Raw genomic sequence first — 243,793 nt, 5'->3', positions numbered from 1 at the left:
CAATCACTGGTAAGTGTTTTCTTGTTTTTAATGCTGTATTTCATGTTAGATGGACTAATATTCCATAAAGGTGATTTTCGTGGTGTAAGATGTCTCCAGGGCGATTTTTAAAGGTGGCATTTTAGACGGGTCATGTCATTTTCAAGGGATCCCTACTTAAACAGTACTGCCGTACTATTTGATATCCACAATGTTGCATGCCAGCCTCTTGGATCACACAACAAACTATTGTGTGTCTCAATCTAATTCACACTTATTGCATGCGTACTTACAGAGCATACGATAAGAATTTTTAAGTGTCACAAAAAATTTCCTGACAAACTTGCAGTTGATTGAAGAAAATGCAGTTAACTGGACACACCAGTGTACTGTAAAGACAAACATACACTGCACTTTGCTGGTTGTGCTGCCAAGTAGCCTGAATGCTATATATAGCTACTTTTGTGTGTGTTCAGCACAGCAGAGGAGTTGGCATTGGTATATTTGTGGTCCCTCCCTTGGTATGTAAGAATGTAGCATCTCCTAGCATCCAACTGGTAGTTTTTGTTAATAGAATAAACAGTCATGCACAGCTCAGACAGTAGGCTTCCCCTTACACTTTGAAAGGACATGATGTCCTGTCAAGGTCAGAAATGGACAATTGTTAGGAATTTGTCCAGTGTCTGACTGTTACCATAAGCCCTGTGTTTTATTTGCATTCTTTTTCTTTGTTTTAGGTTCATGAAAATGGCATGATTATCTTGAATTCCACGTTGGACAATTCACTATATGATTTGTATTTTCCTTATTCACTACCACTATATGACCCACTCCAATTTGTTGCACCATACTGGGCTGATGTTGACATCGGAGGAACTGGAGATATCTACTATCGTCAGACGACTGATCCTAGTCTCCTTGATAGATCAACCAGGGAGATAAGAGCAGCTTTTCCTAAATATGAGCACAACAATATGACCAATTTGTTTATTGCAACATGGCATGCTGTTGGATACTCTAATAGAAACACTGACAAGGTATGTACAATATTATACAGTTGATTGATCTTCTTGTCCCATGAATAGTGTTGCTTACATACGTGCATTGTTAAAATATGACCAGCTAAACAAAAAATGATTGTTTTTGTACTTTCCTCAAATTGCTTCTCTTTCAGACATTCAGTTATGACAAATAGTCTTGGAGATACTGTAGAGCATTAGACATTTGGAACAACAATAAAATTAATTTCTTCAGCAACAATATGGCAAAGTAATTACAGACACTTAATTGATCAATCATTACTTATGTCCAAAGATAGGACTTGGCTCAATATATTCCCAATAAACTAGCAAATCCATCAAGATTCAGTGCTTTACCTGTACTCCTCCATGTGGAGAAAGAAGAAGACCATTCCAACAAAGGATAAACTTTAATTATACTGCATCACAAATAAGTCCCATAAGTCATGTACCTTGTACCAACATAAAGCAAATTACATACATGCTCTACATGGACAGACAAATCTGAGGGAGTGTATAAATAGTAGAATGGACTACAGGAATGGTGGAATGCTGAAATAGTGAAATAAAGTTTACAAAAGTTCAATATCATTTTTTACATCCAAATAAGTACAACTCCTCCCCTTTAAGTAAGCAAATAAATAGGATTCTCTTTGAAGTCATCTCATTTAGCATACTTCTCCTCATCACAACACTTGTATAACTTATAATTCAATACTTTATAACCTGTCTTAATGACGTTCAGCTCAGTGTGCAATGTGACACTGCCACACTGAAGTTTGGCTTAAATTTTGTTTTCTGACATAATTGTGGAAAAGGTTCATTGTAAACGCTTACAAGATAGTCCCGTTTCACTTTAGGATACTTTACCCAAAGAGTTTTGCTTAGCTAGGCTCCTACGTAGGTTAGCAATAAACACTTCATACAGGCTCTGCCTTCTGTGTTCGCCCTCCAGTGCCTAACTGGTAAAGTTGACAATAAATTAGTGTTGCACCGATAATCGGTTGAATTATCGGTAACAACCAATATTAGCTAATTTTACAAGTATCGTTATTGGCTATGAAGCGGAAATAATTTGCTGATTAACTGAAACCCACAATCATTCGTTAATTTGATGGCAATTAACAAGTGAAAGTAAAGAAGGTGGTGAATGTAGCAGTAAGTGGTTTGCTGTAACTGTTTTTTAACTGTTTTGGCTTGTTTGTTTGCACAAGTATGGTTGCAAGGCTATAGCAGACTGTGTATATTTATTGGCCGCCCACGCAATTAGTTGATCATTCTTCACAAAGGGTCTGTAGTCCCACTAAAAACACTGTTTGATGAGCTGGCTTAGCTGTTTTATAATTACTTGGCTTCCTTTTCCATGAAAGGAGATAGTAGCAAAACTGTTTAAAACATGGCAGGTTATATAGAGCCGGCACCGGTTACACTGTTTTGCCGGCTATTTTTCCGGCAGTAGAGGGTATAATACTTAGAATGTTACGTGCATTTTAAAAAAAAACTTGTACAAAAAACCTAAGAAAGTGAAAAAAAGAAGTTGTTTAAGCGAGGGCTCTAACCTGGGCATCCGTACTCATAAGCAATGTTTGTAACGATTATACCACCAGTGCTGCAACTCCTCATAGACTTTAGTTTCTACCTTATAAACATCCGACTGAAGTGACTTCTATATATAACAAGAGTGAAGAAGAAACCAAAGCTGAATCCTAGCCTACCCCTAACGCTAAGGAACTACTTTTCACGTTCCCTAAAGTTGAATGCTCGGGGCAACCTACTAAACGTGTGCCCTAAAGTTGAATGCTCGGGGCAACCTACTAGACGCGTGCCCTAAAGTTGAATGCTCGGGGAAACCTACTAGACGCATGCCCTAAAGTCGAATGCTCTGGACATATTGGACGCGTACCAACTCTAGCTCGCCTAGACACAACTGGTTTGTTTGATAATCCAGCAAATGATGGACTTGTGCCGGTAAAATAGCCGTTCACATTCGTAACCGGTGCCGGTACTATATCCACTTTGTTAAAGCATTGTAAAAATCGGCCACCCACGCAATTAATTACATTGATTGCATTATCATTACAAATGCAGTTTACACACATAAACTTTAGGTGATTTTCTGCTCCTCCTCCTCTGTTCTGAAGAATTGAAGAATATCGGTAAATATCGGCATATCGGTTGCAGGAATAGGCAAATAGTCAGTATCGGCAAAGGTGAAAAAAAGCATATCGGTGCAACACTACAATAAATAAATGAATACTTCGATATACAGTGAATGTACTTTTACAATGCATACATGTAATCAGCTAGCTAGCTAAATTTTTATCTGGGTCAAGTCAGGAATCTTCTTGGTATTACCAATAAACTGATATTGTGCGTGTTTATAACTGACTTTACAGTACATTACATATTGTCTATGGTGAGGTGAAGTATGCTAAAAGAGCTGAATCATACTTATTTGCTCACTTGAGGTGAAGAGTGGATGTAAAAGATGATATTGAACTTTAAAACATTTCATTCTACCATTACAGTATTCCACCATTCCAGTAGTCCATTTCACTGTTTATACACTCCCCATTAATATGATGGTGTATGGGAATTGTTGATTTCAGCTTTGTTTAAGTACATATGGAAGTGATTAAAATGTGCATATTTAATTCAATCGTTTTTATAGCAAAATAGAATATTTGTGAAAAAGACCAGTTTTCACTCAGCAGGTCACAAATATATGAGGTTACCTACCCCTGTATCTTAGTTAACTTCGCATGGCTACTATGATACTATAATTATTGTAATTTACAAGTACACAGAAATATTTGACTGGAGTAGGGATCATAACACATCAATAAAAGGTACTGAAACAAGCTGGAGTAGTGCACGATATTAAATCACAGTAAAACAATAAGAAGTGTTATATCCCTACTGTGCTCAAGATACCATAATGGAAATGCACAGTAGGGATATAACACTTCTTATTGTTTTACTGTGATTTAATATCGTGCACTACTCCAGCTTGTTTTAGTACTTTTTATCGGTGTACTATATGGTCCCTACTCTAGTTAAAAATTCCAAATTTTTTTTGTGTAATTGTTTTTTAACTTTTTTTGTAAATAATTAACCCACGCATACCACATCTGAAATGGCACCGCACGCCCCAGCTATATCAATTATCGTCTGAAAAGTGAAGTATCCACTACTCTTCGTTGTCAGTTACATTTGTTCAACCTTTTTCACAGCATTTCGAATCAAGAACTGTTTGAAAAACACCTCTGCAATCCACGCATACCAAAAGAAGGAAATGGTGCTGCGCACCCCAGTTATATAATTTATTGTCTGAAATATGAAGTATCTATTACGCTTCATTGTCGACTACGTATGTTCAACCCGTTACACAGTAGTACAAATCAAGAACTGTTTGAAAGCACCTCTGCAATCAAAGTAGCCACTATAAAAAATACGGATGATTTCCATTATGAAGGGAAGCCATCACATGCTACCACCAAATTGACACTTTTTGTTTGTCAGCAAAGATGAATGGGATACAAAAGAGGACACTGGTAAGTGCATTGTACATACTGCGGTATTACAAAAGGCACCTCTCGGGCCGAAGCGACATCAGACAGTGAAGGAACCAAGGCTGTAGCCTTAGTGGTTATCGAGTTACACTTGTCTGAAGACATTAGTCAACCAGTCAGTCACTAGAAAATTCCAGTAAATATTAAATTTCGTAGCAACTTGTTTAAAGCGTTTCGGGTCAATCTGAAAGCTTGTTTAGGCTTAGTTTTACCTAACCAATACTGCCTCATCGTTGTCCGGGAAAATTGAGGCTAGTTTTTGGGTAATTTTATTTTGTGAGTCATGCCTACTCCTTTGTGGTTGCTACTATACAGTATAGTACTGTATAATTACTGTATTGATGGTTAGTTAATTCATTATTAGCTAGTTTATTCATTGGTAGCACATTTGTTATGCATGAGCATGAGGTGCCATCATTCATGCCAATCACTCCACCCATTGTACCGCTTCGCATCATTTAGACAGATGTACTGTAGTTGAAGTGTCTGATATTCATTGTTGAGCGGTGCAGCACTATAATAGCCTTGGTTAGCTTAATGTATTGGCAAAAGAGAGCTCAGCCCAGATCAGGTTGTACTGCCTCCCATTCATTCAAATGAGTGCAGTGTTGTGTGTTCATTCATTCCAGAGCGATTTACCTCCTTGTCAGTCCTTGATATTATTAGCCTTGCATTGTGACTTCCTGTGTTGGTCTGGTGTTTGGTTTCGTTTGAAGTATTTAAACTAATTAGTGGCCAGACTGTGTGGCCAAGAGGAGGTACTTAGCCATGTTACGATTATTTGTAAACCAGTTTACAACTGATTTGTAACACTGGTGGCAGCCTTTGATCTGCCCAAGCACCATACAACAGACAATATTGTATGTAGATGTATATAATGTACTACACCTCATTTATATTTGCAGTATGTACTACCTGTGGTAAAGATCAAAAGCGCTGTGCTGTGGTATTTAACAGATGCACCAAACTGTGGTATATAACTGATATACCATGGTTTGTGGCTACACTTGCAATACGTGACCGGATCTGTGAAAACAGGACATAATCGTATATTTTTAAAATTCCTTTTACTAACTATTTATAATTTACTTATTCAAGTGTACCTTCTGGCAAAGTTTCAGCTTCATGTGCCAATAAATTTAGGAGTTGCAGCCCTACAAAGTAGCAACAACAGAAAAATCTATTTGTACAGCAAGTATAAGGAATGTAAATTACAGGAGCTTACAAAAACAGTTGTAACTTTCCAACGGATTGAGGTACTGAGCTAACAGTTTCACCATCGTGTTCGCCATGAATAGAGAAATCATTTACTGGGTAAGGTATTCCTTGTGTCACCTTTCTTCACTGCATACAAAGGTGAAATTTATAAGAAAAATTGATTGCATACAATCACTTCAACGCGATGTACACAAACGCCCCATAACTTATGTATCCTTGGGTCTACTGCAATGAAACAAAGATTTTCCAACTCCTCTTGAGCAGATATATAAAGTGTTATCCAGGTTTTTATTGATAGTCCATTCTTTCACTAAGAAAGAGGCATTCAAAACTTACAGAATATTTTCATAATACGCAAGTGTTTCACCCACTGTATTCAATGCTTTATACTGTAAATTTAGGTTTGTGCAATTACATCATTTTCGCAGATCCAGTCACATATGTGGTGTAGCTTCTCACACAGTTAGCTATAACAGTAAACAATTTCAATAACTAGCTGTAGTGCCTGCTAAAATATTATGTACCTGGAAACATCACTCAGTGTCTTCATCCCTTGGCATGGTCACTTCCAAAATCATGAGTTGTGTACAGTCGCCCATAAAGAGTCCTGAAAGCTGACTCTGCTGGATGAATCTGTAGATTCTTTACTAAAACAGGTCTTGTTTCACTCTATATATGTAAATGTGACCGGATATGTGACAATGATGCAAGCCTAAACTGTTAATACAATCTGAGATTTTCAGAAACTGGCCAAGTGTATTCAGGCAATTAAAATCTAATCAAAAACAGCCAAGCTGTAAAAAAAGGTGCGGCCCCCAAAAAAGCCATGGTGAAAAAAGATGTGAAATCCAAGGTGGCGGCCAAGAAATGTCTGTGATGGTAGGTTAATGGTTAAATTTTAATAACGACAATTCAGGTGAATTTTGTGCCGCTTGGTCTTGGCACCAAATTCACCTGAAATGTCGTTATTAAAATTTAACCATTAACCTACTATCACAGCCATTTCTTGGCCGCCACCTTGGATTTCACATCTTTTTTCACCATGGCCTTTTTGGGGGCCGCACCTTTTTTTACAGCTTGGCTGTTTTTGATTAGATATCACTTCTTTTTGTATTTGTATACTGCAAAGCCGGCCTATGGCTGGCTTTGGGGCTTTTTTAACCCATGTGTTTTTTTCTTTACCATAGGAAGAAGAAAAGAACTTAAGATGATTTTTAATACTTAAATTATTTTTGAATTATTAGTAATTATACAAATTATATACATATATTTATTACATGCCCATTATTCCCCACAAGATAGTTTTTTGCAGCTGATCTCTCTACTGGGTGACTTGAAATGTAGCTGAACTATATACAGGATGGTTTCTACAAGGTGACTTCTTCCAGCTGATCTCTCTACGGGATGATTTGGTTCTAGCTGAACTCTCTACAGGTGATTTGTTTGCAGCTAAACTCTCTACATGGTGGTTTCTTTGTAGCTGAACTCTCTACATGATGGTTTCTTTGTTGCTGAACTCTCTATAAGGTGACTTCGTCTAGCTGAACTCTCTACAGGGCGATTTTTTTGTAGCTGAACTCTCTAAAGGGTGATTTATTTGCAGCTGAACTCTCTACATGATGGTTTCTTTGTAGCTGAACTCTCTACAAGCTGACTTCTTCCAGCTGATCTCTCTACGGGATGATTTGGTTCTAGCTGAACTCTCTACATGGTGGTTTCTTTGTAGCTGAACTCTCTACATGATGGTTTCTTTGTAGCTGAACTCTCTATAAGGTGACTTCGTCTAGCTGAACTCTCTACAGGGCGATTCTTTTGTAGCTGAACTCTCTACAGGGTGATTTATTTGCAGCTGAACTCTCTACATGATGGTTTCTTTGTAGCTGAACTCTCTACAAGGTGACTTCTTCCAGCTGATCTCTCTACGGGGTGATTTGGTTCTAGCTGAACTCTTTACATGGTGGTTACTTTGTAACTGAACTCTCTACATGATGGTTTCTTTGTAGCTGAACTCTCTATAAGGTGACTTCGTCTAGCTGAACTCTCTACAGGGTGATTTTTTTGTAGCTGAACTCTCTACCGGGTGATTTATTTGCAGCTGAACTCTCTACATGATGGTTGCTTTGTAGCTGAACTCTCTACAAGGTGACTTCTTCCAGCTGATCTCTCTACGGGAAGATTTGGTTCTAGCTGAACTCTCTACAGGTGATTTGATTGCAGCTAAACTCTCTACATGGTGGTTTCTTTGTAGTTGGACTCCCTACATGATGGTTTCTTTGTAGCTGAACTCTCTACAAGGTAACTTCTTCTCTACAGGGTGATTTGTTGTAGTTGAATTCTCTACAAGGTGGTTTGTTTGAGGCTGAACTCTCTACAAAGTGATATGTTTGCAGCTGAACTCTCTACATGACGGTTTCTTTGTAACTGAACACTCTACAAGGTGACTTCTTCTAGCTGATCTTTCTACAGGGTGAATTGTTTGTAGCTGATCTCTCTACAAGGAGATTTGTTTGTGACTGAACTCTCTATATGATGGTTTCTTTGTAGCTGAACTCTCTACAAGGTGACTTCTTCTAGCTGATCCCTCTACAGGGGGATTTATTTGTAGCTGAACTCTCTACAAGTGATTTATTTACAGCTGAACTTTTTATGTGGTGGTTTCTTTGTAGTTGAACTCTCTACAAGGTGACTTCTTCTAGCTGATCTCTCTACAGGGTGATTTGTTTCTAGCTGAACTCTCTACAGATGATTTATGCAGCTAAACACTCTACATGGTGGTTTCTTTGTAGCTGAACTCTCTACATGATGGTTTCTTTGTAGCTGAACTCTTTACCAGGTGACTTCTTCTAGCTGAACTCTCTACAGGGTAATTTCTTTGTAGCTGAACTCTCTACATGATGGTTTCTTTGTAGCCGAACTCTCTACAAGGTAACTTCTTCTAGCTGATCTTTCTACTGGGTGATTTGTTTGCAGCTGAACTCTCTACATGGTGGTTTCTTTGTTGCTGAACTCTCTACAAGGTGAATTCTTCTACCTGATCTCTCTACAGGGTAATTTGTTTGTAACTGAACTCGGTACAAGGTGCGTTTTTGTGAGTGATCTCACTGCAGGTTGATTTGTTTGTAGCTGAACTCACTAAAGGGTGATTTACTTGTAACTGAACTCCTTGCATTGTGTGTAGTTTCTAGCTGATCTCTCTACAGGGTGATTTGTTTGTAGCTGATCTTCTACAAGTTGATTTGTGTGTAGCTGTTCTCTCTGCAGGTTGATTAATTTGTAGCCGATCTCTCTACAGTGTAATTTGTTTGTAGCTGAACTGTCTATAAGGTGATTTGTTTGTAGCTGATCTCTCTGCAGTTTGATTTGTTTTAGCTGAACTCTCTACAGGGTGATTTACTTGTAGCTGAACTCCTTACATTGTGTCCAGTTTCTAGCTGATCTCTCTACAGGGTGATTTGTTTGTAGCTGATTTGTGTGTAGCTGATCTCTCTGCAGGGTGATTTGTTTGTAGCCGATCTCTCTACAAGGTAATTTGTTTGTAGCTGAACTATCTATAAGGTGATTTGTTTGTAGTTGATCTCTCTGCAGACTGATTTGTTTTAGCTGAACTCTCTACTGGGTGATTTGTTTCTAGCTTATCTCTCTACAGGTTGATTTGTGTGTAACTGATCTCTCTACAAGCTGATTTGTTTATAGCTGATCTCTCTACAGGTTGATTTGTTTCTAGATGATCTCTCTACAGGTTGATTTGTTTGTTGCTGATCGCTCTAATGGTTGATTTGTTTGTAGCTGAACTCTCTGCAAAGTGTTTTGTTTGTAGTTGATCTCTCTACAAGGTGATTTTTTGTAGCTGACCTCTCTTCAAGGTGGTTTGTTTCTAGCTGATATCTCTACGGGGTGATTTTTCGTAGCTGACCTCTCTTCAGGGTGATTTGTTTCTAGCTGATCGCTCTACAGGTTGGTTTGTTTGTAGCTGAACTCTCTACAGGGTGATTTACTTGTAGCTGAACTCCTTACATTGTGTCTAGTTTCTAGCTGATCTCTCTACAGAGTGATTTGTTTGTAGCTGATCTCTCTACAAGTTGAATTGTGTGTATATAGCTGATCTCTCTGCAGGTTGATTTGTTTGTAGCCGATCTCTCTACAAGGTAATTTGTTTGTAACTGAACTGTCTATAAGGTGATTTGTTTGTAGCTGATCTCTCTGCAGGTTGATTTGTTTTAGCTGAACTCTCTACAGGGTGATTTACTTGTAGCTGAACTCCTAACATTGTGTCTAGCTTCTAGCTGATCTCTCTACAGGGTGATTTGTTTGTAGCTGATCTCTCTACAAGTTGATTTGTGTGTAGCTGATCTTTCTACAGGTTGATTTGTTTGTAGCCGATCTCTCTCCAGGATAATTTGTTTGTAGCTGAACTCTGTACAAGGTGCTTTTTTGTAGGTGATCTCACTGCAGGTTGATTTGTTTTAGCTGAACTCACTAAAGGGTGATTTGCTTGTAGCAGAACTCCTTACATTGTGTCTAGTTTCTAGCTGATCTCTCTACAGGTTGATTTGTTTGTAGCCGATCTCTCTACAGGGTAATGTGTTTGTAGCTGAATTCTCTGTAAGGTGATTTGTTTGCAGCTGAACTCTCTACATGGTGGTTTCTTTGTTGCTGAACTTTCTACAAGGTGTTTTGCTTGTAGCTGAACTCTCTACAGGGTGATTTGTTTCTAGCTTATCTCTCTACAGGTTGATTTGTTTGTAGCCGATCTCTCTACAGGGTAATGTGTTTGTAGCTGAATTCTCTATAAGGTGATTTGTTTGCAGCTGAACTCTCTACATGGTGGTTTCTTTGTTGCTGAACTTTCTACAAGGTGTTTTGCTTGTAGCTGAACTCTCTACAGGCTGATTTGTTTCTAGCTAATCTCTCTACAGGGTGATTTTTTTGTAGCTGACCTCTCTTCAGGGTGATTTGTTTCTAGCTGATCTCTCTACATGGTGATTTTTTGTAGCTAACCTCTCTTCAGGGTGATTTGTTTCTAGCTCATTGCTCGACAGGTTGATTTGTTTGTAGATGAACTCTCTACAGGGCAATTTGCTTGTAGCTGAACTCCTTACATTGTGTCTAGTTTGTAGCTGATCTCTCTACAGGGTGATTTGTTTGTAGCTGATTTGTGTGTAGCTGATCTCTCTTCAGGGTGATTTGTTTCTAGCTGATCTCTCTACAGGGTGATTTTTTGTAGCTGACCTCTCTTCAGGGTGATTTGTTTCTAGCTGATTGCTCGACAGGTTGATTTGTTTGTAGATGAACTCTCTACAGGGTAATTTGCTTGTAGCTGAACTCCTTACATTGTGTCTAGTTTGTAGCTGATCTCTCTACAGGGTGATTTGTTTGTAGCTGATCTCTCTACAAGTTGATGTGTGTAGCTGATCTCTCTGCAGGGTGATTTGTTTGTAGCCGATCACTCTACAAGGTAATTTGTTTGTAGCTGAACTATCTGTAAGGTGATTTGTTTGTAGCTGATCTCTCTGCAGATTGATTTGTTTTAGCTGAACTCTCTACTGGGTGATTTGTTTCTAGCTTATCTCTCTACAGGTTGATTTATGTGTAACTGATCTCTCTACAAGCTGATTTGTTTATAGCTGATCTCTCTACAGGTTGATTTGTTTCTAGATGATCTCTCTACAGGTTGATTTGTTTGTTGCTGATCGCTCTAATGGTTGATTTGTTTGTAGCTGATCTCTCTGCAGATTGATTTGTTTTAGCTGAACTTTCTACAGGGTGATTTATGTTTAGCTTATCTCTCTACAGGTTGATTTGTGTGTAACTGATCTCTCTACAAGCTGATTTGTTTGTAGCTGATCGCTCTGCAGGTTGATTTGTTTCTAGATGATCTCTCTACAGGTTGATTTGTTTGTTGCTGATCACTCTAAAGGTTGATTTGTTTGTAGCTGAACTCTCTGCAAAGTGTTTTGTTTGTAGTTGATCTCTCTACAAGGTGATTTTTTGTAGCTGACCTCTCTTCAGGGTGATTTGTTTCTAGCTGATCGCTCTACAGGTTAGTTTGTTTGTAGCTGAACTCTCTACAGGGTGATTTGCTTGTAGCTGAACTCCTTACATTGTGTCTAGTTTCTAGCTGATCTCTCTACAGGGTGATTTGTTTGTAGCTGATCTCTCTACAAGTTGAATTGTGTGTAGCTGATCTCTCTGCAGGTTGATTTGTTTGTAGCCGATCTCTCTACAAGGTAATTTGTTTGTAACTGAACTGTCTATAAGGTGATTTGTTTGTAGCTGATCTCTCTGCAGGTTGATTTGTTTTAGCTGAACTCTACAGGGTGATTGCTTGTAGCTAAACTCCTTACATTGTGTCTAGTTTCTAGCTGATGTCTCTACAGGGTGATTTTTGTAGCTGAACTCTCTACAGGGTGATTTGTTTCTAGCTTATCTCTCTACAGGTAGATTTGTGTTGATTTGTTCATTGCTGGTCGCTCGAAAGGTTGATTTGTTGTAGCTGAACACTCTTCAAAGTGTTTTGTTTGTAGCTAATCTCTCTACAGGGTAATTTGTTTGTAGCTGAACTCTCTCCACAGTGACTTGTGTGTAGCTGAATTCTGTGTAGCTGAATTCTATAGAGAGTGACTTAATTGTAGCTGAATTCTCTACAGGGTGCATGGCTTGTTTATAGCTGAACTTTCTTCAGTGTGACTTGTAATGTTCTGAATCTCTACAGTGATATATTTGTAGCTTAACTCTCCACAGCGTGACTTGCTTCTTGCTGAGCTGTCTATAAGATTAACTGTTTGCAACTGAACTCCCTACAGAATAACTTGTAATGTAATAGAATTCTATAATGGAGTAAATAAATTAGCTGAATGCTCTATTAGGGTGACTGAACTATTAGAGTATCTCAATCACGCATTTGCTACACGGAGTTGGCTTTCGAATCATAACTCAGTGGTTTGTAATCCAATTCTTCTATACTACTGCAAGGAGTTTCAATGAAGTTTATTCCAGCTATACACCGATTTTCAGCTCATTACTCTAAGCGGTTTGCCTAGTAGGCGTGAAAGTAATCCTTTTTTATTCCTAAAAATCGATCGCGTAATTGTGACACAGGTTGGGTTTTGTGTCATATCTCCGTGGTCTTAATCTCGATTCCTTTCAAACCACCAAAAGGCACTCCTACGATGGTTACTCCATCTACATAGTAATTTTCAACTTATTTCATGAAGCGGTTTACCCTGTAGGCGTGACAACAAATCGATCTTGTTTTACTCGAATAATCGGTCATAACTCCTGAATAATTCATCGGATTTGCACCAAAATTGATGCTAGGATTCGCCTTTGGACTCCCTTTCAGTGTGCCAAACTTCAAGGCGATCGGAGCATGCGTTTGCGTTTTATAGTAATGTTTGCAAGTGTGCGAAAAGACGAAGAAGAAAAAAAAAACGAAACTTAGGCCACTCGTATCTCGGAAATGGCTTTAGTGATTTCCTTCAAATTTGGAATGTAGACTCCCCTAGCTGGCGGACAACTCTGCAGCAAATTTGGTTTCAATCGGATAAAGTATCACCGAGATACAAAAGTGTGAAAATGACGTTTTCTTTCTTCCTGTCAATATACTCACGGTGTGGTGCGCCGGCTTCTTGAGCCGCACGACACACTATCGTGTGTCTTGATTTATTTGCAAAAGATATCAAAAGCTCAGATCAAAATACTCTAATAGAACAGTCAACTATCCTAATAAATCAGCCACATTTAATATTAAAATGTTATTTAGTTTACCTTTAGCAACACAGTTAAAATAGTAAATCGGAAAATATGCCATTATGATATGTCAGGCTTTTGTTGATCTGGTCACAAATTGCTAGTTTCATCTGCCGGGATCTAACATATGTGTAGTACATAGTTATAAGACAATTGCAGTACTTGGGATTTGGCTGAAATATGTGCACACTCCTTTGAGTGCTATATACTCTCTAGAGTCATGCATATTCTTTAGTTCTAATAAATTAGGCTTGAGCCTGTTACGTTCATAATTTTACCTATCATTCCTTCCAGAATTTCCAAAAAATTCTCCCATTATTCATTATTATTCTTGTATCTAGTCTATTATTCCATAATAATTATCATTCAGTTTCTTTGGCTAGTCACATAGTTTTCAAGATTCTGCTATTAGTAGTTTTGCCAGAATTAATTAATAGCCATATATGTGAAGCTTTCCATCTTATACATCATTTTTGTAGCCATAAGTAGTTACAACAGACTTTAGTGTAGCTACGGCTACATACTAAGTTAGGTAAATTGTAACATCAATATGTTCAAAGACTTGAAGAGGATGCACTGATATTAGATGTAAAAGTTTTAGAATTGCAGGTAATCTCATTGATGCTGGCTGCACGTTGTTAATACGGAATGATCTGACTGCTCTATTAAAGTATTTGAGCGTTCTATTAAAGTATATCGATCTTTTAGAGGATTTTCAGCCCCTTTTCAGTCAGCACTCAACAACACTCCTATAATGATGTCAGATAGGTATTATTCTTCATTGTTTAACTCTTTTTCTAGTTATCAAGAAGAGACACGCCATTTTCTTCAACTGATTATTCCCACGGGCATCCAATAATTCTAAAATTATGCCTGTAGTCATCCTATAATTATTCTCATGAAATCGGTTATCTATTATTCTCATAATTATGCCAGCAAAATATGCGCAGGCCTATAATAGATTCCTCACAAGCATACTAACTATACAATGTACGTACTAAGTGTTAATATACTTGTTAATGCATGGTACCATTTCCATAAATACTCACATTAGGTATGTATGTAAGTATTTCACCACCATAATTTTGTTGGTCATATCAAATCATTATTACAGACAAACACATTCCAATGTGTACTAGCCACTAATGGAGATGAGTCATTTGTAATGTTCCTGTATGCTTGTGGGAGAATACAATGGACTACTGGTGACCGTTCTCAAGGAGTTAATGGACTTGGTGGAAATGAAGCACTTGCAGGAATTAATGCTGGTAATGGTGTTAACCAATTTACTCTTCCTGGATCACAAACTCCAGATATTATTAATATTACTCATACAAGCAATGTAGACAACCCAGGAATTTGGATGTTTCAGGTTACAGAAGGTAGGTTGATGAATACTAGGAGTGTTGAATTGGTCTTGCTTTACGTCTACAACTGCGTATATCACAGTTGAGGATAGTAGCTATTTAATTAATTAACTATGGTATGAATAATGATGCTCTAAAGGAAACATCATTCTTGCAATCAAGCTGAGGTGTTTATGCATTCTAACACACAAAGCTAGCGAAAATGTTATTGTAATACTTTTTTGGCTACTTGTAACTTGAATGGGATAGCAAAGTTTGTCATTGCCTTTTTTATACAATGAACATCCTGAAAGCAAGGACGTATGTAGATGTGTTGTGATAGATTTGCTTCTAAAATGTGGGTGCTTATTTGCTTAGCTACATAAAAATATCTCCAATCCATGCATAAAAGCAAGGGTTCATAATATAGTAGTAAGAGAGAGTATCTAACTGAGTTGCATTTATCAAAGGCACTGCCACTAGTACAGTATCAACAGATTCAACACCTTACTCTGTTCTGTAGAATAGAGGCTTCACCATATTCAACACCTATCAACAGTTCTCTGTTACCAGTGGAGTTGTATTAAACACCAATCAATGTCTTTCCATACTAGGAGAGGCATTGATTTCATCGAAAAATGAACTTGTAGCAGTGTGTTTGTATGGAGTATATTGAGAATTTGATACTCTCCCTCCTCTAATATTATGAATTCTTGATAAAAGTAATTGATTTGAAGACTATGCTATTACATATTTTAGCTGTAGCTAAAATAATTAGTTTTTCTTTTTCATTAGTTTTATGTACTTTGTAACTCGTTAGATATCTACATAACTAATAAGCGTACCTTGAACAAAATTAATGGCTGTAAAATAGTATGAGGATATTATTGTCTTCTCAATTGTTTTGTATTTACTCTATGGTGTTTTCTTATGACAATTCTCGCACCTACTACAGTTGTAAAAGCCTTTTTAACTAGTTACTGAAAGCATTCAGAGTGCCTGCAGAATTTGCTTTACTCATATTTCAAACCAGCCTGAATGAACCACTTCAAAAAAAGCTTTCTATGTTCTATACAGCATTTATTTCTTGTGTACTAGCTACAAAGATTTTGCTCACATGATGAACAGACAAACATACGTACTACATGTGTGTACACATACAGTACATGCACACACCACACATTTTCATAATATAATTTCAGACAGATGCATGCCCACATCCTGCATTGGGCCAGCTGTAGGTGGGTACTTGCCTGGTTTATAGTAGCAAAAGTTCAGTAATTACGTATAGGTTGACATACAGTTTATTCAGCCAGATCATATCTAATGCATTGTTACAGTCTTGAACTTGGTCATTATTTTTTCAATGTAGGAGTCACCGAGTATAATGTTACTGTTGTCAGTGATCCACCTGGCTATGGGGGCAACAGTATTTTTGAACATACTGTTGGATCTAACCTCACCTTGACATGTATGGTAACTCCTACTCCACCATCTGATACTGAGTTTAGTTGGAGTTGTTCTACTGGATGTTCTTTTGATATGGAAACTGAACAATCAATTAATATCACTGAATTGGAAGTAACAGATAATGGAGAATTTAACTGTTCTATTATTATTGATGGTGTAGTGTACATTAGTGAGACAATTGAGTTACAAGTAACAGGTATGTGAGATCAGATAAATGAAATTCCACAGTGTCCCGTAATTACTTGCTCTTTTAGCATTAATAGTCAATTCATTACATAACCTGCCATCATTGATTAGATAGGCTTAATTGCTAATTTTTTTAGGGTATTTGAAATTGCAATGCAGCCCCAATGTGCTGTACATATACATGCAGTATATGTATGACACAAAGTACACAATTTGTCATCTATGATTTAACCAGATATGTGAAAACCTGATGTAATTTTGTAAGTCTAATTTTACAGTATAAAGCAGCATTGAATGTAATACATGTAGTTGAAACACTTGCTTACTATAAAAAAAATCTTTGAAGAAAGTGTCTAATGGTTAAACATGGATATTATCTTATTTTCCTACTCAAAGATGAGTTCAACAATTTTGCTTAGTTAGTCTGTAGTGAAGAAAGGTGATACAAGGAAAAACTCACCCAGCAATTCATGGCTAACACAATGACAGTGGTGCAAGACCATAAGTTACAACTGTTTTAGTAAGTGCCTTCAATTTATTTCCCCTATAATTGCTGTACAAATTGATCTTTTGTTGTTGAAAAACAAAACAGTTCAACTTTTTAACAGTTTTTAATCCTGGATTCCAGCTGCATGCTAGTAATCTTCCATCACTGTATCATCTGCTACAAAGCAACCAGGAAGTTGTCACTTTGTAACTATAGGGCTGTAACTCCTAAATTTCTTTTCTTAGGAGGCTGAAACTTACACAGAGCATACGTACGTATGTAAACTTGTATAACTATATGGTGTATGTAATAATGAAATTGAAAAATGCACAATTACAGTATGTTGAGTACTTACAGATCCATTCACATACACTGTATAGCAGAAACGTTTACACCCAGTCAACTTATTTTATCACAGTTTCAGTATTTTTCTCCCCTGTATATGTACATATACAAGTATGATATGGGAAAAGTAACGTCAATCATGGTTGAGTGACCAAGTATTCAAGGCATAGCCAAGTATTATATTAGGCTTACTGTAAGATCATCCTCAAGTGCATTTATTTCATATTACACAAGCACGGTGCTTTAATTGGTTAAGTATACTAAACTAATGGCTGTGAAGAGTAAGTGTGATGCCAAAAGCAAGAGATACTGTAAGTGCCTAGACATTACAAGCTAAGAGACTGGCTTTCAACCCACTTGTATTTACGTCATGGTACTGTGCTTTCTGCTAATGATAAATTTAGTGGCTTCATAAACATTGCTGTGGTCTAGTGAAAACAATGCAATAATTAAGCATTTTTGATCAACTTATTTACTGTTTGAAATGTGCTGTATCGGAATGAAATGGAAAATAAATTACAGTTGAGCTAATTCAGCACAGCACAAGTTGTGAGCATGCACCTGGACTCCTGAAATTATTACTGTGCGTAGGTTGGCTGAAACTATACTTATCACCCATACATGGCAATGTTTTACAGCAGGAATATAAAATACTGTAGCTTTATGATTGTTAATTTCACTATCAAAATTAGCAAAACAGAAACATGCAGACAGGGGCTTTCATGGATTTTTCCATTGAACTACATGTGTATGAGTGGTTCATGCATGGCCTTGATGAAGTTCTTTCCTAAAGTGGAGATGATTATATCTGAGGGAACCCTCCACATCTAGAGAGTTACCACACTTTTTCATAATGTCAACCACTGAAAAGAAATGCAAAGCTTAGCTGTGTGGATGAACTTTATTTACCACATACATACACGTGGCTTGTAGGGGTCAGTAGTGTGCAAATAGCTGAAAGGGATGGATGAAGAAAGGGGTCAGTAGTGTGCAAATAGCTGAAAGGGATGGATGAAGAACAAGTATCAAAATGAGTAAGTGTCCCTTTGGCACTATACGTATGTAGTTCCTTTGATTACTATCAACATTAATTTAATAGGCTTGTTTGCCGATCAATAGGATATTTGAAGTTGTGATGCAACCTTAATATATAGCTACATGTGGTGTAATATGTATAGTATCACGTAAGCATATAGTCTGCCACATCTTATGTTCAAACAGTTATGAAATTGTAAATGTGAGAGAATATTTCACTCCACATCTGAACATTACTACCACTTGTACATTAAAAATTATTAATTTAAAAAATAAAGTAAGGAACCAAGCAGTAAAATGTAATAAAACAAGAGATATAATGATGGTATTACAGCATAGCTCAGTTGGAAATCCTTACATTGACATGTTATAACAATCATTTTGTTTAATGCCCAAATAGGAATTTCCCACCACGTGTGACTGTTCTATTAGGGTGACTACTGTATTCTGCTTGTGGCAACCACAGTAAAAAGTATTCTATACTCAGTATGGTACACTGGTAGGATTTTGTAGCTTGTTAGTCCAATGACTCTTGTTTGATTTGTGCGGGTAGCCATCCTCATCAGCCAGCACTCTTGGTAATACAGAACACTGTTCTACTTTCACTATTTCATTGTGCTAGCATTATGAATACAGTTAGGCTAATACAATGGGATGTGTCATCATGATAGATTGTTAAGAGGTGTCATCTCAGTGCTTGATCATTGTTAATCAACCAAGGTCGTGTTAATAGGAGTGGAATTGAATCTATCATGAAGCTATACAGGTATCTACCAAGTGTAAGCCCTTTAATAAATGGTTTGTGGTGTGTAAATATGCTGCTCAAGGAAAGTGTTGATACGAAACATTAGCACCTCAATATGGTTTTATTTCATGGAGAAGGAAGAAAACTACCATGATTGAATATAAAGACAAGGCACAGAATGCACATGGTCGTCCGAACCCTAAAATGCACATCCCACTGCTGAGTCTGTTATTGCGGTGTAAAATGATGGGCGTGTGCAGCTTCATTTGACCTCCAGCCTTGCTGCAGGCAGACAAAAATTTGAATTTCTGTGATTTTTTAAAAATTCTATATCCAGCCACTTGTGTTCATGTTTTTAATGCTGTGTTTGATGTTAGATGGACTAATATTGTTCCATAAAGGTGATTTTTTGTTACATGAGGTGCTTCTAGGATGTTTCAAAGGTGGTGTTGCAATCTGTATTGCGAATGATGTAATAGTGATTGCATCATTGAAAAACGAGAAAATCTTGTTTTATTTTTTTATTCTGAGCATGTTGTTTTTGTTAGTTGTTGTTGAGTATATTAATAGAGTTCATTGAATAGTGAACCAGCACTCACTTTGTCTGTTGCGACATTTGGTGCCTTACATTAAGTGGAAGTTTATTATTAAGCTAGCCCCATGGATGGGAGAGTTTTATGAGTGATTGGTGGGGCTGACAAAGTATGCTCTTAGGAAAACAATTGTATCCTGATCTTTAACACAAGAACAATTGTTCACAGTATTGACAGAGGTAGAGGCAGTTATTAATTCTTGTCCACTAGTTTATGTAGATGATGATACTGTATAAACTCAAGCGTAGCCCTTACACCTTCACAGTTTTTTGTCACTTCACTCAAACAATGTCATTCCTGTGCTTACTGAAGAAGTAGATCCAGAGTTTGATGTTAACAAGGACAATTTCCTCTTCACATCAATTTTTAGAAATTTGGAAACTTGGACCTAAATCAATTCTGGACTCTTTGGCGAAAGGAGTATCTAATCCAAAACAGCCAAGCTGTAAAAAAAGTGTGCGGCCCTCAGAAAGGCTATGGTGAAAAAAGATGTGAAATCCAAGGTGGCGGCCAAGAAATGGCTGTGATGGTAGGTTAATGGTAAAAATTTTAATAACGACAATTCAGGTGAATTTTTGTGCCACTTCACACAAAATTTACCTAAAATGTCATTATTAAAATTTTTACCATTAACCTACCATCACAGCCATTTCTTGGCCGCCACCTTGGATTTCACATCTTTTTTCACCATAGCCTTTCTGAGGGCCGCACACTTTTTTTACAGCTTGGCTGTTTTGGATTAGATTTCATTTCTTTTTGTATTTGTATACCCCAAAGCCGGCCTATGGCCAGCTTTGGGACTTTTTTAACCTATGTTTTTTTCTTTACTACAGGAAGAAGAAAAGATGAAGTAGATGTACTTTAAATATTTTATCAGTAAATGTACAAATTATATATACTGTATAATACATATGTGACCGGATTTGCGAAAAGGGGTCTTCCACACACATCCAATTTGCCAACTTTGACAATTGATAACTTCAGATTGGAAAGAGCAATTGCCTTGAATTTTGGACAGTGGTGAGCACCACTATAGCTGAATACGTGGTGAAATGTTCAGGTTAATATGTTACTTGAATACTGAGTTATGGTCTCCAACGGTTACGGAATTGGATGTGTGTGGAAGACCCCTTTTCGCAAATTCGGTCACATAATATTATATTGATTACAGAAATCTCCATGGTGGTTTCTTTGTAACTGAACACTCTACAAGGTGACTTCTTCTAATTACTCTCTCTACAGGGTGAATTGTTTGCAGCTGAACGATCTACAAGGTAACATCTTCTAGCTGATCTCTCTACAGGGTGATGTGTTTGTAGCTGAATTCTGTATAGGTGATTTGTTTGCAGCTGAGCTCTTTACAGAATGGTTTCTTTGTAGCTGAACTCTCTAAAAGGTAACTTCTTCTAACTGATCTTTCTACAGGGCAATTTGTTTCTGGCAGAATTTTCTACAGGGTGATTTCTTTGCAGCTGATCTCTCTACATGGTGGTTTCTTTGTAGCTGAACTCTCTACAAGGTAATTTCTTCTAGCTGATCTCTCTACAGGGAGATTTGTTTGTAGCTGAACTATCTACAAGGTAACTTCTTATAGCTGATCTCTCTACAGGGTGATTTGTTCGTAGCTTAACTCTCTACAGGTGATTTGTTTGCAGCTGAACTCTCTACATGATGGTTTCTTTGTAGCTGAACTCTCTACAAGGTAATTTCTTCTAGCTGATCTCTCTACAGGCCGATTTGTTTGTAGCTGAACTCTCTACATGATGGTTTCTTTGTAGCTGAACTCTCTACAAGGTGATTTCTTCTATAGCTGATCTTTCTACAGGGTGATTTGTTTGTAGTTGAACTCTCTACATGATAGTTTCTTTGTAGCTGAACTCTCTACAAGGTGATTTCTTCTATAGCTGATCTTTCTACAGGGTGATTTGTTTGTACCTGAACTATCTGCATGATGGTTTCTTTGTAGCTGAACTCTCTACAAGGTAACTTCTTCTAGCTGATCTCTCTACAGGACAATTTGTTTGTACCTGAACTCTCACATGATTGCTTCTTTGAAGCTGAACTCTCTACAAGGTGATTTCTTCTAGCTGATCTTTCTACAGGGTGATTTGTTTGTAGCAGAACTATCTACAAGGAAACTTCTTCTAGCTGATCTCTCTACAGGGAGATTTGTTTGTAGCTGAACTATCTACAAGGTAACTTCTTATAGCTGATCTCTCTACAGGGTGATTTGTTCGTAGTTGAATTCTGTACAGGTGATTTGTTTGCAGCTGAGCTCTTTACAAAATGGTTTCTTTGTAGCTGAACTTTCTCCAAGGTAACTTCTTCTAACTGATCTTTCTACAGGGTGATTTGTTTGTAGCTGAACTATCTACAAGGTAATTTCTTCTAGCTGATCTCTCTACAGGGTGATTTGTTTGTAGCTGAATTCTGTACAAGTGATTTGTTTGCAGCTGAGCTCTTTACAGAATGGTTTCTTTGTAGCTGATCTTTCTACAGGGCGACTTGTTTGTAGCTGAGTTCTCTACAGGGTGTTTGTTTGCAGCTGAATTCTCTACATGGTGGTTTCTTTATAGCTGAACTCTCTACAAGGTGACTTCTTCTAGCTGATCTCTCTACAGGGTGATTTGTTTGTAGCTGAACTCTCTACAGGTGATTTGTTTGTAGCTGAACTCTCTACAAGGCGATACTTCTAGGTGATCTCTCTACAGGATTCCTTGTTTCTAACTGAACTCTCAACAGGGTGATCTGTTCATAGCTGAACTTTCTACTGGGTGATTTGTTTGCAGCTGAACTCTCTAAATGGTGGTTTCTTTGTAGCTGAACTCTCTACAACGTGACTTCTTCTAGCTGAACTCTCTACAAGGTGACTTGTTTCTAGCTGATCTCTCTACAGGGTGACTTGTTTCCAGCTGAACTCTCTACAGGTGATTTGTTTGTAGCTGAACTCTCTACATGGTGGTTTCGTTGTAGCTGAACTCTCTACAAGGTAACTTCTTCTAGCTGATCTTTTTACACTGCATATTTGTTTGTAGCTGAGTTCTCTACAGGGTGATTTGTTTGCAGCTGAACTCTCTACATGGGAGTTTCATTGTAGCTGAACTCTCTACAATGTGACTTCTTCTAGCTGAACTCTCTACAGGGTGACTTGTTTCTAGCTGAACTCTCTATAGGTGATTTGTTTGCAGCTGAACTCTCTACATGGTGGTTTCTTTGTAGCTGAACTCTCTACAAGGTAACTTCTTCTAGCCGATCTTTCTACAAGGTGATTGAGTTTTTTGCAGCTGAACTCTTTACATGGTGGTTGCTTTGTAGCTGAACTCTCTAAAAGGTGACTTCTTCTAGCTGAACTCTCTACAGGATGATTTGTTTGCAGCTGAACTCTCTACGTGGTAGTTTCTTTGTAGCTGAACTCTCTACAATGTGACTTCTTCTAGCTGAACTCTCTACAGGGTGACTTGTTTTTAGCTGATCTCTCTACAGGGTGACTTGTTTCCAGCTGAACTCTCTACAGGTGATTTGTTTGCAGCTGAACTCTCTACATGGTGGTTTCTTTGTAGCTGAACTCTCTACAAAGTAACTTCTTCTAGCTGATCTTTCTACAGGGTGATTTGTTTGTAGCTGAATTCTCTACAAGGTGATTTATTTGCAGCTTAACTCTCTACAAGGTGACTTCTTCTAGCTGAACTCTCAACAGAGTGATTGATTTTTTTTGCAGCTGAACTCTCTACATGGTGATTTGTTTGTAGCTGAACTCTCTACAGGTTGTTTTGTTTGTAGCTGAACTCTCTACAGGGTGATCTGTTCATAGCTGAACTCCCTATAAGGTAACTTCTTCTAGCTAATCTTTCTACAGGGCGATTTGTTTGTAGCTGAGTTCTCTACAGGGTGATTTGTTTGCAGCTGAACTCTACATGGTAGTTTCTTTGTAGCTCTACAATGTGACTTCTTCTAGCTGAACTCTCTACAAGGTGACTTGTTTCTAGCTGATCTCTCTACAGGGTGACTTGTTTCTAGCTGAACTCTCTACAGGTGATTTGTTTGCAGCTGAACTCTCTACATGGTTTATTTCTTTGTAACTGAACTCCCTGCAAGGTGACTTCTTCTAGCTGATCTCTCTACAGGGAGATTTGTTTGTAGCTTAACTCTCTACAGGTGATTTGTTTGCAGCTGAACTCTCTACATGATGGTTTCTTTGTAGCTGAACTCTCTACAAGGTAATTTCTTCTAGCTGATCTCTCTACAGGCCGATTTGTTTGTAGCTGAACTCTCTACATGATGGTTTCTTTGTAGCTGAACTCTCTACAAGGTGATTTCTTCTATAGCTGATCTTTCTACAGGGTGATTTGTTTGTAGTTGAACTCTCTACATGATAGTTTCTTTGTAGCTGAACTCTCTACAAGGTGATTTCTTCTATAGCTGATCTTTCTACAGGGTGATTTGTTTGTACCTGAACTATCTACATGATGGTTTCTTTGTAGCTGAACTCTCTACAAGGTAACTTCTTCTAGCTGATCTCTCTACAGGACAATTTGTTTGTACCTGAACTCTCACATGATTGCTTCTTTGAAGCTGAACTCTCTACAAGGTGATTTCTTCTAGCTGATCTTTCTACAGGGTGATTTGTTTGTAGCAGAACTTTCTACAAGGAAACTTCTTCTAGCTGATCTCTCTACAGGGAGATTTGTTTGTAGCTGAACTCTCTATACATGATTTGTTTGCGGCTGAATTCTCTACATGATGGTTTCTTTGTAGCTGAACTCTCTACAAGGTAACTTCTTCTAGCTGATCGCTCTACAGGACAATTTGTTTGTACCTGAACTCTCACATGATTGCTTCTTTGAAGCTGAACTCTCTACAAGGTGATTTCTTCTAGCTGATCTTTCTACAGGGTGATTTGTTTGTAGCAGAACTCTCTACAAGGAAACTTCTTCTAGCTGATCTCTCTACAGGGAGATTTGTTTGTAGCTGAACTCTCTATACATGATTTGTTTGCGGCTGAATTCTCTACATGATGGTTTCTTTGTAGCTGAACTCTCTACAAGGTAACTTCTTCTAACTGATCTCTTTACAGGGTGAATTGTTTGTAGCTGAACGATCTACAAGATAACTTCTTCTAACTGATCTCTCTACAGGGTGATTTGTCTGTAGCTGAACTCTCTACAAGGAAACCTCTTTTAACTGAGCTCTGTACAGGGTGAATTGTTTGTAACTGAACTATCTACAAGGTAACTTCTAGTTGATCTCTCTACAGGATGATTTGTTTGTAGCTGAACTATCTACAAGGTAACTTCTTCTAGCTGATCTCTCTACAGGGTGATTTGTTTGTAGCTGAATTCTGTATAGGTGATTTGTTTGCAGCTGAGCTCTTTACAGAATGGTTTCTTTGTAGCTGAACTCTCTACAAGGTAACTTCTTCTAGCTGATGTATCTACAGGGTCATTAGTTTGTAGCTGAATTCTCTACATGGTGGTTTCTTTGTAACTGAACTATCTATAAGGTGACATCTTCTAGCTGATCTTTCAACAGGGTGATTTGTTTGTAACTGAACTCTCTACAAGAAAACTTCTTCTAACTGATGTCTGAACAGGGTGAATTGTTTGTAGCTGAACTCTCTACAGGGTGATTTGTTTGTAGCTGATCTCTATACAGGTTACTTATTTCTAACTGATCTCTTGAATTCTGTTCAGGGTGACTGCTCTATTAGGATGACTGCTCTATTAGAGTATCTCGATCTCGCACTTGCTACACCAAGTTGGATTTCGTGTTATAACTCTGTGGCTTTAAGTCTGATTTTTCTACACCATTGAAGAGCCTTTCTAAGATGATAACTCCATCTGTACAGAGATTTTCAAAGCATTACCCCAAGTGGTTTATCTGGTAGGCGTGGCAAGCATAATAATAATAATAATAATAATAAAAATTTGCTTATCTCGATTGCGTAATTGTTACATACTGTTGATTTTTTCGCTGTATCTTCCTGGTTTTTAGCTCGATTTCTTTCAAACCACAAAAGGTTTGAGGTTCAATAGTTAACCTATTTACCCACCGATTTTCAGCTTCTTCCCATACGCGGTTTACCCTGTAGGCGTGACAACATATTGGTGTTATTTTTCGTGCATAATCGCTCATAACTCTTTGCCTGTTTATGGTATTCCAGCCAAAGTTGGTACAGAGATGCGCCTTTATACCCCCCTTCTGTGTGCCAAATTTCCAGGCAATCGGATAATGCGTTCGCGTTTTATAGCAGTTTTTGTAAGTGTGCGAAAAGAGGAAGAAAAATAAGAAGAAAAAAAACAACGAAGAAACTAAGCCAATTTTTGAAGTCGCATATCTCAGGAATGCCAGAAGCGATTTCGCTCAAATTTGGAATGTGGAGTACTGAAGTTGGAGGGAATGTACACAGCAAAATTTGTCTTGTTTCATCAAGGCAGCACAGAGCTACGGAGGTGCGAAAATTGCGTTTTCTTTCTTCCTGTCAATATACTCAAGGGGTTGCGCGCCGGCTTCTTGGGCCGCACGACACACTACCGTGTGTCTTGATTTATCAAACCTACGTAAAGATCTCAGTCAACACTGAAGGGCCCTTGCAGTTCTACATCATTCATTCCAAGAGTAGCAGATGTCATAATAGTTAAAGAAAATCTCCCTAGAGGTTACTGGAGGGTTGTCGTATTTGTGAACTAATCCAAAGTTGAGGAAACAGGATCTGGTCTGCAAGAATCACATTTGGTCTAAGTAAGATCATCAACAGAGCTCTTAGCTTCCTCTACCCCATTGAGTGCCCAGATGATGATGTTGCTGATACCAATGTGGGCAAAAATAGTTCATCATCATCCACTGAAGGAAAATCTGATGACAGCGATCATTTATCTGACTATGACACTGATGAAAAAGATGCTGATATCACTGATCTACCCATGAGCTCTAATACTTGTTCCAACCTCAAGGCCTCAATTGAAGCAAGGCAAAAACATATACGATAGCTAAACTCTTGTAACTCTGATGAAACCTCATCTGAGACAAGAAGCAATGGCACTGAAATGAGAAATACCGAATGGATTGGCCTTGCAGTCAGTCTTATCTGTGTGGGGAGTGTCGCAATCCGTATTGCGAATTATGTAATAGTGATTGCATCATTGAAAAACGAGAAAAAACTTGTTTTATTCTAATTATTTATGCACTTGATTTTGAACACGTTGTTTTTGTTAGTTGTTGCTGAGTATATTAATAGAGCTGATTGAATAGTGAACCAACACTCACTTTGTCCATTGCAACAGGTAGCATTTGTCACTTTAGGATAAATAGTATTACCATACTGTTTGATATAGGATCTTACCACAGAGTGTGCATTTGCATTGTTATTGTAATCCATTGCTATAGTAATCCATTGCTATAGTAATCCATTGCTATAGTAATCCATTGCTATAGTAATCCATTGCTATAGTTGTGGCTTACACCACATATGGTAATATTTTTGCTGTATTTGCAGATGTTTGTGATCCAGATATGTGCACATGTATATCAGAGGTAAGGAGTAATCGTAAATAATATATACATGTGATTTAACACTGTAATTGTGTTGCCTTTTTTCCTTTACCATAGTTCTATCCATTTGGAAATTCTCAAGGCGACAGTACTTTACAACCATATTCCTATTATTTACCAGAAATCAATTTGACAGAAGCTTTTGTATTCTATAATGAGATCATATCTACAGTTTATGTACGTATGTGTACATGTTGTATGTTTTTATTAAACATACATGTGTGATGCATGTAATACATGTATGTATGTATGTATGTATGTATGTATGTATGTATGTATGTATGTATGTATGTATGTATGTATGTATGTATGTATGTATGTATGTATGTATGTATGTATGTATGTATGTATGTATGTATGTATGTATGTATGTATGTATGTATGTATGTATGTATGTATGTATGTATGTATGTATGTATGTATGCATGACATGTGTGTATGTATGCACACACGATGCAGACCTGTAAATTTGCCTACTGTTTACAGCACATTGTTACTGGGCTCATAGATGTATGTGTACTTGTATCATGTGAACATCCTTGTAAGAATATTCTCTGAAGTTTCACTTGCTCATGAAATGCTTTGCATGTGCTTTCTTGACTTTCAAATTGCAAAGCAGTTTCATTTTATTTCCCTAGTAGTATCAGATAATGAATATTGCATTATGTAATACTATTGATGCTAGGCAAAGAACAACAGAACCTATGTTATATAGTCATGGGTATTATGTGACCTACTGAGTGAAACTGCATAATTCTGTTTTCAAGATAAATGCCATTGAAATATATTTTGTAAACAACGTGTGCTACATGATATTTTAATTGCTTCAATAAACAGTGTAGGAATACATATCTAATAATACCAATAGATTTGCATCTTCATGAAGAGTGAGAATATCTTTGTTTCATTTCTGCACCATAAAGCAAACATGTGTTATGTGTATTTGTTTACGTTACAGTAAAATATAACTTTATTGTTATCATTACTAAGTTTGAACAGCATTCTTGTTTGATAACATTAGTATATTTAGGCCAAAAACTATACCTTGATGAATGCCCCAGTTCCTGGTGAATAGAGTGTAGTCCGTTGCGCTTGAGACTTATATAATAATCAATTAAACAATCACTTGTAATTTTTTTCTGTATAGGCACTGTACAAATAATTAGTTTTGTTCTTTTTGTTGTCTATTGCTATAACTCTGAAAGCTCTTACTAGATAAGGCTGAAACTTTAACTGCCCATTGGTTTTTCCTGTAGGCAACAAAAAGTCATAAAATGAATTTTGAGAAAATGCAAACAAGTTGGGTTTTCACTCAGCGGGTCACAAGTAGTACTACTCAAATGCAACATCGTCTCATGATAGTGCAAGTGATTAAAAAGCTCACATTTTAAAGGGTGTGGCACCTGTTTCACTCTCCAGTATTCATCCTGCTTCATTTGGGATGAATACTCGTGAGTGACACACCCTTTAATCGGCAAGCTTTCTTATCTTGAAACAAGGCGCCTTGAAGAAATATATATACTTATCAAGTCACCCTATGGAGAGTCCAGCTACAATCAAATCTCTCATACATCAGCTTGAAACTAATTACCCTGTAGAGAGATCAGCTAGAAACAAGACACCGTGTAGAGAGGTCAGCTAGAAACGGGTAACCCTGTAGAGAGAACAGCTAGAAACAAGTCACCCTGTAGAGATTTCATCTAGAGAACATGCACCCCGTAGCGAGATCACTTGCATAACAAGTTACCCTGTGGAGAGTTCACCGATACAAAAAACTATTCTTTAGAAAGTTCAGCTATCTTGCAATTCTTTCTGTAGAGTTTAGTTAGGTTACAAGTCACTCTGTGGTGAGTTCAACTACAAACCACTCACCATGTAGTCAAACGGTACAGCTACATTATGAGTCTCCCTGTAGAAATTTCAGCTACACACACATTTCCTTGTAGAGCATTCAGCTGCAAACAGTTCAACATGTGTGAATTAATTTTTATCATCAATCAATACAATTATAAATTACTAAATAATATTGCCTAAATGTACATGTAGCTAAACAAATCATTAAAATCTTCTGCCTCATAATAACCTTCTCTCTGTATTAAAAAAAGACAAGTTAAAAAGAAACACCTAAAGCTGGCCATAGATTGGCTTTAAGTATGAAATTACAAATAGAAGTGATATCTAATCAAAAAACAGCAACCTGTAAAAAAAGGGTGCGCCTCCAAAAAATCCAGGATGAATAAAGATGTGAAATCAAAGGTGGTAGCCAAGAAATGGCTGTGATGGTAGGTTAATGGCAAAAACTTTAATAACGACTATTCAGGTGAATTTGGTGCTGGATCACAGAAGGCGATGCAAATTCATCTGTCTTGTCATTATTAAACTTTTTACCATTAACTTACCATCACAGCCATTTGTTGGCCGCCACCTTTGATTTCACATCTTTTTTCACCCTGGCTTTTTTGGAGGCCGTACTCTTTTTTACAGTTTGGCTGTTTTTTGATTAGGTATTAATTATATCCACAATGTTGCACGCCAACTTCTTGGATCACACGACAAACTACCATGTGTCTCAGTCTAATTTACTTACTGAATGCATATTTACAGGGCCAATGATAAGAATTTTTAAGGGTAACGACAAATTTCCTGACGAACTTGTAATTGATTGGGAAAAATTGCAGTTGACTGCACACACCAGTGTACTGTATAGACACAAATGCACTCCACTTTGCTGGTTGTGCTGCCAAGTAGCCTAAATGCTATATGTGACTGAATTTTGGAAAATCACCCATATGGGCACGCATGAAATAATTAGAATTTTCGTGTTTAATGGGTTGCTAATAAGAGCAGGGCACAGTTTTGAAAATATTTCAAAAACTTTCTTGTAATTCAAGGTATTGAGAATGGCCTAAAACCATCAACAAGTAGATATGCACTATAAAGTGTGTGATTTGATCATTAAATATTTTAGTTGTCAAATGCGCCCATGTAGGTGATTTTCCAAAATTTGGTTACATATATAGCTACTTTTGTGTGTTCACTACTACAGAGGAATCGGCATTGGTATATTTGTGATCCCTCCCTTGGTTTGCAAGAATGTAGCATCTCCTAGCACCCAACTGGTAGTTATTGTTAATAGAATAAACAGTCATGCACAGCTCAGACAGTAGACTTCCCCTTACACTTTGAAAGGACATGATGTCCTGCCAAAGGTTGGAAATGGATAATTTGTCAGGAATTTGTCCAGTGTCTGACTGTTATCATAAGCCCTGTGTTTTATTTGCATTCTTTTTCTTTGTTTTAGGTTCATGAAAATGGTATGATTGTCTTGAATTCCACGTTGGACAATTCACTATATGATTTGTATTTTCCTTATTCACTACCACTATATGACCCACTCCAATTTGTTGCACCATACTGGGCTGATGTTGACATCGGAGGAACTGGAGATATCTACTATCGTCAGACGACTGATTCTAGTCTCCTTGATAGATCAACCAGGGAGATAAGAGCAGCTTTTCCTAAATATGAGCACAACAATATGACCAATTTGTTTATTGCAACATGGCATGCTGTTGGATACTCTAATAGAAACACTGACAAGGTATGTACAATATTATACAGTTGATTGATCTTCTTGTGTCATGAAGTCTTCAATAGTGTTACTTACATATGTACATTTTAAAAATATTACTAGCTAAACAAAAAATGGTTGTTTTTGCAAGTTCCTCAAATTGCTTTTCTTTTAGCCCTTCGGTTATGACAAATAGTCCTGGAGATAGAGCATTACAGATTTGGAACAACAATAAACTTGATTTCATCAGCTACAATTATTATGGCAAAGTAATTACAGACACTTAGTTGATTGATCATTACTCATGTCCAAAGATAGGACTTGGCTCAATCTATTCACTAGCACAAATCCATCAAGATTTAGTGCTTTACCTGTACTCCTCCATGTGGAGAAGAAGAAAGCCATTCCAACAAAGGATAAACTTTAATTCTACTGTATCATAAATAAGTCTCATAAGTCATGTACGTACCTTTTATTATACCAACGTAAAACAAAGAATTACATGCTAATGGACTACTGGAATAAAATTTTTAAAAGTTCGCTATCATTTTTTGCATCCAAATAAGTACAACTCCTCCCCTTAAGTAAGCACATAAATAGGATTCCCTTTAAAGTCAGCTCATTTAGCATACTTCTCCTCACCACAACACTTGTATGACTTACAACTCAATACTTGATAACTCGTCTGAAACTAACTGTCTTAATGAAGGTTCAGTTCAGTGTGCAATGTGGCACTGCCACAACAAATTAAATTTTGTTTTCTGACATAATTGTGGAAAAGGCTTATTGTAAATGCTTACAAGATAGTCCTGTTTCACTTTAGGATACTTTACAGAAAGATTTTCGCTTAGACTCCTAGGCTGGTGGTAAACACTGTTCACACTCACCAAATCTAATGGTATTTCGGAATATGTTGATTTCAGCTTTGTTTCAGTACATATGGAAGTGATTAAAATGTGCATATTTAATTCAATCGTTTTAATAGCAAAATAGAATTTTTGTGAAAACAAGGTGAAGAGTGGATGTTAGCAGGTCAGGAGTGGAACGAGATGAGGAGGAGTGGATGTTACCAGTTTCACTCAGCGGGTCACAAATATATAGGTGACCTACCCCTGTATCTTAGTTAACTTTGCTGCTATGATACTATAGTATAACAAAAATAGGAATTTTAAATTAGAGTAGGGACAGTGTATAGTGCTGCAATAAAAAGTACTGAAACAAGCTGGATCGGAGTAGTATGTGATGTCTAAATACTGTAAAACAATAAGAAGTGAATGTATCCCTACTGTGCATTGAGTTATACTTGTTTGTGAACTTTTTGCAAGCTCATGACCACTAAATAGCTTGCTTTTCACAAAACCAGTCACAATATTATATAGAGTTAATTACAGCACTATATACTAGAATATTACTCATACAATAACAATTGATTAATGGGCATAGCTTTACATAAGCCTGCAGACAGATGTGGATTCATGCATAAGTACAGACTGATAAATGGGCGTGGCTACCATATGTCTACAGACAGTTATTTACATAAGTAAGCATGGCTCACGAAAGAAGCAGTGCTATGCCATGACGTGTTACTACATGTCCACATCGTTATACTAATTAATTTAGCATGAGATCTAATCCGGGTCAGACCTGGATAATCTGTAAAGTGGGTCCTCGATGACCCAACTCGGTTTTAACGTTATTACTATATTTTATTGACTTACACATGGCTATTTCGCCACAAGTTGCTCTCACTGATCGATATCAACTACCAACTTCGTAAACCACCAAGTCACGCATGTTCAAATAGTTTGGTGCAATGCTAAACTAACCACGTATATTTGAAAAGATTGATACACCTGTAGATGGAAGCCATACTGTAGTCTATTAACACTATCTATGGTAGAACTTGACTGATGGCCATTGTAAAGAAGGATAAAAGGTAAGACAACAAGTATAAGAAAAAATTAGGAATTTTAAATTAGAGTATGGACAGTGTATACCTTAACTTCTGTCAGACTGTCCAACTTATTATCAATCTTCTTCTCCACTTCTGAATGTTCCACTCCATGGTGCTCCCATGCTTGAACTGCCTTAGTTATCCTTCTCTGTCTTGACTGCAGGCAAGAAGCAGCTTCATTCGCATCTAGGAATATCTCTATATATCTCTCTCCCTCTGCACAACGCTGAACCTCTTTCTCCTGTTTGACCTTTTCTTCACATCTAAGATCCTTGAGCAAACTAGACCATTTGCTATTGCATCACTCTAAAAGGGAACAAATTATTTTAATACGATTTGTTAATTCTTCTATTCTTATCTCATCTTCTTAATCGTCCCATGCCTTGGATACGATGGAAGGTGCTTCTTCAACATACGTCTGTAGCCTCGCCTTCGTGGGTCCAATCAACTTACTGATTGGCCCGGACATAGTAGCTGGTGTATCCTCATCGCTGAACTTGGAACCCTGCTCGCAGCGCCAACTTCTCCTGTCTTGAAGAACTGCTTATCTCGTTTTTATCTCTAGCGAGGCTAATATTGAGTCAATGTCTTATTATTTTATTGACTGAATTGTAAAGCATACATTGTGTCTTTTATGCATAACGATGATGTTATATGACATAATAATTATGATGACATACTACCTGTGGTGAAGATCAAAAACACTGTGCTGTGGTATATAACTGATGTACCATGGTTTGTGGCTACACTTGCCATATGTGGTGTAGCTTCTCACATTTTGCAATAGCCTTAGCTATAACAGTAAACAACTCCAATAACTAGTGCTTCAACTGACCTACTAAAATATTATGTACCTGGAAACATCACTCAATCTCTTCATCCCCTGGCATGGTCACTTCCAAAATCACGAGTGGTGTACATTTGCCCATAAAGAGTCTTGAAAGCTGACTCTGCTGGATGAATCTGCGGATTCTTACTAACAGGTCTTGTTTCACTCTATATTTATGTAAATTTGACTGGACATGTGACAATGATGCAAGCCTAAACTGTTAATACAGTTTGAGATTTTCAGAAACTGGCCAAGTGTATTCAGGCGATTAAAATTTATTTGCAAAAAGATATCAAAAGTTCAGATTGAAATACTCTAATAGAGCAGTCAACTACCCTAATACAATAGTCACATTTAGCATTATAATGTTATTTAGTTTACCTTTACCAACACAGTTAAAATAATAATTCAAAAAAATATGCCATTATGGTATGTCAGGTTTTCGTTAATATGGTCACAAATTGCTAGTTTCATCTGCTGGGACCTAAGTCACCTAACATATGTGTAATACATAGTTATAATACAATTGCAGTACTTGGGATTTGGCTGAAATATGTGCACACTTCTTTGAGTGCTATACATTCTCTGGAGTCACGCGTATTTTTCAATTCCAATAAATTAGGCTTGAGCCTGTTATGCTCAAAATTTTACCTATCGTTCCTTCCAGAATTTCCCAACAAAAAAAACTCTCATTATTCATTTTATTATTCTTGTATCTGGCCTATTATTCCATAATAATTCTCATTCATAGTTTTCAAGATTCTGCTATTAGTAGTTTTGCCAGAATTAATTAATAGCCATATTTGTGAAGCTTTCCATCTTATACATCATTTTTGCAGCCATAAGTAGTTACAACAGACTTAGTGTATTAAGCTGTAGCTATGGCTACATACTAAATTAGGTAGATGGTGATATCAATATGTTCAAAGACTTGAAGAAGATGCACTGATATAAGATATACAAGTTTCAGAATTGCAGATTATCTCCCTGATGTTGACTGTAGGTTGTTAACATGAAACAATCTGACTGTTCTATTAGAGTATTTGAGCATTCAATCAAAGTACGTATATCAATATTTTAGAGGCTTTTTAACCCCTTTTCAACAAGCACTCCACAGCAATCCTATAATGTCAGCTAAGTATCATTCTTCATAGCTTAACTCTTATTCGAGCTGATCAAGAAGAGACACTTCCTTTGCTTCAACTGATTATTCCCGTGGACATCCGATAATTCTAAAATTTTGCCTGTAGTCATCCTATTATTATTCTCACGGAATTGATTACCTATTGTTCTCAAAATGTGACTGGATTTACAAAGGGTACCTTTTCACACACAAAATTTGACCTATTTATGGAACTTTAAAATTTCATAACTTTTTAACTTTTAAATCATGGTATGTAATAAACTGCAATTTTCCATGAGTGTCGCTACAGTGTCTGGCTACATTTTGATACTCAGAGGAAGTTCTTCAGTAGAAGGGGTCAAGCGTTACATCATTTTACTTGCTGGTATGTAAAATATGTGGAAAGTACCTTTTTGCAAATCCGGTCACAAATTATGCCAGCATAATAGGTGCAGGCCTATAATAAATTCCTCACAAGGATACTAACTATACAATGTACATATTAAGTACTAATATACTTGTTAATACATGGTACCATTTCCATAAATACTCACATTAGGTATGTATGTAAGTATTTCACCACCATACTTTTGTTGGTCATATCAAATCATTATTACAGACAAACACATTCCAATGTGTACTAGCCACTAATGGAGATGAGTCATTTGTAATGTTCCTGTATGCTTGTGGGAGAATGGAATGGACTACTGGAGACCGTTCTCAAGGAGTTAATGGACTTGGTGGAAATGAAGCACTTGCAGGAATTAATGCTGGTAATGGTATTAACCAATTTACTCTTCCTGGATCACAAACTCCAGATATTATTAATATTACTCATACAAGCAATGTAGACAACCCAGGAATTTGGATGTTTCAGGTTACAGAAGGTAGGTTGATGAATACTAGGAGTGTTGAATTGGTCTAGTTTTATGTGATTGTATATATCACAATTGAGCATGGTGGCTATTTAATTAATTAACTATGGTATGAATAAGGATGCTCTAAAGGAAACATCATTCTTGCAATCAAGCCGAGGTGTTCATGCATTCTAACATACAAGCTAACAAAAATGTTATTGTAATACTTTTGCCTACATAGTGAAGATTGTCATTGCCTTTTTATACAATGAACATCTTGACGTATGTAGATGTGTTGTGATACATTTGCAGTACTTCTAAAATATGGGTGCTTAATTACTTAGCTACATAAAAATATGTCCAACAAAAAATTTCCATGCATAAAAGTAATTGATTTGAAGACTATGCTATTACATATTTTAGCTGTAACTAAAATAATTAGTTTTTCTTTTTCATTAGTTTTATGTACTTTGTAACTCGTTAGATATCTACATAACTAATAAGCGTACCTTGAACAAAATTAATGGCTGTAAAATAGTATGAGGATATTATTGTCTTCTCAATTGTTTTGTATTTACTCTATGGTGTTTTCTTATGACAATTCTCGCACCCACTACAGTTGTAAATGCCTTTTTAACTAGTTACTGAAAGCATTCAGAGTGCCTGCAGAATTTACTTCACTCATATTTCAAACCAGCCTGAATGAACCACTTCAGAATAAAAGCTTTCTATGCTCTATACAGCATTTATTTCTCATGTACTAGCTACAAAGAGTTTGCTCACATGATGAACAGACAAACATACGTACTACATGTGTGTACACATACAGTACATGCACACACCACACATTTTCATAATATAGATGCATGCCCACATCCTGCATTGGGCCAGCTGTAGGTGGGTACTTGCTTGATTTACAGTAGCAAAAAGTTTCAGTAATTACATACATGTTGACATACAGTTTATTCAGCCAGATCATATCCAATGCATTGTTACAGTCTCGAACTTGGGCATTATTTTTTCAATGTAGGTGTCACCGAGTATAATGTTACTGTTGTCAGTGATCCACCTGGCTATGGGGGCAACAGTATTTTAGAACATACTGTTGGATCTAACCTCACCTTGACATGTATGGTAACTCCTACTCCACCATCTGATACTGAGTTTAGTTGGAGTTGTTCCACTGGATGTTCTTTTGATATGGAAACTGAACAATCAGTTAATATCACTGAATTGGAAGTAACAGATAATGGAGAATTTAACTGTTCTATTATTATCGATGGTGTAGTGTACATTAGTGAGACAATTGAGTTACAAGTAACAGGTATGTGAGATCAGATAAAATAAATTCCTCAGTGTCCTGTAATTACTTGCTCCTTTAGTATTGATAGTCAATTCATTACATGACCTGCCATCATTGATCAGATAGGCTTAATTTCTAATCTTGAGGGTATTTGAAATTGCAATGCAGCCCCAATGTGCTGTACGTATACATGCAGTATATATATATGTATGACACAAAGTACACAATTTGCCATCTATGATGTGACCATATAATTATTTGAAAGCCTGATGTAATTGTGAGGTATAGTGGTGGACTGCTCGAGTAAGCTACACGTGTTCGCACTCAGTAAGCCGGTCTTAAAGTGTTAGAAGCACGCATACACACATATCTACAGCAATGGCAATTACAACAATAATAATAAATGTCTGTCAGTCAATACTTGACATCCTCCGGGGGGGCAAGGGAGTGGATCCACTGCTGCACTCTTTGACATCCTTGCAGGGTGGCTTGGCGAACAGGTTGTTGAGGTAGTTTAGGTGGTGTTGTTGCTGTCTCTCCCATACTGTCCATAGTGGGCTGTTCTGCTGCCTTGACCTCCAAAGGGTATACGTAGTTTGGTGATTGGCCGATTGGTCTTCCCAGTGGATGTTTTCACATTGGCTGAGTGGATGAGTCCGTCTTCTCCCTTATTGATCTCTTCAATGAAGACCAACTTCCATTGTATCTAGGGACCCGTCGATTTCACCAGCAAAATTTTTGGCATAATGGGTGGATAAAAGCAATGAGCAAAATGCTGGCATAATAGGTGCAATTTTTGTGAAGTGGACATAAAAATTGCACAAAAGATCGAGATACTCTAATAGAACAGTCAGACGTGCTAAAACATCGACAATGCGTAGCTAATTGTTCTGCAACAACAAGTGACAATCGAGATACCCTAATAAAACAGTCACACATGTTATGCAATATTAGCTAGCTTCTTGCTTTACATGTTAGAAGTAATTGATGATCGAGATACTCTAATAGAACAGTCACTTTAAGACAAAACTGTAGCTTTGCAATTGGAAATATTCAATTAACAAAGATCAGTGCTGAGTAAAATTTATAATTCTTGAGCAAAATATGGAGCCTAATAGGTGAAAAATAAAAGAATTGATGGAAAGAAAAATAGGTGGAAAAAAAGCAAAATAGACTGGTCCCTAATTGTATCCTGGGGGTGTCATTGTGAATCAATACAACATCTCCCACCTTCACCTTCTGCATGTTGGAGCCTGTTGTTCGATGAAACTCACGTAATGCAGTCAGGTACTCTGTCTTCCATCTATTCCAGAAGTGTGAGAGTAGTAAAACCTGGGCTTTCACACTTCTCCTCAAGTCTGTGGTCTCACCATATGTCGGGTCATCCAGTTAATCATCTTGGACATTGTGGTGTGGCAAGGTAACTATTGGTCCACCATGCAGCAGATGAGCAGGGGTAATTGGTCCAATATGATTGGCATCTGATGAAACATATGTAAGCGGCCGATTATTGAGTATTGCTTCCACTTCAATTGTCATGGTTTTGAGGCTCTCCAAGGTGGTGTGAGTTCGGCCTAGTACCTTCTTCAGTGTCGACTTGGTGAGTCTGACGAGCTGTTCCCAAAATCCTCCAAACCATGGGGCTCTTTTGAGAATAAAGCGCCACTCAACACCTCATCTGGCTAAGTCTTCTGTCAGTGCTGCAGATGTGGATAACTTCTGCAGCTCCTCAGCCGCAGCTTGATAGGTGGATGCGTTATCTGACAGCATCAGTCGTGGGGTTGATCTCCGGCTGGCGAATCTGCGAAATGCCTGTAAAAAACACTGTAGGGTTAGATCAACAACAACTTCTAAATGTATTGCTCTGGATACCGCACAGGTGAAGAGGCAAATGTAAACCTTATGCTCTCCAGTGCCACTATGGACATACAGGGCCCCTGTAAATCCACGCCAGTAACTTCAATGGGGCGTGTGGCATTCATCCGATCCTTGACTAGTGGAGGTGGGTCTGGAGCAGCATAAGGTTTACCTGCAACTCTCTTGCAGATGACACACTTGCTGATGAGTGATTGCACTTGTTGTCTGCCTGAGGGTATCCAGTAGCATTGGCGTAGCAATGTTAGTGTTGCATTGACACCACTGTGATGTAGTTGTGTGTGTGCTTGTAGTATCACCAAGTTAGTGAAGTGGTGCTTCGATAGCAGAAGGTATGGAAACCTCGCCAACTCAGACAACGGGGCATTGTGTATTCGCCCACCGCACCTAAGTAGCATGTCCTTGTCCAAGAACAACCTCAACTGTTGTACTAATGGCAACCCCTGTGATTGTGACTGAAGGTTCTGAACTTCTGCTGGGAAATGATCATGTTGAACAGCATGGATCCACTTCACTGTAGCTGCTGCAAGTTCTGTTGGTGACAAATGTGTGTCTGTTGTGATGGGGGATGTGCATCTGACATTGATGGCAAACCGCAGTGTGTATGCAGTGACTGCTAGCAGCTTGGTTAGTTTGCTGTAGTCGTTGATGTTGATAATCCTTGCCACTGAGGCTGGGGGATTATGGTCGGTCTTAATGTGGTCACTGTGTACCTGGTCAATGCATTCTAATTCCAGACAGGTGAGCAGAACCTTTGCAGGGTCCCAGGTTGGCCAGGCGGACTGTGTAGGCAGCCATGTTGGACCATGTACCCAGAGATGTGACGATCTGAGCTGCTCAGTAGTAATGCCTCTAGTCAAGAGATCAGCTGGGTTTTCTGCTGAGGGACAGTACTTCCAGCAGGTAGATATTGAGCGGATCTCTTCAACTCTATTGGTAACGAATGTTCGTAGTGGCTTGTGACTGGCTATCCAGTGCAGGACAATCTGAATGTCTGACCACAGCTGCACAGTACAGTCAAGACTTAAGGATGTCTTGACAAAGGAGCTAAGTTTAGCTGCAAGCACAGCAGCCTTCAACTCAAGCCTTGGCAAGGTTAGTTGCTTAAGTGGAGCAGCCCTTGACTTAGACATAATGAATGAAGGTAAGCCTTGGTCCTGCTCGATGTATGCCACAGCTCTGTAAGCTTTAAGGCTGGCATCAGCAAACACATGTAGGTAAGTGTGCGTACTCTGAGGTGTCAATAGTGAGGCAGCATACTTGCAGGGAAATGGTAACGTAGTAGCATTTGTGATGGCATCTGAAATAACTTTCCACCTGGCAGGAAGATCGTCATTCAATGTGGTGTCCCAGCTAATGTGCTCCTGCCATAGTTGCTGAAGGAATAGTTTGGCAGAAATTCTGACTGGTGATATCAAGCCAAGTGGATCAAACACAGTCGAGGACCATCACAAGATTGCTCGTTTGGTGACTACAGGTGAGTTTCCACTACTTGTACATGGGAATAGATGGAATTGAATCTGTCTGGGTGTTCCAGGTACCTTCACTGGGTTGGTGGTTTCAGTGACCTTGTGTTGTAGTGCAGTAGTCTGGAGCAGTGGGCTGCTTGAGGACCATGAACGTAAATTGAATCCCGCACTGCTTAGCACAGATCTAGATTCAGTGAAGTACTGGATGGCAGCTTCTTCACTTTCACACCCAGACACTAAGTTATCCACATACAAGTTGTGGAGTAGATCCTTGGATGTTGCACTAACATTCTGTGTGAGATGAAACTTGAGGGCAGAACTAAGCATGAATGGGGAGCTAGTAGCTCCGAACAACACCACTTTGAATCAGTAGGTAACAAAGGAACTACTAGCATTGATGGGATCTGACAGCCATAGGAATCTTGTGTAATCACGGTCAGTCTCATCTAAGAAGACATGGAGAAAGGCTTTCTCAATGTCTGCTGAAAGGCCAAAGGGGTGTTGTCGGAACCGCAGAAGGATGGCACTGAGATCGTTGAGAAAGGGGGGACCTGCCTGGAGACAATCATTCAAACTAGGGGAGCTACAAGACTGTTTACAGCTGCAGACGTACACTATTCTAATCGGAGTGGTGCTAGACTCTTTCCTCACTGGATGGTGTGGGATGTAGTGAGCGTTGTTTCTACAATTAGTGTCAGCCACTCGTTCAATGAAACCTTTCTGTTCTTGCTGTGCTATGATTGCCCCATACCGTTTCAACAGATCTGATGTTTTGGCCAGTCGGTAAGCCATGGATCTGGTTCACCTAGAACACATTGAAAAATTTGATGGTAGGGGAGGATGGTTTTCCTTCCATGGAAAACAAAGGCTGTAGACACCATCTGGTCTTACTGTAATGTGTGTGTTCATGTACTGCTGGAGAAAGGAATTCTGCATGTGTTCATCAGTGCTGGATTCTGACTGCCAGAAACCTGGGTGGTCATGTGTAGGGTGACTAGTGGAATGAAAGATTGCAACATGAAGGCTGGATGTGGTCATAGGCTGCGGTAACTGGAGTGGGCCAGACAGGAGGTAACCAAGCTTTGACTTGACAGCAGTTGGTCCATTTCCTCGGACTGTATGATCTTCTATGAACTGCCAACAATAGTCAGCCCCAATAAGAATAGAGATGTCAAAGTTCTCATGTCCAGTTACCGGATGGGCCAGTGGCAAACTCTTCAAATAGGGTACAGTGTGTAAGTGAGTGTGCACGGAATTTTATTGGGAACAGCAAGCTTCGGGACAATGAGAACAGAAATCTCTAAATGGGTACCATCAAGGGTATATACAAACATTGTCGCTACTGCTAGGGTTCTGGATGGTGAGACTTGTGTTCCAAACGAAGACATTGAGATGGTCTCATGGCTAGTTGGCTGGAGGTGAAGCTTGTCTGCTAGCTGTTGCATGATGAAGGAACGCTGTGCTTCTTCATCAAACAAAATGTGACCTTTGGCAATTGTTGTGTATGATGACACTTCGGCAATTGCGGTCTTCAGCAAGCAGACACTGGCATGGAAGGCTGAAATGGGGGTAGAAGCCATAGTTGTAAGGCCAGAGGTTTAATCAGTCTGGGTGGTAGTTGTGGATTGTGGACTAGTTTGTGTTTGTTCACTATCACTAGGAAAGGACTGGCAGAGACTGGTGTGGTGACGTTTCTTACATTCCTTGCAAGTAAACCTAGAATTTCACTGGGATGCCCTGTGCTTTGCAAGACAATTGAAGCACAAGTTATTGCGTTTCACAATGGCCAGTCTCTCCTTGGGATCTACAACTACATTACAATTGTGGCCTTGTGATTACCCTTGTAGAATGTACATGTTGGTAGTTTTTTCTGCTAACTATCACGGATGTAGGACCCCTTGTCTGCACATGTGTGAAATGAGGCCGTGGGGGTTGGGATGTTGTCATGCATGCTGGCCTTCCCACTGTACTGTTGACTCATGTCAAGTATCCGGATCTCCTTAAGCAAGCCACTCATGATATCCTTAAGGGTGCTCTGTACAGTTCCGCGTATGGCTTCTGAGGTTAGCACAGCTGGGGTTTACTAATGGATTCCCATGGTCACCAGTAATTATCTAATTAGTCTGTGGCTTGTTTAACGCGTGGCGCGCCCAACAAGAAAATGTCTTTTATGATGAAATAACCTGCCACAAACGAAGAAAGAAGATCGATATACATGAAGGAAGCGAAGTAAGTGATTATCTTCTTCATCGTGGTCTAACGAATATGGCGATCCGTAATTTACCGATTATCTTCCGGTTACGCAATTAAGAAACAATAACTGTGGCCATAGAACAGCCTACACCTTGATACTAAAATTAGAACTAGTTCGTCATTTTAGACCTGATAGGCATGAAAATTTCAGATGGGCAAGAATGGTATTTATGCATTAAAAGAGCGCTTGTCGTTTTTTGATAGCTCCTTCTGGCGAGGAATGGCGTGGAGGTAAAGAAGACTGATTAGTGCCAGCACAAAAGCGGAAGAGGAGTATCTGATGACTGAGAAGCCAGAGAACAAAAATAGAAACGCACGTTTGTTTGTACAGTTTTCAATAATGTATTTTTAAAGAATCAAGTCTCTAGGGCATAAACTGTGGGACTAGTTCTAGTTTGAAGCGGAAATTTAAAAGTTGCCTTCTACAGTGAGTTAAGACATGGGATTTGGACTAAACTGTGCAGTAGTGATAGCTTATTGCAAATAAAAAGAGTTTAGCAGAATAGTTTAATGCGTTCGTAAGTTATAGCAAAAAAACATAATTTATGGGAAGCCATACACGCAACTGTACAGAGCACCCTTAATAGACCATTCAGAGTCATGATGGTCATGAGCCATGTGTTTCTTAGTCTCTACTGGAAGCTTACTTAACACTGAAGGTGCTAACATAGTGTCATATAACTCTGAAGCCTTGCCTAATGATGTCAAAGCCCTCATGTGTTGTTCTATGATATCATGGAATGCCTGTAAACTAGAAAGATAATTAGATGGTTTCCCTAGATTAAGTAAAGCATCCATGTGGGCATTGATGATTTTGTAGGATTGACCATATCAACCCTTAAGGAGATCAATCGAGTGGGTATAATTGTCATCAGTGAGTGGGAAGCCAGCAATAACACGAGCAGCATCCCCTAGTACTAGTTCACGCAAGTAATTGAACTTCTGAACCCCACTAACGCCTGGGTTAGCATTGATGGCTGCGTCAAATGAGTCCCAAAAGGATTGCCACTGAAGTGGATCACCACTGAATGTTGGCAAGGATTGTTTTGGGAGTCGAGTGAGGCTTGGGGTACCCTACTTATATTACCCAGTTAGTGTGTGCTTGTACTCACGTGGGATGGATTAGCTGCTGCTGGCTTAGTTGTATCAGCTGAGTGGCTATGACTAGTTGGGAGTTGTGTGGGCGGAGACGAGATCAATAGTGTCACGGGCGGTGAAGGGTTATTGTCTGGAGGTGGTGGTAGCAACTTCGCCTTGCGGATGAACTCAGACAAAAGGGCTATACGTTCCTCTAGCATCATCTGATAGGTATCCGCCTCAATAGTTTCTTCCTCAAACTCCAGTTCACTATCGATCTTCGCCGCGATGGCGGTGTCCAACTCCATGACTTGATCTTTCTTGACCTTAAGTTGTGTTAGAGTAGTTTCAGCCAACACTTTCCGTGACTTGGAGACAGACTTAGTACTGACACTTTCCAGGTCAGCAGAGATCATGGTTTCCACCTTCGTGATCAGCTTTGTTACGCTGGTCTTAATTCCTCAGCATTTTGTACGAAGGCGTTGATTTTCATCCATCACTTCTTTCGGTCACAGCACCAATGTGAGGTATAGTGGTGGACTGCTCGAGTAAGCTACACGTGTTCGCACTCAGTAAGCCTGTCTTAAAGGGTTAGAAGCACGCATGCGCACATATCTACAGCAATGGCAATTACAACAATAATAATAAATGTCTGTCAGTCAATACTTGACAGTAATTGTGTAAGCCTAATTTAGCAGCTTTGAATACAATGGGTGAAATACGTACGTGCGTTCCATGTGAAGAAAGTGTCTAATGGTTAAAGGTGGATATTATCTTATTTGCCACTCAAGATGAGTTCAAAAATATTTGCTTAGTTAGTCTGTAGTGAAGAAAGGTGATACAAGTAAAAACTTACCCAGCAATTCATAGCTAACACATTGAACTTGACTCCCTATACCATTTTGTTCGTAAGTTACATCCGTTTTAATAAGTGCCTGCAATTTATTTTCCCTATACTTGCTGTACAAATCAATCTTTTCATTGTTGCCACTTTGTAGGGCTGTAAACTAAACTTGGAGGTTAGCAATATATACGATGGGTTGGTGGGTGTGGCTCTAGCAGATATAAGAGTAGTGTCCAGAGTGAAGAGACTTAAAATATGAACACTTCAACTTCTAACTTCCTTGGCATAGGGGGCTGAAACGTATCCAGAGCATACGGTTATGTAATAATAAAGAATTCAAAAAATGCATGGTTTTGTATAGGTCCAGTCACATACCAGTACTGTATAGCAGAAAAATTTATACCCAGTCAGAATATTTTATCAGTGTTTCAGTATTTTTCTCTCCTATATATATACATGTAGTATACAAGTTAAATATAATGCATAATTACCACAGGTACAGTATGGGAAAAGTAATGGTTAAGAGACCAAGTCTTCAAAGCATAGCCAAGTATTATATTAGGCTTAAGATCATCCTCAAGTGCATTTATTTCTGATCATATTACACAAGCACGGTGCTTTAATTGGTTAAGTATACTAAACTATTGGCTGTGAAGAGTAAGTGTGATGCCAAGAAGCAAGAGGTACTGTAAATGCCTAGACGATACAGGCTAAAAGAATGGCTCTCAACCCACTTGTATTTACGTCACAGTACTGTGCTTTCTGCTAATGATACATTGAATGGCTTCATAAACATTGCTGTGGTCTAGTGAAAATAATGCAATGGTTAGGCTCTTTTTGATCAACTTTATTACTGTTTGAAGTGTGCTGTATTGGAATCAAATGGAAATACAAAAAAGTGTGTCTAGGTTGGTAGAAACTAGACTTATTACCCATAAATGGCAATGTTTTACAGCAGGCATATATAGTACTGTATAGCTTTGTTAATTTCACTATCAAAACTAGCAAAACAGAAGCATGCAGACAGAGGCTTTTATAGATTTTTTAATTCCCTGTGATGAGTTACATGTATATGAGTGATTCAGCATGGCCTTGATGGAGTTCTTTCCCAAAGTGGAGATGAGTATGTGTGATGGTACCCTCCACAACTAGAAAGTTGAAACACCTGTATTTCATAGCATCAACCACTGAAAAGAAATGCAGCTGTGTGGATGAACTTTATTCACTGCATACACACATCGCTTGTAGAGGTCAGTAGTGTGTCGAGAAAATAGCTGAAAGGGATAGAGTAAAAACATAGTGACTTGTTAATTGCATTATTGGCATATTACTGTGAGTCAATATGTACGTATATGCAACAGTTACTAGAAGAATTTGATTATGGTACATACTGTATAATTATCCTACCACAGGGGATGTTGTGTAGCATTGCTGTATTCCATTGCATTGTAATTGCATATTTAGATGACATTATTTCACATTTCCAGATGTTTGCGATCCAGAAATGTGCACATGTATATCAGAGGTAAGGAGTGATTTGTGAAGAGTGTACCTATGTGTGATTCCACACAGCTGTAACTTTGTTGCTTTCTTTTCTTCAACGTAGTTCTATACATTTGGAAATTCTCATGGAGACAGTACTCTACCCCTGTATTACTATGATCTTCCAGAAGTCAATTTGACAGCAGACTTTGTTTTCTATAACGAAATCATAAGAACAGTTTATGTAAGTGAATGTACACTTGTATACTGTAGTACATAAGTTATGTCTGATAATAGCTTATCTCTGTATATTGTATTTAATCTACACATACACTATGTACGTTTTAATAGGTTCATGAAAATGGTATGATTATCTTGAATTCCACATTGGACTATTCACTATATGATTTGAATTCTCCTTATTCACTACCACTATATGACCCGCTCCAATTTGTTGCACCATACTGGGCTGATGTTGACATCATAGGAACTGGAGATATCTACTATCGTCAGACTACTGATCCTAGTCTCCTTGCTAGAGCAACCAGTGAAATAAGAGCAGCTTTTCCTGAATATGAGCACAATGTTATGACCAACTTGTTTATTACAACATGGCATGCTGTCGGATATTATAATAGAAATGCTGACAAGGTATGTATTATGTGTATACAGACTGTAGTAGTTGATTATATTCTGATTAATATAGTTGATATAGTTTATTATACAATAATATAGTATTAGTACATGTAGTTGATTGATTTTCTTGCACAAAGAAGACATTACAAGATCTGGCTTGTTTTAATGGTCTTCTGCTGACTTTCTACATATCATCACCTTGCAGCATGCAATTTCAGCTGTAGCTACATATTTGCTTAATAAACGGGTGCCTAGCACAACTACTCTACTCTATGTGCATTTGAGATGTAGTTCCGCATCAAAATCATTGCACCAGGGCATGTTTGAAAACTTTAAACTATGTAAGTAGATCATGACCCCAGGTTATGAAGCCAGTAAGTGCATTCAGGTTTTGCTTAAATAGTGCGAATGTATTTCAAATTTACTAGTGCAATCAGATAATCTTTTAAAATGCGGTAAAATAAACTGCTTTTAAACACTTCTAATGGAGCCAATATTTCAGTGTAAAGAGTACAGGCACATGTCTATATTGTACATCTACAGCTTCATACACCTTGACCATCAGTGCTTTTTATCACTGCAAGCTAATGACCTGGATGGACACCTCCTTGATCAGCTTTTGGATAGGACCATCCCTTGCTTATCTATGAAGATGCAAACTTTTAGCATATTTACTATTGAGTGTTTTAAATACATTTTTCCCCAAAACATTATCTATTGGTTTCATTTGTCCGGTTCTTTGAGCATGATATGAATGGTAATTTTAATGGAACCATATCTACTATGAAATAGTATGAATCAAGCAGATACACTGTATTGTATCAAGTTTAGTGCTTTTATCGATTAATTAACAATTAATGTTGCTTGTCATTTTACCCCGGTCAGCAGGTCTTACCCTGTTGTGAGCAGGTTGCCACCGTCAACAGATGGTGGTTGTTTTGGTAGGCGTGCAGGGTTCCATGGATTCTCCTATTAATTCTCAAATAGGCCCTTTTCAACAATTTTACATGATGTATACAGCATGTTTTACTACAAAGGCTTGGAGGTAGGAATGCTTGGGGATTCTGACATTCTCTGAAGCCACAAGAATTTCCGCATGCCACAATGTTCCTAATAGAAACCCTGCACTGTCACACCCTTGAGCTAGCCTCAAGATGGAAAAGACAATGGAAAAAAGGGGGGATTTACTAAGCTCCCTGCTGGGACTGTCTGTGGTGCATGCTTCACCTCCCCACACCCCCGTTATTAATTTTATTCTATTTATTTATTTTTTGGGCAATACATTACATTAAACCCCACCAAACAATCCCTTTGTGATTATCATCTTCTAAAAATACTAATATGAGATAGTTGGTAGAGGGGAGTGGTATGGGTGGGACAAGATTCGCCATGCCATGTAGCACCATGTGTTCTAACACCTCTACATGCACCTTTTTTCTTGTAACGCATACGCAATGTTATTCTCCAATTATTGCCAACCCTTCTCACGTGTGTTCCTGCCCAATCTTCCCCCTAGTCATGGTGGAGCTTCGGGTTAGCCACTATCATAATACACTCACGCATGCTTGACTGCAACATTAACCTAGTTTAACTAGTTAAACTCCATTTTTTTGCTTAGCTGCTTTGCTAATAACATTGTTCAACTTAAAAGTAGTATTGCTACTTTTTAAAATTAATTATGTGCATACTATAGGTACAAGTACACAAAGAATAGGGACCATAGCACATCGATAAAAAGTACCAAAACAAGCTGGAGTAGTGCACAATATTAAATCACAGTAAAATAATAAGAAGTGTTATATCCCTACTTTGTTCTACCTTATGGTATCTTGAGCACAGTAGGGATATAATACTTTATATTGTTTTACTGTGATTTGATATTGTGCACTACTCCAGCTTGTTGCAGTACTTTTATCGATGTACTATGGTCCCTACTCTAGTTTTAAAAATTCCGATTTTTTGTGTACTTGACATGTTTGTTAACTTTTTTTGTGTCTGATGAACCGCATTGAAAGAAAATGGTTCTGCGCACCTCACCTATCAATTATCGTCTGAAAAGTGAAATCCATTACACTTCGTTGTCAGTTATATTCAGCCATTACACAGCATTATGAATCAAGAACTGTTCAAAAGCATCTCTGCAATCAAAGTAGCCACTGTGAAAATCAAAGTAGCCATGATTCTCATTATGAAGGTAAGCCATAATGCACTACAACTAAATTGATATCTTTTGCTGTCAACCAAGATGAATGGGACACAATGGAGGACACTGGTAAGTTCATGAAGAATGCATTGTATGTACTGCAGTATGCCAAAAGACACGTGTCTGGCTGAAGCAACATCGAGCAGTGAATAAATCAAGCCTGCAGCCTTGGCCGTTATTGAGATATGCTTGTTTGAAGGCATCAGTCAATCACTCAGTCATTCAGTCAGTCAGTCAGTAGAAAATTCCATTTAATAATAAAAAAATCATATGTAGCAACTAGTTGAAAGTGTTTCAGGTCGATCTGAAGGCTTGTTTGGTCTTAATTTTATCTAACCAGTACTGTTTCATCACCATCAGGGAAAAGTTAGGCTGGTAATTTTTTATGGGCCACACCCAAACCTTTGTGGTCCCTACTATACAGTATTATCTTACTGTATGATTTATAAATTCCTTATGTTTTCTTTGTATGTGTCTTTGGATAAAATGTGAAATAAGATCATGGTGTTATAATTTTGCATACAAGTTTATGTACGTACTTATGATTTAATGTAATTCATTACATCACAATAAATTGAAGTTACATTCATGCTGCAGATGTAGGAATATAAGAGCATGTACATAATGCACGCTATGACATAAGGGTGTGATATGATCTAAGCGTGTGCAGTAATGTTGAAATAGTTTCAAGTATTGTGTAATCGACAAACTGGTTTAACAGATTTTCGTTTACGTGACACACCATGTTCTTGAAAGGTCAATGACCTAGTTAAAGAAACATAAAGTTCTAGAAGGTGAAACAGGACTGCTAGTGTTGCATCACGTACCGGGGACAGTGGTTGGTGAAGAAAAAATGCACCACTCAAAAGAGTTCTGTATGAGCCTGGCCGGAGGTTCTTTGTAACAGTCCTTCCAATCTACAAAATCGGTTGAGATGGTAACAAAAAACAAGGGTATCATCTCTGGAAGTTCATTACAACCGGTGAGCTCATTCCTTGTGTGACACGTGTTGCATGTGGGGCACTAAATTGAACAAAACTGATTGCACAATTGCGATAAGAAGAATGGCTATCATGGGGTACTGGCCGAGTTCTCACATGTTCTATAAGAAGTTTAGCATAATTAAAGTGACACTGCAATGAGTTGCTCTACTGGCTTAGTCTTGTCATTAGCTTTCAGGCTTGTACATTTACGTTCTATCATCAGCTTCCGGGCTTGTCTTTTCAAGTTTTGTTATAAACCTCTGGGCTTGACTATTCAAGCGTTGTCAGCTGTTACGCTTGTTTGTTCAAGTTACGAAGTCATCATCCATCATAAGCCATTTCACCATTAGCACATTTATATGCACAGCTAACATGTGCCTTGATCTTGCATGAGGTCTTGCTATGTTTATTCTATATGGAATGTATGCCACTACCTTTGCTCATACCTTACTTAAGTGTTAGTGCTCCATGCTGCTATTGCATAAGGCGCTGCTGCATGATGATGCCACATGAATGTTATTGTGCTCTAATAACGATGTGTGATATCAATGATTTGCCAGCTGTAAGTGCTCCTCTATTTAGCTTCTGTTAGGTCAGGCACTACTTATGTCTGATACATACAGGTACTGGCTAGGTGACAGCTAAGGGTCACAAATGGTGTTATCAGCTACAAATAGGTACTGCTGGTAAAGCAAAATCAAAACTCGTAAGGGCTTAACACTATCGCACTGAGAATGCTGCTGCATGATATGCTGTTGTATGATATGCTGTTCCTGTGGCATAATTAACTGAGTTTACTGCTACATGATATGTTGCTGCTGTTGCATGATTGGCTGAGAGTGCTGCTGCATGAATGTAGCGTGTGGCGAAAATTTCAATAATAAAAGTTGAGGAAATAATACAAGTTCTGGAAGCTCACGTACTATAGTGTGTCTTGTGAGCCAATACACCATTAAAGTATGATATTATCTCTGGTAAAAATCCTCCCTCCCAACCTAAGAAAACCCTTACACATTAATTACACTGCATTTGTACAGTCCTCCACATATAGTTTGGTGGCAACTGAGATATGAAAATACAGGTTTTTACAATTGAATTTAGCGACTTTGCAATTGAATTTGTCCCATTTGCAATTGAGTTCGTCGCTTTTGCAATTGAATTCATCCCGTTTGCAATTGAATTCGTCAGTTTTGCAACTGAATTCATCCCGTTTGCAATTGAATTCATCGGTTTTGCGATAGAATTCGTCGCTTTTGCAGTTAAATTTGTCCGTAACAAGAATGGCAGCTGGAGCAAGCACGAAAACGTGATGTAGCAGCTGCTACAAGAACTCGTTCAAGTACAACAGTAGTAAACAACTCTATATAAGGCAATAATTCTTCCTCTACAGCCTATCCAGCAACATTCCAAACTCTATTATGCCATTCACGATGGTGTGGTCACTCGCGAGAAAGCTAATTAACTTGTCAGACAGCTATCAACTTCGCGTACTACCAGCTCCAATTATCTTCTAGTGTCTCAAGTGTAACTCTCCATGGCATGAATAATTCATCTCTTAATGAACAGTTGGTTTCATGGAGCCATTTTGTTTATAACGAATTGTAATGCAAATGCGATGAATTCTATTGCAAAGCCGACTAATTCAACTGCAAAACCGATGAATTCAATTGCAAACGGGATGAATTCTATTGCAAAACCGACAAATTCAATCGCAAAACCGACGAATTCAATTGCAAAAACCTGTAATACCACAGTCAATGGGCAAGTATTTACTGGATAAGCTTTCTCTGGTAACATGTTCTATGTATGGGTAACAGCTTTGCATGCTTGATCTTGCATGATGGATGGTTGCCCGTGCTTATGCGCATGTATTTCATTAGAAGCTGTTGCAAGTCTATTATAAGGTTATTATGCTTTTACGCTATGCAAAGTATGTTGCTATTGCCTAATACTATTACACCAAGGCAATTGCCACTATTGTTGCCTTGTTGGTGGCGCACTAACATCACTATTGCATGACGGCTGCTGCATGCTGTACTGAGAATACTGCTGCATAATGCACTAAGAGGGCTGCTGCATGAATGTTATTGCTATTGCACTGAGGGTGGTGCTGCATGAATATTGCTATTGCTGCTGCTATTGCACTGAGAGCGCTGCTGCAAGAATGCTATCACTGCTGCTGCATGAAAGTTATTGTTGCTGCTGCTATCGCACTGAGGGTGACGTTGGATGAAGATTACATCTACCACATGCCTGTTACCACCGTTATTACTGCTTCCATTAAAGTGTATCCCAGAAATCAATTAGTCGGTATGCAATTCTGCCAAGTATGGCTACTACGGTGTCCAGTGATCCCAACCTGATCCCCTCAGTTGCCCAATTCCATTTGTGGCTGCTGAGTAAATGTTAATATTGCCACATATATATTAAGGCTCCAGCACAAAAACTTTTAGTGCAACTTCATGAAACATTATTGCAGCCGCATGAATGTAATCACTGTTGTGAGCTTGAGGGTGGCACTATTGCATGATCTACTTAGAGTGCGGAGACTAGCAGAGTACTGTATGATGCTCTTGCTGCTGCATGATACATGACTGCTTTATGTATGAAAGCGCTGCTGCATGAATTTTATGGCTGCTGCATGAATTTTATGGCTGCTGCATGTCTGCTATTACTGCTGCCACTGCTATTGAACTACAACTCTGCGGTAAGTATTTTGCTTCCATTGGTCATTGCTAGTATTGCTGCCACTGCACGCATGCTCTTCGCTATAGGCTTGTGAGTTATCACTGCTTTTGCAGACAGGCATGTCCTAACTGTTGCTTGCATGTAATACCATGCTTATGCGACTGCTACACTATTCAGTGACCACCTCAGTTGTCTAATCCAGTTCTATTACCACTAGCTCATGCATTATCATTACTTTCACAGACATCATTATACTTCCATGTTTGACCTACTACAAATGTGTAACTACTCTCCAATCCCTTCTACTCTCACCCCCCACTCTATGCCATTAACTATGTAGCTAGTTGGTATTTGCATGCATTTCAATGGTCCACAGTGTCTTTTTTTCTTTTAGTAATACTGTTGTCTCCTTAAGCATGGCAGCTCTTTGACTTGCATGGGTTATTCCATTTCCACCTTTGCTCACATGAAATTTACCAACTAGTTACATTGCAGTAACTTTCGGCCACTGCACATGCATATGTGGCTGCTGCACTTCAGCTGTGCAAAGCGAGGCAATTTTCCAAACCATCTTGTATGCCTCATTTCTCCATCAGTTGCTTGCTCTCTTGCAGTTGCTTGCCCATCATAGCATATGCTAATTAATCATTGCACAGGTACAATATTAACCACTAAAGTTTCATGTTTATTTGTACACATGTACCTGGAACTAACTGGTTGTGGTTAATCTTTTTTTCTGCTCAGTATTAACTTACTTCTAGGTATATGAGCACATACGTATGTGTAATTTAATGCTCAATAAATGGTGGCGGTTTCCACTATTCCCAGGGGTGGGCCCCAACAACCAACATGTTAAGTGCTAATGTACTTGCTAATGAATTTTCATTCCATTTAAATTCTCATTGATATATGTATGTATGTACGTACTGCATTTCATCATCCTATTTTGTGTATGTATTATATTATTACTTTATTTCTACAGACAAACACATTCCAATGTGTACTAGCCACTAATGGAGATGAGTCATTTGTAATGTTCCTGTATGCTTGTGGGAGAATGGAATGGACAACTGGAGATCGTTCTGGTGGGGTTAACGGACTTGGTGGAAATGAAGCACTTGCTGGAGTTAATGCTGGTAATGGTATCAATCAGTTTACTATTCCTGGATCACAAACTCCAGATATTATTAATATTGCACATACAAGCAATGTAGACAGCCCAGGCATTTGGATGTTTCAGGTTACAGAAGGTATGTACATAGTGTAGGTTGGTGCATAAATACTTGTACTGTTTCATCACAATGTACACCGATGAAGAGAAATGTCTTGCTTGCAGTCAAGCTGAGATATTCATGAAGTCTAACACATTCCACTTGCATAGCTAATGTAGGATGTGTGCATCAAACAAGTTAATTATTTAAAATCAACTATTATCTACAGTAATTAGTTTTTGTTTTAATGCCTGTAAAACTTGTTAGGGAGGGTACAGAGTGCCTTAATAAATTTTCTACACATATTTCAACCACAAACTTTGATAGTTGTTACAAAATGTGCACTATACAGCCTTCACTCTTCATGTACTATACTTGCTGCTTTATGCATAAAGGTTTTGGTTATGTGAAGAACAGACAAACATACTTATGTGCACAGATATGCACAGATGTGCACATGTTTTGTATAACATTTTCAGGAAATCCCCCACATCTGCATGGCCTGTGGCTAGCTATTAAAATTCACTCTGTAGTTCAGTTACACAACAAGTCACCCTGTAGAAAGTTTAGCTACAAGAAAGTCATTCTGTAGAGAGTTCAGCTATTGTATGTTACAAGTCTTTCTGTAGAGAATTCAGCTAATGTACAGTAGGTTTACAAGTCATTCTGTAAAAAGTTCAGCTGCTGTATGTTACAAGTTATCCTGTAGAAAACTCAGGAGTTCAGCTATGTAGCAAGTCACCATATTGAGAGTTCAGCTATAAATAAGACACGTGTCAGTTCTGAATCAGCTACAGTACAAGTCATCTTGTGGGGAGTAACACTCTGTACAGAGTACCACAGCAAGCAAATAAAATGTTTAATATAAGTTTGAGGCCTAGAGATGGGTGTGATGATACAGTTATCAATTTTAATAACAACAGTTGAGGTGAATAAATGCCGAATTATAATGAATTGGAGAAAGCAACACCAATTCACCTTAAGTGTCATTATTATATTTTCCTCATTAACCTATCATTGCAGCCATCTCTTTGTTAACACCTTGGATCTTTATTCACCATTGCTTTTTGTAGCTGTACTTTTTTACAACTTGGCTGCTTTGGTAGATATACAAGTACCATTAAAAATTATTAACATACACTGTATGTTGCCAGATTTTATAAAATTGAGCCAAATTACACATTAAGCAAAATCAAAATAACACCACCAGTGGATAGCTACCCCTCAGGATGAAGTCTTTAACAAATGTCATTTCTGTGTGGTGTAGCAAGCTTGAATGGCAGTTTCTGGCCTTGTGAAGACTTGGCATCATGAGAATCAGTAGTGCGAATTTGGATGGATTCATATAGTTGGATAAACATTTTCTGTATGGTTTTTTGCTACATATCAGCTACTAAGGAGCTAACACAGCCCTGTAATCTCGTGTCTGGACTTCAGTCGTGCATTTTCCCCCCCTAACCTCTTTGTGATTACTTGTGATACTATTTCACTTGTCCAGCTGCTTACAAATATAGGAAAGCCATCACATGGCGCTGCCATGAATCAACACCAGCAGAGATAAATGGGATGCAGGAGGGCACAAAATGAGTCCATGAAACATGTACTGCAGCACACCAAAAAGTATCTGTTAGACTGAAGCGATGTCAAGCAGTAAAATATCAAGCCCCCAACTTTTAGCAGTTATTAAATTACAGAATCAGTCAGACAGGAACTTGTTAGTCAGTAGAAAATTTCACTTTTTAAAATTTTGTACCAACCTATTGGAAGCATTTCAGGTTGTACTGAGGGCTTGGTTATACCTACCTGCCAAGGCACCATGAAAGTGCTGATTTCTGCTCAATAGTTTTTGTGGGAAAGTGCAAACCCTATTAATGAGGTGAATTATGCACTGAGGTATGAAACGTTCCACATAGTTAGTACACTTTATTATATGAATTTGACCTTTGGTGTCCATTACAGCTCATTATTTTTATGTCCAAAACTAGTAACCTTTGTTTATACGTACATCATACAGGCAACACTAAACAAGTTGATACTTGTTGCGAGTTCATAGCTTACTAAATTCCAACGTTATGGTAATTTATGCAAGCTACAGATTCTTAATCACCACATGCAATTAATTAGATCATCAAAGGCGTAGGCAGGGGGGGTTCGGATGGTTCGGACAAACCCCCCTTTCAGAGGCAGAATTTTTTTAAATTAAAAATCACACCAAATCTTACAGCCCTGGAGCTCTCCGGTAGCTACTTGCCCACTGGCACTCCTCTGTACTACTCCTGAGGGTCACATCACATTACTGCTGAACCATTGAAAAGCATATCTATTGAATCACGTGATCAATTGCGCACGTGATGCATGGTTGAAATGGTGCGAGTGAAATGGTGAAGGACTGTTCAATGGTCGGTTGAGACATATTACAAGGAATTTGAGTGGTCATGTTATACATGTGTCAGGTTACCACAAACTGTGAATTGTTGATGTATATTTACTTGATGAATGGTTTGTTTACTTGTTACATGTTGTGGGCACGTGACATCTCGAACATATTGGAGTACAAGCCAAGTCTGAAGTTGCTGACCATCAACAGGAGGACCGGCCGAGAATAATGTATTGGAAAGAAGTATTGCCAACTAAGGGACTCGAGTGTGGAGAGCTTCCATGTGCTAGGAAATTGAAGTTGGCTGTCAGTATGCTGTCTGGAAGTGAAGATTAGTTAGTTTTACAATAGGTTTATAGTTTCTATAAGCTGCATTAACAGCAGTGTGTAAGTTTTAGCTAGTTAGATGCACAAACAGCACCTTTTAATGTTACTGCCTAAGGGCACATTTTGTGTATACATCATTTTCGTCCAAACATATCTAGGGGAAGCACCCAGGTCTTCCCCTTAAGACATTCCACTTTAAATCCTAAACCCTTCAAAAAATCCTGGCTACACCCCTGATCATCTAGATTCTTTGGTTAATAATTCAATATTACTTTAGCTAACCTTTTACGCATTGCAGAGAACATATACAACCGAAGTGTAGAAAAAACTCCAGGGGTGGGGAATAGGGGTATGCATCTTCCTCTCTTGAGGTTATTTAAGAAAGGTCATGATTGTTCTATCATCAGTTTAAAGCTGAATTCTGGCATTGTTTATAGCTATAATTTTGCTTGAAAAATAATATTTGAAACAAAAAACACCATAACTTGTGATGGCCACATTCTTCTTTTAGCCAAGGTTGCTGTACAAATATTTTCCTCATATAGAAGCTTATATTTAGGTTGTAACCATTTATATATTAGCAAAAATGCATTTGCTGTACATAGCCTAGAGAATTACGAAGCATAAATTGTCCAGTTGGTTTTGCCCTCAGGCGTCCCCACATCTTGTACTCCCTTGAGTGTGTCTCTCCTAAGGTCTTTCAAATCTTAAATAGGTAGGAAGTTTGGGAGCATAATCCTTCCTAGTCAGTTTACAGGCTTGCATGTGCTCTAAATATGCAGATCAGGTCAATGACGGTATAAGCCTTTAATTAACATGGAAATATATTTTACAGTAACCTTGACTGAAGTACTGTAGCATGTGGCTCTCACAAGTTGTGGAGTTTTGTTTATGCCTCGAATACTGATCTACAACTCCAATTATAGCCATAAACAACCCCAGATTTTGGATTCAAGCTGATGATAGAACAACAATGACCTTTGTTAAACCAACGAAGGGTCACACCACCCTTGGATTTCTCTCCACACTCTGGTTGTATATGCTGCCTACAAATCCTAAATTGTTATCTAAATAAATATATAATATTGAATTGCAAACCAAAGAATGTAGATAATGAATATAATTCAATTAATTTTGTGGATGGTTAAATTTGTATGAATTTTTGTCTTGTAATAATGACCACAACTTTGGAATGGAAAATAAATCATGAACTTACTAGCAACAAGTATCAACTTGTTTGTTGGATAAAGATTCTCGCTTTGATACCCAGTTTAAACAAATTGACAGTTGCATGGGTGATATATACGTACCTAAACAAATGTCACCATATTTGATATAATGAACTGTAAGGTCATACGTTTCAGCGATGGCTGCACCTCTTGAATTCATGTCATCAGGTGTACTGACTATGTGTTGAAAGCTTCTGAATCATGCTTTTATTGACAAGTGTACAACTTTTCTGCCATGCTGCTCTACTATTACTATCATACTGTATGACACATGTTACACTAAGCCAATGTTTGTTAACTTTGTTTATTTTGAAACATGGAAATCTGTACATATGCATATGTATCTTGGTATTTGATCTTATGGATTGAGACACTTTAATATGTGTAGGTGTCACTGAATACAATGCTACTATAACCAGTGATCCACCTGTCAACGGGAGCAGCAGTGTTTTGCAGTTTCCTGCTGGGTCTAACCTCACCTTGACATGTATGGTAACTCCTACTCCACCATCTGATACTGAGTTTAGTTGGAATTGCTCCACTGGATGTTCTTTTGATATGGAAATTGAACAATCAGTTAATATCACTGAAGAAGACAGTGGAGAAATCAGCTGTACTGTTATTATTAATGGTGTAGAGTATACCAGTGAACCAATAACAGTGATTAGGAGTAAGTTTTATCACAATGTACTTAAGTGCTATATGTGAGAGATATTAGCATTGCATGTGCTTTTGTATATATTAAAGTATTTTTGTAAGTGCAAACTATACAGACAGCAATGCATGAAATGTGCAGTCATGATGCCAAATATACCACGAGGCAAACTGAGTGCTACGTATGTACATTAGTATCAAAGCCTGACACCAACCTCTACCCATATTCTACAACTGTATGATAATAATTGTCTACATTGAATAACCACATGCCAAAAATTCTGTTGGTATACAGTATTTACAGATACTTCTCTGCCAATGTATAGCTGCTATAAAACTTTGCTTCTTACGAAAACATCATGCATGGCCTTTGACAAGCTTTGGCCAACAGACTGCTACATCTAGAGATCATAATGGTTAGGGATAAGGGAAGTGTGCCTGAATATTTTTTTGCAATAATGATGAGGGTAAATGAATTATTAATTATTCCAAGATTTTAAAGTAGTCTTAGAACATAAGTCCATACACTAATTTTGAGCTTGAGATATTCTAACAGAGCAGTCACCTACTCTAATAAACCAATTGGTAGAATTTTCCATTTCTCTATTTATTGTAATATTACTAAGTGTGAAAAATGTTTTAAAATGGCCAGGGTTCAATAGTAACCTCCACACCTATCAAGAACTGTTCGAAAAGCACCTCCACAATCAAAGTAGCCACTATGAAAATTACAGACGATTTCCAAGATGAAGGGAAGCCATTACGTGCTATCACCAAATCAACACTTTTTGCTGTCATCAACAGTGTTGGGCAAGTTACTTTGTAAAAGTAACTAGTTACATATTACATATTACTTGCAACAGAACTATTTAGTTACAGTTACATATTACCCATAAAATAAAGTAACTGTAATAATATTACATATTATATTACTTTGTGTCCACAGCCTTAAGCTGTCACGTGTGAAACTACCACCTTATCACGTGACATGATTGCGTTGTTGGGCAATGTACAAATCTTGGTTATAAGTAAGAAGCTAGTGAATAAGCTTCTTTCAATAGGCCTCGTTACTCCATTGTGGTTAGGCGTTACTCAGAGGATTACTAACGAGATTAGTAACTTTGTTACTTTAAGTAATAATATTACGTCATATTAGACTCGTTACAGTAATTATATTACTTAGGTAACGCGTTACGTTTGTAAGTAAAGTATCTTGCGTTATATTACCTGTTTTCATAGCATATTTCGTTATATTACTTTGTTACCACAAAACTAATAATATTACGTAACGCGTTACTTATGTAATGCGTTACTCCCAACACTGGTCATCAAAGATTAATATAACACACTGGTAAGTCCATGAAGAATGAATTGCACATACTGCGGTATGGGTAATTCATGCCAAATCAACAAGAAAAAATCTGGACTCCTTTCGATTTTCATGAAATTTGGCACAAGCATAGACCCTGTCACGAAACTATTACACACCAAAATTTGGCTCATTTCATTGGTTTCACTTTAAGTTATGGCCACTCAAACTTTCTGTTAAAAGCCTAAATCTTATCACTCAGCCACTACTCACTTTATTTAATCCTTAAAGAAATGAGTTGTAATGCAAAAACCAACAATGCATGTAGTATAGTAGAGCGGCACAGCACCAAAAAAATGGGCATTTCGTGCACTTTGTAATACAATTATGAAACTTTCCACACAAGTTGTTCTCCACATAACATATGTTTTTTGATATAGAGCCATCACAGATTCGACCTTTGGTGACCTTTAGAGCCATTTTTCACTGAAAATTAATTATTTTTGTCTTTATCTCCCTTGAGGCATTATTTTACACTGTAAAACATGGAATCAAATTAAAGGTGCTGATCTAAGGACTATATTGACTTTTGTTTGAAGTTTGTATCCCATTCCACTACAAAATTATGATCATTTTTGTAAGTCATGAAATTCTTTGCCCTTTGGGTATAAATTACTAATGGGCAAGTAATTTATAGAATTTCATGGTTAATATAAATGATCATAACTTTGGAACGCAATCACCTATTGACTTCAATTAAAAGCCGAGTAGTTTGTTTAGCAGCACCTTTAATTTGAAACTGTGCCAAATGATGCTTCAGGGAGATAAAGACAAAAACGATGAATTTTCATTACAAAAATGGCTGTAAAGGTCACCAAAGGTTAAATATGTGATGGCTCTATATCCAAAAAATACCCACAAGGAGTACAACTTATATGGAAAGTTTCATAATTGTATCAAAAATTTGCCAACTATTGCACTATGCCGCTCTACTTGTAGTGTGTTTTATGATAGATCATACCTTACATATATACACCAGTCATGCATACAACATTCGACAAAATAATAACACAAAGTTACAAAACAATGCTAAAATATAATTAATTACAATACTATTATAGTAAAACGATGCTGTAGTTTTCTGTTTTTCTGCAGTAGGCCTGCACCAATTGTACCAGCATAATTTTAGGCATAATAAGTGAGAAAAGGCATTGACCATAATGGACACACTTTGTGTACATTGGTTATCAAAGAAGCTAAAACTCTGCATATTTTGTGTGACGCATAATGGGATAGTGTACAAAATATCAGGGATAGTGTACAGACACAGTAAACCATCAGTTTTACAGCTACTTGCGAAGACCAATATACTCTAGTAGTACAGTCACCCCACATTTAAATACTCTAATAGAACATTCACAGATGCATTCAATACCGTCTAGCTGGTTATTTTGAACTAGAAATTTCATAGGAACAGTAAAATCTGAATATTGAAGGTTTTAATATCAAAGAATGCATATTTCAAAGTACAGGTCGTGTCACGAATTACAAAAACACGTATATAGGGTCTGCATGTGCTCACCTTACTGATGGAATCGAGGATGGAATAATCCCCACTTGTGCACACTGGAAAGAAGACTGAGTTATAAGTGAAGTAGTTAACTGCCACTGGTGAGGCGATTGGCTCAATCAGGTTACAGCAACAGATGGCATGGATTCCCAATAATCGCCATTCTGGATAGTTTACTGGATATTGATGCAGTAATGTTACTGTTTAACAATTATGAGTTGTAAAAGAATACATGGGCAAATGCACCCTGTACGGTCACATGAAAGCTCAGGTGGGAATTTATTTTCAAAGAACAACAGGACTTAGGAATTTATTTTTGAAGAGAAGTCCTCTTTGAAACATCCCAAAATAGAAACCCTTTGAAAATATCCAGCTATACAGTTATCATTATTTTTTGTGCTGTCTTTTTTGTATGCACAATGCACATTATACAGTAATAAACTATTTTGTGTAGCAAATACTGTACTGTATGCTGTTTTTGCTGCACATATATCATTATGTGACCAAATTTTGGAAAACCGTCAATCTACGCACAATAGCACTTTTGTAATAAAACGCATTAAAAGACAATGGGTAATAAATGCAAGCTCAAGAAAAAATTTATGCAAGTGTTCATTGCCTCACTGGTGGGCAAATTAAACCTCTAAAGGATAACTCCTAAGCATCATCATGTTCGCCTGTTCATAGGGAGTACAAAAATCTTTGTTTCATCTCCATACACAAAAGGATTCAAAGTTACAGACATTGCGATGACAAAATAATTTACTGACAATCGTTCTTCAGTGAATTTGTGCCTTCCTTATTGAACACGGAAGCATGCCTTGGGAAAAAACTACACCTTGTTGAATTTAAAATTCATGGCGAACATAATGAGTCAAGATTCAATTCTGTAAGCCATTGTATCAGTAAGTTATGATGGTTTATGTAAGCGCCTGTAGATTCTTTTCTTGATGGCTTCTGTACATATCAATTTATTTGCTTGTCCGGCTGTCTAGTACTGTATTTCCAACACTGCTTAACTTATGAAGCTGAAACTTAGCCAGTGCATTCCTCTGTCCCTGTAGAAAACAAAGAATAAATAAAATGAATTTTGAAAAATGTGTGGATATTGACAGTTTTCTAAAATTAGGTCACATAATTGTACAAAAATGTTTTTGTCAAACTATTACACAATAGTTGTACATGTGACATAAAACTGATCACACAGTATTAATGAAATACCGTATGTTGAAATCTAAAATAATGTTTCGTAGGTTGTCAACCAGAAATAGGCACTTGCAGATCTGAGGTAAGAATTGAATGTTATGCTGACATTAAGTATTCAAGTGTGTCCAAGTTGCAATTACATATTGGTCCATGGTTTTAAAATGTATGCAAACCAGGATTTATACTGTAGGAAATCTACTTCAAAGTTTGAAAGTAGGGGTACATACTATATTAGTTTTGCATACATGAATACATGTACTAATATTTTAATGGATATTTGCAGTTAAGAATTATTTCATAGATTATTTCTTTGTCTTATGTATTTTTCTTTTTGTTAGTTTTATCCATTTGGTGTCTCTCATAATGATTCCAACCCACTACTAACATATGATTACAGATCAGTGATATTTTTGTCAGGAGATTTCTGTTTTGACAATGCCATAACAACAGTTTATGTAAGTACAGTATATCCACCTATACAGTACACAAGTACACAGAAAATTTTGGAATTTTCAACTAGAGTGGGGACCATAGCACATAGATAAAAAGTACTGAAGCAAGCTGGAGTAGCGCACGATATTAAATCATGGTAAAACAATAAGAAGTGTTATATCCCTACTGTGCTCAAGAAATGCACAGTAGGGATATAACACTTCTTATTGTTTTACTGTGATTTAATATCGTGCACTACTCCAACTTGTTTCAGTACTTTTTGTCAATGTGCTGTAGTCCTACTCTAGTAAAAAATTCCAAATTTTTATGTGTACTTGTTTGTTAACTTTTTTTGTAAATAATTATTTTGACTGGTGAATCCACACCTACCACATCTGAAATGGTGCCACGCTCCCCAGCTATATCAATTATCATCTGAAAAATTTGAAGTATCCATTATGCTTTGTTGTCAGCTATGTTCAACCCATTACACAGCAGTACGAATCAAGAACTGTTCAAAAAGCACCTCTGCAATCAAAATAGCCACTGTGAAAAATATGGAAAATTTCCATTATGAAGGGAAGCCATTGTGTGCTACCACCAAATCAACACTTTTTGCTGTCAGCAAAGATGAATGGGACACAAAGGAGGACACTGGTAAGTCCATGAAGAATGCATTGTACATACTGCGGTTTGCCAAAAGGCACCTCTTGGGTCAAAGTGACGTCGAACAGTGAAAAAAATCAAGCGTGTAGCCTTAGCCATTATCGAGTTACAGTTGTCTGAAGGAATCAGTCAGTCAGTCAGTCAGTTACTCAGTCAGTAGAAAATTCCATTGAATAATATGTTTTGCAAAAAAATCTGTAGCAACTTGTTGAAAGAGTTTCAGGTCGATCTGAAGGCTTGTTTGGGCTTAGTTTTACTTAACCAATACTGCTTCATCATCGCCAGGGAAAATTGAGGCTGGTTTTTGGGTGATGTTATTTATGGGCCACACCTACTCCTTTGTAGTCCCTACTATACAGTACTATCATACTGTATGATATGGATAGATCTAGCAGTATGTGATATGTTTGTACTGTACTTCTAAAATATACTGTGCATAAATATCAGACATATATTGTTAATGAGAACAATTTTGTACAAATCCTAGATGTCGAAGCTGAAATCAATTGTGGGATCGATTAATACTCACGTGATTAGGATGCATAATTTGGATTGTGCCATGAAAACCATTCAGATGGAGAGCATTTTGTTATCCTCGCCATCCTAGGAGTTGAAAAACATTGGGCTAAGGTGAAAACTAGCGCTATAGCTTATTCATTGATCGTTTCTGCATGTTTTTGAATACAGACATGCCCCCATCATGAAGCTACCACTCTGCATGGAGTAACCACTCTACAGTAAGCTTACCTGTCTAGGCCTTTAGTGAACTCCGTCCTTTTTTCCATAAACGATTCAATAGCACTGAATAAAACAATAAACTCGTGTAACTGAAATTCTCCGTAATATCTCTAGGATATGTCCGTTCATCATAACTGAACATAATCAGAATGTACTAGCTGCTAACCCATAATCAAAAATTTTAGGTACACATAATATATAATACAGCCAGTGGCTGCACTCATATTGGCTTGGGTGATTGCTTGCCCTGTACAGGCTATCAGCCTGATAAGTGTTACATATTAGCTGTAACACGAGCATTCAGGTTTTACCTGATATATATGCCCTCTGCCCTTGGGCCTCCGGCCCTTGGGCAGTCAGGCATACATATCAGGCAAAGTCCTCATTCCCATGTTACAACTATTACATATATGCATTTCTGCTTTTTATGTAAGAATGGAAGTTATAGCTTTCACACAAGATATAGATTTTTCTACTGCTTGCTTACTTGGTCCATACAGTTACGTATGTATACCTATCTTTTACATACATGCATTCTTAAAAAATTTAGCAAAATATGGAGCAATGATTATGAGTTATGTATGTTTATTTGTTGTATTACATTATTTTGTTTGTGTGCAATTGTAGGTTTATGAAAATGGAATTATTAGTTTTAATGGTCCATCTTTTTATTTCACTCCTACTTCACTTCCACTTTTTGATGTTAAATTTGTTGCTCCATTCTGGGCTAATATTGACACGAGAGGAACTGGAAATATTTACTATCGTCAAACGACTGATCCTGATCTCCTTACTAGAGCTACCAGTGAAATAAGAGCAGCCTTTAATGTATCTGAGACATTTGAAATAACTAGTTTGTTCATAGCTACATGGGATGCTGTTGGATATTATCCACAACAAACTGATAAGGTAATAATATTATATTAATATGCTGCTGCCTCCTTGATGTGATAATGAAATTTATATACCATATTAAAGCCAAGCTCAAATAAATGCAAAGTCCTAATATATAAGGCTAGGGTTGTGACATACCTTAATATACAAGGTCTTGTATGAGATTACAATAGCTTAATTTGTAGAGGTTTACAGCAACAAATGAAACCCTTGACTTGTCAAAAGTCAACAACAGCTGTTACAAGGAACAACAAGATTGCTGGTTCACAAGGGGAATAAATTCCTGGGTGTCTATATGGATAAACATGGTACACAAGTAAAAGGATAAAGTACTGTAGTTACAGTATGTATCAAACATGCTAATATGTTATATGAGCTGCTGTTTAGCAGCGCAGGATTGCGTGTGTTTTATTGTAAACTAACATGCAGTGATTGATGTCACAGGTGGAGTGTGTGTGCTTAAACAATGGGCATAGCTAGCTGTATTGAACTGGATTCACTGTGCTGATTACAAGTCACATATGCACTATACCAGATGGCGTACTACACAAAATCAAGTTATAAAACTAAGTTTCCAGTCACATTTTTCTCAGCTGTTGATCACACGCCTGGTTTAAAAATTATAAATTTAAAAATGAAGTAGGGATCAAAGTAATAAAAGTAGTGAAACAAGAGATGAATGATGGTAGCTATTACAGTATAGCTCAGTGAGAAATCCCTACTTTGACATTGAACACAAAATAATTGTTATGCCATGCCAAAAAGGGATTTCCCACTGAGCTATGCTGTAATAGCTACCATCATTCATCTCTTGTTTCACTACTTTTTATCGCTTGGATCCCTACTTCATTTTTAAATTTATAATTTTAATGTACTAGTTTTTTTGTTAAAGCATACAGCTGTGACTGTTCTATTAGGGTGACTGCTGTATTAGAACATCTTGAGTCCAGTATATTCCATTGTAAATACAGATTTCCCTAAAAGGGGTGTGGTCATCATGGTCTCCATCGATATTGATAGATCTATATCAGATGTAGTTTAAAGAATGGATGTAATCTATCGTGAAGGTACAGGTACTGTATCTAGTACCTCTGTGCAGTAGCATAGTTTAAGCGCCTTAAATAATTTTGTGGTGTCTATGTTGCTCAAAGAAAGTGTTGATATGGCAATACTAAAAGAAAAGATAACTAGTGTGGTAATTTCATTGATTCTTAGGTCATTACTGTCCAATGCCATATTTTTTAACCAATTCCTGGAAATAATAAAATAGTTTACTGATCAATGGAAATGATGACTTCAGTAATAGATTTTGTGATTCAAATTGTGGATGGAGGTACGGAATATTTACATGTATTTAGCTATCCTAATCAATCATGTCCACTCTCGCACACCATCAATGATTGCCTACAAAATTAATGTATGATAACTTTGGCTAGCAATTACCCAGCTTTTGGCTAAACACTGTGATATATGTTTATGCATCCTAACACCATTGATCCATTTGTTATGGTGGGATATTCAGAAGACTGACTTATGGCTAGAATTCTTCTCAGGGATTGCTTCTTCAGCTACCAGATTGCCTTGTGGTTATTGCATTACAACAACACATTACCCAGAAAATTATCCTCTTCATCCTCATCCAGTATCAGCACCAAGCCTTTTCACCATCAAAAGTATGTGCAATACATGCATTATGGACTTACCTCTGTCATCTTCATTTCTTTTTGCTGAGAACACAACACATCGATTAGTGGTAGCATTATACAACTTCCTTGTGTATTTCCATAATATTATGTGACTGCAGAGACACTTCTTATACTATTCTTCATTTGTTTGCTGTGTAATGGGTGGAACATAGTTATTGAAGTGGCAGGGGTGGATCCAGAGAGGGTCTTTGGGGGTCTTGAGACCCCATTTAGGTGATTAGGTTAAATCTTGAACAGGAAATCTAAGAAGGAAACTGCAAGGAGGAAAGCAATGGAAAGCAAAAGAGCAATATACTCTAATAGAGCAGTCACAAACTATTCTAAGAACTACTGAAGTAACTCCTCGAGTCCTCACCCTGTAATTCATACTGTGTGGAATTCAATTCATTCTGTGTCTTCTTTGCAAGGTCTCAAGAACAGCTGAGTGATATCATATGACCATATAAACCAAATGTTGGGTGGAGTTAAGTATATTATATACCAACAATAGAAAAGTAACAGCATATAATACCTATGCAACAATATCAGTGACTATAATTCCATGCTTCCCAGCTCTTCCACTTACACTGTGACAGTAAGTACATGTCTTCCACCATTTGCTGAATTTTAAACAATCCATATCACATGTGCTATCATCACATGATGCTATAATATAGGTTGATTCAACTCAATCAACTCCGTCAGGAAGGAGTGTGATGAACAAGAGCTCCATATTTTGTAATGCTGTATGCCAGGAAGTGGTGTATGTAATAAGCATAAGCTAGATCTAAAATAGCATAGTATAGCAATAAGCTGCACAAACAGCAGTGTACTAGGTTTCCAGCTAGTTAGCTACGTAGATACTGTTATCATACTTGTTAAAGTTTGTCTAAGAGCACATTTTATGTATGAATGCTGCAGCCATAGGATGTGCTGACTCGCATATGTGAATTATTTGGGAATTATCCTTCATCCACCTCAGAGACCCCCTCTTGAAAAATCCTGGATTCACCCCTACCACTGCACTTTTCAGTAATTGGTTGTTGGGGCATGTGTTCAGATGCAAATTAATTATGGCATGCCTGACACCATTCATTTTGATGCAGTATACATGGGTTCATTAGTAGAAGGAAAAAATTAAGTTAGCTAGGGATCATAGTATAAAAGGTAGTGAAAGAAGGGAACAGTAAAAATGTAGTGAAACAAGAGAAGTTGCCTTTACCTGCAGATATACTTATGGACATTTGTGACCAGGCCTGCGAAAATAGGGCATGTGGGCACAAACTACACACCGTCACATAACATGTCATATCTCAGCAGTGGAATGGAATATTTCCATTCTGTAACTTGCATTGTAAAGCCAATTAAATGTGTAATAATTGCTAAAAATTTCATGGCTACATAGTCATGGAATACAAAGTTATGATATATCAAATTTTGAAAAAGTAGGCAGTTTTTATGTGTCCACATGCCCTATTTTGCAGGCCGGGTCACATTTAATCCCTAAGTCAGTTTATAGACTGAAGCAAAGGGATTAAATGTTCATTATTATATCTGCTGGTATAGGCAATCTCTCTTGTTTCACTACTTTTTTTCTATTCCAATGTTTTACTACTTCTTTTTATTCTTTGATCCCTAATCCAATTTACAATTGCTAATTTTTCCTTCTACTTGTTTATAATAATTATACGTACAATACATCTACATCACAACATTCAGAAACAATCACGATTATATACAGTAATATGTAATTACCACCCAGCCCTAATTTGCTGTATTGTATATCAAGCCACTTTTAGACATACCGCATTTGACCGGTTAATAGCCGTGGCTCGTATAATATCCTCCCCCTGATAGTAGCTACTCCACAGCCTAGAATTATTGTCATAAGAGCCACCCTCGGATAAGAGCCGCAGCTTGTATGTGAACATACTATTGCAAGTGTTGACCACTAGACACATTGGAAGCAGAAACTAGGCAAGGAGTTGTTTTAAGCCAGGAAATATCATTTTTGGGAGAATTTAAAATGAATGACAGAGTTGACAGATGATTAAACAAGGTCAGTCACTCATGAATTCGTATAAACACCGCAGGCTGCTGCTGCTACATAAGCCCATGGTAGCTGCCCTCAGATAGTAGCCGCCTTTGCATAGTAGCTGCATGGTTTTGCTTGCTGAAAGTTATAGTAGCCGTGGCTATTAACGGTCAAATACAGTAATAGTGTTACTGGGCCTGCAAAAATAGGGCATGTGGGCGCATAAAAATTACCTACTTTTTTAAACTGTGAGATGCATCACAACTTTGTATTCCATTACTGTTTTGCCACGAAAGTTGCAGCAGTCATTCAAACTTTACTTGGCTTTAAAGTATAAGTTACAGAATAAAAATATTCCATCGCAGAACTGAGATATGAGATGTTACGTGTCGGGGTATAGTTTGTGCACATGTGCCCTATTTTCACAGGTCTGGTCACATTTATACAGACATTTAACTAGTTAGCATTGGAGGACTACTGTATACTTGGTAGTGGTTGGCAGTAGCTGGTTTTGTACATGTCTGTTGTAATGACATGGTCACAACCAGTGGTCCCTCGGACAACATGGGACCACATAGCTGATCACATTAGGACAGCCATGGCATGAATAAAAAATCAAATAATTAATACAATCAAATACAGTGTACATACATAAAATTTCTCATTACAGACTAACACCTTCCAATGTGTGCTAGCCACAAATGGAGTACTTGAAACATTTGTAATGTTCCTGTATGGGGAAATACAGTGGACTACTGTAGTTAATGATTACTACTATTATCCTGAGGATGCTGAGGCTGAAGCATTGGCTGGAATCAATGATGGTGATGGTATAAACTCCTATACCATTCCTGGATCACTAACATCTGATATCATTGATATTACTGAGACCAGTAATGTAGGTATACCTGGAACATGGATGTATCAACTAAATTGTGGTAAGGATAAAGTACTAACTTATTCAACTTGCATAATTACGCGGTAATGTTAAATTTTATGCAACAGTAGTGGTAATTGTGAAGTTTTAAGAAATGTTTTATAAGTGAAATCACTAAGTTTCAGTACAAAGCCATACAACAGAGTGCATTATAATTTGAACGGCTTTATTATTAGTTAGCTAATTACCAGGCATTCATTGGCTGCAATATCAAATGAGAGTTATGCATTATGATGGATTGGAGCAATTTTAAAAATACACTGTAAATACGGAAGTTTATGGTGCCCCACACTATACAAACAAGGTTTTTGTAGAAGGTACAGGTACAGATAAGTCACCCTGAATAGATTTCAACTATAGTACAAGTCTCCATGTAGAAAGTTTAGCTACAAACAAGTCACCATGTAGAGAGTTTAGCTACAAAGATGTCACCCTATAGAATTCAGTTGTGTTACAAGTTACCCTGTAGCATAATCAGCTATTTACAATCAAGTTACTTTGAGCAAATGTTTTGAGCTAAAAAGGTTTTCCATGTATTACAACATATCCTAGGAAGCTTTATACAGTATTTTTTCATTTTTCTACTTGAAACGGGAGGCGTGCTGATGTATGACTACATGGTAAGCATACAATTCCTACCTTAGAAATGTTTTCGTTTGTACTTGTTTGTGTGAATGCTTTATAGAGGAAGCATTTGTTCTTAAGACTATTAAACTATCCCCAAATTCTGTAATGGTTCTTATTTTTTAATTATTATTACTAGGACCGCGTCACATACAACCAAGTACATACACCAAAGTTGCAACCTACCCATTGGGCAAGTATAAACAGTGCCATAGGTAGGACTCAGAGCAGTGTGCGTGTACCGGTGGAAATGATACATATGCATACATACACAGGCAAGGGAGTATAACTGGCATCAGAAAACCATAATACTAAAACACAACCTACACAAAAACCAAGCTATATTGAAAGTAGCTATATATTGTAGGTGTGACTTGTCTCTCAAGATGACTCAGCAGTGAAATGAGGCTATGCAGAACAAGGGACATGGTGAAGTCACAATTAACAATTGATCCCAATCAAGCCAATATGGCACAACAGACTCTGTTGTAACTAGAGGCCACAGGTGATGTACCAGTATATCAGCGGTGTGGCATTGGCACAGTGATCACAGTCTATAATATTATGCATACAGCCATGCACAACATACAGGAGATAGTTACACATTGTTGTATATACTGCATCGGCTTCTTGTTTAGCTATTATACAGACTCACAGTAGAGCAGTAGATAAGTCCAGTGGAAAATAATTCCAGCCGCTAGCAAGCCAGATGAAGGATGAAGATGTATAATACAACTACCAGTACAAGTATTACATTACTCATTACCTTGTTGTTCCAGCTGGTTGTTTATGAGGCACATCAGCTGGTATCCCAACTGGTCATCAGCTGAATTGCATGACGCCTGGAGCGCATACCCTGCACACAAAATACACAGTTACAAACATTTAAACATACTTGTAATGTTGTTGTTTACCAGTAAAGTGGCCTCTGGCCTCTCTGCGGACGTTTGCTAATCTTCTCCTTCGAACAATCTGTAATTAAACAAGGGTGTGGTGCCGGGCATTATATAGAATTACACGTATGGTAAAGTCATCAGCACGAACAGGCGTACTTATTATACGGTTGTACCTTCATTCACAGGCGAATCTATCCCCGCTTAGTTGATGTCTCTAGGCCTCGTAGTTTTCTCAAACATTATTTATTATTTATTTATTTATTCATTCATTATATTAATGACATAATTTTAACCGCATTACGTATTATTCTTAGTACTTGGTTGTATAATTAGCGCTTTACAGTGACCAGCACTGAAGGTCTGACAACCACATGTGCTGCAGCCTTAGGATTACCAAACCTAATTTCAAGGACTTAGACTTTTCTTTTCATGTGCTATAAAATGAAATGAATGTAATGTGCTGTTGAACTACATTGCTTACAATTGTCTGCTGCCTACTTTATGACAAGCTCTTGTAGTTTCATGCATAACATCACCCTGAACCAGATTTTTAGAAAATTACTTCTAGATTTTTTTTAAAATCAAATCCTTGTTTTTGCATGGCTGTACTCAAAGAGACATTTTAGGATACATGACTATACAATCATGATGGTATTGCAAATCCACAAAGTTTAATATGAGAAGGCTAAAAAACTGATTATTGAAATTCTTACATATAGTAAAATTATGGACATCTACATTTAAGCATGTCTGGAAACTCTTCAAAAAACTCAAGGTATTCCAAAGTCAAGGTGTTCCCATACATACATGGTCTTATTATTACAGCAAAAATTCCTCTATACCTTCAGTAGAACAAATTACTTTGCAATTTTCATCTTAATTAAGGAACAATATGTCCTTAACAATGTGACAATGTCTGTATGTGAAATTACGTTGACATGCAAAGTAATAAACCTTTTGCTGTGCTCAGGTCTGTGGTATGACGTCAACCTGCTGCTTAGTTTCATTTTGTGCAGAAAAAGTGCACTGAAGTCAGTGGTGTCAATAACACTTTAATCCAGTCAAGTATCACAGTGTTATGAATACTGATTCATATGGAAGTTTATGGTGGCCTGCACTGTAGCTGAATTTCTTTCAGGGTGACATCATTATAATATTATATAGCTGAATTGTCTACGGTGTGACTTGTTACTTACTGAATGTTCTAATAGGGTGACTGTGCTATTAGAGTATCTCATTCAAGCATTAATTTTGTTACACATAGTTAATCTTCATAGTGTTTTATTGTGAAGTCTTCTGAACTACTGAAAGAATGATTAATCCACCTATACACCAATATTCCTGTAAGTGGTTTGCCTAGTAGACATAGCAACTAAATGTCTTTGTTTAACAAAACTCGATCACGTGATTGATGCACACTGTGGGTTTTGACTTGTATCTTCGTGGTCTAAATCTTGATTTATTTTCAAACCAACAAAAGGCACTCCTAAAATTGTTACTCCAACTATAGACCTGATTTCTGAAAGCAGTTTATCCTGTAGACATGACAGAATCTTGATCTTATTTTATTTGAATAAGTGGTCCTAATTCCATGAATTTTGATTGGATTTCCACCAAATTGTTACTGAGATCATAGATATACGACTCTAAATAGGGATTGAAATGGCGTCATGCGCTCTGTACAATTGATGTCATCGTGGTTAGATGCAAGGCCGTTTCACTTGTTACCAATTAGAAGAGCATAAAAGACTAAAATTTCTCTTTACTGTAGACTATCAGTGTAGGTTTAGTAGAATATGAACGTTCTCTAAGGTTGGGTGATTCAAGTTGCTTTGAAGTAAGTCACTGACTGGCCTTTCCCACAGAAGAAACTCGTCATATCGTGCCGTTTCAGTATCGTTTCTACACCAAGGTACGTTTCTGTTCCTGTAGCAGCTGTGTACACCTTCTGGTATTGACGATACGTGGCTTTTTAGAACTCCATTGATCATTAGAGTCGAACAGTATGGTTATTAAGCCACATCTCTAGTTTGAACGCTACGTATTTCCTTGGTTAAAACTTGGCTAGGAATTGTTATACTGTTGTGTTTCTGTTCTCCTAACTCTCCACAGCTGCTGTCTAGTATAACCGTTTGTCTTTCAAGCTTTAATCTAATGTCAAAGCTGTGCAACAAAACTAGTAGGACTGTAGTACACTTCGCTTTTTACACTGTATATTAAAATAAAAAGATGGCCAAGTAGAAACCAATTGTAAATTTTTAGTTAAATTAATTTTGGTAACAATGCAGTGTAATCATCTTTTATCGTCTCAGTAGTGTTGTTTATATTGCAAGCACACATGTACAGCTAGCTGGATGTGATAATGTGAAGCATATAGAAAATGAATACATAAAAGTGCCTATACTGTAAATGCTTTCTTGGCCAGATTTTGATATCATATCTTTTGGTTGTAGTTACTCCGTGAACATGTACTTGTGCATTCTTAGCCTCACCTTTTCTACAGCTGGGCTGTTTTTGGCACAGGATTTATAATGCTGTTTGGCTAGTGGTGTTTATACTGCTATATTGTAAATAAACTACCAATTCCTTTACTATCTTATTGCACCACGTTAGTAAGCACTGCTTGTATTACCAACATAATGCTTGGTATACCGTATATACAGCTTAAGGATACACATAAATGGGGCATTGTTACAGGATGACAACTAAACATATGCTGCATGCTTAAGTGTAGCTATACTGGCTATTTTATATTCCATAGGTATCAGCACCATTTTAGCCAAGTATTCTATCTTATGTAGACAAGTATACAGTGCATTTTACTGTACAATGTACTTGAAGTTAACTTTTATAGCAATGTGGTCTCATAACACAGGTGGTCACTATATGACAGGTTCCACCTTACAATTGTAAATGACAACACATATCTAACTCAGCATCTAATAATTATGTTGGAAATACAAGTCTGCACTATGTATAAGTACCATACTGCATGATGCGCGTGGGTGGGACAAAATAAGGCTACTTTTTGCTCTTATAAATGGCTATAACTTTGCAATAGTAAAAGCTATGGACTTTCTTTAAATGTTAGTGTACTCTTCAGAGCAAGAGCATTAATTTGACACCAAGTTTGTGAATTTTGAACCATTTATAGGTGAGACAGTTGAAAAACTGACCATTTTAAAGCATTAAATTGGGTGTAAAGGTCACCAAAGGTCAAATCTGAGGTGGCTCCCTATCAAAAAAAATAACCTTTATGATACATACAAACTATATGGCAAGTTTCATGTTTTTATCCAAAAGTGCACAAAAAAAGTCTTAGTACCCTAACTAATTACATGTATTTCACAAATGCAAAAGTTCACCTTATGCTGTATTACCACAATAGAATACAATGTAGCCATTGCCATTAATCCACCTGTGGATGGGAACAATAATGTTTTCCAATATTTTGTCGGGTCTAACCTCACCTTGACATGTATGGTAACGCCTACTCCACCACCTGATAGTGAGTTCAGTTGGAGTTGTTCCACTGGATGTTTTGTTGATATGGAAATTGAACAATCAGTTAATATCACTGAATTGGAAGTAACTGACATTGGAGAATTAAACTGCTCTGTTATTATTGATGGTGTGGAGTATACTAGTGAGACAATTGATTTGCAAGTAATTGCTGGTAAGCTTCTGTATCTTATTTAGCTGTATTATTATTATTATAAGTTCATTATTATTATTAGGCCTAGCACACATACATACAACCACCAATGGGTAAAGATAACAATAGGGCATGTATACACAGTGCATGGCCAGCACAGTTTGTGTGTGTGTGAGTGGGTGGGTGGGTGGGTGGGTGGAAATGATGCACACACAATAACACAATTCTAGGAGAATTTACTGGCATATAAATATGAGTGATCCAGATTCTGTTTCTGCAGATGCAACTTGCGTGGTCATACACGTTGCTACATAATTAGCTGACAATCATCTCATAGCTGTAATAATGCACCAGCAACATTTCAAGTTCATCAGAAGGTTCAGAACTTCTGTGTAGATAAAACCTGCATGAAAGAAAAGAATTGTCCAACTTCATAATTTCTCTCAGCACTAATTTGCCTCATATTAGGATAAATTAATAGTATGGATACAAGTATTGTTGATATTTGATATTGAATTGAAAGCTTTTTGTACATTCATGAACTGAGATGGTAAAATAATGTGATATGCAGTGAGAATTGTGAAATCATTACTACTTGTAAATAACTCACAGTAATGGCTTGAGCTTTTTTACAAATTTGTGGCATGCGCTTTTTACTTTCTTGGCTACATAACTCATCGTGTGTGTGTGTGTGTGTGTGTGTGTGTGTGTGTGTGTGTGTGTGTGTGTGTGTGTGTGTGTGTGTGTGTGTGTGTGTGTGTGTGTGTGTGTGTGTGTGTGTGTGTGTGTGTGTGTGTGTGTGTGTGTGTGTGTGTGTGTGTGTGTGTGTGTGTGTGTGTGTGTGTGTGTGTGTGTGTGTGTGTGTGTGTGTGTGTGTGTGTGTGTGTGTGTGTGTGTGTGTGTGTGTGTGTGTGTGTGTGTGTGTGTGTGTGTGTGTGTGTGTGTGTGTGTGTGTGTGTGTGTGTGTGTGTGTGTGTGTGTGTGTGTGTGTGTGTGTGTGTGTGTGTGTGTGTGTGTGTGTGTGTGTGTGTGTGTGTGTGTGTGTGTGTGTGTGTGTGTGTGTGTGTGTGTGTGTGTGTGTGTGTGTGTGTGTGTGTGTGTGTGTGTGTGTGTGTGTGTGTGTGTGTGTGTGTGTGTGTGTGTGTGTGTGTGTGTGTGTGTGTGTGTGTGTGTGTGTGTGTGTGTGTGTGTGTGTGTGTGTGTGTGTGTGTGTGTGTGTGTGTGTGTGTGTGTGTGTGTGTGTGTGTGTGTGTGTGTGTGTGTGTGTGTGTGTGTGTGTGTGTGTGTGTGTGTGTGTGTGTGTGTGTGTGTGTGTGTGTGTGTGTGTGTGTGTGTGTGTGTGTGTGTGTGTGTGTGTGTGTGTGTGTGTGTGTGTGTGTGTGTGTGTGTGTGTGTGTGTGTGTGTGTGTGTGTGTGTGTGTGTGTGTGTGTGTGTGTGTGTGTGTGTGTGTGTGTGTGTGTGTGTGTGTGTACCACTTCATCATTAAACATGGATGCCATTTTTATTTAGACCCTTGTGAAATGTACACTTGTGTATCAGAGGTAAGAACTACAGTATTTTATAATAATTATTTGACAAGGTACACATGTGACTGAATTTTGGAAAATCGCTCTAACAATTTAGTAATAAGCTTCTTGGTATAAATCCGCTTGTTATCAATTCTCCTTGAATTACAAGAAAGTTTTTGAATATATTTAAAACTGGACCCTGCACTAAACAGCATCACCCTAAACATTAAATTTGTAATTACTTCATGAGTGACAATATGGATGATTTTCCAAAATTCAGTCACATATCTGTGCGAATTGTATATACCGTATTTCTATATTTATAACCATTAAAAATATTTTGTCGAAGTTAGCATTCAATGAAAATTAATTTTTTGCCGACGTAAGATTAGATAAGCTGGTTAACTGCTAGAAAAATAGGTGGTAGTAGAGAAGTAGTCCAAGGTTAGGGTTAGGGTTTAGGTTCAGCAACATTTTTATTATATGGTAGATTACCATATCTATACATCTAAGATTCAGGGTTTCAGCGGCTAGCAGCAGTGGTAGGAGTCTGATGCATTATGGAAAAGCGATGAGATTGAGCACAAAAATCTCTTATTTGATTTTTCTCTTTTTAAATATTTTTTACAAAATATTTAAATTTTTTTAACAAGTTTCAAGTTGAAGTCACTACAGATTTAGTCAATCCCCTTCTGGCCACCTGGATCGAGGCTTCACCATTGGCGTGTCAAACGTATATACTTGTTTGCTGCAGTATTGTAAAAACAAGAGTGACTTGCCTGATTCTAGGAAAGATTTATTTCACCATGAGCTGGCAATAGCGTGGCCAGGTAATGATACCATGTCATGATAGACAGCAAATTAAATGAAGTATACAAATTGAGTTTCTAGCTGCAGCAATTTCACTCTGGTCCATTGCTTGAATTGTGATGGACAACTTCTGAATCTGGGGTGCAGCCTCCATGGAACGGAGATGCCACACTTAAGTTTCACTGCTTGTCATTCTGCTTCTCCTATACAAAAAATAGGACAGTATATTTTAACAATTTAATAAAGTTATATAATTCATTGTTTAAAAAATTGTTACTTGAGGTCACAGGTGGAAAAATTTTAACATGAAAATTTAGCTCATGAAAATTTCTCACAGCTTATATTTAAAAATTACGGTACTCTGTTCCTACTGTACATATGTAATCTTATGTAAATGTTGATGGTTTTCCATTTTTTTTTACAGTTTTACCCTTATGGATACAGTCAAAATGATAACACTTTATCAACTTTTAGTGGTGATTCCACATCTTCACAAATTGACTTAGCAGAAGACTTTGTATTTTATGATCAGATAATAAGGAGTGTTTATGTATGTATTTATGTATGTTTTCCATAATGCATGTGTGATATGTAGCACACATCACTGCACAAAAAATATGTTCCATGATGTTTCTAGTATACTGAAACTTATAAATGAAAATTTCAGAAAATTTACAAAAATTATCGCAATTCACAATCATGTACTTCCTGAATGGAATCACAATCCTTTGCATAAAAATTAGTGAAGTATTAATTAATTATGACAATTCTTTGCACATTTCTGACTATGAATTTCTGGAGATCTCAAGGAAATATCACAATTTAGTATACATGAAACCCCAGCAAACACCATTTTGTGCATATTGTTGCAGCAAATTCTTTGTTATCATTAGGAACCTGCCAATTATGTTTAAACCTTTTTGTGGTGGGTTTCGGAAGTGTCTAAGTTACTTAGACCCTTTTAAGTTTATTGCATGCACCTGCACTGGTAGTGCTAGCAATGAATTGCATTAATTTTAAACCAGTTACAGTTGGAGTAATGGCTTGTTTCTACTGATTAATGCTACATTTCTGTGGTACAAGCAGTGTTAAGGTACAACAACTACATAAAGGGTCTAACTAAGTTAGACTTCAGACCATAGGAGTCTACAGTAAGTACTTTAGTAACCCTCAGGCCCTGTAGTAGCACCTTCAATTTGCTTCGCTCAGGCGCCACAGCACAGGGCCATATGGTTACTAAATTACTTAGTACTCTGTGGTCTGAAGTCTAACTATTACTTAACTACTATGTTGCAGCGTTTTTTTCAACAATGGCTGGTGTTGGTGACAAGTATTTGCCATTGCCAAAAGTTTCATGCACTGTGTTATTCATGGGCCTATTGATATACCTTGCACGATGAGCTATAAATGGTTATATTCTAACGTCTTAGGGGCCCATGCCTGCAGAATGACATCTGTGTCTGTTGTGTACTGCAAACTCCACTGTGTAGCTTCATTTCCAAAGTCCTTTTTGGCCTGTTTCTGCTAAGTGCTGTACATACTGTTCTAAATGGTACACATGTGTATTTACTGTACAGGTTGGTGACAATGGAGTTATTGGTCTTAATGCAAGATTTTCTCGATTTCCTAATTCACTTCCTCAAATTGGTTACAGATTTGTTGCACCATTCTGGGCTGATGTTGACCTCAGAGGAACTGGACAAGTCTTCTATCGTCAGACCTCTGATGCTAGTCTCCTTGCTAGAGCAACCAATGAAATAAGAGCAGTTTTCCCAGCGTATCAGCATTTTACTGTATCAAACTTGTTTATTGCAACATGGGACGCTGTCGGGTATTACTCAAGACGTACAGACAAGGTATGATTTAGCATATCTGTTTTGAAGATATTTAGGATACAGAAAATATGCCCTAATAATTTTGAGAATTGTGATGGGGTAGAATCATTGAGAATTATTTCAACCATTTCAAGTAATTTTTTAGCATAATTAGCACAAAATATAATTTCAATAAGCTGAGATTGAGATATAGTCAGTAGAAAAGTTCTTCTCTCTTTACAACAATCACTCAGCTAAAAGTAATTTTTTGCTGCTATAACTTGGTACAGTGGAACCTGTCTATAATGGTCACCTTGGGACCAGATATATCTGGCCTTTATATACAGGTGGCTGTTATAGAGAAAACCTGTATAAGGTGGTCAGCAGCATTTTAGTGGCTATGGCCGTTATAAATGAGTAATTATTATTAAGAGGCTCGCGCCAACCGCAATGCAGAAATATTAATTTTTTTTTAGTACAGAAAGGACAAGGTGAGCTTGTTATGAATGTTGGTTATAGCTATTGAATACGTTTAAGCAATGAAGCCTGATAGGTTATATAGTATTCATTGAAAGGCAGGAAGCGTGATAATTGTGCATTAATTGAAACGGTACCGTGGTGCCAGGCAGTTGGCTTAATAAGCCACCATAAAAGGTAGCGACCGCTATGTGAAGGAGAAAGTTATGTATACAGTGATTCATAGGCAAATTCTTGGTTGGCCGTTATACGCGTTAGACAGGTGACCGCTTAATGCAGACAACAATGCATACATTTGTATGGGAAAATATTTGGGACCTCGTGTCCATGGCCGTTATGCAGAGGTGACCGCTTAATCCAGGTGACCGTAACACAGGTTCCACTGTATTACCTAATATACTTTGCTACAAGTTATTAAAGCTATTAAAAGTCAAAATAGTTATGAGCTGAAACAATTATTAAAAGTGTATTAGCTTAAAAGCCAAGTATCCAAGCAATCAATAGTAGTGAAACAAGATAATAAATGTTGGTAATACAACATAGCTATATGAAAAAATCCCTATATTTCATATTATTGCAATAATGCTAATGATTTTAATGTTAAGAAATGTTACTAATGCACACAGACATTTTTATACATCCATTTCTTGGCTGCCACATTTGATTTCACAACTTTTTCACTCGGCTATTGAAGGCTGCACCCTTTTTCACAGCTTGGCCATTTCTTTTGCGGCTCCAAAGCTGGAGGTTGTTATTAGTCACTATCCCACTATGGACCTGCAAAGAAGGCTACTGAATAGCCTGTGTAGCAGGGAGAGAGAAACATGTCTTCTTACAAGGGAAAATTGAGTTGGTCAGGCCATTGTATATATATGTCGAAATTGCTACTAATATGCATGGTGTTACCTGAGAATGGAGTTGCTGCACAGTGTGCAAAGCACACTCTGTGAAGTGCAAAGTACAAGCATTCTAGAGGGTCTGGGGCGATGCCCCCTAGGAAATTTTTGAAAGTTAAACACTCAGATATGCTATGCAATTGTAGTGATATTTCACTGCTAGCTAGCTATACTTGTTGTTCTTAAGACATTCTATACTATAATAGGTAGGCAATTGTAGATCTGACTTTATGGGGCACAGCATGAAACTTACTATATGGCTGTACAGTTATACAGCTAGTAATTAGAAGTTCAAGCGGGTCTGGGTGCAACCCCCAGAAGCTGCAGAATATTTGCAATTTAAAAGCTTGAAAATGCCTTAAAATGCAAAAAGCAAGTAAAACTGGCAATGATTTTCAAATTTCCCAAGTAGATTATTCAAATTTCACAGGAAGCCCATGCAGCATGACTCCCTTATAGAATAACCTGCAATAAGTGTTGTACACTCCATCACTTGTGTCACGACTGGCTGAAACAAATTTAATTTAATTTGCTGTGTGGCCTACCCTACCTGGCAGACAGCTAATGCAAAAATAGTATGCTTTGGAGAAGGGACTATGGAGCTATGGTGCCTGCATCCATAAATGTGACCGGATTTGCAAAAAGGGGTCTTCCACGCACATCCAATTTATGAACTTTGACAATTCATAACTTGAGACTGAAAAACGTTATTGACTTGAAATTTGGACAGAAATGAGAACAAACATTGGTGAATGGATGGAGAAAAATTTAGGTTTGTATCTTTCTTGAATACTAAGTTACAAGTTCATAGAATTGGATGTGTGTGGAAGACCCCTTTTCACAAATCCGGTCACGAATGTGACTCTCTGGGAAACCAGTCTTATTGCCCATTTAAAAGTATCGAGAAACACTGTGTTTTAAATATTCAGAGTGTTGTAGCTTTCCAATGGTGGTAGCTATGAGTACCAAATTTTAACACGTTTTTCAACAATTTAATTACTTTCCAAATCATCCACTGAAGAAGCAGTCAACAGCTAAATTTCCTGCCATTAAGAATAGTTTTTTAACCAAGTTTGGCTGTATCAGGTGAGCTCCAAAAGGGGTGGGAAGTGGGGGGGGGGGGGGCTGGAAGGCGGGAAAGATGCTGTTTACAAAATTGAGTTTAGGGATGAATTAGGCTAAGTTACGGGCCATTGAGGGTTCAAACCTGGCTAAAATTCACAGCATAGGTCATTGTCCAATACCACAGAGCTGTGCAGCCATACACAGCCATCTCCTGGTTGGCCAGGGCTCCATCAAGACCCCAGATCACTCGTACAGCTTGCCACTGTGCTTCAAAAAAGCAGCTAGCAAAAGCAGACCACTTTACTTTGGTCAACTGTGACAGTGAAAAAAAACAACTTCCTGCCTTGGGCGATAGGAATGGTTTTCACAGATCTAGTCACAAATGCCCAAATTTTAAAACATCCATAATAAGAGAGCAGCTAAGCAACAAATTTTGATGAAATTGTTCACTTTGTGATAAAAGCACCAAATTTTTTGTGAACGTTGAGCAAGGTACGTACACTAAATCATTTGAGATACTGTGCCATGTTGCCTTAGGGCATGTTTTGAAACTTTTAAATCTAGGTTATAAGCCCATTTCTAGCTAGCCAGGAAACCGTACAAGTACATTCATAGTCTGTTTTTGCTTAACTCACATGAATGCAATTCAAATTAGTGCAATCAGAAAATCATTCAAAATATTGTAAAATAACCTGTACACATGGTGCTGTGGACAGGCTCTCTTGGCCACACGACACACTACTGTGTGTCTTGATGTGATACCTTATTTAGGGTTTGCAAATTATAATGTAATGCGTTGCAATAGTGATCATTATAATGCCACAATTAATGATTTTTTTCATTAGTGCCCGCATGTATTTTTCAGGGCCGGAGGAAGCGGTCCGGCCAGTCAGGCCATAGCCTGACCACTTTTTCAGCATTATAATTTTAAAAATATTTATCCTAGTCACTGATAGGCACTGACCGATAATGTTGGCGTATTTTTGGGAATGATATATGCCAAAGGCATCATGCAAGCATTGTGATATAATGCCAATAGAATATTTACCTGTTAAATCCTTCCCTGTGACAATCATGGAAAAGATCAAAACATTCTAATAGAACAGTCATCCTAATAGAGCACTCGGGTACTTAGTCAAACGCTTTATGAAGCTAGCAAATATGAAATATAGCATACATAATTTAATGAATATAATAGTGAGCACTGCAACATAGCATGATAAGGTAAAGATTAAATATACAGCTTAGTGCCTAGCTAGCTATTCACTGAGTTGTGACTTCATCACATTAAAAATTTAAATTCTATAGCTATTAATTTCAAATGTTATAGACTCATGCTGCATGTGTTACAACTGCATTATGTAAGAAATTAATGTAAACACATGATGTAGACCCGTGCAGTGAGTTTAACAAAAGTGTTAGTCAGTAATTTGCTAGGGAATTTACAGCTGAAAATATTCTTAGATTTAATCCCAGAGCATGCAATTTTGAAACTTTTCCTGGGGTAGCATTCCCCCAGACCCCCCTAGCATTCACACAACAATTGCTTATCATTTCACTACCTACCCCCTGGCCTGACCACTTTTGAATTGCTTCCTCCGGCCCTGTTTTTACTGGTACATGTATTTCCCTATTACTAAAGATTTAACCATTATTAATTATTCATCTTATTAACCAAATATTGAGAATGTGCATGTAGTTCAGTTTTCAAGATTTCTGCACTCATACAGTAGCTACCTTGCACATTGTAGCCAAGAGAATGTGAAAGATTGGTGCAATGAACTTGAAATTGATCTGATCATGTGACGAAGGATGGAAACTATATGTAGCTACATCTAATGAGGATAGTTGCCAAACTAGCAATGTTGAGTTAGCTAAATTACCACATTATCTGTTATGCAGAGAGAATCATACCCTGGAGAGTATAGAGGTATGAAAATAAGTCTAGCTAGCTAGATTGTGGCAAGTACGTACTACAGTAGGTGATAATGGATAATGGTAATGACTTTCCTGTCCGCACGCTACATTTGGAATTTTCTGATGAAAAACAGGAAATCATCAAGCCTAAATGCAACTATTGTACATAGTTCATTAAGGTGCATGGGCACTGTGCTTATGAAAATCATTACAAATGCAGCTAGATTATTAAACACTATGTATAGCAAACCAATTGTTACAAGTGTAGTTATCCACTCCCTATACAAAGGTGTAGCCAGGATTATTAAAAAGATCGAGTTTCCACACAATTATGAATATTGTATTGGTATTTAGCTGTTACATGTTTGCTGATAAAATTGATCTGCTCTGTAATTGTCTATTGTGCTTTTAAAAATGACCAAAATTATGCCACCATTTTTGACTGATAATTGCTGTATTAGAGTATTTACATTGATATTTCAACTTCAAAACTCTTCTGATTGCTATATCAGAGTATTTCATTTTAGTGTGATTGTTTATTTGAGTAGTAAAATTGAGCTTTTCATTACATACACTATTTCTATGATGATTTGTAATGGCAGGTACAGTACCCTACCATAAAGACACTACCTTACTGTATGAAAATGAGTATATTTTGGAAAAGTAAAACATAGTGTCAACTTTTCGGGTAGAAGTTTTCTATATATATAATAGTATAAAGAAGAGCAATATTAATGCAATAAGAGAAATGGAGGTAATGTGTATATAATTTCTGTGACTTTTTAACTTGAATCTTGTAAGTTAAATGCAGTAGTATTATGCAAAGGATGGTTTGTTGCGTACTTAACGTTATGTCAATATTATTACAGACAAACACATTTCAATGTGTGCTGGCTACTAGTGAACGATTTTCTGTCATTATTTTTCTCTATGCTTATGAGGGAATTCAGTGGACTACTGGTTATTGGGAGGGTGGAAGTAATGGACTTGGTGGAAATGAAGCTGTAGCAGGAATTAACGGTGGTGATTATGTCAACTATTTCATCATTCCTGGATCGAGAACACCAGATATTCTTAATATTTCAGAGACCAGTAATGTGGGTAATCCAGGAGTATGGATGTTTCAATTTGAAAGAGGTAAACATATACCGTATAGCGGGAAATTTTCGAAAAGTTAAATTTTCGAAAAAGAGTGCTTGATTGGAAATTCGAAAAAATATTTTCGAAACAATGTCTCTTTACTGCGCCGCACCATAGATAATTAATTCACGGAGGAAGCTATAACAGTGGTTGCGTTGATCACATACGTACATAGCTAGAATTTGCTGCTTTGATTGTTCAGTACAGCTAGATAAACGTTCAATCTGGCTTTGATGGAATCTCGTATAGCTATCCTAGGGTCTTCCTTCGTAGATTGAACCATGTTGTTCGAGCCATAGCTAAGTACATGGCGTTTTTCAGCCCATATAGATGTTTACTGATAATTATAGTCTTTCCTGGTAATTTCTGGTCTCTCGAGCTCTTATGGGCTTCAAGACTCATGGTGTCATTCGTGCTTGCTCATATGCGCGCGCGCGTGGTAGCTATAGCTATATCGTTAGCTACTTGTGTGTGGCCCAGTGCCTAGCTATAATACATTAAGCCTATAGCTAACTGATCAGAAAGCTATGCATACGTGCACTCGCAAAAATCATTTATATATACCTAGCTATACTTTCTTTGATTGTCACTTCAAAGCCGGGATGTACTATTTTCGAAAACACATAGTTGTTTTCGAATTTTTCGAAAATTTACCCTTTCAAAAATTTCCCACTATATGGTAGCTACAAACAATATAAATTGCAGTGTACACAGTTGCACTAAGTAAGGATGACAATTTACAAAGCCATCTATGGTGTATTGCTACTGCATGATGGGATATGTGGAGAGAATTCCTATTTTGACTATTGTTTTAGTGCTATATTCAATGGTGGATCTAGGATGGAACATTTGGGGCAAGTGCCTCCCCCTCCCTTTGTGGAGGAGCCATACTTCTTTTAACTGAAATACTAAACTTTGCCAGGCCAAAATCAATTAATAAAAATATGCATATTACTACCATTTAATGCAAACTCACCCCTGAAACCTAAGTAAAAGCAGCTGTCAAACTGTCACCCAGCACCTTCATGCACACTAAATGTCTCTAAAAATGATTTCTGTGTTGTTGGCCAGTGTTTAAGACTTTTAAATAGCTTTTAAGAAATTTACAATCATCTGCAAAAGGAAAAATAATGACAAAATCAACAGTGAGACATTACTAAGAGGTGATTATCTGCTGCTTCAAAAATACAGCAACTGACAAGAGAATCTGTTCTCTGCCCCCCTCCCCCAACTACCTACAACTTAGCCTGTTTGAGCCCCTCCTTTTGCTAGATCCTGGATCTGCCACTGATATTTATTAGTATTAGTCATACCACTCCTGCGAGGTCTTTAAGCACTGGGCTGCAGGTCTGACAATTGACAATTCCCAAATATGATATAAAAGCTGTCATCAACTACTCTTTTGTAGTAAAGTGCATGTACAGATTTACAGCACCCATTGAAGTATACATACTACTGAGAACTGTGTCCAAGTAATGATATTACCATTTTGGGGGTTAGCTAATAGCTGAACGAACACGTGGTATATACTTGTATATTGATTCTAATTCAGACCAGCCATTATTCTGCTTTCCATTCAGTGGTACTGTAAGTATTGCAGATATTCACTGATAATTAATAGAATCATGTAATAATCGGCGATGTATTGGCAAATTCATTACCTTTGTATTGTGTCTTCATGTGGTGATGTAGTGTATGGTTATTTTGGTACCTTTTATCTAATTAGTAATCAGACTGTGTGGCTTAATAGAGGTACCTAGCTGCGTTACAACCATTTGTAAACATTACAACTGATTTATGACACTAACAGTAGCTCTTTATCTGCCCATGCACTATAATACAACTAATCAAATCCAAAGCTGTGAAAATGGATGTGACCTTTCGAAATAGACTAGCGTGAAAATGAAGTGAAAATAAAGGTGGCAGCCAAGAAATGGCTGCAATTATTTTGTCAATTAATTTGTCACATCACTAATTTATTGACATAATAACAATATCATTGAAGCCATTTTTGACTGCCACCTTTGATATCACATCTTTTTCACACTAGCTTATTTTGAAAGGCTGCACCCCTTTTTCAAAACTTGGCAGTTTTGGATTAGATATTACAGTTGGCTTTTGTCTTATTCTGCAGGTAAACAGAAGTAGATTTTTATTATATTGAAATTAATTTTGTAGTGAATTTATTTGTATTACTACTCTATTGTGATATGTATCTCAAAAAAAACACACTTTTGACACATGCGTACATACTTGATTATCTGTTGAATTAGGGGGCATCTCCAAACTGATTTGGGGGTATGCTTAACGTCATAATGACGTTAGGGGGGAGGGGGGTTCAGCCTATGACATTATTAATTTTTATTAAAGCAGTTATAGTGTAAACAGCTATAGAACAGAGAAAGTGATGTGATTAAGCACCTATACTGTTTGTAGACTGCTTTCAGGTAAAGAATATAATGTTTTGTGCTTCTATAGCCAATGCATTGTTTTCATAGTGTGACGTTAAGGAGGGGGGGTCTGAAGTTAGCGTCATTATGACGTTAAGCGTACCAAAATCAGTTTGGAGATGCCCCCTTACATATATAGCTATAACTCATTGATATTTAAACAGATTTCCATTACATTACTACCTTAATAGTTTACTAACATGTGCAAGAAAATTTGACTAGTTTACATAAGCAGTTTAGCTGGAAGACATGACAACAAATTGCACTAACAATTAGAGTATCTCGACTGTGTTATGTAATGGCCTAATATTTTTGTAGTACTCTGATAGAGCACACATTTTTCTGAGCACTTCTAATACAATGCAATTAGAATTTTCACTGATAGATTTACTGTATGAAATTATAAAACTTTGTCCTTCTGGTATAGTGAACTATAGAACTTTCATTTATAAGGTTATAGAAATTAAATTAAGATGAGCAACTGGCAGCAGTGGCTGTGTGGTAAAGTGTATGGAGATATAGTTATGGAGATCACTTGTAGTTACACATAACATCCTGTGCAGGGTTCAGCTGCATAACAGGTCACCTTAATAGCTACATGATAATCATTTTATTTAGTTTCAAATTTATAATAGAGACATAAATTCATAGAATAGTACTCTTGACTTGTTCAATAACAGTGTTGGGAGTAACGCGTTATGTAATATTATTACTTTTGTGGTAACTAAATAATATAACGATATACGCTATAAAAACAGGTAATATAACTCAAGTTACTTTACTTACAAATGTAATGCATTACCTAAGTAGTATAGTTACTGTAACGTATCTAATATTACATAATATTGTTACTACAAGTAACAAAGTTACTAATCTTGTTAGTGATCCACTGAGTAATGCCTAGCCACAACGAAGTAATGAAGCCTACTGAATGAAGCTTATTCACCAGCTTCTTACTTATAACCAAGTTTGCACATTGTCTAACAATGCAATCATGTCACATGATAAGGTGGCATGACAGCTTAAGGCTGTGGACACAAGGTAATATAATATGTAATAGTAGTGTAAAAATAATTTTAAAAATTAAAACATGGTAATAGAGATCGCTGAAAAAAGTAAAGAAACAAGAGTCAAATAAGCCAGCATGTTAAACATACGGAGATCTCTATTTGGACTCAATAGATATGGTAGAAACTAAGAAAAAAAACAGTAGTTTTCCATAAATCAGGGGCAGATAAGTACTGAGAATGCTTCTGTATAAATGTTTATTTGAGTCCAAATAGAGATCTGTGTGTGTTTAACATGCTGGCTTGTTTGACTCTCATTTCTTTACATTTGTCAGTATCTCTATTACCATGTTTTATTATTTTTACACTAGTTTATTTACTTTTTATAAATATGGATACCTGACATGATTGGGGCGAGTGTGAGTGAGCCCCACACTAGGGAGTCAGCGGTGTAATGGACAGGTTTACTATAAATTACAATATAAAGTGTAAACCTTACATGTGCTTACAAACCATTCTCCTTATACAGTGTGCGTAGTCCATACAAGTGCATATAATCGTCCATTCCATGGAGGACTTAACACGTAGATTACTGCTTAGCTATATTTGGTATGTGTGATGGTTCATTTCATGGAGGAGTTAACAGCGTAGATTACTGCTTAGCCATACAAGTGTGTGTAATTGTTCATTCCACGGAGTAGTTAATGGCGTAGATTACTACTTTGCCACATTTGGTATTTGTCATGGTTCAATTCACAGAAGTTAACGGTGTATACTACTGCTTAGCCATATTTGGTATGTGTAATGGTTCATATCACGAGAGTTATCGGTGTAAATTACTTTTATACCATGGAGTGATGTCTGGCCATGAGTAACTATTGAATGGATACGAAGGAATGTCTTCGACGTAGGAGGGAGCAGTACAGGCTCAGAAGGGATGCAGAAACTCCTGAAGAGGCAGAAAGGAGAAGGCATAGAAACCATGAATATATGCAGTACCGAAGAGCTGCAATGACATGAAAAGAGTTGGTTAAAGTAGAATACTCTCAGATCAAAGACTTGACCTTATCAGCATCTATCATATATACCATCAATGAAAGCATTGCAGATGTGTACATAGTGATTTTGCACAGGCTATATTGATTCTTAGACACTCTCCTCCATAAAATATTATCTAATCCAACACAGCCAAGCTGTAAAAAAAGAGTGCGGCCCTGAGAAAGGCTATGGTGAAAAAAGATGTGAAATCCAAGGTGGCGGCCAAGAAATGGCTGTGATGGTAGGTTAATGGTAAAAATTTTAATAATGACAACTCAGGTGAATTTTGTGCCAAGACCAAGCGGCACCAAATTCACCTGAATTGTTGTTATTAAAATTTTTACCATTAACCTACCATCACAGCCATTTCTTAGCCGCCACCTTGAATTTCACATCTTTTTTCACCATAGCCTTTCTCAGGGCCGCACTCTTTTTTTACAGCTTGGCTGTTTTGGATTAGATTTTAATTCTTTTTGTATTTGTATAGCCCAAAGCCGGCCATAGGCTTTTTAACCTGTCATTTTTTCTTTACTACAGGAAGAAGAAAAGATGAAGCAGGGTGATTTCTTTGTAGTTGACCTCTCTGCAAGGTGATCCTTCTAGCTGATCTCTCTACTGGATGACTTGTTTGTAGCTGAACTCTCTACAGGGTGATTTGTTTGTAGCTGAACTCTCTACAAGGTAACTTCTTCTAGCTGATCTTTCTACAGGGTGATTTGTTTGTAGCTGAATTCTCTACAGGGCGATTTGTTTGCAGCTAAACTGCTGAACTATCTACAATGTAACTTCTTCTAGCTGAACTCTCTATGGGTGGCTTGTTTCTAGCTGATCTCTCTACAGGGTGACTTGTTTCTAGCTGAACTCTCTACAGGGTGATTTGTTTCTAGTGGAACTCTCTACAAGGTAACTTCTTCTAGCTGATCTTTCTACAAGGTGATTTGTTTGTAGCTGAATTCTCTACAGGGCAATTTGTTTGCAGCTGAACTCTCTACATGGTAGTTTCTTTGTAGCTGAACTCTCTACAATGTAACTTCTTCTAGCTGATCTTTCTACAGGGTGATTTGTTTGTAGCTGAATTCTCTACAGGGCAATTTGTTTGCAGCTGAACTCTGTACATGGTAGTTTCTTTGTAGCTGAACTCTCTACAATGTAACTTCTTCTAGCTGAACTCTCTACAGGGTGACTTGTTTGTAGCTGAACCCTCTACAGGGTGATTTGTTTGTAGCTGAACTCTCTACAAGGTAACTTCTTCTAGCTGATCTTTCTACAGGGTGATTTGTTTGTAGCTGAATTCTCTACAGGGCAATTTGTTTGCAGCTGAACTCTGTACATGGTAGTTTCTTTGTAGCTGAACTCTCTACAATATAACTTCTTCTAGCTGAACTCTCTACAGGGTGACTTGTTTGTAGCTGAACCCTCTACAGGGTGATTTGTTTGTCACTGAACTCTCTACAAGGTAACTTCTTCTAGCTGATCTTTCTACAGGGTGATTTGTTTGTAGCTGAATTCTCTATAGGGCAATTTGTTTGCAGCTGAACTCTCTACATGGTAGTTTCTTTGTAGCTGAACTCTCTTCAATGTAACTTCTTCTAGCTGAACTCTCTACAGGGTAACTTGTTTCTAGCTGAACTCTCTACAGGGTGATTTGTTTGTAGCTGAACTCTCTACAAGATAACTTTATCTAGCTGATCTTTCTACAGGGTGATTTGTTTGTCTCTACAGGGCAATTTGTTTGCAGCTGAACTCTCTACATGGTAGTTTCTTTGTAGCTGAACTCTCTACAATATAACTTCTTCTAGCTGAACTCTCTACAGGGTGACTTGTTTATAGCTGATCTCTCTACAGGGTGACTTGTTTCTAGCTGAACTCTCTACAGGGTGATTTGTTTGTAGCTGAACTCTCTACAATGTAACTTCTTCCAACTGAACTCTCTACAGGATGACTTGTTTCTAGCTGATCTTTCTACAAGGTGATTTGTTTGTAGCTGAATTCTCTGCAGGGCAATTTGTTTGCTGCTGAACTCTCTACATGGTAGTTTCTTTGTAGCTGAACTCTCTACAATGTAACTTCTTCTAGCTGAACTCTCTACAGGGTGACTTGTTTGTAGCTGAACTCTCTATACAAGGTAACTTCTTCTATATAGATGATCTTTCTACAGGGTGATTTGTTTGTAGCTGAATTCTCTACAGGGCGATTTGTTTGCAGCTGAACTCTCTACATGGTAGTTTCTTTGTAGCTGAACTCTATACAATGTAACTTCTTCTAACTGAACTCTCTACAGGATGACTTGTTTCTAGCTGATCTCTGTACAGGTGACTTGTTTCTAGCTGAACTCTCTACAGGTGATTTGTTTGCAGCTGAACTCTCTTACATGGTAGTTTCTTTGTAGCTGAACTCTCTACAAAGTGACTTCTTCTAGCTGATCTATCTACAGGATGACTTGTTTCTAACTGAACTCTCTACAGTGTGATCTGTTCATAGCGTAACTTTCTACTGGGTGATTTGTTTGCAGCTAAACTCTTTGCATGATTGTTTCTTTGTAACTGAACTCTCTACAATGTGACTTCTTCTAGCTGATCTATCTACAGGATGACTTGTTTCTAACTGAACTCTCTACAGTGTGATCTGTTCATAGCGTAACTTTCTACTGGGTGATTTGTTTGCAGCTAAACTCTTTGCATGATTGTTTCTTTGTAACTGAACTCTCTACAATGTGACTTCTTCTAGCTGATCTATCTACAGGATGACTTGTTTCTAACTGAACTCTCTACAGTGTGATCTGTTCATAGCGTAACTTTCTACTGGGTGATTTGTTTGCAGCTAAACTCTTTGCATGATTGTTTCTTTGTAACTGAACTCTCTACAATGTGACTTCTTCTAGCTGATCTCTCTACAGGATGACTTGTTTCTAACTGAACTCTCTACAGTGTGATCTGTTCATAGCGGAACTTTCTACTGGGTGATTTGTTTGCAGCTAAACTCTTTGCATGATTGTTTCTTTGTAACTGAACTCTCTACAAGGTAACTTCTTCTAGCTGATCTCTCTACAAGGTAATTTGTTTGTAGCTGAATTCTCTACAGGGTGATTTATTTCAGCTGAACTCTCTACATGATGGCTTCTTTGTAGCTGAACTCTCTATTAGATACTTTCTTCTAGCTGATCTGACTACAGGGTGACTTGTTTGTAACTGAATTACCTACAGAATAACTTGCAATGCAATATAACTGAGTAAATTATACATGCAGCTGAATGCTTTATTAGGGTGACTGTTCTATTAGAGTATCTCGATCTCGCATTTGCTGCACGTAGTTGCCTTTCGAATCATAACTCAGTGGTTTGTCATCCGATTCTTCTGTACTACTGCAAGAACTTTCTATGATGATTATTCCAGCTACATACTGAGTTTCAGCTCGTTGCTCTAAGTGGTTTGCCTGGTAGACACAAAAACTAATAGTTTTTTTATTCATAAAAATCGATCGCGTAATTTTGACATAGGTTGGGTTTTGTGTCATATCTCCATGGTCTTTATCCCGATTCCTTTCAAACCACAAAAAGGCACTCCTACGATGGTTGCTCCATCTACATATCAATTTTCAACTGATTCCTACAAGGGGTTTACCCTGTAGGCGTGACAGACCTTCGACCTTATTTTACGCAAATAATCGGTCATAACTCCGAGAATGTTCATCGGATGCCTACCAAAGTTGGTACGGAGATCCGCCTTAATAAGCCCTTTAATTGTGCCAAATTTCAGCCCAATCCGAGCACGTATTAGTGTTTTATGGCGAATTTTGCGAAGTGTGCAAAATGAAGATGAAGGAGAAGAAAAGAAGAAAAAAACGAAGAAATTAAAACGAAATTCTGTTCGCTCGTATCTCGGAAATGGCTGGAGCGATTTTCTTCAAATTTGGTATGTAGACTCCCCTAACTGGGCAGCACATCTCTAGCAAATTTGGTTCCAATCGGATAAGGGATCACAGAGCTACATAGGTGTGAAAATTGCGTTTTCTTTCTTCCTGTTAATATACTCACGGTGTGGCGCGCCGGCTTCTTGGGCCGCACGACACACTATCGTGTGTCTTGATTCATTTAATATTATGAACTCTTTAGAATTCCTTAAATTGTTTCAGTAGTTTTCACTGCAAAAATATACACTCAGGCTCGCCCTACGATGCTGTTAGCATCTGCCTAGTAATTAAAGGTGCTGATGGTGCTTGCTATTACTCAGTATAAAGTCAGTCATCATGTACATTAGTAGTTAGCTAATACTATCAGTGTTATCAAACGCCAATGTGTTGTTTCCTTACTGTTGAATGTGTACTTTGTACTACACAGCTTTGATATATCCAACTACATATAAGTACTTAACATATAGGATGCTGAGGTAGCAGTAGTATGGCTTCAGTTAGGTGATCACAAGTAGTTAAGTATCCAGTGGTACACAACATTGCTGCTCATAACATACTGTGGTTAATAAAATGTAGGTAATGGTGAGGTTTCCAAATGAACATGTTAAGTTAAATGTGAATAAATTGGATACTTATCAACACATATTAACACGTTGGTTACCCTTGCAAAGACTAAGTCGGAAGATCAATGGCAAAGTGATCTTAAAGGAAGCAAATTTGCTTGAATAGATTTTTAACATTGCAATATGCATTTAAAAATAGGTCATGGATATGAAGAAAGCCATAGTAAGGAAAGTTATGTAGTTTTTATCCCCAAAAAGTATTCACATTTTGCTCTAGCCCAATGAGAAAAAATAATAATCATAATAAGAAGATGAACAAAATGGCTCAAAATAGCAAATTTCAGTTCTTTTAAAAAGTACTTTTATCAAGTTCTTTTGACTTCATCTTTACTAGTGGGCCTAAACTTCTTCCAAATTAACTTCTAAGGCTCCTTTTGAGGTTGGAAAAGGTTTCTAAGGTGATGTTTAGTTGAGTGTTCTATTAGGATTTTGGAAAAAACATAGGCGATCTCTATTATGAACCAACTACCGTGGTTCATGATTATTATAGTTACTTTATTGTATATATGGGTAATATGTAACTGTAACTAAATAGTTCAGTTGCAAGTAATATGTAATATGTAACTAATTACTTTTAAAAAGTAACTGTCCCAATACTGTTTAATAATTTCTTGTTCAACAAAAGCTGGTTGCTTGGCTAGCAATTACAAAAAGATGCAATGTCTATACCAATACAACCAAATTGTGGAAAAGGATGTGGCCCTCCAAAAAGGCCAGAGTAAAAAAAAGTTGTGAAAGTAAAGGCAGAAATGGCTGCAATGATGTTAATTCCTAATGATCACACCTTTTTTAATCCTGGCCTATTGGAGGGCCACACCTTTTTCACAGCTTGGCTGTTTTGGTATAGATATTTTGTACATGTTATAGTCATTAGGACTTCATAATAGTTCCATAAATGATCTGATCTCATTGCTCTCCTAGGAAATATTGCATTCGATAACTTTAAGTGACCAGTAATACCTGCGCTGATGTAGCTCTACAGGGTGACTTATTTGAAGTAGAACTCTCTACAGGATGACTTGCTACATAGCTGAACTAATAGGGCTACTGCATTGTTAGAGTATCTCATTTGAGCATTTGTTACACATGTAGTTGGCTTTTGCATTATAACTCAATGGTTTTTAATCTGTTTCTTTTAAACCACTGGAAGTTTTTCTATGATGATTATTCCACTTATACACCAATTTTCAGCTCATTCCCTTAAGTGGTTTGCTTTGTAGACATGTTTAAAACATTTTTGTTAATCATGTGAGTGTTTCACACTGTTGTTTTTGCATTATATCTTACGGTCCTTATGTTGATTTCTTTCAAAGCACTCATACAATGCTTACTCTAACTACAGATCAATTTTCAACTGATTTCTTAAAGCCATTTACCCTGTAGATGTACAAAATTGGTCATAACTACATGAATGCTTATTGGATTTGCATCAAAACTGATATTGCGATTTGCTTTAATAACCCCCTACAAGTGTGCCAAAATTCATCTTGATTGGTGTATGCTTTTGTGTTTTATGGTGGACTTTGCAAAACATACAAAATAAAAAGTAGAAGAAAAACAAACAAAAAAGCCTGAAATTTTTGGCCCCTCTTTTCTCAAAAATGGCTGTGGAACCTTCCCTCATATTTTGTGTGTAGTGTATTTCTCTACCTGGCAGGAAACTCTATAGCTTAATTCGTTCCGATCAGATAAGGATCACAGTGCTACATATCTGTGAATAATATTTTCTTTCTTTCTGTCAATACACCCACAATGTGGTGCACCGGTTGCACAACACAGTACCATGTGTCTTGATCCCTGCTTTAGCATAAATAAACCAGAATAGCTAAAATAGGAATTCATTTTACACTTCAGGTGATATTTAAACACTTTTTATTTCAAAAATCCCCAATTTTCTTTAGCTGTATGGAATACTGCTGTACTACACATACGTACAGTACCTATTTAACTATAGAAAGTACATGCAATAAGTTATCTTAAACTGTGTTACCACAACAGAATATGAAGTAACCATTGGTATTTATCCCCCTGTTGATGGGAGCAACAATGTTTTTGAGTATATCATTGGATCTAACATCACCTTGACATGTATGATAACACCTACTCCACCATCTGATAGTGAGTTTAGTTGGAGTTGTTCCACTGGATGTTTTGTTGATATGGAAATTGAACAATCAGTTAATATCACTGAATTGGAAGTAACAGATAGTGGAGAATTAAACTGTTCTGTTATCTTTGATGGTGTGGAGTATACTAGTGAAATAATCGAGTTGCGAGTAATTGTTGGTAAGCTGACAAATTAAATTACAACATAATGTATCTCTATGCGTACTTTAGTGCTGTAAGTCCAAAACAAGACATGTGTTGGGTTTCAGCTACATTTTTGTACCTGTATTTATAATTGAATTCACCAGTACTTCCATGTTGCCTTAAGGCTTGCACCAATTATACCAGTATAAGTTTGAGCACATTGTCAATAGTCTAGTTACTAAAGCATGAAGTATTATGCCAGTGCAACAGGGAAATTTCAAGAAGACTTGCAACCAGAGAAAGCGATTAAGAATGCACTACAAAATTTTACTGCAATGATTAATTTAAAAGCATGTAACTGTTTTTTGGATGATCTGTTTCTTGGATGATCAGATATACTCTAGTCACTTACTCTAATACAACAGTCAGGAAATATTGATAGACTGCAGCAAAGCAGTCATCTCTTGATTATAAAAGCAATAATAGGCTTGAATTTTGAGCTGTAACACACTAAGTTATTTGTAGTTGTGTTACATTTATTTTTAGTCATTCTCAACATTGAATGTGCATTGAATTACAATGTGACCGTTCTATTAGAGTATTTTAATTTTGGTATATAATTAGGTGCTTTTGCATTATGATTTCTAAATATTCACAGAGATAGGAGCCAAAGGTACTGTAGACCTATTATTGTATGTATGAATTCTACACACAAGGTGTCCCATCGTAAAGAGACCACAATTTGTCCAGAGGAAGGTAATGCCAAAGCAAATTGCAATTTGTGATGGAAAGAGCAATGAAGAATTAGCCATCAAGGAAATATGACAGAATAGTGAATGTGAGTAAATTTGGTCTGTTTATTGATACATCAGAACCATGGCTAGCTGCTAGCCCAGATGGAACTGTTGTTGAAGCAACTTTGAGTAGCCAGGTAAAGGGGATCTGAAAGTCAATTGTCGATCCATTTATATGTAAGAAAACCAGTTTGCAGATGCTTGTAAGTCAGTGGCTGGCTTTTTTCTTGTGTAACATAATGGCCAACTGCAAATCCCATGGATTGTACTACCAGATTCAAACACAGATGCACATCTTGGTGTGACTTTGTTGTATGGTCACCAACACAGGAACCTTTTGTGCAATGTGTACAATATGATGCTGGTTTTATAACTACTGCTCTAAAAAAAGCTCATTTTTTTTTTTTTTTTGACAAGCTCCTTCCATCAGTGGTGCATCATAATATCACCGAATTTTCCCAGAGCTAATGTTCATCATATAATTCAGAAGCTGCACCATCAGATGTTTCAGTAAAGACCACTGACTATACTACATTAACACCTACCAGTAATTCTAAAGATGCTGCAGCTGCAGGTATTTTCACATTGGTTCTTCAATTTCCTCTGCACTTGTACCAGTTTGCTCAACACCAGTAACAATTTCTTCTACACCAGTATCAATTTCTTCTACATGAGCAACAATTTCTTCTACTTCTACATCAGTGCATTTGAGAAAAGAAATAGCAACAAACAATGCAACATACACAGAAACATATGTGACCGAATTTTGGAAAATCACCCTAATGGTTGTGCCTGAAACTATTAGAATTTTTGAAACTAGCATGGTGCTGTTAATAGCAGAAAACACTTTTCAAATAATTCTAAAAATTTTCTTGTGATTCAAGGTAACTACAGTTTATTCTACCCTAAAGGGGTAGGAATTTAACTTATAATACTGTGTTTCAGAACAAAATATTTAATGTGTCGACTGTGCCCAAAAGGGTAAATTCGGTCACACAAGCTGATGTGGAGGTCATTTTGGATCACAATCCATTCAATTTAATGCTGTCTTAAAAGAACTCGGTGTTAAGTGTCATTTTGTTAATGGAGATGATAGCTGTTTGTATCATGCAGTTGCACACCAAACTGGGTGTATCAGCAGGAACAGTAGAGGGAATTTCACTATCAGTTGTCAACTGTGTCAGCTGGCTGCAAACATTATGACTAAACATCCTACAGTTTGTACAGAAGATGGCCTCACAGTGGCTGCAAAAGAAAATGACAGTTTTGCAATTGTCAGAATGGGGTGAAGATTTGGAGCTATGACTGTTGACTGTTGGCTATAGAGTATGTAGCACCCTTTACTGTAAATGGAAAAGGTGGTGGATTGTGCCAACAATGACAATTCTGTGGCATCCATTAATATCCTGGCATTGGAGTGCTTTACCTTAAAAGCCTCAGGCATGTGCTTCTTTACTATATGCCACAGCGGAAACCACTCAGTTTCCTTTAGACTTTAATACATGAGATTAATCCACTTATGCTGGAAATTGTTGATTATGAAACATCAAACTGTTTTGCCAATCAGGTATAATACACAATTCAATCACAGTTCATTCAATCAACAATACAATAGTTCATCCATACTCGTGCCAGTACAACTAATCAAGTTCTTGAATAATCCTTAATCACGTGACTTATTGTTGTATCATGTATGCATGTGCTGCATATGTTACAATCAAATGTGCATGTGATTAGTGCAATATAGGTATTATATAGTTACTACATACGCTCCTCCTTGAAATGCTCGACCTGAGCTTAGTATCGCAGTCTATCAGGAGGGTTCCTATCTTGATCAGGATATCATCGAGAAGGAGGAGTAGGCTCTGGAGCAATCAAATGTTCAATATCAATAGCCCAGTTATTGTCTGAGGGGTATGTATCATCTAGGGAAGGCTGGAGTTGATGTCTTAGCTGGTTGACATGGACAACTTTTGACTGGTAATCATTAGAGATTTCAACATTAACACTGTACTTCACTTCTTCCACTTTCCATCGACCTTCCCAGTGTGGGGTTAGTTTACTGGCAGACAAGGTCTCCTGGAGCAAACTGTTGTGGCTTAGTAAATTGATTGTAACCATGTAGTTGCCTGTGTGCAGCTGCCGCTGAATTCGAGGTAACAAGGTCCTGTAACTCTGCTAACTTTGTACATAATGCGTTTGATATAGTTGGTATCAAATGCATCAATAGAGTTTCAGACAGCTTAGGTTGGCAACCGAACATTAGCTGAAAGGGTGAGACACCAGTAGATGTGTGCTTTGCAGTGAGTTATGCATATAAGACTAATGGTAAATATCTCTCCCAATCTGGCTCTGACTGAACATAGAACCGAAGCAACTGTAAGAGTGAACGGTTAACATGTTCGACAAGACCGTCACCTTGTGGGTGGTAGGCTGCGGTTTGTGATATACTTATCCCAAATGTCTCAAGCATTTGCTTCAAAGTTGTACTTTCAAAATTTTGTCCTTGGTCTGAATACACAATTCGGGGCAATCCTAACATGGCAAACAGCATAACTAATGCATTGGTGATGCGCACAGCAGTCTGATCTGGCATTGGGATTGCCTCCACCCACTTAGTGAAGTAATCTTAGATGATGAGTAGATAGTGATTGTTGTGATACGATATTGGTACCTGAAGTACATCTATGGCAACCATTTCCCATGGCTTACCCACAGGAACTGAAGACAATGAAGCTTTCTGAGGAGAAGACAATTTACAACCTTGACATACAACACACTCACGACAGTATTTGTCTACATCTACTGACATACCTCCCAGTAAGCTTCACTTTGTAGCCGACTTAGTGCTTTATCAGTTCCTAGGTGGCCACTGGTGAGAGGATCATAATTCTTTTGTATAACTTGGTGACAGAGAGCTTTAGGAATTATCAGAACAGTTACAATGTCTGATGTTGGTCCTGGAGCATATTTACGATAAACAATACCATTGATCAAGAGTAACTGATGGAAAATCTGACGATAGTATCGTAGTGGATGTTTTCACCAATGACGACCATTGAGGGTAGTTTGTGATGTTGCAAGTGGCTTAATCAATTGTTGAATGTACTCATCCTTCTTTTGGGCCTCCTTCAGTTCTGCCGGGAATGTTGAAGGCTTTAAAATAGTAGCAGCTGTAGGTTGAGAATGCATTGTGGTGGTCTCAAGCTGTGACAAGCTTAAGGTATCTGCATTCTTATTTTGAGAGCCTTTCTGATACACAATGGAGAAATCATACTCATGAAACCCATCACCACAAAAGCCTCTCCATTTTCTGAGCACTCAACCACTGCAGTGGTGCATGATCTGTGATTAGTTTGAAGTGGCGACCCAAGAGGTAGTGACAAAACTGTTTCGTGGCATAAACAATAGCTAGACATTCCTTCTGAATTGTACTATATTGCCACTCTGCTTGTGTCAATGATCTGCTAGAATGTGCTATCACTGCACCACTCTGTTCCAAAACTGCCCCCACACCCACTGAACTGGTATCAGTATACAATGAAAAGACATCAGCATTGGAGTCAAACTGTGGAAAGGATAAAATTGGTGCCATGGACGGTTGAGTCTTCAGGTGGGCAAAAGCACATTCACAATCTTGGTTCCAGTCAAATGTTGCACCCTTCTGTGTAAGCCTATGTAGTGGTGCTGCAATCTGGGCAAAGTGTGCAATGTAACACCTGTAATAACTAGCTAATCCTATGAATTGTTGAACTGTTGCAACACTTGTGGGACGTGGCCACTCAGGATTTATCTAGGGTCTTGAGCCATATCAGCTGCAGAAAAGACATGACCCAGGTATGTTACCTGAGATAACCCAATGTGGCACTTCTTACCCCCGAGTGTTAGTTGGAGCTGCTGAAAGACCTTACACAAGTGTTCGTTGTGCAGGACAGGATCTGAGGAGAATACCTGTACATCATCAATATAAGTGGACACAAAGGGTAAGTCTTTAAGGATTTGTCCATCAGCCTCTGAAAAGATGCTGGTGCCCCTGCTAACCCGAATGGCATTCGGCAGAACTGATAGAGTCCCATTCCTGGGCCTTGGCAAAATGCTGTCTTTTCACGATCCTCAATTGAAGCAGGGAGTTGCCAATACCCAGACTGCAGGTCTAAAGTAGAAAAGACTGCTGAATTGGCTAATCGGTCTTGGACTTCATCTGGTAACGGAAGTGGGTATGCGTCACGAGTGATCTTGTTCAGTTCCCGGTAATCAACACAAAGTCGAACGTCTCCTGTTTTCTTTCTCACAAATACGATAGGAGCCATCCAAGGGCTGTTGCTCTCTTCAATGATTCCTTGGTCTAACATTACCTGCAGTTGTCTAAGAACTTCATCTTTGAAGTGTGCAGGGATTCGTCTTGGAGTACTCTTGTTGGGGTTCCAGCAGTTGGTATGTAATGATGAGCTACTGCTGTCCGTCCTGGTGATGTTCTGAATATCTCCTTGTGTTCTCTCATGACACACTCAAACATGGGATTAGTACAACTAGGAAATTCAATATGAACTGGTTCATCAAACTTTGGCACAGTACACTAATCGATATTTTCCTCCGAGTGTTCTAGTCCTATGGTGCCACAATATCTTTCACGTACTTGCTGGTGTGCAGCCCAAATTGGTCTGAGGACATCTGACACTTTGGTAGCTGCAGCAGTATGAGTGTTCTTGGTCATCACAACAGGGGTATGACTGAAATTAAGAGTTAATTGATGTTTCTGCAGGAAGTCTATTCCTAGGATGACTGGGGTAATCAGCTTGTCAACCACCAAGAAGTCATGTGTGAATTTCTCTCCTTGCACCTTAATTGTAACCTTGAGACAGTCATGAATTGGCAACTTGTCTCTAGATGCTGTGACCAGCTGTATTTGTGGGAGTGGCATCAGAGATTCTATTTTAGAACTCTTGACAATGTCTTACCTTACCAGTGACACTGCTGAATCAGAATCCAACATCATTTCTGTTGACTTGTTTCCAAAGTAGGCCTGAATGACTGCTGCATCTGTTTTGATTGTAGCTACAGTAACTATGGAAGTGGGTAGGTCTACAGTTAGGGTTTGGGATACCTGTGACCCATTCCAGACATCCCTCCCCTGTTTCCCTGCTGCGGGTACTCCTATTGAATGTGTCCGGGTAGGTTGACACAGCTACAAGAAAATCTTGGTTGTCAGCCTTGGTAAGGAAGACTAGGGCAGTTTTGTTGCAGGTGGCCTAAGCCTTGGCAGTTAAAGCATCATGCTAGTCCTGGACGATACCGTGAGTTAGTTGACTTGAGTGTTGTAAGGGCTGCTACTTGCTGCATGAGCGACTCCATCTGGCTCATTAAACAAGTTACTTCATTTGGCTGATTGGGTACTCAAGAAGTCCCTGTAGCAACTACATTATGCAGCAGGTCCTGGTTGTCAATTGTCATTAAAAGGTGAGCCCGTTTCACCACCTTATCAAGTTCATTCATCTCACCTGTCACACGTAGCTGCTGACTAATTGTGGTTGGTAAACCTGTCAAAAACTGATGGATTAACATCTGTTTGCCAGCTTTCTTGTCTAATCCTGGCATGGCAGTCTGTAAAAGTCACTTTAAGTCCTGGATGAACAATGACAGCACCTCTTCTGGGCGCAGCTTCCCGGGCGTGAAACTCTTCCTAAGCCGTAAAGGGCAATGGTGTCATTTTTCCAACAAGCTTTTTTTTGTTATCTTAAAACCACCTTGTTGCTCTTCTGACAACTCTAGCCATGATGCTAGTGTCTCTCCTTCGAGTAGCGTAAGCAATTTGAGTGCTTTAGTCTCGTCATTCCATCCATTAGCCTTGGAGCAAATGTCAAATCGCACCACTCCGAAATGTTTCCACTTGAAAACATACTGGGAAAACTAATGTGTTTAGCCTGTGACACAGCCATCATCTGCTACCAATGTAATACACAATTCAATCAACAATACAATAGTTCATCCATACACATGTCAGTACAACTAATGAAGTTCTCGAATAATCCTTAATCACGTGACTTATTGTTACATCATGTATGCATGTGCTGCATATGTTACAATCAAATGTGCATGTGATTAGTGCAATATAGGTATTATATAGTTACTACAAAGGTATACCAAGGCAAAGCCATACTAGTGTATAAAAAGTTGTTCCATTAAGTGACAGCTTACACTTTCAGCCAGTCATCACTTCATCATAATCTGCTTTAGATCTTTTCAATCCATCTCTTCATAAATGCCAGCAGTACTACATGGTCTGGATCCAGTATAAAATTTCACAAAGTCATTTCTGTCCTGGATATTTTCATAATGGAAACATGACTTCATCCCAGCTACATTTGAAGTCACCCTGTAGAGAGATCAGCTAGGAACAAGTACCATTGTAAAGCAATAAGCTACATTTCAAATCACCCTGTACAGAGATCAGCTTGAAACAAATCTCCCTGTAGAGAAATCAGCTAGAAACGAGTTACCCTGTAGAGAGATCTGGTAGAAACAAATCACCCTGTAGAGAGTTCAGCCAGTAAGAAGTTACCCCTGTAGAGAAATCAGCTAGAAAAAATCACCATGTAGAAAGATCAGCTAGAAACAAGTCACCCTGTAGTGAGATCAGCTACATTTCAATCACCCTGTAGAAAGATCAGCTTGAAACAAATCACCTTGTAGAAGGATTACAGTAGAAACAAGTTACCCTATAGAGAGATCAGATAGAATGAAGTCACCGTGTAGAGAGTTCAACTAGAAATAAGTCACCCTGTAGAAAGATCAGTTAGAAACAATTCACCCTGTAAAGAGATCAGCTAGAAACAAGTCACCCTTTAGAAAGATCAGCTATTAAGAATCACTCTGTAGAGAGATCAGTTGGAAACAAAGCACCCTGTAGAGAGATCAGCATGATCAAACACCTCGTAAGAGCCCCACTACTTTTCAAGTTACTCCGTGGAGAGTCCAGCTAAGAACAAATCTCTCAGTAGAAAGATCAGCTAGAAACAAATCACCCTGTACAATATTAAGTTAGAAACAAATCACCATGTAGAGAGCTCAGTAGAAACAAACAGCCCTGTAGAGAGATCAGCTAAAAACTCACCCTGTAGAGAGATTAGCCAGAAACAAATCACCCCTTAGAGAGATTAGCTTGATCACGTCACCCAGTAGGGAGTTCAACTACATTTCAAGTCATCCTGAAAAGAGTGTAGCTAGAAACAAGTCACCGTGTTGAGAAATCAGCTAGAATCAGTCATCCAGTAGAGAGTTCAGCTAGAATCAATTCACCCTGTAGAGATCAGCTAAAAACAAATCACCCTGTAGAGAGATCAGCTAGAAACAAGTCACCCGGTAGAGAGTTCAGCTGGAACAAGTCACCCATAGAGAGTTCTGCTAGAAACAAGAGAAGATTCAGCTACATTTCATAGAGTGTTTCAGCTAGAAATAAGCCACCCTGTGGTGAGTTTAACTACAAACCATTCACCATGTACTATAGTCAGAGTACAGTTACATTATGAGGCTCATGTAGAACTTTCAGTTTCCCTGTAGAGTATTCAACTGCAAACAGTTCAACCTGTGTGAATTATTTTTATGATCAATCAACACAATTGTAAATCATAGCCTAAATGTACATATAGCTAAACAAATCATTAAAATCTTCTCCCTCATAATAATCTTCTCCAGTAGTAAAGAAAAAAGACAAGGTAAAAGAAATACCTAAAGCTGTAGCAATAGGCTGGCTTTAGGTATGAAATTACAAAAAGGAGTGATGCATTTATCTAATCAAAAACAACCAAGCTGTAAAAAAGCATGTAGCCCCAAAAAAAGCCAGAGAGAAAAAGATGTGAAATCAAAGATGGTGGCCAAGAAATGGCTGTGATGGTAAGTGAACGGCAAAATTTTTAATAACGACAATTCAGGTGAATTTTGTGTAGAATCCTAGTGAAACTTGGAGAAGGCAACACAAATTCACCTGAATTGTCGTTATTAATTTTTTTTTGTTATTAACCTACCATCACAGCCATTTCTTGGCCACCACCTTTGATTTTTCGCCCTGGCTTTTCTGGAGGCCACACCCTTTTTTACAGCTTGACTGTTTTTGATTCATATTACATAAGTGACATAGTATATCAAGTTGAAAGCTTTTTGTGCATCCATTAGCTGTGGTGGTAAAATAGTAAACATCATGTGAATTGCAGTGAGCATAGTAAAACTGTTGGACATGGAAATAACTCACAGTAATTGCTTGCATTTACTTGCAGTATTTGTGTCAAGTGCTTTTATCTTTCTTGGCCGGTGACTCACTACTGTGAGTCTTGAGATGTGTGTATGTATGCATTCATGTGTGTGTGTGTGTGCGTACGTGTACGTGTGTGTGTGTGTGTGTGTGTACGTCACTTCATCATTTACTATTTTCCTTTAGACCCTTGTGAAATGTACACTTGTGTATCAGAGGTAAGAGCTAGAATAATTTATAGTATTTGAATGATAAATATCTGTGTGAATTTTGTATACTCTGTTACTGCTGTTCATATATAATCATCACTATTAATTATTTTGTCTTTTTTACAGTTTTACCCTTATGGATACAGTCAAAATGATAACATATTGTCAAGCCTTATTGATACCACATCTTCACAAATTAACTTAGCAGAAGACTTTGTATTTTATGATCAGATAATAAGGAGTGTTTATGTACGTAATTATGTATGATGTGCAATGCAGTGTATGTAGCACACATTGTTTAGCCTATTAATACTATTTTAACTACTTCTGATGTCATTAGGAGTCCACCAATTATGTTTTTATTTTAACTAGTTTTTTTTTCTTTCAACAATATAATTATAGCTATTTTTGGTGAATTTCCGCAAGTATTTTACCACACTTGCCATTGTCAAAGAGTTTCATGAACCACATTATTCATGATACCTTTTATGTTGAGTTATGGATAGTAATAACTACTCATTTCTTCAAAATATCTGGGGGCCCTTGCCCACAGAATGACAACATCCATGTCTTTTGTACATGTACTTCAAACTCCATCGTGTACCTTTATTCTCAAAGTCCCTCCCCCACTTTTGGGCCTGTTTCTGCTAAGTACTGTGCATAGTATTTAACATACTGTTCTTAATGGTCTATGTGTGTATTTAATATACAGGTTGGTGACAATGGAGTTATTGGCCTTAATGCAAGATTTACTCGATTTCCTAGTTCACTTCCTCAATTTGGTTACAGATTTGTTGCACCATTCTGGGCTGATGTTGACACCAGAGGAACTGGACAAGTGTTCTATCGTCAGACCACTGATCCTAGTCTCCTTGCTAGAGCAACCAGTGAAATAAGAGCAGCTTTTAATGTGTCCGAGCGTTTTACTATATCAAACTTGTTCATTGCAACATGGAATGCTGTTGGGTATTACTCAAGAGGTACAGACAAGGTATGTTTAACATATCTGCTTTATAAGGATATGAGGATATGGAAAAGAATTTAAGAATAATTGGAATAACATTTCAAGTAATTTTTGGACATAATAAGTTTTTCAGTTAGCTGAGATTGAGAGACTGCAATAGAAAACTTCTTCACTCTTTTGCAAAAGTTACTAACTAAAACTATTTTTGTCGAATGAAGCAGCTAAATTGCATTGCTTAGTAAATAGTAGGTACCCAAAGTAGTGAAACAAGATGTACATATAAATGATCATATGACATAGCTACAGTATGTGAGCTGGAAATCCCTACATTTCATGTTATTGCAATTATTCAATAAATTTATAAAACGTTTTTTTTTGTAAATTTATTTATGTTAACAATGTGATACCATATTTAGGGCTATGCAGATGATATACTATACAATGTACCACTTTCAGACCTCACTTCAAAGGGAAGAGAAGGTGTACAAATGCCCAATAGCACTGCAAACAGTGCTCAGGAATGCATTAACAAGAAACAAAGGTACTGTAGTATGTTAAAAATATATCCCTACTAGGAGGGACATATTTTGTATATACTATCTACAGTTCTTGTTAATGCATTCCAGAAATTCTCAGAAATCATCAGGTTTGTTTGATGTGGGCTTTGAGAAGAAGGTGGTCTGTAGTAGCCCTCGATCGTGCTCGTGGATACATTTCAGGCAAATCACTTGTGACCATGTTACAATTATTACTTACCCAATACCAATCATTACAATTACAAGGAAAAAGAAGGAATTTTAATTTCAATTAGGGATCATAATACTAAAAGGTAGGGAATCAAGGGAGGTCGCCTACACCTGAAAATATACTAGTGGACATTTAATCCCTACTTCAATCTATCTATACCAATGGCTAAAATAATTAAGGATTAAATTTCCACTAGTATTTCTTCAGATGTAGGCAACTTCCCTTGATTCACTACTATGGCATCTTGAGCACAGTAAGGATATAACATTTCTTATTGTTTTACTGTGATTAATATCGTGCACTACTCCAACTTGCTTCAGTACTTCTAATCAATGTGGTATGGTCCCTACTCTATAGTTGAAAATTCCAAATTTTTTGTGTACTAGTTTGTTAACTTTTTTTGTAAAATATAATTATGACTGGTGAACCCACGCATACCGCATCAAAAGAAAGAAAAGGAGCTGTGTGGCCCAGCTATCAATTATTGTCTGAAAAGTTAAGTACCCATTATGCTTCGTTGTCAGCTATATTCAACCCGTATGAATCAAGAACTGTTCGAAAAGCACCTCTGCAATCAAAGTAGCCACTATGAAAATACAGATGATTTCTGTTTAAGGGAAACCATCACGTGCTACTGCCAAATCGACACCTTTCTCTGTTAGCAAAGATGAATGGGACACAAAGGAGGTCACTGGTAAGTTCATGAAGAATGCATTGTACATATTGTGGTATGCCATAAGGGATGTGTCCAGCTGAAGCAATGTCGAACAGTGAAAAAATCAAGCCCATAGCCTTAGCCATTATCGAGTTATGCTTGTCTGAAGGCATCAGTCAGTTACTCAGTCAGTCAGTCAGTCAGTCAGTCAGTCACTAGAAAATTTCATTTAATATTTAAAAAAAATAAATTCATAGCAACTTGTTGAAAGCATTTCGGGTTGATCTGAAGGCTTGTTTAGGCTTAGTTTTACCTAACCAACACTGCTTCATCATTGCCAGGGAAAAAGAAGCTGGTTTTTGGGTGATACTTTTTCATGGGCCTCGCTCAAACCTTTGTGGTCCCTACTATACAATACTATTAGTTAGGTGGTTTAGCAAAAAAATGCGGACGCAACTGACAAAAACACTAATTTTTTTCTGTGAGTTCCTTACCACATAAGAATAAAATTTTGATAGGATCCATCCCAGGCATGCATGTTGGGAAGCCATACAAGGCTAGAAAATATGCCTGTTTGCAATTTTGGTATTTTAAATAGTAATTTGAAACTGTAGAATAACCTAGAGTATTTCAAGTGACATTAAATTATAAAGTATGTCATTAAAGTATAAATTATGTCATTAAATTTAAATATTTATCAACACATGTCTATGTTTTGTTTTATTCACAATTACTCTATTAGAGCAGTTGGGCAGTCCTGTAACACAAAGATAAGCACATCTCCTCTCTGCGTTTTACATTGACTCATACCACAATCACTTAAAGCATGCAATAATCCACCATACCACCACCACAAGTATCCCTAGGCTGTGTTGTGCTGTACTGTGTTGTGCAGTGCATAGGCACTCTCCTCAAGCATGAATATACGTATTTTTACAGATGGAATCTTTGGATTAGCTTGGCATGCTTTGAAGTGTACAATTTCCAGCCTAGGGCCCAGATCTAGGAGTGTTTACCCCCTCAGAAATTTAACCATGTACTTGCTTGTAGGAAAAGCTAGTAGAGTACATTTCATCAATTGTTTGCTTATGATACAACAAGCGTACCATAACAGAAAGATAAAAACAGCAAGGAAAAGAACTGAGCTTTCTGAAAACTAATCAGTGCTGCATGGTCAAAATCAAGACACACGGTAGTGTGTCGTGCGGCCCAAGAAGCCGGCGCGCCACACCCGTGAGTATATTGACAGGAAGAACGAAAACGTCATTTTCACACCTTTGTATCTCGGTGATCACTTATCTGATTGGAACCAAATTTGCTACACAGTTGCCCGCCAGCCAAGGGAGTCTACATTCCAAATTTGAAGGAAATCGCTCCAGCCATTTCCGAGATACGAGCTGCCAAAGTTTCGTTTTTTATCTTCGTTTTTTTTCTTCTTCGTCTTTTCTCACACTTACAAAAATTGCTATAACAAGCAAACGCGTACTCCGATCGCCTTGAAATTTGGCACACAGAAAGGGAGTCCAAAGGCGAATCCTAGCATCAAATTTGGTACAAATCCGATGAATGGTTCAGGAGTTATGACCGATTATTCGCGTAAAACAAGATCGATTTGTTGTCACGCCTACAGGGTAAACCGCTTCATGGAATGAAATGAAAATTGCTATGTAGATGGAGTAACCATCGTAGGAGTGCCTTTTGGTGGTTTGAAAGGAATCGAGATAAAGACCACGGAGATATGACACAAAACCCAACCTGTGTCACAATTACGAGATCGATTTTTATGAATAAAAAAGTATTAGTTTTCACGCTTACTAGGCAAACCGCTTAGAGCAATGAGCTGAAAATCGGTGTATAGCTGGTATAATCTTCATAGAAAGTACTTGCAGTAGTACAGAAGAATCGGAATACAAACCACTCAGTTATGATTCGAAAGCCAACTCCGTGTAGCAAATGCGAGATCGAAATACTCTAATAGAACAGTCACCCTAATAGAGCATTCAGCTAATTTATTTACTCCATTATAGAATTTTATTACATCACAAGTTATTCTGTAGGGAGTTCAGCTGCAAACAGTTAATCTTATAGACAGTTCAGCAAGAAGACAGTCACCATGTGGAGAGTTAAGCAAATATATCGCTATAGAGATTCGGAACAATACAAGTCACACTGAAGAAAGTTCAGCTATAAACAAGTCAGGCACTGTGTAGAGAATTCAGCTACAATTAAGTCACTCTCTAGAGAATTCAGTTACACAGAATTCAGCTACACACAAGTCACTGTGGAGAGAGTTCAGCTACAAACAAATTACCCTTTAGAGTGATCAGCTACAAACAAAACAATTTGCAGGGTGTTCAGCTGCAACAAATCAACCTTTAGAGCGATCAGCAATGAACAAATCAACACAAATCTACCCGTAGAGAGATAAGCTAGAAACAAATCACCCTGTAGAGAGTTCAGCTACAAAAAATCACCCTGTAGAGACATCAGCTAGAAACTAGACACAATGTAAGGAGTTCAGCTACAAGCAATCACCCTGTAGAGAGTTCAGCTAAAACAAATCAACCTGCAGAGAGATCAGCTACAAACAAATCACCTTATAGAGAGTTCAGCTACAAACAGATTACCTGTAGAGAGATCGGCTACAAACAAATCAACCTGCAGAGAGATCAGCTACACACAAATCAACTTGTAGAGAGATTAGCTACAAACAAATCACCCTGTAGAGAGATCAGCTAGAAACTACACACAATGTAAGGAGTTCAGCTACAAACAAATCACCGTGTAGAGAGTTCAGCTAAAACAAATCAACCTGCAGAGAGATCAGCTACAAACAAATCACCTTATAGACAGTTCAGCTACAAACAAATTACCTAGTAGAGAGATCGGCTACAAACAAATCAACCTGCAGAGAGATCAGCTACACACAATTCAACTTGTAGAGAGATCAGCTACAAACAAATCACCCTGTAGAGAGATCAGCTAGAAACTAGACACAATGTAAGGAGTTCAGCTACAAGCAAATCACCGTGTAGAGAGTTCAGCTACAAACAAACCAACCTGTAGAGCGATCAGCTAGAAACAAATTACTCTGAAGAGAGGTCAGCTACAAAAAATCACCCTTTAGAGATATCAGCTAGAAACAAATCACCCTGAAGAGAGGTCAGCTACAAAAAATCACCTTGTAGAGAAATCAACTACAAACAAAACACTTTGCAGAGAGTTCAGCTACAAACAAATCAACCTTTAGAGCGATCAGCAACAAACAAATCAACCTGTAGAGAGATAAGCTAGAAACAAATCACCCTGTAGAGAGTTCAGCTAAAACAAATCAATCTGCAGAGAGATCAGCTACGTACAAATCACCTTATAGATAGTTCAGCTACAAACAAATTACCTTGTAGAGAGATCGGCTACAAACAAATCACCCTGCAGAGAGAACAGCTACACACAATTCAACTTGTATAGGGATCAGCTACAAACAAATCACCCTGTAGAGAGATCAGCTACAAACTAGACACAAAGTAAGGAGTTCAGCTACAAGCAAATTACCCTGTAGAGAGTTCATCTACAAACAAATCAACCTGTAGAGCAATCAGCTAGAAACAAATCACCCTGAAGAGAGGTCAGCTACAAAAAATCACCCTGTAGAGAGATCAGCTAGAAACAAATCACCCTGAAGAGAGGTCAGCTACAAAAAAATCACCCTGTAGAGAGATCAGCTACAAACAAATTACCCTGTAGAGAGATCGGCTACAAACAAATCAACCTGCAGAGAGATCAGCTACACACAAATCAACTTGTAGAGAGTTCAGCTACAAACAAATTACCCTGTAGAGAGATCGGCTACAAACAGATCAGCCTGTAGAGAGTTCAGCTAAAACAAATCAACCTGCAGAGAGATCAACTACAAACAAATCACCTTATAGAGAGTTCAGCTACAAACAAATTACCCTATAGAGAGATCGGCTACAAACAAATCAACCTGCAGAGAGATCAGCTACACACAAATCAACTTGTAGAGAGATCAACTACAAACAAATCACCCTGTAGAGAGATCAGCTAGAAACTACACACAATGTAAGGAGTTCAGCTACAAATAAATCACCCTGTAGAGAGTTCAGCTAAAACAAATCAACCTGCAGAGAGATCAGCTACAAACAAATCACCTTTTAGACAGTTCAGCTACAAATAAATTACCTTGTAGAGAGATCGGCTACAAACAAATCAACCTGCAGAGAGATTAGCTACACACAATTCAACTTGTAGAGAGATCAGCTACAAACAAATCAACCTGTAGAGAGATCAGATAGAAACTAGACACAATGTAAGGAGTTCAGCTACAAGCAAATCACCGTGTAGAGAGTTCAGCTACAAACAAACCAACCTGTAGAGCAATCAACTAGAAACAAATCACCCTGAAGAGAGGTCAGCTACAAAACATCACCCTTTAGAGATATCAGCTAGAAACAAATCACCCTGAAAAGAGGTCAGCTACAAAAAATCACCTTGTAGAGAGATCAACTACAAACAAAACATTTTGCAGAGAGTTCAGCTACAAACAAATCAACCTTTAGAGCGATCAGCAACAAACAAATCAACCTGTAGAGAGATCATCTAGAAACAAATCAACCTGCAGAGTGATCAGCTACAAACAAATCAGCTTGTAGAGAGATCAGTTACACACAAATCAACCTGTACAGAGATAAGCTAAAAGCAAATCAGAGTTCAGCTAAAACAAATCAATCTGCAGAGAGATTAGCTACATACAAATCACCTTATAGATAGTTCAGCTACAAACAAATTACCTTGTAGAGAGATCGGCTACAAACAAATCACCCTGCAGAGAGATCAGCTACACACAAATCAACTTGTATAGAGATCAGCTACAAACAAATCACCCTGTAGAGAGATCAGCTAGAAACTACACACAATGTAAGGAGTTCAGCTACAAACAAATCACCCTGGAGAGAGATCAGCTACAAACTAGACACAAAGTAAGGAGTTCAGCTACAAGCAAGTTACCCTGTAGAGAGTTTATCTACAAGCAAATCAACCTGCAGAGCAATCAGCTAGAAACAAATCACCCTGAAGAGAGGTCAGCTACAAAAAATCATCCTGTAGAGAGATCAGCTAGAAACAAATCACCCTGAAGAGAGGTCAGCTACAAAACATCATCCTGTAGAGAGATCAGCTAGAAACAAATCACCCTGAAGAGAGGTCAGCTACAAAAAAGTCACCCTGTAGAGAGATCGGTTAGAAACAAATCACCCTGAAGAGAGGTCAGCTACAAACAAAACACTTTGCAGAGAATTCAGCTACAAACAAATCAGCTTGTAGAGAGACCAGTTACACACAAATCAACCTTTTAGAGAGATAAGCTAGAAACAAATCACCCTGTAGAGAGTTCAGCTACAAAGAAACCACCATGTAGAGAGTTCAGCTGCAAACAAATCACCTTATAGAGAGTTCAGCTACAAACAAATCACCCTGTAGAGAGATCAGCTAGAAACTAGACACAATGTAAGGAGTTCAGCTACAAGCAAATCACCCTTTAGTGAGTTCAGCTACAAACAAATCAACCTGCAGTGAGATCACCTACAAAAAAGCACCTTGTACAGAGTTCAGCTACAAATAAATTACCCTGTAGAGAGATCGGCTACAAACAAATCAACCAGTAGAAAGATCAGCTACACACAAATCAACTTGTAGAGAGATCAGCTACAAACAAATCACCCTGTAGAGAGATCAGCTAGAAACTAGACACAATGTAAGGAGTTCAGCTACAAGTAAATCACCCTGTAGAGAGTTCAGCTAAAACAAATCAACCTGCAGAGAGATCAGCTACAAATAAATCACTTTATAGACAGTTCAGCTACAAACAAATTACCTTGTAGAGAGATCGGCTGCAATTAATCAACCTGCAGAGAGATCAGCTACACATAAATCAACTTGTAGAGAGATCAGCTACAAACAAATCACCCTGTAGAGAGATCAGCTAGAAACTAGATACAATGCAAGGAGTTCAGCTACAAGCAAAATCACCCTTTAGTGAGTTCAGCTACAAACAAATCAACCTGCAGTGAGATCACCCACAAAAACGCGCTTGTACAGAGTTCAGTTACAAGCAAATCACCCTGTAGAGAGATCAGGTAGAAGAATTCACCTTGTAGAGAGTTCAGCAACACAGAAACCACCATGTAGAGAGTTCAGCTGCAAACAAATCACCCAGTAGAAAGATCAGCTAGAAGAAGTTACCTTGTAGAGAGTTCAGTTACAAAGAAACCATCATATAGAGAGTTCAGCTACAAAGAAATTACCCCGTAGAGAGTTCAGCTAGAAGAAGTCACCTTGTAAAGAGTTTAGTTACAAAGAAACCAACATGTACAGAGTTCAGCTACAAAGAAACCACCTGTACAGAATTCAACTACAAACAAATCACCCTGTATAGAGATCAGCTAGAAGAAGTTACCTTGTAGATAGTTCAGCTACAACAATTCACCCTGTAGAAAGATCAGCTAGAAGAAGTCACCTTGTAGAGTGTTCAGTTACAAAGAAACCATCATGTAGAGAGTTCAGCTGCAAACAAATCACTCTGTAGAGAGTTCAGCTACAAAGAAACCGCCATGTAGAGAGTTTAGCTGCAAACAAATCACCTGTAGAGAGTTCAGCTAGAAAAAAATCACCCCGTAGAGAGATCAGCTGGACGAAGTCACCTTGTAGAGAGTTCAGCTACAAAGAAACCATCATGTAGAGAGTTCAGCTGCAAACAAATCACCCTGCAGAGAGTTCAGCTACAAAAAAATCACCCTGTAGAGAGTTCAGCTAAACGAAGTCACCTTATAGAGAGTTCAGCTACAAAGAAACCATCATGTAGAGAGTTCGGCTACAAAGACACCACCATGTAGAGAGTTTAGCTGCAAACAAATCACCTGTAGAGAGTTCAGCTAGAAACAAAATACCCTGTAGAGAGACGAGCTAGAAGAGGTTACCTTGTAGAGAGTTTAGCTACAAAGAAACCATCCTGTATATAGTTCAGCTACATTTCAAGTCACCCAGTAGAGAGATCAGCTGCAAAAAAATATCCTGTGGGGAATAATGGGCATGTAATAAATATATGTATATAATTTGTATAATTACTAATAAAATCAAAAATAATTGAAGTACTAAAATTCTTCTTTAAGTTATTTTCTTCTTCCTGTAGTAAAGAAAAAAACACATGGGTTAAAAAAGCCCCAAAGCCAGCCATAGGCCGGCTTTGCAGTATACAAATACAAAAAGAAGTGATATCTAATCAAAAACAGCCAAGCTGTAAAAAAAGGTGCGGCCCCCAAAAAGGCCATGGTGAAAAAAGATGTGAAATTCAAGGTGGCAGCCAAGAAATGGCTGTGATGGTAGGTTAATGGTTACATTTTAATAACGACAATTCAGGTGAATTTTGTGCCACTTGGTCTTGGCACCAAATTCACCTGAATTGTTGTTATTAGAATGTAACCATTAACCTACCATCACAGCCATTTCTTGGCCGCCACCTTGGATTTCACATCTTTTTTCACCATGGCCTTTTTGGGGGCTGCACCTTTTTTTACAGCTTGGCTGTTTTTGATTAGATTATATTTGCAAGACTGATTTATTGAATGTGGGAATTTGAAAGAATAATACTGCTAGAACAGTCATCTATAAAGTTCTGCTACACAGTAATAAAATTACCATGACCACTGTGCTAGTTGAGCTCTTCTTTGCATGTGATTTCAGCACAGCTATCTTACCCAATATTGTATGCATACAATTGTGCCAAACATGTCATAGTTGACAAGGGCGGCTCCAGAAATTTTGGTGACTGGTTTCCAAACTTTTGCTATACGCAGATTTAAATCTAGGGGGTATGGGGGCAAGATTTTCCAGAAAATTGTGTAATTTGAAATCAAATCTGTTAGCAATATTGACAGTTTCAAAATAGAACTATGTTAGGTATAATATAGGCTGCTAAATTGTGCTTGCTTCTGGTACAGTATCAGGTGCAGACTAAAGAGTTAAGGGACAAAGAAAATTTGACATTTAAAGTATACAACAGACATGGATGTTGTTCTGGGGGTCTTGGGGAATGCCCCCAGAAAAAATTTCTGATTTTAACACTCTGTTATAAGATTTTGGACTATTTTGTACTGTGTTGGCAAAGGTAAATAAAGTAGCTAGCTAGCTACTTACAGTTCTTAAGAGAAATACAAAGTGTGGCTGATCTATTACAATGGTTGACTGCTCTATTAGAGTATTTACATCTGAACTTTTGTACCATTGCAAATCACTGTAGAATATACTTTTGATTGCTTGAATACACTTAACCAGTTTCTGGAAACCTCAGAAACCCCCTAGATCTACCCCTGGTTGAAATTCTATACTGATCGATGAAATATTGCAATTCTGTGTTCTTTACATCCTAACCTAGCATGTCAAAGCTAACTATGTATAATCTTTGGCTGCTAAGTTTCACGGTAATGGTGAATGTAAACATGCAATACTAAAATATATTTTTCACTGCTACAATTTGATTTTAAAATTGCAATACTTCATCAGATTGCATCACATGTCTGAAACATCTTTAAAACTGTAGCATTTGATATATACGTACCTGCATGTCCAGTCGAGCTCTGGTAGCAAGGCAATTATATTTACGTGTACGTAGTTAGTCATTTATACTCTACCATTGCATAATGAAAGCTGTTTGGAAATTCATGAAAAAATCCATGGTGACTGCATCCCACAGTTATCCTGTACTTAAACCACACTTTGCTCTCACAAACCCTGTGAAATCCTATACATTATATCCACTACTACAAATACACATTTTTAGCATTAATTCAGCGTGAGACTTGAGTAAAGAAATTTTATCTTACATAGTATACAGCTGTACTGCTGGATTAATGGTATGAAGAACCTTATTGTTGTGGTCATGCATGTGATTTCAGCATAAACACAAAATCAAGCATGTAGTAACATATTTTCATACTAATAACAAGAGCTGGTGTAGTATAAGTTGGTAAGTTATCAAGCTATACCTACTTCGCAAACAGGCACAAAATGAATTCTGTATAAGATGTGACATCTAAATGACTACAGTATTTATTTATTTATTTATTTATTTATTTATTTATTTATTTATTTATTAAGGCTTTACAGCACAAGTGCTGAAGCTCTGTAGGACACCTGGTCCTACAGCCTGTTTAAAGTTGTTACATAAAGTGTGTTCGAAAAGGTGAAGAAAGGAGAAAAAATCCATGACTGGACTTGGGCAGCCTCAAACCTGCAGCCATCCGATTAATGCTAGAACAAGCTGTAGGACCAGGTGTCCTACAGACCTTCAGCACTTGTGCTGTAAAGCCTTAATAAATAAATTAATAAAATAAAAGGTATTAGGTAAGAGATTTATATAATAATATCACAAACTTATTACTGCAAATATTTCAGTGTATATTCATTTTCATAGTGATCGCAACTATAGAGAAATTTATCTATACAGTTTGTGGATCATACAAGCTGTATACACTGTAAACTATAGGTGACCGGATTTGCGAAAAGGTGCCTTTTCCACACATTTTACATACCAGCAAACAAAATGACGTAACATTTGATTCCTTATACTGATTAACTTTCTCTTAGTATCAGAATGCAGCCAGATACTGTAGTTATACCCATGGAAATTTCAGGCTATTATATGCCATAATCAAAAAGTTATGAAGCTTCAAAGTTCAAAAATGGGTCAAATTTTGTGTGTGGAAAAGGTACCATTTTGCAAATCCAGTCACGGTCAGTATGAATGAAAAAAATTACTTGTCAGCATTAAATAAAGCTTGTGAGAGTAATACTACTGTTTATCAGCTCTTGGTTTAATGTCCAACCCTGCATAATGTTCTTTTGCATGAAATAGAGCAAAACTAGCACTTATATGGCTTGCCGATTTTGAAAATTCTTTAGTTACATAACTATAAATGCTTTTATGGAAAGGCCCTTTTTAGAATAAGATGGATCCTATCAAAAACTTAAAGTTAAGGTTGTACTACATATGTGGAGGAAGTTTGGTGCTTTTGTCACTTGTGTCCACATTAGTTTTAAATTTGGCTTTAAGCAACCTAGCTATATCATATTGTATAATTATAAAGAAGAGCAACATTATTTTAAGAGAAATGGAAGTAATGTGTATCTAATCAAAAAATACCAAGCTGTAAAAAAAGGTGCGGCCCCCAAATAGGCCATGGTGAAAACAGATGTGAAATCCAAGGTGACAGCCAAGAAATGGCTGTGATGGTAGGTTAATGGTAAAAATTTTAATAACGACAATTCAGGTGAATTTTGTGCCAAGACCAAGCGGCACAAAATTCACCTGAATTGTCGTTATTAAAATTTTTCCATTAACCTACCATCACAGCCATTTCTTGGCAGCCACCTTGGATTTCACATCTTTTTTCACCATGGCCTTTTGGGGACCACGCAGCACAAAATTCACCTGAATTGTCGTTATTAAAATTTTTCCATTAACCTACCATCACAGCCATTTCTTGGCAGCCACCATGGATTTCACATCTTTTTTCACCATGGCCTTTTGGGGACCAAGCGGCACAAAATTCACCTGAATTGTCGTTATTAAAATTTTTCTATTAACCTACCATCACAGCCATTTCTTGGCAGCCACCTTGGATTTCACATCTTTTTTCACCATGGCCTTTTGGGGGCCGCACCTTTTTTAACAGTTTGGCTGTTTTTGATTAGATATCACTTCTTTTTATATTTGTATAACCTATTTTTTTTCTTTACCACAGGAAGAAGAAAAGATGAAGCAGATGTTAAATACTTTAAATATTTCTGATTTTATCAGGAAATGTACAAATTATATATATAATACATGTATTTATTACAAAACTCTCTACATGGTGGTTTCTTTGTAACTGAACACTCTACAAGGTGATTTCTTCTAGCTGATCCATCTACAGGGTGATTTGTTTGAGGCTGAACTCTCTACATGGTGGTTTCTTTGTAGCTGAACTCTCTACAAGTTGAATTCTTCTAGCTGAACTCTCTACAGGGTGATCTTTTTGTAGCTGAACTTTCTACATGGTGGTTTCTTTGTAGCTGAACTCTCTACAAGGTGACGTCGTCTAGCTGATCCCTCTACAGGGTGATTTGTTTGTGACTGAACTCTATACAAGTAATTTATTTGCAGCTGAACTCTTTATGTGATGGTTTCTTTGTAGCTAAACTCTCTACAAGGTGACCTATTCTAGCTGATCTCAATACAGGGTGATTTGTTTCTAGCTGAACTCTCTACAGGTAATTTGTTTGCAGCTAAATTCTCTACATGGTGATTTGTTTGTAGCTGGACTCTCTACAAGGTGACTTCTTCTACCCCTCTACAGGGTGATTTGTTTGCAGCTGAACTCTCTACAAGTGATTTATTTGCAGCTGAACTCTTTGCGTGGTGGTTTCTTTGTAGCTGAACTCTCTACAAGGTGACCTCTTCTAGCTGATCCCTGTACAGGGCGATTCGTTTGTAGTTGAATTCTCTACAGGGTGATTTGTTTGAGGCTGAACTCTCTACATGGTGGTTTCTTTGTAGCTGAACTCTCTACAAGTTGAGTTCTTCTTGCTGAATTCTCTACAGGGTGATCTTTTTGTAGCTGAACTCTCTACATGATGGTTTCTTTGTAGCTGAACTCTCTACAAGGTGAATTCTTCTAGCTGAACTCTCTACAGGATAATTTTTTTGCAGACGAACTCTCTGCATGATGGTGTCTTTGTAGCTGAACTCTCTACAAGGTAACTTCTTTTTTTTCTAGCTAATCTCTCTACAGGGTAACTTGTTTATAGCTGAGCTATCTGCAAGGTGATTTGTTTGTTCTCTACGAGGTGATCCTTCTAGCTGATCCCTCTACAGGGCGATTTGTTTGTAGCTGAATTCTCTACAGGGTCACGGATTTTTTTGAGGCTGAACTCTCTACATGGCGGTTTCTTTGTAGCTGAACTCTCTACAAGGTGACGTCTTCTAGCTGAACTCTCTACAGAGTGATTCGTTTGCAGCTGAACTCTTTACATGATGGTTTCTTTGTAGCTGAACTCTCTACAAGGTAGCATCTTCTAGCTGAACTCTCTTGAGGGTGATCTTTTCATAGCTGAACTCTCTACAGGGAGATATCTTTGCGGCTGAACTCTCTACATGATGGTTTCTTTGTAGCCGAACTCTCTGCAGTGTGATTTGTTTGTAGCTGAACTCTCTACAGGGTGATTTGTTTGTACCTGAACTCTCCACAGGATGGCTTCTTTGTAGCTGAACTCTCTGCAAGGTGACTTGCTTGTAGCTGAACTGTCTAAAATATTAACTGGTTGCTGCTGAACTCCCTACAGCATAACTTACAATGTAATAGAAATCTATAATGGAGTAAGTCATGAACTAGGTGAATGCTGTATTAGTGTGACTGTTCTATTAGAGTATCTCGATCTCCCATTTGCTACACGGAGTTGGCTTTGAAATCATAAGTCAGTGGTTTGTAAACTGATTGTTGTGTACTACTGCAAGGAGTTTCTACGATGACTATTCCAGCTACATACCAATTTTCAGCTCACTGTTCTAAGCGGTTGGCTTGGTAGGCGTGAAAATTATTGGTATTTATATTAACTAATTTCGATCGCGCAATTGTTACACACCTTCGGTTTCATGTCATATCTCCATGATCTTAACTTCGATTGTTTGCAACCACCAAAAGGCACTCCGACAATGGTTGATCTATCCACAAACCGATTTTCAACTCATTCCATGCAGCGGTTTACCCTGTAGGCGTGACAACAAATCGATCTTGTTTTACGCGAATAATCGATCATAACTCCTGAACAATTCACCGAATTTGCACCAAATTTGATACTAGGATTCGTCGTTAGACTCCCATTATGTGTGCCAAATGTCAGGGCGATCAGTATACGCGTTTGTGTTTTATAGCAATTTTTCAAAGTGTGCGAAAAGACGAAGAATAAGAAGAAAAAAAAATGAAGAAATAAAAACAAACTTTTGGGGACTCATATCTCTAAAATGGCTAAGGAGATTTTTTTCAAATTTAGAATGTGAGGTGGCCTACCTGGCGGGCACCTCTGTAACAAAACTGATTCATTCCAATCGGATAAAGGATCACGGAGCTACAAAGGTGTGAAAATCGTGTTTTCTTTCTTCCTGAATATATTCACGGTGTTGCGTGCCAGCTGCTTGGGTTGTACGACACACTACTGTGTGTCTTGATATATTATTTCTGGGGCTATCTAATATATAATTTAGTTGACATAACTTCTAAGTTAAATACGGTAGTGTAATATACAGGATGGTTTGGTACGTACTTAACATTATGTTAATATTATTACAGATAAACACATTTCAATGTGTGCTGGCTACTAGTGAGCAATATTCAGTCATTATTTTTCTATATGCTTATGAGGGAATTCAGTGGACTACTGGTTATTGGCAGGGTGGAAATAATGGACTTGGTGGAAATGAAGCTGTAGCAGGAATTAATGGTGGTGATTATGTCAACTATTTTACCATTCCTGGATCAAGAACACCAAATATTCTTAATATTGCAGAGACCAGTAATGTTGGTAATCCAGGAGTATGGATGTTTCAATTTGAAAGAGGTATACATATAGCTGCAAATAATATGAATTAGTCGCACTGTAAGGATGACAATTACTAAGGCATTGTGTAATTCTATTTTTCTATGGTGTATTGCTACTGAAGTAGCAGTATGATGGGATTAATTGGCTACGTAGAAAGAATTCCTATTTTGACTCTATATATATATATTGTTTTAGCACCATATATATTTAATGGTGGACCCAGAATGGGGTATTTGGGGCAAATGCCCCTTCAGACGAGCTATGCATTCTTCTTTTAAATTAAATGCTAAACTTTGCTATACCAAGATCAATTTATATATTTAACAAGAATATGCTACTATCTTTTGCAAACTAACCCTTGAAACCAAAGTAAAAGCAGCTGTTAAACTGTCATCCAGCATTTTCTTGTGCACTAATTGCCTCTAAACATAATTTTCATGTTTACAGAGCTTTTAGGACTTTACAATCATCTGCAATGGCCAAAATGGCAAAAATCAATAGTGTGACACTACTAAGAGGTGATTGTTCGCTGCTTCAAAAAGAACAGCAACTAATAAGAGAATCTGCTCTCCCCAAACACCCACAACTTAGCCTGTTTGTACCCCTCCCCTTGCCAGCTCCTGAATCTGACCCTGATATTTATTAGTACATATTTGTCATACCACTCCTGTGAGGGCTGTATCTCAATTTTACAGACCATATCCAAGGGCTGCAAGTCCAAAGATTGACAATTCACAAATCAGATATAAAAACTGAATGGGTTGTGTTATCAACTAGTATAGTGCATATACAGATTAATAGCATCCATTTGTAATATTTAAGGCTGCTTGCTGCTATTTGAAGCCATACAGCATGCAGTTTTTGTATTGTTATATGTACTCACACAATGTGCAAAGTGAATCATATGCTACTTACATTGGAAGTGCTTCCCTTTCTCTTCATCACAAACCAAACAGAATTCTGCTAGCCTATACTGTTTTAATTATAACTATGTGTGATTCTTTACAAAGTGCTTAAATCGAAACTAATCCTTCATGTTTTACAGTAGCACACTGGAAATCATGTTGAACAAACATTAGCTTATAACTCACAACTCTATATTTAGTATTAATTAACATGCAGTCTGGTTCTTATTTTCCACCCACCTCTGGAAATAATATCACACTTTGAATGGCATGTTGACTCAGGAGACATAGTTTAGCACGTGAGCTTCCAGAATTTGCTTAACTGGCATTATTGCCTCAATGTTTTATTATTGAATCTTTGCTGCACACTATGACTACCAAGTACAGTATGTTAACTTCAATTTATTGGCGAGCAATAAATTACACTGCATAGCTTAATAGATGAAGCTTTGGAATTCTGGTGTAGTAAACTATAGAACTTTTATTTATAAGATAGAAATTAAGTGAGATGAGCAGCTGGCAGCAGTGGCAGAGTGGTAAAGTGTATGGACAAAAAGTGTTATAGTTATGGAGTCCCTGGTTTGAACTCTGAACAAAAGTTTAGCTGAGGTTTTTTGTGCTTCAGCTACAAACAAGTCACCCTGTGGTGTGTTCAGCATGTAAAAAGTCAACCTGTAGTTACACATAAACATCCTGTGCAGGATCCAGCTGCATAACAAGTCATCCTGATAGCTACATGATAATCATTTTATTCAGTTTCAGATTTATAATAGACAAATAGATTCATAAAATAGCACTCTTGACTTGTTTAACAAAGCCAGCGGCTTTGCCTCTAGCAATTACAAAAAGATGCAATGTCTATACCAAAACAACCAAACTGTGAAAAAGTGTGTGGCCCTCCAAATAGGCTAGAGTGAAAAAGTTGTGAAATAAAAGGTAATGGCCAAGATATTGCTGCAATAATGCTTATTCCAATCATTTTAATGATCACACCTTTTTTAACCCTTGCCTTTTGGAGGGCAACACCTTTTTCATAGCTCGGCTGTTTTGGTATAGATATTTTGTATATACATAGTAGTTATTAACATGCTACCTTCATGACACATCACAGGATGTTACGGCATGCCCTACACAAACCACCCTTCCACCACACTGAGCTCTAAACACATTACTTCACATGATAAGATAACTACATAGAAACATCACTTCACATACATGTATACACATACGTACATACAACTCTTTGGGGGAGGTGAGGCAACTGAGGTGCTTGAAGGGGAATCGTGTGTTATCACTGTCCCAGTTGTGCCACGCTTAATGCTATCTTTGATGATGTAACTTACAAGACATTAATAATGCCCAACAGTACATACACCCAACAGTTCCTACGCCCAACAGTACTTATGCCCAACAGTACCTATGCCCAATTGTAATTTCACCCAATAGTGCCTACACCCAACAGTACTCACAGCCCACAGTACCCACACCCAACATTACAACACTCTAGCATTACCAACATTCAGTGACAGTCCACATTACTAACATCTAGTCGCAACAAACATTACAAACATTAAATTGCAACAAACATCACAACATTTAGTAGCAACAAACATTATGAACATCACAACAAGTAACCATATGTAATCGCAACACATAACTACATTTAGTCGCAACAAATATCGCACATATAATCGCAACACATAAGCACATATAATCGCAACACATAACCACATTTAGCCACAACAAACATATGCACATTTAGTCGCAACAAACGTAACCAGTTTGAACATAGCATTTATCGGTAAGTCGCATTAGTGATAACACACGCATCTTTGGACTGAATTACTTTTAACTAAGTTCAGCAATTTGAGCCCAATTTCCCCCAAAATAGTTGTTAACAGTGATATAAAACATAACACATGATGATGTATATTTTTGCAGAACTTGTGTCTATTTGTCATAATTGAATTAATGTTCCAGTACTATTAACGTACGCATACCATATCAAAGCTCACAATGAGTACAACATCATGAGTGACAAAATCCAATTCTTCCATTGACTGTAACTCTGATTTACCATACCAGACCCTCTTGCTCAGAATGCACTCAAACTAGAACCTTTCAGTGCCCTCACCTGTCTGCACCTGTGGGCTTCAGCAGTAACAATTTTATAGCTCCCTCTGCATGTGCTCTTAATTACTATGCAGTAGATTATGCATACTCCATAGTTAACAAGCTTGGAACCCTGATAATCAATAATAATCCTTATTACATTTGAACACTTCACGAAGATCCCTGATATTTTATTCAACTCAAACTCTTCATTCTGTGCATTATCCCAACATGTCACCAGGATACCCAAAACAGATGGGTTCACAAACGCAGATTGTAAGTTGTGTGCTGTGTACATGGAGTGTGGGCCTGTGTAACCGAAGTTACACCCTTGTCAAATGTCTGATAAGAGCAGCTGTACAAAAGCCTTGTAAAAGTGATTACATAATTCGCACTCAAGAGTGAGTGGTACTGTAGTGGTGGGGTGCATGCACCCCACTTATACATGCTGGGTAGGGGAATTCCCACAAATAAGGTGGGGCAAGTGTGCTTTGTAATTGGGTGCGCACCTTTGCATTGTTGCAAATGTTGAGGTATTGACAATTAGCGTGTTGGAAAGTTCTTAGGTTGTTCAAATCACAGCAGATTTGCGCGAGTGATTGTGGTGGGAAGGTAGGATGGACTGCTTGGGGGGCGGGTTGGAAGTTTAAAGTAGCGTTGCACCGATAATTGGGTTGAATTATCGATAAAAGCCGATATTAGCTAATTTTACAAGTAGCAGTATCAGTTACAAAGTGGAGATAACTAAAACCCACAATCAATCATTGATGATGGTAATGAACAGGTGAAAGTAAAGAAGCTGTGAAATGCAGCATACAACACTTAACTATGTAGGCTTTTTTGTGCAAGTATGGCTGCCAGGCTATAGTAGGCAGTGTATATTTATTAGCACCCCACGTAATTAGTCAATCACTTTTTGCAAATGGTCTCCAATCCCTCCAGAAACACTGTTTGATAAGCTGGCTTAGCTATTTTATAACCACTTAGCTTCTTTTTCATGAAGGGGTTAGTGGTAATACTTCAACAACATTGTAAAATCTTACGCACACTCAATTAACCACATTGATTACATTATCATTACATTTGCAATTTATTTTAGGTGATTTTCTGCTCCCCCTTCCTTGTTCTTAAGGACTGAATATCGGTTAATATCAACATAACATTTACAAAAATAGGCAAATATTGATATTGGTAAAATTAATGTGAAAAAAATGTGTATCGGTGCAACACTAGTTTAAGGAGTATAATGCACTGGTAGCTGAACATTTCTAGCGCTCGGGATAGTTTGGCTAGAAGAATGGTGGAGACATACATGTTTCAGGCCACCATCCATGAGGCAATGGAGTTGATTTTGGAGTCGGTGGGTTGGGGTAAGTTGAAACACATCACTCTGAGATGACATTTTCAGTATGTGCATTTGCATAATTATGCTGCTGAGTGGTGGGTTCATCAGGTACAGAGAGTATGGCATGGGAAAATGAGCTATTGAATTCTATGTACTACTCCACAAGGATTCCAGTGCGTAAACATACCGGTAGTGCAGCTATTAGTGTAGGAGGATGAGTAGTACCAAGAATGACTAGTTCTTGAGTATACAGTTCTAGCTGGTTGAGGCTACCCGAAGATAGCCAGAACAGTGGGACATGGCCTGAAGTGTAAGTTGTCATTGATTGAGGAGCTTTGGTTGCTAGCTGTTGACTGCAGCTGAGGAAATAAGTTCTGGTTGACTGCTAGTTTAGAGGTAGGAGTCACTGTTGTTCCAGAAGTAGGAAGTATGAGTTGTGCCAGGGAAGCCTGTGGACTGGGGATAGCAACGGTGACCTGTGACTGAGGTATTTGAGTGCCACTGGATGTCGCTTGAAGTAACAGGTTTGCAAGCTGTGTTGTGACAAAAGTAGATGCAGTGACTTGTTGCTCCTTGTAGCTGCGGCGTCACTGACTGGCAGTTGCATTGATATGTTGAGATGACACTGTGGGAGTCGCATAGGAAGCCTTACCAGTGACAGGTGGAGTTTCCCAGTGACAGGTGGAGTTTCATCAGCATTATGTGTTGTTGCGTCAGCCTATAGTTTCAAAGAGTCATAGAGTTCATCCTCGGCATGACGCAGGTTTTTGGACTTCCACTCCGCCGAGGGATCCAAGCTGCGACAGCCAAGCCGACGGAGCGAAGGACCACCCAAAAGCCAGGTCCAGTGCCTCGACGAGCCCCTCCACACAATTAGTGGTTGTCTGAGCAACCCCTCACAGCACTAACAAGACGCACTGCTGGTTAAGTGATAGCTATCACTATTGAAAACAAGCCCGCATGAGCCAGCAAACCCACTATAGTTTTACGTCACGCGGTTGAATAATGCAATAGCTATATTTAAATCAAGACAGCTATACACATGCAGTGTGACTTAGCTGGTTTTGTAGCGGAGCAGCTAGTAGGTTCCAAGTTGGTGATGAGGGATTTCACTGGCATAGCTTAGCGATCTCTGTCAAGCAGCCTATGACTTCTCTGACAGCAGCAGCAGCTAATGACCGACGATGGTTTATCCTGTTAAACTTCTCTAGTTAGACCTCCAACTTCTCTAGTTAGACCTCTAAGGGCTGAGAAGCTAAAATCGGGAACCAAACGCACAGATGACACAATTAGACAATTGTGGCATATACAACTCAGTTCCACTACTATATAGGAATGTGGAATTTGATTATGACATGCACTTTGCAACCAGATGATCTGGTCTCATCGCTCTCCTAGGAAATATTACATTCAACAACTTAAGGTTACCAATAATACCTGTAGCTGAACTCTCTACATGGTGATTAGTTTTGCTTTTAACAGGGTGACTTGTTTGTAGCTGAACTCTCTGCACTGTGACTTGCTACTTAGCCAAAGTATAATAGGATTATTGTGCTGTTAAAATATCTTGATCGAGCATTTGTTACATGTAGTTGGTTTTTGCATTATACATAACTCATTGGTTTTTAATGCAATACCTTCTAGACCACTGAAAGTCTTTCTATGATGATTACCTAATTCACCTATACACCAATTTTTAACTAATTCCCTTAAGTGGTTGCTTTGTAGACATAGCAACTAATTGTTAATTAATATGCAATTGTTACACACTGTTATTAATTTTTTTGCATTGTATCGTATGGTCTTTATGTCGATTTCTTTCAAACTACCAAAAGGCACTCCTACAATTCTTAGCGAAAGTTGCATCATTTGTGAGAAAAGTGTGAATCAATTTATTGTACTCCTAATGACGTTCATTTTCTGATATACGTAGTGCCATCGCAGACTTGACCTTTGATGACCTTTGCAATCATCTTTATACTGAAAATGTGTCATGTCTGTCTGAGGTATTATTTTACACTGTTAAAATATAGTCCAAATTATACTTTTGTTTGAAGTCAATAGCTTATTCCATTCCAAAGTTATGATCAATTTTATTATTCATAAAATTCTTTGAATTTATCTGTCCTTGCAGGTAACTATACCTAAAACAAAAGCAGTCTTGGGACTGTAAAAAGGGTGCTGTCAAGCAAAGTAGGATCAATCAAACAAAGCTATTCAACATGACTGGTAAGAACAAGGACTGGTATCAAGTTGCGGCCAAGTGAATGCAGTATTACTCATTCTCTTTGTATCTAGCTATAGCTATATAATAAAACTAGAGCAAATACACATGCAACTGTTATTAAATTGTCATTTGGCTGCTTTTGAAAATCACACACTACAAAAAGTGGCCTAATGACAATTTAATAACTAACAGTTGCATGTGTATTTGCTCTAGTTTTATTATATATCTATAGCTAGATACAAAGAGAATGGGTAATACTGCATCCACTTGGCCGCAACTTGATATCAGTCCTTGTTCTTACCAGTTGTTGTTTCATGCATAGGCGGTGGAAAGGGTGGGGCTAGGGGGCTAAAGTCCCCCTCAGTCTGCTTAGGGGGGGATTAGCCCCCCTCAGAATGATATCACACCGAAATTATCCTTCTTGGAGTGGAGCTGAAAATGTGATAAAGATCAAGATACCCTAATAGAGCAGTCACTCTACTAAAATAGTAAAAGTATTAGAGCAGTGTGTAGTGAGCTATGCAAGGATTTTTACGTAGTTTATCAGCTATAAATGCAAAGCTGGTGAGGTGGGCAGCTATTGTCAGTTGGTTGTGACCTTTGTTTTCTTTTTTGGTCTCACCATACCAAAGCAGAGACAATGTAGTGCCTCAGTTCATTTCTGCCCCTGGTCAGCCCCCCCTCATATCAACTACTTCCTCCGCCACTGGTTTTATGGTAATATTCCAATCTACGTACTTGGCTCAGTCCTTGTTCTTACCGGTCATGTTGAATAAGCCGGTTTGATTAATCCTACTTTGCTTGGCTGCACCCTTTTTACAGCTGTTTTTGTTTTAGAATATCACACATTTTTGTCGCTGAGTAACATCAATCAAGACAAAAAAATTAACGCATAAAGCTAATAGTCTATACAAGCCACCTTTGGTCATCACAACAGCTTCAACATTTAGTATGTGTATTGTATCATAACTTGAGACATGAAGTGGTATGCGTCCCCAAAACCAAAGAATGTATTTTGGCACAAGTAGGCAAGTACTTGTAGTGTTGCAACCTCAATAGGGTATGGCTTCTGGGCACCACTAAACCATCATTGAACAAATTGAGTAAAGACTGTTTTCATTTCCTGGCAGCTCGGAAAGTGACCCAACTTCTTATTATGTTGTATCATACTGGATTGTCCCTTGAAATGCACTAACAAAGTAAGTGTATTGTGGGCTGCATTAGCTACTTCAAACCCATTATTAAAATAATAACGACTGAATAACAAACACTTATCAGAATAGCACATGATAGTAAGTTCATCACACTAATTCACCTAGAATTGATAGCAAATAAATGCTTATGGATAAATTCACCAAGTTCATCGACTGTATATGTGACCCAGTCTGAGAAAACCGGGCTTATCGCCTATTTAAAAGTATTGAGAAACGTCGGTTTTAAGTATTTAGGGTGTTGTAGCTCGCCAATGGTTGAAGCTATGTGTACCAAATTTTCACACGTTTTACCCCAATTCCTTACCTTCCAGAGCATCCACTGTGCAAGTACCCAACAACTAAGTTTCCCGCCATTTTAGATAGTTTTTAAACCAAGGTTGACTGTATCAGGTGAGCTGCAAATTGGGAGGGAGGTGGGGGCCCTGGAAGGTGGGAAAGATGGTGTTCAAAAATTGAAAGGGAACGCCAAGGGATGAATTAGGCCAAGTTTGGGCCATTTAGGTCTCAAAACTGGCTAAAATGAAAGGAAATTCACAGCAGAGGTGCTTATTCAACACCACATAGCTGTACAGCCACATACAGTCATCCCCAGGCTGACCAGAGCTCCATTAAGGCCCCATACCACACGTATGGTTCGCCACTGGGCTTGAGAAAAGTAGCCAGCAAAACCAGACCACTCAAGTCTAGCTGATTTTGATTGTGGAATTAGATAGTTTATTCATGTAGCTTTGTGTCCTGGGTAAAAATCAAATCTGCTGACATGGGCGAGAAGACCGATTTTCTCAGACTGGGTCGCATATAAATGCTACTGTATTTAGAGGTGTCTTAAATTTAAGACAGGGTTCTAAAAGACTGCAAAATAAGTCAGTGATTAGCGTAGGCAACATTATTATCTTATGAGTGTGCTTATGGAAATTAACTCACCACTTCCCAGAAAAACAGCAGGTCAGAATCAAGCAAAACTACTCCATATGTTTAACTACAACATATCGAAGATTGTCTCATTAAGTGCAAGAGTGAATGAATCAAACTTTGAGAAAATTGCTTATGGTGGCTCTCGCAAGAGGGGTGGAGTTCCAAGATTTGCACTGAAGAAACATAACTAACCAAAGAATGTGTGATAGTAAATCCAAGGCTGTAGAACTGACACAGAGTAAGATATATGCATCAAAAAGTGTACAGCTTGCACTAACGAGTATGCAAAGGAGAAGAATACGATGTTTCAGCAAAATTTCATGCAGCATTACTAAAATATAAACAGGGATTACTTACTTAGTAATATGCTTATATAGCAATATACGTACCAAAGATTTTGTTGTATCACGGGGTTCTTTTTACTTTTAAAGGTAGGTTTAGGTGTGCATTCTATTAGAGTTTGTTGTGTGTGTAAATAAACTCACGGTAGTTGTACGCCCTACTTTCCTTGGCCACGCAACTCACTATCTTGAAAATTTCATGGCTGATACAAATGATCACTAGTATTTTAAAAAAATTGTTAATTTAAAAATGGAGTAGGGATCTATGTAATAAAAAGTTGTGGAACAATTTAATAGACAAATGATGGTATTGCAGTATAGCTTGGTGGAAAGTCCCTACTTTTACATTGAAAAAAATAATCGTTATAGCTAATGTGCCAAAGTAGGGACCTTCCACCAAGCTAAGCTGTAATACCATCATTCATCTCTTGTTTCACTACTTTATATTGCACAGATCCCTACTTCATTGTTAACATTTTTTTAAAAAACACCATAAAGTCAAGTGCATGCACTTATAAGCTTTGGAGAAAACTTTTGTAAAAATAGTACTATCTGTTAGGCGCATACACCTAATTAATAATTATGGTGTGTTCAACACTGAATCACTACATTGTAATAGAGTAGTTCATAGTCACCACATCAGTGTATAAGGATATTTGACTCCATTTCTTGGTGAAATCCTTCATGATGAGCAAGAAAATCGCAATCTATAGCAAAATTCATTCTGATGAGATAAAGGGTCATGGAGCAATGCACGTATGTGTGAATAATCATGTTTTCTTTCTTCCTGTCAATACACCCATGGTGTAATGCACCGGTTGCACAACACAATACCAGAGAGAGTTCAGCTACAAAAATAATCACCTTATTATATACAAATGTAGCTGCAAAACAATGTGTATAACAGTGAAAGTGTTAAAGACACACATATTTAAATGCACAAAACGAATTCTTTTTTTCCTGTAGTAAAGAAAAAGACAAGTAAAAAGGAAACCTCAAATCTGGCCTGAGATGCCAGCTTTTTGGATAATAGTGATATTGAATTCAAAACAGCCAAGCTGTGAAAAAGGGCGCAGCCGCAAAAAATCCAGAGTGAAAAAAGTTGTGGGCAGTCAAGGAATGGCTGCAATTATGTTATTGCCTATTATTTTTAATGATCACAGTCATCATTAAAAATGATCGGCATTAACATCATTGCAGCCATTTCTTGGCTGCCGCCTTTGATTTTGCATCTTTCTTCATTCAGGTTTTTTAGGAGTGCATATTTTTCATTCAGTCAGCAGTGGGCGTATGCCTGGTTTACTGAAATTGTAAAAGTGTGTGTACCTACCTATTTACCTATCTATGTTTGTCTATAATTATGCACCCACTTGACCAAAATTGTTAATGGTGAAAGTAACTTGCATGTAAAAAGTAAAAGCTCAATGAAGTTTGTATTAACTTCCAAACAGGTGAAGTTTGCTCTGAAGAGGTTTCTTTCTGGTAGTCTGTAATACGAGTGTGTCGTCTCTCCTCAGACTTTGTGAATTACCTTCCCTTTGGGTTCTACAGGCATTTACCAACTGAAAAACAACAGTGCAGGCCTTGTAGACTACCAGGAATAGCCTATCCATTCGAGTTGGAAAGGAGGTAATGTGAACGAAAATGAAGAGCAACTTAGAGACTTGCCAAGAGAATTTGTGGAAAAAAACAGCATGATAGTCAAACTATAAAACAGTTAAAAGATACTTCTGTATGTAATATGTTGTTTAAAGTGGTTTGTTTAATAAGCGCTTCCTTAGCAGTGCATAGCAATGTAATTAAAGAATTATGAAAATTTCATGAATTACAAATCGAAATTGCAATAACTTAACTAGTTGGTTAAAGTAATAGCATAGCAATACATAGTTGATTAATTCCAGATGAGTTAGTTGGCTGCATGGCACCTGGTTTTTAGGATAGCACAACATCAACTTGTTTTGGTTTAGATTGTATATTACATAATACTCTAATGGAGCAGCCACCGCAGCATAAAAAGGTGCACAAAAAGGTTGAAGAAACCTAGCAGAGTTTGAACCAGGGACCTACATACCAAACACCCACACCCTTAACCATTGAACCACTGCTATCTTGGCTGATCACCTTACTTAATTTCTGCTTTACAAATGAAAATTCTAGTTTAAATCTGCTTATCAATAAACATTTGTAATTTTATAGATCTACCAATAGAAGCATTAGATTGTTCTAGAATATTCTGTGTGTTCTATCAAAAATGTGTACGCTATTAGAGTATTACAATAATAATATCAAAATTAATATTGGAGTAAATCATGCAATACAATACATTTATAAGTCTTTCTTCAATAATCATCATTGTGTCTGCATAGAAAAAAAGAAATGTGAGTAAAAGCAAACCTCAAAGTCAGCCATAGGCTGGTTTTGGGGCCTTATAAAGTACAAAAAGAAGTGAAATCCACACAAAAACAGCCAAGCTGTGAAATTGTGCATTATAAAAATTAATGCTATTGCAGTCATTTCTTGGCCGCCACCTTTGATTTCACAAAATTTTTCACGTAGGATTTTTAAGGTCATACCATTTTCACACCTTGGCTGTTTTTTGTATGTTGTACATTACACAAGTACATTTGTTGACTATTTTCTTACATATTAAAATTATTTTCCTTGCAGATAAAGACTATAATGTTACTATTATTACTCATTCACCTATTAACGGGAGTAACGGTTTTGTGTTTCCTGTTGGGTCTAACCTCACCTTGACATGTATGGTAACTCCTCCTCCACCATCTGATAGTGAGTTTAGTTGGAGATGTTCCACTGGATGTTTTGTTGATATGGAAACTGAACAATCAGTTAATATCACTGAATTGGAAGCAACAGATAGTGGAGAATTAAACTGTTCAGTTATTGTTGATGATGTGGAGTATACCAGTGAAACAATTGAGCTGAGAGTAACTGGTAAGTACAGGATGTACGTATACACATGAAGTGTAAAATGTGTGAAAACATTGTGTCTGTAACAAACAAGATGATATTATACTGGAATTATAATAACAAAATTGTTTTTATCCATGCACAATCTATAGCCAAATTGAACCATATGAAAGTTTTCTCAGTGTAATAATGCCATCCACTGCACAATAGGTCAGCTTAGCTATGTAATTTAGGTATTACAGTTTAACAGTGAATTGTTGTACAACACACCTTCTACTTAAATTCTTTGTTGATCCCACACAAGCCATTACAAGTAAAGTACATTGTAAGTAGTACACATACAAAGATCTTATTTTGCTTCAATATGTTGAGTTTCACTGAACCACAGCAGTTTGTACTAAATTTCCAATTAGAGTTGTTATCATGTTATGAAAATGTAACATATGAAATGGAGGACAGGACCCTGTGTATACATATATGACTTAATTCTTGAAAAATCGTCCATGTTTGCATACACACCATTGAAGTTGACTTTTGGTGTGAATAGTCACTGCAATACAACACACATACATACGTACATATATCAGAGCCTTCCCACTTGTTCAGGTTGCTTTTCACCTGTAAGAGAGAGAGAGAGAGAGAGAGGGAGAGATTTTCTCTATAATCATAACTTTATGCTATGATATTGTACACATTCACAGGTTGTGAACCAGATTTATGCACATGCTTATCAGAGGTTAGCAGTAAGTAATTATACATTATGTATGTATAGTCATCTGTAGAAATGAATGAGTATTAATAATACACTATACACAGGTGTGTGTGTGTGTGGTGTGTAGTGTGTAGTATGTAGTGTGTAGTGAGTAGTGCATAGTGTGTGTGTATAGTGTGTGTTTACTGTGTGTTTGTGTGTGTGTAGTGTGTGTGTGCGCGTGTGCGTGTGTGTGTAGTGAGTAGTGCATAGTGTGTGTGTGTAGTGTGTGTTTACTGTGTGTGTGTGTGTGTAGTGTGTGTGTGTGCGTGTGTGTGTGTGTGTTTGATTATGTGTGCATGTGTGTGCACGCATAGGAACTGTGTAATGAAGCTCCACCCATCTGCAAACTTTTATTGGTCAATGCTTGTGAAATATTGAGATACTCTAATAGAGCAGTGGATCACTAAACTGTATAATATATCTGTAGCAACACTGTGAAAATACCATTTGCACGGAAATTTTGATGGTATGTAATTTTTATGGATTTTGCGGCTAACACGACAACCGTCAAAATAAAATCCATAAAAATTTGAGATAGTGTGAGATAGAGGGCATATCATAACATGTTATCAGCACCTCAATTTAGCAATTTTATTGTCACTTGTTTGTAAAGTCAAGCACTTTAAAGTATGGAATAAAAGCCAGACCTGCACTTGTAAGACATCTGTTATCAACACCTTGGCCTCAACTTCACCTCATTTCCGGTTGTTTAATGATAACCTAAGACAGTGAGTTGTGTGAGGGAGAGACCCCTTCATGGTAGGTCAGTAGTGCTTCACAACCTCATTTAAAACTGGACAAGCTGTTGCTCTGGAGAGCACTTTCAACTCTTTGTTAACACAATTGACTGTGACACACTGCTTGGCAAAGTGCTGGATTAAATTTAAAATCATGAGTTATATCTGTCTCATAGTCAGTGTAACATGAGCTCAAATACGAGACAGCTCTGCAAACATGAAAGCCACAATAAACTTGAGGTATATACATGATCCATGAAAATAAAATTGTGAACAATCCAGTTGGTCTAGAAATGTGAAAATAAAAATAATAGTGAAAATCCTGTTTTAGTTTGCAACCATGAAAATTTCATACCGTGAAATTTCCACATGTGCAGTAGTGTACAATACATACTTTTACATTGCTTCTAAAAATGAAAAATTTTATTATGGGCATACGTACAACCACACACTCTTTGGCCATGCATATCCATGTGTGCGCGTGCATGTGTATGTGGGAGTGTATGTGTGGGTACTGTACTATTAGTGATGATTGTTTATGAATACTGTTTGCAACTTTTAATATCATGTATACATACATATCAAGAGTTAATAATACTTATATGGTCCAACTGCCACTATATATAGCAAATAATGTAATAACAACAATTCAGGGGAAGTTACGTATGTACTTCCTCCAATTGTTTTCCAATTTTTACCCTTAACCTACTATCACAGCCATTTCTTGGCTGCTATTTTTGAATGCACAACTGTTTACCATGACCATTTAGGAGACTACACCTTTTTAAAGCTTGGCTGTTTTAGTTTAGATATCACTTCTTTTTGTATTGCAAGCCACAAAGCCAGTCATAAGGGCTTCCTTTTACTTATTTTCTTTTACTGCAAGATTAACAAAAGATGCAAAGAAAGATTCATTTATGTGTATAGCTTTACGTCTGATTAATTATTTGTATATTTAAAACTGAATAAAATGATTATCACATAGGTAATAAGGTGACTTGTTACATAACTGAACTGTTGCTGAACTCTACATCTCTATGTGTAGCTGAACTCTCTACAAAGTTACTTGTTTCTAGCTGATCATCCTACAGGGTGACTTGTTTTTACCTGAATTCTCAACAGTGTGACTTGTTTCCAGCTGAACTCTCTAAAGGGTAATGAGTTTGTCTCTGCAGGGAAACAAGTGTAAAACTTCCATATTCCACTTTTAGGACATGTTCCTAAAAAAATATGGAACTTCTCCTTTTCGTGTCTTTGAAAGGTAGCAGCCAGGGTAGTAGAGCGGTTGGAAGCTGCGAAACAGTTGTTAAATACTTGCACATGAAAGTAGGTATGTTACTAAGCACTTCCAAGAAACAGAAGCCCTAAGATGTACTTGTGTCTTGAATGGCTGAACAGTGGTGCATTATCTCTCCAGACAAAGGACAAAGGATACAGATCAGGTTCAAGCTGTACATCGTGGCACACTTCAGACATCAAACCTACAGTCATATCCCTAATTTCATTGTGCCTAATGGTCAGAAAAGCTTCACATTTTGCAGCTGAGGGCATGGGACAGGCTAAAATTCTCACCAAGATGTGATGGCATAAAACCATACCTTAAACAAATACATAGCATCAATGAACTCACCTTTGTGGAGTGCAAAACCATGCTGCTTTAGAGGAAGAGCAGTATTACGGTATCCTGATGTTTATCTCACACTTGTTACACAGAGCTGGATTTCATGTTATGTATCTGTGACTGTAATTCTAAGCCATCGAAGGGCCTTTCTTTCTAAGATGATTAATCCATCTATGCACAAATTTTCAACTCATTCCCCTAAGTGGTTTGTCTGGTATGTGTGACAAGTAATCATTTTAATTTTATCAAATCTCAATAGTGTAGTTGTAACACACTGTTGGTTTTTTGCTGTATCGTCATGGTCTTTACATCAAATTCTTTCAAAATAAAAAGTTTTGAGGTTTCATAGTTACCCTATCCACGTACCAATTTTCAGGTTCTTCCCATAAGCGAGTCACCCTATAGGCGTGGCAACATATTAGTGTTATTCTTTCATGCTAATAACTCCTTGACTGTTTATTCTATTTCAGCCAAACTTGGTAACAAGATGTGCCTTTAAACTCTCCTACTGTGTGCCAAATTTCAAGGCAATCATATCTAACCACATTGATGTCATGGCAGTGTGAAAAGATCTTAAAAAAAATATAGAAACTAGGCCACGTTTTGAAGTCTCACATATATCGAAGCAATTTTGCTCAAACGCGGTATGTGGACTACTAAACATGAAGGGAGTTTCCACAGCCAAAATAGTCTCATTTTATAAAGGAACCACAGAGCTAAAAAATGCATGAATATCATGTTGTTGTTTTTTATTTCTGTCAGTATACTCATGGTGTGGCATGCCAGCTTCTTAGGCGCTACTGTCTGTCTTGATAATTATGTTTTTATACAACTTAGTACTGTACATGAAAAGTTAAAATATGAATATGCACATTTACAGTAGCTGTATAGCCTCATTTACAAACACAATAATTATCTTTGTTAAAATGAGTGTTTCTACATTGGATGTGCATTACTTATTGATTCTGAAATTGTTCTGTTAAAGCCTTCACTCAAAAGGATGCATACGTATATTGACTTTTGTTAGATCAACATGGTTTAAATATATGTACAGCATTATTCACCTCATCTACATACTTATCTTCTACTATTTACAGTTTTATCCATATGGACAGTTTCATGGTGACAGCAGTTTGCCAGAAATATTTGATTCCAATTCACCAGAAATTTGTTTATCAGATGATTTCATATTTTATGGAGACTATATCAGAAGTGTTTATGTACGTATGTTGATGTATCACACAGACGCACATACAAAGTTGCATTTACAAACACTGTAGTGTGAGGAACTTTTCATTTGTGTAAGTGTCAAAGAAATAAAAGCAATGAAACCAGGGAGGTCGTCTATACCTGCAGCTGAACTGGTGCATATTTAATTCCTACTTTATTCATATGCTTGCTGTTGTATAGCCCTAACTGAAGTAGGGATTGAATGTCCCTGTTTATTTATTATAATCCTTACTCAAATATAAAACTTCTAGTTTTTCCTACACTTGTTTGTTTACATACTTTTTGTAGCATAAATTTGTGTCTAGCATAGCAACCACATCAAAATATAAATGGTGCCAGGTATATAGACACGTTATAAAAATCAATTGAGCAACTGAATGCACCCCTTACTATCAATTACTGAAACATGATGTGGCCATTTTGTTTCATTTTTGGCTATGTTCACTGGTTGCAAACAAAGAACAGTAGAGAAGTGCTACTGCATTCAATCCAGTAACCATAGATGTTACAACTAAACATGAGCCAATAACTGAGAATACAATAAGCCAGAAGTTTATTTGTGAATACATGTATTTTTGATCAGTTCCTGGTAATTCACTATAGGTTTCAGATAATGGTGTTGTCAGTCTTCATGATCGATTTAATTTATATACTCCTGAAGAATTACCACTTAATGGAACTGATATGATCATAGCACCATATTGGGCTGATGTTGATGTCAGAGGAACTGGACATGTTTTCTATCGTCAGACTACTGATCCTGGTTTACTTGATAGAGCAACTAGTGAAATAAGAGCAGCTTTTGATGTGTCTGATTACTTCAGTGTGACAGACTTGTTAATTGTTACATGGGATTCAGTTGGGTATTATTCTATTAATACTGACAAGGTAATGATATTATGCTGTGTAATTCTGAGGTAATTATTATAACTAAATAATACAGTAACTTGCATTGGAAGTACAACAGATGTATACTTTAATTGGCAATGTGCATATTTATTCCTACTCTCATTATGAAAAGTGTATAATTGTGACCAAAGTTTCGAAAATCACTCTTATGGGTGCATTCTACACATTAAATGTTTATTTCTGAAGCACAACATTATAAGTTAAATTATAGTCACCTGGCTGTGAAGGAGCCAAACAAAAAAAACTTTAAAATCCCTCCATGGCCACTGCTGGCTATCATACACAAACTAGATGTCTTTCCACTGCTCCAGGATTCTTGGTAGGTCACGTGATCTCACATGATGCTTCAGAATCAATTCATATGTGACCAGAATTAATCCAAATCACACATCAGGCAAAATCAAACTATCACTAGTGGTCATATGTATACTACTAGTTTTGACCCTTAGCATTACTAAATACTTGAGGCTGGTTTTAACAGATATCTTTTCTGGGTGAAACTACAATGGTGGTTTCTGGCTTTGTGAAGGTACTCATCAAATTGCTCAGATTTTCTATCTTATTTGGTGGGAAACTCCACAAGCAGCTACAAGTTCTAGAAGTGATATGAAAGGTAATAGATTGATGCATCTCTTGTGTAAATTTCGTACGCATGCTTGCTATCCTTGGCAGATAAATTCTTTAAAACCATTCATTTGAAACTTCTAATGTGCAATTTGGATAGTTTTTTTTTTCCAAAATCCAGTCATAAATACAGTATGCATTCTCTCTCAATTACTACAGGCAAACACATTCCAATGTGTCCTAGCCACTGATGGATTTCAGTCATTTGTGATATTCCTGTATGCCTGTGATGGAATACAATGGACTACTGGTGATGATTCTGGTGGACATGATGGATTTGGTGGAATAGAAGCTGTAGCAGGAATTAATGGTGGTGATGGTGTGAACTACTTCAATATTCCTGGATCACTAACTCCAGATATTATCAACATTGATGAGACCAGTAATGTAGGAATACCTGGAGTGTGGATGTTTCAAGTTGGTGAAGGTGTGTGATTTAGTGTACGTAACTGTGGAAAACATTATTTACAACTTCATTGTGAATATGCTTACATACATGAGTTACGCTGAATCACATCTACCATCTGGTTTGAATAGCTAATTCCATTTGCTTTGTCCAACAGTCCTTAATTTCCTTTTATTGTATTCAATATTTAGCTCAGTGTTTATCTGTACAAAAAAATTTACCGGAAAATGATCATGACTGTTCCATTAGATCATTAGACTCTGAGAAGCCATGGTATATATTGCTGGTATGCTACATGTATGACTATTCTATTAGAATATCTTGGCAAATTGTTAACGTTATGTTCTTCAGTGCCTGGTTTACAAAACCTGCACCAGTTTTTGTTCAAGACTCTTACTGCACTGCAGTCCCTATAGGATATGTTAGTGAACATATTCAAATAGAAAGCAATAATTGATCCATTACTGTACCTGAATTGGTGGAATTACAAACTATGCATAAAGCACTAATTGACAAAGGAAATGTTCTTAGCTATAGCATAACAACTAGTTGCTCACTGTTTTATAAGTACACATAGCACACTACATTCTCATATCACAGGTGAAGTACGACTGACTTGCAACTGTATATAACATTTTATAAGAACCAAATTGAGTTGTGTGTGAAGTTGTGATGCATCCTTATGTGCCTAGTGTAATGCTTAGTAACTATTCTGTAAAATTAGTTTTGTATTTAATGTAGTTAATGGTACAAAAGAATACACTGTTACCATCACTGCTGATCCACTTGCTGCTGGAGACAATAATACTGCTATGTATCTCATTGGATCTGACCTCACTTTAACATGTGTGGTAACTCCTCCCCCACCCTGTGGCAGTGAGTTTAGTTGGAGTTGTTCCACTGGATGTTTTGTTGATATGGAAATTGAACAATCAGTTAATATCACTGAATTAGAAACAACAGATAGTGGAGAATTAAACTGTTCTGTTATTATTGATGATGTGGAGTATACTAGTGAAACAATTGAGTTACAAGTGTTTGGTAAGTGATTAACACAGAGACATGTACAAACACTAGAGAAACACTGTGCTCAGCATGAGTATGCTTAACCTTTACAAGTACACGAAAAAATTTGGAATTTTTAACTAGAGTAGGGACCATAGCATATCGATAAAAAGTACTGAAACAAGTTGGGGTAGTCCATGATATTAAATCACTGTAAAACAATAAGAAGTGTTATATTCCTACTGTGCTCAAGATACCATAACGGAAATGCACAGTAGGAATATAACACTAAGTCTTCTTATTGTTTTATGGTGATTTAATGTCATGGACTACTCAAACTTGTTTCAGTACTTTTTATTGATGTGCTATGGTCCCTACTCTAGTTGAAAATTCCAAATTTTTTCGTGTACTTGTTTGTTAACTTTTTTGTAAATAATTTTATTATGACTGGTGAACCCATGCATACCGTATCTGAAATGGCACTGCGCATCCCAGCTATATCAATTATCATGTGAAAAGTGAAGTATCCATTACGCTTCGTTGTCAGCTATGTTCAACCCATTACACAGCATTTTGAATCAAGAACTGCTCGTAAAACACCTCTACAATCCACACATACAAAAAGAAAGAACGGTGCCACGCACCCCAATTATATTAATTATCATCTGAAAAGTGAAGTATCCATTATGCTTCGTTGTCAGCTATGTTCAACCCGTTACACAGCAATACGAATCAAGATGTTTGAAAAGCACCTCTACGATCAAAATAGCCACTATGAAAAATATGGACGATTTCCATTTAGAAAAGGAAGCCATCATGTGCTACCGCCAAATTGACACCTTTTGCTGTCAGCAAAGATGAATGGGACACAAAGGAGTACACTGGTAAGTCCATGAAGAATGCATTGTACATACTGCGGTATGCCAAAAGGCACCCGTCGGGCCGAAGCAACGTCGAACAGTGAAAAAATCAAGCCCGTAGCCTTAGCTGTTATCGAGTTACACTTGTCTGAAGGAATCACTCAGTCTGTTACTCAGTCAGTAGAAAATTCCGTTAAATAATTTTTTTTAAAAATTCCGTAGCAACTTGTTGAAAGCATTTCGGGTCGATCTGAAAGCTCGTTTGGGCTTAGTTTTACCTAACCAATACTGCCTCATCGTTGTCAGGGAAAATTGAGGCTGGTTTTTGGGTGATGTTATTTTGTTGGCCATGCCTACTCCTTTGTGGTCCCTACTATACAGTTACTATTGTACTGTATGATTACATTCAATCAATTTGTTATAATATTATATTACACAGGTACATTACGTACTGTATATCTAACTTTAAGTGACAAGGATTTTACTATTTAGGTGCATTATTATTATTCTATTCTGTAAATGCAGAGACCTGTGAGAATACTTAAAGCCTATATTTGGTCATGTAATTTATTATTGATACTGTACATAATAAGAATGTGACCATGATGCTGGCTGCTGGCATAACTTGGGAATAATAGGTACAGGGGGTGTATATGTATGGACATCAGGAGTTAAGTATGCTGGCATTTTGAAACATTATGTACTAGGGGTGGGAAATTAACTGGATACTTGCAAGGTATTTGGAAATTTATTTTCGTGCTGACTAAGCAATAATAGCATACTTTGTGGATTCTATGGTTCCATTCAGACACTCCAATGTATAAACCAACACTAGGATTTTTTAGTGGATAAATCCACCCCAGAAAAATGTATGTAATAGTTTCAGCCATGCTCTAGCAAATATTATTCTTACTGTTGTTTATCTCTGCATGACATTGTCTAACAAAGGTTTATGTAGAGCTTTAACTTCAAAGAATCTCACCATGTCACCTTTTACAGTAACTATCTTATTAGGTTGATAAATCACCACATTACTGCTGTATAAGGTTTTCTGACTGACCTGTTTGACGTTTCTTAACCAAAACAGGAGTAGGGCTAGCTTAACATGTGGCTCCACACAAGCTCAGGATTGCATACTCTTATTATGTATAGGAATCAGCGTTGAAACTGGGTCGGTTCATCCTGGTCAACCAGGTCATATTTTCTCCGGGTCATCCGGGTCCGACCCGGTTTACAGATTATCGGGGTCTGACCCGGATCAGATCACGTGAGAAATGAAATTGTTCGTTTGACGATGTGGAGACTTATAAACGCTAGTCACGTAACTCTTTCATGAGCCATGCCCACTTATCGCGTTACAAACATGCGCTCAGCCACACCCATTTAGTAGTAAGTGCAGTCTGTAGCACGAAACTGTGTCCGTTGCTGTCTGCAAGCTTACGTGGAGCCACGCCCACTAATCGATTATTTTACAAGTTGTATATAGTCTAGTCTTGCAACAGGATAAGTACTTTTGTGAGCCATACCCACTTTAATATATCGGGAAATTGTAATACTGGGTATGCACAAAGCCACACCCAATTGCTGTCTAAAATCAAAGTAGCTACGTGGAATCAAACCCACTGACTGATTTTAAATTATAAACTTACCGGCTTAGTTATCACATAACTACTCGTCTACTCAACACGAATCGAATGCTCAAAACGTAGTCTCGCTCGCTCGAGACTACCTGAAACTTATCACACAAGTAATGGCCTAACAGCTCAAATTAACCTCCTTTTTAACAACATACTGACTTCTCCAGCACCATTATGTGAAGAGTCTCTTTAATTGATATTGAGTGCTTATTAGTTTTGTGAATGCTTTTCTGATAATTTATGCCCTTTGAAAACAATCTTACTAGCAATGTTTAGCAGCGAAGAAAGGTTGAAAGTGTGTATTTGACTGTCACATGTTGCAAATACATAGCTAGCTTAAACCATAGTTGTAGTTGCCGAACATGAAATCCTATTATCCCATATTTTATTTTTAATACCGTTACTATTAGGTGGACTTAAAAGTTAGACTCTGGTGAATGTATTTTGACAGTAGACTACATGTGATCCTTTTTGTAAGATAATAGGTGCAATGTGTTACATACAAATAAATGTATACTCTAAGCTTAATGATATGATTAAGTTCTAGATATATCACAGCAGGAGTAGAATATCTTAGTTATTAACACAAGTCTGAGGTGAAGCTGAGGATGAGTGTTAATGGCTAAGATATTCTACAACTGCTGTGATATAACTGGCTTTTATCCAAGCAAAATACTGTCGGTGCTTGATATACGTACATATATGTAGCTGGATTTGCGAAAAGGGGTCTTCCACACACATCTAATTCTATGAACTTAGAAGACCATAACTTAGTGTTCAGCTAATATACAAACCTGAAATTTTCTCCGTTTTATTAGGTACTCACTACTGACCAAATTGCAAGTCAATAACTATTTCCAATCTTACATTATTAATCGTAAAAGTTAGCAAAGTGTGGATGTGTGCAGAAGACCCCTTTTTACAAATCCGGTAACATATGTGACTGGATCTGCAAGAATCCCATACATTAGTGCAAGCCTAATTTTACAGTAGAATGCAACAAATGCAACAGATGAAACATTTACGAAATCGAAAAAAAATCCTTAAATTTTTCAGTGCTTGTTTCACAAATGATAGAAGGTGATAATGGTGTTAACCTTAGCAGCATCATGATCCCAAAGCAAGAGGAGTTCCAAAATCTTTGTTTTGTGTCAGTATTCCCAAGGAGAGAGAAGATATGAGCGTTAGTTTACCTTGCATTGTACGAGCGATTAGTTATCATTTTCTTCTAACATTTTCCTTTGCCCTGGTTGTAGAAAAGGCCTGAAAGACAAAACTTACCCAGCAATTGATTCGTCTGTTAATGGATAAATTGGATGGTGTAAGTTGCATCTCGGTAGAGGACCAAATTTGAAAGTTATAACCATTTATTTAACCGCCTGTAGTTTATTTTCTATATTGTAATTAATTTCCTGGACAATAAATACTATACTGTTACAGTAAATTGTTTGAAATATGGCTTCACTGATATATTATAATGAGTTTTTATCTACTTCTTACTCTTGAACACAACAGCTTATGAAGTCACAGTCATTGCCACTCCAACTGGTAATCTTGTTGATGACAGTAACAATACAATTGAGTATTTCATTGGATCTGACCTCACTTTGACATGTATGGTAACTCCTACTCCACCATCTGATAGTGAGTTTAGTTGGAGTTGTTCCACTGGATGTTTTGTTGATATGGAAATTGAACAATCAGTTAATATCACTGAATTGGAATTAACAGACGGTGGAGAATTAAACTGTTCTGTTACTATTAATGATATGGAGTATACTAGTGAATCAGTTGAGCTGAGAGTGACTGGTACGTTAATATTTTAGTGTAAAAGATGTAGTTATGTACTAGGTGATGGTATAACTTAGAAGTACTGTAGTTCTCAATCTATAATATTTAATATTGATGATTGGTGATGATAGTCACATACATGTATATACACACATGTACACTGTATGCAGGTACGTATGTATGCAGTATTATTGTATTGTGCTATCAACAGTATACGAACATGTATTTTCAGCTTTACGAGTTCTTTTATCATACTGTACGTATATGTTCCTGCATGCAAATGTACATACGTATATGCAGTTAATATACATTGGATCGATATACAGTGTATATTTGCGGCGACCGATAGTTTTTGCGGCCGATATCTGTTACAATCTGTGTTTGTTGCGTATGAATGTCCATTGTGTATAATTGTTCAGTTTGTTGTGATCAATGTTTGCGGCGTATGAATGTATGTTGTGTATGAATGTTGAGTTTGTTGCGACCGATATTTGTTGCGATTAGTGTTTGTTGTGTATGAATGTCTGTTGTGTATGGTTGTTGTGAAAGGGGTTTGGATCATTTTATCATCAATTATACACTTACATTTATGTAGAAATACCATGCAATGAACTCTCATCAAGTATTGATGGTTCAGTGATAAGCAATTGTACCTCTGGTACACCTGGAGTTGGTCATGTGGGAGATACTTGTATCATATCGTATCAAAATGGAGCACAAGTTTCTGAGTTGTGGGCATGTGAAGCCAACATGTCCTGGATCAGGGTATCAGGTGGGTACTATTACAGATATAATATATGTTCTGTATGTACCGCATTATAGAAAACTGTACTGCTCAAATACAACATCATCTTGCAAGAATGCAAGTGATTAAAAAACTTGCAAATTAAAAGGTGTGGCACCCATTTCTTTGTTAGCATTCATCCCGTTTTGTTTGAGATGAATACTTGCAAGCAAAACGGGTGCTACTGTATGTCCATTAATTAGCAAGTTTTTCACTCTTGTGAGACGACGTTGCATTTCAGTGGTACTGTAAGTGTTCAGAAGGTATACTCTACAATTACAGCCTACCATTACAAACTTGTTATACATACATACATACATACATACATACTTCATATGCAAAATGTGATTCAAACTACATCACTTCCATCCTTTATACCATGTTTTGAACTAGTCTGTTTTATGACTATACAGTTTTTTTTCCTCAACATAGCTGTATTGGATTAGTACTAATATATACAAACTCCTAAGCCAGCTTTAGGTCAGCATTAGGACTTTGGGGTTGCTCATCATGCAGGTAAATACAGTAACACAGTTAAGAACCATTAACTGGGCCTGTGAAAGAATGGCATGTGAACTACATTATGTGGTAAACGCATGTGGACACTAACTACACCCTGTCACATAGCAGGCCATAATACTATCTTAATACCAGAATACATTCAGTAAATGTGACCGGGCACACAAAATGTGTCTACTTTTTCAAACGTTCATGACTCATAACTTTTCTGTGGTTATGGCATTGCCATGTCATTTTCAGCACATATTAAACATTTAGTTGGTTGTATAATAGAAGTGACAGAATGCAAATATTCCATTGTATCACTGAGATACGATTGGTTACGTGATAGGGTGTAGTTTGTGCCAATATGCCCCATTTTCGCAAGCCCAGTCACAAATTGTATTTTATTAAGGCAATTAAATACTGCATGGCCACAGCATATAAGTCATGATAATCTGAAAAGTAAACAAATCTTAATAAATTTTGTATAATAGAATTTATGACTGCTCTATTAGGGTATCTCAAAATTACAACTTTTTCAGTAACTTCAGTGATACATTTGGTTCCACATTCCACGTAATAACTCCTTAATCTTTAATCAATTTCCACTTCCTTATGTATGTGATAGTTAATTGAAGTTTGCAAGAAAATCTAGCTGGTTTTTATCATTGATTTGGGTGGCAAGTGTGTCAACAATTTGTACTTTGTACTTGTGATTTTGTTTGAAATTTCCAATAGCTTAATTTGATTAATACAAAACTTCAATGTAAGTGTACTGCAATACCGCTCCCCCAATATTGTAATAATAAAACTAAAACAAGCACAGGTAATTTCAAACATGTGTGAAAAGAAAATCAAGGAGAAAATACTGTAGAAAGCTACACAATTTTTGAAGGAGCACATCTCAAAGGTGGCAGTGTTAATTTAGCATGACCACTCTGAAAGAATGTGTACAGCAAAATGATTAGTTTCCATTCACACACTGCCAAGTTACAGATACATAATAATCCTATTACTTGAGTTCTTGTACTAATGCAAATTTCTCTATTGTGCTCTGTTCCTTGACCATATGAAATACTACATATTGTGTGTCTTAATATATACTGTACTAATACTCCATTCTATTGTTTGATTCAATGTAGTTTTGAGGGAGCCTTTAATGTCATCATATTTTCGACTTGTCAATGTGTCCAACCCAATCAGTTTTTCATGTGAATTCAGTGGAATCCCTGTACCATCAGTGGAATGGACACATCATATCAATGATAGAGCTATTGTAGAATCTAGTAGTAATGGTACTCACATTACATCCACACTAAGAATAGACTCAGTGATTCCTGAAGATACGGATTTGTATGTGTGTACTGCTTCAACACCAGAATTCACTGGATACGTGTCTTATGATCTTGTAGTTGGTATGTATGTATGTATGTATGTATGTATGTATGTATGTATGTATGTATGTATGTATGTATGTATGTATGTATGTATGTATGTATGTATGTATGTATGTATGTATGTATGTATGTATGTATGTATGTATGTATGTATGTATGTATGTATGTATGTATGTATGTATGTATGTATGTATGTATGTATGTACATGCTGTATTAATGTCGATTAAGACTTCCACATTTTTGTATGTACATCTATCATACCGTACAATAGTTAGGGACCACAAAGGTGTAGGTGTGGCCCACGAAAAAGCATCACCCAAAAAACCAGCCTCAATTTTCCCTGACAACTATGAGGCAGTGTTGGTTAGGTAAAACTAAGACCAAACAAGCTTTCAGATTGACCCGAAACACTTTCAACAAGTTGCTACGGATTTTTTAAAAATATATTATTTAACGGAATTTTCTAGTGACTGACTGACTGAGTAACTGATGCCTTCAGACAAGTGTAATTCAATAACAGCTAAGGCTACGGACTTGATTTTTTCACTGTTTGACGTCGCTTTGGCCTCAGAGGTGCCTTTTGGCATACCCCAGTACGTACAATGCATTCTTCATAGACTTACCAGTGTCCTCCTTTGTGTTCCAATCATCTTTGCTGACAGCGAAAAGTGTCGATTTGGCAGTAACATGTGATGGCTTCTCTTAGTGTAACAGAAATCATCTGTATTTTTCGTAATGGCTACTTTGATTGTAGAGGTGCTTTTCAAATAGTTCTCGATTAATACTGCTGTGTAACAGGTTGAACATAGCTGACAACGAAGCATAATGGATATTTTCAGACAATAGTTGATATAACTTGGGCACACGGTGCCATTTCTTTTTTGATATGGTATGCGTGGGTGCTTTTCGAACAGTTCTTAATTTGCAATGCTGTGTACAAAGTTAAACATAGCCAACAACAAAGCGTAATGGATACTTCACCTTTTAGACAATAATTGATATAGCTGGAGCGCATGATGCCATTTCTTTCTTTTGATGCGGTATGTGTGGGTTAATAATTATTATTTATTTTAAAAGTTAACAAACAAGTACACAAAAATTTTTGAATTTTCAAGTAGAGTATAGGGACCATAGCAATTCAACAAAAAGTACTGAAACAAGCTGGAGTAGTGCATGATATTAAATCACAGTAAAACAATAAGAAGTGTTATATCCCTACTGTGCATTTCTGTTATGGTACCTTGAGGAGAGTAGGGATATAACACTTTACTGTGATTTAATATTATACATTAGTCCAGCTTGCCGATGTGCTATGGTCCCTACTCTAGTTGAAAATTCCAATTTTGTTGTGTACTTGTATTATATGTATTGAACGTGTTATGTTTAAATACATTTATATCAATTGTATCATTATACAGCTCCACATTTGCTGACAACTGTTAAAAGCATCACAGCCTTAGAGGGTCAGTCTATCAGTTTTGACTGCATCCCAACACCCAACAATACAATGGTCCAGTGGTTGCATAATGGACAAAGAGTACTGAGTTCTGAACGAGTGACATTGTCACCTCCGAACCTTCATCACACATTAAGTATCAGTGATCCAGGTGTTAGGGACAGTGGAGTGTACACCTGCTATGTTGAAGGATCAAGCCTATACATCAATAGAACCATCAGTGTTACAATACTTAGAGGTATGCATGTACATAACACTAATGAAGGTTACCTAGAATCGTTGTATACATGCATGATAATTTATATTCCTGTGTCTTAAATTATGTGGTATTGTTATATAACACATTCAGCATGTCAGCAAGATTATATTGGAGGACTGTTGTGGGAAAGACAAAGAGTGAATCAACTTGCTCGCATTAGCTGCTCAAGACTTCACCCAAGTTTCCACACTGGAGTATACATCACAAGAATGTGTAGTCCAAGTGGAGAATGGGGTAGAGTAGATTTTTGTAGTTGTACTATGAGGTTGAGTGCTACACCATTTATCATGATTGAAGCTAAAGGATTTAGTTCAAGTGAAAATGTATCAGCACTCAGTGATCAGGTACAATGATTCTTCAACTTTGTTAATTGTAGAACAATGTTACACGCAAGAAAATTCATTTCACTTGAGTATTCCTAAATATTGGTGATCTATATAAGTACACACTGTTTCTTTTCCATGTGTTTCTCTAATCTGATACCAATGCTGCCAACATATATAAGACATAATGTTTTACTCTGAAAGTTCATCAGGTTGTTAAATTCACAAACTTTACAATTACATAGAGACAGTGGAGTGTACACCTGTCTACAGTAATTACATACCTTCTATACATGCTGTACACACACAGGTAGTTGATTCTGTACAAAGAGCCAGTTACAATGTCACCCAAAGAAGAAGTGAACTATTTGGAGTGTCTTCAGCTAATATTCTAGTGGTGTTTGTGGATATTAGTACTGCCAATCTACCTGATGATATTCAAAGTGCTATACTATTAAAGTTAATGATTGATGATGAATATGAAGTTTTTGTGACAGGATTTCAGCCATCATGTACGTACTGTGTGTACAGTATATTTTGAATTCTTCTTCACAATGCAATTGTGTTTTACTTGGTATGATTTTTAACTACAGTACCTAGTTAACTTCTGTTTTTCACATGAATCTAAAGATTCCTACTATTATGTGCTACTTTAAACTACCTTTATACTGCAGATCAATGTTCTTGTTGTGGACAACTGTTGGTCGGTGAAGTGAACGATATATGTGTTGGACCAAGCATTGCACCATGTGCAGTGAATGATGATGATGGAAGCTTTCAGGTATGGATACATACAGTGCATCAAATTGTTACACTCTGTGCATTCAAAATGTATTGTGGTCATTGACAAGAGTCTAAATGTTTGGTATACTCTAGTGTGCAACTCCCTCATATACTGGAGATGGAAGAATGTGTGGACTAGACTCTGATGGTGATGGGTTCCCTGATGTTCAGCTTGACTGTACTGAACCACAGTGTGAACAGGTACATGTTCAGTATACAAATACTGTATCATATGGGTGAACTTTTTATACTATACAATGGGAATGTTTGTTATGGAGTGGTACACTGTAGATTAGTGAAATTTAAATTTGTACCGATCTACAATTTAATTAAAACATGTTCTTTAGTTCAAAACTGCTAAAGTCAATTTCCTGATTTCTCCTTACCTACTGTGTACATATAATTCTTGGGCGATGCTGCCCAAATACAAGTTCACGAATAAGTACAAATGATTCTGCTGATATCCTTTCTCTTTTGTCATGTCTATGAATGTACTTAAACAGTAATCTCTTTAGATGCCACAGAGAAATATATTTTATAACTTGCACAATGCTAATTTCAATCTATAAAAATATTGACAAATACCTTATCCACCCTGTTATAGTAGCAGAATCCAATGCCAATAATCTCTCACATCACCCCCATTATAAACAATAGCAGTGCAGAATGTTATTCTGTACACTGATTAGAAGTGGTTGTAACCTATGTACTGTATGACTGAACAACTTCTTAGAACATACAGCCTCTAGTGGTTCTGAGTTGACTTATGAGACTTAGTGGCAGCAGGTTTCGTGCCTTTACTTGTAAGTTGAATGTTTGAAAGTGTGAACTTGTATTTGGGCAATACCATGGCATTTTCACCACAAGCTTTCATCCAGACTTTTCTGCTGTGGTAGTTATCATGCATACTGTACTTGAATTGATAAAATTGCATTTCTACCATTTTAAAATACTTACCAACAGGATATCTGTCCAAGAACTTACAATCTAACTAACAGTCAAGTGCCATGTTCTATGCAGCAAGGTAACCATAACTACTAGTAATGTGAAATACTGTAGTACTTAATATCATACTGTTACAGGTCCAGGCTGTCAATTAGAGAATGATACAGTGTGGGAATTGGAGTGGCCTTTTACAGCTGCAGGATCTGTGGCTGTACAAGCATGTCCTGGTTTATCTGGATCAACAGGTGAAATATGCCAACAGCATTAGCATAGCCTCAGAGTTCCAAGAGCTTAATATCAAATCTCCTCCTATTTGTTTTCTGAAGTTGTAATGGTAGTCAGTTAATGACATATCTCCATACTATAAAATAATACTATAACACAAGCCAGTACAAGGAATTTTAGAGAGTTTTATAATTACTGTAACAATAGCTGTAGAAGAAGAATCTATTTTAGTACACAAGGACAGTGTTTTGTAACAGCTTCATACTTGGTTTGGAGATACTTACTCAGATTTACACCAACATGTCTCGATCAGTTGGAAAATAGTATCTGTGTACAGCTTCATATGCACCCTGTAAAGTAATTCATGGAAACCATAGGAAATAGTTTCCTGCTCACTTATGAAAGCATTTGTACTTTACTACACGAAAACATGTACTGTACAGTAGGTATAACAACAGTTGTTGTAATAGTTAATAATCAGATATATACTGTACTAATTTGCAGGTCTAGCCTACAGAAGATGTTTTGATAATTCTAGTTGGGATGTGGCAATCAACGTCAGTCAGTGTCGGAATATTGAACTAGATATTTTAAGGGATATCATAAATGAAATAGAAGAGGCTGTACAAACCAGACCAGCCAATGACACTATTGATCTAACAGTGATGTTGGATGTTACTGAAGTACAAGAATTGAGTGGAGAATTAGCTTCCCTTACTGACACCACACAAACATCTCTCTTTGTTAATGACCTCAACACTACTAATGAGATCATAAGCTTGTTGAATACGTGAGTTACTATATTCTAGTAAAGTTAATCCACCTGTTGGTAAATATGAAGCAAAGATATTTTCATTAATGTTTGGGATGCAAGGGGTAAAGCAAAATTGTAAGCATTCAGCCATGAATTTGTATCCATATACTGTACTTTTAGTTAATAATTAAATTATACACCTGGAACCTTGCAAATGTACAGTAATATTGTTGTGTTTCAAATAATGCTGAACACTGAGGTGAAACTAGTAAAAATTGCTGTGGTGATATTCATCATCTGTGTTTATTGCAACCACATTATATGAAACATTCAAAATAACGTGAAGCAACATTATCATTGCGTAGCTATGCTATCAGACTGCTGTTTGTAAGCCTCTGCATGTATCCTAACCACATAAGGTTGCTTGAGACTGCTTTATCCAGGTAATATGTCAAACCTATCATAACAACTTCTGACCCTTGCAAACAATTCACCCTGACAAAAGACAGTGGTATATGTAGGGTGGGTAATAACTTGGTTATCAAGACACACAATAGTGTGTCGTGCTGCCCAAGAAGCTGGAGCGCCACACCATGGGTATATTGACAGGAAGAAAGAAAACGTCATTTTCACACTTTTGTATCTCGGTGATCCCTTATCCGATTGAAACCAAATTTGCTACAGAGTTGCCCGCCAGCCAGGGGAGTCTACATACCAAATTTGAAGGAAATTGCTTCAGCCATTTCTGAGATACGAGCTGCCAAGGTTTCGATTTTTTTCTTCGTTTTTTTTTTTCTTCTTCGTGTTTTCGCACACTTGCAAAAATTGCTATAAAACGCGAACGCGTGTTCCGATCGCCTTGAAATTTGACACACAGAACGGGAGTCCAAAGGTGAATCCTAGCATCAAATTTGGTGCAAATCCGATGAATGGTTCAGGAGTTATGACCAATTATTCGCGTAAAACAAGATCGATTTGTTGTCACGCCTACAGGGTAAACCGCTTCATGGAATGAGTTGAAAATTGCTATGTAGATGGAGTAACCATCATAGGAGTGCCTTTTGGTGGTTTGAAAGGAATCGACATAAAGACCACGGAGATATGACACAAAACCCAACCTGTGTCACAATTACGCGATCGATTTTTATGAATAAAAAAGTATTAGTTTTTACGGCAAACCGCTTAGAGCAATGAGCTGAAAATCGGTGTATAGCTGGAATAATCTTCATAGAAAGTCCTTGCAGCAGTACAGGAGAATCAGATTACAAACCACTGAGTTATGATTCGAAAGCCAACTCCGTGTAGCAAATGCGAGATCGAGATACTCTAATAGTAGGCATTCCAGTATCCAAGATTTTTTAATAAAAAAATTCTCCGTATATTCCTCAATAGAACCCTGGCACAAAATAACAACTCGTATTTAACTTGGGATTGCTCCATCGTCCAAGCTTCAATGAGGATGAAAATCACTGTGGGGTTTGTCCACACGCTGATCATCATGAAAATCTTAGTTTTATCATGCGCGTTACATATAAGTAAGTTTTGTGTTGTTTTGTAATCTTTTCAAGCCTTATAATGTATGTAGAACACTTTAAAACTTTAAAAAACGTACTGTCGGGTGGAAGGTAGTCACTGATGCTTACTTTAAAGTGCGTAGTTACTTCACTCGGGTTAGCGATTTTCAGCTCCAGAGCAATTTTCTGATGGCTGTGTCATCAGCTCAAAGTATAAACCACTTCAAAGTCGGCATAACAATACCATAATTGAAACCACAACTCCACCATAGGTATTGTTGCATCATTGCGGCACCTCCACTTTAGTTGTTTACCTTTATAAGTTGTTAACTTGATGTTTTTACTTACCTGACATAGCCTCTTGCCTATAGGTATACACCATTGTATTGAGAAGTGTGCAATAGGTGAAACATATTTGCTCACCACAAAGTATACAAAGATAGCTGAGATCTGATACAATCTGAAGTTACTCTCATTACATGTACAAACTTGCAGATTGAAGCAACTGCAGTTTCAAGATGGTCCAGATTGCTAGATGGCTTCCTGATTCAATTGTGCCATTTTTCCCTTTAAAATGTATGGGGAGCCCCAGAGAAAATATGTACCTTTTTTCAGTTTTTAAGCACTGTGCATGCCAAAGTAGCAAATTCCAACCCAGCAAACTATATATTTCTGAGATCGGCAATCAATACTCTATCTATTGAGCATATAAAAAGCCCATTTTTCCAAAATTTAAAAATCGGGCTGGAATGCCTACTAATAGAACAGTCACCCTAATAGAGCATTCAGCTAATTTATTTACTCCATTATAGAATTCTATCACATTACAAGTTATTCTGTAGGGAGTTCAGCTGCAAACAGTTAATCTTATAGACAGTTCAACAAGAAGCAAGTTACCCTATAGAGAGTTCAGCTACAAATATATTGCTGTAGTGATTCAGAACATTACAAGTCACACTGAAGAGAGTTCAGCTATAAACAAGTCATGCACCCTACAGAGAGTTCAGCTACAAACAATTTACTCTGTAGAAGTTCTGCTACAAACAAGTTTTCATTCAGAGAGTTTAACAACCAATATCTACCATGTAAAGACTTCAGCTAGACTAACAAGTTACTCTGTAGAGAGATCAGCTAGAAATAAGAGAGAGTTCAGCTAGAAAATGTCACCTTGTAGAGAGTTCAGATATGAACAAATCACACTGTAGAGAGATCAGATAGAAGAAGCCACCTTGTAGAGGGTTCAGCTGTGAAGTGATCACCCTAGAGAGAGTTCAGCTAGAAAAAAATCACCCTGTAGAGAGTTCAGCTACAAAGAAACCATCCTGTAGAGAGTTCAGCTACAAACAAATCATCCTGCAGAGAGTTTGGCTACAAAAAATCACCCTGTAGAGTATTTAGCTACAAACAAATCACCTTGTAGAGTGTACAACTAAACACAAGTCACCCAGTAGAGAGATCAGCTACAAGAAGTTACATTGTAGAGAGATCAGCTACAAGAAAGTACCTTGCAGAGAGTTCAGCTACAAAGAAACTATCCTATAGAAAGTTTAGCTATAAACAAATCACTCTGTAGAGATATCAGCTAGATACAAGTTACCTTATAAGGATCAGTTACAAACAAATCACCCTGTAGAAATATGTGTTGGAAACAAATCACCATGTAGAGAGTTCAGCTAGAAACAAGTCACTCTGAAAAGAGTTCAGCTACAGTTCAGTTATGTATGAGAAGTAACCTTATTACCTACAGTATGGTTATCTTTTATTGTTAAATATACAAATATTTTTAATCAGACAAAAAGCTGTACACAACATTTCTTCCTTTGCTCCACAATTCCTGCAGAAAAAAAAACAAGTTAGAAGGAAGCCCTAAAGCCGGCCATAGGCCAGCTTTGGGGTATACAAATACAAAAAGAAGTGAAATGCACAAAATTCACCTGAATTGTCGTAATTAAAATTTTTGCCAATAACCTACCATCACAGCCATTTCTTGGCCGCCACCTTGGATTTCACATCTTTTTTCACTGTAGTCTTTTTGAGGGCCGCACTCTTTTTGTACAGCTTGGCTGTTTTGGATTAGATTATTGTAACACCATGATATGAATGAAATGATACTGTACATATGTACATATGCAAATTTCAGTTAAAATGATGTCAATATTATGGCAGAATTTACATATCCTTAATACAGTGTATATACAGATAATTACCAGTTATGTCCTAAAAGATTAGTTATACAGTATGAACTGCTTCTGGACAATGAAGCTGCAAATCAGCCATGAAAATAGACTATTATATACAGTGAACTAATTTTAGTAAAAATGACACAGTTGTGAATTACAGTAGATAACTGAATTATTAAATTGCATACCATAGGTATAATACCATGATCCTTGGTCATAGTTTATTTAAATATTAAATTTTCGATTCCACTCAGTTGCAGGTGCAAGAGTGGGTGGCTTTGTACAGCTAACCAAATGTTCTATATAGATTTTACTACAGTACGTACATTGCATGGAGAAACCATAGGCCTATAAATCCAAACCCAAGGCCATACCAAACTAACCATGTTTCATAGACTATTTCCTTCTACTAGTGGCCCAGCAGGTTGAAAAATGAATTAAAATGTGGCTGTGTGTGACTGTTTTATTAGAGTACACATGACTGATCTATCAGAGTATCTCAATCTTTACAGGTGCAGGCACTGTGACATTTATGAAATATAATGAATGTAAGCCAATGACTGCTTGTGGAGTCTACGGCTGTATTAGCACTTTTTAAAAGAGATCACATCATTTTTTCCATTTTTGAGTTGTCAAAACACTGACCCGCCTCATCAATAAAAAATAACATATGATCTAACCTTTATCCATCATTGCTTTCCATTTTTTGAAGTCTAACTAGTGTCCACACCCCATTCTGTGGATTTGTGATACTGCTGCTTTCTATACCTGTAGTGAAAAATTTAAATATGCTCTGACTTGCTACATATGTTACAAGACTTGAAGTATCAGAAAGCACTGAGAATGCTTTTCTCGATAATTTAGTGTTGTCTATTACAAAGTGAAATTGTTTATTATGTATACTGTGTTATGCCATCCATTTAGCATTATTTCAAGTGCAATTGTGAATGACATGACAGCGAATCCCTCTGACCTACAAGAAGTTATCCAAGTACGTTATTTTACACTACTACACTGTGTACATTCATTGTGTATTATAAACTTATACACTTTATTTGAGTACTTTTGTTCAGTATGTTATACAATACATAATTTTGACAGGATGTAGCTACTGCAATTAACAACGTATTGAGTGATTCTAATGAAGCAATATTTGATGAGTCAAAAAATGTAAGTTAAGGCATGATAAAGCAATCCTGAATGCATGTGCGTACATACATGATGCCATGTGTGTCTATATTGTAATACAATATACTTCTTCACAATATTGAGAGTTTACTCTTGATAATACTTGTTGCAGGAGTTAATTAATAGAAAGTGCTTGTAAATAAAACTACTTAGGTGGTATGTAGTAAAGTTGTAAGTAGTTTATACATTAATATTGTGGAGGGGGGTGTCAAACTGTGGTATACACTGTGAAAAATGAGCCCATAAAGTCCTATGGCATTGTTCAATTGACTCCGTAATTTGTGTTGATTGGTCACTAATTAGAAGTACAGTAGGTGCACTTTATGCAAACTGAGACTACTGAGTGAAAGAACAATGTATTCGAGAAAAGTATGGCACCTTGTTCAGAGTAACTGGGTACAAAGAGAAAGACACAGGCAGCTAACATGTAAAGCAAACATCACCAGGAACATTGCACAAAGTTTCTGCACGTGCACTGCACTCTGGGTCATCATGAATATCAACCCACATGTGACATCTTCATTGGAGATTTCATCAAGAGGTCACCACAATAGTTTTGCTAGCAAAACTGGATGTAGTTTCAACCATAGCAATGTGGAATCACCTGCCTTGAACTAGTAAATGTGCTATCTCTGGGCAATCAAAAGTGGTCAGGTTTAGGAGAGGAAATGAAGGTACAGTATGTGAGGTTATTTTACAGGCTCTTTTTCACAGTTAGACACACTCTCTCCCCAATTATATACTCTTGATAATAATACGTATGTTAATGTATTTCATACAGTTATATAATTGTGTGCATCACATGTACAGATACAATTACCAGCTGGTGAAGATCTGCTAAGAAATACTGAAATGTTTGCCATAGCAATTGGTGATGTGCTAATGGCTTCTGGAAGTAGTAATTCTATAACTGTTACAAGGCAAAACATTGGTATGGAATATGGATGTACATACATATGTGTACATGTATGTTACAGTATTATGTTGTGTTGTATTATAAACTAACACGGTCTGTGTCATCAGATAGTGTCCATATTGTATAGTGCATCTATATACTGTACTATATACATTATATACTATACATATGTGGGTATTGGTACATATCAACTTACAGCATGCCTATCCTGTTTTCATTTTAGCATTTAATGCTCAAATGCAACCAGTTGATCCTGACTTAATAACTTCAGTGACATTCCCTGAAGAAGGTGATACACAAATTGCAATACCTGCAGATGCCATCAGATATCAAAGAAGTGTTGAAGGTATGTTGTGCAGTACATACAACAGTATTACATGCTGTGCTATTTACATGTTCAATGTATACTATACACATTTTATATTTGCAGGTGTTGTAGTTCCAATTGTGAGCTTTGTTGCAAAGAATTTACAGTCTTACCTTTATGATCAGTTCACCAGGTGTGTGTGCCTGTACAGACATTCATACATGAACTGAGTATTTCTTTCAATGGCAATTGTTTATTAAGCTAGGCTATTATATACACATATTATTTTATTGTATACAATTAATTTTCACTTCATTTCCTGCAGAATGGTGTAATCAACATCTTATTTACTGTACGTATAGTTTAATTTATTGATTTATTGATTTTCTTATATAGTGATGAAAATGGTACAGCAGTCAACATTGTTATATCCAGTCAAATTTCTACTGGTTATATCACACTACCAGAAAATAGTTCTGTAACTCTGAAGTTTAATGAAGTATGTGATATACAATATGGTTGTGGTATCATACAAACATGTGTATGTGCATCGATTTGTCTGTGGTCGTGTACTAAAGGACAATATTCATATCAATTTTTTTTCTGCTTTAAGACTCTGAATGTCAGTAGAATTGCCAGCTCAGAGTGCATCTTTTGGGATTTTGAGTCTCAGCAAATCAGGTTAGTTTTGTCTGTACTTATGTGCATAGTTTATTTGGACAATTCAATTTGTTGTACAAACAAATCCTCAGTTTAGAAACATATCTTGAAAGTTCCAGACATAGGCAGTCAAATACCTGAAGCACTTTACTTCTTCGAGTGCAATACTTGGCTTAAGTACAAGTGCAAGTACAAAAGGTTTTAGTTATTTAGTGCTTCAAATACAAAATAAAGCACTTCAAACTATAATAATTTTGAGCACAACAACGACCCTTTCTTTTTACAAGTTTGTGAGAAATCCATTAATTTACTCACTTTTACACAGAGTAGTACATCAAAGTCTTCTTTCTTCAGCTTGTGGCAAACTAATAACAACTGCAATAGACTAATGTTTGAGTGTTAGATCACCTACAGAAATGCATTTTTCCTGAGGCAGAAATGTTTCCAAATGTAAATGTTTGAAACCATTCTCAGTCACTTTTAAATGGAGTGCTTAAATTACTTATATCCACAAGTGCTTAGGTGCTTGCTCCATGTCTGTTTGTAACTTTAATTGACCACACAACTTTCCCTCCTGTAGTTCCATACAAGCACATACATATGTAACTAGGTGGTCCACATTTCTGAGGTTGCATACAAAAAGTGGTCTTAAAATAATGCATTTTGAACAAAGCATATAAATACTCTAATAAGTCAATCACTTTAAAAAAGAAAGATGGATGTCAAGTGCACATTAATATGTGCTAGTGCACATCTTGTACTATACAATAATACACTCATAGTGTATTAGTCTGTCCTGACTCATGTGAGTACCCTAACTATTATACCATTATGATTGTAAAAGTGTAGCAGTACAATATATACGTAATGTCTTGAACCATGTTTGAATGTACTATACACACTTAAGTATATTCTGGTATTTGAATATGCTAATGACAATACAAATGTGATGTTCCTATATAAACAGCAACATATTCCCAGTTTCAAATTTTGTGTTTGGTTTGTATGTAGCAGTCAGACTAGTGGAAGATGGTCCAGTGAGGGCATAATACAAGATGACAGCAATAACCTGCCAATATTGTGTAGTAGTACACACTTGACCAGCTTCTCTGTACTGATCAATGAGGCAACTGAACAGGCAGTATGTGATCATAACTGTTAGCTGAACAATAAATAATGTTTGTATTGTGTACACAGGAAACTCCAAGTCTTCATGTCATTATCTACATCTGTTGTGCTATATCATTGTTCTTACTAGTGTTAACTGTTGGGGCTAGTGTGTTTGCAAGGTAATGTTGCATGTCTAAAATCTTGTACACGTGCTGTATGATTTTGTACATAGAGTATTTATGCAGTATGTCATTTGTGTATCATTTACTGTAATATCCAATAATATACGGTATGTGTGTACAAGCAAAGATTCAAATGTATCTACATGCGTACCTTATAATTTATGCACTTAATATGCAACAGACAGTTGTATTCTTATTAAAGCACTGTATTTGCATTCATCTCTTGTAGAAAAGTGACCTTCAAGGAGCTACTGTACTTTGTTTACTTCAACTTAACTGTTGCTATTCTTATTGAAAAGATTGTGTTGCTCAGTGGGGTAGAAACTGCTAGAGACAACACTGTGAGTACAAAGCTAAACTGTATTGTATGTGGTGCTGAAATTGTGGTACACACGTTATATTTTACCTACAGTAATATCACACACACACACGCACACTCACACACACACACCACACACACACACACACACACACACACACACACACACACACACACACACACACACACACACACACACACACACACACACACACACACACACACACACACATTTATGTTTTAAAGCCAGGTGTAACACGATAAATATGACCAGGTTTTACAAATCTAATCCAAATCACACATCAGCCAAAAACAAACTAAAATTTCCAGTGGATAGCTACACTACCATATTAATAGTTTAACCATCAAACTGGTTTCAAGAGATTCTTTTCTGGGTGTGGCGAGCTGGATTGACAGTTCTGGCCTTGTAAAGGACCTGGGTAGGCAAGAATCAGAGGTGTAACAGGTAGATGGCCTAATATGGTTGATGTTTGATTTTGATGCATATCAGCCACTGAGAAGCCAGCACAGCCACTGAGAAGCCAGCACAGCCACTGAGAAGCCAGCACAGCCACTGAGAAGCCATCACAGCCCTGTATTCTCATGTCTGTACTCCTATCATGGTCTGCCTCCATTTTGCAGTCTATCTCTTACCCACCCACAACCCTTTACCCTCCGCCACTGGTGATACTACTTCGCTCATCCCACTTCTCAGATTTTCTATCTTATTTGATTTGAAACTCTACAAGCAGCTAAAAGTACTGGAAGTGGCCTGATTAATGCATCTCTTGTTTAAAATTCATACGTATAGTGCATACTTGGTATCCTTAGCAAGTTATACTGACTTGAAGTCTTTAAAACCATTTGTCTCAAACCTTTTATGTAAATGTGCGATTTGGATTATTTTTACCAAAATCCAGTCACAGATTTTAGTTTGATTTTACCCCAAGTCTAATTTGGATTAGTTTTGTATAATTTTGTCACATTAATGAAATTACATACGTGTAGTAACTGCTGTATACTTTTATATACAGGATGGCTGTATTGTAGTGACCACTCTACTACACTACTTCTCAATGTCTATCTTCAGTTGGGCAATGTGTGTAGGAATCACCATCCTTGTGCAACTTGTCACCTCACAAACATACAAAGGGATACTTCAAAATCTGATTTTGTATCTCATTATTGGCTGGGGTACGTATATACAGTCACAATATACATACAAAAGCCATTAGGTACATACAGTATGTTACCATTGTAACTAGGAAAAATTATGGCAACAAAAAATGTTATTACAAAGGGCACTCCAACCATTGACCTCCTGAAAAGCACAGTTCTTAACCACTGTACCACTGGTGGCTAGCATGTTCTTCTTATTTTTGCCATATTTAAATGTCACAAATGTAAATCACCATATATCATACATAACCCATACCTTAACCCTAACCTAATGTTTTAAAATGTTATCATGATCCTACTCACACTTCTTCCTAATCCTATGGGCCTATTTCCTAATCCTAAGGGCACTTATCCTAATCTTAAGGGTGCTTATCCTAATCCTAAGGGCGCTGTTCCTAATACTAAGGGTGCTGTTCCTAATCCTATGGACGCTGTTCCTAGGGGCACTGTTCCTAATCCTAGGGGCAGTTTTCTAACTCTAGGAATGCTGTTACTAATCCTAGGAACACAGTAAGAGCAAGAGTAAGAGTAAAATTACACGAAATCACGATAAAAAGCAAAATGGTAACATACTGTACATAATGGCTAGTAACAAATACAGTTTGTATACACAGATAGAATCCACATTAAAATTTCAATAGTGAAAAACTCCCATACATAATGTAGACGAATTTGAACAGTGAAACAGCATGTTAAAATTTCAATGATACACTGTGTAATTCAACACACCATCTTGTATTTAGCACATTCAATGTAAAAATAAAATACTGCGCATGCAAAGGCCAGACATGCCAGACATGCAGTGCATGTTCAGTTTTCACATACTTAATATTATTGTGAGGCGTATGGTCCACTGAGTTATTCTAGTGTAAGTATCTTCTTGAACTAAGCATCAATCAAGTCTAACAAGTTTGTACCATGCATTTGGTATAAAATAACACATCTTATATTTGACCATGTTTACAGTACTAACAATTAAGATAAATACAGTATGAGTACAATGAAGTTATGTTTGCGTGTAATGATTATATAATTTTGTTATAGGTTTGCCAGCTGTAATAGCTGTTGTGGCAGCTGTAATATCACATGATGACTATGGAATATCTTATAATAGGGAAAGGAGAATGTAAGTACACACATATCTATACACCAACACTTGTGTGGAACAGTAAGATAATGCTAGCATCATGGTAGCATGCAAATGTACAGGGCCATACCATTTTTTCACAGCTTAGCTGTTTTTTTGGTATAGAAATATATACATCAATATTATTGTACTGTATGTACATTCAGTGCAATATACTGTACAGTGTAGAGGAAAAGTGCCAGGGCTATTCTTGTATTGTGTTTGCAAACTTATTTGTGTACGTACATGGTTTTGTCTCCTCAGTTGCTGGATTGAAAATGATTCAGCAGTTATTTGGGCGTACCTTGGTCCTGTCATTTTGATGCTATTGGTTAGCGGTAATATTCTAATACTAGATTTGTGTTGCTACAATCTTCCATGTATGTGTCAAACAGATCACCTATACTGTGTTAAGCGCTTCTTGGTACAAGATGTGCAGGAGTACAATCGACACTGTGAAAACTAGTGATGCTCGGTATGTATATGTATATGAATTGTACTGTAGTAACTACAGTAAGTAATGGACAGTATATATTCATGATACACCCATGCAGTGTATACACTCTACTTAATGATTCAAGCAACAGTAGTTTATATAATATTTTGCACATTATGGGCAGCATAATAAGATAGGGTACAGTACTGCAGGGGCGTAGGCAGGATTTCCAAAAGGGGGGTTCTGCCCTAAGTATAGAATCTCCACAGCGGGGGTCTGGGGCCGTGTACACGTGTAAACATGTGTATTCTAGTCCATTCGCAATAGCGAGTAGAGGCAGGGGCGGATCCAGAGTTTGGAAAGAGGGGGGCACCTTTCTGAAAAACAGTTGAAGACCAAAAAAACTTGCTGAAAACCAGTTGAAGACCAAAAAAAAAAAAAAAAAAAAGGTCACGACAATAATAGCTAGTTATCCTTACCAACTATATCACATCTGTTATGTAAAATAAAATCCTATTTATAGCTTCATAGGTAAGCTACACTGCCTCATGAACATTGTGACTGCTTTATTAGAGTAATTGACTGCTCTATTAGAGTATCTCTTAACTCTGAAAAGGGGGTTCGTCCGAACCCTTTGAACCCCCCCTGGCTACGCCCCTGTACTGCATGTCAATTCCATAATGAGCTCTGATTGCCGCTATTATTATATGAAGCCACAACCTTGCCCTACTCACCTCAATCAAACCACAGTTATTGTTTAGATCTATATGGTGGTTATTTGAGTAGGTTGGATGACAAACTTATAAGTATCTGCAGTATTATACTGTAAGCATACATGCACTGTATGTGTGTCCATCGAAATCTATAATATGCATATTGAATATTGCAATTCAATAAAACTGAAAGTAGCACTAGGGTCATTCCATAAATAGTATACTTTTTGTTACACAGAATGTTTTTGTGGACCTCTACCGTGTATCTACCATTGGCACAAGCCAGTTGGATTGTAGGATATGTGTTTACACTCAATGATATTAATTCAACTGGTTTATCATGGATTTTTGCTATTCTCTGTGCACTCCAGGTATGTACTAATTATTTCACAATTTTGTATGTAGATATGTACACATGTACATCTAGTGTTTGTCCAAAAATATCAGTAACTAGCAATTATTTGGTACACTTATAGGCGGTGGCTTTACAATTCATAATTTTCCTTCAAGCCATTACATGGTTGTCTTCACAATAAAATCTCCTTTTATCCCCTCAGTGAAAAAGATCCTGTGCTATTATAAATACTGTATATAAATGTGATCTGCTCAGCAAAAACTGGCTGTTTCACAAAATTCTATTTTGCAGTAGAAATAAACTGGGTAAAACTACATAAAAATTTTCCGCAAGTTTTAATCGCATTGGTATGCACTGAAACAAACTCAAATCAATAAAACCTACACACCACTTGATTTATCATTTCATGAGCAATAAAAAAACTGTTCATACAGTGTACAACTCATGAGCTGTGGGCAATTATTTACGTTGCAGTAGAAATAAAATTTATAGTCGTCGTTTCAGGGAATGGCCTTCTTTTTTGCCCACATGGAGACATACAGAGAAAACACTATGCCTTAATCCATTTGCCAGTTCATGATGAACAGACTGAGCCAAACCCTGTCTTCGTGGCTTGTTTCAGTTGTAAGTTATGAATGATTAAATAAGTGCCTGTGATTTATTTGCCATACTGTTGCTAGAATTTACTGTTCCAACTGTTTAGTGCTGTAACTCCAAGACAATCCATCACAAAAGGCTGAAACTTTGACTGTCCACTCCTTTGTTGCTATAGATAACAGAGAAACAATAAATTGGAATCTGAGGAATATGTGAAAACAATCAGTTTTCACTCAGCGGGTCACAAATGAAGAGATGATTACCTATCAGTCCATCTAACTGTTTTATTAGTGCATGATTGTATTGTTATCTGCACAGATTATCACTCACACTGTAATATGGCCATTGCTAATGATAACACATAACTGTGTACAGTATATTGTGTGATGTTGTGGTGACAATTGATCAGCCAATACTACACTTCCATTATTTGCATATATAGTATATACTGTACGTGCATATATAATAATACGGGTTGCTACATACAATATCTCTTTGTTTTCACAGGGCTTAGCAGCACTGTTTTTCTACATTTATAGACACAGAATGGTACGTACATATGTGTGTGGTTTTCTGTATTACACAGATTTCATAAATGCTTGTACACCATACTTTACTGTATGTTATGCTGCAGTGTAACTGTAATTTAACACTGTTGTGTGTGTAGCTTGACATGTTTGACCACTGTGTAAAAATTTAAATTACTGTTACTACTGTAACAGTATAATGAACTAGTGTAATTAAAAATATATTATTAGCATTTAACTGCCATCTCTTCAATGCCAAAGTAGGGATTTTCACCTATAGCTATATGTGTAGTACCATCATTCATCATGGTATCCCTTGTTTTACTACTTTTTATCACTGAAACTGTACTTCCTTTTTACAATAGTAATTTTTAATTGCACTAGTTTGTTAACTTTTTTTGTTATAGTATAGCTATAATATACATGTGTGGCTGTGACTGCTTTATTACAGTATCTCAGTCTCACTGCTTATCTCTAGTGATTTATTCAATAGATTGAGGGCATGGAAATGTCTGTTTTCTACAGCAAAACTGCAGCTGATTGTAACTAGATCATTAATGGGTGTGGTCACCATGCTCTGAGCACCTTGCTGATCGAGTAAGGGCATGGCAGCATATTCTCGTTGCTTTAAAGGTGTGGTCACGATATGAGTACAGCTACAGGTGTCTACTTCCTAGAGTGCTTCTTCAAATAGCTTTGTCGCTTCTAAATACACTGTTGAATATTAACACCTTTTATGGTTTCCTTGCATGAAGATGATGATTATAATAATTGATGATAAAAGGAAAGGAAAAATGCAGAATGCAGATACTTGTCTGAGCCAACAAAGGCACGTGCAATGTGTGAGTTTGATACTGTGGTGTGAAATGGTGGCCAACATGTGCTGCTTTGTTTGACCTCTAGCCTCATGGCTGTCGTCAGGCAGGTAGGCAGGCAGGCAGGCAGGCAGACAAACCTAAAAATTGGGTTTTGGTGACTTTAGAATTTAGTATTTAGCTTTCTGTAAGTGTTTTCTTGTTTTTAATGCTGGATTTGATTCCAGATTCACTAAGGCTCCTGTGCTTTTCCTCATGTGTGATATTTCTATGATGGTTTTAACTGCAGCATTTTAGCAGGTGCTGTTCATTTAAGGGAGAGCTCTGCTTAACTACAATACATACTGTATAGCAATGTGGACTGTATGACATCCATTGTATGAACATTAGCATATCGTGCTACTTGAAAGGTCTGTTCAGAAAGTCAAAATTAAGTTGTATTAATTATACTGGCGTAATTGTGAGCATAACAGGCTAGAAAAGCCAATAACTGTTATGACAGCATACAGTAGCTGGGACAATTTTCAAGATTTTCAGTTATGATGTGCAGTGTGCACACTCAAAGAAATAAATACTGAACACAGTTACACATTTTATTGCTGCTGCATAATATAACTGTTACTTGTCTGATTATCTCTTTTCAAAGCTTGCAGACTCATGTTGATGAGAATAATAGGCTCAATTTTCAGCTTCCTCAAGAACATTGTAAAAACATAATTATCTGAAGCCTAGTCAAAAATACTTGCAGCTGTTCACATAAAATTGTACATATAAACATGTAACAGTATAATACATCAATTCAATACTCAAGTGCAAATTTTGGCAAGACATATATTTGGCACTTAGTGTTTTAATTCCACTGATGTAAAAATTTGTGTGTCTTTTAAACAGGACACAAGACAGTGATGGTTTAACTCATTAATGAAACTGTCTTTGCAACTCCCAACTGTCTGAAGTAATCTGCCTGCAGCATAACATACAGTAATAACAGTAACGTTTATCCCCTTGTGTTCCCTTGTTAGTTTTAAGGTACACTGTATATACAATCTTGTTGTTCAACACACATGTACTGTACGTATCAAGAGTACTTACTGTATACACATGTTCAGGTGGTAGATGGATCAGCCAAGATGACAGTTGACAAAGAAGTGAGAGATATGGACTGTACAAAAACTGCTAATGACAGTAGCATACGCCAAAATTAGTAGTTAAATAAAATTAGTACCATTATGTGGTAATTGTGTAATTCATTCAGCAAAATAAAGCAACCATATCATGCTGGGAAACAGAAACACAAAATGTGGCCAAATTTGGAAATCACTAATATGGTCATACGTGAAATGATTAGAATTAAAATGTTTAGGGTGATGCCCTTCCACTATTATTGACTCTTGGTGATGATGTTGTTTATTGCAGTGTCCAGTTTTAAAAATATATTTCTTCTAAATCAAGGATTTGAGCACCATGAAGCTTGTTTTTTTTATCATTAAGATGTCAAATGCGCCCATATGGGTGATTTTCCACAATTCGGTCACATATTAATTTTTTATGGCCTTACTGTATATGCAGTTTGCATAGTATGTACTATATATGCAGTTCAGTTGTATTCTTGGTAACTATATCAAGACTCACGGTAGTGAGTCGCGCGGCCAAGAAACTACAAAGCGCACGCCCAATTAAAAGACGCGCGGCCACTACTGTGAGTTATTTACGTGTAGGGCCGGTTTTGCAATATTAGTCCTAAATTACGCAACATCTCTCAATAGATTTGTATTGCGTTACGTGATAAAAAATCTTTAGGAGTCGTTATAGTTTTCTTGCGACCTCGCTAAAATAAAAAAAGTAACCATCGCAAAATAAAAAATAGGCATATTTCACTTTATTTCTCTACCTTATGTTACAACTACTGTCACGTTATACCAGTCAACATAGTCGTGTTTGTATAGTCCATCTAGCACTGACATTATCCAATCCTGGTTTGCCTATACGCGTATTTTCTTCAATCAATCTCTAATCCCTACAATAACTTTTAAAGACACGACGTGGACACAAACTCTAATGCCTGATAAACAAGTTGTGACAGCGTGCTGAACCGTAAGTTCCCTAGGGATGGCGTTTTAAGCAGAAATCTTTTAAATTCCATTTAGTACCACACCCCATGCGAGCGTTTATAAATCGCCAGTTGTCTTATGGTTTGAAGAACAAAATCACTAGCGAAGGTGCTTTAAGCATACTCTTCAATTCTCTATTTACATGTAATTTTTAATAGATTAACCACAAAGGCCGGTAAGGTGAATACAAAAGGTAACAAGCCTTTAGGGGTTACCACCTCTATGTAGTATGTACCATGTAGCTTGTGTTGTGGCTTTCATTAAGTATTATGCACACACAAATGGTGCAACAAAATTTTGTAATGGATTGCTCGAATGTGGTTGGTGGTGTTGTGGCTCGAATGTGGTTCGTGGTTTGCCAGTGACCATGTATGAGTTGGGGTTGGTCCACACAACTTACACAATATTCAAATTTCATGATGGCCATGATAATTTCTTGCCATATGGTAAACATACAACAATGTGTAACAACGTTAATTAACATCACATCAAGACTTGACTAAAAATAGTTCCAACAATAGTGATGATTTCTTGTATGTCAGCATGACGATACTGAGACCTGTAAAAGAATAAGCAGGCACTGAAGTTAACCTTAAATTAAACACTCATGCAACTGACTTGGAACATCGGTCGCAACACCAAAAACACTTGTTTCGATATCTGATGACACAATCTAGCAGGCACTGAATTAAAAGAGAATGTACAAAAAATCAATATGCCGGGCTGTGTCAATAATAGCATGGATAATCAAAATGAACAAAAATTATATCCCAGGCTAAGTGAATGAATAACATAACTGTTGGGTAAGCATGTTAAACCAGAACATTAGGACATTAGTCAAACCAGAACATTAGGACATTAGTCAAACAAAAGTACGCTATCACAACTTGGTCATAATACAATGTTTGTACCACTGGACTTCACACTGGTTGCCCAAAAATTGTGCCATTCTGGGACAACAGCATAATATTATGAAACAAATAGTTACTACAACACAGAAGGCTTACTGTTGCACTGTCTACACTGATATACCATAATTTAAAAACATAACAGGTGGGCATTAAATACAATACACTTAATATCTGGGTACTAGGAAAAAATCACTAACATCACAACATGTAAACTGACCTGGAAATTAACACCCTTGATGCCACTACAGTCTACACTGGATACTTGTTCGAACCCATCAACACTATGCCTGATACATCTGAGTAGATTGACCTGCAAATTCACATCACTAGTATACAGTGATAATTGATAACTGCAAAAACAACAATTGCAATAATACAATTCTTCTGCACGTCAACTGACCTGAAATTCATGACACTCAATACCGAGACCTGTAAAAGAATAAGCAGGCACTGAAGTCAACCTTAAATTAAACACACATGCAAACTGACCTGGAACATCGGTCGCAACACCAAAGACATCTGTTTCGATATCTGACAAAACAATCCAGCAGGCACTGAATTAAAAAGAGAAGGTGCAAAAAATCAATATACCGGGCTGTACCAATAAAGGATGAATAATCAAAATGAACTAAAAATATATATATATCCCATATGCAGGTTAAGTGAGTAACATCTGGTGGACAGGTCCAAAAACCCTATCGCACAAACACGGTGAATCAGTGTGTGGCGATGTGACACGTTGCACAAACTTCACTCCTCGTTTCGTTAGCATTCAAGACCGGCATATATCATAAAGTCCCTCAGTATTCTTGACTCTTACTTTTTCAAGCGTTGCTCAAGCGATGTAGTTTCTCACGAGGGGCTCGAGTTTCTCAGTAAAGTCGAGCCGATTAAAGTACGCCTCACCATCCAGTTACATTCTTAAACCATTCAATTTAAAACCACGTATCATGAGTGTCCGCTTAAGGTAATTAGGGACTTTCCACGAGATTTCCCCTAAATAGATCACGTGTTAGTTGTCAATCTGGTGGATTCTGGTGGTATACATGGTTCAACAATGCGGTAAGTGTAGTATAAGCTGTCAATGAATAATTGTTTGTACACTACTAAACTAAGTTATTTTTGTGTGATAAGCATGCTTGAGGAAGGGTCTGGGGGACGAGACTAATGTTTTGACAGCAGTTGATGGACAGCAGTTGATGGACAGCAGTTGATGATGGCCAGGCAAAGAACTGCGAGAAGAACTACTATGATAGTATGATAGTAGGGAAAAATTCCCACCCCTATAGTTCTGCCTAGGGGCATTAACTAGCATTATCTACAGCTACTGCATGTATTATGTTGCTGTCTACAGCTACTGTATTATGTTGCTGATATGTACATTCAGGCCAAGAATAAAGGTGAAAGTGGTAGTAAGGCTCAATCCTATTATTCTGCTGAACAGGCAAGGGAGTCTGGGACTCTGGGGACATGTTCCCTCAGGAAAGTATAAGTACTACAACTTTTTTGTGTTAATTGCTTCATCAAGTATAAAAATTTCAGTCAAAAGGTGATGATCGAGCTCTGGTCTTATGCACTGGTTGGAGTGGTTGTATCGATACTGCACTGTGACATCCTTGAGGGGTTAGTGCTGGAATTGTCCATGGCAATACTATTCCATCTCCCCGAGTCTTGATGATTGAGTCCTTCATTCCTTTCTCTGCTGCTCCAATCCTGAAGTTGTGACCACAGTCAAAAGGTGACGATCGAGGCTCTGGTCTTGCATCTATACTGTACTGCAACACCCTTGAGGGGTTAGTACCGGCATTGTCCATCGCAATACTGTTCCATCTCCCATATACAAGTCTTGATGGTTGAGTCCTCTATTCCTTTCTTTGCTGCTCTAATCCTGAAGTTGCAACCAAAATATTAAAAAATGGTTAAATGATTATGATGATAACAATTACAAATGTATTTATAGCTGTGTAGCAACTGTGAACTAATTAGGCACTTGCAAGTTTAATTAGGTGTCTGAAGCATTTAACATGCACAGATATGAGATATATTCATCATGTGCAGGCAGTAAAGATAAATTTACTCTAATAGAACAGTCATACTACACCGTAAATTCATACTTCCGAATTTACGGTGTTATGAAACAATCATTATTATGTATGGATTTTACTGACTCTCCAAGATAATATTCTGCATTAATGTTAATTGCTCATTTCCAAAAAAATTACCTTTTAAACCAAATATAGAGTCTATCACTGACAAAAATGAGTGCTATCCACCCCAAAAACACCTTCGCTGTAAAAAAGGCGCGCCCAAGAAACTACAAGTACCTGGAACCCAATGTAAAAAACAAAAAGAAAAATCAGCTTAGCTGAAGTGAAAAGTAACTGGTAACTTAAAGAGCTGATATCTGAAGCGGCCAAGAATACAATTACTAAAGTTTAATCCATGCAAGAACACCTTGGCTATAAAACAGGTGTATACATGAAAGTAACTGGCAACTGAAATGGCTGATATCTGAAGCGGCCAAGAATGAATGGTCATATACAACTAATTCAAAAATTTAACACTGAACCTTTATAATTCAGCTGTGTTCTATATTCACTCTTGCTGCATCGTAAAGTAATTTCTTTTAACTCTAATTGGCTGGTAATTTGGCTGCCTTTTTTTGCTCTATTATACTGACTATTAAAAAAGGCGGCCAAATTACCAGCCAATTAGAGTTAAAAGAAATTACTTAACGATGCAGCAAGAGTGAATATAGAACACAGCTGAATTATAAAGGTTCAGTGTTAAATTTTTGAATTAGTTGTATATGACCATTCATTCTTGGCCGCTTCAGATATCAGCCATTTCAGTTGCCAGTTACTTTCATGTATACACCTGTTTTATAGCCAAGGTGTTCTTGCATGGATTAAACTTTAGTAATTGTATTCTTGGCCGCTTCAGATATCAGCTCTTTAAGTTACCAGTTACTTTTCACTTCAGCTAAGCTGATTTTTCTTTTTGTTTTTTACATTGGGTTCCAGTTTCTTGGGCGCGCCTTTTTTACAGCGAAGGTGTTTTTGGGGTGGATCTACATGTACAGTATGTTTGTAGCTTTAGGAATATTGTTGTTCTAATAGCCCAACTACTGTACAGTAGTAGAAGGTGCTATCTTGTACTGTAGTATCTAATAACTCCAGCTGCCTGGTAATGTTGTCTTCCAGCAGAACTGCATAGAAATAATAGTCAGCTGTTGGCCAATTTCCGACCAACTGGTGGACCAAACAATTTGTAGCCATCAATAACCTACAAAATCTTTTTTTCTTAATCCATTAAAAACCTACAAAAAATCCTCTTCCATAACTATAATTCCTTGCACTACTTCCATTCATATACTCAGTAAACATCTAGCTGAAGATTGCTTGATGGCTTTGTCACCTATATATGTACATGTATGTAATTGTGTGTTTGTAACCACTTCATAGAAATCAACAGCACTTTGTAGACATCACATGTAGAAATACTCACACCTTTATATGTGCATATACACCCATACATACATACATATGTACATACATACATACATATTATTATTGTTGTTGTGGCTGTTTATTGCAAAGGCTTCTACTGTTGAGGTCAACCCTAACTTCTCAATGCTTAAGAGGCCAGACTCTTCATTGTCAGGTATGTATACATTATGCATATAAAAGATGTATGTACACATGTATTAGAGATGCAACAATATATCGATATATCGTGTATCGTATCGCTTTAAGATAATGTCGCTGTATCGATACAAAGTCAAACCGTATCGATATATTGTGTATCATGATATATCGACATATCGTGGCTTATTAACATGGCTGACAATCAAATTATTGTACATTGTGGTTAAACTGAATAGTATGTAATACTTCTCAAAGAAAACTTAGCTCTCTTATTTCTCTTTAAAACAATAAAGCAACATTAAAAACAATATAGACCATGGCTTAGACTCCACTTTGTATTGTGAAATATATCGCTGTATCGTGATACACCAGAGGAAATATATCGATACGTCTACAAACTAGATCGTTGCAACTCTAACATGTATAATTATTATGTGTTTTACTGCTACCGTATGCATATGGCCTCATATTACTTGGAGAAAAATTTAGTAAGGTATTTTTTGCATTTTTGGTATTCCAGCCCTAATGGTACTTCCTTCCACTCCACGTCTCTAATGAAAAGTACTAGAAAGATTTAAATTGGAAAAGAAAATTAACTTAACAGATTATAATGCACATGCAAGTGTAACTCAGCTATAGCAAGTTTTAACTGTTGACACAGAATAAGTAAGAAGACTCCTTAGGTTGAATATTTGACCAGAATCATCTCTCAATTAAGAGTTTGTGATTATAATGACTTTTGACTGTACCTATCAATATTGCTACCATATTTACTACAATAACAGGTGCATGCCTGAAGCACTGACTATAATGCTAGTACAACAGCCTGAATTAACCAACAAAATACTGTAGTGCTTTCCTTTATGTGCATAAAGAAGGAGGTCATTTTAATAAAGAAACAATGACGGTAAACTTAATTCTACCACATACAAAATAAGCACCCATAACTCATGTGCCCTTTACTGTCTCAATTAAAGACAAAGATTTTTGTAGTCTCCATGAACAGACAAATTTTTTGGTTTAGTTGTTTACCAAAGCAATTAAAATATGCATAAAATTTGTATCATACAGTATGATAGTAATTGTATAGGAGTAGGCATGGCCCACAAAATAATATCACCCAAAAACCAGCTTCAATTTTCCGTTATGACGATGAGGCAGTATTGGTGAGGTAAAACTAAGCCCAAACAAGCTTTCAGATCGACCCAAAATGCTTTCAACAAGTTGCTACGGAATTTTAAATTTTTTTTATTCAACGGAATTTTCTACTGACTGAGTAACTGACTGACTGATGCCTTCAGACAAGTCTAACTCGATAACGGCTAAGGCTACGGGCTTGATTTTTTCACAGTTCAACATTGCTTCAGCCCAACAGGTGCCTTTGGCATACCGCAGTACGTACAATGCATTTTTCATGGATTTAACAGTGTCCTCCTTTGTGTCCCATTCATCTCTACTGACAGGGAAAGGTGTCAATTTTGTGTGAGCACGTGATGGCTTCCCTTCAAAACAGAAATTGTCCATATGTTTCATCATGGCTATTTTGATTGCAGAGGTGCTTTTCAAACAGTTCTTGATTCGTACTGCTGTGTAACGGGTTGAACATAGCCTACAGTGAAGCATAATGGATCCTTCACTTTTCAGATGATAATTAATATGATTGGGGCATGCGGCACTATTTCTTTCTTTGGTATGTGTGGATTGTAGAGGTGCTTTTCGAACAGTTCTTGATTCGAAATGCTGTGTAACGGGTTTAACATAGCTGACAACGAAGCGTAATGGATACTTCACTTTTCGGATGATAATTAATATAATTGGGGTGCGTGGCACTGTTCTTTCTTTTTGTATGCGTGGATTGTAGAGGTGTTTTACGAGCAGTTCTTGATTCAAAATGCTGTGTAATGGGTTGAACATAGCTGACAACGAAGCGTAATGGATACTTCACTTTTCACATGATAATTGATATAGCTGGGATGCGTGGTGCCATTTCAGATACGGCATGCATGGGTTCACCAGTCATAATAAAATTATTTACAAAAAAAGTTAACAAACAAGTACACAGAAAAATTTGGAATTTCAACTAGAGTAGGGACCATAGCACATCAATAAAAGTACTGGAACAAGTTGGGGTAGTCCATGATATTAAATCACTGTAAAACAATAAGAAGTGTTATATCCTTACTGTGCATTTCCGTTATGGTATCTTGAGCACAGTAGGGATATAACACTTCTTATTGTTTTACTGTGATTTAATATCATGGACTACTCTAACTTGTTTCAGTACTTTTTATCGATTGCTATGGTCCCTACTCTAGTTGAAAATTCCAAATTTTTTTGTGTACTTGTGTATTATTAACCCAGCTTATTACGAAACAGAAATTTGCAAAAACAACATGATAAACATTGATAATTGAACCTATTTATGTCAAATACATACTGTACATGATTGTATGTGGGCATAATTTCTCAGCAAAGAAACAATGTACTGTATATAAACAAAGAATAAAGTATACTGTACTTTAATCCACACATCACTACTATATGCATGTGTATAATATGCCATTGTATTTAGGAAAGGAGCCTAAACTGTTTCTTTCAGCAGATGCTCTTGGTTATAGTTTAGGTAAGTACACTATATGATATTATTATATTGATGACCAGTACAATGCTAGTCTCATTTTGAAGCATGTAATTGTTTACTGAAATAATGTTTGTGTTTCTCACCACCCTTACTTAAGTAATTTAAGGAAATTCTATTTGTTGTAAGGATAACTTTACACTGGGATTTTAGCAGTAGAATGTAAAACTATACAGTTACTCAATTATATTTATGTCAATGTCTTTGCGATTATCTAAATGTTTCATTCCAGATGATTATCTATCACTTGTGGACGGTGATAAAGATGTTCTCATTGACAACAATGCTGTTTAGAGCATTAGACTGTGTTAGGACAATATGTTAGAGAGCTATTAAACCTTAATATTGTTAGTGTAACAAACTGCATGTATACACAACTTGCACGTCTGCATGTAACTATTTTCAAATTAATATGCACATGCAAATAGATTCCCTTTTGACTGAAGTTGAGAAATTGACAGATTTTGCAGATGTGTGAATAGATTAGTAAATCAATGACAGGTTTTATTATGACAAACTTTATAGTGTATTCTCCTGTAGAACTGTATTTGCCCTTTCTTGCATGCTACAAGTGAACTGAACTCATGTGATCTCCTTCTCCCTATCCTGATTTTACCACCTTTTTGTCACTGTAAAATAACTTTTGCGTGCAAATAATTAATTATATGAACGTTTCTTACACGAATTTTGCAAAAGATCGAAATACTCTAATAGAGCAGTCATCCATGTAAATCATACAAAAATCATACGAAAAATAATTTGTATCATGAGAGTAAAGGGAATTATATAATATGCCACCTATCTCAGCTCGCTCTTGCTCCTCATAACACAAGATTATCCATTTGCCATTCAGAATTATAAAATGTATGTAATAAGGAGTTTGATTTTAATAGTTCCTTTGTTATTGGGGGTTGCTTTTATTACATTGGCGGAAAGGAAGTTATTAGGGGTATTACAGCGACAATGGGGACCAAATATAGTAGGTTTGTGGGGAGTGTTTCAACCGTTTGCAGATGGGTTAAAGTTTATTTTGACAAGAACAACAATACCTAGTTTTGCTTATGGGGGAGTATTTTTATGTGTTTCTGTTTTTTCCTTGGCGGTAGCTTTTGTTCCTTGGGGGGTGATTCCGTTTCCAAGTGTTATTGGGTTGGTGGAGTCTGGACTATGTAATTATGGACATCATTCTGTTGCCAAATTTACATCATTGAATCAGTTTGGTGTTTGTGTGATGGGGCACAATAGCCTAGCTAGCTATATATCTTGGGCATAAAATTCTTGAATCTCTTTCTGTTTGCTGATGATGCTAAACTGTACAAAATCTTTATCCAACTGAGGACCAACTTTCTGACCTTTTATGCCTACAACAAGACTTAACAAACTACTGTATACACTTGGAGCATTGGCACTGATCTGATGTTCAGTGTCAACAAATGTATACATTTAAGTTTCAACAACAAGATACCAACCTCGACCACAAGGACCACAACTGCATTCCCATCATGACTATTATCTGATGATCTATATGTGACTGAATTTGACAAAACCCGGCTTCGACGCACAAAACTTCGTTAGGAGATATGGCGATTTTAAGTAATCATTGTGTAATAACTTCCCAGTGCCTACAGCTGTGCAAACAAAATTTGCACCAAGTATGCATCTATTTACTAGCTATCACTGAGTGGGTGTATACATTTCTGATACCCAAAATTAGCCCTGTTTTGGGCAGCTTTTCTCGAGTGAGTAATAATATCACAGGTGATAGTAATAGGGTGGGAGGGTGGGGGTGGATGGTGGTCTTAATATACGGGTATAAAATGGAGTAAGAAGACGATTGGAATCCAGAGGCCAAGTTTGGGCTCTCCATGGCCCTCAAATCACTCCAAATTGACCGAGAACACTATTGGTGAGCTCTCTGTGAAGTCCCAGCTCACTACACACCATTATCACAAAGCCATGGCCATTCAATGACGCCAATCTCCCACTCGTGGCTTTGACAGGGTCGGAAGAAAGCTGCCACAGAAACCAGACTTGCCAGTCCTGAAGGAAGTACAGTGTGGAATGTGATAGTGTATTAGGCCAGCAATCCATTTCTGGTAAAAACGTAAGTTTGATTTTGTGTGTGTGGAAGCCTTGTTATGTGAAATCCGGTCACATTTAATATTAAGAGAGGCATCACGTGATATCACGTGATCTAACAATACTACAGTTAGCTTGTTTGGCTGCCTCTTGTTACTCCTTGTGTTCCATGGGTTGGTAATAAAGTGTGGGCCTGTTTTCAAGCGTCAATTGGTAAGTTACACTTTATATGGGCTATAATGTATTCATGATTAAGAGAGGCATCACGTGATATCACGTGATCTAACAATACTACAGTTAGCTTGTTTGGCTGCCTCTTGTTACTCCTTGTGTTCCATGGGTTGGTAATAAAGTGTGGGCCTGTTTTCAAGCGTCAATTGGTAAGTTACACTTTATATGGGCTATAATGTATTCATGTGTGACTGAATTTGACAAAACCCGGCTTCGACGCACAAAACTTCGTTAGGAGATATGGCGATTTTAAGTAATCATTGTGTAATAACTTCCCAGTGCCTACAGCTGTGCAAACAAAATTTGCACCAAGTATGCATCTATTTACTAGCTATCACTGAGTGGGTGTATACATTTCTGATACCCAAAATTAGCCCTGTTTTGGGCAGCTTTTCTCGAGTGAGTAATAATATCACAGGTGATAGTAATAGGGTGGGAGGGTGGGGGTGGATGGTGGTCTTAATATACGGGTATAAAATGGAGTAAGAAGACGATTGGAATCCAGAGGCCAAGTTTGGGCTCTCCATGGCCCTCAAATCACTCCAAATTGACCGAGAACACTATTGGTGAGCTCTCTGTGAAGTCCCAGCTCACTACACACCATTATCACAAAGCCATGGCCATTCAATGACGCCAATCTCCCACTCGTGGCTTTGACAGGGTCGGAAGAAAGCTGCCACAGAAACCAGACTTGCCAGTCCTGAAGGAAGTACAGTGTGGAATGTGATAGTGTATTAGGCCAGCAATCCATTTCTGGTAAAAACGTAAGTTTGATTTTGTGTGTGTGGAAGCCTTGTTATGTGAAATCCGGTCACATTTAATATTAAGAGAGGCATCACGTGATATCACGTGATCTAACAATACTACAGTTAGCTTGTTTGGCTGCCTCTTGTTACTCCTTGTGTTCCATGGGTTGGTAATAAAGTGTGGGCCTGTTTTCAAGCGTCAATTGGTAAGTTACACTTTATATGGGCTATAATGTATTCATGATTAAGAGAGGCATCACGTGATATCACGTGATCTAACAATACTACAGTTAGCTTGTTTGGCTGCCTCTTGTTACTCCTTGTGTTCCATGGGTTGGTAATAAAGTGTGGGCCTGTTTTCAAGCGTCAATTGGTAAGTTACACTTTATATGGGCTATAATGTATTCATGTGTGACTGAATTTGACAAAACCCGGCTTCGACGCACAAAACTTCGTTAGGAGATATGGCGATTTTAAGTAATCATTGTGTAATAACTTCCCAGTGCCTACAGCTGTGCAAACAAAATTTGCACCAAGTATGCATCTATTTACTAGCTATCACTGAGTGGGTGTATACATTTCTGATACCCAAAATTAGCCCTGTTTTGGGCAGCTTTTCTCGAGTGAGTAATAATATCACAGGTGATAGTAATAGGGTGGGAGGGTGGGGGTGGATGGTGGTCTTAATATACGGGTATAAAATGGAGTAAGAAGACGATTGGAATCCAGAGGCCAAGTTTGGGCTCTCCATGGCCCTCAAATCACTCCAAATTGACCGAGAACACTATTGGTGAGCTCTCTGTGAAGTCCCAGCTCACTACACACCATTATCACAAAGCCATGGCCATTCAATGACGCCAATCTCCCACTCGTGGCTTTGACAGGGTCGGAAGAAAGCTGCCACAGAAACCAGACTTGCCAGTCCTGAAGGAAGTACAGTGTGGAATGTGATAGTGTATTAGGCCAGCAATCCATTTCTGGTAAAAACGTAAGTTTGATTTTGTGTGTGTGGAAGCCTTGTTATGTGAAATCCGGTCACATTTAATATTAAGAGAGGCATCACGTGATATCACGTGATCTAACAATACTACAGTTAGCTTGTTTGGCTGCCTCTTGTTACTCCTTGTGTTCCATGGGTTGGTAATAAAGTGTGGGCCTGTTTTCAAGCGTCAATTGGTAAGTTACACTTTATATGGGCTATAATGTATTCATGATTAAGAGAGGCATCACGTGATATCACGTGATCTAACAATACTACAGTTAGCTTGTTTGGCTGCCTCTTGTTACTCCTTGTGTTCCATGGGTTGGTAATAAAGTGTGGGCCTGTTTTCAAGCGTCAATTGGTAAGTTACACTTTATATGGGCTATAATGTATTCATGTGTGACTGAATTTGACAAAACCCGGCTTCGACGCACAAAACTTCGTTAGGAGATATGGCGATTTTAAGTAATCATTGTGTAATAACTTCCCAGTGCCTACAGCTGTGCAAACAAAATTTGCACCAAGTATGCATCTATTTACTAGCTATCACTGAGTGGGTGTATACATTTCTGATACCCAAAATTAGCCCTGTTTTGGGCAGCTTTTCTCGAGTGAGTAATAATATCACAGGTGATAGTAATAGGGTGGGAGGGTGGGGGTGGATGGTGGTCTTAATATACGGGTATAAAATGGAGTAAGAAGACGATTGGAATCCAGAGGCCAAGTTTGGGCTCTCCATGGCCCTCAAATCACTCCAAATTGACCGAGAACACTATTGGTGAGCTCTCTGTGAAGTCCCAGCTCACTACACACCATTATCACAAAGCCATGGCCATTCAATGACGCCAATCTCCCACTCGTGGCTTTGACAGGGTCGGAAGAAAGCTGCCACAGAAACCAGACTTGCCAGTCCTGAAGGAAGTACAGTGTGGAATGTGATAGTGTATTAGGCCAGCAATCCATTTCTGGTAAAAACGTAAGTTTGATTTTGTGTGTGTGGAAGCCTTGTTATGTGAAATCCGGTCACATTTAATATTAAGAGAGGCATCACGTGATATCACGTGATCTAACAATACTACAGTTAGCTTGTTTGGCTGCCTCTTGTTACTCCTTGTGTTCCATGGGTTGGTAATAAAGTGTGGGCCTGTTTTCAAGCGTCAATTGGTAAGTTACACTTTATATGGGCTATAATGTATTCATGATTAAGAGAGGCATCACGTGATATCACGTGATCTAACAATACTACAGTTAGCTTGTTTGGCTGCCTCTTGTTACTCCTTGTGTTCCATGGGTTGGTAATAAAGTGTGGGCCTGTTTTCAAGCGTCAATTGGTAAGTTACACTTTATATGGGCTATAATGTATTCATGTGTGACTGAATTTGACAAAACCCGGCTTCGACGCACAAAACTTCGTTAGGAGATATGGCGATTTTAAGTAATCATTGTGTAATAACTTCCCAGTGCCTACAGCTGTGCAAACAAAATTTGCACCAAGTATGCATCTATTTACTAGCTATCACTGAGTGGGTGTATACATTTCTGATACCCAAAATTAGCCCTGTTTTGGGCAGCTTTTCTCGAGTGAGTAATAATATCACAGGTGATAGTAATAGGGTGGGAGGGTGGGGGTGGATGGTGGTCTTAATATACGGGTATAAAATGGAGTAAGAAGACGATTGGAATCCAGAGGCCAAGTTTGGGCTCTCCATGGCCCTCAAATCACTCCAAATTGACCGAGAACACTATTGGTGAGCTCTCTGTGAAGTCCCAGCTCACTACACACCATTATCACAAAGCCATGGCCATTCAATGACGCCAATCTCCCACTCGTGGCTTTGACAGGGTCGGAAGAAAGCTGCCACAGAAACCAGACTTGCCAGTCCTGAAGGAAGTACAGTGTGGAATGTGATAGTGTATTAGGCCAGCAATCCATTTCTGGTAAAAACGTAAGTTTGATTTTGTGTGTGTGGAAGCCTTGTTATGTGAAATCCGGTCACATTTAATATTAAGAGAGGCATCACGTGATATCACGTGATCTAACAATACTACAGTTAGCTTGTTTGGCTGCCTCTTGTTACTCCTTGTGTTCCATGGGTTGGTAATAAAGTGTGGGCCTGTTTTCAAGCGTCAATTGGTAAGTTACACTTTATATGGGCTATAATGTATTCATGATTAAGAGAGGCATCACGTGATATCACGTGATCTAACAATACTACAGTTAGCTTGTTTGGCTGCCTCTTGTTACTCCTTGTGTTCCATGGGTTGGTAATAAAGTGTGGGCCTGTTTTCAAGCGTCAATTGGTAAGTTACACTTTATATGGGCTATAATGTATTCATGTGTGACTGAATTTGACAAAACCCGGCTTCGACGCACAAAACTTCGTTAGGAGATATGGCGATTTTAAGTAATCATTGTGTAATAACTTCCCAGTGCCTACAGCTGTGCAAACAAAATTTGCACCAAGTATGCATCTATTTACTAGCTATCACTGAGTGGGTGTATACATTTCTGATACCCAAAATTAGCCCTGTTTTGGGCAGCTTTTCTCGAGTGAGTAATAATATCACAGGTGATAGTAATAGGGTGGGAGGGTGGGGGTGGATGGTGGTCTTAATATACGGGTATAAAATGGAGTAAGAAGACGATTGGAATCCAGAGGCCAAGTTTGGGCTCTCCATGGCCCTCAAATCACTCCAAATTGACCGAGAACACTATTGGTGAGCTCTCTGTGAAGTCCCAGCTCACTACACACCATTATCACAAAGCCATGGCCATTCAATGACGCCAATCTCCCACTCGTGGCTTTGACAGGGTCGGAAGAAAGCTGCCACAGAAACCAGACTTGCCAGTCCTGAAGGAAGTACAGTGTGGAATGTGATAGTGTATTAGGCCAGCAATCCATTTCTGGTAAAAACGTAAGTTTGATTTTGTGTGTGTGGAAGCCTTGTTATGTGAAATCCGGTCACATTTAATATTAAGAGAGGCATCACGTGATATCACGTGATCTAACAATACTACAGTTAGCTTGTTTGGCTGCCTCTTGTTACTCCTTGTGTTCCATGGGTTGGTAATAAAGTGTGGGCCTGTTTTCAAGCGTCAATTGGTAAGTTACACTTTATATGGGCTATAATGTATTCATGATTAAGAGAGGCATCACGTGATATCACGTGATCTAACAATACTACAGTTAGCTTGTTTGGCTGCCTCTTGTTACTCCTTGTGTTCCATGGGTTGGTAATAAAGTGTGGGCCTGTTTTCAAGCGTCAATTGGTAAGTTACACTTTATATGGGCTATAATGTATTCATGTGTGACTGAATTTGACAAAACCCGGCTTCGACGCACAAAACTTCGTTAGGAGATATGGCGATTTTAAGTAATCATTGTGTAATAACTTCCCAGTGCCTACAGCTGTGCAAACAAAATTTGCACCAAGTATGCATCTATTTACTAGCTATCACTGAGTGGGTGTATACATTTCTGATACCCAAAATTAGCCCTGTTTTGGGCAGCTTTTCTCGAGTGAGTAATAATATCACAGGTGATAGTAATAGGGTGGGAGGGTGGGGGTGGATGGTGGTCTTAATATACGGGTATAAAATGGAGTAAGAAGACGATTGGAATCCAGAGGCCAAGTTTGGGCTCTCCATGGCCCTCAAATCACTCCAAATTGACCGAGAACACTATTGGTGAGCTCTCTGTGAAGTCCCAGCTCACTACACACCATTATCACAAAGCCATGGCCATTCAATGACGCCAATCTCCCACTCGTGGCTTTGACAGGGTCGGAAGAAAGCTGCCACAGAAACCAGACTTGCCAGTCCTGAAGGAAGTACAGTGTGGAATGTGATAGTGTATTAGGCCAGCAATCCATTTCTGGTAAAAACGTAAGTTTGATTTTGTGTGTGTGGAAGCCTTGTTATGTGAAATCCGGTCACATTTAATATTAAGAGAGGCATCACGTGATATCACGTGATCTAACAATACTACAGTTAGCTTGTTTGGCTGCCTCTTGTTACTCCTTGTGTTCCATGGGTTGGTAATAAAGTGTGGGCCTGTTTTCAAGCGTCAATTGGTAAGTTACACTTTATATGGGCTATAATGTATTCATGATTAAGAGAGGCATCACGTGATATCACGTGATCTAACAATACTACAGTTAGCTTGTTTGGCTGCCTCTTGTTACTCCTTGTGTTCCATGGGTTGGTAATAAAGTGTGGGCCTGTTTTCAAGCGTCAATTGGTAAGTTACACTTTATATGGGCTATAATGTATTCATGTGTGACTGAATTTGACAAAACCCGGCTTCGACGCACAAAACTTCGTTAGGAGATATGGCGATTTTAAGTAATCATTGTGTAATAACTTCCCAGTGCCTACAGCTGTGCAAACAAAATTTGCACCAAGTATGCATCTATTTACTAGCTATCACTGAGTGGGTGTATACATTTCTGATACCCAAAATTAGCCCTGTTTTGGGCAGCTTTTCTCGAGTGAGTAATAATATCACAGGTGATAGTAATAGGGTGGGAGGGTGGGGGTGGATGGTGGTCTTAATATACGGGTATAAAATGGAGTAAGAAGACGATTGGAATCCAGAGGCCAAGTTTGGGCTCTCCATGGCCCTCAAATCACTCCAAATTGACCGAGAACACTATTGGTGAGCTCTCTGTGAAGTCCCAGCTCACTACACACCATTATCACAAAGCCATGGCCATTCAATGACGCCAATCTCCCACTCGTGGCTTTGACAGGGTCGGAAGAAAGCTGCCACAGAAACCAGACTTGCCAGTCCTGAAGGAAGTACAGTGTGGAATGTGATAGTGTATTAGGCCAGCAATCCATTTCTGGTAAAAACGTAAGTTTGATTTTGTGTGTGTGGAAGCCTTGTTATGTGAAATCCGGTCACATTTAATATTAAGAGAGGCATCACGTGATATCACGTGATCTAACAATACTACAGTTAGCTTGTTTGGCTGCCTCTTGTTACTCCTTGTGTTCCATGGGTTGGTAATAAAGTGTGGGCCTGTTTTCAAGCGTCAATTGGTAAGTTACACTTTATATGGGCTATAATGTATTCATGATTAAGAGAGGCATCACGTGATATCACGTGATCTAACAATACTACAGTTAGCTTGTTTGGCTGCCTCTTGTTACTCCTTGTGTTCCATGGGTTGGTAATAAAGTGTGGGCCTGTTTTCAAGCGTCAATTGGTAAGTTACACTTTATATGTGACCGGATCTTGGAAAACCTACCTTTTGGGCACAAGCTAACTTTTTGGGAAAACTCAATTGAAAATTTCAACAATATTTTTTAAATTAATTTTTTAGCACATTTGGATAAAGCAACTATTAAACCTTCTTGTTGTGAAGTTTCACACCCAAAGCTTCTTTTTCCTAGGAGATATGGATGATTAAATCAGACCATGTAGTAATTTCACATGCGTGGGACAACAAGTACCTTACAAATTGGGTGATTTGTTCAGGTGCTGCAATGGCTAAAACTTAGTCTTAGACAATGATACATGACATTTAATTGCAGAAAAGTACCAAGAATACTTCATTAATCTATCAGAAATGTCTTTTAAAGTATTTTAGATGGTAAGAATGGAATTATTAGTAAACAAAGTGATTTGTCACCATTTGTCAAACTTAATCACCCACAGAACTCAATACATTACCATAAAAGTTAGTTTGTAATGTACAGGACAGAAAATTGGCCATATCTCAGGAATGCTTAAAGATATTAAGCTGAAATTTTAACACAAGATAGATGAGCACCTAGTACCTCATTTAAGCTATAAAACAGAGAATTGACCAATGTGCCAAAAAGGTAGGTTTTCCAAGATCAGGTCACATATGGGCTATAATGTATTCATGTGTGACTGAATTTGACAAAACCCGGCTTCGACGCACAAAACTTCGTTAGGAGATATGGCGATTTTAAGTAATCATTGTGTAATAACTTCCCAGTGCCTACAGCTGTGCAAACAAAATTTGCACCAAGTATGCATCTATTTACTAGCTATCACTGAGTGGGTGTATACATTTCTGATACCCAAAATTAGCCCTGTTTTGGGCAGCTTTTCTCGAGTGAGTAATAATATCACAGGTGATAGTAATAGGGTGGGAGGGTGGGGGTGGATGGTGGTCTTAATATACGGGTATAAAATGGAGTAAGAAGACGATTGGAATCCAGAGGCCAAGTTTGGGCTCTCCATGGCCCTCAAATCACTCCAAATTGACCGAGAACACTATTGGTGAGCTCTCTGTGAAGTCCCAGCTCACTACACACCATTATCACAAAGCCATGGCCATTCAATGACGCCAATCTCCCACTCGTGGCTTTGACAGGGTCGGAAGAAAGCTGCCACAGAAACCAGACTTGCCAGTCCTGAAGGAAGTACAGTGTGGAATGTGATAGTGTATTAGGCCAGCAATCCATTTCTGGTAAAAACGTAAGTTTGATTTTGTGTGTGTGGAAGCCTTGTTATGTGAAATCCGGTCACATTTAATATTAAGAGAGGCATCACGTGATATCACGTGATCTAACAATACTACAGTTAGCTTGTTTGGCTGCCTCTTGTTACTCCTTGTGTTCCATGGGTTGGTAATAAAGTGTGGGCCTGTTTTCAAGCGTCAATTGGTAAGTTACACTTTATATGGGCTATAATGTATTCATGATTAAGAGAGGCATCACGTGATATCACGTGATCTAACAATACTACAGTTAGCTTGTTTGGCTGCCTCTTGTTACTCCTTGTGTTCCATGGGTTGGTAATAAAGTGTGGGCCTGTTTTCAAGCGTCAATTGGTAAGTTACACTTTATATGGGCTATAATGTATTCATGTGTGACTGAATTTGACAAAACCCGGCTTCGACGCACAAAACTTCGTTAGGAGATATGGCGATTTTAAGTAATCATTGTGTAATAACTTCCCAGTGCCTACAGCTGTGCAAACAAAATTTGCACCAAGTATGCATCTATTTACTAGCTATCACTGAGTGGGTGTATACATTTCTGATACCCAAAATTAGCCCTGTTTTGGGCAGCTTTTCTCGAGTGAGTAATAATATCACAGGTGATAGTAATAGGGTGGGAGGGTGGGGGTGGATGGTGGTCTTAATATACGGGTATAAAATGGAGTAAGAAGACGATTGGAATCCAGAGGCCAAGTTTGGGCTCTCCATGGCCCTCAAATCACTCCAAATTGACCGAGAACACTATTGGTGAGCTCTCTGTGAAGTCCCAGCTCACTACACACCATTATCACAAAGCCATGGCCATTCAATGACGCCAATCTCCCACTCGTGGCTTTGACAGGGTCGGAAGAAAGCTGCCACAGAAACCAGACTTGCCAGTCCTGAAGGAAGTACAGTGTGGAATGTGATAGTGTATTAGGCCAGCAATCCATTTCTGGTAAAAACGTAAGTTTGATTTTGTGTGTGTGGAAGCCTTGTTATGTGAAATCCGGTCACATTTAATATTAAGAGAGGCATCACGTGATATCACGTGATCTAACAATACTACAGTTAGCTTGTTTGGCTGCCTCTTGTTACTCCTTGTGTTCCATGGGTTGGTAATAAAGTGTGGGCCTGTTTTCAAGCGTCAATTGGTAAGTTACACTTTATATGGGCTATAATGTATTCATGATTAAGAGAGGCATCACGTGATATCACGTGATCTAACAATACTACAGTTAGCTTGTTTGGCTGCCTCTTGTTACTCCTTGTGTTCCATGGGTTGGTAATAAAGTGTGGGCCTGTTTTCAAGCGTCAATTGGTAAGTTACACTTTATATGGGCTATAATGTATTCATGTGTGACTGAATTTGACAAAACCCGGCTTCGACGCACAAAACTTCGTTAGGAGATATGGCGATTTTAAGTAATCATTGTGTAATAACTTCCCAGTGCCTACAGCTGTGCAAACAAAATTTGCACCAAGTATGCATCTATTTACTAGCTATCACTGAGTGGGTGTATACATTTCTGATACCCAAAATTAGCCCTGTTTTGGGCAGCTTTTCTCGAGTGAGTAATAATATCACAGGTGATAGTAATAGGGTGGGAGGGTGGGGGTGGATGGTGGTCTTAATATACGGGTATAAAATGGAGTAAGAAGACGATTGGAATCCAGAGGCCAAGTTTGGGCTCTCCATGGCCCTCAAATCACTCCAAATTGACCGAGAACACTATTGGTGAGCTCTCTGTGAAGTCCCAGCTCACTACACACCATTATCACAAAGCCATGGCCATTCAATGACGCCAATCTCCCACTCGTGGCTTTGACAGGGTCGGAAGAAAGCTGCCACAGAAACCAGACTTGCCAGTCCTGAAGGAAGTACAGTGTGGAATGTGATAGTGTATTAGGCCAGCAATCCATTTCTGGTAAAAACGTAAGTTTGATTTTGTGTGTGTGGAAGCCTTGTTATGTGAAATCCGGTCACATTTAATATTAAGAGAGGCATCACGTGATATCACGTGATCTAACAATACTACAGTTAGCTTGTTTGGCTGCCTCTTGTTACTCCTTGTGTTCCATGGGTTGGTAATAAAGTGTGGGCCTGTTTTCAAGCGTCAATTGGTAAGTTACACTTTATATGGGCTATAATGTATTCATGATTAAGAGAGGCATCACGTGATATCACGTGATCTAACAATACTACAGTTAGCTTGTTTGGCTGCCTCTTGTTACTCCTTGTGTTCCATGGGTTGGTAATAAAGTGTGGGCCTGTTTTCAAGCGTCAATTGGTAAGTTACACTTTATATGGGCTATAATGTATTCATGTGTGACTGAATTTGACAAAACCCGGCTTCGACGCACAAAACTTCGTTAGGAGATATGGCGATTTTAAGTAATCATTGTGTAATAACTTCCCAGTGCCTACAGCTGTGCAAACAAAATTTGCACCAAGTATGCATCTATTTACTAGCTATCACTGAGTGGGTGTATACATTTCTGATACCCAAAATTAGCCCTGTTTTGGGCAGCTTTTCTCGAGTGAGTAATAATATCACAGGTGATAGTAATAGGGTGGGAGGGTGGGGGTGGATGGTGGTCTTAATATACGGGTATAAAATGGAGTAAGAAGACGATTGGAATCCAGAGGCCAAGTTTGGGCTCTCCATGGCCCTCAAATCACTCCAAATTGACCGAGAACACTATTGGTGAGCTCTCTGTGAAGTCCCAGCTCACTACACACCATTATCACAAAGCCATGGCCATTCAATGACGCCAATCTCCCACTCGTGGCTTTGACAGGGTCGGAAGAAAGCTGCCACAGAAACCAGACTTGCCAGTCCTGAAGGAAGTACAGTGTGGAATGTGATAGTGTATTAGGCCAGCAATCCATTTCTGGTAAAAACGTAAGTTTGATTTTGTGTGTGTGGAAGCCTTGTTATGTGAAATCCGGTCACATTTAATATTAAGAGAGGCATCACGTGATATCACGTGATCTAACAATACTACAGTTAGCTTGTTTGGCTGCCTCTTGTTACTCCTTGTGTTCCATGGGTTGGTAATAAAGTGTGGGCCTGTTTTCAAGCGTCAATTGGTAAGTTACACTTTATATGGGCTATAATGTATTCATGATTAAGAGAGGCATCACGTGATATCACGTGATCTAACAATACTACAGTTAGCTTGTTTGGCTGCCTCTTGTTACTCCTTGTGTTCCATGGGTTGGTAATAAAGTGTGGGCCTGTTTTCAAGCGTCAATTGGTAAGTTACACTTTATATGGGCTATAATGTATTCATGTGTGACTGAATTTGACAAAACCCGGCTTCGACGCACAAAACTTCGTTAGGAGATATGGCGATTTTAAGTAATCATTGTGTAATAACTTCCCAGTGCCTACAGCTGTGCAAACAAAATTTGCACCAAGTATGCATCTATTTACTAGCTATCACTGAGTGGGTGTATACATTTCTGATACCCAAAATTAGCCCTGTTTTGGGCAGCTTTTCTCGAGTGAGTAATAATATCACAGGTGATAGTAATAGGGTGGGAGGGTGGGGGTGGATGGTGGTCTTAATATACGGGTATAAAATGGAGTAAGAAGACGATTGGAATCCAGAGGCCAAGTTTGGGCTCTCCATGGCCCTCAAATCACTCCAAATTGACCGAGAACACTATTGGTGAGCTCTCTGTGAAGTCCCAGCTCACTACACACCATTATCACAAAGCCATGGCCATTCAATGACGCCAATCTCCCACTCGTGGCTTTGACAGGGTCGGAAGAAAGCTGCCACAGAAACCAGACTTGCCAGTCCTGAAGGAAGTACAGTGTGGAATGTGATAGTGTATTAGGCCAGCAATCCATTTCTGGTAAAAACGTAAGTTTGATTTTGTGTGTGTGGAAGCCTTGTTATGTGAAATCCGGTCACATTTAATATTAAGAGAGGCATCACGTGATATCACGTGATCTAACAATACTACAGTTAGCTTGTTTGGCTGCCTCTTGTTACTCCTTGTGTTCCATGGGTTGGTAATAAAGTGTGGGCCTGTTTTCAAGCGTCAATTGGTAAGTTACACTTTATATGGGCTATAATGTATTCATGATTAAGAGAGGCATCACGTGATATCACGTGATCTAACAATACTACAGTTAGCTTGTTTGGCTGCCTCTTGTTACTCCTTGTGTTCCATGGGTTGGTAATAAAGTGTGGGCCTGTTTTCAAGCGTCAATTGGTAAGTTACACTTTATATGGGCTATAATGTATTCATGTGTGACTGAATTTGACAAAACCCGGCTTCGACGCACAAAACTTCGTTAGGAGATATGGCGATTTTAAGTAATCATTGTGTAATAACTTCCCAGTGCCTACAGCTGTGCAAACAAAATTTGCACCAAGTATGCATCTATTTACTAGCTATCACTGAGTGGGTGTATACATTTCTGATACCCAAAATTAGCCCTGTTTTGGGCAGCTTTTCTCGAGTGAGTAATAATATCACAGGTGATAGTAATAGGGTGGGAGGGTGGGGGTGGATGGTGGTCTTAATATACGGGTATAAAATGGAGTAAGAAGACGATTGGAATCCAGAGGCCAAGTTTGGGCTCTCCATGGCCCTCAAATCACTCCAAATTGACCGAGAACACTATTGGTGAGCTCTCTGTGAAGTCCCAGCTCACTACACACCATTATCACAAAGCCATGGCCATTCAATGACGCCAATCTCCCACTCGTGGCTTTGACAGGGTCGGAAGAAAGCTGCCACAGAAACCAGACTTGCCAGTCCTGAAGGAAGTACAGTGTGGAATGTGATAGTGTATTAGGCCAGCAATCCATTTCTGGTAAAAACGTAAGTTTGATTTTGTGTGTGTGGAAGCCTTGTTATGTGAAATCCGGTCACATTTAATATTAAGAGAGGCATCACGTGATATCACGTGATCTAACAATACTACAGTTAGCTTGTTTGGCTGCCTCTTGTTACTCCTTGTGTTCCATGGGTTGGTAATAAAGTGTGGGCCTGTTTTCAAGCGTCAATTGGTAAGTTACACTTTATATGGGCTATAATGTATTCATGATTAAGAGAGGCATCACGTGATATCACGTGATCTAACAATACTACAGTTAGCTTGTTTGGCTGCCTCTTGTTACTCCTTGTGTTCCATGGGTTGGTAATAAAGTGTGGGCCTGTTTTCAAGCGTCAATTGGTAAGTTACACTTTATATGGGCTATAATGTATTCATGTGTGACTGAATTTGACAAAACCCGGCTTCGACGCACAAAACTTCGTTAGGAGATATGGCGATTTTAAGTAATCATTGTGTAATAACTTCCCAGTGCCTACAGCTGTGCAAACAAAATTTGCACCAAGTATGCATCTATTTACTAGCTATCACTGAGTGGGTGTATACATTTCTGATACCCAAAATTAGCCCTGTTTTGGGCAGCTTTTCTCGAGTGAGTAATAATATCACAGGTGATAGTAATAGGGTGGGAGGGTGGGGGTGGATGGTGGTCTTAATATACGGGTATAAAATGGAGTAAGAAGACGATTGGAATCCAGAGGCCAAGTTTGGGCTCTCCATGGCCCTCAAATCACTCCAAATTGACCGAGAACACTATTGGTGAGCTCTCTGTGAAGTCCCAGCTCACTACACACCATTATCACAAAGCCATGGCCATTCAATGACGCCAATCTCCCACTCGTGGCTTTGACAGGGTCGGAAGAAAGCTGCCACAGAAACCAGACTTGCCAGTCCTGAAGGAAGTACAGTGTGGAATGTGATAGTGTATTAGGCCAGCAATCCATTTCTGGTAAAAACGTAAGTTTGATTTTGTGTGTGTGGAAGCCTTGTTATGTGAAATCCGGTCACATTTAATATTAAGAGAGGCATCACGTGATATCACGTGATCTAACAATACTACAGTTAGCTTGTTTGGCTGCCTCTTGTTACTCCTTGTGTTCCATGGGTTGGTAATAAAGTGTGGGCCTGTTTTCAAGCGTCAATTGGTAAGTTACACTTTATATGGGCTATAATGTATTCATGATTAAGAGAGGCATCACGTGATATCACGTGATCTAACAATACTACAGTTAGCTTGTTTGGCTGCCTCTTGTTACTCCTTGTGTTCCATGGGTTGGTAATAAAGTGTGGGCCTGTTTTCAAGCGTCAATTGGTAAGTTACACTTTATATGGGCTATAATGTATTCATGTGTGACTGAATTTGACAAAACCCGGCTTCGACGCACAAAACTTCGTTAGGAGATATGGCGATTTTAAGTAATCATTGTGTAATAACTTCCCAGTGCCTACAGCTGTGCAAACAAAATTTGCACCAAGTATGCATCTATTTACTAGCTATCACTGAGTGGGTGTATACATTTCTGATACCCAAAATTAGCCCTGTTTTGGGCAGCTTTTCTCGAGTGAGTAATAATATCACAGGTGATAGTAATAGGGTGGGAGGGTGGGGGTGGATGGTGGTCTTAATATACGGGTATAAAATGGAGTAAGAAGACGATTGGAATCCAGAGGCCAAGTTTGGGCTCTCCATGGCCCTCAAATCACTCCAAATTGACCGAGAACACTATTGGTGAGCTCTCTGTGAAGTCCCAGCTCACTACACACCATTATCACAAAGCCATGGCCATTCAATGACGCCAATCTCCCACTCGTGGCTTTGACAGGGTCGGAAGAAAGCTGCCACAGAAACCAGACTTGCCAGTCCTGAAGGAAGTACAGTGTGGAATGTGATAGTGTATTAGGCCAGCAATCCATTTCTGGTAAAAACGTAAGTTTGATTTTGTGTGTGTGGAAGCCTTGTTATGTGAAATCCGGTCACATTTAATATTAAGAGAGGCATCACGTGATATCACGTGATCTAACAATACTACAGTTAGCTTGTTTGGCTGCCTCTTGTTACTCCTTGTGTTCCATGGGTTGGTAATAAAGTGTGGGCCTGTTTTCAAGCGTCAATTGGTAAGTTACACTTTATATGGGCTATAATGTATTCATGATTAAGAGAGGCATCACGTGATATCACGTGATCTAACAATACTACAGTTAGCTTGTTTGGCTGCCTCTTGTTACTCCTTGTGTTCCATGGGTTGGTAATAAAGTGTGGGCCTGTTTTCAAGCGTCAATTGGTAAGTTACACTTTATATGGGCTATAATGTATTCATGTGTGACTGAATTTGACAAAACCCGGCTTCGACGCACAAAACTTCGTTAGGAGATATGGCGATTTTAAGTAATCATTGTGTAATAACTTCCCAGTGCCTACAGCTGTGCAAACAAAATTTGCACCAAGTATGCATCTATTTACTAGCTATCACTGAGTGGGTGTATACATTTCTGATACCCAAAATTAGCCCTGTTTTGGGCAGCTTTTCTCGAGTGAGTAATAATATCACAGGTGATAGTAATAGGGTGGGAGGGTGGGGGTGGATGGTGGTCTTAATATACGGGTATAAAATGGAGTAAGAAGACGATTGGAATCCAGAGGCCAAGTTTGGGCTCTCCATGGCCCTCAAATCACTCCAAATTGACCGAGAACACTATTGGTGAGCTCTCTGTGAAGTCCCAGCTCACTACACACCATTATCACAAAGCCATGGCCATTCAATGACGCCAATCTCCCACTCGTGGCTTTGACAGGGTCGGAAGAAAGCTGCCACAGAAACCAGACTTGCCAGTCCTGAAGGAAGTACAGTGTGGAATGTGATAGTGTATTAGGCCAGCAATCCATTTCTGGTAAAAACGTAAGTTTGATTTTGTGTGTGTGGAAGCCTTGTTATGTGAAATCCGGTCACATTTAATATTAAGAGAGGCATCACGTGATATCACGTGATCTAACAATACTACAGTTAGCTTGTTTGGCTGCCTCTTGTTACTCCTTGTGTTCCATGGGTTGGTAATAAAGTGTGGGCCTGTTTTCAAGCGTCAATTGGTAAGTTACACTTTATATGGGCTATAATGTATTCATGATTAAGAGAGGCATCACGTGATATCACGTGATCTAACAATACTACAGTTAGCTTGTTTGGCTGCCTCTTGTTACTCCTTGTGTTCCATGGGTTGGTAATAAAGTGTGGGCCTGTTTTCAAGCGTCAATTGGTAAGTTACACTTTATATGGGCTATAATGTATTCATGTGTGACTGAATTTGACAAAACCCGGCTTCGACGCACAAAACTTCGTTAGGAGATATGGCGATTTTAAGTAATCATTGTGTAATAACTTCCCAGTGCCTACAGCTGTGCAAACAAAATTTGCACCAAGTATGCATCTATTTACTAGCTATCACTGAGTGGGTGTATACATTTCTGATACCCAAAATTAGCCCTGTTTTGGGCAGCTTTTCTCGAGTGAGTAATAATATCACAGGTGATAGTAATAGGGTGGGAGGGTGGGGGTGGATGGTGGTCTTAATATACGGGTATAAAATGGAGTAAGAAGACGATTGGAATCCAGAGGCCAAGTTTGGGCTCTCCATGGCCCTCAAATCACTCCAAATTGACCGAGAACACTATTGGTGAGCTCTCTGTGAAGTCCCAGCTCACTACACACCATTATCACAAAGCCATGGCCATTCAATGACGCCAATCTCCCACTCGTGGCTTTGACAGGGTCGGAAGAAAGCTGCCACAGAAACCAGACTTGCCAGTCCTGAAGGAAGTACAGTGTGGAATGTGATAGTGTATTAGGCCAGCAATCCATTTCTGGTAAAAACGTAAGTTTGATTTTGTGTGTGTGGAAGCCTTGTTATGTGAAATCCGGTCACATTTAATATTAAGAGAGGCATCACGTGATATCACGTGATCTAACAATACTACAGTTAGCTTGTTTGGCTGCCTCTTGTTACTCCTTGTGTTCCATGGGTTGGTAATAAAGTGTGGGCCTGTTTTCAAGCGTCAATTGGTAAGTTACACTTTATATGGGCTATAATGTATTCATGATTAAGAGAGGCATCACGTGATATCACGTGATCTAACAATACTACAGTTAGCTTGTTTGGCTGCCTCTTGTTACTCCTTGTGTTCCATGGGTTGGTAATAAAGTGTGGGCCTGTTTTCAAGCGTCAATTGGTAAGTTACACTTTATATGGGCTATAATGTATTCATGTGTGACTGAATTTGACAAAACCCGGCTTCGACGCACAAAACTTCGTTAGGAGATATGGCGATTTTAAGTAATCATTGTGTAATAACTTCCCAGTGCCTACAGCTGTGCAAACAAAATTTGCACCAAGTATGCATCTATTTACTAGCTATCACTGAGTGGGTGTATACATTTCTGATACCCAAAATTAGCCCTGTTTTGGGCAGCTTTTCTCGAGTGAGTAATAATATCACAGGTGATAGTAATAGGGTGGGAGGGTGGGGGTGGATGGTGGTCTTAATATACGGGTATAAAATGGAGTAAGAAGACGATTGGAATCCAGAGGCCAAGTTTGGGCTCTCCATGGCCCTCAAATCACTCCAAATTGACCGAGAACACTATTGGTGAGCTCTCTGTGAAGTCCCAGCTCACTACACACCATTATCACAAAGCCATGGCCATTCAATGACGCCAATCTCCCACTCGTGGCTTTGACAGGGTCGGAAGAAAGCTGCCACAGAAACCAGACTTGCCAGTCCTGAAGGAAGTACAGTGTGGAATGTGATAGTGTATTAGGCCAGCAATCCATTTCTGGTAAAAACGTAAGTTTGATTTTGTGTGTGTGGAAGCCTTGTTATGTGAAATCCGGTCACATTTAATATTAAGAGAGGCATCACGTGATATCACGTGATCTAACAATACTACAGTTAGCTTGTTTGGCTGCCTCTTGTTACTCCTTGTGTTCCATGGGTTGGTAATAAAGTGTGGGCCTGTTTTCAAGCGTCAATTGGTAAGTTACACTTTATATGGGCTATAATGTATTCATGATTAAGAGAGGCATCACGTGATATCACGTGATCTAACAATACTACAGTTAGCTTGTTTGGCTGCCTCTTGTTACTCCTTGTGTTCCATGGGTTGGTAATAAAGTGTGGGCCTGTTTTCAAGCGTCAATTGGTAAGTTACACTTTATATGGGCTATAATGTATTCATGTGTGACTGAATTTGACAAAACCCGGCTTCGACGCACAAAACTTCGTTAGGAGATATGGCGATTTTAAGTAATGATTGGAATCCAGAGGCCAAGTTTGGGCTCTCCATGGCCCTCAAATCACTCCAAATTGACCGAGAACACTATTGGTGAGCTCTCTGTGAAGTCCCAGCTCACTACACACCATTATCACAAAGCCATGGCCATTCAATGACGCCAATCTCCCACTCGTGGCTTTGACAGGGTCGGAAGAAAGCTGCCACAGAAACCAGACTTGCCAGTCCTGAAGGAAGTACAGTGTGGAATGTGATAGTGTATTAGGCCAGCAATCCATTTCTGGTAAAAACGTAAGTTTGATTTTGTGTGTGTGGAAGCCTTGTTATGTGAAATCCGGTCACATTTAATATTAAGAGAGGCATCACGTGATATCACGTGATCTAACAATACTACAGTTAGCTTGTTTGGCTGCCTCTTGTTACTCCTTGTGTTCCATGGGTTGGTAATAAAGTGTGGGCCTGTTTTCAAGCGTCAATTGGTAAGTTACACTTTATATGGGCTATAATGTATTCATGATTAAGAGAGGCATCACGTGATATCACGTGATCTAACAATACTACAGTTAGCTTGTTTGGCTGCCTCTTGTTACTCCTTGTGTTCCATGGGTTGGTAATAAAGTGTGGGCCTGTTTTCAAGCGTCAATTGGTAAGTTACACTTTATATGGGCTATAATGTATTCATGTGTGACTGAATTTGACAAAACCCGGCTTCGACGCACAAAACTTCGTTAGGAGATATGGCGATTTTAAGTAATCATTGTGTAATAACTTCCCAGTGCCTACAGCTGTGCAAACAAAATTTGCACCAAGTATGCATCTATTTACTAGCTATCACTGAGTGGGTGTATACATTTCTGATACCCAAAATTAGCCCTGTTTTGGGCAGCTTTTCTCGAGTGAGTAATAATATCACAGGTGATAGTAATAGGGTGGGAGGGTGGGGGTGGATGGTGGTCTTAATATACGGGTATAAAATGGAGTAAGAAGACGATTGGAATCCAGAGGCCAAGTTTGGGCTCTCCATGGCCCTCAAATCACTCCAAATTGACCGAGAACACTATTGGTGAGCTCTCTGTGAAGTCCCAGCTCACTACACACCATTATCACAAAGCCATGGCCATTCAATGACGCCAATCTCCCACTCGTGGCTTTGACAGGGTCGGAAGAAAGCTGCCACAGAAACCAGACTTGCCAGTCCTGAAGGAAGTACAGTGTGGAATGTGATAGTGTATTAGGCCAGCAATCCATTTCTGGTAAAAACGTAAGTTTGATTTTGTGTGTGTGGAAGCCTTGTTATGTGAAATCCGGTCACATTTAATATTAAGAGAGGCATCACGTGATATCACGTGATCTAACAATACTACAGTTAGCTTGTTTGGCTGCCTCTTGTTACTCCTTGTGTTCCATGGGTTGGTAATAAAGTGTGGGCCTGTTTTCAAGCGTCAATTGGTAAGTTACACTTTATATGGGCTATAATGTATTCATGATTAAGAGAGGCATCACGTGATATCACGTGATCTAACAATACTACAGTTAGCTTGTTTGGCTGCCTCTTGTTACTCCTTGTGTTCCATGGGTTGGTAATAAAGTGTGGGCCTGTTTTCAAGCGTCAATTGGTAAGTTACACTTTATATGGGCTATAATGTATTCATGTGTGACTGAATTTGACAAAACCCGGCTTCGACGCACAAAACTTCGTTAGGAGATATGGCGATTTTAAGTAATCATTGTGTAATAACTTCCCAGTGCCTACAGCTGTGCAAACAAAATTTGCACCAAGTATGCATCTATTTACTAGCTATCACTGAGTGGGTGTATACATTTCTGATACCCAAAATTAGCCCTGTTTTGGGCAGCTTTTCTCGAGTGAGTAATAATATCACAGGTGATAGTAATAGGGTGGGAGGGTGGGGGTGGATGGTGGTCTTAATATACGGGTATAAAATGGAGTAAGAAGACGATTGGAATCCAGAGGCCAAGTTTGGGCTCTCCATGGCCCTCAAATCACTCCAAATTGACCGAGAACACTATTGGTGAGCTCTCTGTGAAGTCCCAGCTCACTACACACCATTATCACAAAGCCATGGCCATTCAATGACGCCAATCTCCCACTCGTGGCTTTGACAGGGTCGGAAGAAAGCTGCCACAGAAACCAGACTTGCCAGTCCTGAAGGAAGTACAGTGTGGAATGTGATAGTGTATTAGGCCAGCAATCCATTTCTGGTAAAAACGTAAGTTTGATTTTGTGTGTGTGGAAGCCTTGTTATGTGAAATCCGGTCACATTTAATATTAAGAGAGGCATCACGTGATATCACGTGATCTAACAATACTACAGTTAGCTTGTTTGGCTGCCTCTTGTTACTCCTTGTGTTCCATGGGTTGGTAATAAAGTGTGGGCCTGTTTTCAAGCGTCAATTGGTAAGTTACACTTTATATGGGCTATAATGTATTCATGATTAAGAGAGGCATCACGTGATATCACGTGATCTAACAATACTACAGTTAGCTTGTTTGGCTGCCTCTTGTTACTCCTTGTGTTCCATGGGTTGGTAATAAAGTGTGGGCCTGTTTTCAAGCGTCAATTGGTAAGTTACACTTTATATGGGCTATAATGTATTCATGTGTGACTGAATTTGACAAAACCCGGCTTCGACGCACAAAACTTCGTTAGGAGATATGGCGATTTTAAGTAATCATTGTGTAATAACTTCCCAGTGCCTACAGCTGTGCAAACAAAATTTGCACCAAGTATGCATCTATTTACTAGCTATCACTGAGTGGGTGTATACATTTCTGATACCCAAAATTAGCCCTGTTTTGGGCAGCTTTTCTCGAGTGAGTAATAATATCACAGGTGATAGTAATAGGGTGGGAGGGTGGGGGTGGATGGTGGTCTTAATATACGGGTATAAAATGGAGTAAGAAGACGATTGGAATCCAGAGGCCAAGTTTGGGCTCTCCATGGCCCTCAAATCACTCCAAATTGACCGAGAACACTATTGGTGAGCTCTCTGTGAAGTCCCAGCTCACTACACACCATTATCACAAAGCCATGGCCATTCAATGACGCCAATCTCCCACTCGTGGCTTTGACAGGGTCGGAAGAAAGCTGCCACAGAAACCAGACTTGCCAGTCCTGAAGGAAGTACAGTGTGGAATGTGATAGTGTATTAGGCCAGCAATCCATTTCTGGTAAAAACGTAAGTTTGATTTTGTGTGTGTGGAAGCCTTGTTATGTGAAATCCGGTCACATTTAATATTAAGAGAGGCATCACGTGATATCACGTGATCTAACAATACTACAGTTAGCTTGTTTGGCTGCCTCTTGTTACTCCTTGTGTTCCATGGGTTGGTAATAAAGTGTGGGCCTGTTTTCAAGCGTCAATTGGTAAGTTACACTTTATATGGGCTATAATGTATTCATGATTAAGAGAGGCATCACGTGATATCACGTGATCTAACAATACTACAGTTAGCTTGTTTGGCTGCCTCTTGTTACTCCTTGTGTTCCATGGGTTGGTAATAAAGTGTGGGCCTGTTTTCAAGCGTCAATTGGTAAGTTACACTTTATATGGGCTATAATGTATTCATGTGTGACTGAATTTGACAAAACCCGGCTTCGACGCACAAAACTTCGTTAGGAGATATGGCGATTTTAAGTAATGATTGGAATCCAGAGGCCAAGTTTGGGCTCTCCATGGCCCTCAAATCACTCCAAATTGACCGAGAACACTATTGGTGAGCTCTCTGTGAAGTCCCAGCTCACTACACACCATTATCACAAAGCCATGGCCATTCAATGACGCCAATCTCCCACTCGTGGCTTTGACAGGGTCGGAAGAAAGCTGCCACAGAAACCAGACTTGCCAGTCCTGAAGGAAGTACAGTGTGGAATGTGATAGTGTATTAGGCCAGCAATCCATTTCTGGTAAAAACGTAAGTTTGATTTTGTGTGTGTGGAAGCCTTGTTATGTGAAATCCGGTCACATTTAATATTAAGAGAGGCATCACGTGATATCACGTGATCTAACAATACTACAGTTAGCTTGTTTGGCTGCCTCTTGTTACTCCTTGTGTTCCATGGGTTGGTAATAAAGTGTGGGCCTGTTTTCAAGCGTCAATTGGTAAGTTACACTTTATATGGGCTATAATGTATTCATGATTAAGAGAGGCATCACGTGATATCACGTGATCTAACAATACTACAGTTAGCTTGTTTGGCTGCCTCTTGTTACTCCTTGTGTTCCATGGGTTGGTAATAAAGTGTGGGCCTGTTTTCAAGCGTCAATTGGTAAGTTACACTTTATATGGGCTATAATGTATTCATGTGTGACTGAATTTGACAAAACCCGGCTTCGACGCACAAAACTTCGTTAGGAGATATGGCGATTTTAAGTAATCATTGTGTAATAACTTCCCAGTGCCTACAGCTGTGCAAACAAAATTTGCACCAAGTATGCATCTATTTACTAGCTATCACTGAGTGGGTGTATACATTTCTGATACCCAAAATTAGCCCTGTTTTGGGCAGCTTTTCTCGAGTGAGTAATAATATCACAGGTGATAGTAATAGGGTGGGAGGGTGGGGGTGGATGGTGGTCTTAATATACGGGTATAAAATGGAGTAAGAAGACGATTGGAATCCAGAGGCCAAGTTTGGGCTCTCCATGGCCCTCAAATCACTCCAAATTGACCGAGAACACTATTGGTGAGCTCTCTGTGAAGTCCCAGCTCACTACACACCATTATCACAAAGCCATGGCCATTCAATGACGCCAATCTCCCACTCGTGGCTTTGACAGGGTCGGAAGAAAGCTGCCACAGAAACCAGACTTGCCAGTCCTGAAGGAAGTACAGTGTGGAATGTGATAGTGTATTAGGCCAGCAATCCATTTCTGGTAAAAACGTAAGTTTGATTTTGTGTGTGTGGAAGCCTTGTTATGTGAAATCCGGTCACATTTAATATTAAGAGAGGCATCACGTGATATCACGTGATCTAACAATACTACAGTTAGCTTGTTTGGCTGCCTCTTGTTACTCCTTGTGTTCCATGGGTTGGTAATAAAGTGTGGGCCTGTTTTCAAGCGTCAATTGGTAAGTTACACTTTATATGGGCTATAATGTATTCATGATTAAGAGAGGCATCACGTGATATCACGTGATCTAACAATACTACAGTTAGCTTGTTTGGCTGCCTCTTGTTACTCCTTGTGTTCCATGGGTTGGTAATAAAGTGTGGGCCTGTTTTCAAGCGTCAATTGGTAAGTTACACTTTATATGGGCTATAATGTATTCATGTGTGACTGAATTTGACAAAACCCGGCTTCGACGCACAAAACTTCGTTAGGAGATATGGCGATTTTAAGTAATGATTGGAATCCAGAGGCCAAGTTTGGGCTCTCCATGGCCCTCAAATCACTCCAAATTGACCGAGAACACTATTGGTGAGCTCTCTGTGAAGTCCCAGCTCACTACACACCATTATCACAAAGCCATGGCCATTCAATGACGCCAATCTCCCACTCGTGGCTTTGACAGGGTCGGAAGAAAGCTGCCACAGAAACCAGACTTGCCAGTCCTGAAGGAAGTACAGTGTGGAATGTGATAGTGTATTAGGCCAGCAATCCATTTCTGGTAAAAACGTAAGTTTGATTTTGTGTGTGTGGAAGCCTTGTTATGTGAAATCCGGTCACATTTAATATTAAGAGAGGCATCACGTGATATCACGTGATCTAACAATACTACAGTTAGCTTGTTTGGCTGCCTCTTGTTACTCCTTGTGTTCCATGGGTTGGTAATAAAGTGTGGGCCTGTTTTCAAGCGTCAATTGGTAAGTTACACTTTATATGGGCTATAATGTATTCATGATTAAGAGAGGCATCACGTGATATCACGTGATCTAACAATACTACAGTTAGCTTGTTTGGCTGCCTCTTGTTACTCCTTGTGTTCCATGGGTTGGTAATAAAGTGTGGGCCTGTTTTCAAGCGTCAATTGGTAAGTTACACTTTATATGGGCTATAATGTATTCATGTGTGACTGAATTTGACAAAACCCGGCTTCGACGCACAAAACTTCGTTAGGAGATATGGCGATTTTAAGTAATCATTGTGTAATAACTTCCCAGTGCCTACAGCTGTGCAAACAAAATTTGCACCAAGTATGCATCTATTTACTAGCTATCACTGAGTGGGTGTATACATTTCTGATACCCAAAATTAGCCCTGTTTTGGGCAGCTTTTCTCGAGTGAGTAATAATATCACAGGTGATAGTAATAGGGTGGGAGGGTGGGGGTGGATGGTGGTCTTAATATACGGGTATAAAATGGAGTAAGAAGACGATTGGAATCCAGAGGCCAAGTTTGGGCTCTCCATGGCCCTCAAATCACTCCAAATTGACCGAGAACACTATTGGTGAGCTCTCTGTGAAGTCCCAGCTCACTACACACCATTATCACAAAGCCATGGCCATTCAATGACGCCAATCTCCCACTCGTGGCTTTGACAGGGTCGGAAGAAAGCTGCCACAGAAACCAGACTTGCCAGTCCTGAAGGAAGTACAGTGTGGAATGTGATAGTGTATTAGGCCAGCAATCCATTTCTGGTAAAAACGTAAGTTTGATTTTGTGTGTGTGGAAGCCTTGTTATGTGAAATCCGGTCACATTTAATATTAAGAGAGGCATCACGTGATATCACGTGATCTAACAATACTACAGTTAGCTTGTTTGGCTGCCTCTTGTTACTCCTTGTGTTCCATGGGTTGGTAATAAAGTGTGGGCCTGTTTTCAAGCGTCAATTGGTAAGTTACACTTTATATGGGCTATAATGTATTCATGATTAAGAGAGGCATCACGTGATATCACGTGATCTAACAATACTACAGTTAGCTTGTTTGGCTGCCTCTTGTTACTCCTTGTGTTCCATGGGTTGGTAATAAAGTGTGGGCCTGTTTTCAAGCGTCAATTGGTAAGTTACACTTTATATGGGCTATAATGTATTCATGTGTGACTGAATTTGACAAAACCCGGCTTCGACGCACAAAACTTCGTTAGGAGATATGGCGATTTTAAGTAATGATTGGAATCCAGAGGCCAAGTTTGGGCTCTCCATGGCCCTCAAATCACTCCAAATTGACCGAGAACACTATTGGTGAGCTCTCTGTGAAGTCCCAGCTCACTACACACCATTATCACAAAGCCATGGCCATTCAATGACGCCAATCTCCCACTCGTGGCTTTGACAGGGTCGGAAGAAAGCTGCCACAGAAACCAGACTTGCCAGTCCTGAAGGAAGTACAGTGTGGAATGTGATAGTGTATTAGGCCAGCAATCCATTTCTGGTAAAAACGTAAGTTTGATTTTGTGTGTGTGGAAGCCTTGTTATGTGAAATCCGGTCACATTTAATATTAAGAGAGGCATCACGTGATATCACGTGATCTAACAATACTACAGTTAGCTTGTTTGGCTGCCTCTTGTTACTCCTTGTGTTCCATGGGTTGGTAATAAAGTGTGGGCCTGTTTTCAAGCGTCAATTGGTAAGTTACACTTTATATGGGCTATAATGTATTCATGATTAAGAGAGGCATCACGTGATATCACGTGATCTAACAATACTACAGTTAGCTTGTTTGGCTGCCTCTTGTTACTCCTTGTGTTCCATGGGTTGGTAATAAAGTGTGGGCCTGTTTTCAAGCGTCAATTGGTAAGTTACACTTTATATGGGCTATAATGTATTCATGTGTGACTGAATTTGACAAAACCCGGCTTCGACGCACAAAACTTCGTTAGGAGATATGGCGATTTTAAGTAATCATTGTGTAATAACTTCCCAGTGCCTACAGCTGTGCAAACAAAATTTGCACCAAGTATGCATCTATTTACTAGCTATCACTGAGTGGGTGTATACATTTCTGATACCCAAAATTAGCCCTGTTTTGGGCAGCTTTTCTCGAGTGAGTAATAATATCACAGGTGATAGTAATAGGGTGGGAGGGTGGGGGTGGATGGTGGTCTTAATATACGGGTATAAAATGGAGTAAGAAGACGATTGGAATCCAGAGGCCAAGTTTGGGCTCTCCATGGCCCTCAAATCACTCCAAATTGACCGAGAACACTATTGGTGAGCTCTCTGTGAAGTCCCAGCTCACTACACACCATTATCACAAAGCCATGGCCATTCAATGACGCCAATCTCCCACTCGTGGCTTTGACAGGGTCGGAAGAAAGCTGCCACAGAAACCAGACTTGCCAGTCCTGAAGGAAGTACAGTGTGGAATGTGATAGTGTATTAGGCCAGCAATCCATTTCTGGTAAAAACGTAAGTTTGATTTTGTGTGTGTGGAAGCCTTGTTATGTGAAATCCGGTCACATTTAATATTAAGAGAGGCATCACGTGATATCACGTGATCTAACAATACTACAGTTAGCTTGTTTGGCTGCCTCTTGTTACTCCTTGTGTTCCATGGGTTGGTAATAAAGTGTGGGCCTGTTTTCAAGCGTCAATTGGTAAGTTACACTTTATATGGGCTATAATGTATTCATGATTAAGAGAGGCATCACGTGATATCACGTGATCTAACAATACTACAGTTAGCTTGTTTGGCTGCCTCTTGTTACTCCTTGTGTTCCATGGGTTGGTAATAAAGTGTGGGCCTGTTTTCAAGCGTCAATTGGTAAGTTACACTTTATATGGGCTATAATGTATTCATGTGTGACTGAATTTGACAAAACCCGGCTTCGACGCACAAAACTTCGTTAGGAGATATGGCGATTTTAAGTAATGATTGGAATCCAGAGGCCAAGTTTGGGCTCTCCATGGCCCTCAAATCACTCCAAATTGACCGAGAACACTATTGGTGAGCTCTCTGTGAAGTCCCAGCTCACTACACACCATTATCACAAAGCCATGGCCATTCAATGACGCCAATCTCCCACTCGTGGCTTTGACAGGGTCGGAAGAAAGCTGCCACAGAAACCAGACTTGCCAGTCCTGAAGGAAGTACAGTGTGGAATGTGATAGTGTATTAGGCCAGCAATCCATTTCTGGTAAAAACGTAAGTTTGATTTTGTGTGTGTGGAAGCCTTGTTATGTGAAATCCGGTCACATTTAATATTAAGAGAGGCATCACGTGATATCACGTGATCTAACAATACTACAGTTAGCTTGTTTGGCTGCCTCTTGTTACTCCTTGTGTTCCATGGGTTGGTAATAAAGTGTGGGCCTGTTTTCAAGCGTCAATTGGTAAGTTACACTTTATATGGGCTATAATGTATTCATGATTAAGAGAGGCATCACGTGATATCACGTGATCTAACAATACTACAGTTAGCTTGTTTGGCTGCCTCTTGTTACTCCTTGTGTTCCATGGGTTGGTAATAAAGTGTGGGCCTGTTTTCAAGCGTCAATTGGTAAGTTACACTTTATATGGGCTATAATGTATTCATGTGTGACTGAATTTGACAAAACCCGGCTTCGACGCACAAAACTTCGTTAGGAGATATGGCGATTTTAAGTAATGATTGGAATCCAGAGGCCAAGTTTGGGCTCTCCATGGCCCTCAAATCACTCCAAATTGACCGAGAACACTATTGGTGAGCTCTCTGTGAAGTCCCAGCTCACTACACACCATTATCACAAAGCCATGGCCATTCAATGACGCCAATCTCCCACTCGTGGCTTTGACAGGGTCGGAAGAAAGCTGCCACAGAAACCAGACTTGCCAGTCCTGAAGGAAGTACAGTGTGGAATGTGATAGTGTATTAGGCCAGCAATCCATTTCTGGTAAAAACGTAAGTTTGATTTTGTGTGTGTGGAAGCCTTGTTATGTGAAATCCGGTCACATTTAATATTAAGAGAGGCATCACGTGATATCACGTGATCTAACAATACTACAGTTAGCTTGTTTGGCTGCCTCTTGTTACTCCTTGTGTTCCATGGGTTGGTAATAAAGTGTGGGCCTGTTTTCAAGCGTCAATTGGTAAGTTACACTTTATATGGGCTATAATGTATTCATGATTAAGAGAGGCATCACGTGATATCACGTGATCTAACAATACTACAGTTAGCTTGTTTGGCTGCCTCTTGTTACTCCTTGTGTTCCATGGGTTGGTAATAAAGTGTGGGCCTGTTTTCAAGCGTCAATTGGTAAGTTACACTTTATATGGGCTATAATGTATTCATGTGTGACTGAATTTGACAAAACCCGGCTTCGACGCACAAAACTTCGTTAGGAGATATGGCGATTTTAAGTAATGATTGGAATCCAGAGGCCAAGTTTGGGCTCTCCATGGCCCTCAAATCACTCCAAATTGACCGAGAACACTATTGGTGAGCTCTCTGTGAAGTCCCAGCTCACTACACACCATTATCACAAAGCCATGGCCATTCAATGACGCCAATCTCCCACTCGTGGCTTTGACAGGGTCGGAAGAAAGCTGCCACAGAAACCAGACTTGCCAGTCCTGAAGGAAGTACAGTGTGGAATGTGATAGTGTATTAGGCCAGCAATCCATTTCTGGTAAAAACGTAAGTTTGATTTTGTGTGTGTGGAAGCCTTGTTATGTGAAATCCGGTCACATTTAATATTAAGAGAGGCATCACGTGATATCACGTGATCTAACAATACTACAGTTAGCTTGTTTGGCTGCCTCTTGTTACTCCTTGTGTTCCATGGGTTGGTAATAAAGTGTGGGCCTGTTTTCAAGCGTCAATTGGTAAGTTACACTTTATATGGGCTATAATGTATTCATGATTAAGAGAGGCATCACGTGATATCACGTGATCTAACAATACTACAGTTAGCTTGTTTGGCTGCCTCTTGTTACTCCTTGTGTTCCATGGGTTGGTAATAAAGTGTGGGCCTGTTTTCAAGCGTCAATTGGTAAGTTACACTTTATATGGGCTATAATGTATTCATGTGTGACTGAATTTGACAAAACCCGGCTTCGACGCACAAAACTTCGTTAGGAGATATGGCGATTTTAAGTAATGATTGGAATCCAGAGGCCAAGTTTGGGCTCTCCATGGCCCTCAAATCACTCCAAATTGACCGAGAACACTATTGGTGAGCTCTCTGTGAAGTCCCAGCTCACTACACACCATTATCACAAAGCCATGGCCATTCAATGACGCCAATCTCCCACTCGTGGCTTTGACAGGGTCGGAAGAAAGCTGCCACAGAAACCAGACTTGCCAGTCCTGAAGGAAGTACAGTGTGGAATGTGATAGTGTATTAGGCCAGCAATCCATTTCTGGTAAAAACGTAAGTTTGATTTTGTGTGTGTGGAAGCCTTGTTATGTGAAATCCGGTCACATTTAATATTAAGAGAGGCATCACGTGATATCACGTGATCTAACAATACTACAGTTAGCTTGTTTGGCTGCCTCTTGTTACTCCTTGTGTTCCATGGGTTGGTAATAAAGTGTGGGCCTGTTTTCAAGCGTCAATTGGTAAGTTACACTTTATATGGGCTATAATGTATTCATGATTAAGAGAGGCATCACGTGATATCACGTGATCTAACAATACTACAGTTAGCTTGTTTGGCTGCCTCTTGTTACTCCTTGTGTTCCATGGGTTGGTAATAAAGTGTGGGCCTGTTTTCAAGCGTCAATTGGTAAGTTACACTTTATATGGGCTATAATGTATTCATGTGTGACTGAATTTGACAAAACCCGGCTTCGACGCACAAAACTTCGTTAGGAGATATGGCGATTTTAAGTAATGATTGGAATCCAGAGGCCAAGTTTGGGCTCTCCATGGCCCTCAAATCACTCCAAATTGACCGAGAACACTATTGGTGAGCTCTCTGTGAAGTCCCAGCTCACTACACACCATTATCACAAAGCCATGGCCATTCAATGACGCCAATCTCCCACTCGTGGCTTTGACAGGGTCGGAAGAAAGCTGCCACAGAAACCAGACTTGCCAGTCCTGAAGGAAGTACAGTGTGGAATGTGATAGTGTATTAGGCCAGCAATCCATTTCTGGTAAAAACGTAAGTTTGATTTTGTGTGTGTGGAAGCCTTGTTATGTGAAATCCGGTCACATTTAATATTAAGAGAGGCATCACGTGATATCACGTGATCTAACAATACTACAGTTAGCTTGTTTGGCTGCCTCTTGTTACTCCTTGTGTTCCATGGGTTGGTAATAAAGTGTGGGCCTGTTTTCAAGCGTCAATTGGTAAGTTACACTTTATATGGGCTATAATGTATTCATGATTAAGAGAGGCATCACGTGATATCACGTGATCTAACAATACTACAGTTAGCTTGTTTGGCTGCCTCTTGTTACTCCTTGTGTTCCATGGGTTGGTAATAAAGTGTGGGCCTGTTTTCAAGCGTCAATTGGTAAGTTACACTTTATATGGGCTATAATGTATTCATGTGTGACTGAATTTGACAAAACCCGGCTTCGACGCACAAAACTTCGTTAGGAGATATGGCGATTTTAAGTAATCATTGTGTAATAACTTCCCAGTGCCTACAGCTGTGCAAACAAAATTTGCACCAAGTATGCATCTATTTACTAGCTATCACTGAGTGGGTGTATACATTTCTGATACCCAAAATTAGCCCTGTTTTGGGCAGCTTTTCTCGAGTGAGTAATAATATCACAGGTGATAGTAATAGGGTGGGAGGGTGGGGGTGGATGGTGGTCTTAATATACGGGTATAAAATGGAGTAAGAAGACGATTGGAATCCAGAGGCCAAGTTTGGGCTCTCCATGGCCCTCAAATCACTCCAAATTGACCGAGAACACTATTGGTGAGCTCTCTGTGAAGTCCCAGCTCACTACACACCATTATCACAAAGCCATGGCCATTCAATGACGCCAATCTCCCACTCGTGGCTTTGACAGGGTCGGAAGAAAGCTGCCACAGAAACCAGACTTGCCAGTCCTGAAGGAAGTACAGTGTGGAATGTGATAGTGTATTAGGCCAGCAATCCATTTCTGGTAAAAACGTAAGTTTGATTTTGTGTGTGTGGAAGCCTTGTTATGTGAAATCCGGTCACATTTAATATTAAGAGAGGCATCACGTGATATCACGTGATCTAACAATACTACAGTTAGCTTGTTTGGCTGCCTCTTGTTACTCCTTGTGTTCCATGGGTTGGTAATAAAGTGTGGGCCTGTTTTCAAGCGTCAATTGGTAAGTTACACTTTATATGGGCTATAATGTATTCATGATTAAGAGAGGCATCACGTGATATCACGTGATCTAACAATACTACAGTTAGCTTGTTTGGCTGCCTCTTGTTACTCCTTGTGTTCCATGGGTTGGTAATAAAGTGTGGGCCTGTTTTCAAGCGTCAATTGGTAAGTTACACTTTATATGGGCTATAATGTATTCATGTGTGACTGAATTTGACAAAACCCGGCTTCGACGCACAAAACTTCGTTAGGAGATATGGCGATTTTAAGTAATGATTGGAATCCAGAGGCCAAGTTTGGGCTCTCCATGGCCCTCAAATCACTCCAAATTGACCGAGAACACTATTGGTGAGCTCTCTGTGAAGTCCCAGCTCACTACACACCATTATCACAAAGCCATGGCCATTCAATGACGCCAATCTCCCACTCGTGGCTTTGACAGGGTCGGAAGAAAGCTGCCACAGAAACCAGACTTGCCAGTCCTGAAGGAAGTACAGTGTGGAATGTGATAGTGTATTAGGCCAGCAATCCATTTCTGGTAAAAACGTAAGTTTGATTTTGTGTGTGTGGAAGCCTTGTTATGTGAAATCCGGTCACATTTAATATTAAGAGAGGCATCACGTGATATCACGTGATCTAACAATACTACAGTTAGCTTGTTTGGCTGCCTCTTGTTACTCCTTGTGTTCCATGGGTTGGTAATAAAGTGTGGGCCTGTTTTCAAGCGTCAATTGGTAAGTTACACTTTATATGGGCTATAATGTATTCATGATTAAGAGAGGCATCACGTGATATCACGTGATCTAACAATACTACAGTTAGCTTGTTTGGCTGCCTCTTGTTACTCCTTGTGTTCCATGGGTTGGTAATAAAGTGTGGGCCTGTTTTCAAGCGTCAATTGGTAAGTTACACTTTATATGGGCTATAATGTATTCATGTGTGACTGAATTTGACAAAACCCGGCTTCGACGCACAAAACTTCGTTAGGAGATATGGCGATTTTAAGTAATGATTGGAATCCAGAGGCCAAGTTTGGGCTCTCCATGGCCCTCAAATCACTCCAAATTGACCGAGAACACTATTGGTGAGCTCTCTGTGAAGTCCCAGCTCACTACACACCATTATCACAAAGCCATGGCCATTCAATGACGCCAATCTCCCACTCGTGGCTTTGACAGGGTCGGAAGAAAGCTGCCACAGAAACCAGACTTGCCAGTCCTGAAGGAAGTACAGTGTGGAATGTGATAGTGTATTAGGCCAGCAATCCATTTCTGGTAAAAACGTAAGTTTGATTTTGTGTGTGTGGAAGCCTTGTTATGTGAAATCCGGTCACATTTAATATTAAGAGAGGCATCACGTGATATCACGTGATCTAACAATACTACAGTTAGCTTGTTTGGCTGCCTCTTGTTACTCCTTGTGTTCCATGGGTTGGTAATAAAGTGTGGGCCTGTTTTCAAGCGTCAATTGGTAAGTTACACTTTATATGGGCTATAATGTATTCATGATTAAGAGAGGCATCACGTGATATCACGTGATCTAACAATACTACAGTTAGCTTGTTTGGCTGCCTCTTGTTACTCCTTGTGTTCCATGGGTTGGTAATAAAGTGTGGGCCTGTTTTCAAGCGTCAATTGGTAAGTTACACTTTATATGGGCTATAATGTATTCATGTGTGACTGAATTTGACAAAACCCGGCTTCGACGCACAAAACTTCGTTAGGAGATATGGCGATTTTAAGTAATCATTGTGTAATAACTTCCCAGTGCCTACAGCTGTGCAAACAAAATTTGCACCAAGTATGCATCTATTTACTAGCTATCACTGAGTGGGTGTATACATTTCTGATACCCAAAATTAGCCCTGTTTTGGGCAGCTTTTCTCGAGTGAGTAATAATATCACAGGTGATAGTAATAGGGTGGGAGGGTGGGGGTGGATGGTGGTCTTAATATACGGGTATAAAATGGAGTAAGAAGACGATTGGAATCCAGAGGCCAAGTTTGGGCTCTCCATGGCCCTCAAATCACTCCAAATTGACCGAGAACACTATTGGTGAGCTCTCTGTGAAGTCCCAGCTCACTACACACCATTATCACAAAGCCATGGCCATTCAATGACGCCAATCTCCCACTCGTGGCTTTGACAGGGTCGGAAGAAAGCTGCCACAGAAACCAGACTTGCCAGTCCTGAAGGAAGTACAGTGTGGAATGTGATAGTGTATTAGGCCAGCAATCCATTTCTGGTAAAAACGTAAGTTTGATTTTGTGTGTGTGGAAGCCTTGTTATGTGAAATCCGGTCACATTTAATATTAAGAGAGGCATCACGTGATATCACGTGATCTAACAATACTACAGTTAGCTTGTTTGGCTGCCTCTTGTTACTCCTTGTGTTCCATGGGTTGGTAATAAAGTGTGGGCCTGTTTTCAAGCGTCAATTGGTAAGTTACACTTTATATGGGCTATAATGTATTCATGATTAAGAGAGGCATCACGTGATATCACGTGATCTAACAATACTACAGTTAGCTTGTTTGGCTGCCTCTTGTTACTCCTTGTGTTCCATGGGTTGGTAATAAAGTGTGGGCCTGTTTTCAAGCGTCAATTGGTAAGTTACACTTTATATGGGCTATAATGTATTCATGTGTGACTGAATTTGACAAAACCCGGCTTCGACGCACAAAACTTCGTTAGGAGATATGGCGATTTTAAGTAATGATTGGAATCCAGAGGCCAAGTTTGGGCTCTCCATGGCCCTCAAATCACTCCAAATTGACCGAGAACACTATTGGTGAGCTCTCTGTGAAGTCCCAGCTCACTACACACCATTATCACAAAGCCATGGCCATTCAATGACGCCAATCTCCCACTCGTGGCTTTGACAGGGTCGGAAGAAAGCTGCCACAGAAACCAGACTTGCCAGTCCTGAAGGAAGTACAGTGTGGAATGTGATAGTGTATTAGGCCAGCAATCCATTTCTGGTAAAAACGTAAGTTTGATTTTGTGTGTGTGGAAGCCTTGTTATGTGAAATCCGGTCACATTTAATATTAAGAGAGGCATCACGTGATATCACGTGATCTAACAATACTACAGTTAGCTTGTTTGGCTGCCTCTTGTTACTCCTTGTGTTCCATGGGTTGGTAATAAAGTGTGGGCCTGTTTTCAAGCGTCAATTGGTAAGTTACACTTTATATGGGCTATAATGTATTCATGATTAAGAGAGGCATCACGTGATATCACGTGATCTAACAATACTACAGTTAGCTTGTTTGGCTGCCTCTTGTTACTCCTTGTGTTCCATGGGTTGGTAATAAAGTGTGGGCCTGTTTTCAAGCGTCAATTGGTAAGTTACACTTTATATGGGCTATAATGTATTCATGTGTGACTGAATTTGACAAAACCCGGCTTCGACGCACAAAACTTCGTTAGGAGATATGGCGATTTTAAGTAATGATTGGAATCCAGAGGCCAAGTTTGGGCTCTCCATGGCCCTCAAATCACTCCAAATTGACCGAGAACACTATTGGTGAGCTCTCTGTGAAGTCCCAGCTCACTACACACCATTATCACAAAGCCATGGCCATTCAATGACGCCAATCTCCCACTCGTGGCTTTGACAGGGTCGGAAGAAAGCTGCCACAGAAACCAGACTTGCCAGTCCTGAAGGAAGTACAGTGTGGAATGTGATAGTGTATTAGGCCAGCAATCCATTTCTGGTAAAAACGTAAGTTTGATTTTGTGTGTGTGGAAGCCTTGTTATGTGAAATCCGGTCACATTTAATATTAAGAGAGGCATCACGTGATATCACGTGATCTAACAATACTACAGTTAGCTTGTTTGGCTGCCTCTTGTTACTCCTTGTGTTCCATGGGTTGGTAATAAAGTGTGGGCCTGTTTTCAAGCGTCAATTGGTAAGTTACACTTTATATGGGCTATAATGTATTCATGATTAAGAGAGGCATCACGTGATATCACGTGATCTAACAATACTACAGTTAGCTTGTTTGGCTGCCTCTTGTTACTCCTTGTGTTCCATGGGTTGGTAATAAAGTGTGGGCCTGTTTTCAAGCGTCAATTGGTAAGTTACACTTTATATGGGCTATAATGTATTCATGTGTGACTGAATTTGACAAAACCCGGCTTCGACGCACAAAACTTCGTTAGGAGATATGGCGATTTTAAGTAATGATTGGAATCCAGAGGCCAAGTTTGGGCTCTCCATGGCCCTCAAATCACTCCAAATTGACCGAGAACACTATTGGTGAGCTCTCTGTGAAGTCCCAGCTCACTACACACCATTATCACAAAGCCATGGCCATTCAATGACGCCAATCTCCCACTCGTGGCTTTGACAGGGTCGGAAGAAAGCTGCCACAGAAACCAGACTTGCCAGTCCTGAAGGAAGTACAGTGTGGAATGTGATAGTGTATTAGGCCAGCAATCCATTTCTGGTAAAAACGTAAGTTTGATTTTGTGTGTGTGGAAGCCTTGTTATGTGAAATCCGGTCACATTTAATATTAAGAGAGGCATCACGTGATATCACGTGATCTAACAATACTACAGTTAGCTTGTTTGGCTGCCTCTTGTTACTCCTTGTGTTCCATGGGTTGGTAATAAAGTGTGGGCCTGTTTTCAAGCGTCAATTGGTAAGTTACACTTTATATGGGCTATAATGTATTCATGATTAAGAGAGGCATCACGTGATATCACGTGATCTAACAATACTACAGTTAGCTTGTTTGGCTGCCTCTTGTTACTCCTTGTGTTCCATGGGTTGGTAATAAAGTGTGGGCCTGTTTTCAAGCGTCAATTGGTAAGTTACACTTTATATGGGCTATAATGTATTCATGTGTGACTGAATTTGACAAAACCCGGCTTCGACGCACAAAACTTCGTTAGGAGATATGGCGATTTTAAGTAATGATTGGAATCCAGAGGCCAAGTTTGGGCTCTCCATGGCCCTCAAATCACTCCAAATTGACCGAGAACACTATTGGTGAGCTCTCTGTGAAGTCCCAGCTCACTACACACCATTATCACAAAGCCATGGCCATTCAATGACGCCAATCTCCCACTCGTGGCTTTGACAGGGTCGGAAGAAAGCTGCCACAGAAACCAGACTTGCCAGTCCTGAAGGAAGTACAGTGTGGAATGTGATAGTGTATTAGGCCAGCAATCCATTTCTGGTAAAAACGTAAGTTTGATTTTGTGTGTGTGGAAGCCTTGTTATGTGAAATCCGGTCACATTTAATATTAAGAGAGGCATCACGTGATCTAACAATACTACAGTTAGCTTGTTTGGCTGCCTCTTGTTACTCCTTGTGTTCCATGGGTTGGTAATAAAGTGTGGGCCTGTTTTCAAGCGTCAATTGGTAAGTTACACTTTATATGGGCTATAATGTATTCATGATTAAGAGAGGCATCACGTGATATCACGTGATCTAACAATACTACAGTTAGCTTGTTTGGCTGCCTCTTGTTACTCCTTGTGTTCCATGGGTTGGTAATAAAGTGTGGGCCTGTTTTCAAGCGTCAATTGGTAAGTTACACTTTATATGGGCTATAATGTATTCATGTGTGACTGAATTTGACAAAACCCGGCTTCGACGCACAAAACTTCGTTAGGAGATATGGCGATTTTAAGTAATGATTGGAATCCAGAGGCCAAGTTTGGGCTCTCCATGGCCCTCAAATCACTCCAAATTGACCGAGAACACTATTGGTGAGCTCTCTGTGAAGTCCCAGCTCACTACACACCATTATCACAAAGCCATGGCCATTCAATGACGCCAATCTCCCACTCGTGGCTTTGACAGGGTCGGAAGAAAGCTGCCACAGAAACCAGACTTGCCAGTCCTGAAGGAAGTACAGTGTGGAATGTGATAGTGTATTAGGCCAGCAATCCATTTCTGGTAAAAACGTAAGTTTGATTTTGTGTGTGTGGAAGCCTTGTTATGTGAAATCCGGTCACATTTAATATTAAGAGAGGCATCACGTGATATCACGTGATCTAACAATACTACAGTTAGCTTGTTTGGCTGCCTCTTGTTACTCCTTGTGTTCCATGGGTTGGTAATAAAGTGTGGGCCTGTTTTCAAGCGTCAATTGGTAAGTTACACTTTATATGGGCTATAATGTATTCATGATTAAGAGAGGCATCACGTGATATCACGTGATCTAACAATACTACAGTTAGCTTGTTTGGCTGCCTCTTGTTACTCCTTGTGTTCCATGGGTTGGTAATAAAGTGTGGGCCTGTTTTCAAGCGTCAATTGGTAAGTTACACTTTATATGGGCTATAATGTATTCATGTGTGACTGAATTTGACAAAACCCGGCTTCGACGCACAAAACTTCGTTAGGAGATATGGCGATTTTAAGTAATGATTGGAATCCAGAGGCCAAGTTTGGGCTCTCCATGGCCCTCAAATCACTCCAAATTGACCGAGAACACTATTGGTGAGCTCTCTGTGAAGTCCCAGCTCACTACACACCATTATCACAAAGCCATGGCCATTCAATGACGCCAATCTCCCACTCGTGGCTTTGACAGGGTCGGAAGAAAGCTGCCACAGAAACCAGACTTGCCAGTCCTGAAGGAAGTACAGTGTGGAATGTGATAGTGTATTAGGCCAGCAATCCATTTCTGGTAAAAACGTAAGTTTGATTTTGTGTGTGTGGAAGCCTTGTTATGTGAAATCCGGTCACATTTAATATTAAGAGAGGCATCACGTGATATCACGTGATCTAACAATACTACAGTTAGCTTGTTTGGCTGCCTCTTGTTACTCCTTGTGTTCCATGGGTTGGTAATAAAGTGTGGGCCTGTTTTCAAGCGTCAATTGGTAAGTTACACTTTATATGGGCTATAATGTATTCATGATTAAGAGAGGCATCACGTGATATCACGTGATCTAACAATACTACAGTTAGCTTGTTTGGCTGCCTCTTGTTACTCCTTGTGTTCCATGGGTTGGTAATAAAGTGTGGGCCTGTTTTCAAGCGTCAATTGGTAAGTTACACTTTATATGGGCTATAATGTATTCATGTGTGACTGAATTTGACAAAACCCGGCTTCGACGCACAAAACTTCGTTAGGAGATATGGCGATTTTAAGTAATGATTGGAATCCAGAGGCCAAGTTTGGGCTCTCCATGGCCCTCAAATCACTCCAAATTGACCGAGAACACTATTGGTGAGCTCTCTGTGAAGTCCCAGCTCACTACACACCATTATCACAAAGCCATGGCCATTCAATGACGCCAATCTCCCACTCGTGGCTTTGACAGGGTCGGAAGAAAGCTGCCACAGAAACCAGACTTGCCAGTCCTGAAGGAAGTACAGTGTGGAATGTGATAGTGTATTAGGCCAGCAATCCATTTCTGGTAAAAACGTAAGTTTGATTTTGTGTGTGTGGAAGCCTTGTTATGTGAAATCCGGTCACATTTAATATTAAGAGAGGCATCACGTGATATCACGTGATCTAACAATACTACAGTTAGCTTGTTTGGCTGCCTCTTGTTACTCCTTGTGTTCCATGGGTTGGTAATAAAGTGTGGGCCTGTTTTCAAGCGTCAATTGGTAAGTTACACTTTATATGGGCTATAATGTATTCATGATTAAGAGAGGCATCACGTGATATCACGTGATCTAACAATACTACAGTTAGCTTGTTTGGCTGCCTCTTGTTACTCCTTGTGTTCCATGGGTTGGTAATAAAGTGTGGGCCTGTTTTCAAGCGTCAATTGGTAAGTTACACTTTATATGGGCTATAATGTATTCATGTGTGACTGAATTTGACAAAACCCGGCTTCGACGCACAAAACTTCGTTAGGAGATATGGCGATTTTAAGTAATGATTGGAATCCAGAGGCCAAGTTTGGGCTCTCCATGGCCCTCAAATCACTCCAAATTGACCGAGAACACTATTGGTGAGCTCTCTGTGAAGTCCCAGCTCACTACACACCATTATCACAAAGCCATGGCCATTCAATGACGCCAATCTCCCACTCGTGGCTTTGACAGGGTCGGAAGAAAGCTGCCACAGAAACCAGACTTGCCAGTCCTGAAGGAAGTACAGTGTGGAATGTGATAGTGTATTAGGCCAGCAATCCATTTCTGGTAAAAACGTAAGTTTGATTTTGTGTGTGTGGAAGCCTTGTTATGTGAAATCCGGTCACATTTAATATTAAGAGAGGCATCACGTGATATCACGTGATCTAACAATACTACAGTTAGCTTGTTTGGCTGCCTCTTGTTACTCCTTGTGTTCCATGGGTTGGTAATAAAGTGTGGGCCTGTTTTCAAGCGTCAATTGGTAAGTTACACTTTATATGGGCTATAATGTATTCATGATTAAGAGAGGCATCACGTGATATCACGTGATCTAACAATACTACAGTTAGCTTGTTTGGCTGCCTCTTGTTACTCCTTGTGTTCCATGGGTTGGTAATAAAGTGTGGGCCTGTTTTCAAGCGTCAATTGGTAAGTTACACTTTATATGGGCTATAATGTATTCATGTGTGACTGAATTTGACAAAACCCGGCTTCGACGCACAAAACTTCGTTAGGAGATATGGCGATTTTAAGTAATGATTGGAATCCAGAGGCCAAGTTTGGGCTCTCCATGGCCCTCAAATCACTCCAAATTGACCGAGAACACTATTGGTGAGCTCTCTGTGAAGTCCCAGCTCACTACACACCATTATCACAAAGCCATGGCCATTCAATGACGCCAATCTCCCACTCGTGGCTTTGACAGGGTCGGAAGAAAGCTGCCACAGAAACCAGACTTGCCAGTCCTGAAGGAAGTACAGTGTGGAATGTGATAGTGTATTAGGCCAGCAATCCATTTCTGGTAAAAACGTAAGTTTGATTTTGTGTGTGTGGAAGCCTTGTTATGTGAAATCCGGTCACATTTAATATTAAGAGAGGCATCACGTGATATCACGTGATCTAACAATACTACAGTTAGCTTGTTTGGCTGCCTCTTGTTACTCCTTGTGTTCCATGGGTTGGTAATAAAGTGTGGGCCTGTTTTCAAGCGTCAATTGGTAAGTTACACTTTATATGGGCTATAATGTATTCATGATTAAGAGAGGCATCACGTGATATCACGTGATCTAACAATACTACAGTTAGCTTGTTTGGCTGCCTCTTGTTACTCCTTGTGTTCCATGGGTTGGTAATAAAGTGTGGGCCTGTTTTCAAGCGTCAATTGGTAAGTTACACTTTATATGGGCTATAATGTATTCATGTGTGACTGAATTTGACAAAACCCGGCTTCGACGCACAAAACTTCGTTAGGAGATATGGCGATTTTAAGTAATGATTGGAATCCAGAGGCCAAGTTTGGGCTCTCCATGGCCCTCAAATCACTCCAAATTGACCGAGAACACTATTGGTGAGCTCTCTGTGAAGTCCCAGCTCACTACACACCATTATCACAAAGCCATGGCCATTCAATGACGCCAATCTCCCACTCGTGGCTTTGACAGGGTCGGAAGAAAGCTGCCACAGAAACCAGACTTGCCAGTCCTGAAGGAAGTACAGTGTGGAATGTGATAGTGTATTAGGCCAGCAATCCATTTCTGGTAAAAACGTAAGTTTGATTTTGTGTGTGTGGAAGCCTTGTTATGTGAAATCCGGTCACATTTAATATTAAGAGAGGCATCACGTGATATCACGTGATCTAACAATACTACAGTTAGCTTGTTTGGCTGCCTCTTGTTACTCCTTGTGTTCCATGGGTTGGTAATAAAGTGTGGGCCTGTTTTCAAGCGTCAATTGGTAAGTTACACTTTATATGGGCTATAATGTATTCATGATTAAGAGAGGCATCACGTGATATCACGTGATCTAACAATACTACAGTTAGCTTGTTTGGCTGCCTCTTGTTACTCCTTGTGTTCCATGGGTTGGTAATAAAGTGTGGGCCTGTTTTCAAGCGTCAATTGGTAAGTTACACTTTATATGGGCTATAATGTATTCATGTGTGACTGAATTTGACAAAACCCGGCTTCGACGCACAAAACTTCGTTAGGAGATATGGCGATTTTAAGTAATGATTGGAATCCAGAGGCCAAGTTTGGGCTCTCCATGGCCCTCAAATCACTCCAAATTGACCGAGATCACTATTGGTGAGCTCTCTGTGAAGTCCCAGCTCACTACACACCATTATCACAAAGCCATGGCCATTCAATGACGCCAATCTCCCACTCGTGGCTTTGACAGGGTCGGAAGAAAGCTGCCACAGAAACCAGACTTGCCAGTCCTGAAGGAAGTACAGTGTGGAATGTGATAGTGTATTAGGCCAGCAATCCATTTCTGGTAAAAACGTAAGTTTGATTTTGTGTGTGTGGAAGCCTTGTTATGTGAAATCCGGTCACATTTAATATTAAGAGAGGCATCACGTGATATCACGTGATCTAACAATACTACAGTTAGCTTGTTTGGCTGCCTCTTGTTACTCCTTGTGTTCCATGGGTTGGTAATAAAGTGTGGGCCTGTTTTCAAGCGTCAATTGGTAAGTTACACTTTATATGGGCTATAATGTATTCATGATTAAGAGAGGCATCACGTGATATCACGTGATCTAACAATACTACAGTTAGCTTGTTTGGCTGCCTCTTGTTACTCCTTGTGTTCCATGGGTTGGTAATAAAGTGTGGGCCTGTTTTCAAGCGTCAATTGGTAAGTTACACTTTATATGGGCTATAATGTATTCATGTGTGACTGAATTTGACAAAACCCGGCTTCGACGCACAAAACTTCGTTAGGAGATATGGCGATTTTAAGTAATGATTGGAATCCAGAGGCCAAGTTTGGGCTCTCCATGGCCCTCAAATCACTCCAAATTGACCGAGAACACTATTGGTGAGCTCTCTGTGAAGTCCCAGCTCACTACACACCATTATCACAAAGCCATGGCCATTCAATGACGCCAATCTCCCACTCGTGGCTTTGACAGGGTCGGAAGAAAGCTGCCACAGAAACCAGACTTGCCAGTCCTGAAGGAAGTACAGTGTGGAATGTGATAGTGTATTAGGCCAGCAATCCATTTCTGGTAAAAACGTAAGTTTGATTTTGTGTGTGTGGAAGCCTTGTTATGTGAAATCCGGTCACATTTAATATTAAGAGAGGCATCACGTGATATCACGTGATCTAACAATACTACAGTTAGCTTGTTTGGCTGCCTCTTGTTACTCCTTGTGTTCCATGGGTTGGTAATAAAGTGTGGGCCTGTTTTCAAGCGTCAATTGGTAAGTTACACTTTATATGGGCTATAATGTATTCATGATTAAGAGAGGCATCACGTGATATCACGTGATCTAACAATACTACAGTTAGCTTGTTTGGCTGCCTCTTGTTACTCCTTGTGTTCCATGGGTTGGTAATAAAGTGTGGGCCTGTTTTCAAGCGTCAATTGGTAAGTTACACTTTATATGGGCTATAATGTATTCATGTGTGACTGAATTTGACAAAACCCGGCTTCGACGCACAAAACTTCGTTAGGAGATATGGCGATTTTAAGTAATGATTGGAATCCAGAGGCCAAGTTTGGGCTCTCCATGGCCCTCAAATCACTCCAAATTGACCGAGAACACTATTGGTGAGCTCTCTGTGAAGTCCCAGCTCACTACACACCATTATCACAAAGCCATGGCCATTCAATGACGCCAATCTCCCACTCGTGGCTTTGACAGGGTCGGAAGAAAGCTGCCACAGAAACCAGACTTGCCAGTCCTGAAGGAAGTACAGTGTGGAATGTGATAGTGTATTAGGCCAGCAATCCATTTCTGGTAAAAACGTAAGTTTGATTTTGTGTGTGTGGAAGCCTTGTTATGTGAAATCCGGTCACATTTAATATTAAGAGAGGCATCACGTGATATCACGTGATCTAACAATACTACAGTTAGCTTGTTTGGCTGCCTCTTGTTACTCCTTGTGTTCCATGGGTTGGTAATAAAGTGTGGGCCTGTTTTCAAGCGTCAATTGGTAAGTTACACTTTATATGGGCTATAATGTATTCATGATTAAGAGAGGCATCACGTGATATCACGTGATCTAACAATACTACAGTTAGCTTGTTTGGCTGCCTCTTGTTACTCCTTGTGTTCCATGGGTTGGTAATAAAGTGTGGGCCTGTTTTCAAGCGTCAATTGGTAAGTTACACTTTATATGGGCTATAATGTATTCATGTGTGACTGAATTTGACAAAACCCGGCTTCGACGCACAAAACTTCGTTAGGAGATATGGCGATTTTAAGTAATGATTGGAATCCAGAGGCCAAGTTTGGGCTCTCCATGGCCCTCAAATCACTCCAAATTGACCGAGAACACTATTGGTGAGCTCTCTGTGAAGTCCCAGCTCACTACACACCATTATCACAAAGCCATGGCCATTCAATGACGCCAATCTCCCACTCGTGGCTTTGACAGGGTCGGAAGAAAGCTGCCACAGAAACCAGACTTGCCAGTCCTGAAGGAAGTACAGTGTGGAATGTGATAGTGTATTAGGCCAGCAATCCATTTCTGGTAAAAACGTAAGTTTGATTTTGTGTGTGTGGAAGCCTTGTTATGTGAAATCCGGTCACATTTAATATTAAGAGAGGCATCACGTGATATCACGTGATCTAACAATACTACAGTTAGCTTGTTTGGCTGCCTCTTGTTACTCCTTGTGTTCCATGGGTTGGTAATAAAGTGTGGGCCTGTTTTCAAGCGTCAATTGGTAAGTTACACTTTATATGGGCTATAATGTATTCATGATTAAGAGAGGCATCACGTGATATCACGTGATCTAACAATACTACAGTTAGCTTGTTTGGCTGCCTCTTGTTACTCCTTGTGTTCCATGGGTTGGTAATAAAGTGTGGGCCTGTTTTCAAGCGTCAATTGGTAAGTTACACTTTATATGGGCTATAATGTATTCATGTGTGACTGAATTTGACAAAACCCGGCTTCGACGCACAAAACTTCGTTAGGAGATATGGCGATTTTAAGTAATGATTGGAATCCAGAGGCCAAGTTTGGGCTCTCCATGGCCCTCAAATCACTCCAAATTGACCGAGAACACTATTGGTGAGCTCTCTGTGAAGTCCCAGCTCACTACACACCATTATCACAAAGCCATGGCCATTCAATGACGCCAATCTCCCACTCGTGGCTTTGACAGGGTCGGAAGAAAGCTGCCACAGAAACCAGACTTGCCAGTCCTGAAGGAAGTACAGTGTGGAATGTGATAGTGTATTAGGCCAGCAATCCATTTCTGGTAAAAACGTAAGTTTGATTTTGTGTGTGTGGAAGCCTTGTTATGTGAAATCCGGTCACATTTAATATTAAGAGAGGCATCACGTGATATCACGTGATCTAACAATACTACAGTTAGCTTGTTTGGCTGCCTCTTGTTACTCCTTGTGTTCCATGGGTTGGTAATAAAGTGTGGGCCTGTTTTCAAGCGTCAATTGGTAAGTTACACTTTATATGGGCTATAATGTATTCATGATTAAGAGAGGCATCACGTGATATCACGTGATCTAACAATACTACAGTTAGCTTGTTTGGCTGCCTCTTGTTACTCCTTGTGTTCCATGGGTTGGTAATAAAGTGTGGGCCTGTTTTCAAGCGTCAATTGGTAAGTTACACTTTATATGGGCTATAATGTATTCATGTGTGACTGAATTTGACAAAACCCGGCTTCGACGCACAAAACTTCGTTAGGAGATATGGCGATTTTAAGTAATGATTGGAATCCAGAGGCCAAGTTTGGGCTCTCCATGGCCCTCAAATCACTCCAAATTGACCGAGAACACTATTGGTGAGCTCTCTGTGAAGTCCCAGCTCACTACACACCATTATCACAAAGCCATGGCCATTCAATGACGCCAATCTCCCACTCGTGGCTTTGACAGGGTCGGAAGAAAGCTGCCACAGAAACCAGACTTGCCAGTCCTGAAGGAAGTACAGTGTGGAATGTGATAGTGTATTAGGCCAGCAATCCATTTCTGGTAAAAACGTAAGTTTGATTTTGTGTGTGTGGAAGCCTTGTTATGTGAAATCCGGTCACATTTAATATTAAGAGAGGCATCACGTGATATCACGTGATCTAACAATACTACAGTTAGCTTGTTTGGCTGCCTCTTGTTACTCCTTGTGTTCCATGGGTTGGTAATAAAGTGTGGGCCTGTTTTCAAGCGTCAATTGGTAAGTTACACTTTATATGGGCTATAATGTATTCATGATTAAGAGAGGCATCACGTGATATCACGTGATCTAACAATACTACAGTTAGCTTGTTTGGCTGCCTCTTGTTACTCCTTGTGTTCCATGGGTTGGTAATAAAGTGTGGGCCTGTTTTCAAGCGTCAATTGGTAAGTTACACTTTATATGGGCTATAATGTATTCATGTGTGACTGAATTTGACAAAACCCGGCTTCGACGCACAAAACTTCGTTAGGAGATATGGCGATTTTAAGTAATGATTGGAATCCAGAGGCCAAGTTTGGGCTCTCCATGGCCCTCAAATCACTCCAAATTGACCGAGAACACTATTGGTGAGCTCTCTGTGAAGTCCCAGCTCACTACACACCATTATCACAAAGCCATGGCCATTCAATGACGCCAATCTCCCACTCGTGGCTTTGACAGGGTCGGAAGAAAGCTGCCACAGAAACCAGACTTGCCAGTCCTGAAGGAAGTACAGTGTGGAATGTGATAGTGTATTAGGCCAGCAATCCATTTCTGGTAAAAACGTAAGTTTGATTTTGTGTGTGTGGAAGCCTTGTTATGTGAAATCCGGTCACATTTAATATTAAGAGAGGCATCACGTGATATCACGTGATCTAACAATACTACAGTTAGCTTGTTTGGCTGCCTCTTGTTACTCCTTGTGTTCCATGGGTTGGTAATAAAGTGTGGGCCTGTTTTCAAGCGTCAATTGGTAAGTTACACTTTATATGGGCTATAATGTATTCATGATTAAGAGAGGCATCACGTGATATCACGTGATCTAACAATACTACAGTTAGCTTGTTTGGCTGCCTCTTGTTACTCCTTGTGTTCCATGGGTTGGTAATAAAGTGTGGGCCTGTTTTCAAGCGTCAATTGGTAAGTTACACTTTATATGGGCTATAATGTATTCATGTGTGACTGAATTTGACAAAACCCGGCTTCGACGCACAAAACTTCGTTAGGAGATATGGCGATTTTAAGTAATGATTGGAATCCAGAGGCCAAGTTTGGGCTCTCCATGGCCCTCAAATCACTCCAAATTGACCGAGAACACTATTGGTGAGCTCTCTGTGAAGTCCCAGCTCACTACACACCATTATCACAAAGCCATGGCCATTCAATGACGCCAATCTCCCACTCGTGGCTTTGACAGGGTCGGAAGAAAGCTGCCACAGAAACCAGACTTGCCAGTCCTGAAGGAAGTACAGTGTGGAATGTGATAGTGTATTAGGCCAGCAATCCATTTCTGGTAAAAACGTAAGTTTGATTTTGTGTGTGTGGAAGCCTTGTTATGTGAAATCCGGTCACATTTAATATTAAGAGAGGCATCACGTGATATCACGTGATCTAACAATACTACAGTTAGCTTGTTTGGCTGCCTCTTGTTACTCCTTGTGTTCCATGGGTTGGTAATAAAGTGTGGGCCTGTTTTCAAGCGTCAATTGGTAAGTTACACTTTATATGGGCTATAATGTATTCATGATTAAGAGAGGCATCACGTGATATCACGTGATCTAACAATACTACAGTTAGCTTGTTTGGCTGCCTCTTGTTACTCCTTGTGTTCCATGGGTTGGTAATAAAGTGTGGGCCTGTTTTCAAGCGTCAATTGGTAAGTTACACTTTATATGGGCTATAATGTATTCATGTGTGACTGAATTTGACAAAACCCGGCTTCGACGCACAAAACTTCGTTAGGAGATATGGCGATTTTAAGTAATGATTGGAATCCAGAGGCCAAGTTTGGGCTCTCCATGGCCCTCAAATCACTCCAAATTGACCGAGAACACTATTGGTGAGCTCTCTGTGAAGTCCCAGCTCACTACACACCATTATCACAAAGCCATGGCCATTCAATGACGCCAATCTCCCACTCGTGGCTTTGACAGGGTCGGAAGAAAGCTGCCACAGAAACCAGACTTGCCAGTCCTGAAGGAAGTACAGTGTGGAATGTGATAGTGTATTAGGCCAGCAATCCATTTCTGGTAAAAACGTAAGTTTGATTTTGTGTGTGTGGAAGCCTTGTTATGTGAAATCCGGTCACATTTAATATTAAGAGAGGCATCACGTGATATCACGTGATCTAACAATACTACAGTTAGCTTGTTTGGCTGCCTCTTGTTACTCCTTGTGTTCCATGGGTTGGTAATAAAGTGTGGGCCTGTTTTCAAGCGTCAATTGGTAAGTTACACTTTATATGGGCTATAATGTATTCATGATTAAGAGAGGCATCACGTGATATCACGTGATCTAACAATACTACAGTTAGCTTGTTTGGCTGCCTCTTGTTACTCCTTGTGTTCCATGGGTTGGTAATAAAGTGTGGGCCTGTTTTCAAGCGTCAATTGGTAAGTTACACTTTATATGGGCTATAATGTATTCATGTGTGACTGAATTTGACAAAACCCGGCTTCGACGCACAAAACTTCGTTAGGAGATATGGCGATTTTAAGTAATGATTGGAATCCAGAGGCCAAGTTTGGGCTCTCCATGGCCCTCAAATCACTCCAAATTGACCGAGAACACTATTGGTGAGCTCTCTGTGAAGTCCCAGCTCACTACACACCATTATCACAAAGCCATGGCCATTCAATGACGCCAATCTCCCACTCGTGGCTTTGACAGGGTCGGAAGAAAGCTGCCACAGAAACCAGACTTGCCAGTCCTGAAGGAAGTACAGTGTGGAATGTGATAGTGTATTAGGCCAGCAATCCATTTCTGGTAAAAACGTAAGTTTGATTTTGTGTGTGTGGAAGCCTTGTTATGTGAAATCCGGTCACATTTAATATTAAGAGAGGCATCACGTGATATCACGTGATCTAACAATACTACAGTTAGCTTGTTTGGCTGCCTCTTGTTACTCCTTGTGTTCCATGGGTTGGTAATAAAGTGTGGGCCTGTTTTCAAGCGTCAATTGGTAAGTTACACTTTATATGGGCTATAATGTATTCATGATTAAGAGAGGCATCACGTGATATCACGTGATCTAACAATACTACAGTTAGCTTGTTTGGCTGCCTCTTGTTACTCCTTGTGTTCCATGGGTTGGTAATAAAGTGTGGGCCTGTTTTCAAGCGTCAATTGGTAAGTTACACTTTATATGGGCTATAATGTATTCATGTGTGACTGAATTTGACAAAACCCGGCTTCGACGCACAAAACTTCGTTAGGAGATATGGCGATTTTAAGTAATGATTGGAATCCAGAGGCCAAGTTTGGGCTCTCCATGGCCCTCAAATCACTCCAAATTGACCGAGAACACTATTGGTGAGCTCTCTGTGAAGTCCCAGCTCACTACACACCATTATCACAAAGCCATGGCCATTCAATGACGCCAATCTCCCACTCGTGGCTTTGACAGGGTCGGAAGAAAGCTGCCACAGAAACCAGACTTGCCAGTCCTGAAGGAAGTACAGTGTGGAATGTGATAGTGTATTAGGCCAGCAATCCATTTCTGGTAAAAACGTAAGTTTGATTTTGTGTGTGTGGAAGCCTTGTTATGTGAAATCCGGTCACATTTAATATTAAGAGAGGCATCACGTGATATCACGTGATCTAACAATACTACAGTTAGCTTGTTTGGCTGCCTCTTGTTACTCCTTGTGTTCCATGGGTTGGTAATAAAGTGTGGGCCTGTTTTCAAGCGTCAATTGGTAAGTTACACTTTATATGGGCTATAATGTATTCATGATTAAGAGAGGCATCACGTGATATCACGTGATCTAACAATACTACAGTTAGCTTGTTTGGCTGCCTCTTGTTACTCCTTGTGTTCCATGGGTTGGTAATAAAGTGTGGGCCTGTTTTCAAGCGTCAATTGGTAAGTTACACTTTATATGGGCTATAATGTATTCATGTGTGACTGAATTTGACAAAACCCGGCTTCGACGCACAAAACTTCGTTAGGAGATATGGCGATTTTAAGTAATGATTGGAATCCAGAGGCCAAGTTTGGGCTCTCCATGGCCCTCAAATCACTCCAAATTGACCGAGAACACTATTGGTGAGCTCTCTGTGAAGTCCCAGCTCACTACACACCATTATCACAAAGCCATGGCCATTCAATGACGCCAATCTCCCACTCGTGGCTTTGACAGGGTCGGAAGAAAGCTGCCACAGAAACCAGACTTGCCAGTCCTGAAGGAAGTACAGTGTGGAATGTGATAGTGTATTAGGCCAGCAATCCATTTCTGGTAAAAACGTAAGTTTGATTTTGTGTGTGTGGAAGCCTTGTTATGTGAAATCCGGTCACATTTAATATTAAGAGAGGCATCACGTGATATCACGTGATCTAACAATACTACAGTTAGCTTGTTTGGCTGCCTCTTGTTACTCCTTGTGTTCCATGGGTTGGTAATAAAGTGTGGGCCTGTTTTCAAGCGTCAATTGGTAAGTTACACTTTATATGGGCTATAATGTATTCATGATTAAGAGAGGCATCACGTGATATCACGTGATCTAACAATACTACAGTTAGCTTGTTTGGCTGCCTCTTGTTACTCCTTGTGTTCCATGGGTTGGTAATAAAGTGTGGGCCTGTTTTCAAGCGTCAATTGGTAAGTTACACTTTATATGGGCTATAATGTATTCATGTGTGACTGAATTTGACAAAACCCGGCTTCGACGCACAAAACTTCGTTAGGAGATATGGCGATTTTAAGTAATGATTGGAATCCAGAGGCCAAGTTTGGGCTCTCCATGGCCCTCAAATCACTCCAAATTGACCGAGAACACTATTGGTGAGCTCTCTGTGAAGTCCCAGCTCACTACACACCATTATCACAAAGCCATGGCCATTCAATGACGCCAATCTCCCACTCGTGGCTTTGACAGGGTCGGAAGAAAGCTGCCACAGAAACCAGACTTGCCAGTCCTGAAGGAAGTACAGTGTGGAATGTGATAGTGTATTAGGCCAGCAATCCATTTCTGGTAAAAACGTAAGTTTGATTTTGTGTGTGTGGAAGCCTTGTTATGTGAAATCCGGTCACATTTAATATTAAGAGAGGCATCACGTGATATCACGTGATCTAACAATACTACAGTTAGCTTGTTTGGCTGCCTCTTGTTACTCCTTGTGTTCCATGGGTTGGTAATAAAGTGTGGGCCTGTTTTCAAGCGTCAATTGGTAAGTTACACTTTATATGGGCTATAATGTATTCATGTGTGACTGAATTTGACAAAACCCGGCTTCGACGCACAAAACTTCGTTAGGAGATATGGCGATTTTAAGTAATCATTGTGTAATAACTTCCCAGTGCCTACAGCTGTGCAAACAAAATTTGCACCAAGTATGCATCTATTTACTAGCTATCACTGAGTGGGTGTATACATTTCTGATACCCAAAATTAGCCCTGTTTTGGGCAGCTTTTCTCGAGTGAGTAATAATATCACAGGTGATAGTAATAGGGTGGGAGGGTGGGGGTGGATGGTGGTCTTAATATACGGGTATAAAATGGAGTAAGAAGACGATTGGAATCCAGAGGCCAAGTTTGGGCTCTCCATGGCCCTCAAATCACTCCAAATTGACCGAGAACACTATTGGTGAGCTCTCTGTGAAGTCCCAGCTCACTACACACCATTATCACAAAGCCATGGCCATTCAATGACGCCAATCTCCCACTCGTGGCTTTGACAGGGTCGGAAGAAAGCTGCCACAGAAACCAGACTTGCCAGTCCTGAAGGAAGTACAGTGTGGAATGTGATAGTGTATTAGGCCAGCAATCCATTTCTGGTAAAAACGTAAGTTTGATTTTGTGTGTGTGGAAGCCTTGTTATGTGAAATCCGGTCACATTTAATATTAAGAGAGGCATCACGTGATATCACGTGATCTAACAATACTACAGTTAGCTTGTTTGGCTGCCTCTTGTTACTCCTTGTGTTCCATGGGTTGGTAATAAAGTGTGGGCCTGTTTTCAAGCGTCAATTGGTAAGTTACACTTTATATGGGCTATAATGTATTCATGATTAAGAGAGGCATCACGTGATATCACGTGATCTAACAATACTACAGTTAGCTTGTTTGGCTGCCTCTTGTTACTCCTTGTGTTCCATGGGTTGGTAATAAAGTGTGGGCCTGTTTTCAAGCGTCAATTGGTAAGTTACACTTTATATGGGCTATAATGTATTCATGTGTGACTGAATTTGACAAAACCCGGCTTCGACGCACAAAACTTCGTTAGGAGATATGGCGATTTTAAGTAATGATTGGAATCCAGAGGCCAAGTTTGGGCTCTCCATGGCCCTCAAATCACTCCAAATTGACCGAGAACACTATTGGTGAGCTCTCTGTGAAGTCCCAGCTCACTACACACCATTATCACAAAGCCATGGCCATTCAATGACGCCAATCTCCCACTCGTGGCTTTGACAGGGTCGGAAGAAAGCTGCCACAGAAACCAGACTTGCCAGTCCTGAAGGAAGTACAGTGTGGAATGTGATAGTGTATTAGGCCAGCAATCCATTTCTGGTAAAAACGTAAGTTTGATTTTGTGTGTGTGGAAGCCTTGTTATGTGAAATCCGGTCACATTTAATATTAAGAGAGGCATCACGTGATATCACGTGATCTAACAATACTACAGTTAGCTTGTTTGGCTGCCTCTTGTTACTCCTTGTGTTCCATGGGTTGGTAATAAAGTGTGGGCCTGTTTTCAAGCGTCAATTGGTAAGTTACACTTTATATGGGCTATAATGTATTCATGATTAAGAGAGGCATCACGTGATATCACGTGATCTAACAATACTACAGTTAGCTTGTTTGGCTGCCTCTTGTTACTCCTTGTGTTCCATGGGTTGGTAATAAAGTGTGGGCCTGTTTTCAAGCGTCAATTGGTAAGTTACACTTTATATGGGCTATAATGTATTCATGTGTGACTGAATTTGACAAAACCCGGCTTCGACGCACAAAACTTCGTTAGGAGATATGGCGATTTTAAGTAATGATTGGAATCCAGAGGCCAAGTTTGGGCTCTCCATGGCCCTCAAATCACTCCAAATTGACCGAGAACACTATTGGTGAGCTCTCTGTGAAGTCCCAGCTCACTACACACCATTATCACAAAGCCATGGCCATTCAATGACGCCAATCTCCCACTCGTGGCTTTGACAGGGTCGGAAGAAAGCTGCCACAGAAACCAGACTTGCCAGTCCTGAAGGAAGTACAGTGTGGAATGTGATAGTGTATTAGGCCAGCAATCCATTTCTGGTAAAAACGTAAGTTTGATTTTGTGTGTGTGGAAGCCTTGTTATGTGAAATCCGGTCACATTTAATATTAAGAGAGGCATCACGTGATATCACGTGATCTAACAATACTACAGTTAGCTTGTTTGGCTGCCTCTTGTTACTCCTTGTGTTCCATGGGTTGGTAATAAAGTGTGGGCCTGTTTTCAAGCGTCAATTGGTAAGTTACACTTTATATGGGCTATAATGTATTCATGATTAAGAGAGGCATCACGTGATATCACGTGATCTAACAATACTACAGTTAGCTTGTTTGGCTGCCTCTTGTTACTCCTTGTGTTCCATGGGTTGGTAATAAAGTGTGGGCCTGTTTTCAAGCGTCAATTGGTAAGTTACACTTTATATGGGCTATAATGTATTCATGTGTGACTGAATTTGACAAAACCCGGCTTCGACGCACAAAACTTCGTTAGGAGATATGGCGATTTTAAGTAATGATTGGAATCCAGAGGCCAAGTTTGGGCTCTCCATGGCCCTCAAATCACTCCAAATTGACCGAGAACACTATTGGTGAGCTCTCTGTGAAGTCCCAGCTCACTACACACCATTATCACAAAGCCATGGCCATTCAATGACGCCAATCTCCCACTCGTGGCTTTGACAGGGTCGGAAGAAAGCTGCCACAGAAACCAGACTTGCCAGTCCTGAAGGAAGTACAGTGTGGAATGTGATAGTGTATTAGGCCAGCAATCCATTTCTGGTAAAAACGTAAGTTTGATTTTGTGTGTGTGGAAGCCTTGTTATGTGAAATCCGGTCACATTTAATATTAAGAGAGGCATCACGTGATATCACGTGATCTAACAATACTACAGTTAGCTTGTTTGGCTGCCTCTTGTTACTCCTTGTGTTCCATGGGTTGGTAATAAAGTGTGGGCCTGTTTTCAAGCGTCAATTGGTAAGTTACACTTTATATGGGCTATAATGTATTCATGATTAAGAGAGGCATCACGTGATATCACGTGATCTAACAATACTACAGTTAGCTTGTTTGGCTGCCTCTTGTTACTCCTTGTGTTCCATGGGTTGGTAATAAAGTGTGGGCCTGTTTTCAAGCGTCAATTGGTAAGTTACACTTTATATGGGCTATAATGTATTCATGTGTGACTGAATTTGACAAAACCCGGCTTCGACGCACAAAACTTCGTTAGGAGATATGGCGATTTTAAGTAATGATTGGAATCCAGAGGCCAAGTTTGGGCTCTCCATGGCCCTCAAATCACTCCAAATTGACCGAGAACACTATTGGTGAGCTCTCTGTGAAGTCCCAGCTCACTACACACCATTATCACAAAGCCATGGCCATTCAATGACGCCAATCTCCCACTCGTGGCTTTGACAGGGTCGGAAGAAAGCTGCCACAGAAACCAGACTTGCCAGTCCTGAAGGAAGTACAGTGTGGAATGTGATAGTGTATTAGGCCAGCAATCCATTTCTGGTAAAAACGTAAGTTTGATTTTGTGTGTGTGGAAGCCTTGTTATGTGAAATCCGGTCACATTTAATATTAAGAGAGGCATCACGTGATATCACGTGATCTAACAATACTACAGTTAGCTTGTTTGGCTGCCTCTTGTTACTCCTTGTGTTCCATGGGTTGGTAATAAAGTGTGGGCCTGTTTTCAAGCGTCAATTGGTAAGTTACACTTTATATGGGCTATAATGTATTCATGATTAAGAGAGGCATCACGTGATATCACGTGATCTAACAATACTACAGTTAGCTTGTTTGGCTGCCTCTTGTTACTCCTTGTGTTCCATGGGTTGGTAATAAAGTGTGGGCCTGTTTTCAAGCGTCAATTGGTAAGTTACACTTTATATGGGCTATAATGTATTCATGTGTGACTGAATTTGACAAAACCCGGCTTCGACGCACAAAACTTCGTTAGGAGATATGGCGATTTTAAGTAATCATTGTGTAATAACTTCCCAGTGCCTACAGCTGTGCAAACAAAATTTGCACCAAGTATGCATCTATTTACTAGCTATCACTGAGTGGGTGTATACATTTCTGATACCCAAAATTAGCCCTGTTTTGGGCAGCTTTTCTCGAGTGAGTAATAATATCACAGGTGATAGTAATAGGGTGGGAGGGTGGGGGTGGATGGTGGTCTTAATATACGGGTATAAAATGGAGTAAGAAGACGATTGGAATCCAGAGGCCAAGTTTGGGCTCTCCATGGCCCTCAAATCACTCCAAATTGACCGAGAACACTATTGGTGAGCTCTCTGTGAAGTCCCAGCTCACTACACACCATTATCACAAAGCCATGGCCATTCAATGACGCCAATCTCCCACTCGTGGCTTTGACAGGGTCGGAAGAAAGCTGCCACAGAAACCAGACTTGCCAGTCCTGAAGGAAGTACAGTGTGGAATGTGATAGTGTATTAGGCCAGCAATCCATTTCTGGTAAAAACGTAAGTTTGATTTTGTGTGTGTGGAAGCCTTGTTATGTGAAATCCGGTCACATTTAATATTAAGAGAGGCATCACGTGATATCACGTGATCTAACAATACTACAGTTAGCTTGTTTGGCTGCCTCTTGTTACTCCTTGTGTTCCATGGGTTGGTAATAAAGTGTGGGCCTGTTTTCAAGCGTCAATTGGTAAGTTACACTTTATATGGGCTATAATGTATTCATGATTAAGAGAGGCATCACGTGATATCACGTGATCTAACAATACTACAGTTAGCTTGTTTGGCTGCCTCTTGTTACTCCTTGTGTTCCATGGGTTGGTAATAAAGTGTGGGCCTGTTTTCAAGCGTCAATTGGTAAGTTACACTTTATATGGGCTATAATGTATTCATGTGTGACTGAATTTGACAAAACCCGGCTTCGACGCACAAAACTTCGTTAGGAGATATGGCGATTTTAAGTAATCATTGTGTAATAACTTCCCAGTGCCTACAGCTGTGCAAACAAAATTTGCACCAAGTATGCATCTATTTACTAGCTATCACTGAGTGGGTGTATACATTTCTGATACCCAAAATTAGCCCTGTTTTGGGCAGCTTTTCTCGAGTGAGTAATAATATCACAGGTGATAGTAATAGGGTGGGAGGGTGGGGGTGGATGGTGGTCTTAATATACGGGTATAAAATGGAGTAAGAAGACGATTGGAATCCAGAGGCCAAGTTTGGGCTCTCCATGGCCCTCAAATCACTCCAAATTGACCGAGAACACTATTGGTGAGCTCTCTGTGAAGTCCCAGCTCACTACACACCATTATCACAAAGCCATGGCCATTCAATGACGCCAATCTCCCACTCGTGGCTTTGACAGGGTCGGAAGAAAGCTGCCACAGAAACCAGACTTGCCAGTCCTGAAGGAAGTACAGTGTGGAATGTGATAGTGTATTAGGCCAGCAATCCATTTCTGGTAAAAACGTAAGTTTGATTTTGTGTGTGTGGAAGCCTTGTTATGTGAAATCCGGTCACATATGCAGTAGCTCACTAGTAGTAGCTAGCTATCATGAATCCAATCCCTGCAGTATATGCAAGGTTATTAATACAGATAGTCACTTAGTACAATAATCAATTTAAATATACAGCAAAGCATATGTATAAGCAGCAAGTGTCATAAATGTATATATTATAGCTAAAAAAATACTGTAGACACCTAAAAGTGCATAAAACACATGTACAAGTATTATTAACACACATATACACACAATATTCGAAGTTAACACAGGTAGTCACTTTTACAAGAGTACCATATTGTGAATACACAGATGAATCAGAATCAGTAACCCTGCAATGATACAGTAACACAGATATAAAAAAATGAAGTGTAAGAATCAGCTGTTCTATTATTAGTGAAATGGTTAGAACAATTATGGTATAAGTTAGTATTTATTCTCACTCAACACTCCTCAAAGTAACCACACAACAATCTTAACCACCTAATATATGTGAAGGATGTCATGAAAGCCAGCATCATTTTGTTATATGCACTAATAATTATACAGCAAAGCACTAAGAATAATAAGAAATGAGGTCACAATTACATCATAAATCATGAATTAAATAATAAATGAATTAATTTTATTCAGTGTTTATAATACTATTTATTTAGCTAACTATCAGGCATTGCAGAGAACACGCACAACTAAGAAGTGGAAAGAGACCCAGGGGTGGAGCACAGGGGGTATGTACCCTCCTCCTTTAAGGTAGTTCAACAAGGGTCATATAATTGTTCTATTGTCAGTTTGCACCCAAAATCTGGGGTTGTTCATGGTTATAATTTGCTTCAATGATAATATTTGATGCACAACAAGTGAAGGCCATATCCTATTTTCCAAATCAAGGTTGTTGTAAAAACCTATTCTATGTTTAAAAAGGCTTTAACAGCAACACCGAGCTCAGCATCTGAATTTATGTATATATGTTTATAGCATGCAAATTTGTGAACTGACGATCCCAAACTCCCCACATCTTGTTCCCCTTGCAATTGCATTGTTTTAAGATTTTGTAAAAATGGATGCACACAAGCGAGTGCAAGATGTGGAAGAGTCTATTCTGCTGATGGGTTCAGCATTAATGTGTAAAAGTATTAGAATATACTTACATGATTATAATTCATTCTGAGTATAGAGGCAGAGCCTTATCATTGAACCAAATTTACAGGTTTTTGCTACTGTATTGTATTGATACTATGCTGTATGGTGTGTTATTTCGTGACTGGTTTCATAAAAGATTAGTTATCCAGATATGAAGGTTCAGAATCATTCAGGAGTGCCAAAATTAATAAACAATTAATGTTCTAGATATGACTGCAGAGTCCCCGCTGTAATCTTGAGTGTGAATAACCAGGCAATGCAAAATAAAAGTTAATTACAGCAGTGTGTGAATATTACAAGATGTAATGGTGTAATGCATATTAGCTAGAAGTTCTTCATACATAAACAACTTGAATATTATATAACTAGATTCATTTTATTTCCATCAAATTGAGCTGTGGTCAATTTCATGCAGATTATGAATAGTACAGGCTGTATCTGTGTTTCATACTCTGTACAGAGTTCTACACAGCATCGTAATTAGATTTTTTTCATTTTATAATAATTTTCGTATGCAAAACTTATATGAAACTTTCTTGTACAAAAATTTACACAAGATCGATCTACTCTAATAGAGCAGTCATTCGTGTAAATCATACAAAATATATTTTACATGAAAGTTATTGCATGGAAATAAAGCAAATTACAGTATTAAATAAAATGTCTCATTGGTAGCCCTCAGATCCAATTAAACAATCATCTCCAGAACCAATCACATTGACTAGTAGCACTGGCTACACACTACATCCTTTGCCACCTCGTAGTAATTATAAGTCTGCCAAACTCAATATAATGCCTACTTTATTGCTATTATTATTATAGGCACCATACAGTACTTCTTGATTAAAAATGCAAGTCAACACCGGTAAAAATGATTACTGTATTTACTTATATATCTAATCCAAAACTGCCAAACTGTAAAAAAGGAGTGTGGCCCCCAAAAGGCCAGGATGAAAAAAAGATGTCAAATCCAAGGTGGCGGCCAAGAAATGGCTGTGATGGTAGGTTAATGGTAAAAATTTTAATAATGACAATTCAGGTGAATTTGGTGCCACTTGATCTTGGCACAAAACTTATCAGTTCTTCTTACACATCAAGACACACGGTAGTGTGTCGTGCGGCCCAAGAAGCCGGCGCGCAACCCCGTGAGTATATTGACAGGAAGAAAGAAAATGCAATTTTTGCACCTCCGTAGCTCTGTGCTGCCTTGATGAAACAAGACAAATTTTGCTGTGTACATTCCCTCCAACTTCAGTACTCCACATTCCAAACTTGAGCGAAATCGCTTCAGACATTCCTGAGATATGAGACTTCAAAAATTGGCTTAGTTTCTTCGGGTTTTTTTTCTTCTTATTTTTCTTCCTCTTTTCGCACACTTACAAAAACTGCTATAAAACGCGAACGCGTTATCCGATTGCCTTGAAATTTGGCACACAGAAGGGGGGGTATAAAGGCGCATCTCTGTACCAACTTTGGCTGGTATACCATTAACAGGCAAAGAGTTATGAGCGATTATGCACGAAAAATAACACCAATATGTTGTCACGCCTACAGGGTAAACCGCGTATGGGAAGAAGCTGAAAATCGGTGGGTGAATAGGTTAACTATTGAACCTCAAACCTTTTGTGGTTTGAAAGAAATCGAGCTAAAAAACCAGGAAGATACAGCGAAAAAATCAACAGTGTGTAACAATTACGCAATCGAGATTAGCTAATTTTATTATTATTATTATTATGCTTGCCACGCCTACCAGATAAACCACTTGGGGTAATGCTTTGAAAATCGCTGTACAGATGGAGTTATCATCTTAGAAAGGCTCTTCAATGGTGTAGAAAAATCAGACTTAAAGCCACGGAGTTATAACACGAAATCCAACTTGGTGTAGCAAGTGCCGAGATCGAGATACTCTAATAGAGCAGTCATCCTAATAGAGCAGTCACCCTGAACAGAATTCAAGAGATCAGTTAGAAATAAGTAACCTGTATAGAGATCAGCTACAAACAAATCACCCTGTAGAGAGTTCAGCTACAAACAATTTACCCTGTTCAGACATCAGTTAGAAGAAGTTTTCTTGTAGAGAGTTCAGTTACAAACAAATCACCCTGTTGAAAGATCAGCTAGAAGATGTCACCTTATAGATAGTTCAGTTACAAAGAAACCACCATGTAGAGAATTCAGCTACAAACTAGTGACCCTGTAGATACATCAGCTAGAAGAAGTTACCTTGTAGAGAGTTCAGCTACAAAGAAACCATTCTGTAAAGAGCTCAGCTGCAAACAAATCACCTATACAGAATTCAGCTACAAACAAATCACCCTGTAGAGAGATCAGCTAGAAGAAGTTTCCTTGTAGATAGTTCAGCTACAACAAATCATCCTGTAGAGAGATCAGCTAGAAGAAGTTACCTTGTAGATAGTTCAGCTACAAACAATTCACCCTGTACAGAGCTCAGTTAAAAGAGGTTTCCTTGTAGAGAGTTCAGCTACAGACAAATCACCCTGTAGAGAGATCAGTTAGAAGAAGTTACCTTGTAGATCGTTCAGCTACAAACAATTCACCCTGTAAAGAGATCAGCTAGAAGAAGTTACCTTGTAGAGAGTTCAGCTACAAAGAAACCATCATGTAGAGAATTCAGCCGCAAACAAATCATGTATAGAGAGTTCAGCTACAAACAAATCTCCCTGTAGAGAGATCAGCTAGAAGAAGTTTCCTTGTAGAGAGTTCTGCTACAAACAAATCACCCTGTAGAAAGATCAGCTAGAAGAAATCACCTTGTAGAGAGTTCAGCTTCAAAGAAGCAATCATGTGAGAGTTCAGGTACAAACAAATTGTCCTGTAGAGAGATCAGCTAGAAGAAGTTACCTTGTAGAGAGTTCAGCTACAAAGAAACCATCATGTAGATAGTTCAGGTACAACCAAATCACCCTGTAGAAAGATCAGCTATAGAAGAAATCACCTTGTAGAGAGTTCAGCTACAAAGAAACTATCATGTAGAGAGTTCAACTACAAACAAATCACCCTGTAGAAAGATCAGCTATAGAAGAAATCACCTTGTAGAGAGTTCAGCTACAAAGAAACCATCATGTAGAGAGTTCAGCTACAAACAAATCGGCCTGTAGAGAGATCAGCTAGAAGAAATTATCTTGTAGAGAGTTCAGCTACAAAGAAACCATCATGTAGAGAGTTCAGCTGCAAACAAATCACCTGTAGAGAGTTAAGCTACAAACAAATCTCCCTGTAGAGAGATGAGCTAGAAGAAGTCACCTTGCAGGGAGTTCAGTTACAAAGAAATAAACCATGTAGAGAGTTCAGCTGCAAACAAATCACCTGTAGAGAGTTCAGCTAGAAACAAGTCACCCTGTAGAGAGATCAGCTAGAAACAAGTCACCTTGTAGAGAGTTCAGCTAGAAGAAGTCACATTGTAGAGCTACAAAGAAACTACCATGTAGAGTTCAGCTGCAAACAAATCATCCTGTAGAGAATTCAGCTACAAACAAATCACCCTGTAGAAAGATCAGCTAGAAGAAGTTACCTTGTAGAGAGTTCAGCTACAAAGAAACCACCATGTAGAGAGTTCAGCTGCAAACAAATCACCTGTAGAGAGTTCAGTTAGAAACAAGTCACCCTGTAGAGAGATCAGCTAAAAACAAGTCACCCTGTAGAGAGTTCAGCTAGAAGAAGTCACATTGTAGAGAGTTCAGCTACAAAGAAACTACCACGTAGAGAGTTCAGCTGCAAACAAATTATCCTGTAGAGAGTTCAGCTAGAAGAAGTCACCTTTTAGAGAGTTCAGCTACAAAGCAACCACCATGTAAAGAGTTCAGCTGCAAAAAACTCAATCACCTTGTAGAAAGATCGGCTAGAAGAAGTTACCTTGTAGAGAGTTCAGCTACAAAGAAACCACCATGTAGAGAGTTCAGCTGCAAACAAATCACCTGTAGAGAGTTCAGCTAGAAACAAGTCACCCTGTAGAGAGTTCAGCTAGAAGAAGTCACATTGTAGAGAGTTCAGCTACAATGAAACTCCCATGTAGAGAGTTCAGCTGCAAACAAATCACCCTGTAGAGAACTCAGCTACAAACAAATATGCAGTGTAAAAAGATCAGCTAGAAGAAGTTACCGTGTAGAGAGTTCAGCTACAACGAAACCACCATGTAGAGAGTTCAGCTACAAACAAATCACCTGTAGAGAGTTCAGCTAGAAACAAGTCACCCTGTAGAGAGATCAGCTAGAAACAAGTCACCTTGTAGAGAGTTCAGCTAGAAGAAGTCACGTTGTAGAGAGTTCAGCTACAAAGAAACCACCATTTAGAGAGTTCAGCTGCAAACAAATCACCCAGTAGAAAGTTCAGCTATGAACAGATCACCCTGTTGAGAGTTCAGTTAGAAACAAGGAATCCTGTAGAGAGTTCACCTAGAAGTATCGCCTTGTAGAGAGTTCAGCTACAAACAAATCACCTGTAGAGAGTTCAGCTACAAACAAATCACCCTGTAGAGAGATTAGCTAGAAGAAGTCACCTTGTAGAGAGTTCAGCTATAAAGAAACCACCATGTAGAGAATTCAGCTGCAAACAAACACCCTGTAGAGAACTCAGCTACAAACAAATCGCCCTGTAGAAAGATCAGCTAGAAGAAGTTACCTTGTAGGGATTTCAGCTACAAACAAATCACCCTGTAGAGAGTTCAGCTACAAAGAAACCATTCTGTAAAGAGCTCAGCTGCAAACAAATCACTTGTATAGAATTCAGCTACAAACAAATCACCCTGTAGAGAGATCAGCTAGAAGAAATTACCTTGTAGATAGTTCAGCTACAAACAAATCACCCTGTAGAAAGATCAGTTAGAAGAAGTTACCTTGGAGAAAGTTCAGCTACAAAGAAACCATTTTGTAAAGAGCTCAACTGCAAACAAATCACCTGTACAGAATTCAACTACGAACAAATCACCCTGTAGAGAGATCAGCTATAAGAAGTTACCTTGTAGATAGTTCAGCTACAAACAAATCTCCCTGTAGAGAGATCAGCTAGAAGAAATTACCTTGTAGAGAGTTCAGCTACAAAGAAACCACCATGTAGAGAGTTCAGCTGCAAAGAAATCACCCTGTAGAAAATTCTGCCACAAACAAATTGCCCTGTAGAAAGATCAGTTAAAAGAAGTTACCTTTTAGAGAGTTCAGCTACAAAGAAACCATTCTGTAAAGAGCTCAGCTGCAAACAAATCACCTATACAGAATTCAGCTACAAACACATCACCCTGTAGAGAGATCAGCTAGAAGAAGTTACCTTGTAGATCGTTCAGCTACAAACAATTCACCCTGTAGAGAGAGCAATTAGAAGAAGTCACCTTGTAGAGTGTTCAGTTACAAAGAAACCACCATGGAGATTTCTGAAATCAATATAATATTATGTGACCGGATTAGTGAAAAGGGGTCTTCCACACACATCCAATTCCGTAACCGTTGGAGACCATAACTCAGTGTTCAAGTAACATATTAACCTGAAAATTTCACCACGTATTCAGCTATAGTGGTGCTCACCACTGTCCAAAATTCAAGGCAATAGCTCTTTCCAATCTGAAGTTATCAATTGTCAAAGTTGGCAAATTGGATGTGTGTGGAAGACCCCTTTTCGCAAATCCGGTCACATATGTATTATACAGTATATATAATTTGTACATTTACTGATAAAATATTTAAAGTACATCTACTTCATCTTTTCTTCTTCCTGTAGTAAAGAAAAAAACATAGGTTGAAAAAGTCCCAAAGCTGGCCATAGGCCGGCTTTGGGGTATACAAATACAAAAAGAAATGAAATCTAATCCAAAACAGCCAAGCTGTAAAAAAAGTGTGTGGCCCTCAGAAAGGCTATGGTGAAAAAAGATGTGAAATCCAAGGTGGCGGCCAAGAAATGGCTGTGATGGTAGGTTAATGGTAAAAATTTTAATAATGACAATTTAGGTAAATTTTGTGAAGCGGCACAAAAATTCACCTGAATTGTCGTTATTAAAATTTTTACCATTAACCTACCATCACAGCCATTTCTTGGCCGCCACCTTGGATTTCACATCTTTTTTCACCATAGCCTTTCTGAGGGCCGCACACTTTTTTTACAGCTTGGCTGTTTTGGATTAGATGGTTTTAACTTTTGTACAATAAAATTGATTATTTGTGTTATTATGTGACCTGAAATTTGACAAGTTTTCTGGCGTGCCAATATGAAAGGAGAAAAATGTAAAGTTGTACAAATCTACTGGTTGCATTCCTTAGGAATTTCAGAGCTACGCTTCTGTCTTTCGGAAAAAATGAGTATGAAATGAAAGTGCTGTTCCAAAAACCAGCACTGTAGAATGTAAAAGCACTCTAAAATTTTTGCCATTAACCTACCATCACAGCCATTTCTTGGCTGCCAACTTGGATTTCACATTTTTTTCATCCTGGCTTTTTTTAGGTGCCGTACTCTTCTTTTACAGCTTGGCTGTTTTGAATTAGATTTCACTTCTTTTTGTATTTGGGGCTTTTTACACCTAGAGATGAAGCAAATTTTAAATAGTTTAACCAATTCTGATACTATCAGTAAATGTACAAATAATATAATTATATCTAATCCAAAACAGCCAAGCTGTAAAAAAGGAATGCGGCCCTCCAAGAGGCTATGGTGAAAAAAGATGTGAAATCCAAGGTGGCAGCTAAGAAATGGCTGTGGTGGTAGGTTAATGGTAAAAATTTTAATAACGATGATTCAGGTGAATTTGGTGCTGCTTGGTCTTGGTACAAAATTCACCTGAATTGTCGTTATTAAAATTTTTACCATTAACCTACCATCACAGTCATTTCTTGGCCGCCACCTTGGATTTCACATCCTTTTTCACCATAGCATTTTTTAGAGCTGCACTCTTTTTTTACAACTTGGCTGTTTTGGATTAGATTTTACTTCTTTTTGTATTTGTATACCCCTAAGCTGGCCTATGGCTGGTTTTGGGACTTTTTTAACCTATAGTTTTTCTTTACCACAGGAAGAAGACAAAGATGAATAAGACTTAAATACTTTAACTAATTCTGATTTTATCAGTAAATGTACAAATTATACAATCCATATATTTATTATTCCCTACGGATAATTTGTTTACAGCTGATCTCTCTACTGGGTGATTTTCTTGTAGATGAACCCTCTACAGGATGATTTGTTTCTAGCTGAACTCTCTACAGGGTGATCTATTCGTAGCTGAATTTTCTACTTGGTGATTTTGTTTGCAGCTAATCTATCTACATGATGGTTTCTTTGTAGCTGAACTCTCTACAAGGTGACTTCTTCTAGCTGATCTCTCTACAGGACAATTTGTTTGTAGCTGAATTCTTTCAGGGTGATTTGTTTGCAGCTGAACTCTCTACATGGTGGTTACTTTGTAGCTGAACTCTCTACAAGGTAACTTCTTCTAGCTGATCTCTCTACAAGGTGACTTGTTTGTAGCTGATATCTCTACAGGATGATTTTTTTCTAGCTGAACTCTCTATAGGGTGATCTATTTGTAGCTGAACCTTCTACTGAGTAATTTTGTTTGCAGCTGATCTCTATACATGATGGTTTCTTTGTAGCTGAACTCTCTACAAGGTATAGAACCTTTTCTAGCTTATCTCTCTGCAGGATGATTTGTTTGTAACTGAATTCTCTTCAGGGTGATTTGTTTGCTTACATGGTGGTTTCTTTGTAGCTGAACTTTCTACAAGGTGACTTCTTCTAGCTGAACTCTATACATGGTGATCTTTTCGTAGCTGAACTCTCTACAGGATGATTTGTTTGCTGCTGAACTCTCTACATAATGGTTTCTTAGTAGCCGAACTCTCTGCAGGGTGATTTGTTTGTAGCTGAACTCTCTACAGGGTGATTTGTTTGTAGCTGAACTCTCTACAGAATGGTTTCTTTGTAGCTGAACTCTCTACAGAATGGTTTCTTTGTAGCTGAACTCTGTGCAAGGTGATTTCTTCTAGCTGATCTCTCTACAAGAGGACTTCTTCTAGCTGACCTCTCTACTGGGTGACTTATATCTAGTGAAATCTCTCAGGGTGATCTGTTCGTAGCTGAATTCTCTGATTTGTTTGTAGCTGAATTCTCTACAAGGTGACTTCTTTTAGCTGATCTCTCTACAGGGTGATTTGTTTGTAATTGAATTCTCTATAGGGTGACTCATTTCTAGCTGATCTCTCTACAGGGTGATTTGCTTCTAGCCAAACTCTCCACAGGGTGATCTGTTCATACTTGAATTGTCTACAGGGTTATTTTTTGTAGCTGAACTTTCTACAGGGTGGTTTCTTTTTTGCTGAACTCTCTACAAGGTGATTTCTTTTAGCTTATGTCTACATAGTGACTTGTTTCTAGCTTAACTCTCTACAGGGTGATTTGTTTGTAGCTGAACTTTCTGCAGTGCGATTTGCTTGTAGCTGAGCTCTTTACAGGGTGACTTGTTTATAGTCTACAGGGTTACTTGTTTATAGCTTATCTC

The 243,793-nt window shown here is 38.5% G+C and overlaps 3 protein-coding genes and 1 long non-coding RNA gene across 4 annotated transcripts; 3 read left to right on the top strand and 1 right to left on the bottom strand.

Moving 5' to 3' along the window:
* Positions 1 to 612: 612 nt before the first annotated feature.
* LOC136246512 (uncharacterized) lies at positions 613 to 75,001 on the top strand. The gene is made up of 20 exons (XM_066037992.1): positions 613 to 642; positions 717 to 1,016; positions 14,652 to 14,919; positions 16,256 to 16,549; positions 27,237 to 27,274; positions 27,350 to 27,469; positions 30,594 to 30,893; positions 35,389 to 35,656; positions 36,657 to 36,950; positions 45,935 to 45,972; positions 46,054 to 46,173; positions 46,281 to 46,580; positions 53,422 to 53,689; positions 57,972 to 58,253; positions 62,370 to 62,404; positions 62,661 to 62,777; positions 64,786 to 65,067; positions 69,443 to 69,710; positions 74,618 to 74,905; positions 74,967 to 75,001. The coding sequence occupies exons 1-20, from the start codon at positions 613 to 615 to the stop codon at positions 74,999 to 75,001; spliced, it is 3,945 nt and encodes a 1,314-aa protein (XP_065894064.1).
* On the top strand, positions 42,304 to 42,886 carry LOC136250079 (uncharacterized). Its single transcript, XR_010698434.1, has 2 exons — positions 42,304 to 42,502; positions 42,731 to 42,886. It is a non-coding gene; the product is annotated as an uncharacterized lncRNA (long non-coding RNA).
* A 1,398-nt stretch (positions 75,002 to 76,399) lies between the features above and the next one.
* LOC136263829 (uncharacterized) lies at positions 76,400 to 175,902 on the top strand. The gene is made up of 46 exons (XM_066058454.1): positions 76,400 to 76,426; positions 77,628 to 77,753; positions 78,781 to 79,059; positions 84,242 to 84,509; positions 95,538 to 95,825; positions 105,015 to 105,046; positions 105,164 to 105,286; positions 105,750 to 106,028; positions 120,801 to 121,068; positions 132,777 to 133,064; positions 133,742 to 133,776; positions 137,250 to 137,372; positions 137,986 to 138,270; positions 139,075 to 139,342; positions 140,063 to 140,362; positions 144,339 to 144,632; positions 145,210 to 145,386; positions 147,042 to 147,314; positions 148,716 to 148,991; positions 149,103 to 149,356; positions 149,646 to 149,847; positions 150,010 to 150,116; positions 150,212 to 150,319; positions 151,082 to 151,142; positions 151,201 to 151,308; positions 151,793 to 152,078; positions 156,661 to 156,727; positions 156,838 to 156,906; positions 157,735 to 157,855; positions 158,064 to 158,186; positions 158,271 to 158,340; positions 158,544 to 158,646; positions 158,761 to 158,828; positions 159,819 to 159,948; positions 160,005 to 160,096; positions 160,329 to 160,440; positions 161,453 to 161,612; positions 162,642 to 162,723; positions 162,988 to 163,054; positions 163,119 to 163,198; positions 164,111 to 164,243; positions 165,332 to 165,373; positions 167,276 to 167,314; positions 172,788 to 172,851; positions 175,408 to 175,458; positions 175,706 to 175,902. The coding sequence occupies exons 1-46, from the start codon at positions 76,406 to 76,408 to the stop codon at positions 175,765 to 175,767; spliced, it is 6,864 nt and encodes a 2,287-aa protein (XP_065914526.1). The 5' UTR covers positions 76,400 to 76,405; the 3' UTR covers positions 175,768 to 175,902.
* Positions 168,684 to 169,753, bottom strand: LOC136263836 (uncharacterized). The gene is made up of 5 exons (XM_066058465.1): positions 169,678 to 169,753; positions 169,589 to 169,617; positions 169,406 to 169,538; positions 168,896 to 168,960; positions 168,684 to 168,836 (listed from the first exon to the last, which is right to left on the bottom strand). Exons 1-5 carry the CDS (start codon positions 169,705 to 169,707, stop codon positions 168,761 to 168,763), a joined length of 333 nt encoding a protein of 110 aa, XP_065914537.1. The 5' UTR covers positions 169,708 to 169,753; the 3' UTR covers positions 168,684 to 168,760.
* Positions 175,903 to 243,793: the final 67,891 nt, after the last annotated feature.

Source organism: Dysidea avara, chromosome 1 (genome assembly GCF_963678975.1).
Source record: "Dysidea avara chromosome 1, odDysAvar1.4, whole genome shotgun sequence".
NCBI classification, from domain to species: domain Eukaryota; kingdom Metazoa; phylum Porifera; class Demospongiae; order Dictyoceratida; family Dysideidae; genus Dysidea; species Dysidea avara.
The sequence above is the reverse complement of the archived record's forward strand: the minus strand, read 5'-3'. Positions and strand labels throughout refer to the sequence as shown.

Coding starts and splice junctions, on each gene's coding strand:
- LOC136246512 (XM_066037992.1), top strand. CDS start 613: ATGTCCTGTCAAGGTCAGAAATGGACAATT. Junction 1,017..14,651: donor CTAATAGAAACACTGACAAG/GTATGTACAATA, acceptor TCATTATTACAG/ACAAACACATTCCAATGTGT. Junction 58,254..62,369: donor ACCAATAACAGTGATTAGGA/GTAAGTTTTATC, acceptor AATGTTTCGTAG/GTTGTCAACCAGAAATAGGC.
- LOC136263829 (XM_066058454.1), top strand. CDS start 76,406: ATGTACACTTGTGTATCAGAG. Junction 105,047..105,163: donor TGTACACTTGTGTATCAGAG/GTAAGAGCTAGA, acceptor TCTTTTTTACAG/TTTTACCCTTATGGATACAG. Junction 160,097..160,328: donor GGGGCTAGTGTGTTTGCAAG/GTAATGTTGCAT, acceptor CATCTCTTGTAG/AAAAGTGACCTTCAAGGAGC.
- LOC136263836 (XM_066058465.1), bottom strand. CDS start 169,707: ATGTCTTTGGTGTTGCGACCGATGTTCCAG. Junction 169,618..169,677: donor TGTTGCGACCGATGTTCCAG/GTCAGTTTGCAT, acceptor ATTCTTTTACAG/GTCTCGGTATTGAGTGTCAT. Junction 169,539..169,588: donor TTGAGTGTCATGAATTTCAG/GTCAGTTGACGT, acceptor TTGTTTTTGCAG/TTATCAATTATCACTGTATA.